Source organism: Pongo abelii, chromosome 7 (assembly GCF_028885655.2).
Source record: "Pongo abelii isolate AG06213 chromosome 7, NHGRI_mPonAbe1-v2.0_pri, whole genome shotgun sequence".
NCBI classification, from domain to species: Eukaryota; Metazoa; Chordata; class Mammalia; order Primates; family Hominidae; genus Pongo; species Pongo abelii.
The window spans coordinates 159,840,455-160,113,591 of record NC_071992.2 but is presented as its reverse complement, the minus strand read 5'-3'; the positions used below and the strand labels follow the sequence as shown (position 1 = coordinate 160,113,591).

Here is a 273,137-nt window from a genome sequence, read left to right as displayed (position 1 = left end):
TGGGTGAACCCCAGGGGTCCATGCGGATTCTAGTGACAGGGGGCTCTGGACTGGTAGGCAAAGCTATCCAGAAGGTGGTAGCAGATGGAGCTGGACTTCCTGGAGAGGACTGGGTGTTTGTTTCCTCTAAAGATGCCGATCTCACGTGAGTGAACCCATCCCCAGATCAGCCCTTCCTCCCCATCCTACCCCCGACCCCAGAACTAAGAGTTCCAGGCTGGGCCTGTTCCTGAGTCTAACTAACAGTAGCTGTGTGTCTGGGTCCTTACTGCCAGTGGCTGGCCTGGCCTGGGTGTGCTTGGCTGTGTTCCTAGACAAACACCTTCCTATCTCTTCCTGAAAGCCTGCACCCTCATACCAGCCAGGCCCTGGGGCCACCCTCCCTTTTGACTGTCCCTCCTGCCATAGTCCCACCCAGTTCCTGCACTCGGCACCCAACCCTCGGGTGCTGGTTCCCTCCAGAGCCTCCTGACAGCCTGGCTCCCTACAGGGATGCAGCACAGACCCGCGCCCTGTTTGAGAAGGTCCGACCCACACACGTCATCCATCTTGCTGCAATGGTGGGGGGCCTGTTCCGGAATATCAAATACAATTTGGACTTCTGGGTAAGTGAGGGTGGCCCCAGCAAGCACTGGAAACCAGGATCCCAGGTTCTGGGAACTTCCTGGTGGGCTTCCCACTCTCACAGGCCCACATTCCCACCCCAGGAAGTCCCTGAGGATCAGGGCTTGGCACAGCCTGGTGGGGGCAGCCCCTGAGGAACCCTCAGTCACTCACACCTGGGTGCTGTGGACAGAGGGTCATGCAGGTGGGCCTGGAGGCACTTGGTCCAGTAGGCAAAGCTGTAGAGCTGACTTGCAGCATTGGGAAGCTGAAAAGAGCCAGCAGCCACGTGGGACTGGGAGCTGGTTCCTGCCCCCTGAGTCCCCAGGGCCTCTGGAGCCTCTGGCTCCCAGGACTGTGCTGGCCCAGCTCCCCTGAGCTGGGCCCACCACACACTCCGGGGTGCAGGAGTGTGAACAGCGCTCTGTGCATCTGCTGCGTGTGTCTGGGGGAAGGGGGCATGGTGTAAGGGCCCTGCTGCGGCTAGCTGTGTTCCGGAGGGTTGGCCCCACCAGTCTCTGGGCAGCAGCCTTGCCTTAGCTGGCTTTGCTAAGCGTAGGAGGCACTAGGGTCAGCAGAGGCTCAGACCAGATTCTGCCCAGGAGCCCTGTCACCCCAGAGCCCTCCTTGGTGGTGTCTCGGCCTTCCCAGCAGGCTGCCTGGCGACCACCTCTCCCTTCTCCCAAGACCAGTCCCAGTGCTCCAGCCATGCCGTATCTAGTTCATGCACGAGAAGTGGGGCTTGCAGGGTGGACCCGGAAAGCGCAGGCTCAATTGATCCTGGGAGGTAGAGCCAGGTGGGAGCTCCTCCAAGGTGGGGAAGTAGACCGCCCTGTTCCCCCTGCAGTGGGAGCCCCAGCCCAGCCCAGGGCCAGACTGGGCTCCTTCCCAGCCTCCACTGGGGTCCCATGCCCTGACCTCAGCAGCCTCCTGGGTGGGGCCCAGCTCTGAGCTGGGGGTGTGGTTCTCCTCATAGTGGAAGGCAGAGCCAGCCCCTCCTCCAGCCTTGGTGGGGCTGGAGAGCAATGGTGTCTGTAAGCCCACTGCCTTGTCCGGAAACGGTCAGGATGGGCAGGCTTGGGTCCTACCAGGGCTGAAGGGCCAGGGTGTGTCTCCACTTCTGCATCTGGAGGAGCAGGTAAGGGCTAGGATCTGGCCTGGGGAGCCTGATCTGTCCCCACCTCAACCCTGCAGAGGAAAAATGTGCACATCAACGACAACGTCCTGCACTCAGCCTTCGAGGTGGGCGCCCGCAAGGTGGTGTCCTGCCTGTCCACCTGTATCTTCCCTGACAAGACGACCTACCCCATAGATGAGACCATGGTGAGGGGCAGGGCCTGGCTGTGGGCGGGGCCGGGGAGCCTGTGGGCAGGGCCAGGAAGTAGCGGCCTCTGCCTCTCCCGCCCTGCAGATCCACAATGGGCCGCCCCACAGCAGCAATTTTGGGTACTCGTATGCCAAGAGGATGATCGACGTGCAGAACAGGTCCTCACGCCCATCCTGCTGAGGCCCAGCCAGGAGTGGGGGAGAGGGCCCCCAGGGGCGGGTGGGGCCGGCTGGTCGGGTCTTCGTGCCAGCCTCAGTAAGAGGCCAGCGGCATCCTGGGGTGGGATCACGGGCCCAGGACGAGGGCAGGAGACGCTGTGCCTCCGCAGGGCCTACTTCCAGCAGTACGGCTGCACCTTCACCGCTGTCATCCCCACCAACGTCTTCGGGCCCCACGACAACTTCAACATCGAGGATGGCCACGTGCTGCCTGGCCTCATCCACAAGGTGCACCTGGCCAAGAGTGAGTGCGTCTTCCCAATGGGGTGCCCGGGCTCAGCTCGGGACGAGGTGACCCAGTGCCTCTGACACCGGCTCCCTCCCCGAATCTGCAGGCAGCGGCTCGGCCCTGACAGTGTGGGGTACGGGGAAGCCGCGGAGGCAGTTCATATACTCGCTGGTGCGTAAAGGAAGGCACGGCTCTCCCCAGAGAAGCTGCCCTACTGAGCCCTGGGCTTGCCCCTGCTGGGCTGTCGGGGAGGTGGTGCAGGAGGGAGGTTTCAACCAGGACAGAATCTGGGCTGAGCTCCGAGAGGAGCCATCTCTGGTCCTTGTGGAAGCCCCATAGGCTCCTGTCTCCAGGAGTCACTGGTGTAGCTCTGAGCTCTGAGGGAGAAAGGAGGGACCCCTGGTCCCCAGGCTGAGCCCCCACTGAACAAGGACAGCAGTATGGACTCCCCGGCAGGGGCGTCTGGGAGAGGGGACCTGTGGCTATACCCATGGTCTCTGACCCTGCCTGTCTGACCTCTAGGACCTGGCCCAGCTGTTTATCTGGGTCCTGCGGGAGTACAATGAAGTGGAGCCCATCATCCTCTCAGGTGGGTACCTCAGCCCTCAGCCCCCTTCCTCCATGGTGGGACAGGATCCAAGGCTGTCCTGGGAGGCTGGCTGAGTGGTGGGAGCAGGAATATTCCTGGGCAGTCGGGCGGCAGCAAGGGGAGGCCTGACCCGGTGGCTCCACACAGTGGGCGAGGACGATGAGGTCTCCATCAAGGAGGCAGCCGAGGCGGTGGTGGAAGCCATGGACTTCCATGGGGAGGTCACCGTATCCTCTGGCTCCAGTGCTGGGGGTTGGATGGGGGCCCCTTGGGCGGGCTCAGTGGCCTCCCGATATAGGGCCAGCGTGGGTGGGACACTGTGGAGGGAGGACGCTCACCCTGGCAGGCGGAGGAGCTCTGCTGTGGCTCCCCTGGGAATGGCAGAGATTCAAGGGCAAGCTGCGGGGGCTGGGGGTGGAGGTGCTTGTCTCGCTGTGGCCTTGACAAAGCGTGCAGTTTGATACAACCAAGTCGGATGGGCAGTTTAAGAAGACAGCCAGTAACAGCAAGCTGAGGACCTATCTGCCCGACTTCCGGTTCACACCCTTCAAGCAGGGTGAGCCCCGACCCCACAGCCCTTCACTTGGTGGCCCCCACACCTGCTGGCCTGCCCCAGCCCCTCCCTCATGCTCGCTACCAGGGCAGAGGTGAGGCGCCCCCTCAGAGCCTATACTGCCCTGGAGGTGGGACACCAAAGCTCTGAGGGGTGACTTCCCTGTTCCTGGGCCTCCTCCCCCCACTTCCTCCCATGAGGCCCTGGCCCTCCCTGTCCATGGCCCTCACCTGCCCGCCTCTGCAGCGGTGAAGGAGACCTGTGCTTGGTTCACTGACAACTACGAGCAGGCCCGGAAGTGAAGCTGGAAGGCAGGAGCAGGTGCCAGCGGACCATCGGCTGGCAAAGCCCAGTGGCCACCACCCGTCAACCCTGCCAGGAGCTGAGGGCATCACCCAGCAACCTGGGCCTGCATTCCGTCCGCTCTGCAGCCCCAAGCATCTGTCCAGTGGGGCCCCCATTCACATTGGTCCTCAGGGAAACCAGGGCCCAGGCAGGCCCAGCGCTTTGCTCCCCACACCAGCCCCCAGCCCTGCGTGTGTCCACTCTGATCCTGCATCCCACTCCCTGGGAGCCAATAAAGTGCATTTTCACGGGCCTGGCCTTGGCAGCTCTGTGCTGAGCCATCCCCTACACCCAGGCACTGCCCCCTAGCCTAGCCAGTCCCGGGACCCACTGTCCCCCTGGCTTGCTGTTCAGCCCCCAAGAGCTGGCGACTCCCTGGGGTGGAAAGGCCGCAGAGGCTGGAGATGGGAAGGCACACGTGTGGGCAGGCAGCAATGAGACTGGTGTGGACTGTCAGCTGGACAAGGATGTGCGGGACAGGACCAGTCCCAGCCCCTCCACATGTGGCCACCTGCAGGCCTGAGTAACTTGAGCTCACCCGGACCTCCTTGCCTCAGCCTGAGGGCTCTGGGGAAGCTGGTCTAGTGGGCCAGAAATGTCTAGTGAGCCAGCCAAGCTGGGCCTGTGCATGGATCTGAGGGGAGGCTGATGATTGGGTGGCTTGGGCTTCCCCTGGCCCGGCCCCTCCTCTCTGTGGTTCTCAGGCTTGGGCGTGGGTCCCCACCTGGCCTTGTCCCATGGAGAGGGACAGGTGCCTGCTGGACAGGTCAGCTCCAGCCACCAGAGGTGGGGTGTCATTGCTCCCTCCCCCCCGGCCATTCTCAGAGGGGAGACAGCGAAGTCCAGAATGGTTCCCGGGCCAGTGCCTCAGCCAGGCAGGGTGGCGCTGGGTTATGGACCGGGAGCATTGGGCTCCAGGCCCCGGCTTGCCCGTCACCCCCTTTCTCAGTGCCTTGCACAGAGGGAGCCCCTAGGCCAGAACCCTCTGGTCCACTGCACCCAGGACCCAGACGCCCTCCCTGGCTCCTGGCCCAACTCTGGGCCCACCTCTTCTCAGGGTCCCTCTCCTGGGCACCCTGTGCCGTCTTCACACACACGATGCCTTTTGGCTGCAGGTAGGGCCTGCTGCTTCACTTCTTCCTTTGTTCATTCCGGCAGCAGTGGTGTGTCTTCCCTGACCCAGCACTGAGTCCAGACCTGTGTGTCCTGCACCCAGCCAACCTCTTACCTCATCTGTCACTGTCCCTTTGTGTCCAGCAAGCTGAGGTGTCCTCCAGGCCTCCCCTGAGACTGGCCCCCTCTTGGGTCAAGGCCTCCCCACCTTTTAGGCCTCAGCTGAGGTGGCCCAGCCTCCAAAACACCTTCCCTGAGAGCACCTTCACAGCACCTCTCGGAGCATTCACCCTGCCCTGCTGGGATTGTTTGTCTGGAAACTTCTGGGAGCCCCGCCTCAACCCCTAGCCCTCACGCCGACACCCCAGGACCTGGAGCTCCAGGAGGTGGGTTGGCCTCGTTCACAGTGTATCCCCTGGCACCAGCCCTTTGTGGATAAAGGCTCTGCCCATGTGGGGGTTCAGGAAAGGCCTCCCTGGAGAGGGTGGCGCCTGTGTGGCCGCTTGGATCTGCCAGGTGAGGAACAGTGGGAAGAAGCCCAGCCAAGAGCAGAGAGGTGCCCTGGACACAAGCCATGGCTGGCTGGGTGTCCACATCAGCTGAGGGCTCCCAACTGATGCTCAGAAGCCCGGCCCAGCATGGGACGGAGAAGCTGAACGGGGCTGGGCCCCTGGGCCTTCTTTTACCCACTGTGGCCCTGGGCATTCAGCCAGCAACCCTCCTTTACCTCACCTCAGCCCACTCGTTTATGATGAGCTTTGTCCTTATGTATGATGGCATGGCACTGGATGCCTCTGGCCCCTCTCACCTCCCCACAGCCTTGGTCCCGAGCCATCACTGGCCCAGGGGGCCTGGGAGAAAATCCAGGGAGTCTGTGTGGGAAGGGGCCGGGAGGATCCGAGGTGGCAGGAGAGACAGCTGCTGACACTGTGTGCTGGTGCAAAGTGTCCACCACCCACATTTCTTGGCTGTGGTAGCCGAAGCAGCCTCCTGGTGGCTTTCTATCCCTCTCCACATCATTTGCTTCAGAGCCTTGACACACTGGCTGTCCCGCGTGTGTGCTGACTGTAGTCTGTCTACACCACCACCAAGCAGGGCTGCAGGGTGGGGTCCAGCCTGTCCCATCTGCTGCTGTGGGGTGGTCTTGCCCAGGCCCAGAGCAGGGCCCAGAGGCTGCAGCTGCACAGTAAATGTTGAATCAATGAGAGGATTTCATTACTGAAGAGCTTAGAAAATGTCAAAGGCTTGGCCCGGCACGGTGGCTCACACCTGTAATCCCAGCACTTTGGGAGGCCGAGGCGGGTGGATCACGAGGTCAGGAGATTGAGACCATCCTGTCTAACACGGTGAAACCCCATCTCTACTAAAAATACAAAAAAATTAGCCGGGTGTGGTGGCTTGCGCCTGTAGTCCCAGCTACTTGGGAGGCTGAGGCAGGAGAATGGCGTGAACCTGGGAGGCGGAGCTTGCAGTGAGCCGAGATCGCGCCACTGCACTCCAGCCTGGGCGACAGAGCGAGACTCCGTCTCAGAAAAAAGAAAATGTCAAAGGCTTCAGAAGAAAATAACATGTAACATGCAGCTTTAGATTGGATGATGAAAAAACCGCACTCAGATCTTCAAGCCTTATTTTCCTTGTGTCATTAAAAATGACGAGTACCCCCCTCCCCGACTGTCCCCTCCCTGTCGGTCTCAGGCCCCTGGCCCCGGCCTGCTCTCCGTGACCTGGGCTTCCGCCCCTCGTGCTTCCCCGCAGCTCCACCATCTGTGGTCGGCGGGTCCTCAGTGACCGCACGCTCTGGACCAGCCCTGCAACCCGCTTCGCTACCCCTCCCCTCCGGAAAACCAAGATCTGCTCCTTGCACGCGCGACCGGGACCCCTCCCCGCTCCTCCGGCCTCTCGGAGCGCGAGTACCCCGCCGGCCCCGCCCCTTAGGGCCCCGCCCCCATTGGCCCTGTTCCCCCAGTTTCTCTCAGCCAATGGGCAGTGAGGGGCGGCATAGCCCTTTCGGGCCAATAAGCAGCGAGAGGCGGGGTCCCCGCGCCTTGCGAACCTATAGAGGGCGGACAAAAAGCCTGCCGGAGTGTGCTGTACCAGTAACCAATCGGCGAGGGTGGGGACGGGGAGGCGTGTCCTATTGGAGGGCGGGGGGTGGGGCCTAGATCTGTGGGCGGGGCGCGGCATGTGGATGGGCGGTGAGCGCAGTGGCGTCCGAGGCAACAAGATGGCGGCTGCGGGGCCGGCTCCGCGGCGCGTGGGCTTCGTGGGCGCGGGCCGCATGGCGGGGGCCATCGCGCAGGGCCTCATCAGAGCAGGTGGGGAGGCGCAGGGCTGGGCCTGCGGTCTGGCGTGGGAGCAGCCCCGTGGGAGGTGTCCTGCCGCGAGAGTGGGGCTGGGGGCGCGGGCCCAGCCACCGGGGTCTCCGTTCCGCTGGGCGCAGCCGGGGCCACGCCTGTTTCCTTTTACTTTTTTGACGTGGCTGCGGGAAGATTTGAGTTACACGTGGCTAGGTGCCGCTTCCGTGGCCGGCTTCCTGGCCGCGTGGCCTTGGCCAGGCTCACCTCTTCCAGCCTCTGATTTTCTCTTTGCGCGCCAGCCCCTCTCCTGGGGAGCAGCAGGGCTTCTCCCCCAGACACCTTGGCTCTAGGAACACCTGGGCCAGACCATCCATCCTGTGCCAGCAGCACCCCCACGTTGTGACAGCCAAAAATGCCTCCAGACGCTGCCGAATGTCACCTGGGTGGGGGGAGGAGACAGGCAAAATCATCCCCTGTTGAGAAACACTGCTTTATACCCGGGATATTTATGCTGACCATACTCCTCCAGGCATTTAGAAGCCTCTCTGCAGATTGTGGATAGGGAGAGCTGGGTGAATTTTGGCTCTCTGCCTTCAGCCATACTTCAGGGTCCAGAAGAGTCAAAATCAATCGGGAAATAGCTTACTATGAGTCTCAGGAGTTTTACCTGTGAAACCTGGCAGTACCACATGCCTCCCAGAGCTGTACAGGTTAAATGAGACATAAATGACTAGTGTTGAGCTTAGTAGTGGTGTGTGTGGCTGCCACTGTCATGATTAATTGCTGTGTTCAGGTTGTGGTGTACGCTTGTGTCTTCCTGTTCGACCTTACCAAAATCTAACCCAATCTCTCCACCCCTGTACCCGACAAAAGCAGATAATTTCTACCAAGTAGGCATTTAGCTTCTTCTTGGACATCCCAGCATAGACTCTCCCTCCCGAAGAACCTGGGCCCCGATTGGGCCTTCTGTGGCCAATCAACTGCCTTTGTACCCACCACACTCCCCCAAGGCCTGGTGTTCCTCCAGAGATACTGCCTCTTCTGCTCCAGGCAGCCTTCCCTTCTCTGGAGGCAGAGGCCCCAGGGATCTGTGTCCTCACCAACGAGGTAAGCTCCTGGCCTCCATACCCAGCAGCAGTCAGAGGCGTTGACTGCCAAGTAGAATCAGTGGATCTCATTGCCTGGGCCCAGTGAATGGTGCATCCCGCTTTGGGTTCCTGGGGCCAGGAGGGGGCCCAGGATGGGCCAGGCGTGGCTGAGCCTGAGAGGCCAAGTGAGCTCCTCCCTCTCCTCTCAGTGCCATCCTATCCCACCCCCTCAACAACCCCTCTTCCTTTTCCTTTCTTTCCAGGAAAAGTGGAAGCTCAGCACATACTGGCCAGTGCACCAACAGACAGGAACCTATGTCACTTTCAAGTGAGCGTAGAGCCCAGGATCTTCATACCCTCAGGAGCCCAGGATAGCTCTTGGCTCCTGTCCCACTAAGATACTTATCAGAGCCGGGGATAGGTGCTTTATTTAGCTGAAGTTTGCAGACTGGCTGTTCTGGGCTGGGAAAAGGGAGATTAGAGGCCAGGAGGAAAGTAAGGTTGTGGAGGGCCAAAGCAAAGTGTTTGTGTGTGTGTATGCGTGTGTGTGAGTGCATGCTCGTGAGTGCGTGCATATGCATGTGTGTATATGTGAGGCTATGCATGTGCACGTGTGTGTGCTCGTGCGTTTGCACGTGCGCTTGTGTGTGCGTGTGCATGTGTGGTAAGTGCATGTGTGTGCGTGTGTGTATGAGTGCATGCTCATGAGTGCATGCATGTGCACCTGTGTGGTTGTGAGTGCATGTGTGTGCACGTATGTGCTCATGCGTGTGTGTGCACAGATGTGTACATGAGTGCATGTGCACGTGTATGAGTGTGTGTGTGTACACGAGTGCATGCTCAAGTGGGTGTGTGTGCACGTGTTTGCACTCATGAGTGCATTCATGTGTACATGTGTATGTATGCTCATGAGCGCATGTGTCTGCGTGTGTGTATATGAATGCATGCTCATGAGTGCATGCATGTGCATGTGTGTGTTTGCATGCTGGGTGGTGGTCACGGACATTCACTGGGGTTGGAGGGCTCAGGGCTTGGGGAGGCGCTGACATCAGGATGGCCTGTGAGGAGTAGGGCTAGTCTGGGTGAGTCTTGGGCACTGGAGAAGTCGGGGTGGTCTAGACACTTGCAATGGGAGAGGCCCTGGGACCATGGGAATGTGTGGCATCCAGCAGGAAGGGCTGTGGTGGAGAGGGTGCGCCGCTCACGTGGCCCCTGAGGCTTGGTCCTGGTGTCCCTGGCGCAGGCTCTGGGTTGCCGGACCACGCACTCCAACCAGGAGGTGCTGCAGAGCTGCCTGCTCGTCATCTTTGCCACCAAGCCCCATGTCCTGCCAGCTGTCCTGGCAGAGGTGGCTCCTGTGGTCACCACTGAACACATCTTGGTGTCCGTGGCTGCTGGGGTGTCTCTGAGCACCCTGGAGGAGGTGAGTGTCCCTTGGGCTAAGGCCTTGGTCCCAGTATAGGCTCTGCTGGCGAGGCTTGGGCGGCAGGCAGCCCCCCAGAGGGCCTGAGAGGTGGCCGGGTGGCGCACCTGGATCAAGTGGCTGGATTTAGGGTTCCCTCCTGGTGCTGTACCTGGGAGGCAGACGCTGGAGCCCACCACGAACTGACGTGGACCTTTCCTGAGGCCCCTGCTGGGGCCTGCCCAGCAGGGCCCAGTCCTACAGACTCCCTGATTCTGACCTCTCTCCGGCCAGCTGCTGCCCCCAAACACACGGGTGCTGCGGGTCTTGCCCAACCTGCCCTGTGTGGTCCAGGAAGGGGCCATAGTGATGGCGCGGGGCCGCCACGTGGGGAGCAGCGAGACCAAGCTCCTGCAGCATCTGCTGGAGGCCTGTGGGCGGTGTGAGGAGGTGCCTGAAGCCTACGTCGACATCCACACTGGCCTCAGTGGCAGTGGCGTGGCCTTCGTGAGTATTGCCTCGTCCATCCCCGGCCGCACCTCGGCAAAGAGGGGCCCACCCAAGTCCCTCTGACAGCCTCTGCCCTCAGAGTCCAACCTTGAGGCCTGCATGGTTGCTCCCCAGGCCCACTGGGAGCTCTGCTTGTCCCCGGGACGTCACTGCCTTGGGGATCTTTGAGGCCAGCCCCTTTGCAGACCCTTGGGCTCAGGCCTTGGTTCTGGCCATCCATGGCTACTGCTCTGGGCATTGTTCCTGAAGGTCCTGAGCCCCCAGGCTTTGACACCTATCCCGCCCCCCAACCATGCCGCGGCTACAGGTGTGTGCATTCTCCGAGGCCCTGGCCGAAGGAGCCGTCAAGATGGGCATGCCCAGCAGCCTGGCCCACCGCATCGCTGCCCAGACCCTGCTGGTGAGTGAGGGTGGCCCCTGGGGAACATTGGGAAGGCCCAGGCCTGTACCACTTCCAGTGGGCGGGGAGACAGCAGGCTCGAGAAGCTGGGGCCAAGGTTGGGGGATGCAACGAGGGCAGGCCGCACAGTGGGGACCGCGCCACCTCCCCCAGTCACCAGGCCCTAACGCTCTCCTCAGGGAACGGCCAAGATGCTGCTGCACGAGGGCCAACACCCAGCCCAGCTGCGCTCAGACGTGTGCACCCCGGGTGGCACCACCATCTACGGACTCCACGCCCTGGAGCAGGGCGGGCTGCGAGCAGCCACCATGAGTGCCGTGGAGGCCGCCACCTGCCGAGCCAAGGAGCTCAGCAGAAAGTAGGCTGGGCTCTGGCCATCCTTTCCTGCCTTGGTGCCCCTGCCTCTCCCTGTGTCCCTTCCCCTGAGGACTGCGGCTCCCTCCCTCCTGCATGAGGGTCTCCTACCGCTCCTTCTCCCCCTGCACAGGGAAATGCAGGGGACAGGACTTGAGAGGTTCCAGCAGGCGGGGGAACCCCGACCAGTGGGGACACTCCTCCCTTCCTAGTGAGCAGAAGGCGCCGTGGTGGTGGCTCTGCCCCTTGCTGCAATGAGCCCGCCTCGCTGCAACATTGGTTCTGAGGGGCCCGAGAGATGGCGTCTTCGTCATTTGCCCGTATCGTTGGGCTGTTGGTTGAGGCCATGAACAGAACTTACGGTAACAGGCATGGCTGCCCCAATGCCTGGTCTGGAGCCGGGGCTTGCCTTTGGCTTTCCAGGTGGCTCCATGCAGCTACAGCCAGGCCAGCTGCCTCATCTCAGCTCTAGGGAGCACGAGCCATATGGGGTCTGCACAAGAGACCTCTCCCCTGCAGTAAAGCCAGGGGCCCTGGCCTGCTGGCCTGGTGGGGCCCCCATGGGGAGCTGGAGCCTGCCGTGCAGCCTGGAGAAGAGGGTGGCTGTGGTGGGCGTGCTTCTCCCCTGCTAAGGAGAAAGAACTGCTGGGCCAGGTCTGCAGCAGTGCTGGGGTGGCACCAGGTGGGCAGTGGTAGGTGGGGCGGCTTGAGGTCTGGGAGGGTGGCCCTGGCCAGCCAGGACACATGCAGACCCCTGGCTTTAGTTTGGATACAGGCTGCCTCTTTCCTCCCGATCCTAAGCTCCTGGCAAGTGGCCAGGTAGCTCTGGGCCCTCCTGCCCCTTGCCTAGGTCAGGGGTCCTGGAATGCCGCGTAGCTCTGGCACCACCACACTGGCCTCTGACAGCAAGACTTGGTCCCTCCACCTGTTCCTAACGGACAGCAGGTCAGGAAAGCCAGGACTTAGGGGAGAAGCAAACCCCCAGGATTGAAGGCTAGGGTTCTAGGGTCTTTGGGTGGGGAGGGTCTGGGCCAGACAGCCTCAGCTCCGTCCCCTGTCCCACAAGATTCACCTGGGCCTCCAGTCCCACACTGGCCCCAACTGCTGCAGCTCTTGGCTTCCACCCAACAGCCTCTGGAGGTGAGGCGGGAGCATGCCCTCAGCGAGGCTGGGCAGCGGGTCCCGCTGTGCCATCTCCCTGTGTGCCTGGGCAGATCAATCCCCCAGTGCAAAACAGGGCTCAGGGCACCTGCAGGACAGCAGCACGCTCCATCCCTCATGCTCAGCTGCCTCTGCAGCCACGGACTTCAGCCCTCCACCTGCTCTTTCTTACTCCCCCGAGCCTAGCCCGTCCGTAAGCTCCCTCCCCTGCCTGGTTCCCAGGGCAGGCTGACTCCGTTGACTGCTTGGTCCAAGCCTGGCCCTGGCACTTGTCAGGGTCAGCCTAAGGAGATGGGAATAAAGAGGCCGGAGAGCACCAAGTGAGCTCATGTTTCACCAGAGGTGGATAAAACCAAGTTCTGGGCTGGGCCCAGTGGCTCACATCTGTAATCCCAGCACTTTGGGAGGCCGAGGCGGGCAGATCACGAGGTCAGGAGTTTGAGACCAACCTGACCAACATGGAGAAACCCCATCTCTACTAAAAGTACAAAATTAGCTGGATGTGGTGGTGCGTGCCTGTAATCCCAGCTACTTGGGAGGCTGAAGCAGGAGAATTGCTTGAATCCAGGAGGCAGAGGTTGCAGAGAGCCAAGATCATGCCACTGCACTCCAGCCTGGGTGACAGCAAGACTCTGTCTTGGAAAAAAACAAACAAACAAGGTCCAATGCCTGCCCCGTAAGTTGAGACCTGGAACCCTGGTCAAGGACAGGTGTCAGGCGATGGGGGTGCAGGCACTGTGGACAGCAGAGGTCTCCCCATGCCTGCTACAGGCCTCTACATCACCTGGCGGCTTTGTGGGGCATGGAATTGCAGTTTCCCCTCAACACTGTCACCCCAGGGGACTGTGTGCCAAGGCTGGGCAGGTCTGGGAGCCTGGGGTCTGGTGCAGGCGGCCCCTGAAGGAAGGTGGACAGCCCTTGTGACAGCCACCTGCGTTCACACCGAGCCCATCTGCAAGGAGAAATCATTGACTTTGAACCAACACCTGTCTCCCCCCGGGACCTCTGACAAGCCCTGGGCACTAGGTGAGCTCAGCTCGGGAGGTGGAGAGCCCAAGCCAGCCACTCCTGGCCCAGCTGGTGATGGCCTGTGACAAAAGACACAGGCTCAGTTCTCAGGGCACGGCAGGTAGCGTCGTGGTCAGCCAGGCTCCCCTGTGCCTTCTACTGCCAGGTGAAAACTGTTCTTCAAGATAGAAAATGATGGATATGATTATGGTATCTTTAATCAGTGTTCCACTTTTATGCCCTGTGCCCCAACTGTTAATCTAGGGGGTATTCCTGATCCAGGCATTGGATCAAGAGTTTAAAAATAAGACTTCAAAACAGGGATGCTCATGAAGTGGACATGTCCAGCCTTTATTAGATAAAGCCACTGGGCCCATCTGACCAGGTGAGCTCAGCTGTAAACAAGCTCGCCAGTTAAGAGGAAGTGCCCTCAACAGAGCATGACCCCGCAAGCCCAGGGACTCCGACATGCTGTTGGGGCTGCTCCCCATGGGTGTCTCAACTAGGTAGGTAAGGGGTTGGGGTCTCTGCAGGACCACCCCCCTCCGTCTGGGGGTGCTCCCCTTCCTTTCCTACCACATTGTGATGTTTCATCCGCAGCTCAGCGGACATCCAGGGGGTCCCCCAAGCCTGCAGGTCCTTGGGCCAAGGCAGTGGCCTCGTCCCCCTGAAAACGCAGGTCGGGTGGTTTCAACAAAACCTGCACTCATCTTTCCCTCCTCAGCGCCTTCCCTTCTCCAGCGCCCCCAAGCCCAGGAACTCTGACAATGATGCTGACACAGGTCACTAAGTGGAAGAGCAGTGAACAGGAGCTGGGGGCTCTTGGGGGCCATCTGAGCTGAGGATAGCTGGCTGCACCTCCGAGGCCACAGGCACCTCCAGCCACCCCTGTGCCTGCAGGGAATGTGCCAGAGCAAGAGGCCAGACCCCGCAGGCAGCCATGATTGTTAGAGGAAGCAGATGCAGCCTCACCCCAGCCCGTGTCTGTCACCACAGCCAGGGCCTGGCAGGCAACGGCACCCACGCAGCTTTGGGAAAGAACACTTGGCCTCCCAAAGGGTTCCGCCACCCCCGGGGTCCACTACAGCCACCAACCCGGGGGTCTTTCCATCACTTCAAACACTGAGCAGAACCCAGAGAGGGTTAGTGAGCTGCAGGCAGGGCTGGAACGGGGCCCTAGGTTCCAGCCCAGGGTCTCACGGATCCATGGCTGGCACCGCCCACAGGGCCAGGCATGGGCAGAGCAGCCTTCTCAGCAGCGGGGCCCAGTGGCCAAGTCTCTATCGCACAGCACCCCATGCCAGCACGCCCCATGCTAGGGAGAAGATGCTTTTTAAGCCCTCTTTAGGGGGTATTCCCCGTCTAGTAAATGCCAGCAGGCAGACCCACTCTTGACAGGATCCCAATGTCCCCACCAGCTTGCACCTGCCTTTTTTTTTTTTTTTTTTTGAGACAGAGTCTTGCTCTGTCACGCAGGCTGGAGTATGGTGGTGTGATCTCGGCTCACTGCAATCTCTGCCTTCCGGCTTCAAGCATCTCATGCCTCAGCCTCCTGAATAGCTGGGGTTACAGGCACCTGCCACCACGCCCAGCTAATTTTTGTATTTTTAGTTGAGACGGGGTTTTCACCATGTTGGCCAGGCTGGTCTCGAACTCCCGATCTCAGGTGATCCACCCGCCTCAGCCTCCCAAAGTGCTGGGATGACAGGTGTGAGCCACCGTGCTTGGCCTCTTTTTTCTTATAGCAAAAATTAGTGCTGCCTTGTTTATAGAAAGTGACCGTCCAGAGACTGGGGGACAGGCCACAGCCACCCCGATGAGAGGAGCGGGCCTGCTCGCACCAACGCCAGCCTCCTGGGACCCAGGCCAACAAAAGGGCTGAGATGGGAAGAAAGGTTGGAGATGAAAGCCTCGCCAAAGACGCAGCGGCAATGAGTAGCTGGGCTGAAGGGCAGCGCCAGGGGCTGCCCAGACTGTGGACAAGGCTCAGCTGTGCGGCCCTCACTGGCACCGCGGCCATGAAGTCAGCTTCTCCTCAGAGCCCTGGAGGCAGGCCTGGCAGAGCAGAGGTGGTGTCCCCACCTTGGGCCTGGGACCCTGGGAAGGTGCTGGCCCAAATGTCTCAGGCCTTCTGCAGCCCATCCCCAGCAGTTCAGACCAGAGGCTCTTCCTGCAGGTGGCGGTGGCCTGATGGGCTCAGCAGGCATGCCTGGAGCTGCTGCCCTGAGCTCTGCTCAGGGAGTCTGTTTCTTCTTCCCAAATTTTCCACACTCTCCCTGAGCTCTCAGATTTTGAGATATAGATATATACATATGTATGTATATGTTTCTTCACTTGGGGGCAGTTCCAAGGAACTGTTTGTTCCTGGACCTGTATAAAAGTCACTTTTGGGGGACACTCCCTCCAGCTGTCCCACTGCCAAGCTGGTGCACAGCCCTTCCCTTCCCTGTGCAGGCCTCCAGCCTACCCCTGCACTCTACAACTCTGGGTTTTCAAGGTTCCCTCTGCTAGGAGGACACTGGGGGCAGATAGGGACAAGGGGCCAACACCTGGAGGCAAGCAGGCCAGCTCCCTGCCCCTCACACCAGCTCGGGCAGCATCTCTGCAAAGGCAGTTCCCACCCTACCTGGGGAGGCATGGGCATCCCCGGCCCCAGTCCAACCAGAAGGACTGTAGGTCTAGACCTGGCCAGAGCAGAACAGAACCAGGGTTGGACAGGCCCTGGGGCCCTTTCCTTCTTTCAAACTAGGCCTCCCAGGAGCAGCTCGTCAGCCACATCCTTGGCAGTCCCGGGAGAGGCAGAAAAGTCTGAGGGCGGGGAGGAGAGCCCACAGAGGGTGGCACTGTGTATTGCCCCGGGGCCTAATGCCAGGGCCTGCTTCCAGGTAAGTCAGGTGGCTCCAGGCCCTGGGGCTGGACAGAATGGTCTGTGGCTGATGAGGAAGCGGGGGAAACTCTCCTGCCATTGGCCAAGTCACCAGGGCCCAAATCCAGGCAGCTGCCAATCCCACAGAATAAGAGATCTGTTCAGACCAGTTTTCTTAGGGAAAACTAAAAATCGAAGGAAACGGAACTCTACACCTCTCTGCTGCACCCAGAACCTAAGCAAGCCCCTAATACGGGGCTCCACCCCTCCCCACTCCACAGTGATGCTCCAGTACCTCAGGCCTCTGACCTCCAGAGAAACCACAGGGCGGCCCGAGACCAGCCTACCCGGCCCCTGTTCTCACGGCCCCTCTGAAGAGTATCTTTAAAAACAGATTTAATGTGTTAAAAAAAAATAGAACCAAGCGGTGTGCTTCGCCACTGAGATGATTGTGCTGTGGTTCCGGGGCCACATAGCACCAGGGCTCGATAGCAGACAGGAGTGTCGGCCCTCGTCCAGTGCATGTGACTGGTGCAGGGGCGGAGGCCCAGCCCCACGGGGGCCAGAGCAGGAACACAGCCACCTGTTCCAACAGGCGCTGTGCCTTGTATGCCCCGCATATGTGCCTGCCCTGAGAGGAGCATGGGCCAGGCCTCTCTTCCGGCTGTGCCCCCAGGGTGCCAGTGAGGCAGGGCGACCTCTCACCAACAGAGCTCCTCCAAGCCATGCTGGATTTGGATTCCTGGAACCCCCTGTACCCATGGGGTGGGCCACCCCAGGGGGAGGGGAGGAGAGATGGGAGACTGTGTGTGTGTCCCCTCCCTCCAAGTGCAGCAGGAGAAAGGTCACTGGGCTGGCCTGGTCACACACCGTCATAGGGGCCTGCTGGGGTATGCCCGATGCCCCCCAGCCTCCGGGCCATGCTGATGAGTGAGCGCAACTGCACCAGCCTCAGTGGCCCCACCTCTCTGGGGTCCTGGCTCTCCAGCCACCGCAGAGCTGTCTCTAGCCCCCGCACAGCCTCCCCGGCAGTCGGCACTGAGGCCCCTCCATACTCGGTGGCCTCCTCCTCCTCCTCTCCGCCCCCAATGGCAGAGGGCAGGCTGGCTGGGGCCGGAGGCGCTGCAGGGGGCAGGGCTGGGCCCACCTCCTCCCTGCAGCCCTCGGGCGGACCCCCATCATCGTCCAGGTGCAGCCACTCCGCAACCTCCTCGGGAGCCAGGCACTTGTAGGCCAGAGCCGCCAGGTGAGTGAGGTCGCTGAGCACCCTGCTGTGCTCGGCGGCTTCTTCGGCCTGGGCCGGCTGCCCAGCACTGTCCTCGCCGGGCCGGGGCTCGAAGGCGGCCCGCAGGCCCAGCAGCCAGCAGCGCTCAATGCTGCCCGCCTGCACCAGGTCCCAGGAGAGGCCAGCCAGGTAGAGCATGTCCTTGAGCATGAAGCTGCGCATGAAGTCCAGCGGGGAGCCGCTGGCGCAGGACACAGCCAGTCGCAGCAGCTCGCGCTTGTACAGCTGTTTGAAGGCGGCCACCACGCCCTGCTCCAGCGGTGCGGGGATATGTGCCCGGCTGCTGCCTTTGGATAGGAACAGCACCCGCACAGCGCCATCCGGTGTCTGCAGCTCCTCCGGGGGGCCGAGGGGCTCCGGCCTGCACCGCACGGGGGCATCCTCGCTGTCCTCCAGGGCGGGCATACTGGCAGCTGGGCTTGGGCAGGGCGGGTGGGCCACCAGCAGCACGGCCTTTTGCTGCAAGCAGCTTCGGCGCAGGTAGCGTTTGACGCCTGGGACAAATTCCTCAAAGAACCAGCCCCGCAGCAGCGGGCGGCTGAGCCAGGCGTCGGGGCTGTAGCGGTAGGAGGCCGGGAACTTGTCCTGGTTGTGGTGGCGCAGGCTGGGCGGGTCCGGCAGCCGCCCGATGACCAGCGGCTTCAGCTTGTGGCTGCCGGTCAGGTTGGCGGCCAGCAGCACCGTTACGCGGTCGCCCCGCCAGCGCCGGCCACAGCCCCCCGCCCCGGGGTCCCCTGCGCCCGGGGGCGCAGCCTGCTCCGGAAGCAGCTTCCAGTAGAGACCGGTGACGTTGGCGTTGTAGATCTGCTCGTCCCCGTAGCCGCCCTCGGCGGGAGGCGGCGGGGCCGGGGCGCGGTCCGGCAGGGGGCCGGCGCCGGAGGGCAGCGCGGGCTCTTCCTTGACGGGCGGGCCGGGCGCGGGGCCCGGGGCTGGGGGCCCGGCCTCGCCGTAGAAGCGCTGGCTGGAGATGCCATGGCGCTTCTGCCAGCGCCAGAACCAGCCGTGGCTGGCCTTGAAGGTGCACTCGGGCCCGTAGATCTGGCGCGCGAAGGCCTCGGCCTGCGCCTGGATGAGCGGGCCAGACAGCGGCACCCCGTGCTGGCGCAGCGCCAGGAACCAGGCGTACACGGCGCGGTCGATCTCCTCCTCGTTGGCCAGCCGCATCTTCTTGCGCTGAGTGCCCACCTCACCGCCCAGCTGCTCCAGGAACCAGCGCAGCTTGGGCTCGTCCTTGAGCCAGCCGCGCAGCGTCCCGCCCGGCACGCCGAAGTCGCGGCACACACTGGCCTGACGCTCGCCGCCCTTGACGCGCTCGATGGCCTGCAGCTTGTCCTTGATGGAGTAGGCCTTGCGGAAGGCCATCTTCACGGCCACGCGGGGCCGTGGCCCGGGCGCGGGGGGCGGCGGCCGTGCAGCGGGGACGGGGGCTGGGGCGGGCGCGGGGGGCCCGGGCAGGGGACAGCGGCCGCGGCGCGGTACCGGGCCGGCCGGGGGGCCCGCGGGGTACATGGCGGCGGCGGGGGGACCCGGGCCGCGGGTCGCGGGAGCCACACGCCCAGCCGCTCGGGGCGGGGCACTCGGGGGCGGGGCCGCGCGGGTCCCTCCCCTTTGTCCCGCAGCTTGGCGGGCGCACGCGCGCTCACCCAGCCCGGCCCGGCCCCGCCCCGCGCCTGCGCGCTGGCCGCCTCGTGCGTCACTCGCCGCTTGCCGGCTGCCGGACCCGCCCCCACCGGCGACACCACTGGCCGCGAAGCGCAGTGGGGGCGCGCGGGCTGCCGCCCGTTCTCAGCACTTGTGCAGACTCCTCCGGGGAAAAGCGGCCTCCGCGGTCATCTCCAACGGAATTCTGCCTTTGAAGTGTCGGGGCACGGCGCGTCGAGGGCCCTGGCGGCCAGGCGGAGCGTGTGCAGGGGTCGCGTCCCCCCCGGGCCTCCGGCCCGTGGCTCTTGGTAGAGCCCAGTGCTTCATTTCCCGTGCGCGACCCGGGCGGCCCTCCCTTTCATCAGTCTTCCCGCGTCCACCGATTCCTCCTCCTTGGTCGCCGCGTCCTTGGCTGGCGTGTGAGTACCGCGGCCCCCGCCGGAAGGAGTCGGGCGCGACAGAGACGCCCGAGGGGCCGGGAGGGCGGGCGGCCCGGGCTGCGCCAGAAGCTCGCGCCGTTAGGGACTGAGGCGCAAGTGCGCCAGCGCGGGCTTAGGGGCCGTGGGCCAAGTGCGGCTCTTGGGGCGAGCGCAGAGAGGCGGGGCGGCGGAGGCCACGTGGCCTGCCTGGAGGGCGTTCGCGGGCCGGGGGCGCCGGGAGCACTGGCTCACGGCGCATCCCGGTCGTGGAAGCCCCTCGGCCGGGCTGCTGGGGCCTAAGGCCTGTGTTTGCTGCCGTCTCCGCGGGAGACCAGACATCTGCCCCAGCTGTTCCTCTGGCCTCAGACCTTCGTACACCACGTGTTTGTTAAGCACCAGTTACTGCACGCATCAGCTGAGCACAGAGGGGATAGGCACGGACGCAGCACTCTTGGAACTTAGACGCTAGTGAGCACGGAAAGGAATAAGCCTGTACTGTGACTGGGTCAAAATTTCTGTGTCTTGATTTGGATAGGGTGGTCGGGCAGTCTCTGAAGGGGGCGGAGATGCTGTTGCTAAGAAGTAGTACTTTCAGAGGCTTTAAGTGGAAGGAAGAAGGCAAAGGGGGCGGAGTGGGTTGTGGACCTGATGAGACGTCAGGATTGGTTTCCAGAATGAAGGACCGCCTGGCAGCAAAAGAACTGTGTAGCTAAACTTGGGGTTGTCCCTGCCTGACAGGGCGGGTGCTGCTTAAGTTGACAGTGCCTGTGGCTCACCTCCCAGGGAGGCAGGCCAGGCCATCTCACCTGAGCAGCCTCCTTCTACAGCTCCGACCACCCCGTCATCTGGACCCTGTGAGTCTTAAGCAGCTGGCTCGCAGGCAGTTGGTTATTTCCGGAGCCCCTGTGTGTGCCCAGCCCTGTTCTGGGGGTGGGGGATGCAGCTGAGGTGCTGGGCAGGTGTGGAAGGAGCCTCCGGGCGTCCTCTGAGGAAGTAGACGCTCACCTTCGCCTTCTCACCACATGCCTCAGGCCCAGCCAGGCTCCTAGACCTGCCTCTGTAGAGGCTTTCTGGGCGCAGTGCCAATCCTGTGAGACAGCAGCATCTCCCCTGGGCTGCTGCAGGGTTCACACGCAGTCAGTGCTGGCAGAGTAAGCGCCCAGCCGGCAGAGCCCCCGCTGCCTCCCGCCCCCTCTGGAGGACTAGGCCCTCTGGAGGACTAGGCCCTCTGGGCTTTGCTCCCGGGTTGCTGGGTGAGGGTGCAAGGTTTAGCACAGGTGGGCACACGTGCTTGATGATGGACAGAGTACCTGGGCTGTGCCGTGCACTGGCGTCAGCCTTCTGGGGGCTGAGGACAGGAAATGTGGCATTGAGGATTTGTGGGTCATCATCCTGTGCCAGTGTTTTAAGGTGACATCAGCGTGTTGGAAGCTGGTGGCAGTGAGTTATGCTAAGTGCTGGTGTAGGAGCCTGCCACAGGTCTCCAGCTCTCCCGCCTCGCTGACAGCCAAGGGTGCCGTGTGAGGTGTGGCGTGGGTATTGTCAGGGGTTCCAGAAAGCCTGTGCAGTGCTGGAGTCACCCAGGAGGCACAGGGGCTGTGCCGGGCAGGCAGGTCGGCCAGAGCCCCTCAAGCAGGGCTGGACGTGGAGCTGACCTGCAGTGGCATTTAAGAAAAGACGCGGTTGGGGTGGGGCTTGGCCTGGGGCAGGGTGGGTTGGGCAGCTACAGTGAGTGCTCTGAGGTATGCAGGACAGGCTGGCGTTTCCCAGTAGGGCTGGAATATCCAGGAGTCAGACAGGAAAGTGGCTGAGTGGGAATGTGGAGCTGTGGAGTTTTTTCTCTTAAAAAGACCAAAGGCGGCCGGGCGCGGTGGCTCATGCTGGTGATCCCAGCACTTTGGGAGGCCGAGGCGGGCAGATCACGAGGTCAGGAGATCGAGACCATCCTGGCCAACATGGTGAAACCCCATCTCTACTAAAAATACAAAAATTAGGCCGGCCGCATGGCTCACGCCTGTAATCCCAGCACTGTGGGAGGCCAAGGCAGGCAGATCACCTGAGGTCAGGAGTTCGAGACCAGCCTGGCAAACATGGTGAAACCCCATCTCTACTAAAAATACAAAAAAAAATTAGCCAGGTGTGGTGGCAGACGCCTGTAACCCCAGCTACTTAGGAGGCTGAGGCAGGAGAATCGCTTGAACCCGGGAGGTGAAAGTTGCAGTGAGCTGAGATCGTACCACTGCACTCCAGCCTGGGTGACAGAGTGAAACTCCGTCTCAAAAATAACCCAAAAATTAGCTGGCCGTGGTTGCGCATGCCTGTAGTCCCAGCTACTTGGGAGGCTGAGGCGGGAGAATCGCTTGAACCGGGGAGTTGGAGGTTGCAGTGAGCCAAGATCGCGCCACTGCACTCCAGCCTGGTGACAGAGTGAGACTCTGTCTCAAAAAAAAAAAAGACCAAAGGCCTCACTCCAGGCAGGAAGTCCTGTGCGCTGCGCTGCTCTGCCGTGTGGTGGTTCTGCCTAAAGACCTGCTTCCTCAGGGGCTCCAGCCTCATTTTAAGGGCTAGTCATCGCGCCCTTTGGGCACTGAGGATACTGAAAGTTCTATCAGGCAGTGCCAGTCCACAGTCTCAGGCCAGCCAGGTGGGCCGGAGAGGGGTGCTGCTGGGAGGGGTGGGCGTGCACAGGCTGAGCCGGTGGCTGACCCCATCCCCCGCCCACCTCCCTGACTTCTCCCTGTGGAGGGTGGACAATCCGGGAGCCTGTCTGTGTGTGCGACTGTGATGGGGTGGCATGGAGGGCAGGGCCTGGGAGCCAGCTCCTCCCAGAAAGCTTCCGTTTGCCCAGGTGTGTGGAGACCTCCAGGCTGTGCAGCACCTTGGTGGCCACAGCTCTCCAGGATGTCCTCACCTTCCTCAGGGCCCTGCCCTCCTGACCTGGAGTGTTCTGGGTAGGAGTCTTTGCCGTGGCTGCTCCCAGGACAGGGACGGGAGGCTGTGAGGGCCATGCTGCTGCAGTGGGTCTTGCTGGGTGCCACCTGTGTCACAGGCCCCATTAGCTGGGTGGAGCCTTCCAAAGCCAGGACCCCACGGCACTCTCAAACTCTGGGCAGCTGCCAGAGGCTCAGGTGCTCGGCAGACACTGTCTGCCCCTCAGGGAAGAGCCTTGGTGGTAAGCCTGGCCTGCTTCCAAGGAGCAGAGTGGGGACACTTGGGCCATTTCCCCCTGGGGCCTGGCTCTGGCGTTTCCAAGACTGCTTCTCTGGCAGCCGGCTGTCTCCCTGTGTTCTCTTTAGAAAGCTCCTCCTGAGCTTGGATAAACTGCAGGAGCGAAGGGGCTGACCGTTTGTAGGGATGCAGTTGAAAAAGTCGTTGCGTCCTGCATGTGCCTGTCGTCGGCGCAAGCGTTGAAGCTCAGACTCGATCTCTGTTAGGAGAGATGGTGTGCTTGGTCCGGCAGGTCCTCCTGTGCTTGGGAACGCGGGAAGCGGGGAAATGAGGAGGTGGGCTCGGATGTGTGGGGGGCTGTGCTGGCTGTCCTGGGAGGCTCTCTGCCCGCTGTTAGTGGCCAGCTCCCCAGGTGACGGGCCTGGCCTCTAGGTCTCCAGCATGGCTCACTATGGTGTCTCCAGAGGGCTTTCTCTCTGCAGGGAAGCCCACCCAAGATCTCTCTTACTGGTCCCATGCGGCAGCTGCCTCCGTAGCATCCTTGTCTCCACCAGACCCCTGCAGGGTGCCCAGTTCCTCCCTGCAGGGTGCCCCCTGCTGCAGTGTGGGGTGTACAGAGGTGGGCAGGGCCCTGGAGCTCCCATTGGTGAAGGAAGTCGGATCCCAGCCAGGGCTCTCGGGTTGATCAGCAGTAGGAGGTGGCCCCTCCTGCCCAGTCCCACCCAGGACACGGGCTGGTGGCTGGGCTTTCAGCTGTGCCCAGCTGCCCTTCCCAGAGCTTGCAGGGTTTCTGAGGTGGCTCTTGTGAGATTAGGGGCAGGACACCTGGTGTCTCCAGCCAAGGAGTGAACGGGGTGAAGGTTCTGTCCCTGTGTGTACACTGTGGCGGAGTGAGTCTGGGAGGCCTTTGCGGCTTGTGCTGGGGCCCTTGGGTGCCAGCCCTGTGTTGACGGTGGCTTCTGCTGAGAGAGGGGCCCTGTACCAACGTGGGCCCTGGGCTGCCTCCCCCTTGAGGGTCCTTGTCATCTTCCGGGCCTCCTTCAGCAGACCGGACACAGGGGCAGTGCAGGGGAGGGGCTTGGGGGAGCTCTTGGCAGCTCCAGGGGATGCTTGTGGGCGTTGGCTTACCTTGTCTCAGGCTGCCTTTCTCAGGTGACGACAGGGTGGGTGGATTTGGGAAAGGTTGGCTCAGATAGTGGTCCCTGCTTGTCCCTCAGGGCCTGCCTAGGCTCCAGCTAACAGTAATCCCAAGAGCTCCCCTTTCAGGGGATAACGGAGTGACGCCGCCTCGAGCGTGTGGACTCAGCTGCCACCTGGGATTGTGGTGGTGGCGGGTCTGTCTGGCGCTCAGCTTCTGTCTCCACCAATGTCACCTCCACACCACCTCGCCAAGCAGCTTCTGGAAAGGCCCCCGGCTGGCTCGGGCCGACCTGCTGCTGTGTCTGACCCGGTTAGTCTTTTTGGCTGCCTCTAACCTTGCTGCTTTTCCTTCATGCTGTCCTAGGAGGCCAAAGCAAAGTAAGTACTCGCCTGTCCTCGTGCCCCATTCCCCTTCATTTGACCGGGGAACCCCCAGCCATCACTGCACCCGAGGGAACCCAAGACCACCTGTACATGGCCCAGTCTGCGCAGAGGGGCTGCAGTTTCCCATCTGTAAAGTGGAGGAATTGGGTTTTCTGGATGGGGCAGCAGCAGGTGGACACCCTGTGTGGCCGTGAGCAGGGTCCTGGCCTGGGCTGGCAGGTCAGCAGCTGACATGCGGCTCCCTGCGGGGAACTGGTGGCAGTGCCAGGTCTCGGCAGGAGCCTTGAAGTGGCTTCCCCTCCCTGAGCGGCAGCTTCTGCCCGGAGCCCCCAAGAACATAGTCTGAGGCCACTTTGGCCAGTAAAGTCTGGTAGGGCATTGACACTGGGGACCAGCTTAGTGGCACTGCCGATGGGACCTGCACGGCTCCATGGAAGCAGAGAGACTGGCGGGGGTACCACCGCACGATGTCACAATGCCCTGTCTCCTGGGCTCTTGCTCCCACCCCACCCCCAACCCACAACCCCTGCCTCTGCCCATCAGCCTGGCCTTGGTAAGTGCTGCCCCAGCCTGGGGAAGGAATGAGCAGGGGAGCCTAGGGAGCTCCTTCGTGGCCCCTGTGGCCTCCTGGCCCTGGTTGCTCGTTGGTGCCATTAGAACTTGTTGCTGGGACTGAGGGATTCTGGCCACATACCCGCAAAGAACTCCATGTTCCACTTAGAGGCTTCAGAGTGCAGTGCGCGGGGCCTTCCCAAAAGTCCTCCCTGCCTGGGTGGAGCGCAGACAGCTCAGCACCCCACGGGGGCGTTGGAGCCAGCCTTGGTTTTGTTGGGTAAGGATGTTAGAAGAGGGGCGTAGACCCATAGCCGCTGGTGTGAAGGGTCTGCTCTTGACCGAAGGCTGCCTCCCTCTGGGTGCAGACCAGGCAGGTGGTCCCAGTCACAGCCACGTGCCCTGGGGCCACTGGGTCTGCCCTCAGGCTCCACTAGACACACCTGTGGAGGCAGCAGAATAGCAGCGGTGTCTGTGAGGGGCAGCTGCACAGCCCCCTCTTGAGGGTGCTCCTAGGTGTTGGTTAGGCCCAGGCGTTTCTGCTTTTGGGGAGCAGAGCCTCGAGTCGGGCATGGCTGGGGAGGAAGCTATCGCAGGCCGAGCGCGGGCTGGGGTGCTGACCTGCATCCCAAGAGCAGATTTGCCCCTGGCCTTCTGGGCCTGTCCTTTCTGTAACACCACACTGGACGCCTGGGAGCAGAGCGTGCCCCTGGCAGGATTCCCCATGGATGCTGGAGCACTGGGGCAGCAGGTGACTGAGGTCACCCACAGCTTGAGGGAACACCACATCCAGGGAGGAGGCTGAGGCTCCCAGGCCACGGTAGCAAGTGGGGAGTGGAGCCTCACAACCTGCCTCCCACCAAGATGGTCCCTCAACATCACACAGAACCAAAACCTTAGAGGGGGCCCGGATGTCCTGGGACTGTGAGATCCCCATGATTCCCCTTTAGCTTGGATGGACCCAAAGGTATGGACTCCAGCTGGGAGGTGGGGGCAGCTGATAGAGAGCCCGGAGCTGTCTCAGTGCTCCAGGCACTTGGCTCCTCCTTTCTACACACTGGTCACTAGCATCCTCCCTGGCGTCTCCTCCTGATGTGACCCTTCATGAGTGGGCACTCCACCCTCTGCCCGGCCACCCGGCCCCTCCCGGGGAGGACAGTCAGGCCCACAGAGAAGCTCCCTCTTTTTTTTCGCCCTGCTCTGTTGTCCAGGCTGGAGTGCAGTGGCGCCATCTCGGTTCACTGCAAGTTCCGCCTCCCAGCTTCACGCCATTCTCCTGCCTCAGCCTCCCGAGTAGCTGGGACTACAGGCGCCTGCCACCACGCCTGGCTAATTTTTTTATTTTTATTTTTAGTAGAGACAGGGTTTCAATGTGTTAGCCAGGATGGTCTCAGTCTCCAGACCCTGTGATCTACCCGCCTCGGCCTCCCAAAGTGTTGGGATTGCAGGTGTGAGCCACCGCGCCTGGCCGAGGCTCCCTCTTTTGTAAGAACTTTGAGGGTGCTCTGGGTGTGGCAGTGGCGTGGCCAGGACAGCCACAGCTACAGAGACCGTTCTGTAGAATGGGAACACCAGCCACCACGGTGGGGTGGCCAGGCCTGGCCTGTGCAAAAATGCAGGGAAAGCTAGTTAGCCAGTTAAAGCTTATTTCAGATAAATGACGAAAAATTTTTAGTATAAGTATGTCTCAGATACTTCACGGGCCATACATTCACTAAAAAAGTTATGTGTTGTTCACGTATTGGGAGGCACTTGGCCTCCCAGAGTGCTGAGATTACAGGCATGAGCCACCGCGCCCGGCCCTGTTTTCTCTTTACAACAAAACATCCCCCACATGGGCTTGACTTTGACGTCCTTCAATGTCATCTCATGGAAGCCCCACTGGGGAGCATCCTCAGCCCCTGCCCCGGGAGGGCAGCCATGGGGAGGGCGGGCACGGGGCTGCGGCCACCCGCTGTGTTGCAACTCTGCCCTCTGCTTGCTTTTTATCGCTGTGTCCGGAAGATGAGGAGCGGGAAGGCCTCCTGCACCCTGGAGACCGTGTGGGAAGACAAGCACAAGTATGAGGAGGCCGAGCGGCGCTTCTACGAGCACGAGGCCACGCAGGCGGCCGCCTCCGCCCAGCAGCTGCCAGACGAGGGGCCAGCCGTGAATGGGCCTGGCCAGGACGACCCTGAGGACGCTGATGAGGCAGAGGCCCCTGACGGCGGCAGCAGGAGTGATCCCAGGAAGAGCCAGGACAGCAGGAAGCCCCTGCACAAAAAGAGGAAGTGCTCCCCCAAGAGCGGGCTCGGCCCCGCGGACCTGGCCCTCCTGGGCCTCTCGGCCGAATGCGTGTGGCTGGACAAGTCACTTTTCGACCAGGCAGAGAGCTCCTACCGCCAGAAGCTGGCAGATGTGGCTGCCCAGGCAGCCCGGCCTCCTGCCTTGGCCCCTTGGGGTCTCTGCACCCATGGAAACCAGGTGGCCTGCCACCATGTGACCTGGGGGATCTGGGTCAACAAGTCCTCCTTCGACCAGGCTGAGCGGGCCTTTGTGGAGTGGTCTCAGGCCCCGTTGCTGGCCCCCGAGGGCAGCCGCAGGCAGGGGACTCCCAACACAGGCCAGCAGGTGGCCGTCCCCGACCTGGCCCACCAGCCCAGCCCACCGGTCAATGGCCAGCCCCCGCTGGGCAGCCTGCAGGCACTGGTTCGGGAGGTGTGGCTGGAGAAGCCCCGGTATGATGCAGCCGAGAGGGGCTTCTACGAGGCCCTGTTTGACGGCCATCCCCCAGGGAAGGTGCGCCTGCAAGAGCGAGCCGGCCTGGCCGAGGGTGCCCGGCGGGGCCGCAAAGACCGGCGGGGCCGCAACATCTTAGGGAACAAGCGGGCCGGGCCGCGGCGGGCCAGTGGGGAGGCCCTCTCTGCCTTGCCCTACTGTTACTTCCTGCAGAAGGATGCAGAGGCCCCCTGGCTCAGCAAGCCTGCCTACGACAGCGCCGAGTGCCGCCACCACGCTGCCGAGGCCCTGCGCATGGCCTGGTGCCTCGAAGCTGCCTCCCTGTCTCACCGACCTGGTCCTCGGTCTGGCCCGTCTGTGTCCAGCCTGAGACCCAAGTAGGAGAAACGTGCTGGGTGGGCACCCAGCCTGGGCTGTGGGCACAGGGACAGCCGTCCCAGGCTGGGGCTCCTCCAGCTTCCTCCCCTGCCCACCTAGGGTGGGGGCTCCCCGAGACCCGTGGGCCCAGCAGAGTTGAATGCAGGAGCAGGCTGAGTAAAGGTGGTGCTGCGCTTGTGGGTTCCAGGGACACTGCTTGGGGTTCCAAAGTCCCGGGCTGTCTGGATGGGGGCAGGGAAGGGCTCAGCACAGGGCAGAATCTCTGCCTCGCCCAGGGTCCCTCTTTGGCTGGGAAGCTCCCCGAGTCCCCTGTGGCTGTCACATGCCAGGGCTGAGAAGACAAGGCTACTCATAGGGGTGGGAAGCATTGAAGCTGGTTTCTGGCCCTAGCGCTCCCTTGCGATGAGATGTGGGAGCCAATGTGTCCCTGCCTGCCCATCCTGTGCACCCCCAGCTTTCCTTGTCACCTGAAACCACCTCTGAGGGAAGGTGGTGGCGTCTCAGATGCATGGGCATGTGGCTGGTCAGGTGGCCTCCATCCCAGGGTGCCCGGTCTGTGCGACCTCCCTCTGGGTGCTGGGGGCTTGCTCCAGGGTGCAGGCGCAACCCCAGCAGCGGTCTCTGGGGCCAGGCAGGTGGGTGGGCGATTGGACTTGGAAGGGAATACAGAAGGCATGGAAGTGGCGAGGCTGGCCTGTTGGCAATGGTGTCCTGGTGGTGGGGCAGGCTGAGTCAGGGAAGGACTCTGAAGGTCCCAAGCAGCTGCCTAGGCCCCCAAGGAAGTGGTTCCAACCTTGGACCCCCAGGGGTCTGGATTTGCCGGTTGACAAGATAACCTGAGGGCGGGACCCCATAGGGGAATGCTACCTGCTGCCCTTCCACCTGCCCTGGTGTTCACAATGGCCTGGTCCCTCCTTGCCAAGAGAGTGTCCTGGGTCAGGGACGCGGAGGAGGCTCACAGACTCCAGCCCTTTGTTACCGAGAGGACACTTGACAAGGTCCTGCGATGGTCTGGAGTCCACACACAGACTGGCGGCAGAGCAGGATGGGGACAGTTCTGTTGTACTTGGTTGGACAGTAGGAGGGTCTTGGCCAGTCCAGGGTGGGGGGCAGCAGACTCCATAAAGAACCAGAGGGTCTGGGCCCCGGCCACAGAGTCATCTGCCCAGCTCCTCTGCTGCTGGCCAGTGGGAGCAGCACGAGGTGGGGCTTTGTGCCAGTAAAACCACAGGCTGGATTTGCCTGCGGGCCATGGTCCCTGTCTAGGGCAGCAATTCTCAACCTTCTTGCTCTCAGGACCCCAAAGAGCTTTCATTGTATCTATTGATTTTTACCACATTAGCAATTAAAACTGAGAAATGGGCCGGGCACGGTGGCTCACGCCTGTAATCCCAGCACTTTGGGAGGCCGAGGCGGGTGATCACCTGAGGTCAGGAGTTCAAGACCAGCCTGGCCAACATGGTGAAACCTTGTCTACTAAAAATACAAAAAATTAGCCAGGCACAGTGGTGCGCACTGGTAGTCCCAGTTACTGGGGAGGCTGAGGCAGGAAAATTGCTTGAACCCAGGAGGCGGAGGTTGCGGTGAGCCAAGATCGCGCCGCTGATTCCAGCCTGCACAACAAGAGTGAGACTCCATCTCACCAAAAAAAAAAAAAAACTCAGAAATGTTAAGTGTACTTATTTGTTGAAGAAGAAACTTGTTACATATTACTAACATCTTTTTTTTTTTTTTAATGAGAAATACTTTTCCCATAACCAAAAAATACAGTGAGCAGAATGGTCTTACTTGAGGTTTTTGCAAATCTCTCGGGTGTCTGGCTTAGTGGGAGGCAGCTGGGCCCTCATACCTACCTCCACACTCCAGCTGTTTGACATAAACCCAGCTTCATGTGAGTGAAAGGGAAGGGCTTTGGGACCCCCAGAGGTTCTTGGACCACACTTTGAGAACTCCTCGTCTGGAAGACAGGCCTGGGGATGCCATGTGGGGTGAGGGCTTATGGGCTTGGTGTTGCTTTGTGGAGAACCGCTGGTGTCTGAAGCGGGTGTCAGCCCCACCGCACCCTGGTGCTTCTGGGCTGTTCTGATGAGGGTCTCTGTGGGGAAGGCTGAGGCCAGGGCTATCTCGGCCCCACTTCCCAGCCATGCTGACTTTGCCTCTTTCCCCTCCCAGCAGAAAAATGGCTACAAACTTCTTAGCACATGAGAAGATCTGGTTCGACAAGTTCAAATATGACGACGCAGAAAGGAGATTCTACGAGCAGATGAACGGGCCTGTGGCAGGTGCCTCCCGCCAGGTGAGAGCTGCACGTGGGGTGGCTAGGCGGCTCTGCTGCCCGACAGGAGTGGCCGGGGCACACAAGGCGGGTTCAGCCAGGCCAGGAGGGCAGAGGCACCCTGGCCCAGTGGCTCTGCTGTGGGAGCTGGGAGTGGGGTCTTGGGACAGGCGGCCTTGGCTGGGCCCCCGGGCTGGGTCTGCTCAGGGCCCTCCTGCCAGCGCCTGTGCACATGGTGTGGGGCCAGGCCTGGCACTCCTTCCCCCGCAGACATGGGCGCCTTTGCCTGTCGTCACGGCCTCGGGCACCTCCCGCTTTTCTGGCCCGCTGAGCTCTCGTTCTGTGCAGTACTTTCTTGCTGTCTGTATGTGAGGGTTCATGGGGTTTTTTGGTTTGTTTTTTAATTAAATTCTTTTTTAATAATAAAAAAAAAAGACTGGTTCTTTCTGCACTGTCTGCAGGAGAACGGCGCCAGCGTGATCCTCCGTGACATTGCGAGAGCCAGAGAGAACATCCAGAAATCCCTGGCTGGAGTGAGTACCCGCGGCCCACGGACCCGCGGGCTCCTGCTCGGCCAAGTAGCACGTCTGATTTTTCCTGATGCTGCTGGTTGTTTTGGCTTCACAGCAGAGTCAGGGCAGAGTGCACAGCGCTGTGCTCCTTGGGACGTGTGGCTCTGTGGCCTCCAGGCCCGGACTGCCATGGACAGTGTTCTTATTCTCGCGTCCCTTCCGTGCTTACCTCGTCTGCCGGCTGGCGGTCACACTGGCCGCTCCTGCGGGGCCGGCTGGGAGCTGAGTGGTGCCATTCGCAGGGCGCGCCGTGGGCGCCTGCCATGAGAGCCTGTGCCTCCCTGCTTGCTCCCTGTGGCAGGACTGTGTGTCTGCCGGGCCTTCCTGCATTCCCTCAGATCTTGCCTCACTGGGGAGAGAGAAGTGGTGGTTCTGCAAGGCGCAAGGAGTTCAGAGCCTAGAGTTGGCACCGTCTTGAGCTGGAGACCCAGAAGGAGCCCTTTATCCCTGCTTGGCCTCCAGGCCCCGGGCCAAGATCAGGAGTTGGAGGCAGTAGCTGCGGCCTGACAGGCTGGCTGGGGAAGGGGTGTCCTCCGGGCGGTGGCAGCCCTGGTGTTCCCGAGGAGTTGGGACTGCGTTCTCCCCGGGACGGGGTGCTGTCCTGGCCCCAAGAACGGCGTCAGTGTTTCTGTGGCTGCTGCTATGGCTTTCCACAGCTTCACGCTGGAAACAGTACATCTGTATCATGCCGGGTTTCCAGGCCAGAAATCTGAAATGTGTCTCACGAGGCTGTCCCCCGTGTCAGCAAGGTTGCCGTCCTTCCGAAGGTTCAGGAGGAGTCTGTTCCTTTGCCTCTTCCAGATTCCGGTGGATGCCCACGTTGCTTGTTTCGAGGTGCCCAGCAGGCAGCCTCATCCCCGCCCCGCCTCCACTTCCATCTCACGCCTCTCTCCGAGCCTCCTGCCTCCGTCACTTACATGGTTCTTGTGCTTGCTTTGGGCCCACCAGGATCCCAGGTCCAGGATGTTCCCTACCTCAAGATCCTGAATTTAATTGTATTTGCCGATTCTTCTTTTTGCCATGTAAGGTAGTGGATTTGCAGGCTCTGGGGGTTGGGACGTGGGCGTCGGAGATTCTCATTGTCTCATTTGTAAGGTGCATTGCTCCCCACCAACATCTGCAGAAGCCTGGGTCCCCCACAATGTCCCTCCAAAGTCCAGAATCCCATCTAGTCAGGCATGGGGGACTGCGTGGTCCATCCTGAGGCAAAATTCCTCTCCATCTGTGGACCAGTGAAACTGGAAAACAAGTTATCTGCTCCCAAAATACAATTGTGGGACAGGCATTCCCTTTCAAAATGGGAAAAAGAAGAAGGAAATGGCATCACTAGTCCCAGGCAGTTTCACAGTCCAGCCTGGCGGGTCACGTGAGGTTTGAAGGGAGCGCTCCTGTGTGGCCCATCGTCCCCCGCCCCCGCTGTCATTTTTTAAAATCCGTATTCCTACTAACAGCATGTTCGTGGCAGTTTAGGCTTAGTAGGTTGCTCTAGAAGATGATGTGTTTTCTCTGCCCTGCTCTCACCTCCTCTGAGTCTTCACCGAGGGGCTTAGCATCTGAATTCTGCCAACAGGGTGCTCAAGACAGGCTAGGGTTTTTCTTTTGGCAGGGGTGGGTGGGTTGTGGACAGTCTTGCTCTGTCGCCCAGGCTGGAGTACAGTGGCATGATCCTGACTCACTGCAACCTCCACCTCTGGGGTTCAAGCGATTCTTCTGTGTCAGCCTTCCAAGTAGCTGAGACTACAGGTGCCTGTCACCAAGCCCAGCTGATTTTTTTTTTTTTTTTTTTGTAGAGGCGGGGTTTGGCCATGTTGGCCAGGCTGGTCTTGAACTCCTGACCTTATGATCCGCCCACCTCGGCCTCTCAAAGTGCTGGGATTACAGGTGTGAGCCACCGTGCCTGGCCGTCTAGGGTTTTTCTGTCACACTCCTCAAAATTCTTCCCGCCTCACCACTGCCCAACTCCAAAGCCATCTCCACATTGTTAGGCATTCCAGCAGCACCCCACTTCCTGGGCCAAGATCTGTGTTGGTTTCCACTTGTTGCTGTAACGTTGCCACACTTCCGAGGCTTAAAACAGCACAAGTTCCTCACCTTACAGTTCTGGAGGCCAGAAGTCTGAGATCATCTTATGGGGGCAAAATCAAGGCTGTGGTCCTTCTGGTGTCTCTGGGGGGAGAATCCGCTTCCTTGTCTCTTCTGGCTGCTGGAAGCTGCTCACAGTTCTTGGCCCAAGGCTCCTAGGCAGCTGTCTCTCACTCAGCCTCCCTCTCCCCTCCCTCGCTCCTGCTGCCTAGTGTGGGCCCTTGTGATGACAGTGGGCCCACCTGGGTGATCCAGCATCCTCTCTCCTTCTTGAGATCCACTTAACTTAATCTTATCACATCTGCAGAATTCCTTTTGCCATGGGAGGCCATATTTACAAGCTCTGCGGACTTGTATGTGGGTATCTTTGCAGGGGCCCTTATTCTGTCTGCCACAGCCAGCTAGGGGTGTGCTGGCTCCCGGGCCATAAGCTGGGCATCCCTGGGTGGGGGGCCCAGGAAGCGCTGCCACTCCTGTCTGCCAGGTGGGGTGCTCCTTTGTGCCTTGCGTTCTGAGGGCTTGCACCCCTGGCTTGCCCAGGCATCTGACCAAGTCCAGGCTAGGCAGACATGAGATTAAGGGAGCACAGATTTTTGCACCCAAGTCAGGCCTGTTGCGCTCCAGTGCCCAGAAGGCAGCGGTCGAGGGCTTGGCCCTGGGGCTGCAGGAACTCTTCAGCCCTGGCTGTGTGGGGTCAACCCTAAGGTCATGGTCTCTGGGACAGGCAGGTGGTCACACTGTTAGGGCTTAGGGACTGGTTTGCTGCCATAACAAAGGTCCATAGACTGGGTGACTTAAACCACATGTATTTTCTCACAGCTCTGGAGGCTGGAGGTCCATGATGGAGGTGGCAGCAGGGCTGGTTTCTCCTGAGGCCTCTCTCAGCATGTAGACGGTCTTCTCCGTGTCTTCACACGGTCATCCCTCTGAGTGTGTGTGTGTCCTGATGTCTTCTTATTGGACACCAGTCAGATTGGATTAGCCCCCTGCCCCTCAGTGACAGTTACCTCTGTAAAGGCCCTGTCTCCAAATAAGGTCACATTCTAAGATACTGGAGGATAAGACTCCAGCATGTGGATTTGGAAGGACATTATTCAGCCCATGGCAGGGGCCCAGTCTCATCTTGGATTTGGGGTGGGAGTGCTCAGCAGACACTGGGGTTTCAGAACTGCAGGGTTTCTGGGAACGTGGTGCTGGCACAGGGTTACAGGCATGGGTCTGGCTCTGAAGTGTTTGCCTTTGGCATCCCCCAAGTCCCTGAGGGGCTCTCTGAGGCCCGCTGTGACCGCACTGGGTGACCTGAGCCTGCCCCGTTGAAGCTGTGCTCAGGGACTCTGATGCCTGGCATCCCTAGTCCCCCCCTGAGTCAGCATCAAAGGAGGGGGCTCTCCCTGTGGCCTGAGCGCTGTGGGCTCTGGCCTAGTGGCCCGCAGAGCCAGGCAGTGGTGAAACGGCCCCCACTGCTCATCATGCAGCCCAGGGCCAGTGCTGACTTAGTGCTTCCTCCAGAGGGGACCTTTTTCCTGTCCTTGGGCCTGCTGTGTGGGATGCATGAGGCCTCAGGTGCCCTGGCCCTGCCACTCACAGATTCTGGCCTCCTCAGGACCCAGCCCCACTCCCTCAGGAGGTCTGCTGTGATTCTCCACGCCCCCTGACGCCCCAAAGCCTGGCCCTCCTGTGCTCCAGCTTCTGCCCCAGAGCTTGTCAAGAGTTTCTGCCGGTGCCTCCTGCACCCCCACCACCATTCATGCGCCTCTGCCAGTCTGGCCTTTCCCTGTCCATTTCTTTCTGGCCTTGCTGCCAGGTGGGCCTCCTGGGCCAGTCTTGGCTCGGCCTTGCCCATGATCTGCGGGGTTTAGCTCCCACCCTCTCCAGATACATAAACAAGCATTCCCCACAGCATGGTCCCAAGGACGGTGACAGGAAGGCCCCAGGGATGGGGCTGCACGTTGGGCAAAGGCCTGAGTATGTCCGCAGCTGCTGCAAGGAGCAGCTTCGCCTGCCCAGCTACTCCAGGCCCCTCCCCACAGAGAGGGAGCCCCGGGGAGCTGCCGAGATGGGGTTGGCTGAGAGCTCCATGCAGCCAGGTGCACCCTGCCCTTAGAGTCATCCTGTGGGTGGGCAGGCTAAATGGCCCATGCGTGCAGGTAGATGCCTAAGGACTGGCTAGTGTTAAGGGCCAGGAGGCTGGGAGCCTGTCTGGGCCCCGAGGCATCAATCAGTCTCAGCTATGGCAAAGTACGAGGTGGGCTTGGGGCCCTGGATCACCTAGAAACTGGCCTGCTGAGTGAGATGGCAGGCGTGAGGCCCAGGGAGACAAAGCTTCGGGTGGCTGCTGCCCACACGGGTGGGCTCCTTCCTTCTTCCCCCACTGGGCCCTCAGCTGCTCCCGCCTCCCATTTCCAGTGCTACCTGGTCCCCTGAGGCCTGTCCCAGGTTGTCCCTAGGACTGTGAGTCCTTCACCACCTCCCACCCAGCCTCTGAGCCTGGCTGCTCAGCAGGATCCCGCTGGGCAGCAGCAGCCATGGTCCAGCTCCCCACAGCCTCCGTCTTTGGGGCACCAAGAGCCTCCTGTCCTGCACTTTGCCTGGCTGAGAATTTCACTGTGGTCTGTGGTGGTTGCCACCTCTGAGATCATAAGTTTGAGCTGGGCATCAGCAGGGGGCACCTCCTGCTCTCCCGAGCCGTAGTTTTCCTTCCGTGAGTTCCCACAGTCCTGAGCATGGCAGGGGGACCCAGTGGAGGTGACTGGAGCCTCTGAGGGGACCCTAGAAGCAGGCTGGGCACTGAGCCCTCCCCTCCTCCTGCCTTGCAGAGCTCAGGCCCCGGGGCCTCCAGCGGCCCCAGCGGAGACCACAGCGAGCTCGTCGTCCGGATCGCCAGTCTAGAAGTGGAGAACCAGAGCCTGCGTGGCGGTGAGGCCCCGGGCCAGTGGGTTGGGGCTGTCCCTGGCCTCTGCCATCTAACCGTGCTCCCCTTGCCCCCTAGTGGTACAGGAGCTGCAGCAGGCCATCTCCAAGCTGGAGGCCCGGCTGAACGTGCTGGAGAAGAGCTCGCCTGGCCACCGGGCCACGACCCCGCAGACCCAGGTGAATGCTCTCCCCACGCCTGACACTGCAGGGGACCACGTGGCCCTGCTGGCTTCCACGTCTCCCTGTGGGCTGGCCCCAGCCGCAGTGATGAGCTGGCAGTCAGGATACTGGAGTCTTCAGGTCCCCAGGAAGGTTTAGTTAGGCCTGCGCTAATCCCCTGGGCAGGTGAAGGCAGTTTTTGTCTTTCCTGGGGCCCGGCATGTACACAGCTGGGGTACACAGGGGCTGCCCTTCCTGCACTCAAGGGAGGGAGGAGGGCCAGGAGGTGGCCAGGCAGCTCTGGGCCCTGGTTGGAGCGTCTCAGCCATGCCTCCTATCCCTTCCGCTGTGGCAGCATGTCTCTCCCATGCGCCAAGTGGAGCCCCCAGCCAAGAAGCCAGCCACACCAGCAGAGGATGACGAGGATGACGACATTGACCTGTTTGGCAGCGACAATGAGGAGGAGGACAAAGAGGCGGCACAGCTGCGGGAGGAGCGGCTACGGCAGTACGCGGAGAAGAAGGCCAAGAAGCCTGCACTAGTGGCCAAGTCCTCCATCCTGCTGGATGTCAAGCCTGTGAGTGGGCGGGGTGGGGCTTCAGGGGGCCAGGCACTGCCCTGGTGCCCACCTAGCTGGCTCAGCCTGTGACCCTCCCCCTCCCCCTCCCCTCTGGGTCCTGGGGAAGACTTTAAAGCCAAGTTTAGAAGTCTTGGGACAGGAAGGTGTGAATTTAGATTGTTTTCTGTGGGCCCTTTAAGGAAACAGAATTGTGGACACACAGTGGTTGAGGGTAGGGTGCATGCAGGTACTTCCTGGGTATTCTGAGGGTGGCTGACCCCAGCTTTTCCTCCCCTTTCCCCACAGTGGGACGATGAGACGGACATGGCCCAGCTGGAGGCCTGTGTGCGCTCTATCCAGCTGGACGGGCTGGTCTGGGGGGCTTCCAAGCTGGTGCCCGTGGGTTATGGTATCCGGAAGCTACAGATTCAGTGTGTGGTGGAGGACGACAAGGTGGGGACAGACTTGCTGGAGGAGGAGATCACCAAGTTTGAGGAGCACGTGAGTGAGCTGGCCGGGGAGAGGAGGGGAGAGGAGACTGGGGACCCTGGCCCATGCCAGGGAGCGAGTCCCAGAGTGAACCCCACCTCAGAGGAGGCTCCTGGCTCCAAGTGGGCTGTAGGGGAATGGCCCTGACCATCACCCTCCGCCTTTCCTCAGGTGCAGAGTGTCGATATCGCAGCTTTCAACAAGATCTGAAGCCTGAGTGTGTGTATGTGCGCGCGTGTGCACATGCGTGAGGCCCTGCCACGATTAAAGACTGAGACCGGCCCTCTGGCTCCATCCTGGTCATTTCCTGCTCGTACCTGGCCTGTCTCCCTCCCTGTCTCAGCCCCATCTCTGCCCTGCTGCTCCCACACAGTCATCTTGGCTGCTGCCACCCTCTGTGGCCATGTCACCTTGCCCCCAGCAGACCTCCGCCTGTCTCTCCATCTCCTGGCCACTCCCTCCCAAAGCTCCAGCCCTCCCTCTTCTCCTTTCCATTGGAAAAGCAAGTCCAGTTCAGGGGGTTTAAAAAGCCAGAAACAGAAACTGTTAGCTCACTATCTGGAGAGGCCACCACCCCACCACTCTGCCTCCTGTTGGCACTGTCCCCATGGGAGCAAGCGTGCAAGCCTGGAACTGTCCAGGAAAGAGGTCCCAGTGGCACCTGGCCCTGCTGCCATGCCCTTTGTCAGTGTCCCGGCCCTCCCCTCACCTCATTCATTCCTGGAATCCCTGCCCCCTTGCTCCAGGGACTGTGCCCCTCCCATGATGTTCTGGGGTGGCCAGAGCGTGGCTGCCTGGGCTCTGTGGAGCTGTGCCTCAGCATCCTGACAGCCGTATGTGGTCAGCATGTGTGGCCACGCTCCCTCCCCTGGACCTCGCGTGTCTGCATTGGGGTGAAAGAGGATAGGGTGTAATTACTTGATTACTTCTGGTCAGACTGTGTCCTCGGGGCCCCAAGCCACAAGGGGAATGGATTCTTCCTGGGTAGTGGCCCCTGACTTTGCCCTCAGAGCTTTAGAAAGTGTTCTGTGGGGCTCGGAGTGCAGGACCCCATAAAAGCCAGCACTGAGGGACACTGGGCCTTCATAGCCACAGAAGGTCTTTTGGTGCCAGCTGACAGTGTGCATGCGCCCCCCCGCCCCACGCCGCCCTTTCCTGGGTGCCAAGCTCTTTCCAAACGACATTTGCATCCATCTGGGCTCCCTCGTCCTAGCCTGGCTGCTCAAGCTCCAACTAAGGCAGCCTCTGGCCGCCCTCCCCAGGCCCAGGGCAGAAGCTGGCTGCTGGCCAGCGGTTGTCTTCTGGGTCGGTGGGGGTGGAGTCTGGCTGGTCTGTCCTCCACCCTTTCCGCCTCTTGGCAAGTCCTGAGCTGCACCTAATGGCCCGGCCAAGGGGCAGAGACACGAGCGACTGGGGGCACCTCTGGTGACCAGGACCGGGCTGCGCTCCAAAGAGGCCGTTGGGCCTGGAGTAGGGTTGGGGGTCCGAGAGGAGTTAGGTGACATCTCCCACCCCATCTCGGGTCCAGCTGTTTCAGCCCCTCTCAGCGCGCCGATAATGTTAGACCTCTCCCGTCCTCCATGGCGTCCCGTGCCGCTCCCAAACCGCACGATAAGCCCCACACGGAGTGCGCCATAGGCCGGGGCGCGTCACGGGGCCGGGGCGGGGCGGGCCGGAGTCCGGACGTCGGGAGCGGGATGGCGGCGGAGCAGGACCCCGAGGGGCGCGCGGCGGCGCGGCCGCTCCTCACTGACCTCTACCAGGCCACCATGGCGCTGGGCTATTGGCGCGCGGGCCGGGCGCGGGACGCCGCCGAGTTCGAGCTCTTCTTCCGCCGCTGCCCGTTCGATGGCGCCTTCGCCTTGGCCGCCGGCTTGCGCGACTGTGTGCGCTTCCTGCGCGCCTTCCGCCTGCGGGACGCCGGTAGTCCCCCGCCCGCGCGACGAGCCCCCCACGCCCGACGGAAGCCCCCACCCCGGGAGCCGCCCATGCCCGACGGAAACCCCCACCCCACGATCCCCCCACGCCCGACAGAAGCCCCCACCTGTGGCCGGTGGAAGTCCCTGCCCCCCAATGGAACCCACCCATGTCCCACGACCGGTCTGTCCCCGCGCTGGTCTCAGCGCAGTTACCTCGTTTCCAGACGTGCAGTTCCTGGCCTCGGTGCTGCCCCCAGACACGGACCCTGCGTTCTTCGAGCACCTTCGGGCCCTCGACTGCTCCGAGGTGACGGTGCGAGCCCTGCCCGAGGGCTCCCTCGCCTTCCCGGGCGTGAGTAGGGGTAAGCGGGCGGCGCGGCGGCCACGGGGTGCTGGGCCGAGCGCGGAGCTGACTTCGCTCCCCGCAGGTGCCGCTCCTGCAGGTGTCCGGGCCGCTCCTGGTGGTGCAGCTGCTGGAGACACCGCTGCTCTGCCTGGTCAGCTACGCCAGGTGGGCTGCGGGCCACTGGCAGGGAGCGTGGGCATGGGATGGGCCCGCAGCGCTGGGGCTCGGTGCTGGACTGTGGCGGCGGGGCTGGCTGCCCGGGGGTCCCAGGACTGGCCTCCCGCCCCCACTGTGCAGGGTGTAAGGAGGGGCTGGGTGAGAGTGGAGCTCCCAGGTTAGAAGTTCCAGGCCCCAGGTAACCGCCGTCTTGGGTGGCCTGGCGACCCTCACCCTGGGCCCCCCTGACTCTTGGCTCCCCACAGCCTGGTGGCCACCAACGCAGCGCGGCTTCGCTTGATCGCAGGGCCAGAGAAGCGGCTGCTAGAGATGGGCCTGAGGCGGGCTCAGGGCCCCGATGGGGGCCTGACAGCCTCCACCTACAGCTACCTGGGCGGTGAGTGTCTGGTGCGGGGCAAGGCAAGGGCCGGGAAGGAGGAGCCCCGTCTTGGCCCGAAGTCCCCCAATCCCACCGCCTTCCTCTCCAGGCTTCGACAGCAGCAGCAACGTGCTAGCGGGCCAGCTGCGAGGTGTGCCGGTGGCCGGGACCCTGGCCCACTCCTTCGTCACTTCCTTTTCAGGCAGCGAGGTGCCCCCTGACCCGGTCAGTCCCTCCTCTCAACCCTGCTGTCTCCAGGCGACAGGCCCCAAGCCAGCCCTTTCTCTGGCGAGCGGTGTGCCACCCAGTCAGGTCACCCCAGTGCTATCCCAGGAAGCTGGCACGGGCTGCATTACCTTTGCCCTCAAACTAGGGTGTCCCTGGCTGCTCCCAGGCCTCATACTGCATTCCTGGCCCCCATTCGTCACCGACTCTGTTCCACAGATGTTGGCACCAGCAGCTGGTGAGGGCCCTGGGGTGGACCTGGCAGCCAAAGCCCAGGTGTGGCTGGAGCCCGTGTGTGCCCACCTGGGGCTGGGGGTGCAGGAGCCGCACCCAGGCGAGCGGGCAGCCTTTGTGGCCTATGCCTTGGCTTTTCCCCGGGCCTTCCAGGGCCTCCTGGACTCCTACAGCGTGTGGAGGTGAGCCCCGGCACTTTAGGGGTGGGCTCAGCAGAACCTCAGCAGCCCGTGACCCCCTTATCCATTCCTGCAGGAGTGGTCTGCCCAACTTCCTAGCAGTCGCCCTGGCCTTGGGAGAGCTGGGCTACCGGGCAGTGGGCGTGAGGCTGGACAGTGGCGACCTGCTACAGCAGGCTCAGGAGATCCGCAAGGTCTTCCGAGCTGCTGCAGCGCAGTGAGTTTCTTGGGGAGGAGGTGTGCCTGGTGGGAGATTTGGGAATGGGGCAGGGAAGGACAGTGACGTGCTCTGCTGTAGTTTCAGTGGTGATATTGCAGGCCGTGGCAGGGAGGTAAGCGGTGGGGTTCCCTAGGAGCTCCCAAGCAGAAGGTGAGCGCAGGTGTCGTTGACTGAGGCGGGGGGTTGGGGGCAGGGGGACAAGAGGGTGAATCAGGAAGATCTGAGGGGCGGCCCCCACCCTTTCTTCACCCACGCGACAGGTTCCAGGTGCCCTGGCTGGAGTCAGTCTCCATCGCAGTCAGCAACAACATTGACGAGGAGGCGCTGGCCCGACTGGCCCAGGAGGTGGGGTGGATGAGGGGGTAGGCGGAGGGTGGCTGGGGGGCTCCGGGGGTCCCTGCAGGTTCTGGCTGGGCCCACTGCCACCTCCTTCCCCCACCCAGGGCAGTGCCACCTCCTTCCCCACCCAGGGCACTGCCACCTCCTTCCCCACCCAGGGCAGCTGGGCTCACAACCGCCTCCTTCCCCACCCAGGGCAGTGCCACCTCCTTCACCCAGGGCACTGCCACCTCCTTCCCCCACCCAGGGCACTGCCACCTCCTTCCCCACCCAGGGCACTGCCACCTCCTTCCCCACCCAGGGCACTGCCACCTCCTTCCCCACCCAGGGCAGCTGGGCTCACGACCACCCCCTTCCTCACCCAGGGAAGTGCCACCTCCTTCCCCCACCCAGGGTAGTGCCACCTCCTTCCCCCACCCAGGGCACTGCCACCTCCTTCCCCACCCAGGGCAGCGGGGCTCACGACCACCTCCTTCCCCACCCAGGGAAGTGCCACCTCCTTCCCCCACCCAGGGCAGTGCCACTTCCTTCCCCACCCAGGGCACTGCCACCTCCTTCTCCACCCAGGGCAGCTGGGCTCACTGCCACCTCCTTCCCTACCTAGGGCACTGCCACCTCCTTCCCCACCCAGGGCAGCTGGGCTCACGACCACCTCCTTCCCCACCCAGGGCACTGCCACCTCCTTCACCCAGGGCACTGCCACCTCCTTCCCCCACCCAGGGCACTGCCACCTCCTTCTCCACCCAGGGCAGTGCCAACTTCTTCCCCACCCAGGACAGTGCCACCTCCTTCCCCCACCCAGGGCACTGCCACCTCCTTCCCCACCCAGGGCAGTGCCACCTCCTTCCCCACCCAGGGCACTGCCACCTCCTTCCCCACCCAGGGCAGTGCCACCTCCTTCCCCCACCCAGGGCACTGCCACCTCCTTCCCCACCCAGGGCATTGCCACCTCCTTCCCCACCCAGGGCAGCTGGGCTCAGGACCACCCCCTTCCTCACCCAGAGAAGTGCCACCTCCTTCCCCCACCCAGGGCAGTGCCACCTCCTTCCCCCACCCAGGGCACTGCCACCTCCTTCCCCACCCAGGGCACTGCCACCCCCTTCCCCACCCAGGGCACTGCCACCTCCTTCCCCACCCAGGGCAGCTGGGCTCACGACCACCCCCTTCCTCACCCAGGGAAGTGCCACCTCCTTCCCCCACCCAGGGCAGTGCCACCTCCTTCCCCACCCAGGGCAGTGCCACCTCCTTCCCCCACCCAGGGCACTGCCACCTCCTCCACCCAGGGCAGCTGGACTCACTGCCACCTCCTTCCCTACCTAGGACACTGCCACCTCCTTCCCCACCCAGGGAAGTGCCAACTTCTTCCCCACCCAGGGCAGTGCCACCTCCTTCCCCCACCCAGGGCAGTGCCACCTCCTTCCCCACCCAGGGCAGCTGGGCTCACGACCACCCCCTTCCCCACCCAGGGCAGTGCCACCTCCTTCCCCCACCCAGGGCAGTGCCACCTCCTTCCCCACCCAGGGCACTGCCATCTCCTTCCCCACCCAGGACAGCTGGGCTCACTGCCACCTCCTTCCCTACCTAGGGCAGTGCCACCTCCTTCCCCACCCAGGGCACTGCCATCTCCTTCCCCACCCAGGACAGCTGGGCTCACTGCCACCTCCTTCCCTACCTAGGGCAGTGCCACCTCCTTCCCCACCCAGGGCACTGCCACCTCCTTCCCCCACCCAGGGCACTGCCACCTCCTTCCCCACCCAGGGCAGTGCCACCTCCTTCCCCCACCCAGGGCACTGCCACCCCCTTCCCCACCCAGGGCAGTGCCACCTCCTTCCCCACCCAGGGCAGTGCCACCTCCTTCCCCACCCAGGGCACTGCCACCTCCTTCCCCACCCAGGGCAGCTGGGCTCACGACCACCCCCTTCCTCACCCAGGGAAGTGCCACCTCCTTCCCCCACCCAGGGCAGTGCCACCTCCTTCCCCACCCAGGGCAGTGCCACCTCCTTCCCCCACCCAGGGCACTGCCACCTCCTTCCCCACCCAGGGCAGCTGGGCTCATGACCACCTCCTTCCCCACCCAGGGAAGTGCCACTTCCTTCCCCACGCAGGGCACTGCCACCTCCTCCACCCAGGGCAGCTGGACTCACTGCCACCTCCTTCCCTACCTAGGACACTGCCACCTCCTTCCCTACCCAGGGAAGTGCCAACTTCTTCCCCACCCAGGGCAGTGCCACCTCCTTCCCCCACCCAGGGCACTGCCACCTCCTTCCCCACCCAGGGCACTGCCACCTCCTTCCCCACCCAGGGCAGCTGGGCTCACGACCACCCCCTTCCCCACCCAGGGCAGTGCCACCTCCTTCCCCCACCCAGGGCAATGCCACCTCCTTCCCCACCCAGGGCACTGCCACCTCCTTCCCCACCCAGGACAGCTGGGCTCACTGCCACCTCCTTCCCTACCTAGGGCAGTGCCACCTCCTTCCCCACCCAGGGCAGTGCCACCTCCTTCCCCACCCAGGGCAGTGCCACCTCCTTCCCCCACCCAGGGCACTGCCACCTCCTTCCCCACCCAGGGCAGTGCCACCTCCTTCCCCCACCCAGGGCACTGCCACCTCCTTCCCCACCCAGGGCACTGCCACCTCCTTCCCCACCCAGGGCAGCTGGGCTCACGACCACCCCCTTCCCCACCCAGGGCAGTGCCACCTCCTTCCCCCACCCAGGGCACTGCCACCTCCTTCCCCACCCAGGGCAGTGCCACCTCCTTCCCCCACCCAGGGCACTGCCACCCCCTTCCCCACCCAGGGCAGTGCCACCTCCTTCCCCACCCAGGGCAGTGCCACCTCCTTCCCCACCCAGGGCACTGCCACCTCCTTCCCCACCCAGGGCAGCTGGGCTCACGACCACCCCCTTCCTCACCCAGGGAAGTGCCACCTCCTTCCCCCACCCAGGGCAGTGCCACCTCCTTCCCCACCCAGGGCAGTGCCACCTCCTTCCCCCACCCAGGGCACTGCCACCTCCTTCCCCACCCAGGGCAGCTGGGCTCATGACCACCTCCTTCCCCACCCAGGGAAGTGCCACTTCCTTCCCCACGCAGGGCACTGCCACCTCCTCCACCCAGGGCAGCTGGACTCACTGCCACCTCCTTCCCTACCTAGGACACTGCCACCTCCTTCCCTACCCAGGGAAGTGCCAACTTCTTCCCCACCCAGGGCAGTGCCACCTCCTTCCCCCACCCAGGGCACTGCCACCTCCTTCCCCACCCAGGGCACTGCCACCTCCTTCCCCACCCAGGGCAGCTGGGCTCACGACCACCCCCTTCCCCACCCAGGGCAGTGCCACCTCCTTCCCCCACCCAGGGCAATGCCACCTCCTTCCCCACCCAGGGCACTGCCACCTCCTTCCCCACCCAGGACAGCTGGGCTCACTGCCACCTCCTTCCCTACCTAGGGCAGTGCCACCTCCTTCCCCACCCAGGGCAGTGCCACCTCCTTCCCCACCCAGGGCAGTGCCACCTCCTTCCCCCACCCAGGGCACTGCCACCTCCTTCCCCACCCAGGGCAGTGCCACCTCCTTCCCCACCCAGGGCAGTGCCACCTCCTTCCCCCACCCAGGGCACTGCCACCTCCTTCCCCACCTATGGCAGCTGGGCTCACGGCCACCCCCTTCCCCACCCAGGGCAGTGAGGTGAATGTCATTGGCATTGGCACCAGTGTGGTCACCTGCCCCCAACAGCCTTCCCTGGGCGGCGTCTATAAGGTAGGGACAGTGTTGGGGGCCCAGGTTGGGGCAGGTCTGAGGGATGGTGCTGGGTCGGGGATAAGGACCAGCGAGCTCAACGCCCTCTCCCTGCAGCTGGTGGCCGTCGGAGGCCAGCCGCGAATGAAGCTGACCGAGGACCCTGAGAAGCAGACGTTGCCTGGGAGCAAGGCTGCTTTCCGGCTCCTGGGCTCTGACGGTGAGGCCCTCCCATCCCCCCTGCTGTCCACCTTCAGAACACCAGGGCCCCCCCTTATTCTTGCCTCACCCACACAGGGTCTCTACTCATGGACGTGCTGCAGTTAGCAGAAGAGCCGGAGCCACAGGCTGGGCAGGAGCTGAGGGTGTGGCCTCCAGGGGCCCAGGAGCCCTGTACCGTGAGGCCAGCCCAGGTGGAGCCACTACTGCGGCTCTGCCTCCAGCAGGGACAGGTGGCTGCCCCACCGCCCTCATCCTGCCCCCCAGCCCCAGTAGAGCCCTGACTGGGAGCCAGCCCCAAGCTTCTCTTTCCTTACCTCTTCCCTGCAGTTGTGTGAGCCGCTCCCATCCCTGGCAGAGTCTAGAGCCTTGGCCCAGCTGTCCCTGAGCCAACTCAGCCCTGAGCACAGGCGGCTGCGGAGCCCTGCACAGTACCAGGTTGGGGGGAGGCCCGCCCTGCCATTCTGCCCTGTGTGCCCCCGCCCTCACCCTGCCCACTGCTCCCCTCTTCTCCTCCCTGCAGGTGGTGCTGTCCGAGAGGCTGCAGGCCCTGGTGAACAGTCTGCGTGCAGGGCCGTCCCCCTGAGACTTGGAGTGGGGCTGCCTGGAAATAACACGAATCACTCACTTTTCCCCACAGCTTGTCCTGTGTTGTTTGTGTGTTTGTTCACCCAGCCACGGGCTGGGCCTCCCGGGCTGGGGCTGGGCTGGAGTTGGGAATCTGAGCTCGAGGGAGCAGAAGGATTTGCATCCCAGTGAAAGCACAGGCCCTGCTGGGGTGGGAGACAGCCCTGTGCTGAAGCCCGAAGGGCAGTGAGGAGTTCCCCAGCTTGGGGTGGGCTGTGGGGAGTCAGATCCCACACTAGAACTACAAGACCACAGGCAGGGAGGGCTTTGGTGTCTGCCTTGGAGTTGAAGGAGTTGCTGCAGAAGACCTTTCCTTGCTAGAGGCAGGCTGGGGACAGGACAGGGTTGGGGGGTAGTGCCAGGTAAGAGGGTCCAGCCATGGCCCTGGGCTCCCACGCCTGCCTAGGCACTGCCCCCCAGGCTCAGGGTCAGTGAGGACATCTCAAACTCCCCAAGTCAAAAGGGAGCGCTCAGGTGTCTCCTGCCACTGCTGCTGCCAACCCGGCACCACCCTGGCATCTGGCCTCAGGCACACAGCTCCTGACCCAGCAGCCCAGGGAAGAAGAGGAAGAATGGGGAAGAAGTTGAAGCTCCAGGAGATGGCTCAGCCCCAGACACCTGGCCGGAGTGGCGCTGCACGTGGCTGTGCTGGGCTGGCCCTGCCTCTGCGCCAGCAAGTTCCTGATCTCAGGGTTCCGCCAGTTTGGGCAACATGAGCTTCAGAGGAACTGCTTGGGGGAGAGGTTCTAGGCTTGGCAGGAAGTGAAGGCTGGGGGCCTGGGCCTCTCTTGTCCAAGCAGCCTGAGGTGGCACAGACAGGCAAGGGCGTGGGGGAATGCTGACCGCCTGGGGTGCGTCAGGGGCACTTCCGTCTGCCCAGGCATTCCACCAGACCAGCTCATCTGGCTCCCTGGGGCTCAGGGTGGGCAGCACCACTGTGTGGTTGACTGAGGGTGGAGGGTGGGGACTTGGAGCAGAGGCCCGGTCCAGCCAGCCCCAGGGAGTACGAGCTAGGAGAGAGATACAGACTCACACACACTGGACAGAACACACCACACCCCAGGCACCCCCAGGGCACCCACGCACTCCGAGGGGCCCAGCCAGGGTGGCTGTATTCTTCCGTTCTTGTACTGCTGTAAAGAAATACCTGAGACTGGGTAATTTCTAAGGAAGAGAGGTTTAATTGGCCCGTGGTTCTGCAGGTACAGGACGCATGGCTGGGGAGGCTTCAGGAAACTTACCGTCTTGGTGGAAGGGAAGCAGGCAGGTCTTACATGGCCGGAGAAAGGGGTGGGGCGGTGCCACATACTTCCAAACAACCAGATCTTGAGAACTCTTAACATGGGAACAGCATCAAAGGGGGAAGTCGCCCCCAGGATCCAATCATTTCCCACCAGGCCCCACCTCCAGCACTGGAGATTACGTTTCAACATGAGATTTGGCCAAGGACCCAGGACCCAGAGGGGCCTGCACAAGCTCTGGAGGGGCCACCGCTCCTCTGGGGTCTTCACTGCCCCCTCCACCCCTCCGGGCTGCCCCAAGCTCACCCAGTCATGCCTGTTCCAAGATGTCTGACAGAGCCAGCGTGCAGGAGGTGGGGCCAGCCCCTAGCCCCAGGCTCAGTGGGGAGCTGACTGCCGCTTGGGGGCTGAATCAGGCCTCAACTCAGGGCGGCGCCCAGACTCCTAGACCCTGCGAGGACCTCCTCAGAGCTGTCCACAACTGCCCTGAGTCCCCTGGTCAACAGGGGCTGGTAGTCAGGGTGGGGGCCCTTCTCCCCCTTTCTTTGTGGATCTGCCAGCTCTTGGGGATCCTGTTCTCAGGGCCCTGGTGGGTAGAGCCACATCACAGGCACTCAGGCTCCAGGTGGCCACTCCCCTCCAGCAGCCCAGGCAGGAGGGCCCCTCAGAGGCCCATTGTAGGCACCTCCGTGTGGCTCCTCAGCCCCCACAAGCTCACACTCGCGCACACGCCACCACGCCCGTCCGTGGTCCCGCCCGGGCCGGCTTCTAGGTCAGTCCTGGGCACAACTTCCCAGGAAGAGCAGCGGCAGGTGCAGGCAAGGGCCGCCATGGCTGGAGGTGTGTGGGGCCGGGGCCGGGGCCGGGAGGCTCCCGTGGGGGCTCTAACCCTGACAGCACTGACTGAAGGAATCCGGGCCAGGCAGGGGCAGCCCCAGGGACCCCCTTCCACAGGCCCTCAGCCCAACTCCTGGGAGGTCAAACCTGAGGCTGAGCCACAGACCGAGGCACTCACTGCCCCCTCTGAGGCCGAGCCTGGACGTGGGGCCACCGTCCCTGAAGCTGGCAGCGAGCCCTGCTCCCCCAACAGTGCCCTGGAACCAGCCCCTGAGGGGCCCCACCAGGTGAGGGGTGAGGGAAGGGATGTTGTGGGAACCAGCCCAGGGGTCCTGGGGATGCTAGGTGGAAGGCGGGGTGGGGGGGTGGTGCGGTGCTGGGCCCCGGGGAGGTCAGGGTCTGTGGATGCTAGGTGGAAGGTGGGGTGGCGGTGCTGGCCCCGGGGAGGTCAGGGTCTGGGGATGCTAGGTGGAAGGCGGGGTGGTGGGGGGGCGGTGCTGGCCCCGGGGAGGTCAGGGTCTGGGGATGCTAGGTGGAAGGCGGGGTGGGGGGGGGGCGGTGCTGGCCCCGGGGAGGTCAGGGTCTGGGGATGCTAGGTGGAAGGCGGGGTGGGGGGGGGGCGGTGCTGGGCCCCGGGGAGGTCAGGGTCTGTGGATGCTAGGTGGAAGGTGGGGTGGCGGTGCTGGCCCCGGGGGAGGTCAGGGTCTGTGGATGCTAGGTGGAAGGCGGGGGGGCGGTGCTGGCCCCGGGGGAGGTCAGGGTCTGTGGATGCTAGGTGGAAGGCGGGGTGGTGGGGGGGCGGTGCTGGCCCCGGGGAGGTCAGGGTCTGTGGATGCTAGGTGGAAGGCGGGCTGGGGGGGTGGCGGTGCTGGGCCCCGGGGAGGTCAGGGTCTGTGGATGCTAGGTGGAAGGTGGGGTGGCGGTGCTGGCCCCGGGGGAGGTCAGGGTCTGTGGATGCTAGGTGGAAGGCGGGGGGGCGGTGCTGGCCCCAGGGAGGTCAGGGTCTGTGGATGCTAGGTGGAAGGTGGGGTGGCAGGGGGCGGTGCTGGGCCCCGGGGAGGTCAGGGTCTGTGGATGCTAGGTGGAAGGCGGGGTGGCGGCGCTGGCCCCGGGGAAGGTCAGGGTGAAACAGGCTGGTGAGCAACAGAGGAGCAAGGGATTTTGTAGGAAGCTGGGTGAGAGGCTGAGGGACCAGGAGGAGTGCTAGGAGAGGTTTGGGCACTTCAGACGCCCCACCCATCCTGCCCTAGGTTCCCCAGAGTTCCTGGGAGGAGGCAGTTCTTGCCGATCTCGCGTTGTACACAGCTGCCTGCCTGGAGGAGGCTGGCTTTGCAGGGACCCAGGCGACAGCGCTCACCCTGTCCTCAGCCCTGGAGGCCAGGGGGGAGCGGTTGGAGGACCAGGTCAGCCTCCACCCACTCCATGCCCTACAGAATCCTGCTGGTTCGGGCACCAAGGTGGTGGGAGGGGCCTGGAGAGCACAGCCTGACCCTGCCATCTTCAGGCTGCTCCTGCCAGGCGGGATCAGGGTGGGGGTGGAGGCGGGGTGCAGGCCAGAAGGGAATGGACGGTGGAGGAGGCCTGACTGCTGAAGTCTGCCCCCCTCCCCATCAGGTGCATGCTCTGGTGCGCGGGCTGCTGGCGCAGGTGCCCAGCCTAGCGGAAGGGAGGCCCTGGAGGGCGGCCCTGCGAGTGCTGAGCGCACTGGCCCTGGAGCATGCGCGGGACGTGGTGTGTGCGCTGCTACCCCGCTCTCTGCCCCCCGATCGGTAACCCAACCGTCCTGGCCCTGCGGTCCCCACGCGGCTTCCTTCCCTCTTCCCGCTTGGCGGTGGAGTCTGGCCCCAGAAGAGGGAGCTGAAAGGGGGCAGGGCCTCCTTATTCCAGCCCCGCGATGACTCGTGCCCCCTATCCATTCCCGCTCCCCTCACTTTTAGCTCCGCAAACTCCCCCCACGCTCCTGCCACAGAGTTTCTGATGCTGGGCTCCTCTCTTGGAGCCGCCTGCTATCTTCCGGTGGCCTCCCCTGGAGACCGTCCTAGGGTTGGCTCTGGAGTGGGGTGAATGAGGCTGGGGGGCTAACGTGCCTGGACACCCCTGGCTCTTCGGTTAATTTGCCCCAGAAGTTATCTTTGGTTTTATTCTCTGTGGCAATTTTTTTTTTTAAATAGTGCCAGGTTTATTTCACTGTCGCTGACCCAACGGGACTCCCATTGGGTCCCCACCCTGCAGCTAGCTTGAGACGGGCTATGTTGTGGTCTGCACAATTCACACTTCATTTGTTTCTCTGAGATTTGGGGATGGGGGGAGATGGGGGTGGTGGTTTCCTGCCCCTCCCCTGCTGGAGTCCTACTGGCTGCCTCCACCCTGGCTGGGGACTCCCTACATCCCCTGGACGCCCACCCATCTCTTGTCTCACACCAGCCCCCTCCAAACCCTCAGGGCAGCAGCCGAGCTCTGGCGCAGCCTAAGCCGTAACCAGCGTGTAAATGGGCAGGTGCTGGTGCAACTGCTGTGGGCGCTGAAGGGTGCTTCAGGGCCTGAGCCCCAGGCGCTGGCGGTAGGTGGCTCCAGCCATTACCAGGGGGTGGGGGCAGGGGCGGGTGCGGGGGATTGGGGGGGGAGGGTGGTGATAGGGAGTTTGCACCTAGGTAACTGCTCCTGGAATGTCCCACGCGTGTCTGAGGCTGTCCCCATCCTGTCGACAGCACGCCTGTCCCTGTGCTGCCCAGCGCAGCTCCAGGCGTGCCCCAGGCCTGAGTGGGCCACTCGCTCCGCAGGCCACACGTGCTCTTGGGGAGATGCTGGCTGTTTCAGGCTGCGTGGGAGCCACGAGGGGCTTCTACCCACATCTGCTGCTTGCACTGGTCACACAGCTGCACAAGCTGGCCCGCAGCCCGTGCTCCCCCGACATGCCCAAGATTTGGGTTCTGTCCCACCGAGGGCCACCGCACAGCCACGCCAGGTGAGAGGCAACACCAGGTTACGTGGGGCGGGCCAGCATGCTGTCACCCTCTCAGCTCCCACTGCCCACCTGCTCACTGTCCCCACCACCAGCTGCGCCCTGGAGGCCTTGAAGGCCCTGCTCAGCGGGGATGGAGGCCGCATGGTGGTTACATGCATGGAGCAGGCAGGAGGCTGGAGGAGGCTGGTGGGAGCCCACACCCACCTGGAGGGCGTCCTGCTGCTGGCCAGGTGAGGAGGGCGAGGAGGGTGAGGAGGGGCCCCAGGTGAGGAGGGTGAGGAGGGGCCCCAGGGTGTCACACCAGGAAGAGAGTTGTTGCTGGCCAGGTGCTGGGCAGGGGGACAGGGAAAAGGCAGGGGCATGAGGGTGGTGTTGGGATGGGCTCTTCTCGAGGAGTAAGGCCGCCAAGCGGAGCGAGAGCTCCCATTTCCACCCACCCCAGTGCTATGGTAGCACATGCCGACCACCACCTGCGAGGCCTCTTCGCAGACTTGCTTCCTCGGCTTCGCAGCGCGGACGACCCGCAGCGTCTCACGGCTATGGCCTTCTTCACAGGGGTGAGCCTGCTTCCCGGATGGGTGGTGAAGGGTGATCCTGGACTTGATCCCTGAGTCGCAGCGGTCTGCACGGGGACCGCGGGCGTGCTGACCCTGTGTGCCTCGCCTAGCTGTTGCAGAGCCGGCCCACCGCACGGCTCCTGCGGGAGGAGGTCATCCTGGAGCGACTCCTCACCTGGCAGGGAGACCCGGAACCCACTGTGCGCTGGTTGGGCCTGCTGGGCCTGGGCCACCTCGCGCTGAATCGCAGGAAGGTGAGAGAAGGGGAGGGGTGGAGAGGGGCTTGGCCCGGTCGCGGCGAGGTCTGGCGGCGAGGTCTGCAAGAGGCTGACCCCGAGTCCCAGCAGGTGCGGCACGTGAGCACGCTGCTGCCGGCGCTCCTGGGCGCACTGGGCGAAGGCGACGCGCGGCTCGTGGGTGCAGCGCTGGGCGCCCTGAGGAGGCTCCTGCTGCGGCCCCGGGCGCCTGTGCGGCTCCTGAGCGCGGAGCTGGGACCGCGCCTCCCTCCGCTACTGGACGACGTGAGCAAACGCCCCGCCTCCGGGCCCCGCCCCTCCCGCTGTCACCGCCCCCGCCCTTCCAGTTTCTCCCTCCCAGGCCCCGCCCTCTCAGGCCCAGCCCCGCCCCCCAAGTCTCTCCCTCCCGGGCCCCGCCCCCAGTCTCTCCCTCCCAGGCCCCGCCCCGCCCCTACAGTCTCTCCCTTCTAGACCCCGCCCCCCCAGGCCCCGCCCCGCTCCTCTAGTTTCTCCCTCCCATGCCCCGCCCCCCAGTCTGTCCCTCTCAGGCCCTGATCCCCCAGGCCCCGCCCCACCGCTCCAGTTTCTCCCTCCCAGGCCCCGTCCCCCCAGTCTCTCCGTCCCAGATTTCTTCCCTCCTGGCCCCCGCCCCTCCCGCCCGCTGTCGCCCAGCTCCGCCCCTCCAAGGCCGTGTCCCGCCAAGCTCCTCCCCGCTAGACTTTTCCTTCCAGACCCCATCCCTTCAAGCCCCACCCCCTGCAGGGGCTCCCCAGGCTTCCCAACCAGGTCCAGCTCCAGGCCCTTTTCCCTGTCCCCAGATCACACTGAGTCAGCAGCCTTCCCTAGACCCCCCGCTTCCTCGCTCCGCGCTGGCCGCCCCCTCCCACCCTTGCAGCCCCTCTCAGTCTCCGCCTGCCCTGACTGCGCCCTCCCACGCAGACACGGGACTCAATCCGTGCCTCGGCCGTCGGGCTCCTCGGGACTCTGGTGCGCCGGGGCCGGGGCGGGCTCCGGCTGGGGCTCCGCGGCCCCCTGCGGAAGCTGGTGCTGCAGAGTCTCGTGCCGCTGCTGTTGCGCCTGCATGACCCCAGCAGGGACGCTGCTGAGGTCAGCAGCCCCCCACACCATCCCACCCCTATGCCATCCAACACTCACCACTCCCACCGTGCCTCCCCTCCGACAATTACAGGTCAGGGACTCACCCATCCCAAGGACCTCAGAGGCAGGCGTGATGGGCGGCCGGGTTACTACTGCTCTTCCCTTGAGCGGATTCAATCCGGCCTCCTGCCCTGGGCTCTTCTGCCCCTCACCCGATGCCCTTGCTCCCCCTCTTCCCACCCCACCTTTTGCCTTTCTACTTCCTGGACCCCTTACCCGGCTCCCTTCCCCTATCCCAGAGCTCAGAGTGGACCCTGGCCCGCTGCGACCAGGCCTTTTGCTGGGGCCTGCTGGAGGAGATGGTCACCGTGGCCCACTATGACAGTCCCGAGGCCCTGAGCCACCTCTGCTGCCGCCTGGTCAGTAGGGGAAGCAAGGTGACTGCAAGGGGGTATGATCAGCAGCCCACTTGTTCCAGGGTTCACCGGGGCCCCCAAACCGTTTCTACTGCAGCCAAACCAGATAGGCTACTGGTGGGGCAAGTCCAAGGCCTCCCACCATGCCACCTGCCCTGGGGGCTCCCCTGGAACCCCGGCCCCTGGATTCAGCTCTGCGACCTCCTCCACACTCAGGATCAGCCCTCCTGTCCTGCCACTAGCCCTTTTGTCCCCAGGTTCAGCGATACCCGGGCCACGTGCCCAACTTCCTGAGCCAGACCCAGGGCTACCTGCGGAGTCCACAGGACCCCCTGCGCCGGGCAGCCGCAGTGCTTATAGGTGAGGCCGCCCGGGGTCACACTGCCCCTGGCACCAGGGGTTTGGGAGCTGGGCCAGCCTCCCCCTACGGGGCTGTGGGGCCCACACTCATGCATCTGCCGTGGTCCAGGCTTCCTTGTCCACCATGCCAGCCCCGGCCGTGTCAACCAGGACCTGCTGGACTCCCTGTTCCAGGGTGAGGCCCCACCTTGCCGGGGTATGGTGTCCTGGAGAGGTGGCTGGTGCTAGGGCGGAGTGGACGGGAGCGGTGGGTGAAGGGCCAGGGGCCCGGGCACTCGGCCCTCCTGGGCTCCCCAGCCTGAGCCGCGATTTCCTCGCAGACCTAGGGCGGCTGCAGAGCGACCCCGAGCCGGCCGTGGCCGCGGCAGCGCACGTGTCCGCCCAGCAGGTGGCGATGCTGGCCCGCGCCCGGGGCCGCCCCCGCGGGCCCCGCCTCCTCCGCATCGCCCCGCGCCCCGCCCGGCCCCCGCCAGTCTTCGCCGACAGCCCTTTCCAGCGCCGGAGGGTCGCGGACCGCTGGGGCTGCTCCGGACCCCGCCGAGCCTGAGGCTCGGGGCTGGGGCCCGCGGGCCAGGGTCCGACTCGGGCACCCCACGCGCGTAGCAGCCCGTCCCCGCCCTGATGGAGGGGCTCCCTGGGCCCGGTGCTGGATGCCAGTGCCTGCCCCAACCCCCCACCCCCGCGACCCCTCTTCAGGCACCCACCGCCCTGATGGCGACGGAGAGGGACAGCCAGCATCTATCTGTCCCCATCAGGGCTGTTGTTCTCACAGCTCCCTGGAGCATGCCCCGTGCTCCAACCTTGGGCCTGGCTCCTGGCCCAGATGGCACCTGGCCTCTTGAGTCTGGTGGGGGACCCCAAAGTTGGTGGTCCCATAGGCTGCCCTCCTGGGTCTCCACCTCATGTCTGGACAGGACGCTGTGGCCTGTCCGGGCCTTGGCCAGCCCTGCAGCTGCACCCCCGATCCTCATCTCTCACCCCATTCCTTGCCAGCATCCTGAGGCTCCTGGCGGGCATCCTCCTTGCTCAAAAGTATTGACCTGTCTCCTGGCCACACCTGCTGTGCCCTCTCAGCCAGGCCATCATCACCCCCCGTTCATTATGTCAGGCCTCATGGGAGCCTGGCCTTCTCCAGAAGCTGGCCCCGGCGTCCCCCCAAGCTGGCCCACGTAGGCCCCGGATCACACCTGGGGGTCCAGATGTAGGGGTCCCGTGTGCACGCCCAATCAGACCGAGCACTTGTGACACTACCCCAGCACCTCTCCCAGGGCTGAATGAGGAACGCGCCACTGGGCACACAAAGAAGAGGCTGCTCTAGGAGCCGCCAATGCTGTGACATCACCGCTCTGGCTTTGGGCGGCAGGTTCCTGAGCCTAGGATGCCTGCCTGGAAATGTCCTTGCGTTCAAGGCCTCCTTCGCAGCCTCCTCCTCAGAGAAGCCTCCGCAAGTGCACAGGGAGTGTGCGCAGCCTTGTGAAGGGCTGGGACCACTTGCCCAGACCGGGGCCCCTCGGGCACAGGCGTGGGGTCCTACTGACCTGTCTCCCCAGCTCCACACGGAAAGCATCTAAAATACACACACATGGATGGAGAGCGTTGGGCATCTGTTTCGAGTGTGGTTATGGGAGCTGACCCTGGTCCAAGATCTGGCTCCGGCTAGGGTAATAGGCCGTAGTCTCTGATATGGCCCCAGGTAAAGAGCCAGTTTGGCAGCAGGGTTAAAGGTCAGGCAGGCTCCAGGCACAGGCTATGACCAGGTCAGGTTGGGTTAACCCTAAGACAGAGAAGCTGCGCTCTGGTCTAACAGGCATGGAATGGATGGGGTTAGAGCTGTCAGCACTGGGGTGAGTGTCTCTTTGCAGGTCATATGTAGGAAGCTGAGGATCAGGTCAAGGGCATGGGTCTTTGTGGAGCCAGGGGCAAGGATTGGTGGATTAGTTTGGATCCTCCACAGCAGATACCAAAACGGGATTCAACATACCAGAAACAGATCAAGAGAAGGCCAGAGAGGCCAGAGGCCACCAGATGCCCAGTGAAGGTCAGATGGAAGCACCATGGACGTCCGTGCTAGCCTTCAGGAAGCTCTCAAGCCAGCCATCTGTCCGAGGTCCGCACCTCCCAGGACAGGCTAGGAGCACCCACGGGGGGTACAGCCTCGGCACTGGCGGGGACGGGTTTCAGGACACAGCCACATGGATCCTCTCAGTAGCAGCCCCAAAGAGGGAAGCAAGCCCGGCCTCCTTGCTCACCCTGCAACCAGGAGCCAGACCCCAGGGCAAGCATGTGCTGCCCACCTAGCACAGGCTTGCCCACACCCCACAGCACGCTGGACAGTCTGGTGGGCAAACCCAACAGTGAAGCCATGCTCACCCCGGATAGGGGCTGAGGCGGGGAGCTGGCTGTGGTGGGCAGGCAGCACCCCTGCGCTCCCCCCCCTCCCTCATGGTGCCTGGGAGAGTCCGCGCCATCCTGTGGCAGGCCGTGTGCAGCACAGGCGGGCTTGCACCACACAGCTGCCTGTTAAGAGTGTGTCCAGCCCCGCCTTGCTCTGGCACTGCCCAGAACCTGGTTGCCCTGCCAGGAAGAGTGAGGTTCATGCAAAGTCCACTTGGCCTCTGGAGTGTGACTCTTCCCTGCTGGAATTCCTGGGAGGCTCCAGGTGGCACAGTGGGCTGGTTCCCCCCGTGGGGATGCTGTGGTCCCAGGGTCCATCAGATCCACCTGCAGAGAGCCCACCCCAGGGCAAATCTTCCAACGGGGTCTAAGATTGGAGGGCAAGAGGGCAGGTGCACCCTGACACTCATTCCCTTTCCACCTCCAGCCGGGCCGGGACAGTCTTGGCCTTGATGCCCAAACAATCTCTAATGGGCCATGTTGCCGGAGAGCTCATGGGTGGTGCAGCTCTCAAGATGGGGCTCAGGTGTGGCCTGTCGCATGGCATGGCCTTGCTGGTCTCAGGGCCCCGAGGCTGTGCCTTGTGTGCCTGCCTTTCCAAATGCTTTCTAGGACCCGAGCTACTCCCACCCAACTCACCCTTTCAAGTCACCCAAAAGGGTTTTCAAAGGAGGACCATGAGTGTGAGAGACGTTGAGTTTGTTCCTACACTGTGGGTGGGAGTGTCTAGGAGGTTCTGTAACTTGGATCTGTGATACTGGAGTTTGTTTTGTCTCGTTTCAACGTTAATGTCACTATTCATAGCAATACCCCATCTCTACAAAAAATTAAAAAATTAGCCAGGATTGGTGGTATGCGCCTATTGTCCAGCTACTCAGCAGGCTGAGGCGGGAGAATTCCTTGAGCTCAGGAGATCAAGGCTGCTGTGAACCATGAGTGTCCCACTACACAGCCTGGGCGACAGAGAGGACGCAGGCTGGGCGTGGTGGCTCAGGCCTGTAATCCCAGCACTTTGGGATGCGGAGGCGGGCAGATCACGAGGTCAGGAGATCGAGACCATCCTGACTGACATGGTGAAACCCCTGCAGTGAGCTGAGATGGCGCCACTGCACTCCAGCCTGGGCGACAAAGCGAGACTCCATCTCAAAAAAAAAAAAAGGCTGCTGGGTGCGGTGGCTCACACCTGTAATCCCAGCACTTCGGGAGGCCAAGGTGGGTAGCTCACAAGGTCAAGAGATCGAGACCATTCTGGCCAACATGGAAAAACCTCGTCTCCAGTAAAAATGCAAAAATTAGCTGAGTGTGGTGGTGCGCCCCTGTAGTCTCAGCTACTCGGGAGGCTGAGGCAGGAGAATTCTGGGAGGTGGAGGCTGCAGTGAGCCGAGATCATGCTACTGCACTCCAGCCTGGCGACAGAGAGACTCCATCTCAAAAAAAAAAAAAAGTCACTGTTAGGCCTGGATACCAGGTTTTCTGGTGGATTTAATGTCCAGTTGTAGGCAAATCCACTGTTCCTTCTCTTTTGCAAGCTCTGCAAGTTGTGTGGCCACCGTGTGCCCTGACAGAAGTCGGGGAGGCTGGCGACCGTGTGCAGGGAGACTGGTCCCCACCAAGAAGGCTGTCCACTCTCCCAGGAACAACCACTCCCTGGCCACGTCAAGTGTTGCGTGTCCCTCCCTGGACCTGGAGGCCACAGCTGCTGAGCTCCTGCAAGTAAGTAACTGGATGTGACTCTGGACCTGCTTAATTCCCACAGGCCAGGAGACCTCCTCTCTCCAGGCTCCTAGCTCAGGCAAGCAGATGTGGGTGAAATGGACCAAAGGTCAGTTTCTTTAGTATTGCTTCCCCAGGAACATCCTGTGTGGCCCCAGGAGGGCAGGGCCTGTCATCAGTCACACCTGCACTCCTAAAGCCCCTGTGGGCTGAGGATGGCCACACCCTTCAGCACACGCCTCAAGCTCCCTGAAGCAGAGGTTCCTGCCATGCCTCAGCCACGGACACGCCTGGTGGAACTGTCTCACCTAAATCGCCCTGCCCTTCCTCACAGGCAGAGAAACACACAGGCAGAGAAACACACAGGCAGAGAAACACAGAGGCAGAGAAACACACAGGCAGAGAAACAGAGGCAGAGAAACACACAGGCAGAGAAACACACAGGCAGAGAAACACACAGGCAGAGAAACAGAGGCAGAGAAACACACAGGCAGAGAAACACAGAGGCAGAGAAACACAGAGGCAGAGAAACACACAGGCAGAGAAACACACAGGCAGGGGTGGGCAGGGCCATGGGCCCATTACTCTAGAGAGTGGCCAAGCCCAGCATGGGGCTCCCCTTAGCTCCAGGGTGCAAAAGAAGCCAGACAATGCAGACATCACCTGCACGTGGCCCTGATGTCCCTCCTGATCATGCATGGGTACTGCCCCCACCTCTACCCACCCTACCCCAGATCCAGGACCCCTCAAAAACTCTGCTACCAGCCTTTCCTTCGTATGCCACCTTTATTGTGTTTCCCCAACTCCTGGGCCCCATGGTAGACAGGCCACATGGCTACTGGGCTCCTGGCCTTCCTCGGGCTAGCAGCTGGTGGGCAAACACTCTGCCCTGCTGGAGAGCTGCCAGGCCATGCCCGGGCACAGGCTAGTGGGGCTCCTGGCTCAGTCCTGATAGCAGTGCCAGGGAGGCGTAGAGTGCACACATGCGGCCCTGGGCCTGCGGCTCCCAGCACACGTGGGGAGTGTCCTCCCCCAGCTCCAGGCCACACTCGTCCAGCAAGACCCAGGCCGGTGCCCCTTCGCCCCAGCTGCTCCCCAGGAGCCCGGGGGGCAGGGACATGGTGCTGTGCTCCTGCCACGGGGCACTCTGCTCCAAGAGGCTGCCCACCTGCCAAGACAGGGCAGGAGTGTGTCAGATGGGGAAACCTGGGCACCTTGTGCCTGCCCATACCACCCCTTCCCAGGTGCCACAGGGCCCCTTCCACTGGCTCAGCCCATCCTCCTGCAGCCCGAACCATCTCACCAGCTCGAGCGGCCCCAACAGGGACCGCGACTCCAGCGCCTCCGCCAGCAGCTTGTGCTGCGTTTCACTCAGCACTGGGAGAGAGTCAGGTAAGAGGGGGTTCCTGAAGGCCCACCGGGAAAGCCCACCTCCCTCCCTCCCACCCCCGACCTGCCCCCGGGGACCTCCCTCCCACCCCCCCACCTGCCCCCAGGGGCCTCCCTCCCTCCCACAACCCCACCTGCCCCCAGGGGCCTCCCTCCCTCCCACCCCCCACCTGCCCCCAGGGGCCTCCCTCCCTCCCACCCCCCACCTGCCCCCAGGGGCCGCTCACTGGTCAGTGCCCCCAGCAGGTAGACAACAGGGATGGCGAGTTCCGGCACCAGCATTCTGGAGGGGAACACCAGGCACTCCAGGACAGCACCTGCTGGACCGTCCAGGGGCTCCACCGGCCCAAGGCTCTGGCCCTGCTCCAGCTGTGGGCACGGGAAGGGCAGATGAGCCTGGCTGGCTGGGCCGGCCTTGTGTGCCCCGGGCACCCTCCCCCACTCACCGCCTCCTCCAAGGCTCGCAGGGCCAGCTGGTCCCGCAGCACCCCCTCCAGGCCCCTCAGCAGCAGCTGGCACAGCTCTCTGTCCAAGAGCTCCAGTTCCTTGGAGATGGTCTCCACCTCTGCCCGCAGGCCCTGGAAGTCTTCAGTGAACGCACCCTCCACAAGGACCCCATCTGTAGGGACAGAGGGACTGGCACTGCCCGGGTGCTTACAGGGCTCTGGAAAGCCTTGGTCAGGACAGGCAGACCCCAGGGGGCAGAAGGAGAGCCCACCAAAGGTCCCCGGGGCGGTCAGGAGGGCACTGACCTGTCAGGAAGTTGTGGAGGCACCCCATCATGGAGATGCCAGAGGGCGGCTGTGGCCAGGCGCCTTCGCTCGTGGAACGCTTGTGGCCTGGGCAGGGGCATGGGAGGGCAGGGCTGGTCAGTGCAGGGGGCGGGTGTCTGAGCCAGAGACGGCTGAGGCCTTCCCCGGGCCGTCACAGCCCCGGTCACCACCGCCAACACTGGTAGCCCAGGGCAGGGAGGGAGGCCAGGGAGGCCCAGGGTCAGCTGTCCTGTGTCACCCCTTGTGTGTGTATGGGGGGTGCCCACTGCCTCAGGGGGCTGCCCAGCCTCCCTGTGCCCTGAGAACACGAGGAGAAGGCCTCAACTGCCCAGGGAGTGTGCTTTTCCCACCGGACACCCCACGCTGGGGGCTCTCGGCTCTCACCAGTCGGGGGTGGCTGGAAGGTCCTCTGCTTCTTATCCGGGAAGAGAAGGACGTCTGGCAGCCAGGTGGGAGCAGACAGGGACAGGCATGTCACCTAGATCCCAGCATCCCCTCCCCTACTAGGAGCTCCCCTATCCAGCTCAGGCCCTGCCCAATCACCCACACACCAGAGCACAGGACCTCAGCCACCTGCCAGACACAGGACGTTGTTCAGCCAGGGGCCCACGGCAGCCCAAGCTGGTGGGTAGCTCTCCCCAGGCCTCCCTGCTTCTCTGCCAGGGCCTGGGCCCGAGACACCCCCAACTCCAGCTCACCCAAGTCAGAGTTAATAACCAGCTGGGCCACCCGGAATGCGAGGATGCTGCCCGAGGGGATGGTGACCGTCTTCTTCTGGCTCAGGTGGCCCTGGCCCTCACCCTGAGGCATGGAGATGGGCTCAGGGCCGGGCCCTGGGCACCGGACTGTGGGGTGCAGGTGTGGGCTGGGTGCGGATGTGGGCTGGGTGCGGGTGTGGGCTGGGTGCGGGTGTGGGCTGGGTGCTGGGGGCAGGCCCGCCGACAGGTGACTTTGGCTCCGTAGCCAAGCGCAGGGCTGGAGCTGTTCTGAGGGGCCTTGGTGGAGCCCAGCCCCGCTGCCTCCACCACCCACCGCTGCGTGCCCATGTGGGGCCAGGCGTGGCCCGAGGCTGGCTACACACCTGCAAGCACATGGTTCCGAGCAGGGAAAACTGGCCCGAGCCCTCTCGCTTGTGGGTCCGCGTGACTTCCACCTCCTTCTGTGTCTGCAACACCTCGGTCACCACATACACGTTGTCCCCACGGCTCCGCAGCTGCTGCAGGATTTTGTGCTCTGGCTGCCGCAGGTGCCTGTGGTCCGAGGAGCAGCAAGCTCACTGGGCCGCAGTCCCCAAAGATGTCTTCCCTCCCCTGACAGCCCCATGCCACTGGGGGAGGTGGTGCAGAGGGGCCCTCCAGAGGTCTGTGGGTGCCTGGGCACCGGCAGCCTCTCTATGCGCTCCCCACGGGGATGGGATCCCATGAGGAAAGGTGGACTCGGGGACTCCAAGTCCAGACTCGAGGAGCAGCCCCCTCACCTGGGCCCCCATGTTCACACCACCACTTGTCCTCACAGCAGCCTGGGGCTCAGTCTGGTCCTTAGGATCCAGTCCTGGCAGCTGAGGCCCCAGATGACCCTTGCAGCTTCCTTCCTGCAACCCGGTTCCGGCCACAGCGCTCTTTTGCCTCTGGGACTTTCCTGATGCCCCAAGGTTGTGACCTTCCCAAGAGCAAGGCTGGGACCGGGCACAGTGGCTCACCCCTGTAATCCCAGCACTTTAGGAGCTGAGGCAGGAGGATTGCTTGAGGCCAGGAGTTCAAGACCACCCTGGCCAAGACAGCAAAACCTCACCTCAAAAAATAATTTAAATAAATAAATAAAAGCAGGGTTGCTTGGGGTGGGTGGGGGCCCTGCCCTGCCCTCTTCGGGCCCACCTGTCATGGAGCAGAGTCTGCCAGGTGTTAGGGTCCACACTCAGCGAGTACACATTCATTGAGGTGCTGGAGCTGTCAGACACCGCGGCCCCGCCTGCAATCTTTGCCTGTCCTGGGGCTGCCAGCTCCACGCTGCCCTGTAGCTGCCCATCCATGGCATCGTAGAAGTGGAAGCTCCTGCCACGCTGCAAATCTAAAGCAAGGCCAGACCTGAGGCTGTGCCCACCGCCCCGCCTCTCCCCCGCCCCCACCAGCCCTGTCCCAGCCCCACGGCAGAGGGACCTTTGGAAAGGCGCTGGCCTCTGGAAGAGAGGCCCAGAGCTAGAGCCTGCAGAGCCCGGTGGGTGGCTGGCTGGACCCAGCCCGCTCCTCTCTCCCATCCAGCCTCCCTGGGGCTCTGCCTCAGCACCACATCAGGCACCTGGTTCCGGGGCATCCGGCTCCAGGATGTCCTTGATTGACAGGTTGACACACTTATAACGGGGTTTCCAGAACCATGAGCTTGAGGGCTTCCTGACCACCAGGCAGTAGGGCTGGAATCCAGTGGAGCTCTGCAGGCTGGTCACAGGGATGAGCTCCCCACCATGGTCCAGCTCCTGGACCACTCTCCGGACTACCCGCTCAAAGGCCGACCCCATGCTCCTGAGGGGGGGAAATGGGTCAGGCATTGTGCCCTCGGGGGGAGGGCGGGAGGGAGTGGGAGAAGGGTCAGTACCTGGATGCCTCCCATGATGGGGGACTCCTTCCCTCCAGAGCAGCCCTGCCCAGCTCATCCTGGGATGCTCCCACTAGCAGAAAGCTTCTGTCCCTGGCCCTCCCCAACACAGAAATATAGTGTTCTCCCTGTTGTCTACGGGACCATGAGCACCTCCAGCCAGGGACAGTGGGGCCTGATGCCCAGACCTGCTGTAACACAGAGAGCTCTGTCCACTAGAATGGCTGCCTCTGGCTGGGAGGAAACAAGCTGTCACCTCCTGAGCGTGGCACAGGGACCCACTGCAAAACCCAGCCAGAGTGTCACCAGGGACCCACTGCAAAACCCAGCCAGAGTGTTGCCCCACCCCAGCTGCGTCCTCCAGGGCCTTCTCTGTGCCTGGAGCTCCATGAGCCACCTTTCCAAGGCTGAGGCTTTGGGGGTCAGAGGCCATAGCGGGCCTCCGCTGGGATATGGGTCACCTGGGCCACTGTGGAGGGGCTGCAGCTGCCTCAGGAAGCCTCTGAGTGCCGGGTCTGCTGAAAGTGGAGGCTGGGCCCAGAAGGCAGCTGGGGGCGGGACCAGCACCGGCCCCGGAACCTGGATGGCGGACCTGGGAGTCAAGCCCAAGCCCAGGTCCAAAGGCCGGGTCCCTGGGCTGGCCAAGGGCAGCCTTTCCCGAAGCCTGGAGCTTCCGCCCCCGTGTGCGGCGCGGGGCCTTCTGGGCGAACGCTGGGGCAGCAGGGCCAGCATCCCCCACCCAGGAGCCAGCGGCCGGCCCCACCCGGGAGCTCCAGCCAGGCCGGGGGAGGGAGCGGGGCGCAGCTCACCGTGACCGTCGGCGCCCCGAGGGTGGCGCGTCTGCTCTCCCTGGGAGCCGTCCGGCGAGCAGGAGCTGGAGGTGCCCAGACCTAAAAGTGAAACTGCAACCTGACGCAGGGCCCGCCCAGGACGCCCTCCCGGAACCGTCCCGGAGAGCCCGCCCCGGCCCCCTTCCTGCCCCCTCTTCCCGCGGGCCCGCCTGGAGCACCAGCCTCGCGCGTCCCGAGGAACCTTGGCTTGGCGCCCCACCCTGGTAGCCTCAAACTTCATAGCAGTTTGTGGTTTTTTCTTAAAACTCTGACCCTGTGCCCGGGCGGATCACCTGAGGTCGGGAGTTCAAGACCAGCCTGACCAACATGGTGAAACCCTGTCTCTACTAAAAATACAAAATTAGCCGGGCGTGGTGGCGCATGCCTGTGATCCCAGCTACTTGGGAGGCTGAGGCAAGAGAATCCCTTGAACCTGGGAGGTGGAGGTTGCAGTGAGCCGAGATCATGCCATTGTACTCCAGCCTGGGCGACAGAGTGAGACTCCGTCTCAAAAACAAACAAGCAAACAAACGAACAACTTTGGGCCTGTGCCGGTCTGGGCAGATCTTCCAAAGATGTACAAAATGTAGAAATTGCCCTCAAGCAAATGCAAAGATGCTCAACATCCTCAGTCATCAAGGAAATGCAAATGGAATCCACAGAGAGATACTGCACACTGACAAAGATGGTCATATTACTAAAGGTGAATAACCAGTGCGGGGGGGGGGACGTGGAGTCACTGGAACGTTTGTGCAATGCTGGTGGGAATGTCAACCCATGCGGCCCTCTGGAATAAGCCTGGCAGCTCCTCCAAGAGTCACTGTGTGACCCAGCAATTCCACTCCTAGCTCCACCCACAGGAATTGAAAGCAAAGACGCAAACAGATGCCTGTGCACCAAAGTTTGTGGCAGCATCCTTCGCCATAGCGGCAGCATCCTTTGCCATAGCGGCAGCATCCTTCGGCATAGCGGCAGCATCCTTCGCCATAGTGGCAGCGTCCGTCATCATAGCAGCATCATCGTCCGTCATCATAGCAGCATCATCGTCCGTCATCATAGCAGCATCATCCTTCGCCATAGTGGCAGCATCCTTTGCCATAGCGGCAGCATCCTTTGGCATAGCGGCAGCATCCTTTGGCATAGTGGCAGCATCCTTCGCCATAGCGGCAGCATCCTTCGTCATAGCAGCATCATCCTTCGCCATAGTGGCAGCATCCTTCGCCATAGCGGCAGCATCCTTTGGCATAGTGGCAGCATCCTTCGCCATAGCGGCAGCATCCTTTGCCATAGCGGCAACGTCCGTCATCATAGCAGCAGCATCCTTCGTCATAGCAGCAGCATCTTTTGCCACAGCAGCAAGGTGGAAACCCTGTCCATCCACTGAGGCGCGCATAGACTAAACATGGCCAGTCCAGGCACTGGAATCCAGGCCGTGGAACGGCGCCCACGGTCAAAAGGAATGAGACCCTGATGCACCAGGCGACACAGACGGACCTCGGAGACATCATGCTAAGTGAAAAGCCAGCCACACGGTGCAGATGGCGTGATCCTGCTCACATGATGTGTCCTGAATGGGCACGTCCAGAGGGCAGAAGGGAGATGGCGCTGTCGGTGTCCGGGGCAGGGGGTGGGAGTGACGGTTGCTGGTTTGGGGTTTCTTTCTGGGGTGAGGAAGTGTTTTGATATTGGCCGTTGGTGATGTTTGCATACCTCTGAATATACTAAAACCCACAGAATTGCACACTTTAAATGGATGAATTGTATGGTATGGGAATTATATAATTATGTTTCATTAAAGCGGTTATTTTAAAAATCTAGTGCCCAGTAGCAACACCTAGTCTCGGCACAGGCTCCCTCAGTGCCCTACTGACCTAACTCATGGTGGGCCCTGGGGCCTTGAGCCTGCCCCTGCACACGGTAGTCCTCACACCCGGCCCTCCCAGCTGCTCTGGGGTTGTGGATGGGGCCACTTGGGCTTGGGCCCCACTCCCAGGCCTGACCACAGTGGGGATGAGGTGGTGCCCTGTGGGTCCCTTCTGGTGCTGTCTCCTGGCTCTTTTGTGTATTTTTTGTTGTTTTGTTTTGTGTGAGGCAAGATCTCTGTCGCCCAGGCTGGAGTGCAGTGGCACAATCACCACTCATTGCAGCCTCGACCTCCTGGGCTCAAGTGATCCTCTCCTGTCAGTCTCCTGGGTAGCTGGGACTACAGGTGCTCAGCACCATACCTGGCTTTTTGTTTTTGTTTTTGTTTTGAGACTGAGTCTTGCTCTGTCACCAGGCTGGAGTGCAGTGGCGTGATCTCAGCTCACTGCAACCTCTGCCTCCCAGGTTCAAGCGATTCTCCTGCCTCAGCCTCCTGAGTAGCTGGGACTACAGGCGTGCGCCACCACGCCCGGCTAATTTTGTGTGTGTGTGTGAGAGATGGAGTTTTGCTCTTTTTTGCCCAGACTGGAGTGCAATGGCATGATCTCAGCTCACTGCAATCTCTGCCTCCCGGGTGCAAGCAATTCTCTTGTCTCACCCTCCCGAGTATCTTGGATTACAGGTGCCCGCCACCACACCCGGCTAATTTTGTATTTTTAGTAGAGACAGTGTTTCACCATGTTGGCCAGGCTGGTCTCGATCTCTTGACCTTGCTATCCACCCGCCTTGGCCTTCCAAAGTGCTGGGATTACAGGCGTGAGTCACCGCACCCAGCTGTAAGTTTTTAAAATTATTTAATTTTTAGTAGAAAGGTCTCACTATGTTGCCCAGGCTGGTCTTGAACTTCTGAGCTCAAGTGATCCACCCGCCTCAGCCTCCCAAAGTGCTGGGATTCCAGGGCTGAGCCACCACACCGGGCTTGGGTACTGTTTTGCAGACCAGGTGGGTCTAAGGTTTCATCTCAGGACACACTGCTGGGCAGAGCTGGCCTTCCTCCGTGACCCCAGCAGGCAAGGAGCCCACACACTGCTGCCCCTGGAAGCCAGCGCCCTGGGGTGTGGCAGCCCGTCCCTGCTGGGTAACAGGGCCAGCACGTGGTGAGCTGTTGTGCTGCAGTCTCCATGGTGAAGATGGAAGGAGCCGGGCACACAGCATTCCTGCAAGGCCACAGGTGTTGGGCCACAGGTGCTGCTCCCTGCCCTGTCCTAGCAGCCACTCCTGAGGGGTCAAGGTCCTGGCTGGGGCAGGGCTGGGCAAGGAGGATGCAGGCTCATTTGCTCACCCAGATCCTGCAGCCCAACCCTGAGCCCAGCTGGAGGTGTCCAGGGCAGGGGTGTTGTGGCAGCCTGGGGCTCTGCACCCTCCACCCTTCACCACCACATTCTGCCTCTTGGCCTTTACCTCCGAGACCTCTGGGGCCACACCAGCCCCCCACCCTGCCTGGCTGGCCCGGCCTGAGCCTCACCCTGAAGGCTCTGTCACACTCATTCATCCAACAAATGTGTATTAGCACCTGCTGCTAGGTGATCTTCCAGCGATCCTGGGTTCTAACAGCAAACAAGACAACGTCTCTGCCCTGGTAGGTCTGAGGCCAGTACGCCGAAGGGGATTTCTGGTGGTGTGTGCGTTGGAATGCTGCAGCCACAAATAACTGGAAATTCAGATGCCAACAGAAGGAAACATTATCTTGTGTAATCAGAAACCCAGAATTGCTGTGTACCCCAGGCTGCACACAGGCAGGCCTGAGAGCTTTGGCTGGTGATGGGCACCTAGGGCAGGGGGTACCCAACTCGGCCTGGCAGGCTTCTAGCTCTGGTCCAGCTGGAGCCCATTAGCTGGGTGTGGGCCCAGAATCCTTGCTTACGGTAGCAGGCGGCTCCAGGAGCCTGAGTAGAGACTAACGCGTTTATGCGCGTGTGTATGCACGTGCGTGTTGTGCGCGTGTCTGTGCGCGGGTGCATGCACGTGCGTGTTGTGTCCACGGGTTTGTGTTCACGTAGTGCATGTACACGTGCATTTGCTCATGTGCTCCAGCTCGTTGATGCAGGCACGCATCTGCATTTATTAGCATGTAAGTGGGCCTTCGTGTTCCTGTGTGTGCACATGTTGCTGTGTGTGTTCACCTGCAGGTCAGGGTGCGCAGCCGGTGCCACGCCCGTGGCTGTCCGCTGCAGGAAGGTGAGCCCATCTGGGCCTCCTCCCTCCTCCCCTCCTCCCGCTTTTCTCTTTTCCTTTGCAGCAAAATTCCTGGAAAGCCCTGCACAGCCTTGCCGCCTCTACGTCTGTGGTGCGTCAGGCCCCTCCCAGACACTGGCAGGAGGTGGCGGCCTCCAGAGTGCAGGGCGAGCCTTGCCTCCAGCAGGGGTGTGAAGAGTCCAGGCTTATCTTCCCAGAAGGCCTCGCTGCCCTGTGGGGGAATGAGGTGGAGAAGGCAGGCACGGCAGCCCCTGTGGGACTTGATCTGAGGCCAAGCAGGCGCCGTCTGTGGGCAGGAGGGACAGGTGAGGGCCGGGACGGCTGAGGAGGGTGTGGCCCACTGTGCCCGCAGGTCAACGGGCAGTGACGAAGTTACCTCAGCTTCCAGCTGGGCGCTGGCGAGGACAGGTGCTTCTGTCCACACTCAGTTCTTTAAAAATAACCCCAACGGGAAGCGCTCGAAGGAGGGCAGAGGTCAGCCTGGGAGGAGGGGGGAGGCCGGCCCCGCCCCAGCGCTCCCAGCCCCCATTCACAGGCGGGGCCAGAAGTGTCGAGGGCAGGAACTCCGCAGGGAGAGGGCGAGCGCCTCCGTCGCCTGTGTCGGGGTTCATCCCTCCGCCCAGTTTACGGAAGTCGGAGAGGCGCCCTGGGCCAGGTGCGCGCAGGTCCTGGGGAGCCAGAGCCTGGGGAACACCACGTCCCTTCTGCTGCGTGTGCAGAGTGAGCGGCGGGCGGCGGGGCTCCAAGGAAGGGCGGTCCCGGGGGCGGCTGTCTCGGAGTGCGGCTGAGGGGTCGGCCCCTCAGAGGGGGCGCCTCTGCCCTGAGCAGCGTCCAGGCCCCTGGTCCTAGGAGCCAAGACAAGCGCTAGGGTGGAGGCACGCAGAGCGCGGAGGAGAGGACCAGCGAGAGAGGTGATCCCGGAGCCCGGAAGGGCACGAGGACCCCACGCCTGACCGCGACCTGGACAACCCGGCCTCGGGAACCAGCCCCGCGCAGGGCGGGACTTCGGGTGCCTGCCAGACCCTGTCCCGGCCTGGCAGCAGCTCCTGAGGGGGTCTGGGGTGCCGGGGAAGTCCCCACCATGTCCTGGCAGCCTCACCCCTCGCTGGCTTCTCTGCCTTGCCCCGCCCCTCCCCCCACCCTCCCCTCCCCCCACCCTCCCCTCCCCCCACCCCCACCTTCCCCTCCCCTACCCCCACTCCGCTACCCCTGCCCCCCACCCCTCCCCGCCTTTGCCAGTCTGCCTCACCCTGCCTCTTCACGGCTTCACCTTTGCTGGTCCTCCTGCCCCCTGCTCTACACACAACCCACTCCACACCCCACCTCCCTATCCGCCCACTCCCACCTCCAGGCTTTGGGCATCTGAGCCCACGTGGGGCGGATTGTGGTGATGGGGGCCCGGTGGGAGGGGGTGTCGGGTTCAGAGGCGCCCCCAGAGTGAGGAGAGGCAGCTGGCAGAAGAGCCCTGCTAAGGCCAGGGGGCCTCAGGGAAACTCCCCCAGCAGCTCCTGGGCACCTCACGGCTTACACCCTCTCCTGGGGCAAAGGGCGATGGGGTTAGGGGCCAGCCACTGCCTGCAGGGAACCCAGGCCTTGCTTCCCAGCGCTCTTCCCTGGCACGCACCCCCCATCCTGTCTCCTTTTGGGGTCCCTGCCCTGAGGCCTGTCCTTTCCTCCCCAGCTCTGGAAGGAGTGTCGCTCCCTGGGCAGGTTTGGGGTGGGCTTGAGGGAGGGTGACACAGAAGCGTGCCCCACCTGGCTTCTGGCCTTCTGGGCCTCCGCATCTCTTCGCTTTGCTAGAAGAAGCCATGACTGCCGGGATCCAGGCGTTACTTTGGGGGTGGGGAATGTTTTCCATGCAGGCGGGGAACCCCTGCGCTTTGGCCAGTGTTTAATGCCCGTGGAAGCCTGGCACAGGGAGATTCACACCCTCCACCCCCATGGTCACGGAAAGCCTGATGGCAATGCCTGACCTCGGGAACAGGAGACCACCAAAATACACTTTCTTGGCTTGGTGCTGTGGCTCACACCTGTAATTCCAGCACTTTGGGAGTCTAAGGTGGGCGGATCACATGAGGTCAGGAGTTGGAGACCAGCCTGAGCAACGTGGTGAAACCCCATCTCTACTAAAAATAGAAAAATTAGCCGGACATGGTGGTGTGCGCCTGTAATCCCAGCTACTCAGGAGGCTGAGGCAGGAGAATCGCTTGAACCTGGGAAGCAGAGGTTGCAGTGAGCCGAGATCACAACACTGCACTCCAGCCTGGGTGACAGAGCAAGAATCCATCTCAAAATAAGAATTAAAAAAAATACACTTTCTCCCAAGGGCCTCAGCCCAGAGGGTGTGAGGGCCTTGCAGTGGGAGGTAGGTGTCACGCGCATCCGTGACAGTGGGGAGAGTGGGATGAGGGGGACCCACCAGACCTCTAGGACAGTTTTCTCCCACCGTCACTTTCTCTCTCCATAATAGAGGGCACAAGGGGCATCATGGGGCACTGGCTGTGGCTGGCCAGACACCTGTTCCCACCTGAGTGATGCAGGACTTTCCTCAATCACTTTTGCCAGCTGGAGACACCCAGCCAGCCCTTGCCCTGCCTCGGCCCTCAACTTCAGGGCTGGCTCAGGCCCACCGCCATTTCTGTTACGGAGAGCAGAGGGCCACAGTGTTACAGCCTTCTCTGTACCACGTTCGGTGGGTCCCATGCTCTTGTACTGCATCCAAGAAGAATGAGGATATGTTGACAATCAGATAGTGAGGAGGGGCTGGGCACAGTGGCTCAGGCCTGGGAGGCTGAGGTGGGAGGATCACTTGAGGTCAAGAGTCTGAGACCAGCCTGGCCAACATGGTGAAACCCTGCCTCTACTAAAAAAAAAAAAAAAAAAAAGCCAGGTGTGGTGGGCACCTGTAATTCCAGCTACTCAGGAGGCTGAGGCAAGAGAATCACTTGAACCTGGGACATGGAGGTTGCAGTGAGCTGAGATCACGCCACTGCACTCCAGCCTGGGTGACAGTGAGACTCTGTCTCAAAAAATAAAATAAAAATACAAAAATTAGCCAGGTGTGGTGGCAGGCACCTGTAGTCTCAGCTACTCGGGAGGCTGAGGCAGGTGAATTGGTTGAACCCAGGAGGTGGTTACAGTGAGCCAAAATTGCGCCACTGCACTCCAGCCTGGGTGACAGAGTGAGACTCTGTCTCCAAACAACCCCAAAACACCCCAATAAAGAGTGAGGAGGGTGGAGAATAATTTTATTGAGCAATGGAATAGCTGTCAGTGGAGGGGATGATGCTGGGGCAGTTTCTCTCCCAATGTGGCGGAGTCCTGGGCTTTTATGGGCTCAGAACAGGGGAGGGCGTGCTGATTGGTTTGTGGGCATTCGAAGAGAAGCTAAAGCAAAGGCACCACTGAAAGGTGGGCGCGACGACGTGGAAAGCCGATTAGGTAGGGTAGGTATATGTAAAATACGTGAAGGGTGGGGACGAATTAGAGGAAAGCATGCCAGACCGAAAGACAGGTTCTCAATCCGGTCTGAGGATTTAACTTGTAGCTTGGCTTTCAGGCTGTCTTTGGCTTGGAGGTGGGGCTCCACCAGGGACCCACTCCTATCTGCATAGGCATTTGTCTGTCTCCTGCCACTACCACGAGGGCCTGGGGCCTGGCTGTATGCAGAACCCCCACCTGGCAAGGAAGGTGGCTGGAGGGGTCAGGGCTCCAGGGCCACACCCCCGAGGTGGGTGTGGCTGGGTCACTGGAGGGGAGAGGCAGGGACTTTTGCAGGGCAGTGAGATGGGGTTGGGGTGGGGCGGAGGGGTGGTGGCGTCCGGGGAGTGGTGTTGGGGGGCGTGGGGTGCATAACAAGCCCACAAAAGGCCTGACATTCTGCGCCTGTCCCCTGATAAAAGTGGGTTCAGCATGGCTACACTGTGTCTCATTAGTCCTCCCTTCCCCAACAGAGGCTAGTGCTCGGGGCAGCCTTCTGAGGTTGGGCTGGAGAGAAGTGGGGTGCTTTGAGGCCCAGGGCACCCCTGGGGGGGTGTTGGGCAGGCGCAGGGCAGCTTGTGGACCCAGAGGGAAGAAGGCTGCTTAGGCTCTGGTGCAGAGAAAGCCCCTGCATAAGAAAAGAGCTGGAAGCTGGGTGTTGAGGAGGGGAGGAGAGCAGAGGGAGGTGGGATGGGGACAGAGAAAAATCTCCCGTGGGGAAGGAGAGGGAGAAGTCCACCGCAACAGACAACAGTGATGGCTTACTCTCCGGGTTCATCTGTTTACTGAAGTCTGATGGGAATCCCACTCCACTCAGACCCACACTGGGCAGCGCTATGGGAAGGGGCTCCACGCAAAGGAAGGAGACGCCGAGGGAGAGTGGGCGGCCAGCGCCTGCAGACCCCGGTGGGAGAGACGGCCACGAAGCAGCCGGGCCAGGATGTGCAGTGCGCTGCCCTTCAGAACACCGGTGTGCGCAGCAGGTGGTTTAGGTGACTCTGCTTCCCGCCAAGGTGGGTTGTTTTCACGTTTGCCGGTTTCACACGTGCCAGAGCTTTCAGTGTAACTTCAGGGACCAGTTTTAGCAAGTTGACTCTGACAGTGCTCACATCCCATTTACAGTTTCACAACCCCAGAAAACAAACCCACACACCTTGCCCTGTCTCAGCAAGTGGCCGGGCCTCTCCCACCACCCTAGTACCCAAGAATACATCAGTTTTTGCTGTGTCACAAATCACCCTAAAATGCGGTGGCTTAAGAGCACATCCACTGATTTGCTGATAGTTATGGGAGTTGGTAATTTAGGCTGTGTTCGGCTAAGATCGCTCAACTCTGGTCCCTGTGGTGCCATCTGGGTTCACTGGCGGGCAAGAGACAGTCGGCCAACATGTTGGGCAGATAACTGTTGGCAGGAGGGTCAGTGGTAGGAAACTGGAGTCTCACTCAGCTCAAGCTGCTATGAAAATCACCACAGAATCGGCTTATGGCTGGGCACGGTGGCTCATGCCTGTACTACCAGCACTTTGGGAGGTTGAGGCAGGTGAATCACCTGAGGTCAGGAGTTCGACACCAGCCTGGCCAACATGGTGAAACCATCTCTACTAAAACTACAAAAATTAGCCAGGCGTTGGGCCGGGTGCAGTGGCTCATGCTTGTAATCCCAGCACTTTGGGAGGCTGAGGTGGGCAGATCACGAGGTCAGGGGATCGAGACCATCCTGGCTGACACGGTGAAACCCCGTCTCTACTAAAAATACAAAAATTAGCCGGGTGTGGTGGCGGGCGCCTATAGTCCCAGCTACTCGGGAGGCTGAGGCAGGAGAATGGCTTGAACCCAGGAGGCGGAGCTTGCAGTGAGCTGAGATCGCGTCACTGCACTCCAACCTGGGCGACAGAGCGAGACTCCGTCTCAAAAAAAAAAAAAAAATTAGCCAGGCGTGGTGGCAGGTGCCTGTAGTCCCAGCTACTCAAGAGGCTGAGGTACAAGAATCGCTTGAACCCGGAGGCAGAGGTTGAGTGAGCTGAGATCACGCCATTGCGCTCCAGTCTGGGTGATGAGAGCAAAACATCTCAAAAAAAAAGAATCAGTGGCTTAGATAGTGAAATTTCTCATAATTCTGAAGGCTGGAAGTCTGAGAGCAAAGGGCCAGCTTGGCTGGGTTGTTGGTGAGGGTCCACTTCCTGGTTTCGATGAGATGGGAATTCAGCACGGCTTGTTTCACAAGATACAGGTCACAAAGAGCCCACTGATAAAGCAGGCTGCGGTAAAGAAGCCAGCCAAAACCCACCAACACTGCAGCAAGACGAGCTGCAGTCAAAACAACCCAGACACCGGATTAAAGAAGGAAGAGGTTTTTATTCGGCTGGGAGTGTGGGCAGACTCATGTCTTAAGAGCCGAGCTCCCCGAAAAAGAAATTCCTAGCCCTTTTAAGGGCTTACAACTCTAAGGGGTCCACGTGAAAGGGTCACGACAGATCAAGTAAGCGTGAGGAACGTGACTGGGTGCTACATACATCAGCTAACAGAACAAAAAGTTTTACAGTGCTTTCTCATACAATGTCTGGAATTTACAGGTAACACCAGTAGTTTTGGTCGGGGGTTAATATTAATATTATTATTATTTTTTGAGACAGAGTCTCGCTCTGTCACCCAGGCTGGAGTGCAGTGGCGCGATCTTGGCTCACTGCAAGCTCCGCCTCCTGGGTTCACACCATTCTCCTGCCTCAGCCTCCGGAGTAGCTGGGACTACAGGTGCCCGCCACCATGCCCGGCTAATTTTTTGTGTTTTTAGTAGAGATGGGGTTTCACCGTGTCAGCCAGGATGGTCTCGATCTCCTGACCCCGTGATCCGCCCGCCTCGGCCTCCCAAAGTGCTGGGATTACAGGCGTGAGCCACCATGCCTGGCCTAATATTATTGTTATTATCCTAACCACCAGGGCCAGGTGGTGGCGCCAAGGTCGTCTAGCTATTTATCTTACTTCTGTTTCTTTCCAACTTTTTGCTTTCTCCCTTTTCTCCTGTCTTATAAACTAGGGAAAAGGGGAGGTGGGGGAGAAGCTGGGAGGGACAACAGGAGAAGTGGTGGTCTCATTCCAACACCAAGATGGTGATGAAAGCGACCTCTATTCATCCTGTTTCACTGTGCCCTCATTGCAACACATTAGCATACTACAGGAAATTCCCGCCGGCACCATGACGGTTTACAAACGCCAGTATCTTCCGCAAGTTACTCTATATGGTCTGAAAGGGGGAGGACAATCCGTTCCAGGAACTCCCCATCCCTTTCCTGGAAAACTCATGAGTAATCTACTGCTGGTTTAGCACATAATCAAGAAATGATCATAACAAGAGCCAGTCAAGCAGCCCACACTGCCACTCCGCTATCGATAGCCACCCATTTATTCCTTTCCTGTTTTTATTTATTTATTATTTTTTTTTTTTGAGATGGAAGCTCGCTCTGTTGCCCAGGCTGGAGTTCAGTGACACCAATCTTGGCTCACTGCAACCTCCGCCTCCTGGGTTCAAGTGATTCTCCTGCCTCAGCCTCCCGAGTAGCTGGGACTACAGGTGCCTGCCACCACGCCCGGCTAATTTTTGTATTCTTAGTAGAGATGGGGTTTCACCATATTGGCCAGGCTGGTCTCGATCTCCTGACCTCGTGATCCGCCCACCTTGGCCTCCCAAAGTGCTGGGATTACAGGTGTGAACCACTGCGCCTGGCCTTCCTTTACTTTCTTAATAAACTTCCTCTACCGGCTTGCTCTTAAGTTCTTTCCTGTGGCTGGGTGCGGTGGCTCACGCCTGCAGTCCCAGCACTTTGGGAGGCCAAGGCAGGCGGATCATAAGGTCAGAAGATCAAGAACATCTTGGCCAATATGGTGAAACCCTGTCTCTACTGAAAACACACAAACTAGCTGGGTGTGGTAGCGTGCGCCTGTAGTCCCATCTACTCTGGAGGCTGAGGCAGGAGAATCACTTGAACTCAGGAGGCAGAGGTTGCAGTAAGCCGAGATTGCGCCACTGCACTCCAGCCTGGGCAACCAGGGCAACATTCTGTTTCAAAAAAAAAAAAAATTATTTCCTGTGTGAAGCCAAGAACCCATGTGGCCTCCCGGGCTGAGCCTCAATTTGGGGATTTGCCCTGTGACACACAGACACACAGTCAGCTGTCTTCCTTTCTTTCTCTTTCTCTCTCGCTTTCTTTTTTTGAGACAGGATCTTGCTCAGTTGCCCAGGCTGGAGTGCAGTGGTGTGATTGTAGCTTGCTGCAGCCTCAACCACCTGAGCTCAACCAATCCTCCCATCTCTGCCTTACTAGTAGCTGGGCCTACAGGCATGCACCACCATGCCCAGCTGATTTTTGGTATTTTTTTGTAGAGACGGGGTTTCACTAGGTTACCCAGGCTGGTCTTGAACTCCTGGGCTCAAGTGATCTGCCTGTCTGGATCTCCCAAAGTGCTGGGATTCCAGGCATGAGCCACCGTTCCTGGCCCAGCTGTTATCTTGCTGTGTTATCACATGGTGGATGTTATATATAAAGTTTTGGTGCCGCAAAAGAAATAGCACTCGAATATAAAATTTTCTTTTTAATTCTCAGCAAGGCAAGATACTTCTATAGAAGGGTGCGCCCTTACAGATGGAGCAATGGTGAGCACACACCTGGACAAGGGAGGGGAAGGGGTTCTTATCCCTGATGCACGTGGCCCCTGCTGCTGTGTTGTTCCCCTATTAGCTAGGGTTAGACCACACAGGCTAAATAATTCCAATTGGCTGGTTTAAAGAGAGTGACGGGGTGAGTGGTTTGGCGGGAAAAATGGTTATGACAGAACAGGTAACTGGAATGAGTCAGGGTGGAGCAGGTAATTGGAATGAGTCAGGGCAGAGCAGGTAATCGAAAAAGGTTGCTTTATGAGGAAGTTAAGTTTAAAAGTAGGAGGCAACGAATTGAACATATTGACATATTGATTCTTTGAAAAGAAATTTAGAACTCACGTCTAACAGTGGAGAAAAAGAGGTAGTCTCTGGCTGCTGCTGCTGCTTTTTTTTTTTTTTGAGATAGAAATCCGCTCTGTCACCCAGGCTGAAGTGCAGTGGCATGATCTCAGCTCACTACAACCTCTGCCTCCTTCGTTCAAGCGATTCTCCTGCCACAGCCTCACGAGTAGCTGGGATTACAGGCACCCACCACCATGCCTGGCAATTTTTTTTTTTTTTTTGAGACAGAGTCTTGCTCTGTCGCCCAGGCTGGAGTGCAATGGCGTGACTTCGGCTCACTGCAAGCTCCACTTCCCGGGTTCAAGTGGTTCTCCTGCCTCAGTCTCCCAAATAGCTGGGACTACAGGCATGTGCCAACATGCCTGGCTAATTTTTGTATTTTGAGTAGAGACGGGGTTTCACCATGTTGGCCAGGCTGGTCTTGAACTCCTGACCTCAGGTGATCCACCTGCCTTGGGCCTCCCAAAGTGCTGGGATTACATACAGGTGTGAGCCACTGCGCCCGGCCACAATATCTCAATGTCTGCTTTTATTTATTTATTTATTTTTTGAGACAGTGTCTTGCTCTGTCACCCAGGCTGGAGTGCAGTGGTACCATCTCAGCTCACTGCAACCTCCGCCTCCTGGGTTCAAGCGATTCTCCTGCCTCAGCCTCTTGAGTAGCTGGGACTAAGGGTGCCACCATATCTGGCTAATTTTTGTATTTTTAGTAGAGATAGTGTTTCACTATGTTGGCCAGGCTAGTTTCGAACTCCTGACCTCGTGATCCGCCCACCTTGGCCCCCCAAAGTGCTGGGATTACAGGTGTGAGTCACTGCACCCGGCCTCTGTTTGCTTTTTTTTTTTTTGAGGTGGAGTTTTGCTCCTGTTGCCCATTGCTGGAGTGCAATGGTCTCGGCTCACTGCAACCTCTGCCTCCCGGGTTCAAGCAATTCTCCTGCCTCAGCCTCCTGAGTAGCTGGGATTATAGGTGTGTGCCACCACACCCGGCTAATATTTTTGTATTTTTAGTAGAGATGAGGTTTCACCATGTTGGTCAGGCTGGTCTCGAACTCCTGACCTCATGATCCGCCCACTTCGGCCTCCCAAAGTGTTGGTATTCAGGTGTGAGCCATCGCGCCCATCCTGTCTGCTTCTCATAGGGCACTAGTCCCATTCACGAGGGCTCCACTCTCATGACCTAACCACCTTCCAGAGGCCCCACTTCCTGATTCTATCACATTGACGGTTTGGATTTCAACAGATGAATTTAGCATGTGGGGGCACAAACATTCCGTTCTCAGTGCTCTGCATGTGCTGGTCATGGTCCGACAGGCCAGGCGCGGCTGTCACAAGGTAGCGGTCACAAGAGTCTCAAGGGAAATGAGACAGGGCTAGTCCACTGCACAAGTGTTCATCAAGCCCCCGGTGGGAAATTTCATCCCATTCATTCTCAGAGTCCTCTCATGGTCACCCATGTCCTGGCACATAGGTCACTCCAGAGTCACCCACTGGCTTGTCTCCAGGCCACTCGCAGGCTGCCTGGAGGGAGAGAGGCAGAATCTCTAGCCAAGTGTTCAGCTGGGAGAGTTGCAATGGGAGAGGAGGAGGATGAGGAGGAGGATAGACAGGACTGGGTGGCGCTCGGATGGGGTCTGCAAGGCAGTAGGAAGCAAAGATGGTTTCACATGGATTCCGCCTTTCCTAGATCCATCTGGGCTAGGTGGGACTCCTGGCTGGGGCTCCCATGGCCTGAGCCGGCCTGTTCTACTGCCTGGACTTCCCAGCCTCCATTCGTTCACCCTTCTGCTCGGGGAGCCAGCCCTTTCTAGCCAGCAAGCTGCCTTTGCGGCTGCCGCTAGAGAAGCCCTCACAGTGCCCATCACTGTATGTGAGGTGGAGTGGCACCAGCCTTGCTAGTGCTGGCCTTGGGAGCAGGACAGAGGCAGGCTGGGTGGAGGCCGTGGACTGCGTCCTTACCTGCGTGCACAGGTGTCTCCTCAGAGGCACCATGCACAGGAGTCCTCTGCATCACTGTTGCCATGTGTCTCATGTCTACATATGTTAGAAACCTTGGTATCTTATTTTTGCTGCAGCTACTTGTTTTAGAGAAGAGAGAAAACATTTTCATTTCCTAACACACTTCTCATTTCCTATACTCTTTCTTCTTGTAGATCTGAGTCTCCATATTGTATCCTCTTCAGCCTGAAGAAATTTCTTTTATTTTTTTGAGATAGAGTTTCACTCGTCGCCCAGGCTGGAGTGCAATGGTGAGATCTTGGCTCAGTGCAACCTCGGCTTCCCGGGTTCAAGTGATTCTCCTGCCTCAGCCTCCTGAGTAGTTGGGATTACAGGCGCTCCCCCACCACATCCAGCTAATTTTTGTATTTTTAATAGAGACAGAGTTTCACCATGTTGGTCAGGCTGGTCTCTAACTCCTGACCTCAGGTGATCCACCCACCTCGGCCTCCCAAAGCTCTGGTACAGAACCTTAAGAAGGGCTTTGCAGTCTCAAAAAAAAAAAAAAAAAAAAAGGGTCTCCCTCCACCAGTCTCCTGTCTCAGCCTCCCGAGTAACTGGGACTACAGGCGCCCACCACAGCGCCCAGCTAATTTTTGTATTTTTAGTAGCGGCGGGGTTTCACCGTGTTAGCCAGGATGGTCTCCATCTCCTGACCTTGTGATCTGCCCAACTCGTCCTCCCGAAGTGCTGGGATTACAGGCATAAGCCACTGCGCCCAGCCTAGCCATCTTAATGTGTACAATTCAGTGGCATTATTACCGTCATAATTTTGTGTAACCATCACCACTACTTCCAAAACTTTTTCATTACTCCAAACAGAAACCCTACAACCCATTAAGCAACATTTCTCCATTCCTCCTTATCCCAGCCACTGAACCTCTAATCTACCTTCTGTCTCTAGGAATCTGTATTCTAGATACTTCACGGAAGTGGAATCACACAAGATTGGTCTTTTAGTGACTGGCTTATTTTACAAAGCACAATGTTTTCAAGGTTTATCCATGGTGTATCCTGTGTTAGAATTTCCTTCTTTTTTTTTCTTTTATCTTTTTTTGAGACAAAGCCTAGCTCTGTCGCCCAGGCTGGAGTGCAGTGGCTTGATCTTGGCTCACTGCAACCTCCGCCTGCCGGGTTCAAGCGATTCTTCTGCCTCAGCCTCCTGAGTAGCTGGGACTACAGGTGCGCGCCACCACGCCTGGCTAATTTTTTGTATTTTTAGCAGAGACGGGTTTTCACCGTGTTGACCACGCTTGTCTCAAACTCCTGACCTCGTGATCCGCCCGCCTCAGCCTCCCAAAGTGCTAGGATTACAGGCATGAGCCACCGCCCCCGGCCGAATTTCCTTCCATTTTAATGCTGAAAAATATTTCATTGTTTGTATGGACCACATTTTGTTTATCCTTCCATCTACCCGTGGACACTTGGGTTGCTTCTGTCTTTTGGCTATTGAGAAAAATGCTGCAGTGAACACGGGGGCACAAATATGTTTGAGTATCTGATTTCCATTCTTTTGGGAATATAGCCAGAAGTAGGGTTGCTGGATCATACCGTAGTTCCATTTTTGTTTTCTCCTAGAAAGGCAGATTGCCACATGCAGCGCCTCATTTGGATGTGTCTGGAATCTTGGAAGCTTGACTACCCTACGTTCTCCTACAAATGGACCTTGAGAGCTTGTTTGGAGGTTCTACCAGGGGAGCCCAGCTCCTCTATTTGGTATGGTCGTCCTCTTCGACTGAGCTGCAGCTTCTGGAGGGACGCACATGAAGCAGTGAGGAAGGAAGGGGACACCCGCCTAGCCAGCCAGATCAGCCGAATCAACCCTGGCGATCAATGGGATGACAGGTGTCGCAGCCAGATCGCCCTCATATCCGGTAGTTCTACTTTTAACCTTTTGTGGAATCTCCATAGTTTTCTGCGGTGCTGCGCCATTTACATTCCCACCAACAGCGCACAGAGGTTTACACTTGTACATGTTTCCACTGACGAACGAAAAACTTTCATGTTTTTAGAGGTTCAACATGTCTATCCAGGGAACCTTGCTCTCCGATGTCTTCTCCTCTGGCCACAGTAAGAGGTTTCACAGACCCTCCTGGGTCAAGAGTAACTGTTAACTGGCCCTTCTCCCATGGGCCCCCCGTAGACCCCCCAACACTCAACCGGGCGAAATGAAACGCAGGGACTGTGGGAAGGAACTGCGGTATGGGCTGGGTAGGCCCCAGGTCTCGCCCCTCGCCAAGTTTCCCAAGGGGACGCGATCCCGGACTGCACAAGCTGGGTCCGCGCGGCCTCCCAGAGCCCGAGCAGCCCCTTCCCAGCCGCTACCAGGCCACTTCCCGGCGCTCACTAGTGACGTCCCCGCCTCGCTCTGCGCGTGCGTGGCTCCGCCTCCCCGCTGCCGTTGCCAGGGCGACGGCAGGTCCTCGGCGGCCGGCAGACATCCGGGCCTGCTCCCAGCGGCTCCGCCCCGGCCCGCTCCGCCCCGCCCGCGGGAAAAAGGTCGCGTAGCGATGACGTCGCGGGGGCTTGGCCGGGCTTCGCGGACTCGGGAGATGGAGGAAAAGGAGATACTACGGCGGCAGATCCGCCTACTGCAGGGTAGGTCCGGCCGGGGCTGGGACGCGAGTCTCTTTTTTCCCCCTCACCTCGCGGCGGGTCTCCGGCCCCCTCGTCGAAGGGGTCGCTCACCGCTCGCGTGTTCTGGGTGGCGGCTGGGGTGGGGGACGGTAGGGTCCGCCAGGACTTGTGGGCCGGCTCAGGGCCCGGGTCAGTCCCCGGCTCCAGCTTTGTCGAGGGAGTGGTGCCGGCCCTACTGGGGCTGCAGAGGGCGGAGGCACGGCCGTCGCTTAGTAACCCGCAGGAGGCGGCGGCCCTCCCCACCACCACGGGCTGTCGCGTCCCCTGGCGCCCACCCTCGCTCCCCGCGCCCCACTGCGGGGCTGGGACTGGTTCATGGCTCATTTCGGCAGAGCAGGCTGCGGGCGCACGCGGGTTCCTTCCTTGACGCCCGGTTTTTTTGAGACAGAGTCTTGCTCTGTCACCCAGGCTGGGGTGCGGTGACGCGATCTCGGCTCACTGCAACCTCCTCATCCTGGGTTCGAGCGATTCTCCTGCCTCAGCCTCCGGAGTAGGTGGGATTACAGGTAGGCGCCAGAACGCCTGGCTAATTTTTGTATTTTGAGTAGAGACGGGGTTTCACCGTGTTGGCCAGGATGGTCTTTAACTCCCGACCTCAGGTGATCCACCCGCCTCGGCCTCCCAAAGTGCTGAGATTACAGGCGTGAGCCATCGCTCCCAGCCTCGATGTGCGGTTTTGATGCCCCTTTTCTCCGAACAATCACACTCCCCTTGCCATTCCAGGCGCATACTCAACAGGCTTCAGCTTCCACACTTAAACATTAAAAAACCCAAATTGGCCTTTCTAAACTTAAAAAAAAAAAATCCATGTTTGGACGCAGTGGCCCACAGCTGTAATCCCAGCACTTTGGGAGGCCATGGCGGGAGGATGGCTTGAGCCTGGGAGTTTGAGACCATCCTGGGCAACATGACCAGACCCCGTCTCTACAGAAAAATTTTAAAAAGTGAGATGGGCGTGGTGGCTTGCGCCTGTAGTCCCAGCTACTCAGAGGTGGAAGATTTGCTTGTGCCCAGGAGGTCCCGGCTGCAGTGAGCCGTGATTGGGCCACTGCACTCTAGCCTGGGCAACAGAGAAAAACCACATCTCAAATAAAAAGCCAAAACCAACCAAACAAAAAAAACTTTAAAAATTAAAAATCCTTTTTGCTTTTACTCTCACAAAGGGAAGACTTAAGGATTGGGAAAGCGTGTATGGATAAGAGGCCAGGTGGGCTGCCTCCCACTTGGGGACACTTCTTGGGCTCCCATCACACCTGCTCTGGGGTGTCAACACGTCTGGACGTGGCTTTCTGTGCCCCTGGGGGCAGGGCCTGTGGTGGGGGAATGCTGATAACTGGGAGGCTGGCTGCTGATGCCCTTGCCTGTGTTCCTGGCCCTCCTGCACCAGGATAGCTATCCAGGGACTTATTTGGAAAGTCTTGTGGTTGTGTCAGTTCACTGCAGTAGGACTCTAGCCCATTGCTGTCTCCTCTTCTGCAGGGAAGACTGTGAATCTGGCAGGGCAATGGCCTCTGCTCCTAGTATTCTTTTTTCCTGTTGTCAGGCATGGGGTCCTCGAGAGTGTCAATTCTGTTACGCTCAGTGGAGTGACTCCTTTCCATCTGTAGGCAAGCCAGAGGGCCTGTGCAGCCACTTGTCCCCTCTGATTGAAACAGTGCAGAGGGAGTCATTGCGATTCTCTTCAGACTGAGTGATACGTCTCATCAAATGATTGTGGACTCAGTAGACCAGCAAATAAGGGTTGTTATACCACATGGTTCATTTCTATGTTAAGCAGGCAGAAGTAGGACTGAAGTGAAGCTGATGGAGAAAAGGCTCATAGAAGCGACAGGCCCAGGTGACGCGGGCTGAGTTGTCAGTGAGTCCCAGGCTCTGGGAGCTGTCCCTTCTGAAACTGGCAGGGGCTCAGAAGTGAGATGGGATCTGGGGGTATCTTGCCAGCTGATGCCCTTCCAGGGTAGTCGGTGATTATCGCGGTTACCCTCTGGCTAACTGAGCCTGTGGTTCTGTCTTCTCAGGTCTGATTGATGACTACAAAACTCTCCACGGCAATGCCCCGGCCCCTGGTACCCCAGCAGCTTCTGGGTGGCAGCCACCCACTTACCACAGTGGCAGAGCCTTCAGTGCCCGCTACCCTCGTCCAAGCCGGAGGGGCTACTCCTCACACCATGGGCCTTCGTGGCGCAAGAAATACTCCCTCGTGAATCGGCCCCCGGGACCCTCAGACCCACCTGCCGACCATGCTGTGCGGCCGTTGCACAGGGCCCCGGGGTGCCAGGCTCCTGTCCCGCAGCAGCATGTCCTTGAGAGACAGGTCCAGCTCAGTCAAGGTCAGAACGTGGTCATCAAAGTTAAACCGCCATCAAAGTCTGGCTCTGCCAGTGCCTCAGGGGCCCAGCGGGGCTCTCTGGAAGAATATGAGGACACCCCCTGGAGTGACCAAAGGCCCCGGGAAGGTGAAGGTGAGCCCCCTCGGGGACAGCCGCAGCCCTCGAGGCCAACAAGAGCCAGGGGGTCCTGCGGTGTGGAAGATCCTCTTCTGGTCTGCCAGAAGGAGCCTGGTAAGCCCAGGGTGGTGAAGTCAGTGGGCAGTGTGGGCGGCAGCCCCCGGGAGCCCCGCCGGACAGTCAGTGAGAGCGTGATTGCCATCAAGGCGAGCTTCCCATCCTCCACTCTGCCCCCACGCACTGGCGTGGCCCTGGGCCGGAAGCTGGGTTCTCATTCCGTGGCCAGCTGTGCTCCACAGCTCCTTGGGGACAGGAGAGTAGATGCTGGCCACGCAGATCAGCCAGTTCCGTCTGGCTCAGTGGGGGGCCCCACCAGACCGGCCTCAGGACCCAGGCAGGCCCGGGAGGCCTCGCTGGTTGTGACCTGTCGAACTAACAAGTTCCGGAAAAACAACTACAAATGGGTGGCTGCCTCCGCGAAGAGTCCCCGGGCTGCTCGGAGGGCCCTCAGTCCCAGAGTGGCTGCAGAGAATGTGTGCAAGGCCTCTGCCGGCACGGCAAACAAGGTGGAGAAGCCGCAGCTCATAGCTGACCCAGAGCCCAAGCCCAGGAAGCCAGCCACGTCCTCCAAGCCAGGGTCCGCCCCCAGCAAGTACAAGTGGAAGGCCTCCAGCCCCTCTGCCTCCTCCTCTTCCTCCTTCCGTTGGCAGTCGGAGGCCGGCAGCAAGGACCATGCCTCCCAGCTCTCCCCAGTCCTGTCTAGGTCCCCGTCGGGGGACAGACCAGCAGTAGGACTCAGTGGCTTGAAGCCCCTCTCTGGGGAGACCCCGCTCTCAGCTTACAAAGTGAAGAGCCGCACCAAGATTATCCGGAGGCGGGGCAGCACAAGGTGGGCATCCCGGCCGGCTGCGGTGGAGTGTGAGGGCTGTGAGGAGGGTTTGTTTGGCACCCCTAATGGATCTGCTGAGCTCGGAGCTTCGCCTGCAGTCGCGTTCACATTTCCAGCAAGAAATGAGGCAGGAAGTGCTGCTGTGGTGGTTTGGGCTTGCCTGGGGCCAGGGCCCTGGCCGGCATAGACTGGGGGGCAGGTTTGCCGTCCCTCACACTGCTGGCGAGCCCGTCCTTTCTCCTGCCGGTGAGAGACGAGCAGCTCGCGGTGGGCAGCTTCCATGGTTCCAGTTGCACAGGGTTCGCAGAGGGAAGGTTTGTGCCAGGCCAGGGACCAGCCCAGGGGCCATGTGTCCCCAGGGGGATGGTGAGACGGTGAGAGCAGTGTGTCTGCCCCTGGCCTGGACCTGCCGGCCACGGGTCTGTGCTGGGAGGTGGACCAGGGCTCTGGGCCCTGCCAGGGGTGCCTGGTCTTTCCTGCATGCCCCGTGTCTAGGGCTTGGGCTCCAGGAGGCCTGGCCTTTGCTGGCCCCCAGGCTGAGGGCTGCTCCAGCTAGGCTGAGGGCTGCTCCAGCTGGGCTGAGTGGGCAGGGGCCGGGGGCTGCTGGTAGGCGGGAGCCTCCTTGGGCATTCCTGGCTTTGGGCTCTGTGGCCTCCCTCCCAGAGTGCTGAGGCTGCAGTTGGCCTTTGGTCCCAGGGCGAGCAGATTGGTGTCAGGTCCCAACCCCCTTGGCCAGGCAGCCAGGCGGAGTCCCTCACTTGCTTGGTGCACATCTCTTCTGGCCTCCACCCTTGCGGACTTGTGATGAGACTCAGAGATGGTGTCATGGCACAGTGCTTGGTCAGGGCTCAGGGACTCCATGAGGTTGGCAGCTAAGGTGGTGGCTGCACCTGCTGGGCAGAGGGCGGAGGTCCTGCCTTCATCATCAGACATACTGGTGCCCTGCCGTCTGATCTAGGTCGCTGGCTTGTGTAGCCCATTCTCTCTGGCCCTCGTCCCCCAGATAGGTGCCGTCTTGAGGCACATGGGCACCTGGCTCCCGCTCCTGGCCATTTCTCGGTGGCAACTCTGCTCTAAACCATGCTGGCAGCTCCCTCTGTCCAGGAAGTGTGGAGAGGGAGTGTGGAGAAGCTGCCTCCTTACCGAGGGGCTCGGAAGGCCATGTGGGGCCGGTGGCCACTCTCCTCAGGGATGTCGGCCCTTCTCTTTGCCCCATGCAGAGGCTCCTTTGGCCTGGGCAGATGGGGAGGGGGTGGACATGCGGGTGGGGACGGAGCACTGAGGCCCCTCTGCTCTCCCTGGGAGCATGGCAGCCTGCCCTAGTTGTGGGGTCATCTGGGATTGTGGATCCAAGCCTGCTGCCTGAGCCTGGCTGTGGAGGGTGGGCAGGGCCACCATGGGTTGAGGGAGGCAGGGTCCAGAAAGGACCCACTGTGGCCTGGTCCTGGCCTTCAGGAGCTGCTCCCACGCTCCTCGGGTCCTGGTGAGGAAGGGTGGGTGGGCAGAACCCCCAGGGCTTGTTGAGAGCTGCCTGTATTTTGTCTCCACAGCCTTCCTGGAGACAAGAAAAGCAGCACTTCACCTGCCACCACTGCCAAGAGCCACCTCAGCCTCCGGCGGAGACAGGCCCTCAGAGGGAAGAGCAGCCCTGTCCTGAAGAAGACCCCCAACAAGGGCCTGGTACAGGTCACCACGCACCGACTGTGCCGCCTGCCACCGAGCCGGGCCCACCTCCCCACCAAGGAAGGTATGCTGGGCACTGGGCACTGGGGCTGGGCATGCCTGCACGGGATATGCTGGCCTGTTAGGAGCCATGGGCACCTTCCCTGCCTCATGCTGGTAGAGGCCCTGGCTGGGAGGGCACTGCCTGGCAGACAGTGGGTGGTGGTGAGCTGGCGGGTAGAGGAGAGGGCCCGAGTGCTGCGCCGTGCAGTCTGGCTGTGGGATGTGCTGCTGGGCAGGCGCTGTGGCCTCTTCTGTGTGTCCCTTGGTATGGACCCAGCTGCGTCCCTCCTGAGGGGGGAGAGGGCGGTGGCTGCTGAGCCCTTAGGCAGGGGTGAAGCCCTCGCTTGTGCTGCGCTGGGCACCCCCAGGCCTCTGCCTCCTCCAGTGCCCTTCTGTGCTCGGCTGGCTGGGGCTGCAGGTCTACCTGCCCTGCCATTTGTGAGTGTCACATGGTACTGTGTGAGTGTTTGAGTGGCCTGAAAGAATTGGTCTGGTCTCCTGCTGTACCACTCTGAGTGTGCCCGGTCGTGCCTGGAGAGAACTGGTCTGAGCCCCTGAGAGCCCCTGTAGGGGCCTGGGAAGGCCCCGGCCTGCAGATTGTGGGGCGTAGCCCCTTGGAGGTTGACCCCCACTGCGGTGATGTTTGCCAGGACACACTGGGGGAGCGGCATCCAGGCGGGCACGTGGTTGGGGGTATGTGGTGAGGGTCTAGAGCCCTTGGGTGTGGCACCCCCCAGACACTGTGGGGGTCAGCGTGGAGCCACGTTCGTCTGTGTGCACCTGGTCCTGTGCGACTCTGTGGCTCCGCTGGGCGCGTTAGGGCAGTGGCTTCCCGAGTTTGTGTCTGTGACATCTGGAGAAGGTGGGGCGTTGGGGATTGAGCAGGCTTGGACCTGGGCACTCCGACTGGGAACTGGTACTCAGAAATCTAGCCAAGGCTGGGCGCGGTTGCTCATGGCTGTAATCCCAGCTCTTTGGGAGGCCAAGGTGGAAGGATCACTTGAGGCCAGGAGTTCAAGACCAGCCTGGGCAACATGGCAAAACCCTATCTCTACCAAAAATACAAAAATTAGCCAGGCATGGTGGCACATGCCTGTAATCCCAGCTACTCGGGAGGTTGAGGCAGGAGAATTGCTCGAGCCTGGGAGGTTGCAGTGAGCCGAGATTGCGCCATTGCATTCCAGTCTGGGCAACAGAACGAGACTCTGTCTCAAAAAAAAAAAACCCAGCCAAGCGTACCGTCATCTAGGGAGGCTTCAGAAGCCTCTGGAAGGAGCTGGGCCTGGGCAGACCCAAGAGCCGTGTGGGGGCTGCCGCGGGAGGGCAGGGCGTTGGGTCCCAGGTGGGGGGCTGAAGGGGGCCATGCAGCCGGGTGTTGCAGCACAGTGGGGGGGGAGGAAGTGAGGCTGGGGGCACTGGTCGGCTGTCCCCCGTTAGCCGACGCCTGCTGCACGCCAGGACACATGTGGATTTCATCCTGGTGACGGAGCAAGCAGAGACCCATGCGGTCCCTGGTGGCCACGGTGAGGTGGCCGGATGGCAGTTAGGTCGTGGGCTTGTCTGGGAGTGGATGGTAGGGGTGGCTTGGACAGTTGGCGGTACCCCCTGGTCACTTGGGGAGGAGGGGTTGGGGAGGTGTCCAGCTCTGGGAGGCCAGTGGGGGCTGCTGAGCCCTAGGAGGCCGAGGCTTGCAGATGGTGTGGTGGTTGGGGTGAGAGGCTCCCCACTGGGTGCAGGTTCAGCCCTGCTCACCTGGCCTGCTCGCTCTTCAGGCCTCTAGTAGAGTGGGGCATAGGCAGGGGATAGGGGAGGTTGCTTCCTGCTGCTGGGGCCTTGCTCGGCGCCCCCTGGACTCCTGCCGGGAAGAGTGGGCTTGGGAGGCCACCAGCTTCACCGGCTGACCATTTCGGAGTGCACAGCTGAGGGGCTGCTGCGGTCCTGCCTCACTAGGGGGAAGGGCGTAATTGATCTCATCTTTTTTTTTTTTTTTTAATGTTTTTAGAAACAGGGCCCTGCTTCCCTCCGAGGCCGGAGTACAGTGGTGCAGTCATGGCTCATTGCAGCCTCAACCTCCTGGGCTCAAGTGTCCCTGCTGAGTAGCTGGGACTACAGGTGCATGTCACTGTGCCTGGCTAATTTTTAATTTTTTTGTAGGGACAGGGTCTTGCATTGTTGCCTAGGCTGGTCTTGAACTTCTGGGCTCAAGTGATCCTCCTGCCTTAGTCTCTTAAATTGCTGGGAATACAGGTGTGAGCCACTGTGCCCAGCCAAACTCATAGTTAAAGACCAACGTGAGGCTGGGTGTGGTGGCTCATGCCTGTGATCCCAGCACATTGGGAGGCAGAGGCGAGTGGATCACCTGAGGTCAGGAGTTCAAGACCAGCCTTGGCAACATGGCAAAACCCTGTCTCTACTAAAAATACAAAAATTAGCCGGGCGTGGTGGCGAGCGCCTGTAATCCTATCTACTCGGGAGGCTGAGGCAGGAGAATCACTTGAACCCAGCAGGCAGAGATTAGATCGTGCCATTGCACTCCAGCCTGGGCGACAGAGTGACATTTTGTCTCAAAAAAAAAAAAAAAAAAGACCAGCGTGGCGGCTGCATGGAGTGAGAGGAGAGGGTCCTGTGTGAGGAAGGGGTGGGGAAGGCGTCCCACTCATTTGCCCACCACTGGCCCAACTGGCAGTCGCGGTTGGGCAGCCTGCCGGCTCCCGGGGATACTGCGGTGAAGGTGAAGAGATGATGAGGCTGGAGCTGCCTTCCAATGGTGGAGACAGGCAGCCACTGGAGTGCTTGTACGTCAGCCAGGAAGGTGCTCCTGGGTGGAAAATGCCTTCTGAGGAACAGGCAGGGAGAGAGCACAGGGCCAGCTGCAGAGAGGTGGTCGGCGAGTGGGAGGGCTTCTCTGAGGAGGTGACCTGAGCAGAGAGGAGCGAATAGGGCTCAGCTCTGAGGCTGAGGTGGAGGTGGGAACGAGCTTACTGTGTTCTGGAGCACAAGGAGGCTGTGGGGCCAGTTCACCGTCTGGGAGTGTGGCTTGGAGGGGATGGAGCCAATGGGGCCGAGGGACCAGGTCGTGGGAAAGGGTCTTGTAGGCCACAGGAGGGAACGGGGGGTTGGTTCTGGTTACGTTGGGAAGCCAGGGAGGGACAGGGGAGGACCCTGGGAGGGGAGGGTCCAGGGCCCCGGGGTGTCTGGCAGGCCTGAACGGGCAGAGTCAGGAGGGCCTGTGCGTGAAGCCACTGACGCCAGGCCAAGGAGTGGAGTCCGCAGGCTCTCAAGCAGGCAGGGAGCCCGTGGAGATGTGCGCGGAGGTGAGTGGCCGAGCCTGCATCCTGGCCTGGTCACTCAGGCGGCTGACCCCAGACAGCCACCACGAGACTCCAAGCTGGCCGCAGGGGAGACGGGCATGGCCAGGGCATCCGCTGAGGAGATGGGAGGCTGGGGCCCGGGAAGCTGTTGAGTGGCTCTCCCAGGCGCCCTCCTGCAAGGCCCACCATCTGCATCCCTGCCTACCTAAGAACTGAGGCCTGTCTGTCCTCTGCCCTGGCCAGGAGGGCTTCTGGGCAGGGCCCAGCTTTGTTTCGTTTAATCCTGCAGCGCTCTGGTGAGCCAGTGAGCCCTTCCCAGGCCCTCCCTCAGCCCTCCCGGGTGGCCCAGGCCTCTATCGGCCGGGGCGTTCGTTCCTGGATGCTGGGGTTGTGTGGGCTGTGGATGGGGTCGCCAGGTGGGGCTGCTCCTTCATTTGGCTGTTAGGAGTTTTCTTTCCCCATTTTCTGCCCAGCAAAAGCTTAGTTCCAGCTCCACCTCTCCTCTTCAAGGAGACGGCAGTGTCCCAGTGTCCAGCTGGGGACGACTGCCTTGTGGGCTCCTGCACCAGGGACAGGGGCTTCTGAAAGCTGCCGGGCAGCCCTGCTGCCGCCTCCCTCCCCTGTCGCACTTCAGCCTTGCCGTGCGGCCCAGTGGCCAGCAGAGGGCATGCTTGCCCCTCCTATCCCCTCTGTCCACCTTTTTTTGGTAATTGATCGCCTAATTTCCTTTTTATGTGAAAGAAAGCAGATATCAAGTAATTTGCAGCAATAACCTGCTAATGCTGGGCCAGCAACGAAACTCCCCTGTTCATTTCAAGTGGCAGATAAAACGCTAATACATAATTATCCTTGCAAATTGGATTATTTTAAATAATCAAAAGGCTACGGCCAGGAGAAAGTGATCCCATCTCCCCTGAGTTACTGTTGCAGCATAATTGCCGCGTTCAATCAATTTCCCTGGCATTAGAAATTCCATCACAATCAACATTAAGCTTTATTCATTGTGATGGCTAAGAGCCGGGCCATTTCTCCTCTTTTTCTTAACTGGCAAAATTAATCAGGGAAAAGATTTTAAACATTTACCCGTGCGAAAGAGGTCAGCCCTGCCACTATATTGCTCAGCAGATAAGGGGGCTAATAAAAAGAAAATTGAATTACTAATGATCACCAAGAACAGAGTATATAAAACCTGGCCATCGCCAGTTCAGGAAAAGGGAGAATCAATTTTCTTGGGACAGGGTACGTTCATTTTTTATTTTGGCGCATATTATCAGCAATTTAATTTGAGAGGCATAAACAGGAGGAAACAGGGAATAACGAGCCTAGAGGTGTAAAGTGCCGCAGGATATATGCTGTACACAATTTATTTGGCACAACAGATAATCGCTTTAATTGAATTCAAAAGTGCATTGTTCAGCAGCAGTGTGGCCGCTCACGCCTGGGGACTGAGACTGTTAGGAAGGTTCCAGCCTGACTCTTCGGTGCCTCTCCTCCCCTCCCCGCCTCTCCCAGCCCTCCGAAGTCCTCTGGGCCTGGAGTCAGACCTCGGCTGGGGGCGGGGCAAGGCATTCCTGGGGATCTCTCCCTCTGCTGTCAGTGTGCCCCTTGCCTTCCGTTTCTTCCTTCGCTTTTCTCCTGGGGATGGGTCTGTTGGCAGCTGGGGGATGAGGATGTGAGACATTGGCCGGGCGCCGAGGCTCATGCCTGGAATCCCAACACTTTGGGAGGCTGAGGCGGGTGATTACTTGAACCCAGGAGCTCAAGACCGGCCTGGGCAACGTGGCAAAACCCCATCTCTACAAAAAAACACAAGAATTAGCTGGACATGGTGGCACAAGCCTGCAGTCCCAGCTACTCGGGAAGCTGAGGTGAGAGGATCGCTTAGGTTTGGGAGGTTGAGGCTCTAGTGAGCCATGATCGTACCACTGCACTGCAGCCTGGGTGACAGAATGAGACCCTGTATCAAAAAAAAAAAAAAAAAAAAAAAGAAGAAGATAGAAGACAGCCCCAGAAGGGCGGCCTGGGCGAGTAGCGTTTGCTGGAGGCTGCAGTAGAGACCTGCCTGGGTTGATCTGTCTCTGGTGGACCGATGCTAGAGGGGACATTTGAGCAGAAGAGATGAAAATCTTTTCGGAGTCTGAAAAATGGTGTCCTGTTTGCCACTCACGTAACTGTGGCAATTAGTGCTCTCGAGTACAGTGTTTGCAGTACACACAGCTGAGCACTGTGGCCAGGCTCTCACTCTGGTGCGGGGGATGTGGGGCCAGCTCCCTGGTATGTCCTCCTGGGGCCCGTCGCTGTGCTCGGCCACCCTGAGATGACAGGCATGACTCCCTAAGCCTGGCCGGCCTGTGCAGAGGGATGCTGTCCAGGCTGTACACTCCAGGCCAGGCCAGGAGTGAGGGCCAGCTCTCCCACCCACCACCCCGCGCCCAGGCTGGGGAGCTTCTTGGTGGCAGGAGGTGATGGGACTCCTACCAGCCACATGGAAACGTCTGCTGTTTTATGCCAGGGAAAAGTCGTGGTAGGTGGGTGGGCAGTGGTGTTGTCATCTGCTGGGATGGGAGGGCCCTCTCTGCTTCACCCACCCAGGATGGCGGATGCATGCCGGTGGCCTGCCCCTTCCGCCATGGCCTGGAATGAGCCCAGGGCCCTGCCCAGGAAGCAGCCGCCTGCCCAGACTTGTCGCCAGTGTGCTGGGGGAGGGTGCGGGCCCGGCGGGTCCTGGGCACACCTGTGGTGGACAGAAAGGGCCTGGCTTGCGTGGTGGTCTCGTGTGGACAACCAGGCTGGGTCGAGGGCTGCCGGCTGCCCAGGCTTTGACAGGAGCCAGGCCGGGCATCTGCCTCTGGCCCAGAGCTTGCTGCACACACAGAGGGCGATTCCTACCCGTTCCTCAGTCTGCTGTGCCCGCCCCTGGGTGTGGAGGAACTGCCGTCAGCATTCGCAGACGAGAAGTGGAGTCTCCACTCACCCCAGGTCACTGGCAGAAAGGGCAGGTGTGGGTCTTGGACCCTCCTCTGGCTGGTGTCACCAGGTGCCAGGGCTGTCCTGCCTGGGTGACTCTTTTGGGGCCTGGATGCCCATTCCCTGAGTCCGAATTTCTCTGAGGAAGTGCTTAGGGAGAGCCTGTGTGAGCTGTTGGCCCTCAGCCCCTCCCTGCCATCAGGTGGTTGTCGTGGCTTCCCCCAGCCCCAGAGCGGCACCCAAGTGGGACCTGAGAGGCTGGGGTCCCTCAGGCACACGGCGCTCTCTGGATACTGGGTCTCACCCTCTAGCTCTGGTGAAGCCAAAAGCAGTCTCCCCAGGGCCCTGGCTGCCCGCCCAGTCCTGTGTGGGGTCTCCCCCGCACTGTGGTGCAGCATTTCCTCGAACGCTGCTGACTGCTCGGTCTCAGAAGGGCCTGCCTTGACGGCTGTTCATGTGACCCCTCTGAGTCCTCAGAGGTCCCTGGGACCCTCCTGTGTCCTTGGGTCCTCCCTGTGCACGTGATCCTTTCTGTGTTGCCTCCCGGTGCCTTGGAGAGGGGGTGGTTTGCCATGCAGCCCTGGCATCAGAAGCCTGGGTGGATTCTGCACCCAGCCCGTGCTGTGGCTTTGCGCTGTTTGGCCACAGATACTTATGGGGATGTCACTGAGCAGGCACCAGCTTGGGAGTGTGATGGCCCCCTGCCCTTCTGTCCCCAGCGGCTTCTCCCGGTGACCAGCGCAGCCTGTGGATTCCAGTGCATGGGAAAAACCCAACTGCTTTCTCTCGACTGGCTCTGCCCCCCCTTGAAGGCCCGGCTTGCTCCAACCAGGCCCAACCTCTGGCCAGGCCCGTCCCCCACCCTTAGGTGTGCACAGTTTGCTCCGTTCATTCGGGAGTCTGTGAGGTGGGCTGTGGTCCATTCCGCCAGGCCAGCTCCTCTAAGATCGCGTGCCAGCTGCCCCGCCACCGTGGGCATTCCTTCCTCCTGCCTCACGTTTTGTATTGCAGGAATTGCTGGCTTATTGTCCTTCCTGCCCGTTAGGAAGGTGCTGTGGGGAGCACCCTGGCTGCCCTGCATGCACGTGAGCCTCAGGCTGCGGCAGCTTCTGGTGTGTGTGAGGCACCCCCCTCCCAGAGGACTGGACCTGGGCAGAAGGGAGGGCCTCGCTCCCTCAGGAGGCCCCATGGGCAGGAAGGCGGGGCAGTCACCATGCTTAGCGGGCAACCGAGGGGTGAGGGCCTGGCAGAGGGCTGCCCACCAGGAGAAAAAGCCACAGGGCTCCCTGCCCCGACACTGTCCTGCCCCTTTGAGATGCGCAGGCTGGTGGAGGTCGGCAGCAGCACTCGGAGGCTCAGTGAGCAAGTGGGCAGAGTGCCACCAGCCTCGAGCCCCGGCCTCCAGCAGAGGGCCTGGTTTCTGTGCCATCCTCACCGTAACCTCCTGTACCAGGCTGCTGGAAGGCCTTTCTGAGCCTGGCGGTCTTCCCGGGAGGCTGGCCGTGGATGGAATGTGAGGCATCGGTGGAGCCCTGACCTGCTGCACAGAGCCTGAGGACAGAAGCTTGACCGTGGAGGATGTCTGTCGCTGCCTGGCCCGGCGTGGCCTCTGGCCCCACAGCCCCTCGGCAGTGCCGCCTGGCTTCTGTTGTGAGTTGGCTGGGTCTGGGTCCCAGCCTTGTGGGGAGCTGGAGCGCTGTGGTCAGGAACAAGATGGCTCCCCTGCCCTGTGCAGAGACGAGTGGCGGCCCCCGAGGAGGCAGGAGCACCCAGGACCCGAGGTGCACCGCGGGGTGGGTGCCAGGGTGGGCTTGCCGTGTCTTGGCAGTGGGGGAGGGTGCCTGGGCCAGAGGGGTCGGAGACTCTCCCCTGGTCCCAGCAAGAGTGAGGAGCAGGCACCCTGTCCCATGCTGCTAGGTACTGGGGAGCAGCCCCATGTCCGGTGCTGGAGGCCTGGATCTTTGCTGGATGCAGGAGGCAGGGTTATGAGCCCCCAGGAGTGGTGCGGGCATGGCCTGGCGGAAGACTTTGGCCCTGTCTGTCCGTTCTCCTTGCTGGTGCTCGGTGCCCTATCTGTGAATGGGGTCAGGAGTGTTTGCTGTGGGGCTGAGCGGTGCCTTTGGGTGCTTTGGCCCGGCGTGGTGTTCCTGCTGGGCTGTGCTGGTGGCCAGCATTGCCCACCTGGGAGGCTCTGCCTGGCGCCTCTGGGGTATGTGATCCACCATTGCTTGCTGTGTGCAGCTGGGCTGTTCAGTTTTACTGTGGTGAACCCCGTGAAAGGGCATGAGAGCAGTTAGATCTGGAGTCCTGCTTTCATAAGGGAAAAAGAAAATGATGAATTAGGCCTCAGGAAAGCCAGCCACAGCGATCCTTGAATCTTGCATAAATTATCAGGCATGCCGGCGGCCTCCAGTTTTGCGTGCGTTGTGGCTGTGCTAATTAATTACTCCACAGAACTGGCATGGGATCGCGTGTGTGCCGTAGTGGTGCTTCACTGCACTATAGGTGCCAAGCTGAAGACCTGGGCTGCCCAGGCAGGGTGGCATTCTCAGGAGAGCCAGAACTCACACCGCCGTAGGATCCTGCATCCCCAGACTGGGGACAGCTTGGGCTGCTCCTTTTGTTGAATGGATTGAGATAGTCCTCTTGTCCCTCTCCTCCCAGCCAAGGGCTGGCACATCCCCCCAATCACGTGTCTTGGCAGACTTTGAATCAAGTGCAGGACACCTGTCTGAGAGCCCGGGTGGGTCCCTCACCCTAGTGGCCTCTCTCAGGAGTCCACCAGGCAGTGGGTATTGGGATGCAGGACACAGGCTCTGTCACCACCTGCCAACCCCCACCAGGCAGCCAGGGGCACGCTGCCAAGTGTTCGGGTGGCTGGTGAGCACGGCACAGGGCTGTCCCGATGGCCACCCCTGCTGGCCTGGTCCTCCTCCCACTCTGCCTGCCTGTGCTCTTCCGATGGTGGCCTCTCAGGGGCCTGTCTTCAGGCACGGCCAGCAGGGCTTGTGCTGCTTGCCTCCTGCTTGCCTCCTGGCGGTGTCTTTTCACCAGCTGTCGGTTCTCCCACCAGAGTAATGGGGGCATGGCTCTGCCAGCCTCAACTGGCCTCCTGTTGAGGGGCTGGGGAGTGGGTGTGGCTCTGGGCACTGAGGCGGCTTTCCAGCTGGGGACGAATGTGGCCTGCACCTTCTGGGATTTGGCCCCTTCTCTGCATGGGGTCAGGATGTTGCTGGGCCCCCGTGTAGGCCCCTACTGGGGCTGTAGCCTTCTGTGCCCCATCTGCTGCCCGTAAGTGGCCCCTGCCAAACTCCTCTGTTTCTCCACCTTGACCCTTGCCTGAGGGCACCTGCTGTGGTCCCATGGGTGGGTCGCGGCAAAGCTGGGTGTGGTCAGCGTCCATGTGGGCTTGGGCATCGTCTGGGAACCCCGTGGTCCCCACTGGTTGTTCCCCCTGCACCAAGTCCGATCGTGATCCCCACTGGTTGTTCCCTGCACCAAGTCCGATTGTGGTCCCCACTGGTTGTTCCCCCCGCACCAAGTCCGATCGTGATCCCACTGGTTGTTTCCCCTGCACCAAGTCCGATCGTGATCCCCACTGGTTGTTCCTGCATCAAGTCCGATCGTGACCCCCACTGGTTGTTCCTGCACCAAGTCTGATCATGACCCCCACTGGTTGTTCCCCCCTGCACCAAGTCCGATCGTGATCCCACTGGTTGTTCCTGCACCAAGTCCGATCATGACCCCCACTGGTTGTTCCCCTGCACCAAGTCCGATCGTGACCCCCACTGGTTGTTCCCCTGCACCAAGTCCGATCGTGACCCCCACTGGTTGTTCCCCCCTGCACCAAGTCCGATCGTGATCCCACTGGTTGTTCCTGCACCAAGTCCGATCGTGACCCCCACTGGTTGTTTCCCCCTGCACCAAGTCCGATCGTGATCCCACTGGCTGTTTCCCCCTGCACCAAGTCCGATCGTGTTCCCCACTGGTTGTTCCTGCACCAAGTCCGATCGTGTTCCCCACTGGTTGTTCCTGCACCAAGTCCGATCGTGTTCCCCACTGGTTGTTCCCCTGCACCAAGTCCGATCGTGATCCCACTGGTTGTTCCCCTGCACCAAGTCCGATTGTGATCCCACTGGTTGTTCCTGCACCAAGTCCGATCGTGATCCCCACTGGTTGTCCCCCTGCACCAAGTCCGATCGTGATCCCCACTGGTTGTTCCCCTGCACCAAGTCCGATCGTGATCCCCACTGGTTGTTTCCCCTGCACCAAGTCCGATCGTGATCCCACTGGTTGTTTCCCCTGCACCAAGTCCGATCGTGACCCCCACTGGTTGTTCCTGCACCAAGTCCGATCGTGATCCCCACTGGTTGTTCCTGCACCAAGTCCGATCGTGATCCCCACTGGTTGTTTCCCCTGCACCAAGTTCGATCGTGATCCCCACTGGTTGTTCCTGCACCAAGTCCGATCGTGATCCCACTGGTTGTTCCCCGCGCCAAGTCTGATCGTGATCCCACTGGTTGTTTCCCCCTGCACCAAGTCCGATCGTGACCCCCACAGGTTGTTTCCCCCTGCACCAAGTCCGATCGTGATCCCACTGGCAGTTTCCCCCTGCACCAAGTCCGATCGTGTTCCCCACTGGTTGTTCCTGCACCAAATCCGATCGTGTTCCCCACTGGTTGTTCCCCTGCACCAAGTCCGATCGTGATCCCACTGGTTGTTCCCCTGCACCAAGTCCGATCGTGATCCCACTGGTTGTTCCTGCACCAAGTCCGATCGTGATCCCCACTGGTTGTCCCCCTGCACCAAGTCCGATCGTGATCCCCACTGGTTGTTTCCCCTGCACCAAGTCCAATCGTGATCCCACTGGTTGTTCCTGCACCAAGTCCGATCGTGATCCCCACTGGTTGTTCCTGCACCAAGTCCGATCGTGATCCCCACTGGTTGTTTCCCCTGCACCAAGTCCGATCGTGATTCCACTGGTTGTTTCCCCTGCACCAAGTCTGATCGTGATCCCCACTGGTTGTTCCTGCACCAAGTCCGATCGTGATCCCACTGGTTGTTCCCCGCACCAAGTCTGATCATGACCCCCACTGGTTGTTCCTCCTGCACCAAGTCCGATCATGACCCCAACTGGTTGTTTCCCCCTGCACCAAATCCGATCGTGATCCCACTGGTTGTTCCCCGCACCAAGTCCGATCGTGACCCCCACTGGTTGTTTCCCCCTGCACCAAGTCGATCGTGATCCCACTGGTTGTTTCCCCCTGCACCAAGTCCGATCGTGACCCCCCACTGGTTGTTTCCCTGCACCAAGTCCGATCGTGATCCCACTGGTTGTTTCCCCTGCACCAAGTCCGATCGTGACCCCCACTGGTTGTTCCCCCTGCACCAAGTCCGATCGTGTGCTGGGCGGGGTCCTGATAGGAAGGAAGTCCTGGTTCCCTGAGGGGTCTCCTGCTGGGCACCAGCAGCAGGACTGGGAGAGGAAGCAGCCCCAGCCCAGTGTCTCCTGCCCGAAGGCACCTGGTCTTCCTGCCACTCATCCTCCAGAGCTGGCCCTGCCCTCGCTCACTGGGCATCCGCTGAGCTCTGGGGCTATGTTGGGACCGTGACTGGTGGGCCAGCCCGGCGAGGCCCTGATGGCATGGGTGTGACTCTTAGTGGGAGGTGCTGGGCTCTTGCCTGATGGCAGACAGAGAATGTCCAGCCAGGGTCTCTCCAGGGCCTCTCCCACTGGACCCCTGCTGAAGTCAGTGCCCTCTGTGGCCCGATTGGGGCAGCAGCCTGCATCCTAGCGTGGGTTTTGGTGTGGCCCTGGGTGGACTTGAACTATGGTGGCTGTGGGGGTTCTCCAGGCCTCCCACATCTTCAGCACCAGTGCCAGCACCCTGGGCCCTGGCCAGCCGCAGGCCGATGCCACTGAAGCTGGGCCAGTGCCAGTCCCAGACAGATGGCAGGCTTGGGGTTGTGTGGCAGGCGTGGCATCCAGATGGGTGGGGAGGCCTCCTGGGAGAGTGGTGCAGAGGCACTGCCCGCCTCCATGGCCTGGCCTATTCCCTGTCCTCCTGTCCCTCGGTACAGACCTGCTGCAGTGAATGGCCAGCTCTGGTCACTGCGTGTGTGCTGAGTGGCGGAATCCCAGCTGGTCAAGCTGTGCTTCCCGTAGAGAGGTGCGTGGGAAGGCGTAGCAGCAGGAAGACGGGGCTGTCTGTGGCACCCTTGATTGGAGCCCCCTCTTTCCAGGGCTGAGTCCGGTGACCGCATCCTCTGGTCCGTGTCCTCATGGGAGCAGGGCGACATGCAAGGAGCGTCCTCAGGATGGGCCCCAGGGACGCTCCTCTCCCGGCTCCCAGCTGAGACCTCTCCTTTCCGTGCTCTGGGGTCCCTTGGGTGGCTCTGCCTGGGGAGGGACACAGAGTCTCTGGGCCCAGCTGTTCTGGAAAGGGCTGGGCCACGTGTCCCTCTTCATGGCTTCTAGGTGGCCACGGGAATCCTGAAGAGGAGACCACGCCCACGCCCGTGCCTGCACCACCTGCCACCCCTCAGGGCCCTCCTTTCTGGTCCCCTTGCCCGTGGCTCTCCAAGGCTGTGCCGACCCTGCTGTCAGGAGCTTTCACTCAGCAGGAGGCTGGCACTGTCACCAGCTCCTGGGGGAGCCTCAGGCCAGGCCGAGTGCTGCTGGGAGGTGCCACCCAGGCCAGGAGAAGCCAAGCAAGTGCCATGGCTGCGTCTGGGCCTGGCTGGAGATGGCGAAGCGCGACTCTGCGTGGCCTGCCCAGCTGGAGATGGCGAGGTGCGACTCTGCGTGGCCCGGGCCTCGGGGCTCACAGAGAGAGTAGATGGAATTTCAAAGGAAATCTGTGGCTAGATATGATGACCGTAAATTTAGCAGCTTTTAGACATTAAGTGTCAAGTTAGCTGTTGGTTTGCTTGAGTGTCTGTTATGGAGCCCTGGTCTCGGAGATCAGCCCCGGGGCGCCAAGCTCCCTTCTGGTGCCTTTGATCTGGGGGCCGGCAATGATCTGCACCCAGGCCGGGGGCTGGCGTGGTACATATGCCAGCTTCTGCCGCTGGCTGGTCAGCACAGCGTGGACACAGAGCATGGGCTCGGGGCAGAGCGTGGCCGGCAGGTGCCCTGCTATGGGGTCTTGTGGGCAGAAGCATCAGCTGCCCTCCCTATTCCTCTTGTTCCCCCAGGGAGCTGAAGGCCAGGGCCACGCGGCCACCAGTGCAGCACAGCGCAGCTCACTCCCCTTTGCCTCGAAGGTGCTGCCCAGTGCAGGTGTCAGGTGTGTGCCTGGAGCTCACAGGGGCCAGTCTCCTACCCAGTGGCCAGGGGCCAGCTGCTGTTGGCCCCTTCCTTGACCCACCTTTGTGCGACTTGCCTGCTGCTAGCGTGATGGGTTGGGGGCCCGGCTCTGAGGCTGCGGCCTCATGGCCCAGCTGGGGTTTCTTTGAGGCCAACCAGCTGGTGGTGAGCTCTTGGCCCCTTGGCTGGGTGTGTCTGACCAGTGTAGTCAGGCATGAAGTACTGAGGCTGCCCTGCGCTTGCAGTGGCATGGCTCCTAGCAGAGCATGGCACATGTCAGGGCCCTGGGAACCTTAGCCCAGACCCCCAGGGAGCTCTCCCCTAGGGCCTGGTGTCATAGACTGTTGGAACTCAGTAACTGTGGACTCTGGGACTGCGTTCCCACCTGCTGGAGTTGTGGGAAGGGCTGAGGGAGTGGGGCTCAGAGCCCATCAGGGTCTGCTCCGTGCCGGCCATGTTGCTCCAGGGCCCATCCTGAAACAGGCTGTGGGCACTGCAGGGGCACTGTGCCTGGTGTCTCTCCCAGGCACACTTGCCCCTCCTGCCTATTAGGGGATAGGGAGGCTGCCCGGGAGAGACGGGGCCACCTGGGAACACGGACTTCTGTTCCAGGGCTGCACCCTCCCCCACTGGCTAGCTCTGTCTGGGAGACTCCTGGCATCCAGGCAGAGTCCTCCAGGCTGCCCTGGGAGCTTGGCTGGCCTTGGGTGCTCAGACATGGCCCCGTGGGGCCTGTAGTGAGGCCCCGTCCTTCACCCGCCCCCAGCCCATGCCAGCTCGCTCTCCGTCATCCTGCGGCCCCGCTCTGACTCAGTTGGCCCTGGATCGTTGTGCTGCGTCTCAGTGTGCTCTGGCTCCAGCAGATCAGTGGTGGGAGGCAGCAGCTCTTCTCCCGCCCATTGCCCTCTGCGTTATCTCGGGGTGATTCAGGGGTGGGGAGCCTGTGGAGAACGTACTCCTGGTGGCGTGAAGCATGGCGGTGGCCACTGCCCTAGAACGCAGCAGAGGGTCTGCCTGCCCAAGCTGGGTGAGGACAGGGACCTTCACAGGGATGTCCTGGAATTCTGAGCTGTGGTCTGCTACTGCCTCTGGGAGCTCACCAAGCTGGTGCTTGAGGGATGGTGGCAGTTGTCCTGAGGTGGCCTCCATCTGTAGGGCCACATGGAGCTTGCAGCGGGGAGTGTCTTCCGGCATGGCTGCGAACACCACCCTCCCTGAGATCACCTTCCAGACAGGGCACCGGGAAAGCATGGGCTGCAGGGGCGTGGTGGTGGCATTCTGAAGCTGCCTGCTCTTGTGGGACCCCCATCCAACTCTGAGCCGCTGGCGCTGCAGGTGAGCTTGGTTTCATCGTGCGTCTGTCTTTGCTACAGCCCCTGGGGACGTGGAGCAAACCTGGAGGGTTGTGTGCAGTGGGAGGTATGGGGGCCAGGTGGTCCAGCCAGGGTCTGCCCACCAGAGTGCTGGTTGACGAGAGAGCAGTGGCCAGCACTACTGAAAGCAGGAGAAGGTAAAGTACCTCTTCCAGGGAGAAGAGGCCCAGTCTGGGGCACCTCTGGGCAAGGCGTGTGGCAGATTGACCCGTCACTAGCCCCTGACACTGAGGGGCCCTGGACTATCAGGATGAGGGGGCTCAGGTTCTGTGTATGTGAAGGGCTAGGCTGGATGGCTCCAAGTCACCCAGGACAGGACTTTTGCTGAAATCAAAGGGATATATATATATATATATATATATATATTTTTTTTTTTTTTTTTTTTTTTTTTTTTGAGACAGGGTCTCATTCTGTCACTAAAGCTGGAGTGCAGGGGCGCCATCTCACTGCAACCTCTGCCTCCCAGGCTCAAGTGATCCTCCCAGCTTAGCCTCCCAAGTAGCTGGGACTACAGGTGTGCGTCACCACGCCTGGCTAATTTTTGTATTTCTTTTTTTTGTAGAGACAGGGTCTCACCATGTTGCCCAAGCTGGTCTCCAATTCCTGGGCTCAGGCGATCTGCTTAACTCGGCCTTCCAAAGTGTTGGGATTCCAGGCGTGAGCCACTGCACACAGCCCAATACATTTGCTTTTTTTTTTTTTTTTTTGAGACGGAGTCTTGCTGTCTTCCCTAGGCTGGAGTGTGCAATGGCACGGTCTCGACTCACTGCAACCTCCACCTCCTGGGTTCAAGAGATTCTCCCACCTCAGCCTCCCCGGTAGCTGGGATTACAGGCTCATGCCACCACGTCCGGCTAATTTTTATGTTTTTAGTAGAGATGGGGTTTCACCATGTTGGCCAAGCTCGTCTGGAACTCCTGACCTCAGGTAATCCTCTGGCCTCAGGTAATTCTCCTGCCTCAGCCTCCCGAAGTGCTGGGATTACTGGTGTGAGCCACTGCGCCTGGCTTCCAATACGTTTTTAATGAGGTGAAGGAAATAGGCCTGTAGTCAGGTTAGGGAGTCTTCTGGGCTGTGCGGTGCTGTGGCCCACAGGGTTGTGTGTGGCCCATGTAAGGGCCTGTCAGGAACAGCATGACGTCTGCAGTGAGCCAGGCTCTGCTCAGGCCAGGGGTCATCAGTTCTATTTCAGGGGTAAACTTGGATCCCAAGGGAAGGCCGGCAGAGGACCAGGCGTCAGGGGGCCAAGCACTGGGCCACACGCTTACAGGGTGACCAGCAGCAGAGGGACCCCAGAGACACACCTGGGTAGGCATACCCCTTCTAGTCTGATCCCTCCATAGAGGGCACTTTGTGGGGATCCCCTGAGCCCCCAGCAGGGAGAACTCCCATGGCAGCTGTGCCCACTGATGCTGGCTCTCCTTTCAATATGGGAGCCGCCTCTGTGGCCAGAGGCTGGGGCTGCATGGGTGGGGCAGAGGGTGGAGAACAGAAAAACCCTCCCTCCTGTTCCAGCACCCCCGAAAGATGCATGTGTGCTCGATTTACGTTCTTCCTGGGGACCCCTTCTGGGGACCCCAGGCTCTGAGAGCCCCAGGCAGGTGCACTGGTGGGGGCGGGGGCTGAGTCCTGGCCTCACGGCTGTGGGGTGGTGAGAATGAAGTAAGGCGGTGCGGGGAGGCTGCTTGGATAGGGCTGGCCTCCCAGGAAGTCCTCCATGCCTGTCCCACCTCCTGCCTGCTCCGGCGGGTGCCTCTGGAGGGTTGCTGGCGTGGCTTGTTTCTGGGCCCTTTGAAAATGCAAATAGCAGATGCCCCATGTGCAGGAGGCCCGGAGCTGCTCCAGCCTGGGCTTCCTGCCCGCACCCAGTCCTCCTGGCCTGCTGGGAGCTCCCCAGAGGCGGACATAGTGCTGGGGGCAGGGCCTGCCCAGTGGGGCACCAGGACTTGAGGAGCCCTCAAGGCCTGGGAGGGGGTCCCAGTGGGTGGAGGGTGGGGTCAGTCCCTTCAGACTTTCGAGGCTCCACACACATATCACCACTTTCACGGTCTGGGTCTTGGTGTGCTCAGTAGCCCTGTGACCTCGGGCCAGTGCCACCACCCATGTCTCCGCCCTGTGTCTCCAGCCTCCTTGCCTTGTCTCATTGGCAAGGCCTCTTGGGAGGAGCCAGGCTGCCCCTGGGGTGGCCGTGGTTTTCTTGTTGAGAACCCTCTGGGCTGGGCAGGGGCTGTGGCGGGGCCGGGCTTGCCCCTCCCAGGGTCTGTTTCCCTGTCCCAGGCCAGCTGTTTGCAGCTGAGAGCCCTGTGGGCTGGGCAGGCCATCTGCCTGTGTGGCTGTGAGTGTGTGCGGGACACCTGCCGCTATGAAGCCTGATCCCCTCTCTGGGTATACGGGCCAGAAACCCAGTCATGGAGGGTGCTGCTGGGCAGAGATCGCGGTTCCCAGCCAACGAGGCTGGAGGATGGTGGCAGGGAGGGGGCAGCTCCTGGCCTAGCTCCTGGGCAGGGGCAGGCCCTGGTGGGCACCGTGAGCTGCCCCTCAGTGGGAAATCAGATGTTCTGTCTCATGGGGCAGAAGGACGCTGTGAGATTCAGCCCCACAGCCCTGTTAGCGGGGCAGTGCCGGCCAGCTGGGATCTGGGATGTCTCGAGGTGGACGCTCTCAAAACATGGAAAGGCCTAGAACCTTGTGGGAAATGGAAACGGCTCAGCCTGGGCTCTGTCTGAGGATTGGAGGACGCAAAGCTCGGCTCCAGCCAGAAGCTTACAAGGCTGGGTGATCTAGGGTTGTCTGGGTGGGTCCGGCTGAAACCAGCACCCTGCGGCAGATCCCTGACCCGCACCCCAGTGCTTCCCAGCCGGTTCCCAATGCGTGGGCCCGGGAGGACGAAGCAGCCCCAGGGCTGTGTGGGGGCTCAGGGAGGGCAGCTGGCCACCGGCCCACCACCCCCAGGCCTTCCTGGTAGCCTCCAGCTGCCCCTCCCACCGCATGCAGGGCTGGAGTGGCCCCGGGAGGGTCCAGCAGGGGAGCCTGCCCCCAACCTGCCCTCTGCCGAGAGACGTCAGTCCCCTGCTGAAGAGCTCTCAGCCTCTTCTTTGTTCTGTTGAGGGGGTACCCTACCTGCCTCTTCCTCATGGTGGCCCCTAGGCAGCATTTTCATGATGCTGGCCGTGCATCCAGGGCTGAGGCTGCCCTGCAGAGCTCTGGGCACCCCCACTGCTCCTGCTTTCTGCCAAGGCCCCTCCTTGGGCCCCGAAGAAGCCCACCAAGTTCCATTGTGCCTTCGTGTGGGAAGGAGGTGGGTGGGGCGAGCAGTGCTGTTCCAGTCCTGCCAGGCCTGGGGGGCGGCCCTAGGCAGGCTATGGGAGTGGTTTGCATCTTTTGGGATGGCATGGGGCTGGCGGTCTGGCTGCAGCTCGCCTGTGGCACTGTCGGGCTCAGAGGTGCTGGGCCGTGGCTTCCCACAGGGCAGGGCACCTCTGGACTGCGGGGGTGTCCTGCGTCTTCTGCAGTGCAGCCTCTGGGCCCATGATGAGTCCTGTGCATGGGATGGAGTGGTGGCCTTGGCTGCCCTGGGGTCTGGTCAGGCTATTGTCCCCAGGTGGCCTGCCCGTGGGGCCTGCAGCTGTGAAAGGTGAGGTGGGCCACTTACCCCGTGCTGCTGTGTGGGCCGCTGTGGCCCACATGCACACACACAGCACGGCACGCTCGCCTGTCCTTCCCACGGGTGCCAGTGTGAGCACATGTGCACACTGGTCAGATCCTGCCCGCCGCGTGGGGCTTGCCTCCGTGCAGTCTGAGCCTCTGTTTCTGCAGCTGTGATGTGGGGTGCTCAGGCCTGGGGTAACGAGGAATGCGAGGCTTAGTCATTTTTAACCTTTGCGCTTTCAAGACACATGAGCTCATCTTACGGAAAGATGAGCTCCCAACCCCAGGTGCCTCCCACTGCACTATGGTCTGGGGCCCTGAAGGCCAGGGCTGGCACTGGCCCTGGTGGTTCTCCCCTACCCTTCCCCGTGTTGGCCCTGAAGGCTGGAGCCCCAGGCATTGGCCAGGAGTCTAGTGAGGTGGATGGAGCTGGTAGGGGGCCTGTCTGCAGCCTGCCTCCCCAGCTCCTACCCTAAATTGAATGCTGGGCCATTGCCTGCCTGGCCCTGTGCCCCACTGCCCCCGGTCAGCCATCAGCACACTCGCTTCTACCCCTCCCCTCCCTTCCTTCAGAGAGGCCGGCATAGTGCTCGCTGCACCCTGGCCTGGCCTTAACCCCCATAGGGTCCCTCACTCACCGTGCACTGGGGAGGCATCACTGGGAGGCAGGCATTGCTGCTGGGGCTGCACCCCGTGCTTGGGGATGGAGGATCCAGAGGAGAGGGGATGGGTCTCCCTCAAAGGCAATGGGCTTGCCTGCCGGGCTGGTGCCACCCCAGTCAAGGCCAGGGGAGCCTCTGTCCCTTGCCCCTGTAGCCCCTGTTGGGTGGGCTGAGGGCAGGGATTCCCTTGCTGCCTTCTCAGGGTCCCCAGTTGCACGTTTGTATGTGCCAGAGGGAGCACAAGCGGTTGAGCCAGTGTCCTTGAGACTGCGATTGTGGCTCCCACGCACCATCTCCAGCCTTGATGGGCCTGGCCCTGGTGCTGTGGCTGCCAAGACCAGCCCTGGAGGAGGCCCTCAGGGCACACCTGGTGCCTGGCACCCACGACCTCCCCTCTGCGGCCTGCCCACTGCCCCGCAGTCACAGGAAAGGCCAGGAGTGACCCAGAGGAGAGCAGCATGTGTCCGGGGAGTCCTGGCAGCCTCTGCGGTTTCTGAGCGGGACGCATGGTTTCTCTCAGGGGCTGCTGCTTTCTGTGGAGGGTGTTGCCAGGACTCTCTCCAAAGAGTCTTTCTTGGGCTGTGCTCAGAGGAAGCAGAAGAGGATTCCTGAGAGAAGGCCGTGCCATATGGCGGAGCTGGGTCTCCGTGCCGCCCGGCAGCCAGTTGGCCCCAGATCTGTTCCACTGACCTTGGGATCCAGCCAGGCCCAGCCATGTGAAGGTCAGGGGTGGGCTGGGAGGGAAGGGCCTCGGGCTCCCTGGATTAGGCTGAGGCCGTTTCCGGCCTGGACTGCCCAGTGGAATCACTTGGGTTCCCCCCAGACAGGAGCCTGACTCTGCGCTAGGCCATCCTGGCCCTGGAGCTGCCTGCTGGCCCACAGCACCAGCCCCTCCTGCAGCACCAGGGCCATGGCGCTCATGCAGAAGGGCTGGGGGCCATGTGGACCAGGAGACCTGAGGCTGTGCTGAGTGGCTGTCTCCACTCCTGAGATGTGGTGGCCAGGGCCTTGGGGCTTGGCCGTGCCTCACTCAGAGCCTGGAGCTGCTGTCCTGGCCCCGAGCAGGTCTGTCCTCTGGGGGCTGCTCTTCCGCCCTCGAGTATCTGGGTGCTCCCAGTAACTGTGTGTGCAGGTGGGGCAGGGAGCACAGGTGGTCCTGGAGATTCAGGGAGGGAGCTCAGGTGCGGGGCAGGCAGGAGCAGGGGATCAAAGCAGAGACAAGGTGAAGAGGCGTTCTCAATCCGGCAGAGCTCCCAGCCCTGAGAAGGGCCCGTCCCAGGTGCCTCTTATGGCCAGACTGGGAGCAGGTGAGCCGCAGGCCTGGGGTTCTGGACACACAGGCTGGCTGGGGCTGCAGGCCAGTGGGGAGAGCTTGGGGGACATTGTTCACAGAGCACGTGCCCTGGGTCCCAGTGCCCTTCTTTGTGAAGTGGGGACCGAGGTTGGGTGCACGCTTGGCCGCACACACCTGGCCGGGCCCAAGCCCAGCTGTCCTTCGCTGCAGCCTGCATGCCCCGAGCCTACCCCACCTGCTCGGAGCGCGGCCTGGGGTACAGGCCCAGCTTGGTCCGGTTTCCTCCTGCTCCTCTGCACCCCTGCCCAAGGCCTGTGTTCACCCTTTTTGAGAACCCCCTTAGCTGCCTGCTGCACTGTCTCCAACCATGGAGGGCAGGGAGGCCCCTCCCTTCCCCTGCACCTGAGGCTGGGTGGAGCCGTGGGGACGAGGGGACGAAGCCCCACCCTCCGTAATCTATAGCGACTGTCACGGAGCAAACTACTCCCATTTCGTACAGACGGGTCAGGTGTCGGCGTGCGATCGATGGCTCGTGCACAGTAATTACAGGAACTAGCAGCTTGTGTTGCTTGAGTGACTTTAAGAAGAGTAGGGTCTCAATCTTCCCTTTAATAGGGCTCTGACAGTCCGCGGCGGCGGCTTCGGTGGTGCGTCTCCAGCTGACAGTGTTGTCATTAAACACCAGGTAGTGTGGAACAACAGAGAGCACGGATCCCACATGGGGGGACAGGGCGGCTGACAGCGGTCATTTGTCATCACTGAGCTGCCCAAACTCCTCAGACTGCACTGCGGACGGCTGCTTAGGGTGACTTATGGCCCTGTCGGGCTGCCGTTGTGATTTGATAATCCGTAAATGTTTGTCAAAGATGAATCCCCAGATCCCACGGGGCTGCGGCCCAGGGACTCGAGGCCAGGACGTGAAAGCTGAGGGGCCATCTTCTCATGTGGCTGGCCACGTGCTGCACCCACCTGGGGAGGTGCTGGGGCCCAGCCTCCCAGGCAGTCCTGGCAGGGCTCCCAGGAGGGGCCGGATGCACCTGCTCCTCCTGTCTCGGGGCTGGGGTCCTCTGCAGTCTCTGTTGTGGGGTGAGCATGTGCATGAGAGTGAGTGTGTGTGTGTGTGTGTGTGTGTGTGTGTGACTGCAAAGTTTCCTTTCGCGCTGACGAGGCTTTGAGGCAAGTTTTTCTGCCAACGTGGGATTCTGGCAGGGAGGGCCTAATGGCGGCAGCGAGCAGGTCTCTGCGCTCCACCCTGCTGAGCAGCCTCAGGGCACGGGGCCAGAGGGTTCGAGGGTGCCCAGGAGGGCCCCAGCGGCCCCGTGGCCCTGCTCCTGGCCACCACCACGCACAGGGGCTCCTTCCCTCCGTCTGCAGCGTTTGAGGTCCTGGGAGCCATCACACACAAGAAAAGTGGAGTGATATATTACTCATAAAAATTCATACTTTGTGGTTCCAGTCATCCCACATCTGAGGCTTGTTAGAGCGCGGTCCTGGCAGCTCCCGCCGCGCCAGTGTGAGGGCGGGGCACTCACCAGCCGCCCCCTGCCTCGGCTGCCATTGCGGCTCACTTAGAGAAATGGACAGGCCTGAAGCACACGCAACCGCGCAAGGGGAGGGCCGGCAGGGGCGGAGGGCCCAGCCATGTCACCAGCACACTCCTTGCACCTGCAGGGCCTGGGCTGGAACCGGCAGGGCTGGCTAGATGCCAGGATGCTGAGTGTGGGTAACCCCTGGGGCTGGCTCCAAACGGGCAGTGAGCCTGTGCCAGCACAGCCAGGGGTCTGCCCACATAGATGGTGGTCCGGGTGCACAGGTGGAGGCGGCCAGTGTTTCCAGCCATCTTGAGTGACACAGGTGGAGTGCCTGTGCAAGGGCCGGTGTTTCCAGCCGTCTTGAGTGACACAGGTGGAGCACCTGTGCAGGTGGATGTGGCCGGTGTTTCCAGCGTCTTGAGTGACACAGGTGGGGCACCTGTGCAGGTGGACGCAGCCCGTGTTTCCAGCTGTCTTGAGTGACACAGGTGGAGTGCCTGTGCAGGTGGATGTGGCCGGTGTTTCCAGCTGTCTTGAATGACACAGGTGGAGTGCCTGTGCAGGTGGATGTGGCCGGCGTTTCCAGCTGTCTTGAGTGACACAGGTGGAGCGCCTGTGCAAGGGCCCGTGTTGCCAGCCGTCTTGAGTGACACAGGTGGAGTGCCTGTGCAGGCTGAGGCAGCCGGTGTTTCCAGTCTCCATCCCTTCCAAAGGCACCTGCGAAGGCTCCTTGGCCCAGCTCCTGCCTGGCCCAGCTGTGCCATCTGTGGGCATCGTGGGCTGGTGTCTTCCTCTAGGCCTTGGCCACATTCCCACCTGTGGGCCGAGGGGCCGAGGTGCCCTCAGCTGATGTGGCTGGCATTGTGGGTTCTGTGTGGTGGCCAGGAGGGGCAGAGGTGCCTCCCTTCTCGTGATGGGGATGTTCTGCCTGAGCTGGCCAGAATCAGGCAGGAGCCCTACCTGGATCTTTCCCTCCAAACGGTAGAGGGGCCTGGGAGGCCTGTTCGTGGGGAGAGCCTGAGCCTCCCGTGATGCCCACTTTGATTCCACTTTTCCACACAACTGCAGGGTCCCCCCAGCCTGCCAGTGCCGTCTGCAGGAAGCTGCTGTCACGCATGACCGGCCTGGTTTGTGTGCTCATCAGTACTAATCACCGCAGCCCCTCGCTGCGCCCCAGGGGCCCTGCCGATGACCCGCCTGGCTGGCGTGATGGAGGGCCGAGGCATTGCAGGCGGGGGAGTGTGTGTGCACCACAGGCTGGCTCCATCCTGCCCTGCTCGGTGTCTAGATGGGAAAAGCAGCTGGGAACTGCCCATGTGTGGTCGGGGAAGAGAAAAGCAGAGGGTGGGCTTCTGGATTGGGGAGCGGGGCGGGAGCCCCATGGCAGGCCTGGGCCCCAGGGACTGACCCTCATGTTTCTCGGAACTCAGCAGGAAGGACTGGTGAGTCCAGACAGTGGGTGCAAGGCATGGCAGGCTCCCTGAGCTCCCAGGGTTCACGGGAGGGGAGTGTGTCTGCAGGATGGTGGGGGCACTGGCCAGGCACAGGCCTCGTCCTGCGGGAGCAGACACCCAGGACCACAGCAGATGCGGCGGCCAGGCCTAGCTGCACATGGGCCAGACAGGGAGGGGACTGAGGAGGGCAGAGAGAAGAAACAGACAAAGAACCAAGGAGGCTTTCCTGTCCTGCCTCAGAGAGTGGCCTTGGAGCATGGCCATGCAGCCCCTCACTTCACCAGGTGTCAGTAGAAACGAGGCTGTTGGTCCTGCAGATGGGTGCCCGCAGGTGCACGTCCAGGCGGTGAGCCCAGCTCCTGGGCTGGGCTGCATTTGAGCTGCACGGCCTGGCTCTGCATGAAACTCGAGGGCCTGAGGGGGAGCGAGAGCCACAGGATTGGGAATGACCGTGCACGTGTGCTCACGCCTGTGTGCATGCCCACTGCCCACCGTGTGCCTGTCAGTCTCTGTGTGTGCTCCTGAGTGCACTTGCGTGTCCCGGCAGGATCATGTTTGCTGTGTGGTTAACGCTGAGTGAACGCTGGGAGGCAGGCCCTGGGTGAGCCAGTGGCTCCAGGCCAGCTCCACTGTGGATGCTGCAGACACTGGGGAGACAAGGGCCCGAGCCAGGATGGGGCCTGCAGTGGCAGCCCGGGTGGGAGTGGTTGGGACACACTGCCTGAGGCTCCTGGGAGAGAGGGCAGTCTCCTGTGGACCTCACGGTGGCACTTGAGGGCCAGAGACCTCCTGTTTGGCCTCACTGCCCCCTGCACGTGGTGGACCTCGGGGAAGCCGCTCCTGATGGCCCCTGGGGTCTGCCCACCCCTTCTTGGAGGGCAGAGCCCATGTCACCCCCAGTGTAGCCTTGGCCTCGCCACCTTCAGGACCTAGCGCGTGGAAGTGCCAGGGGTGAGCACCAGGCTACCACAGTGGCGACTCTGTGCAGCCCCAGGGGACAACTCAGACTGGGCCAACTTCAGAAAGGGGCTGGTGGAGGGACCCTTGCTGTGCAGGCCCTGGCGAGTTACGCTGGTCAGGGGCCAAGCTGGATTTCAGCTGCTCCAGAGCCCTTCACCTTGGCTGGGCCACCGTGTCCACCCCCACCAGCCTCAGCAAAGGCTGTGAGGAGCTGCCAGGCCCAGGTGCCTTCCAGGAGGTACCTCAGACTAGGCCTGGCTGTGCAGGGAAGGGCATCTGTGCTCACAATGGGCAGAGCCTCCTGCCTCAGGAACAGTGAGAGCTGTTGCCTGAGCTGCCTTCAACGAGACAGTTCTGTGGACGCTGCCTCTGACTGGCTGCAGTAGCAGGCGCTGTGCCCCAACCAGGGGGTCTGCGCACCGCTCAGACATACCTCACGGTCTGAAATGCAAGAGGCCAGGGCTCTCGGGAATGTGGGCCACATGCTTTGTTGGAGTTTTCATAGCTGTTTCTCCAAGAGCGTGATCAGCCGCTGTCAGGGACGCTGCCTGACGGGACTCCGTGAGCCTGAGAGTCTCCAGCGTGGGGCCTGGTGTTGGGAGTGCAGCAGCCTTGGTGGGGGCAGGATCACCTGCCAGCTGCAGCAGAGGAGATGGGCCTCTGGGCTCACTTGCCCTGTCGGCTGGTCTGGAACTTGCCTGCCCTGTTCCCTGGGGCTCCCCCTGCTCCCCTGCCTTTGCCCCTCAGCAGTCTCCTAGCCAAGCTGGGAGGGTGGGGGTGTGAGGGGCCTTTCAGCTGCACCTGCAGGGTCCAGCTGCAGGGAAGGTGGGGCCTGCGCTCGGCAGGTGCTTCCTGAGGGCGGCGTGGTACCAGAGGCTGTGGAGCCAGCTGAGCCCGTGGGTGTGAGCACGGTGCCAGCCATGCGGCAGCACAGGGTAGGCCTGGCCCTGACTCCCAGTGCCCCCAGCTCTCCTCCCCGGCCCCCCGCCCTGACTTCCCCACAGCGCCTGGGCACCCCCTGCCCAGGCTGTCCCAGCCTCTTGCCGCCCCCACTCCTCTAGCGCTGGGCCTATGCCCTGCTCTCTCCTCTCTCGGGAACCCCAGGCTCTGCTCCTTCCAGGCAGGCTTGGCTCTCCTGGAGGGGCACTTCCCGGGGTCCTGCCCGCCGCGTGTACCTCCCCGCGCCACTGAGCACACTCTCAGTTGTAATCACAGCTCTAATTAGGCGATTAATCGTGGGAACTCTGCTCTGTGGGAGGAGACGTTGCCTCATCCCTGGCGCCCTCTTGCGGCTGTGGGGCTGAAGGCGCAACCCCCTGAGCTCTGGGTTGGTCAGGCAGTGCCGGAGGAAGAGGCCCGGCCAGTGAGTGGGGCGTGGGGCGGCGAGTGTGACTGGAGCTGTGTCCAGGGGCCGGGTGAACTCAGGTTTCTGGGGACGGCACAGGGCCTCCTGCCCTCTCTTTAGGCCGTGTCCTGCTTGCCTGTGGGGGCACTCACGGCCCTACTGGAAGGTGCCATCCCCAGTCTGTGCTGCTGCCCGGCCCCTCCTGCCTCGTGCTCAGGGCACCGGGGCCAGAGACCTGGGCTGGCACAGAGTTGGCACTGCCTCAGAAACTGCAAGAGGACTGGAAAGACACAGAACCGGGTCACAGACACCAGGAAAAGTAGGTTTGCAGGCGTGCAAGCTGCCATTAGTCAGAGAAGGGCATAGGCGGTGTGGAGATGGTGAGGTGCCAGGGCAGCTGTTGATAAAAAGCAGATCGGGCAATGTACAAAGAAGGTGGTATCGTCAGGAATTAGGGATGGGGGTCCTGACTGGCCGGAATGCCCTCAGCCCACAGCCATCCGTCATCCTGGGCAGCGCTGCAGTGGCCCCAGGGGCTGCACCTGGACTGGCCCCTTCCCTGCTCGCTCTCCTTCCCTGCTCTTCCCTGCTCGCTCTCCTCGCATGCAGGGTCTGCGCTGCCCCAAGCCTGTTCTGTGGGTCTGGCCCATCCTGGCTGCTCGCTGCTGCCACTTCTCCCGGGAATGTGGTGTGGTGCGAGGTGTCTGTCGGGCAAGTCAACATCATCCCTTCGTGGGCCCTACGCCGCCCTGTCTGCTGCTGTGGGGGTGACTGTGGCCGATTCCAGCAAATTCCGTGCCAGTCTTTGGCCTCCTGCTCAGCTGTCCCCGCTCCCCAGCTGGGATGAAGCCTGCGGAGGCTTGGGGAAGGGACTTCTAGAACCAGGGTACTTTCTCGGGCTGGCAGCCCAGCAGTGACAGTTTTGCTGTCTTTGCGCTAGGCCGGTCTGCACCAGGGCCCGCTCTTGTGCCTGCTATTTCTGGAGGCCCTGGTGCTCCCATCTCTGTAGCCCACTGTGCATGAGGCCCAGCGGCTGGTGGATGCTGGCCTGGGGCACGGTCAGAGGCCTTCTGGGTCTCCACCTCAGTTGATGGGCGAGGCCCTCCCTGATGGAGCTGGTCCTGCTCCCATCAGCAGGCTGGGAGCTGGACAGATAGCTGGACAGCTCCCCGGGACACTCACCTTGGCCCTGGTGGGCTGGACAGTGGAGTGGTGGAGCAGCCTTCTCTCCTGCTTGGCAGTCTCAGACAGTTCTTTGCACAGAGTAGTAATGCTAGTTTCATCTTCTTATTCATTAACCAATTGTGAAATTAGCAACTCATTTTCTTCCTAGTTATTTCCCTTTGAAGTTCCATAAAAATCTGAACTCTCCCTCAACTCCTGCTCCGCATAAAACAGAGCAAGGCTGCGACCCTCATCTGATCAGATCAGCCATCTGTGTTGGAATTGTCCGAGGAGAGTGAGCCGGGTGGGCAGGGCTAGCCTCTGCAGGAGCAGCTCGTGCTGGGGGTGGGACCAGACTCCTGGACCCCTGATGGCCGGGCCCAGCCTCAGCGGCCACCCTCCTGATGGTGCGTCATTGGGCATGTGGTGCTTGGTACACAGCAGGGCTCTTGAGGTGCCCGAGGGCTGCCCCACCTGGTCCCCGGCCCGAGGGCATGGTGCCGTGTGCAAAAGCTCAAACCCTGCTGATGGATGGACTCATATCCCATTCACATATGATGCCAGCAGTTTTTTTGTAGTTTGTCTTCCATTGCGGTAGTAAAGTTTTTAATTAGGAAAGCTAATGAGATCGATTAGTCATTAGAAGTGACCTCTTGATGGCGGGCGGAGAGGGCTGCGTGTGTGGGGCTGATAACGTGGGCCGGGGCATTGCCGGCAATAAAGGCACAAGGGGCTTGATGTGCGCGGAGTGTGCCACGGGAATGCATCACGTGGAGAAAAAAAATTACAGCCCTGGGAGTCTGTAATGAAGGGAATTAAACCAACATCCTATCTAAATAACACGATTATCTACACAAACCCCAGCCAGCCAGGAGGGATGGGCGCCTGGGCCTGTGTCCTCAGGGAGGAGGGCAGAGGCCTGTTTCTGCCTGGGTCCTTCTTGGCCACAGAGCAGCGTCCTGCAGCCTCCCAAGCCTTGCCACCTGCCCACGCCATCGCTGCACACCCTGGGGAACAGGGCCGGGGAGGGACCCTTCCTTCCTGCAGCCTGACTTTCTGGGTCCGTGTGCCATGCATGGTCTTAGGAGCCCTTGCTCCTGCCAGCCGCTGGGGGCCCAGCTCAGAATTCATCTGCTACTACGCATCTGTCCGGCTGTGCCCTGCTCATCCTGGGTTGTCATGAGCTTGTCCGAGCTGCCCATCTGGGAATGACAGGCTGCCCGTGGTCTGTAGGGCCAGGTCGTGGGGGACACGACCCTGCTGTGGGGGTGGGTTGCAGGCTGGAGCCCAGCTTGGGCCCACACTGGCTGCCACCTTCTCACTGTGAGCCCCTCGAAGTGCCCCCACTCTGGTAGGGACTGTGGGAGAGGGGTCTGTCTAGGTGACATGTGCAGAATATACCTGCCCAGCCTGAGTGGGCTGTGACATGCGGCTGGGGCTGCGTTATTACCGTGTGGTTTTCAGGAGTGACACTTGGGCACTAAGAAGTAACACGCAGTAAGGCAAAGAAGCCTGACCTGACCGCTGCCGGCGCCGCGCAGGAGTGTGATCATGGTGCCGCCGCCCGCCAGGCCCTGCCTGTCCCAAGGTGCCCCTCCTGGGCAGAAGTGTTCTAGAATGCAGAGTCCAGTCCTGTGTGCAGTGGGGGCTGGGACTTCCTAGAGGACTTGGCATGTGCTGGACCTGGGAGGGAGGGCGAGCTCTGGCCCCCAAGGTTAGAAGTGATTTTAGCCAAAGGGAGGCTGTGCATTTGGTGACAGGAATGGAGCTGGGCCAGGTCTGGGGGCTCCTGTCCTTAGAATTTGTGGAAAGAGGTTGATGAGGAGGGGAACATGAACCCCCGGGGCCCAAGTGTGGCCCAGTGTCCCTCCTGCCTTGCTTGGCCCCCCCTGGCCTCTGAGCAGGACTGCACCCTAGCTTTGTCATGCGGTGGCTCCAAGGGGCCAGCATAGCCCCAGGCTCTACGTCCCAGAGCAGCATTGGGTGGCCTGGGAGGCTTGTGGGAAGCCACGGTGGGAAGCAGGCTGCAGGCTGGCAAGTGGGTCATCTGGGCACTCTGGGGTTGGGGGTGGGCCAGTGGCAGCCCTGAGCCCCGGCCCCGTGGCTAGCGGTGCTCTAGTGGGTGCCCTGACTGCCCAGGTGCCAAGGCTGGCCCACAGCTTGGCCCAGGTCGGGCAGGAGCAGCTGGGCAGCCCATGTTCTCCTCAGGCAGAAGCAGGGAGCCTGCAGCAGGGCTGGAAGGTGGTGAGGTCACCTCGAGGTTATTGATAACTTAAGGACTTCTTATGTTCTCCAGTGCTATGCTGAAACAAGCTATTATTGATTTTTTTTTTTTTGCTGGTTTCTCCTTGCTTGTAAGACCTTGAAAATTCAATTGGCAGACTCTCTGATGTGGACTCTGGGGGGCTCTGGGGAAGGCTTTGATACCGTGTTGGGGCCAAGTGTTCCTGACTTGCTGCCGTTCAGGCTGACAGGTGCCTGAGTAGAGGCTGCAGCTTGGATGGTGCTGGGGGAATGCCTGAGGGAGGGGCTCTTTGCTGACATCTGGACGGGGCAGTGTGGGTAGGAGAGTGAGCGAGTCTGTGGAGAGATGGGCCAGAAGCGCGGCCTCAAGGAGGGGCCCTGGCTGCTCAAGGTTCGTTACGTGTAGGGATCTGGAAAAGACTTTGGGAAATGGCAACAGTTACTGGTCCTGTCCAAGGAGCAGGGTGCCTCGAGGGCTGTTTGGCTGTGGGGGCCAAGAGGGTGTGTCCTGGGGCTTGGGGGCAGTCAGGGGTCCCGGGCACAGGGGAAGCTGGGCACTGACTGGAAGGAAATGAGGTCTCCTGGACTGGGCTGGGCGAGGTCCTCCTGTGGGCGACCCTGAAGGGGGTGGAGGGGGGCGGGGGCCTCTTGCAGCAGCCCCTGAGCCCGGGGCTGCTAGGGGAGCTGTTGGGAGGGTGGGTCTGCGCCCACTGCTGGGTTAGCTCTAATGACCTCGGCGGCCAGAGCTGTGCATGATGACCTGGGCAGTCAGAGCTTGAGCTGGGCAGTCAGAACTGTACATGATGACCTGGGCAGTCAGAGCTGTACATGATGCAAGTTGGACAATTAGACGCAACCCTCGAACCTATGGGTAAATTGCCAGCTATCAAGTGGAAGGGAACTTGGGGAAAAGATTCCTGTTAATTGCATGAAACATTCAGCAAGAAAAAAGCGGTTGTGTCTATCACCCTGCAAAATGTCATGAAAACAGTGATAAAGTATGTAAGTCTGTCTGGGCACGGCGGTGCGGAGGTGCCCCTTGAGGAGGTGAGTGCTCCAGCGCCCCTGCCGTGTGCAGGGCACAGGCCAGGAGCCTCCCAGCCCCGCCCCTCTGGCCTGGGTGGAGGTGGCCCATCTGCCTTTCTCACTGCTCTGCTGGAAGTCAGTCAGCCACCTCGAGTCCCCCTGTTGCGGATACTGTCTAGGGGACTCCAAGGCATCCCCGGCTGCCAGACTGCTGGCTTCTCCTGGTTTTCCTGTGGTATGGGCATTCCCTTGTTTCTCCAGATGGCTAGAGGGTGTGCAGGGCTGGTGCCCACCTCTCTTAGAGGCTGCACTGGCTAGCTCCTGAAGCGTCGGCTGCCAGGCGCCCTGGGGATGTGTGTGCCACATGGGTTGAGGGTTTTATCCACGGGGTGATGGAGGGTCTTCAAGCTCCGGCGGAGGCGGTGGGCCGAGCTGGCACTGTGGGCGGCCTCTCTGACTCTGCCCTTGCCGGCCTTCCCTGACCCATGTCTGTGCCCTGGGTTTTCTCTACAGCGTCCAGCCTGCATGCCGTGCGGACTCCATCCACCAGCAAAGTGATCAAGACCCGCTACCGCATTGTCAAGAAGACGCCGGCCTCGCCTCTCAGCGCCCCGCCCTTCCCCCTGTCTCTGCCCTCCTGGCGGGCCCGGCGGCTCTCGCTATCCAGGTAGGAAGGCTTCCTCCAGGCTCCTGCAGGCCCGGGAACTGGGCTGTCTGGCCCTGCCCTGAGGGCTGCAGGGGAGAATCCAAGGGCCAGGGGGAGCTGAGCGCATCCCAGAACTGCTTGCTGCTGGGCTCGTTGGCTGGGGACCAGCATGATTTTTCTGTGTCTTTAGCAATTTCTGCACCAAATAGGAGGCCATCTTGTGTTTACCACATACACACGAAGACGGACGGGCACACACGCACACACATGCTCTGCTATTCTCAGTAAGCCTATTAGCTGGTGAGGGCTCTGTGCCATGAAAGCTTCTGCTGCCCAGACGGTCAGGGCCCATGCCATGTGCTGTCTGAGCATCTCTCGGGGAGAAGCTTCTGGTGGGAGAGGCTGGGCCTTCAGTGGCCTGTCTGGAAGCTGTCAATGTATGATTGTCAAGGCGGTGATGTGAGCTCCTCCTTGCCCTGCTGCTGGCTGCCTGCCCGTGGTCTGGCCCCCATTCGCACTCTGACCTCGATGCAGGCTGGGAGGGCGGCTCTGTCGGCAGGGAACGGCTTTTGCCTTCCTGGGGCCCCTACCCCGGGAGGCTTTGCCGCCTGCTCAGTCAAGGTTGCTCAGCCTCTGGGCCTCAGGAGGCCTGGCTCTAGGGGGTTGGCCCCTTCCTTTGCTGTGGCGGTGGTGCCCCATCTCCGGGTTGGGAGAGGGTGATAGCCCTGGCAGGCAGATGGGAAGCAGGCAGTGGCAGACCCCTCCCTCTGTCTTCTGACCCTCCCCGCGAGAGCCTGTTCCTGGGGTAGTGGCATGGGCCAGAGATGGTGGGCAGGGCCTCAGGGCGAGCAGCCACAGTCCAGGGCACGGCCACCCACCGGACCGTAGCTGCCTGGCGGTTCCCTGCTGCTAGCCAGAGGTTTCCAGGCCTGAGGCTAACCCCAGGGGATCCACCCACCGGTATGGACAGCCCTACCCAGCTCTGGGGCCCTGTGGCAGGTCAGCCAGCTGGCGAGCCCACCAGGTGGTGTCCTGCTGCCTCCCGTATCACCAGGCCACACTCAGCTTGGCCCTGCTGCTGACTTTTCTGGAGGCAATAGCTGGAGTATATTTTAAATTAATTTTACTGCACTTTTTGTAATATTTTTGTTTTAAATAGATTTATAAGCATCTCGGGGGCTATTTCTACAAATTTATGAAGATAATTTTTATTCTCTCGATAAGGTTAAATTTACACCTGCTATTTCCATATTAATTCACATTGCTAAGTGGATCTAATTTTCTTCCGTTCTTCTATCTGGTGAGCATGGCCTTTCCTAATGCAATTTCCCCCACACTAAATCACTGTGATCGGGAGTCATGATCGAGCTAAATTAACTTAAATTAATTTACTTAATAAGAGCCCCGGATCATCGGGAATGAGGTTCAGATTTATGGATTCTCCGCTCCTGCTCCCCGTCCTGTGGTCATCGTCAGCCCGACATCGAGGGTCCACCTCTCCCAGGGGTGCGGCTGGGGCCCGAGTGACGATTTTCCTCAGGGCGGACCCTGCAGGGCCTCTCCTTCTGGATTCTGAAGGCCAAGAAGGCCTCCGGTTTGGGTCCGGCTGGTCTGGGTCCTGTAGCTGGGCCTGCCCAGGAGGGCCCTGATGGTGTTGTTGCACAGAAACAGGTGCCCATGCCCTGGGGCTGAGGAGGCCGGGAGGAGGAGGAGGTGGCAGCCGGCCCAGCGCCCAGGGCCTCCTGTCGGCGCCGTGTGGCTGAGAGCAGCGGGTCAGCTGAGAGGCTCCCTCCAAGTTCCCTGTCCTTCCAAAGTGAAGCCTGGCCAGCTGCCCTGCAGGGAGCGGCCGTGACTCTTGCCCTGGTGTAGGGGCTGCACCACAGGCATGGGTGGGCAGGAGGTGGAGCAGGCATCGCCTTTGATGGATCAAGGGCCCCAGCACCAGAAGCCTGAATTCAGCCCACCCCTGGAGGCCCTGGCTGTGGTTGGTGGCCATGGGCTCCAGGCCTCAGTGTCTTCTCTGTGTGTGAAGGCCAGGCTGAGCCCGCCCCAGGATGCACATGTGGCTAAGGGGGTGTGTGAGGGGCCCTCCTCGCTTTCCTGACCACCTCACCCCAGTCCTGTTCCACTCCTTGCCAGGCGTCTGGGACCCTTCGGGACATGAGCCCTGGGCTTGTGGATAGGGTGTGGGAGTGGGGTGGGGAGGGTGCTGAGCTGAGGGGCATGACTCTTAGGAAGTCCTGGGAAGAGTGGCCACCAGCAGGCTGGGCCTGCTTCGCCCAGGGTCACCTGCCACCTGCGTCCCAGCATGGCTGCCTGGCCTGCTGTTGCCTGTTTGCATGCCTGGGCTCAGGGCTGTTGAGGCAGAAAGGGCGTCTGGGCCAGCGGCTGGTCTAGCCTGGCCCATGCGCCATCTCCCATGCTGCATCAGAGCCAGGTCTGCCTGCATGTGGCTGGACCCTCAGCCCTCTCTGGGCAGGCCCAGGCCACCATGGACTAAGGGCTGCCGTGGAGAGGAAGAAGGCAGGCTGTCCTGCCAGTTGGCTGGCTGGAGCTGAGACCAGGGTCCTCCTTGGGCCCCAGCTCCCTCCCCCATGCCTGGAGGGGCTGGCGGGCAAGCCCCAGCAGTCCTGGAAGCCACGGTGGTCAGAGTTGGCAGGGGCTGGTGGACACGCGGGAGGGGAGGGAGGCAGGGTGACTAGTGGCTGAGGGACAGCGCCAGTGTAGGATGCCCCCTGCCGACCCCTCACTGTGATTGGAGATCTGGTTGCCCTGAGAGGAAGTCATCTAGGCCTCTTCCCCTCAGAGCCTTAGCATCTTGCTCTGTTGTTGAAGCAGACCCGCGAGTTCCGAGCATAGAGCCGGGCCTGCTCTCTGTGAAGCCGCCAGCTCCTGGGAGATGGACGAGGCCAACAGCGCTGCTCTGGGAGGAGAGGGAGCCGCTGGCAGAGGCTCTGTGAAGGGACGGCAGTGGGGAGCACAGCGAGGCCCAGGGGGCTCTGAGTGTTGAGGGAAGGCCCTGGGGGTCTGTGTGTAAAGGCCAGGCTGACCCCGCCCCAGGATGCACAGGAAGGTCCCAGGGCTGCTGCTGGGAGTGGCCGAGCATCTTGGGTAGGGTGTAGTTGGGGGCAGTGCAGTGCAGCTTGAACCTGACAGCCTGTCCCTGCCTGCTTGTGCCATGCGAAATGAGTAGGGTCTCTAGGCTCGATTGTGGTGGGGTGTTCAGGACAGGGCCTGAGCTGGAACCCCAAAGACGGATGAGGGGGCAGGACCTCTACCACCCGTCCTGAGAGGAATGGGACTGGGCCCTGCCCAAGGTGGGGACAAGAAACAGTAACACAGGCTGCCGCAGTGAAGCTTGCACAGCTCTGCTGCTGACAACAGCCCTCACCTTGTCCTCTCTGTCCCTGTCCCTGGGACCTCCCCTCCCCTCTTTTCCCCTCCCCTCCCCTTGGCTGTGATGCTCATGGCGGGGACTGCACCACCCTGAGGAGACACGAGAGGGGGCCCCTCTCCTGGCCATGAGCCCCCAGGACCCCTCTGCAGCTCCTCTCAGCTTTCGGTTGGAGAGCCCCAGGCCCTGAGCTATTGGCCCTAGCTCTGCCCTGGGCAGTGGGGAGAGCTCAGGGTGATTAGGCCTGTTCCCTCCTCTGGGAAGCTCTAGAAACTCCCCTTCCCTGCAGCCTGAGGGAAGGAGGGTAGGCAAGTGAGTGCCCAGCCTGAGCCTAGGCCTCTGCCCTGTCCCAGGGGGTGATTTGGCACACGCGCCCTCTCTCTCCCCTCATAATTTAAGTAGAAACTTACTGTCGGCCTGGTGGTCATGTTGGGCCCATGTGGAAGGCTGGAGGACAGCATCGGGGCCCCTTGATGGCTGGGTTTGTAATAGGGGCTGGGGCCTCTCCTCCCTGTCAGCGGCTTTCTCTGGGCCTGAACGTGAAGGAGGCGGTGGGGAGATGGCTGGATGCTGGAGGGGATGGTGGTGGAGACAGCTGGGTGCTGGAGGAGGTGGTGGGGAGCCGGCTGAGTGCTGGAGGTGGTGGTGGAGCCGGCTGGGTGCTGGAAGAGGTGGTGGGGAGCCGGCTGAATGCTGGAGGAGGTGGTGGGGAGCCGGCTGGGTGCTGGAGGAGGTGGTGGGGAGCCGGCTGGGTGCTGGAGGAGGTGGTGGGGAGCCGGCTGGGTGCTGGAGGAGGTGGTGGGGAGCCGGCTGGGTGCTGGAGGAGGTGGTGGTGGAGCCGGCTGGGTGCTGGAGGAGGTGGTGGGGAGCCGGCTGGGTGCTGGAGGAGGTGGTGGGGAGCCGGCTGGGTGCTGGAGGAGGTGGTGGGGAGCCGGCTGGGTGCTGGCCGGTGGCCTCAGGTTTGTGGCCGGCCAGCGCTCGTCGTTATCAGATGGAAGGCAGAGGCTGCTGGGCAGTAGCTCCTGGGGCTTCTGCGTGCTGCCAGCCAGGGTCTCTGAGGATGGGCACACCATTGAGGCACGCGCCAGACATCATGTGTGGAGACTGAGGTGGGGCAGAGGGTGGGAGGAGAAAAGGAGCAGTGCCTGTGTGCCACGGGCAGGACGGGACTCCTGCCTCAACGGCACCGTGGATGCCACCTGTGCTCCCATCAGAGGCCACGTTGCCCTGGCCTGCAGATGCCCGGCCATGTGGCTGCTTGGGGCGGGGCAACAGCTGATGGGGGCATGCTGGCGGTGTGCTGGCCATGTGCCACCTCTCCCCAGAAGCTGAGGCATGGGACTGGGCTGTTCTGCTGAACGTGGTGCCCGTCGCATCTGCCAAATACACAGGACGGGGCTGTTGCTCTGGCTCGGGGACCCTGGGAGCTTACTGTACTGCTGCCTTACACGTGCCTCGGCCATGCCACAGTGGTCCCTGAGAGCCGGCCCTGGCCAGCCCTCCCCCGGGCCCCAGGACTGCTGCCTTGAAGTGAAGCCTGTCCCAGAGGGCCTGGGATGCAGGGGTGTGAGGCAGAAGGTCAGCGAAGGGTTTTGGAGGGGCCACCCTGAAGGCCGAGGCTCTGCTGAGGGGATTTAATTTTTTTGTTGTTCTGAGATTTGTGGATTTGCCGGTGCCCTCACCAGCTCCAGCAAGTTCATTAATCTGAACTGAAGCTGAAATGTGACTTATATCCCTAACTGCTTGTCACTTTTTTCTTTTTCCTCATTCATTTGACATGAAAGTGCGAAATAAACAGAAGCCGCTGCGCTTAAGCAGATGAATCGGAGGCTTTTCCATCCTGACTACAAATGGTCCTGTCACAGGGCCGCCTCTTGCTGGGCTGCCTTATTTTATTTTATTTTATTTTGTGTCTGCGCGGTAAATCTTAAGTAATCTGTGCAGTTTTGACGAGGGTTAGGCCAGGATTTTGAAGGGCTCTGAAATGTTTCTCCAAAGTGACGTCTCATTAAAGAGGAATTCAGCCTGGGGACGGGAGGGGTCCTCACTGCAATGCTGCGCTCCCCATGCGCGTCTCCTTAATGAGCAGGTGTGCCTGCACAGCCTCCTGGGACGCCAGCCGCCCTGCCCCGCCTCCTGCCCGTCTTCTGGTTTGGGCACTGTCTTCGTCGGCTGGGGCCGTGTCACATAGTAGCACAGACTGGGGCTTCAGCATCAGACGCTGACTTCTCACAGTCCTGGGCCAGACATTTGAGACCAGGTTGCTGGGTAGACTTGGTGTCTGGCAAGGGCCTTCTTCCGAGTTTACAGACAGCTGTCTTGCCACGCATCTTCACATGGCCCAGAGAGAGGCAGGGAGAGTGTGGTGAGTGCGTGTGCACTCTGGGGTCTCTTATGAGGATGCTCGTCCCATCACGAGGGCCCCACCTCAGGACCATTTCACCTCATCACCTCTGAAGGCCCTGCGTCCTTACACCATCCCGCTGGGGTCAGGGCTTCAGCATCGGGTTTCGAGGGACACAAACATTCAGTCTACAGCAGGGTTCTCGCCGTCTTCTGATGTGCCCCAAAGGGTGTGCCAGTCAGAGGAACTTGGGATGAATCCTAACGTAACACCAGCGCCCCGTGGCCGGGCATGATGGCTCACACCTGTAATCAGAGGACCGTGGGATGAATCTTTATGTAAAACCAGCACCCTGTGGCTAGGCATGGTGGCTCACACTCATAATCCCAGCACTTTGGGAGGCCGAGGTGGGTGGACCGCCTGAGCCCTGGAGTTCAAGATCAGCTTGGGCAACATGGTGAGACCCCATGTCTACAAAAAGTACTAAAATTAGCTGGGTGTGATGGTTTGTGCCTGTGGTTCAACTACTTGGGAGGCTGAGGAGGCAGGAGGATCACTTGAACCCAGGAGGTTGAGGCTGCAGTGAGCCATGATCATGCCACTGTACTCCAGTCTGGGCGACAGAGCAAGACCCTGTCTCAAAAACAAAAATAAAAAACCCCAGCACTCCATCATGGCCCAACTCTGGGTGCCCTGGTGTTGAATGTCTCCTCCAAAACTTATGTTGACATCTAACAGACATGGCCGGGTGCAGTGGCTCACCCCTGTAATCCCAGCACTTTGGGAGGCCGAGGTAGGCAGATCACTTGAGGTCAGGAGTACAAGACCAGCCTGGCCAACATGGTGAAACCCTGTCTCTACTTAAAAAAAAAAAAAAAAAGTCGGGCATGGTAGCAGGCACTTCTAATCCCAGTTACTTGGGAGGCTGAGGCCGGAGAACCACTTGAACCCAGAGGCAGAGGTTGCAGTGAGCGAAGATGGCGCCACTGCACTCCAGTCTGGGCAACAGAGTGAGATAGTCTCAAAAAAAAAAAAAAAAAAATTAGACAATGTGACGTGACGGTGTGGGGAAGTGGGGTCTGTGAGAGATGATTGGCTGTGAGGCTTCCACCCCTGTGGATGGGTCAGTGCTGTGTGGTGGGAGGGGCCCCTGATCAGAAAGGCAGGGCGTGGCATGATTGCCTCGATCTCAGGCACCTGCTTGCCTTTTGCCATAAGAAAACCCTCACCAGGTGCTGGCACCATGCTCTTGGATCTCTCAGCCTCCAGAACTGTGGGCCAAATACACTTGTTTTCTGTATAAATTACGCAGTCTGTGGTATTCTGTTATAGCAGCAGAAAATGGACTTAGACGCCAGGGCTTGCTCTGCATCTGGTGAGAGCCAGAGAGGCCCTGCCCGCCCCATCCTGGCAGTGTGCAGATGCTCTGCTCAGCCAACTCCAGGCCCGGGACCCTGTTACAGGCTGGCATGGGGAGGTCCTAGACACCAAAGGGGTGTCAGTGTGTAGGGTCAGTTGCTGAGTGCCCGGCACTGGATGGGTGGGGCTCCCCCCTCCCACAGATACCTGGGCAGCAGGCAGCTCCAGAGTCTGAGCAGGCAGGCTCTGCCCACAGTGCTCTCCTTCTGTGGGGGGCGGTCAGGAAGCAAGCAGACAACAGAAGCAGATAGTTCTGTGGGTGGCTGCTGCCAGATATGCTGAGGCCCACCCAGGATGGATCTGTGGGGGGCTCACAGAAAGCCCCTTTGAGGGCAGGGGCCTGTGGGGGGTTGAGAGGCCAGCATGGCCATACCATGAAGGGTTTGGAGTGTCTGCAGAGAGGATAGGGGCTGGGGGGTGGTGTTGAAGGTGGGATTTGCGGCCCAGCCGCTGCACTGGTGGGGGGCCAGGGGTTATCAGGGCAGGGCCAGCCCCGGGTGAGGAGCAGGCCAGCTGAGAGGCGGCACTGCTGTGGGCCTCCTGGGCTGTGAGGGCCGGTGTGGCTCCAGGGCACGTTTCCAGGGTGTCTGCTGCCTCCCTGCTACCTCCCCTCTGACATGGAGCCTAGGGAGCTTGGGCCTTTGCCAAGAGTGCTGAAGCCCTGTGTCTGCCCGTGTCCAGCTTGGCCCAGTCCCCGGGGCCTCCATGGAGGGTGGAGGTATCCTGTCTGTATCCTTGCTGCACAGTGCTGGCTCTACTGTGAGCAGCTCACGCAAACAGCCTGGAGAGCCCCAAGGCCAAGGGCGGCCCTGAATGCTGTGAAAATGCTGAGGAATAATGGCATTGTCGCTTCTGGTTTTGGTTAATGGAGTTGCTGAGTTTCGACTAATTTTGTTAAAAGCAGGTGTTGGTTTCCTGGGAGGAGAGATGCACCCACTGTGTTCGCACTGAACACTGGCTGGGCACAGGTCTAGGTGCCCACTCAGGACAGAGGGGCAAGACCCAGGGTCAGAGCACAGAGGGGGCCGGGAGCCCTGGGGCCTGGCTGCTGGGTGGGAGGGGCTGGGAGCCCTTGCCACTGCCCTCCTGGCTCCCACCATGCTCTGGTCCTGGGTGTTGATGCCCTGCATGGCATCCTCAACCTCCAGGCCCCCTCATCCCTCTGTCCAGAGAACCCAGGACATGCGGTTCACCTCCTCCTGGGCTTCCTTGACGGCCAGGAGCGAGCCTCTGCTCCCAGGCTTCCCTCACAGCCAGGAGCCTCTGCTGAGTCCTTCAGTGTTTGCAACCTTGGGCTTGGCAGTGGTCCTGGCCAGCAAAGCGTCTGGAAATGCGGCTTGCGTGGTTTCGGCAGCTCTCCGCCCCTTCTTGGGGGAGGCTCACGTTGGTGGCTTGCTTTTGAGCCATGGCTCTGCCTCTGTACCTGCCCGCCCTGTACCCCCTCCCCCGCCCTGTGCCCCCCTCCCCCACTCTGCGCCCCCTCCCCCGCCCTGCGCCCCTCCCCCGCCCTGTGCCCCCTCCCCCGCCCTGTGCCCCCTCCCCCGCCCTGTGCCCCCTCCCCCGCCCTGTACCCCCCTCCCCTGCCCAGTACCCCTCTGCCCCCGGTTGCCATCCCCCTTGGGCTGCTTGGTCCACACAGCAGTGTGGGAGCCAGTAGGCCCAAGGTGGTGAGTGGGCAGAACATGGGGTGACCCCCTCCAGCCGGGGAGGACAGGGCTGCATGGGGCAGGAGGCTGGTTGGGAGCACTGCTGCCTACCTTGTATGTCCTAGCACAGCTCTGGGGGCGGCCTGGAGCCACCACAGCCTCCACGGCCTTTCCTCGCCTCCCTGGCAGGACAGCAGGCTGGCGAGGCAAGATGACCGGTGAGCAGGCCACACTCAGAGGCTGTGGACTCAGGTCAGGGGGTCTGGGTGCAAGTGACCCTAAGTACCAGGATCTCCTGATTCCCCCTGAGCCTGCAGGTTCTGGGAGAACCCGGCCTGACAGGGCTTCACATAGAGGGGTGGTGGTTTGGGTTGTGATTTTTAACTGGATAGGAGCCTTGAGTCTATGGGGTTTTGTGGGTGCTGCCACTCAGGCTGAGGTCTGCCTTCTTGACCTTCTTTCCAGGGTCCCCCAGGCAGATGGCTGTAGCAGGCTGCATGACACAGCCCCTGCCCCGGGCCCCGGTGCGTGGCCCAGGCAGTTCCTGCCTTTCTCCTTGGCTCCTTCACTTGGATTCGCTCACCCGGTGTGTGTTGAGGGCCTGATCTGTGTCTGGCCCTGCCTGCATGGAAGCTATGGCCCCGTGGGGACTTAGGGACAGGCTTTTTGGGGCCTCTTCGTAGCTGTGGTGCCTGCCAGGCAGAGAGGGGACTCTCTTGGGGAAGGAAGCAGCTGGCACAGCACCGGCGAGCCCCAGAAAGCCCTGTGGGAGACACAGCGTGTTCGAGTGCAGAGACCTGGCCAGGCCTCGAGCTGCTGGCGGCCCAGATAACACACGTGAGAGCCGGAGACCACTGAGGGGACCTGGACTTGGCCGTACCAGACAGCCATGTAGCGACGGCCCCGGTTCAGCTCTTGCTGTGGGGCTGCTGGCCGGCAGGTGTGACATCTGTGTCCAGGCTTGCCCTGGCCCCTGGCTGCCCAGGGCCCTCCTGACCACAGCATCGTGTCTGTGCTCTGCCTACTCCAGGACTCCACTGAGACCTTGGCCGACAGGTGGCTGCAGTCAGCACCAAAAGACCACAGCTGCCAGGATGGGGCAGGGGCAGGCGGTGCTGGTCCTGGGCTGTTGCCTGTTGGAGGTGGGACTGCTCTGTGGCTCATGGCCCATGTGGACCCCAGGCTGTCCCCCTGGCTTTATGGCTGCACCTTTGGGGGCAGCTTCCTGCTGCTGCCCACCCAGCTGCAGGGATGAGGTGGCCGTGACTGGAGACGGGGTTGGGGGGGAGTGGGAAGGCGGTGCTGCTTGATGGACAGGTGGGGCAGAAGCCTTGGGGCAGGCCTGGGTGCCGAGTCTCCTTGTCCTGGCTGTTCTGGGAACCCCTGGGAGGGAGGAGAGGAGCTGTGTGGCTCCTGGGCTCTCTCCTCTTTCCTCTTCTAACTAGCTTCTTGCATTTAATTTTTTGGGATAACTTTTTGTTTTGATATACTTTTACATTTACAGAAGTTGCAAAAATACCACCCAGGACTCCCTTACTGAAACTCACCAGTTGTTTATATGATATTTCATCGCATTTGCAGTATTGCTTTTTCTCCCTTTATGGACGAGCTTTTGCACAGAAGCAGGAGCCCTGGTGCCCCTGGAGCCTGGTGCTTTGGGGTGTCTCTGTGTCCACGCGCAGTTCTCCAGTGCAGGAAGGGCTGGGAGTCTGGACAAGAGAGGCCAGCTATTTTTTGCACTGTCTTTCCACTGGGCTTATCTGATGTCTTTTTGTGATAAGATGCAGATTCGCCATTTTGGTGGGAAAGCCATGGCAGCACTGGTGTGGCCTTAGGCTGCCCGGTGCAGCGGTGTTGGCCTGACCGCTGGGTTTATGCCATCCGGCAGTTTCTCTGTGGAGCAGGTTACTTTGGGCAATTGTTGGGGAGAAGCGTGAGGACTGAGGGAGCATCCTGTTTCTTACCGGACTTCTGTCCACTCATTCTAGATGTTGGGATAACTTTCCCACTCCTCCTTCCATGCTGTGAGCAGTGGCTTTCCCTGTCCCCTTTGCCCTGCGTCGTTGTGGATTTGCTTTAACGGTGTGGACCCAGGAGTCTTACTCCACTTGATAGGCTGTAATCTGCTCTGTTATTTTGGTTCTTGGTCCCAGCCTTGGCTGGTGGAAGCCGCTTGAGGCTGGCCTGCGTCCCTTTGATGTGTTCTCTCATTCCTGGGCACGTTGTCACGTTCTGCACGGCAGGTGCTCCAGGCTCACCCTGGAGTCAGCTGTTTCTCTGCAGAACCCCGGCTCCTTGGGGTGCAGCGGCTCTCGGCCCTCCATGGCCAAGGATCACGCAGCCACAGGTGTCAGTGGTGCTAAGGTCTTGGCCTGGGGGCACATGCTGCTTCCCTCTTGAGTCAGAACAAGGGTGTTGAGTGTCTCCTCCTACTCCCGTGCACACCCTCACCCTGACAGCATGAGTTCCACTCCATCTCTGCTGGTGCACTCAGCCTTCCCTCATTCTGTGTTCCTGACTCTTCTCCAGCCACAGGACACCTGCCCCATCACCCTCAGTCTGTCCGCTCATTTGCTCAGGCCTAGCACACAAGTTCCAGTACTATTAACAGATACCACGGAGCAAAGCAGGACTACTAACTAGAGGTCCACATTTGTTCATAGTTCTTTTCTAGGTAGAATTTACATACAGTGGGAGGTATAAATCTAACAGTCTATGAGTTCTAACAAATGAATCACCAGGTGCGGTGGCTTGCACCTGTAATCACAGCACGCTGGGAGGCTGAGATAGGAGGATAGCTGAGCCTGCGAGTTCAAGACCAGCTTGGGCAACATAGTGAGACATCTGTCTCTACAGTTAAATAAAAAAAGAAAGTAAAGAAAAATTAGCCAGGCATGGTGGCATGCACCTGTACCCCAGCTACTCAGAAGGCTGAGTCAGGAGGATTGCTTGAGCCCAGGAGGTTGAGGTTACACTGAGCCCTGATTGACACTGCACTCCAGCCTGGGCGAAAAAGTGAGACTGTCTCAAAAACAACAACAGAGACCCCAAAACGCATGCACCTGTGCAACGCATAGCTCGTCGAGATAAAGAACATTGCCATTGCCCTTCTCTGTCCTCTTCTCGGTAGAGGCCTCCGTCCCCAGAGGCAGCCCCGGCTCTGAGTCTCTCACTGTGGATTAGCTGCCTGTTCTGGAGCTTCCTGTGGTTGGCTCTGAGTCTCTCACTGTGGATTAGCTGCCTGCTCTGGAGCATCATGTGGCTCCAAGTCTCACTGTGGATTAGCTGCCTGCTCTGGAGCTTCTGTAAATGGAGTCAGATGTTCTCGCATTGCTTCCAGCGTGGCTCACTCACTTGGCATCTGATTCAGGCTCGTGTCATTGCTGGCTTCACAGTGCACTTCCCATCTTTGCCAGGGAGCCTTCCTTTCTTGTTCCACACTTTATTAATTTTACTTGAGTCACTTGCGGTTTGGGGTGATTGTGAATAGAGCCTGCTGAGTCCTTGTGCAGCTCTTTCTGTATACCTGTGTTTCCATGACTGTCGCGCGTGGGATCGCTGGGACGTAAGACATCTGCTGACTTGATGTGACATCACCAAACTGCTTTCCAGCGTGCCTCGACCCTTTCTGTTCCCCTCAGACGTGGTGTTACCGGCTTTCTAATCTGCATTCTCACGTGTGTGGCCTCTCACTGTGGTTTTAATTTGTGTTTCCCTAATGTCCAGTGATGTTGAGTACCTACTCGGGCTAACGTAAGGCCATTGGTTGTCTTCCTGTGTGAAAGATCTGCTCAGGCCATTTGCCTGTTTGTGACCAGTATTCTGGCTCCTCATTCTTGACTGCAGAAGGCCCCCTTCCCCACCTTGCTGAGCCAGCCTTACCTGGTGGAATGAGGCCTTTGTTCCTGCCCAGGGTCTCAGGGTGAGTGCGGGGGCTCCTGGCCCTCTGGGGGCCGTGTTCCTGTGCTCCCATCCCCTCGTGTGTCTGCCCACAGCACCCCCATCCCCCGACCTGCCGCTTCCCTCCTGTCCCGGCTGGCCCTCACTCTGGGCTCTGCTAGCGCCGCTGTGCTCTGAAGCCCTGACCTTCCCAGGCCTTGTGTGGGCCTGTTTGCAGGGGTGGCCACAGGCTCCTGCACTGTGGGGTGGGGTCCTGTGTTCACCCCTCGGGGGGTCGTCTGCCGAAGCCCCATTCCCCACGCTGGCAGGCATTTGTGCTTTTCCCACCCAGAGCCTGGGGCCTGGTCAGAGGGAGGGCTGGTGGGCTGCCACTGGTCCCGTTGCCTGAGCTTCTCATTCACGCTCTCTGAGATGCTCTGGAATTTGAGAAAACTGGTAAAGAAATCAAAGCAGGAAGTTCGGCCTGAGGGTAGCAGGGAGTTTCTGCTGGAGCTGGGTGCAGGGCACTCTGGGCCTCTGTGTGGGGTGTGGGTGGGCACCAGGCGTGGTCAGCCTGTGGGGTCTTGGGGCCCATCCTGTCCCTGGGGAGGCCTGTGGGGACGGCCCTCAGAGCTCCCCTTCCCCCCCACTCCCCATGCTTCCCCACGTGCTGCTGAGGCAGGACTCCGGCAGGTTTTTTAGAATTTTATTTTATGGGAACAGGCGGTTACGGCTCCCCAAGTGCTGTAAAAGTTAATGTGATGGCCTCCCTGTGCCTGTGCTCATTTTTATAATTTTTTATTTTATGAAACAGGACAGGGAGCTTAGTGACTTATTACTATTCATTTCGTTTCAATGCAGTAAATATTGATTCAGTTGGGGGTTTTCAATTTAAACCACTCGGCGATTATATAAAATATTACTGGCCTCTGAAATTATGCTTACCGATCCCTTCGGCTGCTCATTAAGGAAGGAGTGCAATTTTTAGATCCCTTTTGCCTTCATCATTCTAATAAATGGGCTGAGATACGGTTTTGCACGGAAGGTGCCACAGAAGCTGCTAGCAGGGGCTTGACAGCATGGATGCAACTCTTAATTTGGAAGTCGTTTCAAAGTGTGCTGTGATTATTTATTTATTTCTCTGTTTGTTTGAGGCAGGCAGGCCTTTTGGCTTTGTGAGTGGAGTCCTTGGCAGTGCCCATGGCAGTAGGGCTGAGCTGGCATCCCCCCGAGCTTGCATACCTGCCACCTTCTCCAGGTGTGGCCAAGGGCCAGACCCCTCCTGCAGCCTCGGCCTTGGTGGTTTGGGGTAGGGAAGAGGGAGGAGAGCCAGTCTTGCCAGGGCCTGAGCTAGCCCGCGTCCACACTGAGGCTGGGATGTCCCTGAGGGACACCTCTGATCCTCTGGGACTTTTTCTGGATGAAGGGAGAGGGACTTTTTCCTGGAGATCTTAGACCCCAGCCCTCGCTGGCAGGCAGGGCAGATCTGGGCCAGGACACAGGACCCTGAGGAGTGAGCCCCTGGGCCAGGACACAGGACCCTGAAGAGGGAGCCCCTGGGCCAGGGTGCCTTCCTCCTTTGCTGTTCTGACCAGCAGGACGTGCATGCGGTCAGGTGCCCACACAGGTGTGGGTGCGAGGTGAGGCCCTCCCCAGGCCCCTCTGGCATCAGTCCCTTGGGAGCTGAGCATCAAGCTGGCAGTGGCTCTGGGTCCAGATCTGTTTGCTGGCTCCATTCCTGTCGCTACAGGTGGGCAGCTCTTGGCAGGGAGTTCAGGATGGTCCTGTGGTCAGTGCTGCAGAGGGTCAGGGCCAGTGTGTCCTGGACTGAGGGTCCAGATGGTGGGGGATAAGGTGGGCCAGGGCCCTGGGATGGCCTGATGCTGAGGCCCTGGTGTGGAGGAGGGAGGTGGCTGCCACCAGATCCCCCTCACTGGGCCAGTCCGTGGTGTGTATCCCCTGACTGTGGTGTTTTCAGTGGGTGGGCGGTGTGGAGGGGGCGCCTGGAAGCCACCAAGGCCAGCACACTCCTCGCCCCCAGGCTTTACCGCCTGACCTGGGCCTGCTGGTCCCTGCATCTCTGTGCCTCTTAGGCCTCCACCCTTTGGTCCCACGCACGTCTGTCTTTTCCTTCTTGTTTCTCCTCTCCATCCCCTCTCTGCACGCATGTGTCCACCTCTCTGTAGTGTGCCCTCTTTCTGCTTTTACTCCTTCTCTGCCCTCCTCCCCAGGGATACAAGCCATGCTCAGGTGCTGCGCCTGGTGCACCAGGTGGAGGCAATGCGCCTGTGGGGTGGGCTGCCAGAAACAGGGTGGCCGAGGGCTTCCTAGCAAAGAGGGAGGCCAAAAGGAGTAGGTGCTGTGAATGGAGTCCAAGCCAGGCCCAGGGCCGAGAGTGTCCTGTGCCTGCAGGACTGAGAGAGTCATGCCCTGTTCTGCTCCTTCTCTAGGGCCCACCCTGCACCCGGCCCCACAGCCCTGCACAGCCTCTGCCTCCCCTGCCCCGGGGGGCGCCTCTGCTCAGTCCACCCCATCCCTGCTGTGAGAGCATGGCCTGCTGGGCAACGGTGGCAGAGGGACCCGTGAGTCCAGGACAGGGGAGTCCTCTCTGTACTACTGTGACCAATGCATGGCTCCAGGCTGGGCTGGCCTGAGGAGCTGGTGATGGGGCATGTGCCCCGAGCTGGGTGTGGCACATTGCGTCTCCAGCCGTGGGGCTCAAGATGCTGCTTTGCCCTTTCGGGCTGGCTCCTGTGGGGTCATACGGGTGTGAGCCTCGCCCAGGCCTGGCTGTGAATGGCTGTCCCTGTCCCTGTTGTGGGCAAGCCCTTGGGACAGGATGCAGGAGCTCCCTGGTGAGATGCTGCTGCCACCTTGGCGGAACCGCAGGCCACAGCGTGGTTCCCTGTGGGCCGGCAGTGGCTCGCAGGGACAGGCTGCAGGAAGCGTCTGGTGACAAATCTGGAGGGAGCCTTCCTTCAGTTTGCACAAGGACCTTCGGGGAGGGAGCTCAAGGGCCCCCGGGGTTTCCTGTGGGATCCGTGGAATTCCCCTCAGGCTGGGGAGGGCGGAGCCCCCGTGCCTGGGCCCTCCTGCCGCGTCTGCCCAGCCGTGGACATGTGTGTGTCTGCCAGTTGGTGCCTGGGCTCCCTGGAGGGAGGGGCAAGCGTGGACATTCCTGGAAACTGAAAAACCACCCCTGACAGGAAGAAATAAAATGTCCTTGTCACCCGGCGCTACCTGGGTGCCTTACACAGTTAAACGCCGTTTTAAATACCACTTTACCTTGGTTTTAGAGGTGGTCGTAAAGTATCATTTACATAGTCAATATTTATTTATTTATTTATTTATTTATTTTGAGACGGAGTCTTGCTTTGTTGCCCAGGCTGGAGTGCAGTCTCGGCTCACTGCAGGCTCTGCCTCCTGGGGTCAAGCAGTTCTCCCACCTCAGCCTCCGGAGTAGCTGGGATTACAGGCGCCCACCACCACTCATGGCTAATTTTTGTATTTTTAGTAGAGACAGGGTTTCACCATGTTGGCCAGGCTGGTTTCAAACTCCTGACCTCAAGTGATCCGCCTGCCTTGGCCTCCCAAAGTGCTGGGATTACAGGCGTGAGCCACTGCACCCAGCCATCAGTATCTTATTTAACTCCTTGAATATATCAATCCTCCAGCCAGATCTCACCCCAAAACATGATTAACCTCTCAAGGCTGGGCTGAGTATCTGGCAGATGGACAAGGGTGGCGCATTTGCATACCTCGTCCCAGGGTCCCACTGGGAAGGAGGGTGACAGCAGGTTCTCTGGGCTGGGCCTGGGTGGCCACTGCATTTGGCATGTGGACAGTGCCTGACAGAGGACTGAGGCCCCCACAGGGGACAGGAGTGTTCAGGAGAGCTGGGCCTGTTGGGGGTGGGAGTCCTTAGCCTGGCTGCCCCCAACCCTGGCCTCCCTACCTCCTTTCTATTGTATTGCTATGTGGGCCCTCAGAGATGGGACTGTGGGTGAGACTCCTGCAGGGTCCAGGCCCCGAGGGGCCTCCCAGCTGCTGAGCACTGTGCAGCCCCACCCACCTGCTGGGGAGGCTCCCGCCTTCCTCATGGCCCCCTTCCCCCCCCGCCCCATCCCCAGCACCTGCCAGGGCCCTGCGTGTCAGGTGCCTGCTGGGCGTGGTTTAGGAACCACGGGTGTCTAAAGGTGTTTCCCTGGAACCCTGTGGCCTGGAGTGTGGGTGTGGGCTGCAGTTCCAGAGACCCGTGGCTCAGGGACAGGCCCAGGGACCGGCCCAGGGACCACGGTGGGTAGGATGCACCCACCACTTTTTCTGACTTTCCTGCAAGTCAGCAAGGGTCCCGCTGCCCCGTCCACTCCCCAGAGTCAGGCGTGGTTTAATTTGCGGTTGGATGTCTGCTAAGATTGCGTCCACTTCCCAAGTCAGCACTTAATTGGCAAGGCGCTTGATTTAACAGCGTGGGAGCCTCCACCGGAAAAATGGCTTGAATAAATCACCGCCTGACGCCAGAAAATAGATATAATCTTAGCATTAACTACATTAATAGTAGCAGGAGCCGAATTAAGAAAGCCATAAAGCATAGGCGGGTGGGTATAAATTGTGGCCCAGCTCAGTACCCTCAGTGCTCTGGCTTGCCTGGGGCGGTCCTGGGGCGGTCCTGGGGCGGGACAGGGGCGAGGCGCCCCCTTGCCTGCGGAGGCTGCTTCCAGCCGGCTCCTCCCCTGGCCCCCCGCCCCCCTGGGCCAGGGCAGTGGGAGGGGCCAGGCGGTGGTGTGCGGGGCTCCGTGGCCCAGCCGCGGTGGGAGGGCGCATCCCCCCAAAGGTTGGCTGAGGGGCCCCAGCTCCCTCCTTTCCATTGGCTGCGCGTCCTCCAGGACTTCCCCACCCCACCCTACCCAGCTTCTTGGAGCCAGGCCCTGGCTGAGCCCTTCCCACCTGGGGCGTCCCCTGCCCAGTGGGTACTAGCAGTCATGGGGAGTGGCAGAGCAAGGAGAGGATTCAGTTAGGGCACAGGTACCAGACCCAGCTCCAACCTTTCTCTGGTGTCTGTAGCCTAGAAGGCTCCCTGCAGGCAATGACATTTGGCCAGGTAGACACAAGCTGATCCCCACCCAGGCCCCACCTCGCTCCTCTCATTGCTGGTCTTAGGCCCTTCCCAGAGAAGCGGCTTCATCCAGATGAACAGTCCTGGAGGTCAGCGCTCACTGGCTTGGGGGACAGAAAGGGCATGGACTGCTGGCCCTTCCGGGCCTCGTCAGCGTCAGCAGCCACGGGCAGAAACATGGACAGCGGATCTGAGGAGGGTGCCATCCAGGCTTAACTTTAATTCTTGGTCAGGTTCAACATGGTTTGTGTTCCCTATTCGCTTGTCTCCAGCTGGCTTGTTTCTTATGGATTCATGGAACTCCCAAGTGTTCAGGGGGAGTCGCCTTTTTGTCATTTTCCTCACTTTGAATTTCGTGAGGATGTTTGCAGAAGTTTTTACTTTTCTGTACACTTAAATCTGTCAGTCTCTTGAGATTTCATGTATTGATGTGCTTAGAACAGCCTTTCCTACCAAAGATGGCATGAGTTCTGGAAGCTTCCCTCTGGCCCTTCCCACTCATGTCTACCCCATGAGCACCTGCTTTTCTGCTCTCTGCCTACCTCGATTGGCTTTGCCTGTTCCTGAACTTCGTGATGATGGGGCCATGTAGCGGGTGCCGTTCTGTGAGCTTCGTGGTGATGGGGTCATGTAGCGGGTGCTGTTCTGTGTCAGAGCTTCATGGTGATGGGGCCATGTAGCAGGTACCATTCTGTGTCTGAGCTTCATGGTGATGGGGCCGTGTGGCGGGTGCCGTTCTGTGTGTGAGCTTCGTGGTGATGGGGTCGTGTAGCAGGTACTGTTCTGTGTCTGAGCTTCGTGGTGATGGGTCTTGTAGCAGGTGCTGTTTTGTGTGTGAGCTTCGTGGTGATGGGGTCGTGGAGCAGGTGCTGTTTTGTGTGTGAGCTTCGTGGTGATGGGGTCGTGGAGCAGGTGCTGTTTTGTGTGTGAGCTTCGTGGTGATGGGGCCGTGTAGCGGGTGCCGTTCTGTGTCTGAGCTTTGTGGTGATGGGGTCATGTAGCGGGTGCTGTTCTGTGTCTGAGCTTCGTGGTGATGGGGTCATGTAGCGGGTGCTGTTCTGTGTCTGAGCTTCGTGGTGATGGGGCCGTGTAGCAGGTGCTGTTTTGTGTGTGAGCTTTGTGGTGATGGGGTCGTGGAGCAGGTGCTGTTTTATGTGTGAGCTTCGTGGTGATGGGGCCGTGTAGCGGGTGCTGTTTTGTGTGTGAGCTTCATGGTGGTGGGGTCGTTAGCAGGTGCTGTTTTGTGTGTGAGCGTCGTGGTGGTGGGGTCATGTAGCGGCCGCCGTTCTGTGTCTGACTTCTTTTGTTCATCACTTTTCATGGACTGAATTGTGTCCCCCACCAAGTTCATAGATGGAAACCCTAACCCCCAATGTGACTGCATTTGGGGTTGGAGTCTTCAAACAGGTAATTGAGGTTAAATGGGATTATACGTGTTTGGCCCTGATCCACTAGGACTAATATCCTTACAAGAATGAAAAGTGCCACCAGGGGCACATGCCCAGAGGAAAAGCCACAGGAGCACAGTACAAGCCAGGAAGGGAGACCTCACCAGAAACCAGCCTTGCCAGCGCCTCGATGTGGCGCCCCAACCCCCACCAGAAACCAGCCTTGCCAGCGCCTCGATGTGGCGCCCCAACCCCCACCAGAAACCAGCCTTGCCAGCGCCTCGATGTGGCGCCCCAACCCCCACCAGAAACCAGCCTTGCCAGCGCCTCGATGTGGCGCCCCAGCCTTGTGAGAAAGCGTGTTTCTGTTGTTGTAGCCACCCAGTGCAGAGCGTTCCATGACAGCAGCCAGGCAGCCGTAGGCGCCCACGTTTGTCACTCCGCTGCAGTGCCGCTTCTGGCGGGAACTCATTCTTTTTCCCTGCTGTGTGGTGTTCTGTGATACGGATACGCCATGTGTGTCCATCTTGCAGTTGATGGGTAGGTATCTGGAGTCTCTCCCATCCTTGCCAGTTATGAAGCTGCTGTCTTGGGTGTGTCTCTGGGTGCCTGGTAGCCCTCGTTTCTGTGGAGCTGCTGCCTCAGAGGGTGATGGACACTGAGTTTTGGAAGCTGAGGCCAGAGTGTGTCCCAGGTAGCTGTCCCAGCCTGCCAGCAGCAGCACGTGAGCATTGTGGCTGGCCCGTGGCCTTGGCCAGGATTCCAGGCCCGTGTCTCCTGTTCTCACCATGCTGGGGGGTTAGGGGCCTCACGCCCATCCCGCTGGCTGGCATTGCTGGGCATCTTTTTCTTCACTCAGGTCTCGTGGTGGTGCCCTTCTTTACTGTAAAGGGCCTCTTTGGGTGTTGGCCTGTTTTTGTGTGATTTGCCTTTTGGCTGATTTGTGGAAGTTTGTTTTTGTTGTGGATGTCTTCCGCCCCACAGGTCTGCTTACAGCCAGGGGCCTGCTCTTCCACGGCGTCTGGTTTTTCAGCCTTTTATGAGTAGTGCTCTTTTTGTCCTGTTTAAGAAATGTTTGTCTATCCCACATTCATGTTTTCTTCTAGAAGCTTGGCTATTTTAGCTTTTACATTTTAAGCCTGAGGCTTCTTGAATTAATTTTTACTTGTGGTCTGAGGTAGGGGCCAAAGTCCTTTTGTCTCCCCATGGAGACACATGTATTGAAATGAGATCCTGATCCACTCAGGTGCAGGGGCGCCCGCATCACTCGGGTGAGCAGATGTATGGGCTGTTCCCAGACTCTCCATCCTCGCTGTTGACCCACTTGTCTGTGCCCTTCGTTATTCCTGAATGCTTACTCTTCCAGATCACCTTAGAAACACTGGACCGGGTTCTCGGCCTCACCAAGGAACCAGCCTCCAAATCATAGATTTGCATTTTCTTCTTAGGATTTCAGCCACACACACAAACACCTCAGATCCCTGGCCCTGCCTGCCTCCCTCCTGTTCTCAGCACCAGGGGGACCCATGCTCCATAACTTCCGCATGTTGGCCGGGCACACTTGCTGTAGAATTTTTCCTCAGTTATTTTGGAGTGTTTCTGTCTTCTCTTCTTTGTATGTTCCAACTGGTGTTTGCCGGTGTCTTGCAAGGCTTTTGGTTTTCACACATCTTTGCTTCATAATCAGTTCCGGTTACCCCTCTGAAGTGAGTGGGTTTTTATTGTGGGTTTCCCGTGGTTTTTGCAGATACCACTGTCCTTGCGAGGGCCGCATGAAGTTTGCTGAGGTCACCACCCCTTTCCAGGGAGCTGAGCCGGATTTGCTGTGTGGTCTTCGGAGGGGCCGTCCCAGGGTCTGGGAGTGGGGGGATGTCTGCTGTGAGTCTCTTTAGACAGCAGTGACCTGAGGGGTCCTTGAGGGCCTAGGCAGGATTCCTGGCCAGCCTGCCCCTCAGTAGCCGGCACAGACAGAGTGGGTCCTGGGCCGATGACCCAGCCCAAAGGGTGGCACAGGTGCAGAGGGTTGCAGGCCCGCCAAGGACAGCTGCACCTGGCCGCCTGGCACCTCTGCCGGACAAGCTGAACTTGGCACTCTGGGGCCATGAAGTCCCACTAATACTTGTTTTTTTGCAGCTGACATACAAAATACCAATAGCTTCAGCTGAAATGGATTTTTAGAAGTGTCATTTTATGGAGAATTTTACTTTCCATCTTGTTGTTTATTAGGCTCTAAAGGGAAAGCTTGTAATGCATCCATTGATCGAAATACCAATTGAATAGATGTGAGCACATAAAATACATAAAATAGTCCCAGCCCCTCATAACGGAGCACGACGTTTGTAACGGAGGCAGTGTAATTAGTATTGCCCCCTGCCACCCAGCCAGGCTGCAGAGGCGCCTCCGAATCCTTCTTATTCATTACTGGGGTGAGACGGGGCAGGGGTGGCCCTCGGAAGGACCAGTGCCCAATGAGGAAGTCCTCAGGTGTCACAACAGAGCCTCCGCCCCACGAGTCAGCCCAGGGGCCCGGGGAGCCAGCCCTGCTCAGCCTCAGCTGGACCAGTCGCACTCAAGGCTGTCCCTGTCCTCATGGGGCCCCCAAACAAGGCTGCTGTCCCTAAGGCTACATGGCTCTTTCCCTCATGGCGCCCCTGGCCTCTGGTGCAGGGGTCTCAGCTCCCACCCAGGCCTGTAACCCTGCCTGCCTGCTGGAGGTGTGTCCTGGAAAGCTGAGCGGCTGGCTGGTCTCTGCAGGCCCCTGTACTGGGAGGTAGATGCTGTGGGGGTGACAGCGGGAGACTAGAGAGCCCATCTGGCCATGGCACTGGAGCCCCTGCTGAACAGCAGCTACTGCCCCAGGTACCTGGAGGCCCCTTGGAGCTGGTGAGGGCCCCATGGTCTGGGTATAGGGGTTTGGAGGACAGGGGGCCAGACTTGTGAGGAATAAGTTAGAAGAGGGTCCTTTCTGTGAGATCAGGTGGCCATAGCCATTGTGAGGCCTGCGTGGCCACCATGTAGTCAGACTTCAGCCCTGGCAGCCACAGGCCCTTGAGCACTTAGCCCTGCCCCTGAGATCGTGGGGGCAGGGTCCAGGAGCCGGGAGCCTGCCTAGCACCCCCACTGCACGCCTCTGCTCTGTCTGGCCTGAGCGCCCCTCCCTGCCGGCCCAGCTTGGGCCCCTCCCCCGAGGGACTCTGTCTTCCTCCTCCGGAACTCAGGACATTCTGTGAGTGTCTGTCCAGTAGAACCACCTCCCCTGCATTGCCCCAGCCTCACGGGCTGGGCCTCTCCAGGCAAGGGCCCCATGTAACCTGGCCAACCCATTTGGGGGCCGCAGTGGCTCAGCACCAGGAGAAACCGGGAGGGAGGCTTCCAGCCAGCCCCACACGCACACACCCATGGGCACACACGCATGCTTGCCCTCCCGAGCCAGCACTGTGATGGGGGTGTCAGCGTTTCCAGTGGAAAGCCCCACTTAAGCAGTTTAGTGCCTGTCACGGCGCGGCTCTGCCTGACCTACTTGGGGATTGGCTGCGGCACCGCCTCCCCCCGGCTGCTCCTCTTCTGCTGACTTCGCACTCCCCGCTTGGGCTCCAAGCTTCGAAAAATTGTGCTCCATTTCCTGAAAAATGCTTCCCCGGTTGTTTTCTCTGTGTCTCAGCTGGTCTGCCTGTCTACTGCACCTTGCCACTGGCCTGGGCGGCCTGGCCAGGGGCTGGTGGGTCCCCAGCCCACACACAGACGCAACCCCGGCCTAGGAGGCCCTGAGGTCATGTCCCCGTGGCCCAGTACCTGCTCCTGTGGTCCTGCCTCTTCTGGCTGCTAGGACCGGGCCAAGACCTCGCTCAGCCCTCGGCCTCTCCTGCTGTCACCATACTTGTGCCCCTAAGGGTCTTTCCACGTCTGCATGTTGCACATCCCTGTGTCACCTCCGTAGCAGGCTGGCCATCGTCCTGGGGAGACAGGGACAGGCTCGCCCTTCTCGGAGCTCTCAGGGCATGTGTTCTGACCATGCCTCCCTCCTTGAGCCCCGCTGCTCCCTTTGTTCTCAGAGAGCCCATCTTGCCCCAGCCCGCATTCCCAGTGCCTGGCTCTTGCTGCCTGAGCCCACTCCTTGTATCTGCTGACCAAGCCCTGGCAGCCACCTCCCTGCCACAGGTCTCCTTCCTGAGTGTCTGTAACTGACCAGGGCCTCCTGACCCTTCCCCACCCCACACTCCTCCCTTAGGACCTCTTAAAGTCCTGGGAGCCCCAGGGTGGCACACACTTGGGTGTGTTCTCGCAACACACATTTACAGAGCCCCCTGCGTGCCCGGCACATCCGCAGGGCCAGGGGTGCAGCAGTGGTCTCTGCAGATATGGCCCCTGTGCTCATTTTCCCCAGTGGTAAGTAGGGCCAGCCTCCCCAGTGCTGTGACATCTGCACTTGGCCTCAGGCCTGCCCTGGGATCTGGACAGAGGGACAGCATGTGCAAAGACCTGGTGCCAGGAGGGAGCACGGTGCTTTCCAGAAACCAGAACTTCCCAGGGGAACTGGAGTTCTAGGCTGGAGGGAGGCTGCGTGGGGGCTGTGGCCAGCAGGACCTGAGTGCCTGGCCCCGCAGGGCCTTCTGACCTGGTCATCTTGAGAACAAGGGGACCCACTGCAGGGTCTTGGCAGGGACTTGATCAGATGTGCAGTTTTCAAACCAACTGGCAGGGTGGGGTGGGTGCAGCCCCCCTTTCAGCTGTGAACCAGGGCGGAGACCCAGCTGGCTCTGTGCCGGCCTGGGGCTCTGCGTGGCGTGTTCAGGGCCTGGGCATTGTCTCGGAGCAGGGCTTCTGTCAGTGGTGAGGCTGAGGGCCCTGGGCAGGGGGTCTGAGTGGAGGCTGATGAGGCCCCTCATGGGGAGAACTGCTGACCGACACTGGCTGCGGGGCCTGGCTGTGGGAGCAGGAGGGCCAGCTAGTGCTGGAGTGTGTTTAACAGACAAGACTGGAGCTGGATTGGCCACAGCTGGAGGTGCAGGGCGACAACACGAGGGTCCTGGAGGGTCCCCATCGTCCCTGTCTGCCTTCAGTTTCCCTTCCAGGGTCTGATGTCCCCTCGCCGGCTCCACCCTGTGGCGGCGCCTGGCAGGAAGAAATCTTCAAATCCCAGCCCTCCCTGCTGTGGAGCCCCTGGCAGGTCTAGAGGGTCCGGGAGTGGCTCTCCCCTCTGCTGGCCTCGCCTCTCCCGCCCCTGGTCACACAGCGACCTCTCTGTTTCCAGGTCTTCTCCTCAAGCACAGACACAACCTCACGGAGTTCTCAGGGGCTCACGTGGGGTGGGATGTCACTGAGGCTGGCATGGGAACTTTGGGGGGGTGGGGAGGGACTCAGGCTCACATGGGGTGCCATGTCACCGAGGCTGGCATGGGAACTTCGGGAGGGTGGAGAGGGAAGGATGCTGAGGGGCTGCTATGGGGAAGGAGCCCCTGGTTCCCATCAGCGGCTCTCCTCCAGATGAGGGTCTCTGACCCCACTGTGGTCTGTGTCGGCCCTTGTGTAGCCACTGGTCGCACCGCTGGGCCCGGGAGCTGGGTTGGGAGGATGCTCCGGAGAGGCCCAGCCTTCCCAGGGCTGCCTGCAATCTGGCCTAGGCCTGGAACCCCTGGCCACATGACCCAAGGCCTTGGAAGACCCTGTTGAACAAGCCACAGAGCCTCAGGGAGGTTGTCCTGGGCAGCATGTGTCTGAAGGTGCTGTGGGACTGGGCAATCGGAAGACACAGCTTCCGGGCTTAAAAGCTGCCTGGCTGTGGCCTGGACCCTCGGGTCTCACCAGTGTGTGTCCGGCTGGGGCATCCTGGGGGCTGGGCTGCTTCCCGGGTCTCTAGGGTGAAGGAGGCCTCCCCCAGTCCCCTCACCACCTCTGCCTGAGTCAAGAGACCGGGCCCCTTCCCTAGCCTTCCTGCCATGCCAGTGTGCCAGTCACGCTGATTGCCAGGCCCAGCACTCTCTGATTGGTCTCGGAGCTGGGTCCCATGGCACGGAGACACCGCAGGCAGTGCCCGTGGCAGGGAGCAGGGCCTGAAAGGGCCCGGGTGCTCAGAGGGCTGGACTCGCCTGAGGAGCTGCATTGGTTTGTCAGATGTGTTTCTGCTGAGCTGGGGCTTCTGCTGCTGGGAGCCCAAGTGCTGAGGCTGTCACCCTGCGGGCAGGCAGTGCACGGGGCCTGCTTGCTATGCATGCACTGCCCTGACTGTGAGGCCACTGATCTGGTCCACGTGTGTGTGTGCATCTGTGCCCAGGATCAATGACGTGGCCTGGGGTGAGGCCCCTCTCAGCCTGCACGGCCCACATGACATGGCGAGGGGGCTGCTCTGACCTGCCACGGGCAGTGCCCTCAGGGAGTGGGTAGAGCGTGGGTGTCCATGGTTGGTCCTCAGAGTCCTTGCGTGGGCCACTCGGCAGCAGTGGCCCAGGCCGGGGCTTGCAGGCCCGGGAGCCTGGCAGCTGGCAGGCTGTGCGTGGGCATGCCTTGTGGATGCCGGCAGGGGATGCACCAGGTTCGCCCCTGGGCTTTCAGGAAAACCAAGACCTCAGAGCGAACCTCTCTCCCATCTTGGCTAGGCCCCCAGCGCCACTGAAGTCCTGGGGACAGGCGAGAGGAGTCCCTGAGGGTCGAGGGCCAGAGGTCCGCCCGTCCCCACTGTTGCTACCTGTGCCTAGCGGGGCTGGCAGCCCTCAGCAGGTCCGAGGGGCCCAGGCTGAGGCAGGACAGGGGCTTTCAGAGACAGGAAGGCCTGGGCTCAACCCTCTGGGCACCCGTGGTGCCCCTCGCCAGCCCAGACAGCCTCTGGCCTGAAAGTTTCCGGCTACTCCTAAGGCAGTACTGCACAGATAGCTTCTTTATACACCTGCTTTTGTGGTGTGTGTGTCTTTCTCCCCATTACTGCTGCTTTTCATTTAAAATGTTATCTCCCCCTCCTGGCCTTTGTGCCCCGCCAGGGGGGAGAGGGGAGGCCCAGCCTCGCCCTGGTGTAGTCAAGGTTATGGTGATAAATCCTGGGGCATTGTCACTTCTATTCGGAGTAAATTGGCTGGCCGCTTTCGGGCTGAAGGAAAGATAATTTGCTGTAGTATTTCAAATGGATTAGAAATGGATTTGAAGGGAAAGTTCATGCCTCCCATTACAAAGGCGAGAAAGAAGACTATCTTAAGGCACTGTTCCCTCCCTGGCCTTCATTATCCACGCTTAATACCTTTCCTATTTTCCAGCGTTAATGAAATTTCCTGGCGGCGTAGGCCTGCCGGACGGATGGGAGAGGCCTTTAGATCTGCAGCTCCCGTTGCAGAAAAGGAATTACAGAGCCTTCCGTGAGGGCAGACGCGCGCTCCGGGTCCTTGGCCCTCCTATTATCTCATTCATTTCATCCCCCTTCTCAATGCAGTTCGTTTCCAAAGGCCGTCCTCTCCATTAGGGTCACAATTTACTGGAGTTCTGTGACACCCACGGCCGTGAAAAGCTACAAGACCCTCCCTCGCCCCATGCCCTCCCAGCACCCTCCTGCTGCAGGTTCCAAAGCCAGCCAGGCAGCCAGGGCGAGGGCAGGGGTGAGGGCAGGGGTGAGGGCAACCCCAGACAGCTCTCCGTCACCCCCGCCAACCTGCGCAGGCCCGAGGTTCTGCCACAGCATCTTCCCAGGATGCAGCTTCTCGGAATGAGGCTCTTGGGCTGGGTGTGCTGAGCACCGGGAAGCACCCTGCCCCATTCCCGGGAGGCCCTGGGCTCCCAGGCTGTGGTGGGCAGTGGGGGGCTGGAAACATTCCCAAGCATGAAGAGCGGGCGCAGATCCCGGGACAGCTCAGCAGGGGCTGCCACATCTCCATTCCGCCCAGATCCTCTAACGTCCTCTGGGTGTTCTCACACTCCAGTAAGGTGTTTTTTTAGGAGGGAAGAGAAGAGGACAAGCTAATTGGTCGTGTTTATCCATAAGAATGAGCAGGGGCGGCTGGGCGCAGTGGCTCATGCCTGTAATCCCAGCACTTTGGGAGGCCAAGGCGGTTGGATCACCTGAGGTCAGGAGTTCGAGACCAGCTTGGCCAACGGGGTGAAATACCATCTCTACTAAAAATACAAAAATTAGCCGGGCGTGTTGGCACATGCCTGTAATCCCAGCTACTCTGGAGGCTGAGGCAGGAGAATCTCTTGAACCCGGGAGGCGGAGGTTGCAGTGAGCCGAGATCGCACCACTGCACTCTAGGCTGGGTCACAAGAGCGAAACTCCATCTCAAAAAAACAAGAAAATAAGAATGAGCGGGAGCATGGCTGCTGTAGCGCCCAGCCAGACCGAGCTCCTGAGACAGAGCTGAGGGGCAGCCCTGGTGGGTGGGGCGGTCCTGGAAGCTTCCAGTGCCTCCTGACCCCCAGAGGCCCTGCTGCCTCTGCCCCATGGGCCCTTCCCTGGGCCTGGCCAGCTGTGGCTGCCCCTGGGGGAAGGGAGCAGGTGCTGCAGCCCGGGCCTTGCCCTCCTTCCAGGTGCCTTTGGAGAGCCACACAGTGATTGGGTGGTGGCCTGTCCCCATGTGAGCCTCAGGCAGGGGGACAGTCCTGCAGGTGAGTCCTTGCACACCTGGGTTCTGGGCCTCCCTCCCAACCATCTCCTCAGGGTGTCCTGGCTGGACCCAGGCGGAGAGCTGGGTCGGCTCTGCTGCCTGCTCGGTCCTTCTGCTTTGTGGTGGCCAGGGTTGAACCCAGCCTGTGCTGTGGGCGGGGTCGGGCGTGCAGGAGTGGGTGCTTACTATCTACTCACTGGAGCCTGTTGGGAGGCAGGGAGCTGGGGGCTCCTGGGAGCAAGTCCAGGCTGGCCCTGAGCAGCCTTACCGGGGCAAGGACCACAGTTAGCTCTGGCCCCGGTTGTATGATGGCCAGAGGCTCTGTGAGTGGCTGGTGCTGTGGTGGGGGGTGCACCCTGGCCACCAGCCCCCTCACCCTCCCAATGGTGAGACCCCTGAGGCCTGTGGGTACTGTGGGGCTGGTGCAGGGCCCTGGGCTCAGCCCGACTGGGATTTGGGGTCAAGCTGAGTGTCCCCCAGGCAGTGGCCATAGCTCCTGTGGAAGGTCAGAACCTGCCTCCGAGCCCCCCAGGCTGATGGGGTTCTCCAACTGAGAGGCTGGTGCAGGAGGTCCTGCCTGGCCTGGCCTTCCCTCCAGGCCTGGTGCCAGGATAAGCTGAAGGCACAGGCCATGCACCTGCTGGGCCTGCAGGCACCTGGAGGCCAGGGCTGCACTGGGACCCCAGTGTCTGATGAGAGCCTGGAGGTCTGAATCTGGCTGGCAGGATGCCTACCCTCCACCCCTCTGGCCCAGACAGTGCCCGGCTGGGGGTCGGGGAGCAGCTGGAGCGTGCAGGGCGCAGACAGGGTAGGTGGGAGGTGGGGGCCGGCAGACCACTCAGCACTGCCAGGCCCCTCGGTGGGCTCTTTCCCGCCAAGATGGGTGTTTGTGAACTTGAATTTTAATTAAAGGAAACTGGGTTAAGTGCTCTGGCCGCCGTGCTTGTACTTACACTGCACCTCCAATCCCCGGCGCCATTCTCTCTCTAATGGGCCCTTGGAGGCGCCTGGCTGCTGAGAATTACCCCAGCTTGCAGGCAGAGGGTCCAAGGCCCGGAGGGGTTGCGGGGCTGAGTGGTGGGGATGGCGGCTGAAACCAACAGCAGGGCTGCTCCATCCCCAGTACCGCCAGGTCTGTTGGCTCCTCGTGGGTGGCTTTGATGGATATGCTGCTGTCCCCCTGCACCTGCCCCATCCAGCCAGACAAGCGAGGCTCACCTTCATGCATGCTGCAGGCCTGGGTCTAGGGGGCACCCCACCCTGGCCCAGACCAGCTGGAAAAGGATCTCCACAGCAGAGAGGGCTGTGTAGCCGCAGGGCCATGGGGACCGGTGTGGCATGGGGAGCATAGAGCAGGGGTACAGCCCTGTGCCAGGCCTGAGCTGCCCGTCTTCGCCTCCCACTTGACTGGTCCCTTTGCTGCCTGCGTACCCATGGCTGCCCAAAAATGTCTTGCCCAGATTTGCTGGGGGCACGGTATCCACCTCAGGGGTCATGGCAGCTTGAGCAGAGCGTGAGCTCATGTGGAATCAAACTCAATTTGCATGAGCTAATCACTGCTGAAGTGCACCCTGGCAGCCCCGTGCCCTGCAGACGCCTATGCCAGGCCCTGAGCCCCCTACCTTGGGGGCTGCTTGCCCGTGGGTCCGCAGGGCTGTGGGTGTGGCTGGCAGCTGCAGGGAGGTGCCTCTGGAGTGCAGCTCAGGCCCCTCCTGTCCTACTCTGCCCCTTGGCTTCCCAGAGGCTGTGGAGTATCTGGCAGGAGTGGGGGCTGCCAGGGCTCAGGGTCTGTCGGCCTAGGTCTCTTCCTCTAGCCAGGGTCATCGGCTCAGCTAACTCCAGGGGCTGTCACGGCCTCTTCTGCCCTTGGACTTGAGGCAACATCAGCATTTCCCTCAAACCTGGCCCGGGGTCTGTGAGGCTGTCCCCATGCACTCAGTGCAGGGCTCTCCGAGCTGTGGATGAAGGGGAGGCAGGACAGGGTGGAGGGGCGAAGAGGCAGGGTAACCTGCTGACCCTATGGTATCTGTGGTCCTGATGGCCAGGGTGGTGTGTGCCGGGGCCGCATCGGTAGAAATAGCCCCAGCCTTGAAGCAGACTCAAGGGAGCCTCAGCCCAGGTGCCAAGGGCCAGGTGTGCTTCTCACCAACATGCGGACACGTTGCAGCCCCTCTGCCCTGCAGCCCCAGGGACCCTAACCCCCTGGCACACAGCCAGGTGGTCAGGGCCCAGGGGTGGTTATGTCCACGGGGGAGGTATGCACTGGAGGAGGACGCTGCCCCTCACCGTAGATTCTAGGGGCACGTGAGTTCCCAGCCTCGTGGGTGGGGTTGGGGATGCCACCTCCTGGGACTCCTTGTCAGTGTTCCCTGATGACGGCCAAAATGTCCCTGAGGTGGGGGTTGGGGGCCAGAGGGGGACAGAGGTCTCTTGGCAGCTGGGCCAATGGCCCGTGGTCACCCAGCTGGAGTGTGTACCCACCGCAAGTGCTGCTCCCTGTCCCCCTTGGGAGGCCAGGCCTGGGCTCGGCCCCTGGCATTGACCATCAGAACTGTAGTTTGTCCTGGGGCCAGGTTTGACGGGCATTTCCTGTCTCTGCAGGTCCCTGGTGCTGAACCGCCTGCGTCCAGTTGCCAGCGGGGGTGGGAAAGCCCAACCGGGCTCCCCTCGGTGGCGGAGCAAAGGCTACCGCTGCATCGGAGGGGTCCTCTACAAAGTATCTGCCAACAAGCTCTCCAAGACCTCCGGCCAGCCCGGCGATGCGGGCAGCAGGCCACTCCTCCGCACAGGTGAGAGGTGAGGGTGGGGGCGCTGGGAGATGACACCTACTGGCCCGCGTGTGGTGGGCACTGCAAGCCAGACCCCCTAACCTCCAACATGCTGTGGCTACTGTGGGCCTTGGTTCAGGTCCCTGTCTCGGGGAGGAGGTCAGGGGCCTCATGCTCCTAGGGAGCCGGTCCAAACAAGCACTTCCCAAATGGGTCACGTCCCAGCCTGGGAGTTAATTTCACTCTTCCATACACCCAGCGCTTTTGTAGCCATCCCTAGTGAGACCGACAGGGCAGCCGGAGAATGGAGGGTGCCAGGAGGCCTTCCTCTGCCATCCCCCAGGAAGGGCCCTGGAGTGGCGCCCACCTCGCATGGCTGAGCGGCCCCTGATTTTCTGTGGAGTGGGGGAGAGTTGCTCACAAGCGCCGTGTTTCGCTTTTGGAAAAAGGATGAGGCCAGGTACGGCAAACACGCCCGGGCGAGCGCACACCTGGGGCCGCGGCGCCCGTAATCGCATTGGCGACGCCTCGACAACTGTGTCTGGAGGCAGCCGGCGCCGCCACCTCGCGCCCTCCCAGCCCAGGGAAACAGGCTCAGGAGAAGGAAATGCTTTGGATTCGCTTATCCTACAAATTAACTAGAAAAATATTTTGGTTTCAGTCCAATTTTATCCCCTTTCTTGTCCATCAAAAAAAAAGAGGAGATTGCAGGTGGTGTTGGGATTGCAGAGGCTGGGCCGTGCTGGCTCCCCGACCCGCCTGGGGCCTAGAGAGAGAACAGGCTCAGCCCCTGGAGGAGGTGGACTCCGAGGGCAGGCCAGCCTCACTGGCCTCCCTGCCTGGCTGTGTTCCTAGCGTCCATCTCTGGGCTCCAGGGGCTTCCGGCTGTTTCCTGGGCAGAGTCGCTGGGAGCAGCATGGGGGCCCTGGCACCTGCCTCACAGGGCTCTGAGCCACACTGTGGCTGGCCAGTGTCCGTGACCATGCCTGCAGGCTGGTGGCCGGGGCTGGGGGGCCCTGGTGAACTGGGCAGGAATAAGTCCCCACTCGCTGAGGATCTGGTGAGAAGCCCTGGGTCCCTTCCTGGGCACTGTGTCACCCCTGTGTGTGCCTCCGCTTCCCCACCCATACCTTGAGGGACTGGGCTGTGTGATTTGTGCGTGTGGCCTCATCTCTGCTACACCCCGGGTGCTCAGTGCAGGAGCTGGCTGAGAACATGGGGGCCTTGGTGAGGCTCCGCCCCTGGGGATGCTGCCATGGGTTGGGGGACAGGCCCTCCTGTCACCCAGCAGGGCCTTCTCTGGTTACCTCTGATCCTCGGACTCTGGAGCTTGGTGGCCTGCGGGGCTACACACAGCTGTTTGTATCATGGAGGGCAGGGGCCTCGGGCTCCTTTCCAGCAGTCATTTCCCTGAGTGAAGTATAAGCCCCTGGCCAGTCTCTGGCACAGCAGGTCCCAGGCACCTGTGGCCGTCCACCAGCCACCAGCCATGTGGGCCAACAGGGACCCTGACCAGTGGAGCTCCCGGGGCCGGCAGCGGGTGCTCTGAGGACATCGCGCTTGGCCCCCAGGGACAAAGCCATGAGGTGCCTCTCTGCTCATGCCGGGTGGTCTCACCTTCCCCTGGGCCTCCTTGCAGAGGCCAAGCCCCATGTTGGCTGGCAGTGTCCTGAGTGCACTGACCCTGCAGGCATGGTCCTGGCGCTGGCTTTCCTCTCTGGTCCTAGAGGCAGTGGGCAGAGCAGCCGGACGGATCCCTCTGCTCAGGGAAGGGCGCCCCGAGCCCTCACCTGCCTGCCTGGGTGGGAGGGTGCCCTGCATCTCCCATGGATGCTGCCTCTGACGTCCCTAGTGCAGGGAGAGGCGCGGGCTGAACGCCAGTGAAGATTCCTTGGGCCCACAGGTGTAAATACGCAGACTCGTGTCCAGTCAGGCAGTCAGGGAGGCCTTTCTCATGAGTTGAAAACTGAGAGGGGCTCAGAAGGGACAGGAGCAGCAAGAGCATCCCGAGGCGGCCATGCAGAGGCCTGGGCGGGAGTGTGAGGGGGTGTGAGGCATCGCAGGACCCTGTGCACAGCCAGCAGGGGGATGAGATGGGTTGGGGGCAGGTGGGGTCTGCCTGGCACCACTGCACCCCCATTCAGAAAGCTCCCGGTAGTCATGATGATAGTGCTGACTGAGGTTGATAATTAAGTGGCCAAGACAGCAGCCGTGGAGACCATGACGTCCTGACGTCCCCGAGAGCCCCGGGCGGCCAGGATAGGCAGCTGAGGCTGCTCCTGGCAGTCAGTTTGCAGGCCCTGGCCTGCTCTGCGGAAGCCGGAGCCAGGGAGGGGATGCCTACTGCCCTTTCCAGGGCCAGAGCCCATCCCAGGGAGGACCCACCCACTCAGGGAGTGGCCCCCACCACAGCAGCTGCATCCCACTCCCTGCACAGTGCCAAGGCTGGCCCCCCCCTCTTCACCCAGGTCGCGGTGCGTCCTTGGGACTCTCCCCGCACCATGTGCCCGTGGGACCCATGGAGGGGCCTGTGGCGTGGGTCCGTCTCCCCGCACCGGGGCCCTTGGGTCGTCTCAGCCCTCGCCGGGATCCTGTGGCCCACGTTTGTTGGCCTGGGTGGGCCTGTGGGGGGAGGTGCACCTGCCATCCCAGCTCCTCCCATCCCTCAGTGTCCACAGAGTCGCCTGTGGCAGGCAGCAGGTTTGCACTTGGCCCCCTCAGACACGGTGCCCAGCACCCGGATGGCCCAGGGTCTGAGCTCTGGGGAGGAGGGAGTGCATAGCCCTGGCCCGCTCAGCAGTGGGGAGGAGAGGGAGGGGCTGCCACACTCCTCCCTGGGAGGCTGCAGCGCTGCTGCGTCTCCCCCTCGGTGCCAAGTGCTGAGCTCCGCAGAATCTCGCCTTCCCATTTACACACATGGCAGAGCCCCGGCGGGCTCAGAGCCCCTGACGTCACCACACCGTGAACAGTCTATCCCGGCCACCCTTGCTGACTGGCCTCTGCCTCTGTTGGCCCTTCCCTTGGCCCAGAGCCGTCAGAGAGCCAGTCTGGTTCCCCCAGCCCTTCTGGGGCACGTCTCATCCCTGCACCAGCAGCAACCCAGAGCTCCCTCATTCAGCCTCAGCAACGCAAGCAAGGAGGGTCTGGTGCACAGAGGCTGGTGCCAGCCAGGGCAGGCAGGGGTCCAGGGGCCTCCTTGCTCCCACCCTTGGCCCTGGGGAGGCCCAGCCTGCCATCGAGTAAAGCTACGGCCTCCGGTGTCCTGCTGGCCAGCTGTGGTGGCGACTGTGGCAGTCCTGGGGCTGTGCAGAGCCCAGTGAGTCTGCACCTGCCCTTAGGGTTGACAGGCGAGGCCACAGCTCCAGCTGCCTGGGCCACCACCGGCCCCGCCTCGCCATGAGGAAGGTAGATGGCTCCCAGCTGTGGGATACCGCTGACTGGCCCACTTAAGAGGAATAATAATTAAAGAAATAAATTTCCTCCCCTGGTGTCAGCAGAAATTTGACTTCAACAAGAAAGTGCAGCCTTCTTGGAAGGAGTGGGGGTGGCTGTCCTGGCTGACCCCCCGGGCTCTGGGCCCCTGATGGCAGAGGACAGTATGGCTTCTACCCCAAGCTTCCCCACTCCCTGAAGCCGAGCCCTCCCTCCCGAGCCCGCCTGCCACCTGAAGGGCCGAGCTCCAGGGCCCCTCCCCACATACTCCTGTGTGGGCCCCCAATGAGCATGGCCCGTATGTGGCCACCAAGAGCCTGATGGTCCCTGTGGTGGGGCAGAGGCCCCAGTCTCTGGCCACAGGGCTGGCCTTGGCTTGTTCTGTGTCCCCAAAGCCCCCAGGCACCTGTGGCCGTGGCCCTCCCTGCTGCGGGCCAGCTGCTGCGTGTTCCTGGCACGTCCGGCCTCTGCGCCTCCCCCTGCTCGTCACCTGCCCACCCTCCCTGGGGTGATGAAGGCCCTGTTCGCGTGCCCTCGCCCCACATCGCCTCTCCTGGGGCGCCCTCTGCTGCTGGCCGCCTTCTCCCAAGGGCGCAGCTTCCATGTGCCCGACGGACGTGCCCTGGAGGGCCTGGTGGGCGCACTGTGAGCGGACCAGGACTTGGCGCAGCCCTGCCTGACTTCCTGGGAGAGGGCTGGCCTGGGAATTGGGGCTGCCTGCGTGCTCCGCTCATCATGGATGTTGTCCCTTGGGCCAGGCAGCAGCTGTCCAGTGGGTGCTGGCCGCAACAGGGGCTGGAGGTGCTGAGGAACCTCTGATTGCAGGGCCCCCAACCCCGCTTGCCTTGCAGAGCCTGACATCCAGCAGTGCCCAGAGCCGGCACTGGGGCACCGAGCAGGGGGTGGGGCTGGTGGGAGCCGAGTCTATTCTGGGAAGATCCCGGGGAAGTGAAAGTTCTCTGGAATGCATGGCGCCTTCTGCTGTGGAGTTGCTGGAGGTTATTCAGTTGAACTTTTTAGCACTTCTCAGGCAGCCCTTGCCTCTTTTCCAGCCAGCTATTTTATGTGCATTTTTTAACACTGCAGAGCATTTGAAAAAGTGCCTCCTGTTCTTGTCAGAACTCCTGCCGTGAGCCTCACACTGGCATTTTTTTAAAGAGCACAAAGTGGAAAGGGAGGTAACCCCTCCTGCTGCACCCGGTCCTGCCAGGCGGGCATGTGATGCCGGCGCGTCCCTGCTGGGAGCAGATGGTGTCGCAGTGTCACTGGCAGCCTGGGCGAGAGCCTGGGAACCAGCAGTGCCGACAGACCGCCGCATTGCCGCGTCCCTCACCACACAGGCTGGCAGGTGCGAGGGCGTGCCCGTGCCGCCTGGATTGGGCCCTGCTGCCCACCCAAGGACAAGGGTCCTGGCCTGAGAACAGGGGCTGCCCTGAGCCCCTTGGCGTTGGTCCCCCCACACCAAGACCCTCATCACCCTCCCTTTGCCCTTGGCCTCCCCACACCCCCCAGTTTTCTGCCTTCTTCAACGCCTCCTTTCCTGCCCCCAGGCACCATTACTAGCTCCTGCTTCTGCCCCAGCCAGGCTCACTGGCCACTCAGCTCTGGAGCTGCCCTTTTGAAACTTGAGACAGGCTGAGTGAGGACAGTAGGCAGGGTCCCTGAGGGCGAAGGGCAGCAGCATCACTGACCGTAGCTAGGGAGCACTGGGCTGGATGCAAAGCACAAAGCGAGGAGTGTGGGGGGCTCCAGCCTGGGGGTGCAAGGGAGCGGAAGCCTTGGGTCCTCAGGTGGGAGTCTGCGGCTGCTGGGCCATCTGGGAGAGTGAGGACGAGGCTGCTCTCTGGTGCTCAGAGTGGGGCAGGTCTGGCTATTTGGGGCTGGGCAGCTTTGGGACATCCCTTTTTAAACCAGGATGGCTTTGTCACCACCTCAGGTCCCCAGAATTTCTGAGTGATGTCACCTCTGCCTCTTAACTGCAGTGTCCATTTCAGCATTTGCCCTGTAGGAAATTGGATCTGGTCTGGGAAGGATCATGCGCGTATTTGAGGAACCCAGGAAAGGCGCCCTCAGCAAGCTCGTCCTGCCCTGCCCACCCCATGATCCTGGGTGACCTCTGTCTGTAAAAGGCAGGCAGGGCTGTGTCACCGGAGCAGACCCTCCTCCTCCAGGTGGCACCCCCTCCCCGCCTCATCCCCTTGGCTCTCAGGCCTGACAGCACTTGGCCATGTTCAGTCCCAAGGTCCATTTCCTTCCTGCCACCGCTGCCCTCCCAGGCCGCCCTCCCAGGCCGTGGTGTGTGGTTTCAGAAAGGTGGGGGTGGTGCTTATGCTTGGGGTTTTGAGGAGCATCTGATGAAGCACCTCTAAAATTTAGAGTAACAGACACTAGCCAGGATCTGCCAGGGCCAGCCCAGGGGCTCAGGGACAGGTGCCCTTCCCCCAGGCCTCCACAGCTGCAGTGGGCAGCTGGGCAGATCCCTCCGCCAAGCGGGCTTTGCCCCCACACCTTCTCTGCTGCATGTCTTTAGTTTTACAGCCCTCTAAAAGTCAGAAACCGTTCTTGTTCCCAAAAGGCCAGACCATGTGTGCCCCATGGGCCATATTCACGCCCTGGTCTCACTGACCCCACAGGTCCCCCACAAGCCCCAGCCCAGGCTCTGGCAGAGGGAGGTGCTGCTGTTAGCAGCTGTTCTGTTTACAGGGCAGCTTCCTGGGTGGCCAGGGCTGAGGAGAGAGCCAGGAACAGTGTCCATGGGCCAGTCACTGCCTTGGCCCAGGGTGGGCACCCAGGGACATGAGGAAGCCAGCAGGGGGTGGTCCAGCCAGCAGAATGTGGCCCTGGGGAGCCTGGCCAGGGAGGCAGCAGGGACAGGCGGGCGGCTCCAGCCCACGTGGCCAAGCCCTCCGCTGGTGCTGCCTGGCTTTGCTGGCTCTGAGGGCAGGGACAGGAGCCCTGCCCGGACCCTGCCCTGGAGAGGAGCCAGACACAGGGCCCAGCAGCTCCCCACTCTCAGGTGCTGTGTCCCCAGAGGGGCCTGGCAGGGCCCAGGGCGTCTGAACCACTGTGGGGAGGGGAGCTCTGGGCAGTTTTCTGGAAGGGAGGCTGTGCCTGAGCTGAGTGCTGGGACCCCTGAGGGCCTTGACTAAGGGGGTCAGCAGGGAAAGGGCGTGCGGGCCAGGCTGTGGCCTGCTATGACCCATGCCTCTCTCCCCCACAGGCCGGCTGGATCCTGCAGGCAGCTGTAGCCGTTCCCTGGCCAGGTACTGCCTTTGGGCTGGGCAGTGGGTGGGCTCCCTGCTCGCCCTCGGGCTCACGCACCTCTCTCCCCGTCTGCAGCCGGGCCGTGCAACGCAGCCTGGCCATCATCCGGCAGGCGCGGCAGCGCAGGGAGAAGAGGAAGGAGTACTGCATGTACTACAACCGCTTCGGCAGGTGCAACCGCGGCGAGCGCTGCCCCTACATCCACGATCCCGAGAAGGTGGCCGTGTGCACCAGGTGCCCTCCTGCCCTTGCTGCGGGCCTGGGGGAGGTTCTGTTCAGGGTCCTTCTGCCCTTGGTCCCTGCCGGCCCTTCCTCACACACGTTTGTCCTGGTGCTGCAGGTTTGTCCGGGGCACCTGCAAGAAAACGGATGGGACCTGCCCCTTCTCCCACCATGTGTCCAAGGAGAAGGTGAGTGCGGCGCTCGTGGCCCTGTTCCCGTGCACCTTTCTCTGGGGCCTCAGCCACCTGGCCTCCAGGCAGATGGTGCCCACAGCTTTCCCTGGGCTTGGGACATGCAGATCCCTGCCCTGGCGTCCTTAGAGTCTGCCGTACTGCCTCTACCCCACCGCAGGCTTTGTAGCTGGGCTGCTTCTTCCCAGGAAAGCAGCGCTGATAGGGTCCCTGCTCACCACACACAGGGGTCTCTTTTCCCTTCTCCTGGCAGCACCAGGCCTCACCAGATCCCCAGGCCCCCCTTACACATGCCCAGGGGCAGGTGGTCCCACAGGTGCCCCTGTGGACCCAGGGCTGAGGCCTCAGGGCCTCTTCAGACTGGGATTGGCAGGAGGGGGGAAGCTGTATGTGAGGGGCTGGGTGGAGAGGCTGCCTGGGCAGAGGGCGGGAGGGAGGGGCTGGAGGGGGAACAGCTGGACTCCTGGCTCATGCGGTTGTCCCCGCCGTTGTCCCCGCCGCCTGAAACCCCACAGACTTGCTTTGAGCCAAGGTGGGTCCCCTGCTGGGAAGAAGCAGGAGAGCCCTGGGGCTGGGGTCAGGGGTCAGTGCTGGCGGGGACATACGTAGCTCCTGTGCCCTGGACTCAGCCACGGTGTGAACACAGCATGCGAGTGGAGTGAGGGCTGCCTCGGGTGAGGGAGGCGGTGTTGGGCAGGGGTGCTGCTGCCGCAACAGCTTTTCCCCTTGAGGAACTTGAAAAGAATCAGCATTTTTCTCCCTAATAGAGCCTCGGAACTCTGTTGTGAGCAATTTGGAAATTCACGTCGAGTTTCGGGTTCATTAGCTCCCAGCTCCAAAGCCGGAGCACATTCCAAGCTGTCTAATGTGGACGCCCGGCACCAGTGCCCTGAATTAATGTTATTGTTATTTGTGTGGACGTGGCAGGGTGCAAACAAGGTTAATTGAAATGAGAATGCAGTTTCCTCTTGATAACAGCCCCGCTCTGACAGCCAAGAGGAGCTCCGTTTGCTGTAGAGTTGGCTTTATCATCCCTTTTTATTAGAGCTAATTTGGGCTCTATATCAAAAACCACATTAAGGGAATTGTCTACAGCCCACCACCGCCAGCCCCAAACAGCCCCCAGCCCCTCTCCCCCTCTGTAGCTGCAGTTAAAAGACAATTAGAAATAAACTCCCGCTCGTTAAATCACCCTTTGTTTCTTTGCCTTCTCCCTCCCTCCCTCTCAGCCCTGGCCGCTGGCTCTCTGGACCCCTTCTTCCCGCCTTGGCCTTAGACAAGTTCCTTTCCCATCTCCAACCTTGCCCCCGAAAAGTGACTTTTTAAAGCCTCTGGGTCTGCCCAGATCCCCCACGGCTCCTTGGGCCCCAGCAGCTCTGAGCAGTCTGGGAAGGGGAGGGGGACGATGGTAGTGGGAGCAGGGAGGGTGGTCTGACCCAGGAGGGAGCAAGGCCCTGGGAGGGGAGTGGGAATAGCTTGGGGCAAGGCTGGAGACCCCGGGGTGCTGGCAGGGGCTCTGGGGGGGGGGGGCTCTGGGCTGAGGCCAGACGGTGACATCCTTGTTCTGAACACCCAGGCAGCCCAGGAGAAGCCCGTGGTGGCCCACGAGGGGCAGGGAGATGTCTCCTGGAGACGGCAAGAGACCCCCTGCTTCCCTCCCTGGGTGGCCCTAGCCCAGCCATTGCTCCTTAGGCCTGAGGTTCCCCCAAATGGGAGGAAAGTTACATTTCTTCCCTCTCCCAGCCCAGTGATGATAACAAGCACTGACTGTGGCCAGTGGCCCTGTGCTGGGGAGGAAGATGCTGCTGGACCCCTCCTGCTGACAGCCTTGGCCTCCACGGTGCTGGCCTGCAGCCAGTGCCACACCAGGCCTGCTTCCAGGTGGCTCCTGCCCACCTAGAGCCCAGGGACACTGCCTGTGGCCCACGGGTCAGGTGCCTGGAGAGGGAGAGCCCTCTGTTGGCTGCTGGCCCGTGGCTCGTCCTCCCACCTAGACACTGGTCCCCATGGCCTGAGAGGCTCCAAGGGCAGCCCTGGCCACAGGCTACTGGTTGGGAGCCCTGGCTGCTATCTTGCCCTGGACGGTGGGCAGGCTCAGAACAGGTGAGGGACTCAGGAGGGCGCCCCTGAGGCTGGGCCACAGGGCCACAGGGCTGCTCCATGCCTCCTCTGGACAGAGTGACGGCAGGGATGTGGTTCACCTGGGGAGGCTGGGGCCCACTTCTGAGCAGCAGCCTCCCTGCCCCGCAGGTCCTGGTGGCTGCCCTTCCTGCCTGCTGGTGCCGCGTGTCCATTTCTCTCTCGGGCAGGGCCGTAGGAGGGTCCCCAGCCACTGTCTGTGGGCCCTGGAGGGTGGCTGCCTGCTGGCCCTCACTACCGGCCCTCCCCACAGATGCCGGTGTGCTCCTACTTCCTGAAGGGCATCTGCAGCAACAGCAACTGTCCCTACAGCCACGTGTACGTGTCCCGCAAGGCCGAGGTCTGCAGTGACTTCCTCAAAGGCTACTGCCCCCTGGGTGCAAAGGTGAGGGGTCCGTGGGGGCCTGAGTGGGCGGGGTTCCTGTGGCTTGTTCGTCCTCTGCTCATTCTTGGGTACCTGCCGTGGTGGCTGGATGACCCTTCTGCAGCCCTGAGGTGGTCAGTGTCATCACGTCCACCTCACAGGTGACTCAGAGAGGTCCAGCAACTTTCCTGGGGTTGCACAGCACCAGCACAGAGTGGGGTTTGAACCATGGGAAGGTGAGGCGCAGAGGACCTAGACTTCCAGGTGCAGCACTGGTAGCCCCGAGAGCTGGCCCCCCATAGTAGGGGTGTGGCGACTGGGCCGGAGCAGCTCCTGAGATGTTGCTGGGGGTGGCAGTGCAGTGAAGGGGATATTGGAGGCCAGGGGGCCGGCAGGGCTGCAGGTGGATGTGGGGCCAGCAGTCTCCCCAGGAAGGCAGGGGGTGGACGGGACACTCCCACCCAGCCTGGGACAGAGGGGTGGGCCAGGCAGAGCTGAGGGGACCGCCTGAGCCATGGCTGGCAAGGGTGGAGTGAGCTGGTGCCGGAGCTCATTGCGGGGCACCACTGCTGGGTGGAGAACTGGGGACCTGGCCTGCAAGGGTCACCTGCAGCTGATGGCTCCGGCTCTCCTCTTCCTGGGGGCATGACTGACTCCTGTGTTGCGGAGGCTCACGGGCTCACCTGTCTGGGAAATTCCCGGCAGTGGAGCCAGCTCCTCCCCTCTGCCTCACCTGCCCTCCTGGGCTTCACCAGGACTCCCTGCCACAAGCAGCGTGGCCTCAGCATCCCCAGTGGGCCTAGTCCCGGGTACAGGCCCCCTCTCCCCCAGCCTCTCACACCTGTTTCTCTCCCTGCCCTGAGGGCTCCTGCACCTGTGCTAGGGCTGGTGGCCGAGGCTGGGGGCCTCCTGGCTCAGGCTGGGGAGGGGCCAGAGCTGGGGGACCTGGAGATGCTCCTTGTCCCTGGCATCTTGGGAGGGAGCCCCGGGGCCTGCAGCACGGCTCACTGCCACCCGGTCCTCACACTTGTGTTGGCGCTGCCTCAGGGTCTGCAATCCCCGTGAAGCCGAGAACACCAGGCACCCCAGGAACCCTTTCTCAGCCCACCCGCAAGGACACCAGGCCCAATGCTCTGGCGGCTCTCCTGCCCCTCCCTTGCTGAGTTCACCTGTGGGGTCCTGTAGAAGCTGGGCCACGCACTCCTTCCTGTGCACAGCGTTCTGTGGTGGGCCGGGCCCTTCCCAAGCATCCTCTCCCTCATCCTCAGTCGTCACACCCACTTCCCGGGAGGAGCCAGCCCACAGCTCCTGCTGCCAGGCCAAGGGTTGGCCAGGCCGGGCTCCCCAACCTGAAACCTGGCAGGCAATCCCCTCCGGGGAGGTAGGGCCTGGCTGGGGCAGCCCCAGACCCTGTGGGGGCAGTGGCAGGATCCCCATGGAGGCCATGGCTGATTATTGTAAAATGTTTCGATTTAAATGAAAATATCAAAGTGATATTTAGGTCCTGCTTCTATTAGTGGAAGTGCTTACTGCTGCCTTTCCGTGTGTCCGCGCTGCAGCACCCGCATGATGGATAGCAGCTTGTAATTATATATGGGAAAGCGCTGAGCCGGCCAGATCCAGTGGGGACAGGCGGCAGCCCGGGCCTGCGAGGGTTAATTTTATTCTCTAAATAATGTGAAAAGTGCTGAATCGTCACCTTGCGCCTGAAGTAGAAGTCCTCAAATGGGCCCCAGAGAGTTTATAATATTCCACTGAATCAAGTGAAATTGTTAACCTTGCTTCATAAAGCGATGGCTTGTTAAAGAGCCACATTCCCTTTCCTTGTGAATAATTCAGGCTGGGAGTAAATCTCTGCTCCTTCCCCTTTTGGGGGGCCACGGCTGTGGCTCAGGGGTCAACCTCTGCCAGATGCCGCCTGTCCTCCTAGATAGCAGGACGGGGATGACTTCAGACTGCCTGTTTGTGCACATCTGCGGGGTCTGCTGCATCCTGCCGCGTCCTCCCCGGTAGATGCGGAGTCCTCCCCAGTAGACGTCCCTGTCCGGGTGCAGCGCTGTTTTCCTCCCTTGCCTGGGGCGCTCGCTCCATCCTTGTCAAAGGGATCTCCCCGCCTGATACGTTTTGCTGGGGGGAGACTTTGAGACTAGAAAACTCTACCTTCTCTCCTTAGTCTTAATAGCCAGCTGTGTCTGTCTGCTGTCAAATTCTGATCTGCCGCCTGTGTCCTTGAACGGAAGAGTTTTCCCTCCTCCGTGCTCACTGCTCGCCTGTTTGTCCAGGGGTGTGTCCGGCTGTGTCCATTGCCATCCCCTCTTAATACGCTGCCTTGCCAGGGCTCCTGCCCTTATGATGTGCCTGACAGTCTCTGCACCCCTCCTTGCTCTCTGCACCCAGATGCTCCCACCACCCGGCAGCTCTGGGACAGCCGCTCCTGGCTCCTTACGGGTGTGTTTAAGACTCAGGGTCTGGGCCGGGCACGGTGGCTCACACCTGTAATCCTAGCACTTTGGAAGGCCGAGGCAGGTGGATCACCTGAGGTCAGGAGTTCAAAACCAGCTTGGCCAACATGGTGAAACCCCATCTCTACTAAAAATACAAAAAGTTAGCCAGTTGTGGCGGCAAATGCCTGTAATCTCAGCTACTCGGGAGGCTGAGGCAGGAGAATTGCTGGAACCCAGGAGGTGGAGGTTGCGGTGAGCCGAGATCGCACCATTGCATTACAGCCTGGGCGACAAGAGTGAAACTCTGTCTCAAAAAAAAAAAAAAAAAAAAAAAGACTCAGGGTCTCAGTGCTGCTCCTGGTGGCTCTAGGTGGGACAGCTGCTCCTGCAGGGCGCCCTGGTTCCTTCTGAGTGTGTTTAGGACTCAGGGTCTGGGCACCGCGTGTGCTTGTTGCGGCTGGGGTGTTGGCTGCTGCCAGCACCCCCAGTGCACAGGGCTGGGGAGCATCGTGTGCAACGTGTGCAGGGGTGACAGTGACTCCATCCCCACCTCTGCATTGAGAGCTCCTGCGCACTTTGGCCCTCCTGCATCTGCAGTACCTGCTCCATGAGCCTCCGCGCTGCCGTTTCCCACACCCTGTGTGTGGTTGGTGCCTGTCTGCAGGGAGCTGTCGGGAGAGGGAGGGCCCTGCCTGAGCCTTGGGTTTCAGCTCCCCAATGCGAGCTGAGGCCTGAGTCACCCCTCACGCACACCCTGCCTTCGTCCTCCAGGCTTGCAGGGGCTCCTGTGTCCTCTGGACAGCGCCCGTCTTGGTTTTGGTCACGTACAGCGCTTCTCTGTTGGTGCCCTGCTTTCGCCAGTGCTGCCCTTTGTTAGGCCGAATCCTTCGTCCTTTATGAGGCAAGGTCCTGACATCCTTTGCCCTGTGATTTGTGCTCGCGGGTATTGTTTAGGACCAGTCTCCACCCACGGTCACAGAGTGCCTCCCGCATTGCCTGCTGCTGGCTCAAGAGGCAGCTGTGGGTGTAGCTTGTCCCTGCATGGTTACTTCCTCCTCTGGCCTCAATCTCCTTTTATATACAATCGGGATAATGGCACTGCCTATCTCAGAGGGGCATGGCGACTCTTCAGGGGGCCACAGTGGGCCTGGCAGTGTCCTGGGTGGCCCTGGCACAGGGAGGCCTCCCTACAAGTCGGCTGCCGTTCGCTGTTCTTTATTTGCGTGATGTGTGAGGTGGGGCCTCACTTAGTTTTTCTTCATGTCATGGGTGCTTTCCCTCAACAGTGGTCTAACCCTTTGATCTGTGGTGTCCGCTTAAAAAAAAAAAACAGCTTTATTGAAGTACAGTTTCCCTCCCACACAATTCGTCTGCTCTAGGTGTATGGTTCTGTGGGTTTGAGTAAACTTAGAGTCGTACAGCCGCACCACAATGCAGCTTTCAGTCGTTTTCATTGCCCCCCAGAATTCCCTCAGCTCTGTTGATCATCAGTCCCAGCCCCGCCTTGCTCCCACCCCCGGCCGCTAACACTCATCCACTTCTGTCTCGGTAAGTTTCTTTTGTGGGCCTTTCGTGTCACTGGAATCATACAGTACACGGTTGTTTGGCATCTTTGATTTTGCATCATGTTTGGAGGTCTGTCCTGCAGCACCTCAGCGCCGCACCCCTTTTTATTAGAGTCAAGCCGCTGCAGAGACTCTCCACACTTTGTCCATTCATGAGTGGGGCACATTCGGGTGGTTTCTGGTTGGGGGCTGTCGTGAATAATGCTGCCTCCAGCCTTCGTGTGGCCGATGCTTTTGCTTCTCTTGTGTAGACACCTAGGAGTGGAATTGCAGGGTCATAGGGTCACTGCAGGGCTACGGGGTCACTCTAGGTTAACAGCCTCCTGTTTTCTAAAACGGCTTCACTGTTTGAGACTCCTGCCGGCAGCGAGCAAGCGTTTCGTCTTGCTTACTTCCTCGCTAGCTCTGGGTATCTGCCTTTCTGGCACACCCGTTCTGGTGGGCGTGGCGTGCCGTATCCCTGGGGTTTTGGTTTGTATTTCCCTGATGGCCTGGACGTGCAGAGCACCTGGGTGCTTATGGGCCATTCCTATCATTGTTGAAAAACAGCTTTGTTGAGATATGATTCACATATCACATAATTCACCCATTTTAGTGTACAATTCAATAGTTTTTGGTATACTGTGTTACTTTTTAATTGTGGTAAAATATATATAACATAAATTTTGACCATTTTTAAGTGTCAAAATGGCACTTAGTTCAATAGCGTTAACTACATTCACAACACCGTAGAAACATTGCAAAATGTTTTCCTCACCCTGACAGAAACACCGAATATTCAGCAACGACTCTCCACTCCTCACTTCCCAAACCCTAGTTAGACACCTCTAACTAGTTATCTCAGTGAAGGCGCCTCCTCTAGCTATGTCCTTTAAGTGGAATCGTACATTCTGTCCTTTGGTGTCCGGCGTCTTTAACGCAGCATCATGTTTCCAGGGTTCACACGTGTGGCACCACCTCATTCCTTTCTTATGGCAGAGTAACATTCCGTTGTGTGTGCACTGCGTTTTGTTAGTTCCTTCATGTGCTGGTGGGTATGTGGCTACTGTGACGGGTGCTGTAGTGATTCCTGACGGGCAGGTATCTGTTTGAGTTCTGCTTTCACTTCCTGTGGGTGTATATTGAGGAGTGGAATTGCTGGAGTCTGAGTAATTCTGTGTTTAGCTTTCTGAGGAATCGCCGAAGTGTTTTCTGTTGTGGCTGCACCATTTTACATTCCCAGCAACGGCACACGGGTTCCCGTTTCTCCACACCCTCCCCACCACTTGTTGTGGTTGAATTTCTTTATTCTAACTTTTTTTGTGTGTGGATGCTTTAGGGTTTTCTTACATATAAGATCATGTCATCAGCAAACAGATAATTTTACTTCTTCCTTTTCAATTGGGATGCCTTTTCTTTCTTTCTTTCTTTCTTTTTTTTTTTTTTTTTTTGAGACATAGTCTCACTCTGTCGCCCAGGCTGGAGTGCAGTGGCGTGATCTCGGCTCAACTGCAACCTCCGCCTCCCGGGTTCAAGTGATTCTCCTGCCTCAGCCTCCCAAGTAGCTGGGACTACAGATGCATGTGCCACCAAACCCAGCTAATTTTTGTATTTTTAGTAGAGACAGGGTCACACCGTGGAGCCAGGCTGGTCTCAAACTCCTGACCTCAGATGATCCGCCTGCTTTGGCCTCCCAAAGTGCTGGGATTATAGGTGTGAGCCACCACGCCCAGCCTCTGGCTAGAACTTTTAATACTATGTTGAATTAAAATGGCAACTGTGGGCATCCTTGTCTTTTTCCTCATCTTAGAAGAAAAGCTTTCATTTTTCACCATTGAATATGACGTTAGCTATGGGCTTTTATGTATAGTGTTTACCACACTGAGGAAGTTGCCTTCTATCCTATTTATTGGGTTTTCGTTTTTTTTAAAACATGAAATGCTGTTGAATTTTGTCAGGTCTTTTTCTAGATCAATCGAAATGATCTTGTGGTCTTTTTCCTTTATTCTATTAAGGTGGTCGGCTCATGACTCTGACCACACTGAATCACAGTCAGTCACAATCTCATTCATTGATTTTTGTGTATGAAACCATCCTTGCATCTGGGAATAACTGGTTATGATGTGTAATCCTTTTTTTGGTTTGTTTTTGAAATAGAGTTTTGCTCTTGTTGCCCAGGCTGGAGTGCACTGGTACGATCTCGGCTCACTGCAAACTCCGCCTCCCAGGTTGGAACAATTCTCCTGCCTCAGCCTTATGAGTAGCTGGGATTTCAGGCACACGCTGCCAGGCCCAGCTAATTTTTGTATTTTTAGGAGAGACTCGGGTTTTGCCATGTTGGCGAGGCTGATCTCAAACTCCTGACCTCAGGTGATCAGCCCGCCTTGGCCTCCCAAAGTGCTGGGATTATAGGCGTGAGCCATTGCACCTGGCCCTTGATGTGTAATCCATTTAATGTGCTGCTGAATGTTTTGCTGAGGATTTTTGCATCAATATTCATAAAATATATTGGTTGGTAGTTTTCTTTTAGTGTCTTTGTCTGGTTTTGTTATCAGGGCACTACTGGCTTCACAGAGTGAATTAGGAAATGTTTCCTTCTCTTAAACATCTTGTAAGAGTAGGAGAAGAATTGGTGTTGATTCTTCTTTTAAATGTTTTAGTGGAATTCACCAGTGAAGCCATCTGGTCCTGTGCTTTTCTGTCTTTTTTCTTTTTTTTCTTTTTCTTTTTTTTTTTTTCTTGAAGAACAAGGTCTCGCTATATTGCCCAGGCAGGTCTCGAACTCCTGGGCTCAAGTGATCCTCCCACCTCTGCCTTCCTAAATGCTGGGGTTACAGGCGTGAGCCACTGCGCCCAGCTGTGTCCTAGGCTCAAGTGATCCTCCCACCTCTGCCTCCCTAAATGCTGGGGTTACAGGCATGAGCCACTGTGCCCAGCTGTGTCCTGGGCTTTTCTTTGTTGGGAGATTTTTGATTACTGACTCAATCTCCTTGCTGTGTAGATCTAGTTAGATTTTCTACTCTTCAGTCAGTTTTGGTGGATTGTTTATCTCTAGGAACTGGTCCATTTCATCTAAGTTGTCGATTTTCTGTGTGTATAATTGTTTGAAGTATTTAATAATTGTCCTTTTGATGTCTGCAGAATCTGCAGTGATACTGGAAATTTCATTTCTGTTACTGGAGGTTCGTGACTTCTCTTTTTCATTGTCCGTTTTACTAGAGGTTTGTCAATTTATTGATCTTTTCAAAGTACCCATTCTTTGTTTTACTGATTTTTCTCTATTGGTTTTCTGTTTTCAATTTCATTGGGCTTTCTGCTCTTATTATTTCTTTCTTTCTGCTTACTTGTGGTTTATTTTGCTGTTTTTTTCCCACTATATTCTTGAAATGGTAGCTTAGATTATTGATTTGAATAATTTGAATATTTTCCCTTTTTTCTGAGATAGGGTCTCACTCTCACCCAGGCTGGAGTACAGTGGTGCAGTCATGGCTCACTACAGCCTCAACCTCCTGGGCTCAAGCAGTCCTCCTGCCTCAGCCTCCTGAGTAGGTGGGACTACAGGTGCATATCACCATACCTGATTAATTTTTTAAATTTTCTGTAAGATAGGGTCTTGTTCTGTCACCCAGGCTGGTCTCAAACTCCTGGCCTCAAGCAATCTTCCCACCTCAGCCTCCTGAGTAGCTGGGACTACAGGTGCATGCTACCACGCCTGGCTAATTTCTGTATTTTTTATAGGGATGAGGTCTCGCTATGTTGCCCAGGTTGGTCTCAAACTCCTGAGCTTAAGCAATCCATCCGCCTCAGCCTCCCGAAGTGCTGGGATTATAGGTATGAGCCACCAAGCCCAGCTCCTGTGATTTTTTTTGTTTTATTTCCCTTGAGATTTTCTCTCTGCCCTATGGATTATTTAGTAAAAGGCATAAGAGTCATACGATCTGAAGAGAAACCAGAGTATTGCCTATGGATTATTTAGAAGTGTGTTATTTAGTTTCCAAGTGTTTTGAGATTTTCCTGTTACCTTTCTTTCATTGATTTCTAGTTTGATCTATATTGATTAAAATCATACAGATTTTAATTCTAAGTTTCTCATGGTTTGTTTTATGGCCGAGGATATGGTCTGTCTTGGTATATGTTCCATGTGTACTTGAAAAAAAATGTATATTCCACTGTTGTTGGTGCTCTATAAATGTCTAATAGATCTTGGTAGTTAAAGGTGTTTTTGAGTTCTCTATATCCTTGACGATTTTCGGTCTAGTTTTCAGTTGTTGAGAGAGGTGTTGAAGTCTCTAACTATAATTGTGGATTTGTCTATTTCTCCTTTCATAGCTATCAGTTATTGCTTCAAGTATTTTACAGCTTTTTTGTTTGGTGCATTTACATTAGAATTGCTGTGCATTCTTTTTGTTGTTGCTGTTGTTGTTTAGAGACTGGGTCTCACTTTGTTGCCCAGGCTGGAGCTCAGCGGCACAATCACAGTTCACTGCAAGCTCAAACTCCTGAGCTCCAGCGATCCTCCCACTTCAGCCTCCTGAGTAGCTAGGACTACAGGCGTGCACCACCATGTCTGGCTACTTTTAAAATTTTTTTTGTAGAGATAGGGTCTCGCTATGTTGCTCAGGCTAGTGTTGAACTCCTGGCCTCAAGTGGTCCTCCTTGGCCCAAAGTGCCGGGATTACAGGTGTGGCCCTACTATGCATTCTTGATAGATTTACTCTTTTATTATTATATAATGTTTCTGTCTCTGATGATTTTCTTTGCTTTGAAGTCATCTTTTTCTGATATTAATATAGCCATGCCTGTTTTCTTTGAATCAAGTTTTCATGTCTTTTTTCTCTTTTTACTTTAAATTTATATATGTGTCATATTTGAAGTGACTTTCTTGTAGACAGCAGATAGTTCAATCATGTTTTAAAATTCACTCTGCCAATCTCTGTCTTTTAGTTGATGTATGTAGGACATTTACATTTAATGTGGTTATTGCTATATTAGGGCTTAAGTGTATCATTTGATTTATTTTGTTTTCTATTGGTTCTTTTTTTCCCTCTGGGTTTTCTTCCCCCTGCCTTCCTATGGGTTACTTGAACACTTTTTAGAATTTTTATTTGATTTACTTATAGTGTTTTTCAGTATAGATCTTTATTCAGTAGTCTTCCCTTCTCTGTGGGGGATACATTCCAAGATCCCTCATGGATACCTGAACCCATGGGTGTCATGGAACACGATTCCATCATTTGGAACATGTTTCTATTATCTTCCACCCACAAATCAAATGCCTTTTTAAATCTTTTTTTTTTTTTTTGAGACAGAGTCTCACTCTGTCGCCCAGACTGGAGTGCAGTAGTGCGATCTTGGCTCACTGCAACCTCTGCCTCCTGGGTTCAAGCAATTCTCCTGCCTCAGCTTCCTGAGTAGCTAGGATTACAGGTGTGTACCACCATGCCTAACTAATTTTTATGTTTTTAATAGAGACGGGGTTTCACCATGTTGGCCAGGCTGGTCTTGAACTCCTGACCTCAAATGATCCACCCGCCTAGGTCTCCCAAAGTGCTGGGATTACAGGCATAAGCCACCACGCCCGGCTGCCTTTTTAAATCTTAACTAAACGTTTATCACACACTGTAGCCCTAACTTTTGCAGTTTGCAGTGTGACAGCAAAATTAGCATTAATTTCTTTTTTTCTTTCTTCACAATTTCATGGATAGAAGATTCATTCTTACTGTAGATCTCAGCAACCTCAAAATATTATATTATTATTTTTTTTTTGGGAGGGGCAGAGTCTCGCTCTGTCACCCAGGCTGGAGTGCAGTGCAGTGGCACAACCTCTGTCCACTGCAACCTCCGCCTTCTGGGTTCAAGCGATTCTCCTGCTTCAGCCTCCCAAGTAGCTGGGATTACAGGCACGTGCCACCACGCCTGGCTAATTTTTGTATTTTTATTTTTATTATTTTTTTGAGATGGAGTCTAGCTCTGTCACCCAGGCTGGATTGCAGTGGTGCAATCTTGGCTCACTGCACCCTCCATCTCCTGGGTTCAAGTGATTCTCCTTTTTCAGCCTCCTGAGTAGCTGGGATTACAGGGGCCCGCCACCACACCCAGCTAATTTTTGTATTTTTAGTAGAGATGGGGTTTCACTGTGTTGGCCAGGCTGGTCTCCAACTCCTGACGACCTGATCCACCCGCCTTGGCCTCCCAAAGTGCAGGGATTATAGGCGTGAGCCACCACGCCCAGCCTATTTTTTTTTTCTTAAGTTGAGAACTTTCACCTTTTTACCTAAAGGAAACATTTTACAGCTTCTCTTATCCAAATTGTTAGCATCACTACTGTTGCACTTTGGGCCCATTTTTTATGAAAATAAGGGTTACCCGGACACAAGTGCTGCCGTACCACAAGAGTCAGTGTGATGAGGGAGACAGCTACTAAGTGACTAATGTTAGGTCGTGTATACAGCGTGGAAAAAGGAATGATTCGTGTCCTGGGCAGGACAGAGCATGACGGCACAAGATTTCATCACACTACTCAGAATAGCATGCACTTAAGCATTTATGAATTGTTGGCCGGGTGCGGTGGCTCATGCTTGTAATCCCAGCACATTGGGAGGCCGAGGCAGGTAGATCATGAGGTCAAGAGATCGAGACCATCCTGGCTAACATGGTAAAACCCTATCTCTACTAAAAATACAAAAAAAAAAAATTAGCTGGGCATGGTGGCAGGCACCTGTAGTCCCACCTACTTGGGAGGCTGAGGCAGAAGAATGGCGTGAACCCGGGAGGCGGAGCTTGCAGTGCAGTGAGTCAAGATTGCACCACTGCACTCCAGCCTGGGTGACAGTGAGAGACTCCATCTCAAAAAAAAAAATTATGAATTGTTGGCCGGGCACGGTGGCTCACACCTGTAATCCCAGCACTTTGGAAGGTCAAGGTGGGCAGATCACCTAAGGTCAGAAGTTCAAGACCAGCCTGGTCAACATGGTGAAACCCTGTCTCTACTAAAGTTACAAAAAAAAAAAATTAGCTGAGTGTGGTGGTAGGTACCTGTAATCCCAGCTACTTGGGAGGCTGAGGCAGGAGAATTGCTTGAACCCGGGAGGTGGAGGTTGCAGTGAGCCGAGATCGCACCACGGCACTCCAGCCTGAGCAACGAGAGTGAAACTCCATCTGGGAAAAAAAAAAAAAAGTTATGACTTGCTTATTTCTGGAATTTTTCCATTTAATATTTTTGGACCACAGTTGACTTCAGGTAACTGAAACTGCAGAGAGTGAAACAGTGCAAAGGGGAGGACCACCATATAGCTTTTGTGGTACTTACCTTGGGTATTATATTTGCATGACTGATCCACGTCTGCTGGTGGTGTGTTTTGCCAGTTTGAGTGAAGTGTGGAAACCCTACCTTCCCTCATCTCCCTTAACCTCCCCTTTTATAACCGTCTGGAATACTTCCTCTACAGAAGTTAGAACCCCAACAGACACAGTTACAATTTTTATTTCAATCATCAAACATAATTTAGAAAACTGGGGAAGAGATGGAAAGTCTGGTATGTTTATCCATATTTTTGCTTATCTTGTTCTTTATTCCTCCCTGTTGTTCCAAGCCTTTTTCTTTTGTTTCCTTTTTGTTTGGAGAACTTTAACCACTTTTTAGGGTAAGACTGGTGGTGACATTGTTTTTCTTCATCAGAGAATGTCTTGATTTCCCCTTTATTCCAGAAGGATAATTCACTGAATATGGGATTCTGTGTTGACAGTTCTTTCTTTTGAGCTTGAAAAATGTTGTGCCTCGTCCTTATGTCCTCCATGGTGTCTAGTTAGAAATCCACTGTCGTTTGAATTTTTCCCCTGTAGGTAAAATGTGGTTTCTGTGGGGTGCTGTGACTCGTTCCTGTAATCTCAACATTTTGGGAGAACCAGGTGGGCAAATTGCTTGAGCCCAGGAATTTGAGATTACCTTGGTCAACATGGCAAAACCCCATCTCTTTAAAAAAAAAAAACCAAAAACCAAAAATTAGTCACACATGGTGGTATGCGCCTGTGGTCCCAGCTACTCAGGTGGCTGAGTTGGGAGGATTGCTTGAGCCCTGGAGGTCGAGGCTGCAGTGATCTATGATGGTACCACTAGGCAAGAGAGTGAGACCCTGTCTCAAAAAAACAAACATAATGTAGTTTCTCTCTGGCTGCTTTGAAGATTATTTCTTTGTCTTTAACTTTCACTGTCTGACATCTGGGGTAGATGTCTTTGGTCTATCCTGTCTGAGGTTTGCTCAACTTCCTGAATCTATAGGCTTATGTGTTTTACCAAATTGGTAAAGTTTGTATTATTTCTTTGAGTTCTTTTTCATCTGTTTATGCATCTCCAGTTACATGAATGTTAGGTCTTTTGTTGTGGTCCCAAGGTCCCGAAGGCACTGTTCATTTTTTAAACCTTATTTTCTTTCTGTCGTTCAGATGGGTTAATTTCTGTTATTCTGTCTTCCAGTTCTCTGTCTCATCCATTCAGCTGTTGAACCATACACTGAGTTTTTTATTTCAGTTATTGTATTTTTTAGTTCTAAAATGTTCATTTGGTTCTACTATATCTTCTTTTTCTCTGTTGATACTTTCTATTTCTTCTGTTTCCAGCATGTTTGTATTGCGTGTAGAAGTGTCTTTGTGATGCTGTTCTGTCTTTATGAAATAATTCTGACGCTCTGTCTGTCAGCGTTGGCGCTGCCCCTCTTCACCGAGCTTGGAGCCTCCCTTGTTGTTAGTGTGAGCAGCCACTTTCTGTGGGAGCCTAGTCATGCTGGCTGTTTGGTGGAGGTGCTGCCTCCTTCTTACCAGCTAGGAGTGGAAACCCAGCTGCCTGCACTTGGCCTCATTGACACTGTGGAGGGTGGTGTGGAAAACAGACCTTCCCTGAATCTTCCCTCCCTGCCTTGGGGGAAGGAGTTCCACGATGCCTCTTCCACATGGCCTCCACTGACTCCGTGGGGGATGGAGAAGGGGTGAATGTCCTGGCTTTTCACCACCCCGGCAAGGAAGGGAAGGGCCTCCTGGCCAGGGTTGAGTCCAGGCTCCCTCCTCAGCCTTTGCTGGTCTGGCTGGGGGTGCATTGGTTTTGCATGTTGGCTGGAATAGGATGGCTGTTGCCCGAGAGCTTCTGTCTTGCTGGGCTGCCCTTTGCCTGTACCTCTGGGGATTTCTGGGCTGTGGCTTCCTTGACTCCAAGTCTTGGATGAGGGCAGGAAGCAGCCCAAGGGAACCCAGCACCAGTCATGCCCCGATCCCTAGCCATCAGCGCCTTCTCCGCAGCCAGAGGTGGCTTGGGTTTGTTACGGTGGCACTTAGCGGGAAGTACAGGGATGGTAGGTTGGTACTTTGGGTCTGTCTGCCCAGCAATGCAAGCTCCTTCTTTTTTCTTTTCTTTTTTCTTTTTCTTTTTTTTTTTTTTTAAGACAGAGTCTCACTTTGTCACCCAGGCTGGTGTGCAGTGGTGCAATCTCAGCTCACTGCAACCTCTGTCTCCTGGGTTCAAGCAATTCTCCCACCTCAGCCTCCCGAGTAGCTGGGATTACAGGTGTGCACCACCATGCAAGGCTAATTTTTGTATTTTTAGTAGAGACGGGATGTCACCATGTTGGCCACGCTGGTCTCGAACTCCTGGCCTCCCAAAGTGCTGGGATTACAGGGGTGAGCCACCATGCCCAGCCTACTTCTTTTTAATGCCGGTTTTGGCTTATTGTCCCCCAGAAGTGGATCCATTTTACTGAGGTTTTCAACATATGGGTGCATGTCAGTGTGTCTACTGACGTGCAACATCCTTTGTCGCGTCTAGAGTTTTTTTCATCTGTATTTAATTTGTGTTTTCTCACTTGTTTCTGGGAACAGTCTTGCAGGGGCATGTTTATCTTATTGCCCTTTTCAGACAACCAGCTTTTGGTTTTGCTAGTGTTCTTTATTGCTTGTTCCTTTTCTTTTTCATTGACTTCTGTCGTTGCTCTTTATTATTTCCCTCCTGCTTTAGGTTTTCCCCGGACTCCTGTCCTGCTTCCTGCCTTCTGCTCTGGGAGCACTTGTTCCCGTGTCCGTAGGTTTTGGGTTCTGGCTGATGTGCTTTGAGCTCTTGGCCTCCCTCTCAGGAGCCCCTCCCTGCTGTCCATGTGGGCACCCGCAGTCCCCCACACCAGTCCCACAGGCCTTCTCTGGTGGTTTGTTCACTGGTCAGGGTCTGGTAGAAAGCATCCGGTCACTTACTGTGTTTAATAAACTTGTTATTATTTTAGATTTGCCAAAAGTTGCAAACATATCACAGAGAGTTCCCATATACCCTCAGCCAGCCTCCCCTGCTGGGAGCGTCCTGTAGATCCACAGCCAGCAGTGTGATGTGGTTTGCCCTATGTCCCTGCCCAAATCTCATGTCGAATTATCATCCCTGAGGTGGAGCTGGGGCCTGGTGGGAGGTGATTGGATCACGGGGATGGCTTCTAATAGTTTAGCACCATTCTCCAGTGCTATTCTTGTGATAGAATGTTCACAAGATCTGGCTGTTTAAAAGTGTATAGCACCTCCTCCCTCTCTCGACCTCCTGCTCCAGCCCCCTCTCTCGACCTGCTCGGCCACGTGAAGTGCCTCGCCCTCCCTTTGCCTTCTGCCACGATTGGAAGCTCCCTGATGCCTCCCCAGAAGCAGATGCTGCCATGCTTCCTGTACAGCCTATGAACTGTGAGCCAATTAAACCTCTTATCTTTATAAATTACCCAGTCTCGACTGGGTGCAGTGGCTCACACCTGTAATCCTAGCTCTTTGGAAGGCCGAGGTGGGCGGATCACTTGAGGCCAGGAGTTCAAGATCAGCCTGGCCAACGTGGCCAAACCCCATCTCTACTGCAAATAGAAGAATTAGCTGGGCACAGTGGTACATGCCTGTAATCCCAGCTACTTGGGAGGCTGAGGCATGAGAATTGGTCGAACCTGGAGGTGGAGGTTGCAGGGGGCTGAGATTGTGCTACTGCACTCCAGCCTGGGCAGCAGAGTAAGACACTGTCTCAATAAAGAAATAAATTACCCAGTCTGAGGTATTTATTTACAGCAATGTGAGAATGGACTAATAAAGAAAATTGGTACTGAGGAGTGAGGCATTGCTATACAGATACCTGAAAATGTGGAAACAGCTTTGGAACTGGGTAACCCACAGAGGTTGGAAGAGTGTGGGGGGCTCAGAAGAAGACAAGAAGATGAGGAGAGTTTTGAAGTTTCTAGAGACTTGTTAAATTGTTGTGACCAAAATGCTTAGAGTGATATGGACAGTGAAGTCCAGGCTGAGGAGGTCTCAGATGAAGATGAGGAGCTTATTGGGAACTGGAGCAAAGGTTACTTTTGTTATGTGCTAGCAAAGAGGTTGGCTGTACTATGTTCCTGCCATGGGGATCTGTGGAACTTTGAACTGGAGAATGATGATTTAGGCTATCTGGTGGAAATTTCGTGGGTTTTGTTTTGTTTTGTTTGTTTCTTTGAGATGGAGTCTTGCTCTAGGCTGGAGTGCAGTGGCGCAATCTCAGCTCACTGCAACCTCTGCCTCCCAGGTTCAAGCAATTCTCCTGCCTCAGCCTCCCAAGTAGCTGGGGTTGCAGGCATGTACCACCACACCCAGCTAATTTTTGTATTTTAGTAGAGATGGGGTTTTAGTAGAAACATAGTTTCACCATGTTGACCAAGCTGGTCTTGAACCCCTGACCTCAGGTGATCCGCCCGTTTTGGCCTCCCAAAGTGCTGGGATTACAGGCATGAGCCACTGTGCACAACCAATCTGGTGGAAGTTTCTAAGCAGCAAAGCGTTCAAGGTGTAGCCTGGCTGCTTCTGACATTCTGTGCTCATATGTGTGAGCAAAGAAATGACCTCAAGCTGGAACTTATATTTAAAAGGGAAATAGAGTTTGGAAAATTTGCAGCCTGGCCATGTAGTAGAAAAGAAAAGCCCATTTTCAGGGGAGGAATTCAAGCAGGCTATAGAAATTTGTGTGACTAAAAAGAAGGCAAGTGCTAATAGCCAAGACAATGGGGAGAAAGCCTCAAAGGCATTTCAGAGATCTTCATGTCAGACCCTCCCATCACTGGCATGAGGCCTAGGAGAACTGAATGGTTTCCTGGACCTGGCCCAGAGCGCCACTGCCCTGCACAGCCCCAAGATCTGGCTCCCTGTGTCCAGCCATTCCAGCTCCAGCTGTGGCTCAAAGGGGACAAGGTACAGCTCTGGCCACTGCTTCAGGGGGTGCAAACCATAGTAAGCCTTGGAAGCTTCTATGTGGTGGTAAGCCTGCAGGTACTCAGAGTGCAAGAGTTGAGGTTTGGGAGCCTCTGTCTGATTTCAGAGGATACGTGGAAAAGCCTGTATGTCCAGGCAGAGGCCTGCTGCAGGGGTTGAGCCCTCATAGAGAATTTCTGCTAGGGGGAAATGTGGCGTTGGAGCCCCTACACAGAGTCTTCACTGGGGCACTGTTTAGTGGAGCTGTGAGAAGAGGGCCACTGTCCTCCAGACCCTGGAATGGTAGATCCACCTACAGCTTGCACCATGCACCTGGAAAAGCTGCAGGCACTCAGTGCTGGCCCTTGAAAGCAGCTGTGGGGGCTGAACCCTGCAGAGCCATGGTGGCGGAGCTGGCTGAGGCCTTGGGAGCCCTCCCCTTGCATCACTGTGCCCTGGATGTGAAACATAGAGTCAAAGGAGATGATTTTGGAGCTTTAAGATTTAATGACTGCCCTGCCGTGTTTTGAACTTGCATAAGGCCTGTACGCAGCCCCTTTCTTTTGGCTGATTTCTCTCTTTTGAAATGGGTGTATTTACCCAATACCTATGCCTCCATTGTATCTTGGAAATCACTAACTTGTTTTGATTTTATGGGTTCATAGGTAGAAAGGACTTGCCTTTTCTCTTTTTTTTTTTTAGACAGAGTTTTGGTCTTGTTGCCCAGGCTGGAGTGCAATGGCGCTATCTTGGCTCACCGCAACGTCTGCCTCCCAGGTTCAAGCGATTCTCCTGCCTCAGCCTCCCTAGAAGCTGGGATTACAGGCGTGCACCACCACACTTGGCTAATTTTTTGTTTGTTTGTTTTGTTTTTTTGAGACAGAGTTTCACTCTTGTTGCCCAGGCTGGAGCGCAATGGCACTATCTCAGCTCACCACAACCCCCGCCTCTTGGGTTTAAGCAATTCTCCTGCCTCAGTCTCCTGAGTAGCTAGGGTTACAGGCATGCACCACCACACCCGGCTAATTTTGTGTTTTTAGTAGAGACAGGGTTTCCCCATGTTGTCCAGACTGGTCTCGAACCCCTGACCTTAGGCAATCCACCCGCCTTAGCCTCCCAAAGTGCTGGGAGGCATGAGCCACTACACCCAGCCATCCCTGCCAGTTTCTAATGGCTTAGCACCATCCCCCGAGTACTGTTCTTGTGATAGGGTTCTCATGACATCTGGTCAGTTAAAAGTCTGTAGCATCTCCTCCGCTCTCTCTCGTCCCCCTGCTCGGCCGTGCGAAGTGCCTCGCTCCCACTTCGCCTTCTGCCATGATTGGAAGCTTCCTGAGGCCTCCCCAGAAGCAGATGCTGCCATGCTTCCTGTACGGCCTGTGAACTGTGAGCCAGTTAAACCTCTTCTTTATACATTGCCCAGTCTCAGGTATGTCCTTATAGCAGTGTGAGAATGGACTCATGTACCATCTCGCTGTCAGAACTGAGACATCCACTTTAGTGCGGTGTAACCGTCAACTCAACTCCAGACCTTATTTGGATTTCCTCAGTTTTCCCTGAAGCTGTTTTCTGTTCCAAGATACTACATTCCATGAAGTCACTGATTTTGGAGTGCAGGGGAGCGTGAGAAAGACAGAGAAGGTGGATAGAAGTGTCTGGAACACGTCCTCCAAGGTGGCTGGTGTTGGTAGAGGGGGCAGCTTTGATTTCGGACAGTGGGAAGGAAGCTGGCAACTCTGCTGGGGACAAAGGGTGCGTCGCAGCCATCAGAGGTGCTGCTGGCTGTGGGGTTAGGGCCTCGCCCCCAGGAGAGAACGAAGCAGGGCTGGGTGTTGTGGTCGGGCAGGGGCCCCTCAGGCCCTGGGCTAAACCAGCGCGGGTGGTGAGAGAGCTGCTGTGGTCAAGCCAGCTGGGCAAATCAGCCTGCTCTTGGCCAAGCAAGAGAGCGCCGTGGAGCCTGGCCCAGTCCCTGCGCCCCTCATGTCAGCTCCGCAAGCACAGGCTGGAAGAGTCTCCCTATGGACCACGCTCCCAGGGCCAGGCTGGCTTGGGGGAAGAGGTGACCTGGTGCCTGGGAGATTCACCCGAGGCTCTCCACTGTCTTGGTGCTGGTAGAAAAGGCAGATGACCAATTAGTTATCTGAAGACAGTTCTCCGGTTGCGGACCCCAGTCCAGGCCCCAGAGGGCCCCTGTGGGAAGCAGTGCCTCAGTGCGTGGCCAGGCAGAGTGGACATTGGCTTAGTTGGAAACGTGAGCCTACCCGAGCCGCCTGGCCTGTAACGCTCGGCAGCTTGGATGGGCCTCTGTGCTTTCTGAAGGCTGTGTTACCCCTTTTTTAACTTTTTGATCATTAGAAGGATTAAAAGCTGTCTGATATTTTAAATTGGTATCTCTCTGATGTAAACTGAGGTGGAAGACCTTTTCCCATGTTTCTAAGGCCTTTGTGCCTTCTCTTCTGGAAAATACCTGGAATCTTTTTGGTGAGGGTGAGGGTGTTTTTCTTTTGGGTTGTTTGGTTCTTACTGACTCGGAGGGAATTTATAAACATAAACAAACATAAAAATATATATAATGTCCTGGACTTGAATCTGTTAGTCACATGTCTTCTCCGTTTGTGGTTTATCTTTGCATTTCTTTGCGACATGTGTTGAAAATCAGAAGTTCTTGATTTTAACGGACGTAGTTTTATAGTTTTCTTTACATTTTGCACCCTTAGTATCTTGAATAAGAAATTCTTCTCTACACCAGATTGTGCTCAGTTGCCCCTAAATATTTTGCTGTCTTTACCTTTCACATTGAGACTTTCATCCAGCTGGAGGTGATTTTCTTGTGTGGTGTGTGCGGTGAGGTCCAGTTTCATTTTGCCACAGCGCCTGGCCTCGAAAAGCCCATTGTTTCCAGCGGGTGCGCGGTGCAGCCCTCCCTCCTGTGGTCAGGTCTGCGTGGATGCGGGCTCTGCTTCTGGCTCTCTGTTTGTTTATTGGTCAGTTTGTCCCTGAGCCAAACCATACTCTGAATTATTTGAGCTTCATAATAATAAAGCAAGTTCTTTCAACCTTGTTTTTTTTAGAACGAATTTCAGCTATTCTTGACCATTAGTCTCCCAGAAATATGTTTTAGATTCTTCTTGTCAGGTTAAAAAAAAAAGTTGGAATTTTGATTGGGATTGTCTTGAATCTGTAGCTCGGTTTAGTGGGATGGGCATCTGTCCCCAGAGCAATGAGCCGCCAACCTGTGGGGATGGCATTTGTATTTCTTCAGTTAGACCCTCCCTTTTAATGTCTTTTTTTTTTTTTTAAGAGACAGAGACAGGGTGTCACTGTGTCACCCAGGCTGGAGTGCAGTGTTATGATGATAGGTCACTGCAGCCTCCAACTCCTGGGCTCAAGTAATCCTCCTGCCTCAGCCTCTCAAGCAGCAGGGATTATAGGCACATGCCATGACACCTGGCTAATTTTTTTTTTTTTAATCTTTTGTAGAAACAGGGTCTTGCTGTGTTGCCCAGGCTGATTTCGAACTCCTGGTCTCAAGCAATCCCCCCACCCTGACCTCCTACCTTTAATGTGTTTTAATAAGGTTCTTTATTATTATTTTTTTTAAGACAAAGTTTCACTGTTGTTACCCAGGCTGGACTACAATGGTGCAATCTCGGCTCACTGCAGCCTCCACCTCCCAGGTTCAAGTAATTCTCCTGCCTCAGTCTCCTGAGTAGCTGGGATTACAGGCATGTGCCACTATGCCCGGCTAATTTTGTATTTTTAGTAGAGACAGGGTTTCTCCATTTTGGTCGGGCTGGTCTCGAACTACCGACTTAAGGTGATCCGCCCACCTCGGCCTCCCAAAGTGTTGGGATTACAGGCGTGAGTCACTGTGCCCAGCCCTTGATTAGGTTTTGTTAGATTTATTCCTAGTACTTTTATTACTGTAAATGGTGTATTTAAAATTTTTATTTTCTCACTGTTCATTGGTGTATAGAAATATAATTTTATATGGATTTTCTCTCCAGCAACTTTGCTGAACTATATTAGTAATTAGTTTATAGATTCTCTTGCATTTTTCTGTATAAACAATTACGTCATTTGCAAATAATGACTTTTTTTTCTTCTTCTTTTGAGTCCAAACAAGTTTTCTTTCTTTTTCTTGTCTTCCTGCACTGGATAGGACCCCAATACAATATTGACTGGTGATGATAGTGGGCTTCCAACCTTTCCCCTTGACATGTGATGCTTTCTGGGAGTTATCTTGTAAGAAACCCTGTATATCAGGCTAAGGAAGTTACCTTCAATCACTAATTTGCTAAATGTTTCTTTTTTAAAAACTGTTGAATTTTATTAAATACTTGTTTCATATCTGTGAGGTGATCATATGATTCTTCTCTTTTAACCTGTTAATGTGCTAATTTTTGTTCATTGATTTTCTAATATTAAACCAACCTTGTGTTCCTGAGATAAATCCAATTTGGTCCTTGATATATTAGTATTTTTACACACTGCAAGACTCTTGTTTATAATTTGTGTAGGACTTTTGCATTCTTTTCATGAGTGATATTGGCCTAAATGTTTTTTTCTCATATAGTTCTGGTCAGATTTGGTTTCAAGATTATTCTGGCCCCATAAGCTGAGCAGTGTTCTGTGTTTTTCTATACAGTGGACTTGTTCTGGAAGACTGGAATTGTACATCTGGAGTATTTGGTAGAACTACAAGTAAAGGCCAGGCGTGGTGGCTCACCCCTGTAATCCCAGCACTTTGGGAGGCCGAGGCGGGTGGATCATGAGGTCAGGAGATCAAGACCATCCTGGCTAACAAGGTGAAACCCCATCTCTACTAAAAATACAAAAAAGTAGCCAGGTGTGGTGGCGGGCGCCTATAGTCCCAGCTACTCGGGAGGCTGAGGCAGGAGAATGGCGTGAACCCAGGAGGCAGAGGTTGCAGTGAGCTGAGATCACACCACTGCACTCCAGCCTGGGTGACAGAGCGAGACTCTGTCTAAAAAAAAAAAAAAAGAACTACAAGTAAAACCCTTTGGGTTGGAGCTTTACTTTTTAACTACTGATTCCAATTTCTTCATGGTTATAGAAATACTTGGATTTATTTTTCTTGTCAGTTTTTCTAGAATTTGTCAATTCACTGGTGTTTTCAAACGTACTGGCATGACGTTTGTTATCACAGCGTGCGTTGTCTTTCATCATCTGCAGCATCTTTAGTTACACGCTTGGCGTTCCCAACATTGTTTACATCTTCCTTCTCTTTATTTCCTGATTAACCCTATTGGATAAATTGATTACTGTTTTTAAAGAACCAACTTTTAACTCTCTTGGTTTTAATTCCTATTTTGTTTTTCTTTCCCTCTGCTTTGAGTTCATTTGCTGTTTTCCCCCTAACTTTTAAGCTAGGTCTTCTGTTGTGATATAAGCATTTAAGGCGATGTATTTTCCTTTAAGCCCTGCTTTCGCTGTTCCACATTTCCAGATGGTGATACATTTCCAGATCTTTGGAGAGTTTTCTGGGGGTTTTGTTTGGCTGGTTTGGGTTTTCCATTAGTGAACATGAGATGAAGGCCTCAGGCCTTTGAAATGTAAGATTCATTTCATGTCCAGTGTGTTTCCTTGTATATTTTCTTCCATCATTTTACTTTCTTCATCGCTCCTAGATAATTTCAAAAAGTTCTTTTTTTTTTTTTGAGACAGGGTCTCACTCTGTTGCCCAGGCTGGAGTGCAGTGGTGCAATCTTGGCTCACTGCAACCTCCACCACCCAGGTTCAAGCGATTCTCCTGCCTCAGCCTCCTGAGTAGCTTGGACTACAGGTGCGTGCCACCACACCCAGCTAATTTTTGTGTTTTTAGTAGAGACGGTTTAGGAGAGACGGTTTCACCATGTTGGCCAGGCTGCTCTTGAATTCCTGACCTCAAGTGATCCACCCGCCTTGGCTCCCAAAGTGCTGGAATTACAGGCGTGAGCCACTGTGCTGGGCCTCAGAAAGTTCTTTTTGATCCTAGGTATTTGGTTGTGTTCTGCAGAAGGGTTCTGATCGGCGCTGTCCAGTACAAACATGTATGAGTCATATGTGAATTTCAGCTTTTCTAGTGGCCACCTTTAAAAAGTTAAAAAAGAATACACCAAAGCAGATGGAATCATATGTTTTATTTAACCCATCCTATCAAAAATTTCAACATGTCATCAAGGAAAAATGTGTATTTTACATTATTTTGTTCCTACTAAGTCTGAGCCCTGGCACATGGTTTACACCAACACCCACACCTCAGCTCACACTGGCTGTGTGGCAGGTGCCCTCTGGCCATCTCAGCCGGGCACTCTGCATCCAGTGTTGCCCACCAGCCGTTGTTGGGGCTGTGGTTGCAACTGATAAAATGCACCCGCAGCCTTGGCGATGCCTGCAGTTCTGCCCCTTTGTGAACCATGGACCCGCACGCCCCCACGCCCGTCCCAGTGCCGCGTGGGATGCCTGTGCTGGTGGCAGGGCTTTCCTTGTCAGGCACAGCCACTGCCCCTGCCCCCCCCAGGAGGCCTTGTCCCCCCTCCCCTCGGGCCCCTGAAGCCTGCTCTGCTGCAGGACTGGGCATCTCTCCAGCCGCAGGCCCCTGAGGAGCCCCTGGGTCTCTGGGCCCCACAGCACTGCCAGGCCCTGTGTAGAGGGACTCAGATTCCATGTCGCAGGAATGAATGAGTGAGTGAGTGAGGGTGCGAGCACTGGCCTGAGCCTGGCTTCCACCTGGGGGTATGGCGGGGGCCACACCACAGGATCCAGGGAGGGTATGGGGTACAGTGCAGGGCCCGGTTCTGAGCAGGTGCTCACGGCCAGCCCCAGGTACAGGAGCAGTACCTGGAATCCCAGATTCTTAGGTCAGGTGCCTGGCAAGGGACTGTGTGGCTGTGAGGACGTGGGTTCAAGGCTGTGGCACCCCACAAGCTGGAAGCACTCCGGCCACTCTAGAGCCGCGACAGATTTGAGCTCCACTCTTGGTGGGAGCTTGTCACAGTTCGCATTGGGGACGCCTGTCGCCTAGTCCCATGAAGAGCAGTTTGGGTGCCTCATGCAGTGGGCTCTGCAGGGTGAGGGGGAGGGCATACCCTTCCTGAAAGGCCTTGGGCACGAGGCAGGCAGGCAGCTGGGCTGCAGAGCAGAGCCCGGGAGAGGTGGGCAGAGGAAGGGTGGGCTGGGCGCCCTGCTCCACAGGCCGGGCTGGGCCGCTGGGGCCTTGGGCAGCCTCTTCGTGTTTCCCTGTGGGCCTGGTAGGAGAGCTGGGGCCATGTTGCTGCCCAGAGCACCTGCTGGCTGGCACACCCCCTGCCCTGCGGGTATAATTAGCACTGTGACAGGTGCTAGGGATCGCGTGCCCAGCCCTGCCCTGACCCAGTGCAGCCTGGCCTTGGCTGACCTGCCCCACCCTCTCCCGGCCCAGCCTAAGACCCCCAGGTCTCTAGCCACACCCACCTTCCCAGGCTCCCTCTGTGCTGCCAGGATGGTCAGGCTGGGGTCTGGCAGAGGCAGCAGGTGGGCAGAGCCCTGAGCCATGGCCTGGCCGCAGGCTCTGGGCGTCCCCAGGCTGGCCCAGCCCCGCCCTGCTCTCAGTCTGTGCCCAGGGCCTGCAGTTGCTGAGGGCCTCTTATGGGTGGGCGAGGGCCCAGGTGGAACCTCTCTGGACTGGTGGCCTCAGCCTTCCAAGAGGAAGCCTTTGGCCCCAAGACTTGGACAGAGCCTATGGGGCCCTGTGGGTACTCGGGGGGGCCTGGCCTGGCCCTCCTTGCCCTCCCCGTGCAGCGCCACAGCCTCCAGCCGGCCCACCCACCTGCACCCCTTCTCTCTGCAGTGCAAGAAAAAACACACGCTTTTGTGCCCCGACTTCGCCCGCAGGGGGGCGTGTCCCCGCGGCGCCCAGTGCCAGCTGCTCCACCGCATCCAGAAACGCCACAGTCGGCGGGCAGCCACGTCCCCTGCCCCAGGGCCCAGCGACGCAGCTGCCAGGAGCAGGGCCTCGGCCAGCCACGGGCCCAGGTGATGGGGCAGTGGGCACTGTGCATGTGAGCCTGGGTGGCCCCTCCCTGTCTGGGGAGATGCCCAGGGCCCTCTGGTTGAGGCCCCGCCAACTCCAGCTCTTCGAGCCTCAGACCCAGAAAGAAATCCCAATCCAAGGCTGGGGATCACATGACCTCCAGAGATGCCCCTACCCCACTTCCAAGTCTGGACAGAGCCAAGGGCATCCCTGGCCAATGGAGGAAGGTGGGGCTTCACAGAGACCTGCTCACTGGGAGAGGGTGGGAGGCCCAGCCCCGGGAGGAGTCTGGGGGCTCCCTCATCCGGCCCACCTGCCATGTGGGTGTGGGAGCTCCATGGAGACCAGGAAGCCAAGGCCCTGGACGTGAGGGGCAGGCTCGGTGTGGAGCTGGGGCCTTCCCTGCACCCAGCCTGTCCTTGCGGCCAAGGGCCAGGCCTGACCTGTGCCTCCAGCTCTGCCCTGAGACCACGGAGGGCCATGGGAGCAGGAAGCAGCCAAGAGCACGGGCAGCCTGTCACTGGGATCCCCACCCATCACCCTACCTCACACGTCTGCCCCTTCCTTCCCTGCAGGAAGCCTTCAGCAGCCCAGCGCCCCACCAGGCAGACGCCCAGCTCTCCTGCCCTCACTGCAGCTGCCCTGGCTGCACCTCCCCACTCTCCAGGGGGGTCAGCCTCTCCCTCATCCTCGAAGGCTTCCTGCTCTTGTTCCTCCTCCTCCTCGTCCCCTCCTGCTTCCCTGGACCACGAGGCACCATCTCTCCAGGAGTCCGCCTTAGCAGCGGCGCGCTCCAACAGGCTCTGCAAGCTGCCTTCCTTCATCTCCCTGCAGTCCTCACCGAGCCCAGGAGCCCAGCCCAGGGTCCGGGCCCCCAGGGCCCCCCTCACCAAGGACTCAGGTAGGCAGCATGGCCTGGCTCGGGCACAGGGGAGTTTTAAATGCCCACCTCAGACCACCACGTCAGAATCTCCAGGTGGGGCCTGAGTGAGTCCCGCGGGCACCAGGGGTGCACCTGCCAGCCCTGGGGCAGGGCCAGCCAAGGTGCGAGTGTAGCGGTGGCCGCTGCGCAGTCTGCCCCAGCTGAGGGCTGATTTAATTAGAAAGCACCCATTTCTGTTAATTTGTTCTGGAAGATCACCACGCACTCCTGGAGAGAACAGATGTTCCCTCTCCCCCGATGAGCATTTGGGGCTTGGTAAATGGCTCCACTCAGCCTTGTTTAGGAGAGAAAAGAGGATTTTATGGTTGCAAACGACCCTTTCTGTAAACATTTTACAGCTCTCCGCGCGTTTGAGTGACGATAAACCCCACGCAGCTCGGTGGGCTGCAAATTTGCGACCATACGGCTATCATTTTATTGTCATATTTCACGGTCGTAACGTTAATGGAAGATGCTTGCTGCAGCCTTCTCCAACAGCTCCGCTGAGCACGCTCAAACGCCTGCCTCGGAGGGGCCGCCTCCTGTTCGCAGCCTCCATGTCAGGGGCGCGGAGCCGTGGCCAGACCCTCTGCCCCACGAGACCTGGGCACCCTCTCCCTCCATCTGGGTGGGCCTCTCTGGGGTCGGGGAGCAGATGGGTCCCTGAGGCAGCCACTTGTATTTTTTTTTTTTTTAAGATCAGGAACCTAGCAGCCAATTCCAGAGCCAGTAGAGGTGGGCAGGGTGCTCAGGGGTCCTGTATGCAGCTTGGGCAGGGCCTGAGAAAGGCTGCAGAAACCTCCCCTGCTTGGCCATGGCCAAGAGCTCGGGCAGGTGGAGGTGCCTGGGACAGTCTCTGGGCAGGAAGCTGGAGCGGCTGCTGGAGTGGCCACCGCAGGGGCAGGCTGACAGGTCAGAGCCTGTGTAGTCTGTAGCCTGGGCCCTGGCTGCTGGGTCCGACTCAGCTGTGCGCGGGTGAGCGGGTTCATCGGCCCTGAAGAGGGGCACCTGGGCAGGGCCAGTCCTGTGGGCAGCTACACGGAGGCATCTCTGTTCAGCGGGCCACCGTGGTGCCTGTCGGGTGGTCTGGAGGGGAGATCTGGGGAGGGAGGAGAGGCGCTGGTTCCCAGTGAGTGAACATTCATGGGGCAGGAGCCCCTGGGCCTTCCCACTGTGGGGAACTGCTCCCTCCACACTGCCTGCCTCCAGGCCCTGCCCGCCTCACCCTGGGGCCTCTGCTCTGCTCCTGCCCCTCCCCGCCACAGCTGTGTGCACCCCAGCTTTCCACATGGAAGGTGCATCGTGGCCACCTCACGTGTCTGGCAGCCTCACTGAACGTGCAGGGCTGTCTGGTGCTGTGTGCGCCGGTACTGATGGCTCATCCTGCAGACCTTGTGGCCGGGACTGCCGCCCACCCAGGAGGACCCCTGGACTGTAGGCAGAAGCCTCAGTTGACCTCATAGACTGAGCCTGCACCACGGCTAGACAGCCACAGAGGCTCACCAGGACCTGTTGGCAGCAGGGGCAGAAGCTGAAGCCTGTGGCCTGTCTGTGCTCTTCTTCTTCGAACTCAGGAGGATGTCTCTGCAGACCTTGCTGTGTGTGCTTGGGCTGACAGAGCCCCCTATCCTGAGCCCCTGATCAGGAGCTTTGCAGGCTGGGGAGGTTCTTCCAGGGGTTTCCGGGTACCTAACTTTTGCCCTGTTTGCATAGGGAAGCCTCTGCACATCAAACCACGTCTGTGAGGACCCCAGAGACCGGCCTGCACCTACCTCAGACCCTCATCCTTGGAGAGGAAAGAGGCTCTGTCCGCCACTCTACCCCAGAGGAGGGCCGCCCGCCACCAAGCCTCACTTGGGGGCCACAGGGACACTGCTCTGCCTGCCTGGCCCTCAACCTTCCATGACCAGCGTGTGCCCAGGGTCTGGTCTTCCTCCCCCAAGCTGGGCCCCTGTCCCCACCCCACCGCCCTCCAGGGTGCCAGGCAGGGCTGGCCTCCAGGCCTGTCCCCAACTGCCATTGGCAACAGTGGCCCTGCAGCCCCCCAGCCCTCCCCACCCAGGTTTTCGGCCCAGTGAAGAGGCCACTGGCCAGGCCTCCCAGGCAGGTGTTTTATGTTCAGCAATAAAGGTTCTATCCGTAACTGGTTGGCTTGTCCTGACTGTTGCCACGCCACCGCCAGGCGGAAAGCACCGCCCCTCTGGGCAGGAGTATGGGGCCCCTTTCCTACCTCCCAAGATGGCTCAGAAGTCAGAAGGCGCCTCTCCCTGGACCTGAGCAGCACCATCTGGGGTGGGGAAAGCCTAGGGGGCACTCTGGGGACCCGGGTGCAACAGGCTAGAGCCATGGTGGGTGGGGCAGCTCGGCCAGCTCCCAGCTCCCCTGCCCTGCACGGGTGCCCGTGCTGGAGGGGCCTGGCCAGGAGGCCCGGCTGAGGTTGTGCCAGGGACCCTGGATTGGGAGAGGCAAGGCCTGGAGGGGCAAGGCTCCTCTAGGCATCCGCTCCCACCTTCCCTCACCTCCAGAGAAATGGGGGGTGGCCCCTGGGCGAGGCAGGCCGGCAACGCCTTCAGGGGCCCCACAGCACAGCCTGGAGTCAGATGCACGAGGCTTGTGCCCTCTGCCTGCCTGGGCTCTGGGTGGGTGGCACTGCCACTGCCCGCCCCACACCCCGCAGGGCCCCTTGGCCTGGTCAACACTCGGGCGGGGAGAATGCTCCGCCCCCTCGAGGTCGTGGCCTCCACCCTGGAGTGGGGTGTCCCGACGTTGGCATCAGAGGGGACGAGGCGCGAGGCTCGTGCAGTGGTTCCACCAGAGCGAGTGCTGGGTGACACGGCGGCAGTTTCCGGTTCTCTCCACAGTGGTCATTGCTGTGACTTCTACCCTGGGCCCCTGGGACTCAGCCTGTGGCCTCGGCCCCGCTGGGATCCCAGCCGGATTGGGTGGGACGGCGGATTCTGGAAGCCAGAGCTGTGGGTGGGGTGTGCCCAGCTGGCTTCTGTCCCCTCCAGCACTGGCTCAGCTCACCCAGACCCAGGTGTTCACAGGGGCTCGTGTCCTTGTTCGGGACCCCAGATTCGAGGGTGGGCACCGGCTGGACACGAAGCGGCCAGATCCTCTAACTTCACTTTGTGCCACTGGCAAGCGTCTGCCGCAGGCCCGGTGGGCGGCTGGACCCACCCATGGGTGCCACTGCCTTCGGCCACCCTGCGGCTGGCACATGGCCTCTGAAACGTGAAACGTCCAAGGGGGGTGGGGGGTGGGGAATAGGCTCCCCGTCCACCCAGCGCCTGTCTGGGACCGTGAGCACAGCCATCTGACACACGGCACAGCCACTCGAAGGCCTGGGGCACTGCTCGTGGGCAAGGGGGTGTGACAGCAGTTCAGGGCCAGGTCCACTGTCCCCAAATGCAGCCCCTCCCAGGAGTGGCCAGCAGGAAGGCTCAGAAAAGGCTGGCCACTGCCTTCAGGGGGCCACCATGGTGTCCCAATCCCCCACCTGGGGACCTTGTGCAGCCTGGGCTCTGCCTGGTCTCAAGTCTTTGTGTTTCCCCTGCATGGAGTGCGCCCATTTGGTCACACGAGGCCCCTCATGCCAAGGGGCAGCTGGCAGCAGACCAGTGACTGCCAGGGCACCTGGACAAGGGACCCAGGAGGCTGGGAATAGGAGAGTCCCTGCCCCTGTATTGACCATGGCCCCAGCTGAGGACAGCCTGGTGGAATGTCCCCTGCTGGGGTGGTCGGAACAGGGAAGGCTTCCTGAGGAGAGGAGGGCGTAACCCTGCACCCAAGCCCATGCGTGCAGCAGAGTGGTGTGTGCTGGGGCAGCCGGATGGAAACCCTGAAGCGGAAGCACACAGCACCCTGGGGGGTCCTCAGAGCCCTGGCGGGGCACGGCCGGGTCCCAGGCAGGTGATGCGCCCCCTCCAGCGCCAAGCGGACGGGTCTTAGCGCTGTTGTCTCTTCTGAGGGAGGTGGATGGGCGAGCGGGGGTGCAGCAGTGACTTCAGAGTGTGGCTCTGTGCCCTGTGTGCCTGGAGGGGTGCCGGCTGGGCAGTCGGATGCTGGCCTGGATGCCCCTGGGGGCTGGGAGATGACCGAAGGGAGAGTGTCTGGGGGTCCGCCGGGAGCACGGGCACCTTCCTGGGCTAGGCCTGCGCCCATCCTGCCTCTGGGCTGAGGGCGTTGACCCCGCCTCACTTAGCGCCCAGCAGCATGGGAGCTCCGGGAGGGCAGGGAGCTTGGGCGTGCGGTGGCTGAGCGAGTGCCCTGACTGGCGCCTGGCATACAGCAGGCGCACCATCCGTGCTTGAGTAGAGGCACAAGGAAGGGGCGGAGCAGCGACAGGCTGAGAAGGGACTCCCAGGAGGCCCTAGGCAGAGCAGCGACAGGCTGAGGAGGGACTCTCAGGAGGCCCTGGGCTTGTTTTTTGGTTGTCATGTTTTAAAATGCAAATGAACCCCTTCGTGGAGGAGGGTGCCTGGGCAGCAGGAGCAGGGTGGGGATGGAGGCAGCCCCAGCAGCCCTCTAGCCCAGAAGATGCAGAGCCTCTGTCTGCGGGACGGAGAAGGTTCTGTCTCCTGTGATCACCTCCGCACAGCAAACGCGGGCACTGGGGGTGTGGGGGTTCTCCCACCTAAATACATGCCCCAAAAATGACACTCCAGACCCCACGCGAGGCTCTACGCAGTTCTGAGCACTTACTCTTGGGGCAGCAGGGTGAGGTTCAGGAGGTCCACGCATGGCCTGGCAGGGTCAGCTCAGCCCTCCTGCGCAGCTGTGCTCTGGCAGGGGTGGAGGAGCTGTGCCAGGACGGTCCCCTCAGGCCCCTCCCTGCCATAAAATGCATGAGCTCAGGGCCCCAGCAGACAGCAGACTGCGTGGGGTCCCATGGTGGACAGCAGAGGGAGCTGTAGGGTTCAGGTGGTGAGCACCCCAACCTCCCTGTCCCTCCACGTACCAGGTTTCCCTCCACCCAGAGCCCTCTGGGGGCCCACGATGACTTCCTGGGCCCTACACCAGCCCCCATGGGCTCTGATCTTGACCCAGCCAACCTGGGCCCTTCCAGGCCCCTCCCAGGCAGTGGCTCTGGGCTCCCTGCTCCCTGGCCTGAAGGGCTTGCCTCTCCATCTGCTCAGGTGTCCGTGAGGCCCCCCAACCCCACCAACCCAGAACTCCCCACCTAGCCAACCTTCCACCTTCTCACAAACGTGTGTGGGGGACAGGCCCTGAGGTAGCCTCGTGACGCCCCGCCCCGCCCAGCGTTCCCACCCTTGGGTGACCCCTTTCCTCCAACAGACTCCTGGAGGGTGGCCGGATGCCGCAGCTGTGATCACGGCACCTACGCCCCGCTGAGAACCTCTCCCTGCTGGCCGAGGCGTCAGGGCCTGTGCTGGGGCTGTGCCTGGTGAGGAGCTCAGGGCGGCCTCCAGCCTCCAGCCAGCAAGAAGCCGGTCCTCAGTTCTACAGATTTGAGGAAATAATTCTGCTAACAGCCTGACGATGCCTGGTGGCAGAGCCCTCCTCGTCCCACGTTGAAACTGTAGCCCGGCCACCTCCTAGACTGCACCCTGGACGGGGGCTCCTGCTAAGCACTGCCTGGACGCTTGGCTCACAGAAGCCACAAGACCATAAATGTGTGTTAAGTTACTAAACGTGTGGTAATTTGTGAGACAGCAATAGAAGGCAAATCCACTATCATTTTACTCATTATTATTATTATTATTTGAGACAGAATCACTTTGTTGCCCAGGCTGAAGTGCAGTGGCGTGATCTCGGCTCACTGCAACCTCCACCTCCCGGGTTCAAGTGATTCTCCTGCCTCAGCCTCCCAAGTAGCTGGGACCACAGGCGTGCACCACCACACCCGGCTAATTTTTGTATTTTTTAAGTAGAGACGGGGTCTTGCCAGGTTGGCCAGGCTGGTCTCAAAATCCTGACCTTGTGATCTGCCCACCTCAGCCTCCCAAAGTGCTAGGATTACAGGCATGAGCCCACTGTGTCTGGCCTCATTTTACTTATTATTTTTATGGCTGATTTTCTGTTCTCTGAGGCCCACTCGGCAGACTGTATTTTCCAAAAACACTGCAACAGTGCATCTCAGCCCACAGGCCCCTTCCTCACATGACCTACACAGACAGTGTCCGTACCCCTGCCCAGGGGGGTGGCCGACCTCTACACACGAGGACCACCAGCATGGTGCAGTGGCTTCTGAGGCACGTGCATCCCTCCACCTTCCTCTCTCGGATGCACACACTGGGAACCAGCAGCCATGCTGTGAGGAAGCCCAACCAGCTGCAGGGAGCAGTCCTGTGGAGGTGTCACAAGCAGCTGTTTTGTCCGACAGCTGTCACCATCTGCCAGGCCTGGGTGTGAAGACCCTGCCCACTGGCACCATCCATCAGCTGTTCTGTTACCCCAAACCCCAAGTCCTCCCAGCTGTCAGGACCAGAGGCAAGCTGTGCCCCATTCCCAGGACACACCTCCCCCTTACAGAGCCCATGGATGAAATAATACTTGTGCCATCAAGCTCCAGGGGGCTTCTCAACAAGGGACCCTGGCCACCTCCCTGATGGGATGTGTCCCCTAGGCAGGCTGGCTGACGTACACTAGGTGCTCAAGAGAAGCCTGTTGGGTGCATTGAGTTACCCAGCCACACAGACTGCCCCTGCGGAATTCTGTGAGGACCAAATGCTGAAAGTTTGGAGGGTGTGAGAAGCCCTTGGGTTGGGAGGCTGGTGGGAAGGGAGAGCGCTTCTGGGAGCCCAGGGAACAGCGGTGCACCGGCGAATTCTAGGGAGCCATCCTGGCTTGGTGGTGACAGCACCAAGCCTCAAGGAGGGCTTGGCAGGCTTGGGGTGGGTGGGTTAGGGTCGATCTTTCAGGCCACCCCAGCCTCCACCACCTTCTCCCACCTCTCAGAGCAAGATGAGGCACTTAGGCTTCCTGTGGGTGGTGGCGGGATGGGGGTGCCACTGAGTCCAAGCATGGCTGTGGGGTCAGCATCCCTCAGCCTCAGGTCAGAGCTGTGGCCCCTGGGAAGGTTCCCACTGCAACAGCCTGAGGTCAGGCGCCTCCTTCATTCCCACGGGTGTGCCGGAGTCCTCCTGGGCTGGTGACCAAACACCCTCCGCTGGTCTACTTCCCCCGGCAGGAGCCAGAGTGCGACGGGCGGGAGGGGGGGACAGTGGGGACACAGCCCAATGCAAACACTCTCTCTTTCCTCCTCAACCCCCTTTCCAGTGTGCCCCAGGGCTGCCAGGGTGTGATGCCCAGAAATGCTGCTAACCCCTTGGAGGGGCCGTGGAAGGGCCCTGTAGCTCCAAGGCCTGTAGTGGAGCTGCAGGTGCAGACAACCTCGACGACCACCAGCTCCACTGCGCGGTGGCATCCTCCCTTCCCGGGCCTCCCTCTCAACACGGGGTGCCATAAAGGAAACCCCACACCCCTGGCTGGCTGACCACTCGTGTGGTCTCAAGTCCAGGTACCCAGTGTGGGGACTTGGCTCTGCTGCATGCCCACTTCATTTCTTCATCTGTAGAAGGGTGGGGAGCTCAGAGCCCCCTCCGGGACAGGATCAGGGGGAGAGGGGTCCCTGCAGGTGTGTCCTCATGCTGTCCTTGGCCCTGCCTTGCATAGAGGAAGGCCTGGTCTTCCCAAATCAGCAGTCTCAGCTCTGCCCAGAGCAGTGGGAGGGCCCAGGGAAGGGCCAGGGACACCCTGAGACACCTTAGGAAGCAGATGTTCAGTCCTCACTGCATGACCGTCTTCTTGTTACAAAACAATAGATCTTTGTAGAGGGAAGGAGGTGAGGGCCTGGCACTAAATCTGTGGCGCCGTGACCAGGCCTCCTTGTGGCCTCTGCGCAACTCCTTCCAGGCTTTTTTCTCTACACAGGTGGTTACATTTTAGACTTTTTTTTTTTTTTAATTGCTGAAGTCACAGAACAGCAATGGAGAGAATTTCGAGAAAAAACAATAGGCCCACTTCGGGTCACCGGCCTTATAACTCCTGGCGCAACCCTCCCATCACCCAGCTCGCTGGTGTCGGGGACCTGGGGTCACAGGCCCACCGCCCATCGTCACCTCCTTTGCCCCGTGAACTGGAGCCGTCTCCTCCCAGCAGGTGCACGGCCGCCAGGTGGAAATCCCCGCCTTCCCGTCTCAGTTACCCGCGTCCCACTCCAGGCCCAGCGAGGCGCCTCCAGCCCTGCCGGGGGCGAAACTGGGCAGTGGTGGGCCGCTTGGGCGGGGATTCCTAACGCCCTGAGGGGCCGCCAGCCCGTGGGCCCCGCCCCCGCCGCTCGCACCCACCCGCGTCGTCCCGCGACCCGCACAGTCCTGCGCTTTCCGCGGCCCCCCACACGCCGGCCCTCCGTCCCCGGCCCCTCGCGCCGCCCCACACGCGTGTGTCCCCCTCCGCCCGCCCCGTGCTTCCCGGTGCCCGGCGGTGCCGGCAACTTTGTTGACCAAATTCCTGAACGCGCCTGAGCCGCGGGCTAAAAATAACCCACTCAGCGCGCCGCGCTCTGCCGGGCCGCGCGGTGTCACCCGTGTCCAGAGGCCCGGAGGTCCCGCTGCCGCCGCCGCCGCTAGCGGAGCTGCCCCCGGCCCCCAGGCCCGGCCGCAAACCCAGGGGGCCGAGGGGGCGTCCCGCCGCGTGGCCCGAGGCGGACGAGGCCCCGAGGGGGTCCCCGGGCGCGGCCCCCGTCTGCTTCCCCGAACTCTCCGGCCGCCGGGTCTGGGAGCTGAGGCCCCTGGAGACCGCAGTTGCCCCCTGAGGCGGCGCGCCCTCTGCCCGTGCAGTGCCCCGTGATGGCCACCAGAGGGCCCTGCCCTCTCCTCTCGCCGGCGGCCCGTCCCCACCCCTTCCCACAGCTGTTTCCCGCAGGAGATTGACAGCTGGGCTCTGAGTTGCCATGGGGATAAGCAAATGAGGGCGGCGGGGCTGGGGCTCCGATTGGCCCGGGGGCGCGTTCCCCTCCCGGGGAGGCGGGCCCAGGCACCCGGCTCTATAAAGGGGCGCGCGCGGCTTCGCGTTTAGCCGTGGGAGGCGGGGCCGGCCGGCGGCGCGGGTGGGCTGCGGGAGCAGGCCCGGAGCAGCCAGAGGGGGTGACGCGGGCGCGGGGTCGCCCGAGACACCTGGCCAGCGGTGCCCCTAGCGCGCCGCCCCGGAGTTGACCACGTGAAACTTTTCCCTGAGCCCCTCGGCGCCGCCGCCCCGCGCCGGCGCCCCCCCAACCCCGCCGGGACCGCCGCCCGCGGGGAGCAGGGGGGGGAGAGGCCCGCAGCTCCCCCCCCACTCCCACGCCGCCCGTCGGGGCGCGGCCGGGCGCGGGCCCCGGGCGATGGCCGCGGAGCTGGCGATGGGCGCCGAGCTGCCCAGCAGCCCGCTGGCCATCGAGTACGTCAACGACTTCGACCTGATGAAGTTCGAGGTGAAGAAGGAGCCGCCCGAGGCCGAGCGCTTCTGCCACCGCCTGCCGCCAGGCTCGCTGTCCTCGACGCCGCTCAGCACGCCCTGCTCCTCCGTGCCCTCCTCGCCCAGCTTCTGCGCGCCCAGCCCGGGCACCGGCGGCGGCGGCGCGGGGGGCGGCGGCGGCGCGTCTCAGGCCGGGGGCGTCCCCGGGCCGCCGAGCGGGGGCCCCGGCGCCGTCGGGGGCACCTCGGGGAAGCCGGCGCTGGAGGATCTGTACTGGATGAGCGGCTACCAGCATCACCTCAACCCCGAGGCGCTCAACCTGACGCCCGAGGACGCGGTGGAGGCGCTTATCGGCAGCGGCCACCACGGCGCGCACCACGGCGCGCACCACCCGGCGGCCGCCGCGGCCTACGAGGCTTTCCGCGGCCCGGGCTTCGCGGGCGGCGGCGGCGCGGACGACATGGGCGCCGGCCACCACCACGGCGCGCACCACGCCGCCCACCACCACCACGCCGCCCACCACCACCACCACAACCACCACCACCACCATGGCGGCGCGGGACAAGGCGGTGGCGCGGGCCACCACGTGCGCCTGGAGGAGCGCTTCTCCGACGACCAGCTGGTGTCCATGTCGGTGCGCGAGCTGAACCGGCAGCTCCGCGGCTTCAGCAAGGAGGAGGTCATCCGGCTCAAGCAGAAGCGGCGCACGCTCAAGAACCGCGGCTACGCGCAGTCCTGCCGCTTCAAGCGGGTGCAGCAGCGGCACATTCTGGAGAGCGAGAAGTGCCAACTCCAGAGCCAGGTGGAGCAGCTGAAGCTGGAGGTGGGGCGCCTGGCCAAAGAGCGGGACCTGTACAAGGAGAAATACGAGAAGCTGGCGGGCCGGGGCGGCCCCGGGGGCGCGGGCGGGGCAGGTTTCCCGCGGGAGCCTTCGCCGCCGCAGGCCGGTCCCGGCGGGGCCAAGGGTGCGCCCGACTTCTTCCTGTAGGCGCCGGACCCCGAGCCCGCGCCGCCGTCGCCGGGGACAAGTTCGCGCAGGCCTCCCGGGGCCTCGGCTCGGACTCCGCGGTACAGGACGTGGACACCAGGCCCGGCCCGGCCGTGCTGGCCCCGCTGCCAAGTCTGCGGGCGCGGGGCTAGAGGCCCCTTCGCTCCCGGCCCCCGTTCGCGCGCGTCGGCCCGGGTCGCCGTCCTGAGGTTGCGCGGAGAACGGTGATTTCTAAGGAAACTTGAGCCAGGTCTAACTTTTTTCCAAGCGTCCACTTGTACATACGTTGAACGTGGTTCTCCGTTCCCACCTTCGCCCTGCCAGCCTAGAGGGACTGCGCTGCCGTCCCTTCCCGGGTGGCCCTTGCCTGCCCCTGCCCTCCTTCGTTCTCTTCTCAGCCTCCCTTTCCTTGCCTTTTTTAACTTCCCCTCCCCGTTTTAAAATTGGTCTTATTTTCGAAGTATTTATATTTATTATGCTTGGTGATTAGAAAAGAAAACCTTGGAGGAAGCCCCTTCCTTCCCCAGCCGGGGTCCGCCCTCAGTCGCGAGTCGCAGCATGAGTCGCTCGCCAGAAGGGGCCCGGCCCCTGCCTGCCCCCTCCCCGCTTGCCCCCGACCCTCCTACCGGCGTTCCTTGGAGGTTGAAGCCAGGGACGTCACCCGTGCTGTGTCCAGGCCTGCTGTCCTACTATGCTCAACGGGGGGGGGGGGGGAGGGGGGGTCCTGTGCTCCGCCGGGTGGGGGCTGGCCCGGATCCTGAGCTGCTGTCTCTCTATGCACCAGAACATATCTGTAACTCCTGGGGAAATACATCTTGTTTTAACCTTCAAGAGAAGTGAAAGAAAAAAGTAATGCACAGTATTTCTAGCAGAAAAAAAAATTTTTTTTAAGAGGAGGCTTGGGCCAGAGCCTCCTGGCATGGGGCGGGTGGAGAAAGTGTTTTTATTTTAATTTAAATTGTGTTTCGTTTTGTTTGTGGAATCTTTCTTCAATGCTTCATCGCGTTTTGGACTAGCCGGGAGAGAGGGCGAGGAGGCGGGTGCTCCGGGCCCTGTAGGCTGGGCCAGGCGCCTGGAGGATCTGCCTGTTTTCCGAGGCCCTCAGGGGCCATCACTGGGATTCCAGCCGGTCCGCACCCCTCCCCTGAGTACTCGGAGTGGAAGGCGCGCCGACTCGTTGAAAGTTTTGTTGTGTAGTTGGTTTTCGTTGAGTTCTTTTTTCATTTGCTACGAAACTGAGAAAAAGAAAAAATACACAAAATAAATCCGTTTAGATCCAAGTCACTGCAGCCTGGCTGGTTGGTCGGTGGCTTTCAGTTTTGCCGTGTTTCTCCCTGAATTGAAGGAAGAAGAAGGCCCTGCATTGGGCTTTGTGCTGGCCCTGGGTGACGGACGGGCCCTGGGTGACGGCAGGACCAGGGAGAAACTGAGCAGCGAGGCACCGTCAGCCGGCCTGCACTCCGCAGACCTGTGCCCTCTGCCTCTGCCCTCGGCGAAGAAGGCAGAGGGGCTTTTGGGGAGAGTCACTGAGGCAGGCTGGGGGTGCAGGGCAGGAGGTGTCCTTGGTGGGACACATTGCTGCATCCTGGTGGCCAGAACTGTCCTCAGCCCTTGGAGTCTGCCGGTCTCCCACCTGAAGGCGCAGCCTGCCCTTGGTCCTCTGAACGGCTTGGCTGGGCATGGACTGGGAGCACCCGGGAGGAGTCAGCACTCCAGAAATCTCAGTTCACAGGGCCCAGGGCGGCTGCAGGACTCGTCGTTGATGGTTCCCTCCCTTCACTGCCAGAAGAAAGGCAGGTGAGGGTCCGTGGTTTGCAAATTTGGAGAGGGGGCTTCTGGCCTGCAGGGGCTCCCCAAACTCGCCTTTTTTGGGAGGGGGCTGTGCTGCTTTTCCGTTGGGGGTAAGTGGAGGTTCTTTCTGGGGACGGGACGGAATTCTCTGTGAGTGAGTCTCCTGAGTTTGTTTTATCATTTCAAGCGGAGAGACCTGGAGGAAGAGACGAAGGTGAGTCCTCTGTCAGTCCCTGCCACCTCTCCCTTTGCTTTTGGGTCTCCGTGGGAGTTCAAGCAGAATCCCAGCAGGGGAGCTGGCCGTGAAGGCATCTCTGTGGAGGAAAATGCTGGTGGGAATTACAGAAATGTGGGGCGGAAGATGGAGTTGAAGAGACTATGCTGGCAGGGACAGGCGGGTTCCAGGCAGCCATGGGTGGCTCAGCCGCCCGGCCCGGGCCTTCGCTCACAGACGCCATCTCTCCCCACGGAGGGGCGGGGCGCCTTCGGCACATTCTCGGACGGGAATCTGCTGGCTCATTTTTCGTAGTCCGAAGTTGTAAAGAGCAGAGCACGTGGGACACCTTAGTTTTCACCATCGCCGCCCCCAGGAGCCCTTTGCACAGAGCCCTTCTCCTGGCCAAGAAAGTGCAGGACCCAGCGGCTTCCGGCAGCCTGTAACAGAGGCGGCCTTTCTGGGGTGGGAGCTGTGTCACCCTCCCTGCCCCCTACCCCCACCCCAGGCGTCTGGGAGCCCTGCACTCAGGGGCTGGAACTGGGCCTCCTGGTGCACGGGGCCTGTGGGTGCTGCTGGAGGCTTGCTGGGTTTGGGACTCAGAGGAACCCCGCTGCGGCATGTGCCCGGGCTGCCACCGGATCTAGCCGCCTCTGCAGCATGGCCGGGCCCGAGCTGTGGGGCCTTAGCAGGTGCTGCTGCTGGAGTCAGTTCACTTTCCTGTTTTCTATTTTGTCTCCCCTTTCTCTTTCTCTCTTTTGTCTGTTCCCCTCTCTCCACCACACACAAGGTGGAGCAGGCAGGTGAGCACTGGGACGTGGGGACCCCTGCGGGCAGGGGACTTCTTATTCCTGCGTTCCCAGACAGAACTTTTCTGAAAACCATTCTGGGGGATCCGTGAACCCCTCGGGAAGATGGCCATGTGTGGAAAGCGCCTTTGGCTGCAGTTGCACCTGTGCCCACCCACACAGCACAGGCCTGGACCAGTGGCACACACCTGACCCAGACTCTGTACCGCTGGCAGGGCTGGCTAGAGGCCTCAGTTTGCCCCGAGGGCGTCCCTGGGACCAGTGTGACTCTTCAGGAGGGCCTGCTGCAGCCAGACCTGGCTGGAGCTGGCAGTGGGGAAGGGTGGGCAGCTCTGGGGTTCCCGGCTGAGGGAGGTTGTGTGGCCAGCAAGGAATCAGAGAACTAGATCCCTCAGCTCCTCCTCACTGGGCCTAGGGCCCTGGAGGGCAGCAGAGCTGGAGTGCCAACCGCACTCGTGAGCATGTGTGTCCCTTGTGTGCAAGGCAGCACCAAGGTTCGTGGGGCTGAGGGGAGCTGGAGGGCCCCTGGAAGGGGCGATCACAGCATCCTCTGCTCAGCTCCTGGGACCCTAACCCCTGACCCATCCTGGAAGAGCAGCTGACCTCACCCCCTCCCCCCCCGGATGTCCCCAGAGGTCAGTGATGGTGCCTGGCCTGGGTGCCCCCCGCCCCCGCCGCCGTCACCCAGAACCATAGCAGGCAGGCAGGGACTCCTGGCACTTCGAAGGTGCCATCCTCTGCCTTCTTGGAGGAGGCTGCCTGAGCCCAGAGGGTAGGGCTTGTCTCCCACACACCCCGGCCACCACCCCACCCACCCCACGTGCCCACTGGGGGCCCACAGCAGGGACCCAGGTGACAGCCCTGGCTCAGGAGCTCCTGAGGGAGACACCAACTTGAGTGTCCTGCGTATGACACTCGGCCCCTGTGTGAGCCCTGGGAGAGGACGCTGGAGCCTGAGGCTGCCTTGAACAGGGTGCAGCGTGAGGACCTAGTGTTCCTGGGGCAGCTCAGATATGTGGCCCCAGGAGTTGTGTCCCACCTCCCACCAATGGGAGCTGTCTCTTCCCAGACAGCAGGGAGAGGCTGAAGGGGCCGGGGTTAAGGCCCTGGGCCTGGGTGGACACCCATGGCACACACTGGACACATGAGCCCAGGAGCACTGGCCGCACTCCCCCGCCATTCGCCTGTGCCCAGCAGCCCAGCTGGACCCACCCCCCCGCCCCACACACCTGTGCCCGACAGCCTACCTGGACCCCCCCCCCACACACACACCTGTGCCCGACAGCCCACCCGAACCCCCCCACACACACACCTGTGCCCGACAGCCTACCTGGACTCCCCCACACACACACACACCTGTGCCCGACAGCCCACCCGAACCCCCACACACACACACCTGTGCCCGACAGCCCACCTGAACCCCCCCACGCACACACGCGCCTGTGCCCGACAGCCCACCTGGACCCCCCACGCGCACACGCGCCTGTGCCCGACAGCCCACCTGGACCCCCCATGCGCACACTCTCCTGTGCCCTGCAGCCCACCTGGATGGTCATTGGTCTCCTGCCTTAAGCCCCCCTCAGCCACGCGCAGGGCTTGGGCTGGGGGTGCTCACAGGAGAAGGCCAGGGTCTTCCCTCCTTCCCCTGCCATTCCCAGGTGCTGGGCCAAGTGTGGCCCTGTTTCCTCCCCCCACTGCCCCCCAGCACGTCACAGTGGGTGGCTGTCCGCAGGGCCCCCCCCCAGCCTCCTATAGAGCCGGCTCTGAGATTAGGGCCAGGACAAAGCGGAGGTGTCCTCTGCCCCAGCCTCAGCACAAGGGTGGGTACGCTGTGGCACGTGCACACATACATGGGCACACATGCATGCAGACAGCCCAGAATGTGGGAGCAGACTCTACCCACCCGGACACACAATAGCAGACACACTTGTGGCCCTGCATACACCTGGCTGGCACACATGAGGGTGGAGTTACACCCAGACGCATGCATGTGGACCCACTGGCCCCACACACAAATCAACCCCATGGTTTTGTCTGGGCCGGTCCTCTGGGGTTCCCGGCTGAGGGAGGTTGTGTGGCCAGCAAGGAATCAGAATTAGATCCCTCAGCTCCTCCTCACCGGGCCTGGGGCCAGTGGGCTGGCCACAGTGGGCTCTGACATAGGTCTCTCCAGTGAAATGCAGTCCTCAGCCACTGTCTGCTCGGTTCAGCCCAGCCCACCCTGTCCGGGAGGAGGTGTCCTGGCCCTGCCCTGCCCTGGCTGCCTTGGCCTCTCCTTGCCACCTCTCTCCCAGCCCTGGTCCTTGGAGCCACCGTGAGGGGCCCAGATGCCCTCCAGGATGGAAGCCTTATCCTCCACTGCCAGGTGCTGAAGGCTCTCTAGGGTCACGCCCTCTTCCAGGGATGGATGTGGGGTGCAAGCCACTGGTTGGAACCATCACTAACCAGCCCAGCCAATCGTGGGGGGCTGAAGGCTCCATTTGCTCAGCAGGGACTTGGCTCAGCCCTGGAGGGCCCTGAAGGGGCCTGTCCGACAGGCCTGTGCAGGTCATAGTGTCACCAAGGGTTCTGGCCCAGGGCCAGTGCTGTGACCTGCCACTGAGTATGGTGGGGAGCCTGGGGACCCAACACCCCCACCCTGGGCCTGGAGGAAGGGCAAAGCCATCCCTGGCCCAGGGCCTGGGGACATGGAACAGGGTGGGTATCAGGAAGAACCTGGCCTTCTCCCCAGGGGGCCTTGGTCTCCCCACCTGCCAGCCACTCGGGGAAGCAGATACTCGGGGTTTCTGAGTCAGACACAGAGGTGATGGGCTGACATTTGGACGACAGGAAAGGGCCACCAGCCCTGTGGGGTCCATGCTTTCCCTTGCCTAGCCCCCACTCCTTTCCACTGCCCTCAGGGCTGAAGCAGCCCTGCCTCTGCCGTCCCTGGGCCTGGGTGCCTGGTCAGCAGTTCCTAGCCACGGAGTCCAGCCGAGGGCTGGGGAGGCCCAGCAAGGGTGCGGGGCAGGGCCTGAGTGCCCCCACTGTCCCAGATTCAAGCCCAGCCTGGCCCCACCCTCACAGGGGCCCACCTCCCTAAGGCTGAGGGTCCTGGCAGGTTGTTGGGGGCAGCAAAGGCTGAGACGAGGGCAAGGGCCCAGGTGGTCCCGGAGAGCGTGGATGGGACGGACCTGGGGGAGACCTTTCCTGACAGGAGCTGGGAGGGGCGTGGAAAGTCGGGGCGTGAGGTGGATGCAGGTTCTGTGTTCGACCTTGATGGTGTAATCCCTGAGGGTGCACGGGGAGGGGCAGCACAGGGTGGACTTTGGGGGTGCAGCATGTGGGTCAGCAGGGAGAGCCCGAGGCTGTGGGCTGAGCCGGGGAGGGTGGAGGCCTGCGGGGTCTTGGCTGAGCCTAGCTCCTAGGGGGTCTCGAGGTGGGGGCAGGCAGCTCCGACAGGAGTACCCTGCAGGGTCCCTGAGAGGAGGCATTTGAATCCCTGGGCTCCCTGGGAGAGGGTGGCGGCCGGGGGACCCTGAATTAGGGAGTCTGGGGCGGCAGGGGAGGCTGGCGGGGCAGGGGCAGCCAGGGCCCGGGAAGTGGGACCAGCGCTCGGAGGACTCGGAAGTTGTGGGGGAGGAGGCGGGGCCTGGGAGAGGGTCCGAGGCAGGAGGCTGGCCCAGGAGGAGGAGAAACCGCTTCCTCACCTGGGAGGTGGAGGAAGTGGGGGATGGGGGAAGGGAGTGTACCCCGAATCAGGAGGTGGCAGGAAGGTGGGAGTGGCTTGGACCCCACACCCTCGACCCCCACACACAGTGGGCAGCCCGCACGGGGAGCAGTGACAGAGTAATTTGCGGCTGGCGGGCTCAGCGCCTGCCTAATTTGCAGTGACACCGCTCAGCTGCCCAGGGCTCCAGCTGTCACAGCCATTAGCCCGCGGCCGGGGAGGAGCGCCGGGCAGGGGCGGGGGGGCATGCAGGGGTTTGGGGGGGAGGCTGTGGGGGTCGCAGGAGGGGCGGGCGCAGGAGGCCTGTGGCTTTCAGGCCCAGCCCACCGCCCCAGGCACCCCAACCTGGCTGTGGAGAGCAGTAAGGTGGGGCGCCCCCCAACAGCAGCCCACCAGGCCTGAAGCCCCTCAGCCGCAGCCCTTGCTGCCCCTTTCAACCCTGGCGTTCCCTTGAGCCTTGCCACCTCCTCCATGCCGGCCTCTGGGACTCCAGTGCCCTTGACCCTTGGCACTCAAGTTAGGTGTCCTGAGGGCAGCTGGGATCAGTTCCAGCCTGGAGGATAATTCCTCTCCACATTCAGGCCACCGCCTTCCCAGACAGAGCCACCTCAGCCCCTGACTTGCGTCTGTGGCCCAGCCCCTCCCTCCCATGTGGCGGGCTCCGCCCTGGGGCCTCCCCAACTCCACTGCACTTCCTGGCACCCGCTCAGCGTGGTGGGGCCTCCCCGACTCCACTGCACCTCCCGGCACCTCCCGCTCAGCGTGGTCTAGCTCGCAGGGGACGGCCCCTTTGCCTCCCTCTCTCCCAGTTCTCAGAGGCTGACACAGGGAGGTATCTGGAACATGTCAGGCGCCAGCCCCGTGGGCCCTGATCGCCTCCCGGGAGCAGCCTGGGAGCAGCAGTGAGGGTGCAGGCTGGGTGCTGGGCACAGAAGAGCCCCAGGCTGCTAGTGGGGCCCCGCGGGACTCTAGGGGACTCTGGCTCCTCTATGAAGGAGGGTCCCGGAGTCCCTTCTCCTGCAGCACCCTTGCCCCGTCTCCTGGCAGGGACCCAGGTGTCTGGTCACCTCCCCCAGAGGGGTGGGTCTCAGGGACAAGCCGTGTCCTCCAGGAAGCCACAGGCCCTGGATGGCCCCTCTCCAGCCGCCGCCTCTGCCCAGCTCTTGGTACAGATACCCCAGGGGAGCTGATGCCCTGGGGGAGGGGCGTGGCCCACGGCTCCTCTGCGACAAGGGAGTTTCAAACACAGGGGCCTTGGCTGGGGCCACCCCACCAAGCCCCAGCTTCTCCCTGCAGCCTCTGGTCTCCTCTCTTCAACCCCAAGGCTGCACCTCCACACAGAAGCCGCCCATGGCTGTCCCGGCCCTCCAGCCCACGCTCCTGAGGGATCTGCCCGCCTCCCACCCCCGGCCTCAGCACTCCTGGTGTGCTCCTCCTCACGGGAAGCCCTCTGCCGACCCCACAGCCCCCTTCGTCCCGGAGCACGGAGCACGGAGCACGGCTTGTCTGTCCTAGAAGCGTTAGGCAGCGCAGGCGCCTGGCCCGGCCTCGGCTCCAGCTCCACACTCTCTACTGGGGCCCTGCCGTTGCCCCTGCTCCCCGGGGGTCTCCTGCCCATTTGCTGCAGTGCTGGGGAGGGGCTGTGCTTTGCCGGGTGGGGCACTGACGGTGCAGCAGAGGTGTCAAGAGGCGGCACTTCCAGACACGCAGTCGCGGTGTGTGAGACGCTCGGGCTGGGGCGCGGCAGGACCCAGAGCAGCAGTGCTGGGACCATCACCCCAGCGTGGTGGCGCGGGCGCCGCAATCCCGGGCGGCACGAGGCTCAGGTATGGGAAGAGAGACGGGAAGATGAATTGCAGAGTAAGCCAGGGAGTGGCCTGGAAATCGGGAGAGGAAAAGGGCGGGGAGGGAGGGGGAAGAGCCCGCCGGGCCTCCAGGAGGCCTGGCCAGCCGCCAGCAGCTAGGTGGCTGGTCCTGTGTGTAGAAAGCGGGGGCTGGAGCGGCTGCAGGGGAGCAGCCGTGAGATGGGGGCAGGGAGGGCGGCGAGGAACTGGGGACAGATCCTGGGGCCACTGTGGGGGCAGCAGGGGCCCCTGCTTCTGTGTAGAGGATCGCGGGGGACACAGGCGGGAGGTGCCAAAGTCCAGGGAGGTAGCTGGTCCGGCCCCTCACCCTTCTGTTCCTGCTGGCGGTTCCCTGCAGAGAGGGTTCCTCACCCACCGTCTCTGCCCTCTGGGTCCTGGGCGTATTGCATGGGGGACGGGACACTCTGTCAGCCTCGTGCCCTGCCTGGGACCGCTGCCCTTACGGAAGAGCAGGAGGCCAGCACGGGTGCCTCCGAAGGGCAGCCCCGCAGCACATCTGAGGGTGCTTGGTGCACCGCCCTGGCACCACCATACGTGAGAGCTCAAGAGGTGCGGGTGGTGCGGAGGGCTCGCGCGGGGGTGGCGAGTCTGGAAAGGCTCTGGTCCCCTTCCCACCTTGTCCAGGCCTCTTCTCTGGAGCAGGGTGGGGGCTGCCATCGCCTTGGAGGCGGGTCAGGCGGTGGGGCGTGGGTGGAGACGGGGCCTTGGACCTCGTCACTGGCCTTGGTTAGGTCAGGTGGGCACCTCCCCAGCCCCCCGGCCCAGTCACCAGGCCACCCACGCCATGGTGGCAGAGGGGCTGGACTGGAGTCACCCGACCTCTGCCCCTCCCCAGCTGGAGGTAGAGCGGGGGCAGTCTCTCTGGGCTCAATCACCTCATCTGTAAAAAGACTCTGAGTTCTCCCCACCTCCTCCCATCCAGCATCCACGCAGGGTCCTCATGAGCAGTAAAGAGAGGGGCCCATTCAGCAAGCCCTTCGCCAATCTGAGAAGGCTTCTTGGAAGAAAGGGCTCTGTTCTGAGGGGAGGGTGTGGAGTGGGATGTGCCTCTCCAGGTGCACCGGGGCGGGATTTACAGGGGTGCCCCCAATCCAAGACTGGAGATGTCTTGGCCACACCTGTGGGGCTTGAAGAGGGGCCGGGGGGAACAGAGCTTGGCTCCTGGCAGGAGGGGAGCAGGGAAGGGGCAGGCATGGGAGGGGCACCCAGAGCTGCCGTTCATGGGGGGTCTCCAGCTCAGCCTAGCTCAGCTCCCAGAAGCCTTTCCTCTCTCTACTCAGCCGGAGTGCGCTGCCCATCACTGCAGTCCCCACTCCTCTTCAAACCTCTCATCTGCTGGGTCTGTCCCCTCACCCTCCCTTCCACAGCCCTTCCCAGAAGGTAAAACCTAGCCCTGCCCAGACCTGTGCACTAGGGACAGAACAGCCCCAACTCCTCCCACTTTCTGCTGAGTTTGGGGAGCTGACTTAAGCTGAGTTCAGAAACTCTGGGGCCCTGGACAGGGCGCTCAGGGCCACGCTGAGGTTACGATCAGGAAGGTATGACGTTCAGCATTCTCCAAAAGAGAATTATTTCTGCAGGAATTCATGTGACAAGCCCAGACACACTCCTGGCTCCCGCTGTCTAGCACTCTTTAGCCATTAAATCTTACCCACCCACATACACGTAAATAACATTTAAAACGCACTATATAATAATGAATACAAAATATGTTGTCTAATCATTCTTACCTGGAAAGACCTTTATGGAAAATTCCAGGGCCAAGCTGAGCTGCTGCCCACACCCACAGGCTGGCAGAATCCAAGACGGACAGTGTGGGGGCGGGAGGGCCACACAGACCCCTTCCTTCCCCCGGACCTCCTTTCTTGGTGACAGGGAGAAGGAGCAAGGTGAGGAGGCTTCTCCACTGTGAGTCTCAGACAGAGAGCTGTGCCCTCATTCACCTTTGGAACCTCTGACCTGAGGCACCTTGAGACGCAATAATATTAATACCTTAACTGCAAAACTCTGCGACTCACAGAGAGATGTAAGTACAGGTAACAGAGAGCTAAAGGAACAATGACTCCAACAAATTCAATGGAAATTTAATTTCTGTGTTGTAAAAGTCCAGAAGCTGATGGCCCAGGGTGGCTGTGGTGACTGCTTCACAAAACGCTCTGGATTGAGGCTCTTTTCATCTTGGCCTGTACTCCCAGGGTCTCCTGGCCCAAAATGTCAGCTTCCACTCCAGCCATCACATCTGCATTTGAAGATGGAGAAAGGTGAAAGAGGTAAAAACAAAAGGAGCATATGAGGTGATGGGTGGATGAACGGACAGGCAGCTGGATGTGTGACAAGAAAGATGAGGAAGACAGCTGGATGGGTAGGAACAGGGGCGAATGGTGGCTGGATGGAAGGATATATGGATGGTTGATGGTGGGTGAATAAATGGTGTGTAGATGGGTGAACAGGTGGGTGAGTGGATAGGTGGATGGTCAGTTGGGTGGATGGATGGGTGGGTGGATGGATGGGATGGTGGGGGAATGGGGGGATGGGCAAATGAGTGGGTGGATGATGGGTGGGTGGATGGATGGAAGGGTGGGTGGGTGATGGGTGGGTGGGTGGATGGAAGGGTGGGTGGGTGATGGGTGGGTGGGTGGATGGAAGGGTGGGTGGGTGATGGGTGGGTGAGTGGGTGGATGGAAGGGTGGGTGGGTGATGGGTGGGTGGGTGGGTGGATGGAAGGGTGGGTGGGTGATGGGTGGGTGGGTGGATGGAAGGGTGGGTGGGTGATGGGTGTGTGGGTGGATGGAAGGGTGGGTGGGTGATGGGTGAGTGGATGGATGGAAGGGTGGGTGATGGGTGTGTGGGTGGGTGGATGGAAGGGTGGGTGGGTGATGGGTGTGTGGGTGGATGGAAGGGTGGGTGGGTGATGGGTGGGTGATGGGTGTGTGGGTGGATGGAAGGGTGGGTGGGTGATGGGTGAGTGGATGGATGGAAGGGTGGGTGGGTGATGGATGGGTGGGTGGATGGAAGGGTGGGTGGGTGATGGGTGGGTGGGTGGATGGAAGGGTGGGTGGGTGATGGGTGTGTGGGTGGATGGAAGGGTGGGTGGGTGATGGGTGGGTGGGTGGATGGAAGGGTGGGTGGGTGATGGGTGGGTGGATGGAAGGCTGGGTGGGTGGGTGGATGGGTGGGTGGGTGATGGGTGGGTGGGTGGATGGAAGGCTGGGTGGGTGATGGGTGGGTGGGTGGATGGAAGGGTGGGTGGGTGATGGGTGGGTGGGTGGATGGAAGGGTGGGTGGGTGATGGTGGGTGGGTGATGGGTGGGTGGGTGGATGGAAGGGTGGGTGATGGGTGGGTGGGTGGATGGAAGGGTGGGTGGGTGATGGGTGTGTGGGTGGATGGAAGGGTGGGTGGGTGATGGGTGGGTGGGTGGATGGAAGGGTGGGTGGGTGATGGGTGGGTGGATGGAAGGGTGGGTGGGTGGGTGGATGGGTGGGTGGGTGGATGGAAGGGTGGGTGGGTGATGGGTGGGTGGGTGGATGGAAGGGTGGGTGGGTGATGGGTGGGTGGGTGGATGGAAGGGTGGGTGGGTGATGGGTGGGTGGGTGGATGGAAGGGTGGGTGGGTGATGGTGGGTGGGTGGATGGAAGGGTGGGTGGGTGATGGTGGGTGGGTGGATGGAAGGGTGGGTGGGTGATGGGTGTGTGGGTGGATGGAAGGGTGGGTGGGTGATGGGTGGGTGGGTGGATGGAAGGGTGGGTGGGTGATGGGTGGGTGGGTGGATGGAAGGGTGGGTGGGTGATGGGTGGGTGGGTGGATGGAAGGGTGGGTGGGTGATGGGTGTGTGGGTGGATGGAAGGGTGGGTGAGTGATGGGTGGGTGGGTGGATGGAAGGGTGGGTGGGTGATGGGTGGGTGGGTGGATGGAAGGGTGGGTGGGTGGATGGAAGGGTGGGTGGGTGATGGGTGGGTGGGTGGATGGAAGGGTGGGTGGGTGAGTGGGTAGATGGATGGATGGGAGGATGAGGCATGGGGGAATGGGGGATGGGTGGGAGTGGGTGAGTGGGAGGAGGGTGAATGAATGGATGGGTGGGTAGGTTGATGAGTGGGTGGGTGGGTGGGGATATGGGGGTGAGTGGGAGGATGAGTGGGTGGGTGGGTGGTGGGTTGGGGGTGAGTAGATGAGTGGGTGGGTGGGTGGGTAGGGGGTTGGGGTTGCCTGGGTGGGTGGTTTAGGAAGCTGTGGAATGACCAAACGTGGAGTGAGGGAGCCCAGTTTGTACCCCAGAAGCTTTGCTCATCTCTCCCCTGGGCCCTCTTCCCTCTTCTCTCTGGAGCCCTCCTCAAATCTCACACCTCGATTTTCAAGAAGCTGGCCTCACCCATGCAGCCTCTCTAGCTCTCCTTCCCCTCCAAGCTTGTTTCTCTCAGCGCTGCCGCCATCGGATTCCTGTGCCGGTTCTTGCTGGTTTTCTTCACCTCTCCTGACCACCAGGACATTGGCGCCGGGAGGGCAGGGTCCGTGTGTTTCCACGGTTGATTTCCTAGAGGCTGCAGCAGCGCCTGGCACCGAGGAGGTGCTCCATCAATATTTGTTGAAAAGAAAGAAAAGGAAAGCAGGATGGAGATGGACTGACCCTGCCCAGCACCCCTGTCCAGCCCCTGCCCAGACCCCTGCCCAGTCCCTGCCCAGCACCCCTGTCCAGCCCCTGCCCAGACCCCTGCCCAGTCCCTGCCCAGCACCCCTGTCCAGCCCCTGCCCAGTCCCTGCCCAGCACCCCTGTCCATTTTCCAGATAGCAGCCAGAGGCATCTTTGCAGACCCCACTGTCCTGCAGCAACGCTCTAAACCCTTCTCTGGCTCCACAGTTTGCTCCAGGTCAGTCTGGGTTGCTCAGTCAGTCCTGAGACCCGCCCTCTCTTGTCCCTGTTCTCACCTGCCCCCTGAGGCTTCTACTCTTCCTTTGGGATCTGGGCCAAAACGGCCTCCTGCAAGAAGACCCCAGGCTGTTCTGTGAGCTGGTTTCCCCCTGTGTCCAGGAATGCCCCCACCCCCACAGTAGTGCAGTCTACTTTCCACCTGCTACCATCAGAGTTGAGCCAAGTTCTGGGCCTGGCACACAGGTGGGGCACTCCACAGGGTCTGACAACCCCTCCCACTGACCTGGTCTCTGCTCCGTGCCCACCAGGGATTCTATACTTGGGACTCTCATTCTGCAAGTCCCACCTGGGCCCCTGTAGCCTCCATGGCCTCCAGGGCCTCTTGTGACCCATAGCAGGTGTGGGCTCTGCTCTTCAGCCCTTCTGTGGCCTTCTGGGATGCTGTTCTGTTAGCAGCTCTTCTGGAGCAGGTCACTTTGGCATCAGCCACATCCAGTTTTGCTTTTTCAAAGTGACATATGCACATCTGTTTTTTATAAATCAAATGTAGTAAGACGTAAAACAAAACTCAGCAGTCTCCTGCCTATGCCCTGAGTCCCCAACTCAGCAAGATAACTGCTTTCAACTCTGTTTCTTCCAGGAACCTCCTGATATGTTTTGGCTGTGTCCCCACCCTAATTCATCTTGAATTGCAGCTCCCATAATCCCCATGTGTCATGGGAGGGACCCAGTGGGAGGTAATTGAATCATGGGGGTGAGATTTTCCTGTGCTGTTCTCGTGATAGTGAATAAGTATTTCAAGATCTGATGGTTTTATAAAAGGCGGTTCTCCTGCACACGCTCTCTTGCCTGCTGCCATGTAAGACGTGCCTTTGCTCTTCCTTCACTTTCTGCCATGATTATGAGGCCTCCCTGGCCATGTGGAACTGTAAGTCCATTAAACCTCTTTTTCTTTATAAATTACCCAGTCTTGGGTACGTCTTTATTAGCAGTGCGAGAACAGACTAGTACACCTCCAAATCTCTAAATAAAATGTTTATGTTACTATTTCTTGATTTATTAATTTTAGGCATTGTTTAGGATTTCACTCCATTACACATTTGCTCTTCCCCGCCTCACACCCTCCCTATATACTATGTGAACATTTTTAGTTTAGGCTGGGTGCAGCAGCTCATGCCTGTAATCCCAGCACTTTGGGAGGCCAAGGCAAGCAGATTGCTGGAGCCCGGGAGTTGAAGACTAGCCTGGGCAATGTGATGAAATCCCATCTCTACCAAAAATACAAAAAATTAGCTGGGCATGGTGGCGTGCACCTGTAGTCCCAGCTACACATGAGGCTGAGGTGGGAGGATTGCCTGAGCCTGGGAGGTCTAGGATGCAGTGAGCTGTGATCACACCACTGCACTCCAGCCTGGGTGACAGAGTGAGACCTTGTCTCCAAAACAACAACAACAACAACATAAAAAGGCCGAGGTGGGCAGATCACGAGGTCAGGAGATCGAGACCATCCTGGCTAAAACAGTGAAACCCCGTCTCTACTAAAAATACAAAAAATTAGTCGGGCGTGGTGGCGGGCGCCTGTAGTCCCAGCTACTCGGGAGGCTGAGGCAGGAGAATGGTGTGAACCCGGCAGGCGGAGCTTGCAGTGAACTGAGATCACGCCACTACATCACTCCAGCGTGGGTGACAGAGCGAGACTCCGTCTCAAAAAAAAACAACAACAACAAAAACAAAAACAAAGAACCCACAATACTTTTAGCTTAAAAATATTCCGTATTTACATTATCACGACTACATAAGGATTGTTCTTGCCTGAACAAAGTTATATATTGTAATCAAATGCTCTTTCCTGAGCAACTTCTTTGTTTTTCCTGGAGTTAAAAATTGCCTCCTGGTTTTCCTTTGTTTGGTTTTCTATGTGTCAATAACAAATTCTTCCTAAATGCTCTAATCATTTTAGAAATCTCTCGTGACATGGCTTCCACACAGAAACTTGCATTGTGTAATCTAGGAAGGCTATTTTCCCCGGATAGCTTTCAGCAGGAGCCATCCAGTTTCCTGCCACAGCTGGACTGGCTGCTCTCCAGGCCTGCTGGCCCCTCCTGCCTCACCTGTGTTGGCACCCCCTTCTCTTTCTTGGTTGACTTCTCCTTGTAGGGGAGCATCCTTCAGATACTTCTTCAGAAGAGATGCATGGGAGATAAGTGTTTTGAGATTTAAGAAATCTGACAGTGTCATTAGTATTTCCTCACACTAGACAGATAGTTTGGATGGGTATAGAATTTGCTGTTGGGAGTCTCTTTTCCTCAGCATCTGTAAGGTACTCTGTCTTTGAGCTTCTGTGTAGTTACTGGAAGTCCAGTTCCATCTTTACTACTAATCCTTGGTATGTGTGGAGGCTAAAGTAACATATCATGAAAGCTAATCCACGTGCTGACTTCTGACTAACACTGGTTCCAGGAATGCCTCTGAGATTTTCAGTTTATCTGTTGTTTCTTGCATAAAAGCATATACTGTAAGTCCTGCCTTTAGATCAAATTCCTCCCCATTCCCTCCGAAGCACATGTACCCTTTCCCTATGGTATATAACCCCTGGGTCTGGGGAATTATGGTGTGGAGATCTACATGTCTTGTGGCTGTCCAAGACCACTCTTCTGTTCATAAGATCCCCCATAAAACACACTAACAACAAGCTGAACTTGTCTGCCTACTCCTTTGGTTTCTCAGCTCCTTCTGCATTTGGGGGTTGCTTTGCCTTTTTATGAGACAGTATGTGGCTGGGCGTGGTGGCTCATGCCTGTATTCCCAGCTGTTTTGGAGCCCCAGGTGGGCGTATCACTTGAGTCCAGGAGTTTGAGACCAACCTGGCTGCAGCCTGGGCAACATAGTGAGACCTCCATCCATACAAAAAAATTAAAAAATTAGCTGGGCATGGTGGTGCTTGCTTGTAGTCCCAGCTACTCAGGAGGCTGAGGTGGGAGTATCGCTTGAGCCCAGGAGTTAGAGGTTTTAGTGAGCTATGATGACACCACGGCACTGCAGCCTGGGCAACACAGCAAGACTCTGACTCAAAAAAAAAAAAAATTCCCTGTATCCTTAAAAAAAGAGAGAGAGAGAGAGAGAGACATATATGACTGTTTTCTCCCCCCTCTGGAAGTTTTTTGGGGCGTTCCTTGGCACCAGTGGCCTACAATCCCACAGTGATGCACAAGTGTCACTTGCATTGTGCTGGACTTCGGTGAGCCTTGCTTTCTGGCCTATGCCTTGTCATTCTGGGCGCTGGTCTCAGTTTAGTTCTTTGATCATTGATCCCCCACCTTTTTCTCTGCTTTCTCTTTCTGACTCCTTTTGGAAGTTGGACCTCCTGGATCAATTCTGCATTTTTCTAATATTTCCTTCCTGCCTTCTATTTTTTTTTTTTTTTTTTTTTTTTTTTTTTAGATAGGATCTCACTCTATCACTTAGGCTAGAGAGCAGTGGCACAATCTGGACTCACTGCAACCTCTGCCTCCCGGGTTCAAGTGATCCTCCCACCTCAGCCTCCCGAGTACAAGCATGCCCCAACATGCCCAGCTAATTTTTGTATTTTTAGTAGAGTCAGGGTTTCACTATGTTGCCCAGGCTAGTCTCGAACTCCTGAGCTCAGGGGATCTGCCTGCCTTGGCCTCCCAAAGTGCTGGGATTACAAGCGTGAGCCACCGTGTCCGGCCGTCTCTCTGTATTTGTTGTTTTGTGTTTTAATCCTGTCAGTGAATACCTGTTTCCATTGAGCTTTCTCTTGTTCTCTGATGGCATGAGTGTTACCACTCTCACTCTCTCACTCTAACTTCATCCTGTTCTTGTTCACTTTTATTATTGGGATAAGAAGTATGGCCTCTGAGGCCAACCTGCCTGGCAGAATCCTGGCTCCGTCACTCCTAGCCGTTGACTTTGGGGAGGTGGATGTGACCTTCTGTGCCTCAGTTATCTCATAATAGTTGCACTGACCTACTGGGTTTATCATGAGTATTAAATCAGCTGGCACATCCAAGGGTCGCGGCTGGGCTTAGCTCACTGGGAGCCAGTCTCTGGGTGCTGCTGCCGTTGTTACCATTCTCTGTGGACTCCGTGGGTCTCCCTGGCTCTGTTGCTGGTTGACCTGCTCCACACTCAAGGCTCTTCTCACCTGCCTGCTGGTGCTCAGCTGATCATGAGTGAGGCCTGGCATTCTGGTGCCCTGGCGGAGGGTGGTGAAGGGAGGGTGGTGGAGGGTAGTGGAGGGTGGCGGAGGGAGGGTGGTGGAGGGTGGCGGAGGGAGGGTGGTGGAGGGTGGCGGAGGGAGGGTGGTGGAGGGTGGCGGAGGGAGGGTGGTGGAGGGTAGCAGTGGTCTTGTCGGCAGATGGGCCTTTCTGTGGAGGACCAGGCAATGGGGAATCTATCATTTTGAGAGGCTGGTCTTTTTCCTCTGGCCATTGAGTTTTTCAGGGAAGGCTCCTCTGCTCTCCTGCCTGGGGACTATAGGCTGCTGGTGTCATTGCTAAGAGGAGGAGAGGCAGGCGGCTGAGCTTGGTTTGTGATGGTCACTCAATCCCCTATCTTCAGTGAGAGCCTCATACCCACCTTCCAGTGAGCCTGGTCCCAGGCCCAGTATCCCCAGGGTCCCCCGTGGCTGGGAGAGGCCACAGGGAGGGGCCTAATGGCTCTGACAGATGCCCACCCGGGCCCAGCTGAGCCTCTGGCTCACCATCCGCTCCACTCTGCCAAGATGCACACCCCAGCCACGGAGCACTTTGCCACCTCTTCCCTCCCCGGTGGCAGCTGCTCCACTCCCGTTCTCTCTTTCCTGCAGACGGCACCTCCCTCTTCCTCTTCGGTCATTTTGGTGGTGTTTGGGAGAGGCCTGTGCTCCAGAGGCCACGTCTAGTGGAGCCTGGTTCCCAGGATTTAAAGGGCCACAAGCTCAGGGCAGGCTGAACCAAGACCCGTCCTACTCCAGGGCCTTCCCTTGGAGGGTTGATGGTGGGGGTGGGGGGGGGCAGCAGAGGCTACCTCAAGGGAGGCCCGAGCCACCCAAGCTGGACTAAAGCCAGGTTTGGGAGGGGACAGCGGAGCCCCCGACAGTGGGCAGAGGCAGGTCTGACTCCACCCATGGCACCTGCTCTTCCTGCACTGCTGGTTCCAGGGTCATGCCTTGGCTCCCAGCCTGCCAGGTCCTTCGTGGCCCCATGCAGTGGGCAGGGAGGTGAGGTCAGTGAATAGGGGCCACTGCCTCTCCACCCCTTGTCCCCATTAAGGGGACAATGAGAGAATAAGCACTTTTCTTTCTTCATTTCCCCCGCTGTCTGCTAATATCATATTGATGATAATTTCTCTTTAATGGGCTATTTGCAGTAATTATGATACACTGAGAGAGTAATTGTATCTGACTCCTAGCGCCCACTGTGGTTGGGGGGGCACATGGCCTTCCGCCCTCTCAGTTGGGGCAGCTCTGCCCTTTGCCTAGGACCAACCGCCTGCCCAAGTCCCCCTGGTGCCAGGGTCCTGCTGGGTTTTGCCATCCAGGAAACGCAGCCTTCAGAGGCCAAGACTCCAGGCTCTCAGCCTCCCAGAGCTGATGAGGCCTCTTTCCCAGGCTGGGGGACCCCAAGAGGCACCCCATCGGAGCTAGGAAAAGCTGTATACCTCAGGACAGAGCACTGCCTCCCTGCTCCTGGGGGACAGCTCCAGGCTTCCATCTGGGTCTGACTTGTGCACCAGATTCCCCAAAGGACTCTGAGGTCCTCATCACAGCCAGCCCCCGGGGCCTGCTGGCTTCACAGGGCAAGCCCTGTGGCCTCTGTCTCTACTGGGACATGAGTGCTTCTGGGCAGGGACTTCCCTGCCTCGATCGGGCTGCATGGAGTGCCTGGCACACAACACGAGTGCCCAGAACTTGTTAAATGAAGGCAGAAATCTTGAAGAATGTTCAACCCAGGCTGGCGGCTTCAGTCACAGCAGGGTTATGCCATGAGGACACCTGAGGGGCCCACTCCTTGGCCGCATTTGTTAGGGACCCACAGGCATCAGCTGTCTGCACCACTCACCACCTTGGAGGTGTGGACCTGGCACCCCCCAGGCCCCACCCAGGGCTTGGGCCTCCTCCCAGTCCTGCCACTCTCTCTTTGCAATGCCCACATTTGCCACCCAGGCCCCAGGCTCAGTTGGACAGAGAGTGCTGGGGTCCCCAACAATAGTTGGGCCCTTCTCTGTTCCTGGGACACCCCAGCCCAGGTAGAGGTCAGAGGCCATCCAGATGGTGACATCAGTCCCAGATCTCAGGAGACACAGGAACTCCAGAGTCCACTGAGTCTTTGATGAGGACCCCGCCCCCACGAAATGTCCTCCCAGGCCTCTGGGGCCCCTGAAATCCACAGGCCTGCCCTGCCCTCACTTAATAAGGGGACCATCCTTCAGACACTCACCAGGCTGTGTTCAGGATAGAAGCTACTAGAGCCAGGCAGAGCCCTCATGGAAGGGTCAGCTGTGTCTACACTGCCCTCAGTCCCAGCCACATGGTCCACAAGAGCCTCTTGGCTCTTTCACCACTATCACAACCAACACCACCATCACCACCAACACCACCACCACCACCATCACCACCATCACCACCAACACCACCATCACCACCATCACCACCACCACCATCACCACCATCACCACCATCACCACCAACACCATCACCATCACCATCACCAACACCACCAACACCACCACCACCAACACCACCATCACCACCAACACCATCAACACCATCACCACCAACACCACCACCACCACCACCACCAACACCACCACCAACACCACCAACACCACCAACACCACCAACACCACCACCACCACCACCATCACCACCAACACCACCAACACCATCACCACCATCACCACCACCACCACCACCAACACCACCACCACCACCACCACCACCAACACCACCACCACCACCATCACCACCAACACCATCACCACCATCACCACCAACACCATCACCACCATCACCACCACCACCACCACCACCACCACCACCATCACCAACACCACCACCATCACCACCAACACCACCACCATCACCACCACCAACACCATCACCACCACCACCACCAACACCACCATCACCACCATCACCACCAATACCACCACCACCATCACCACCACCACCACCACCACCACCACCAACACCATCACCACCATCACCAACACCACCATCACCACCATCACCACCAACACCACCATCACCATCACCACCATCACCACCAACACCACCATCACCACCAACACCATCATCACCACCAACACCACCAACACCATCACCACCAACACCATCATCACCAACACCATCATCACCACCATCACCACCAACACCACCATCACCACCAACACCACCATCACCACCAACACCACCACCACCATCATCATCATAACCACCATCACCACCACCACCACCACCACCACCATCACCATCACCATCACCACCACCATCACCACCATCACCACCACCACCACAACACCACCACCATCACCACCAACACCACCATCACCACCATCACCACCACCACCATCATCACCATCACCATCACCACCACCACCACCACCACCATCACCACCACCATCACCACCACCACCACCACCAACACCACCACCATCACCACCACCATCACCACCACCACCACCACCACCAACACCACCACCACCATCACCACCACCATCACCACCACCACCACCACCAACACCACCACCATCATCACCACCACCATCACCACCACCACCACCAACACCACCAACACCATCATCACCACCACCAACACCAACACCACCAACACCACCATCACCACCAACACCATCAACACCACCAACACCATCAACACCATCAACACCACCACCACCACCATCACCACCACCACCACCACCATCACCACCAACACCACCATCACCATGACCGCCACCACCGTCATCATCACCAACACAACCACCATCACCATCACCACTATCGGCATCATCATCTACCATCACCATCACCTCCACCACTGCCATCACCATCATCATCATAACCACCACCACCATCATTACTACCACCAGCACTAGCATCACCACCACCATCGTCACCACCATCACCACCATCACCATCACCAACATCATCATCATCACAACCACCACCACTGTCATCATTATCACCATCACTACCACCATCACTACCACCAGCACTATTATCACCACCACTATCACCATTACCACCACCACCATCACACCACTACCAGCATCATCACCATCACTGCCACCATCATCATCACTACCACCACCATTACCACGATCACCATTACCACCGTCACTACCATCACTGCCACCACAACCATCATCACAACCATCATTGCCATCACCACCACTACCACCACCATCATTGTCACTATCACCACCATCTCTCCCACCACTACTATCACCACCTCCACCACTATCACCACCACCACTACCATCATCATCTATATCATCATCCACCATCACCACCACCACCATCATCATCACCATCACTGCCATGGCAGCCACCCACCACCACTACCACCATCACTATCACCATCATCATCATCACTACCACCATCACCACCAGCACCACCATCACCAGCATCACCGTTATCATCATTACCACCATCTTCACTGCCACCATCTAGCACCACCATCACTACCACCACCACAACCATCACCATCAATACGATCATTGCCATCACCACCACTATCACCACTGTCATTGTAACCATCACTACCACCATCATCATCACCATCACCACCACCATCACCACCACCATCACCACCACCATTACCACTGACATCACTGTCACCACCACCACCCTCTCTGCCACCATCACCATCACTATTACTGCCACCACCATCACTACCATCACTGCCATCATCGTAACTATCACCAGCACCACCAGCACCATCACCGCTACCACCAGTGCCATCACCATCATCGTTATCATTGTCATCATCATCACCACCACCACCATCTCCACCATCATCACTGCTCAGTTTACCATCAGTTCCTACTTGGACCAGAGCCTTGCTAGTTGCATGATCTATTGGCAGATAAGACACAACTTCTTGAAATTCTGAGAAAAGCTAAAGGTCAAGCCTGAGCAACATAGCTAGACCCTGTCTCTACACAAAATAAACAATATTAGCTGGGCATGGTGGTGTGCACCTGTAGTCCTAGCTACTTGGGAGGCTGAGGGGAAGATCGCTTGAGCCCAGGAGGTCAGGCTACAGTGAACTGTGATTGCGCCACTGCACTCCAGCCTGGGCAACAGAAGGAGACCCCATTTTAAAAAAAGGACTGTTTTTGCTCATGAAGTGGTAAATAAGGTGGTGTCACCAGGGCTGAGATTGTCCAAGAGGGACTTGCACCTGGCCACTGTCGTTGGCGGTGAGGAAGAACGTTTGCTAAATTGAACAGCATGGCCAACAGGTCCAGAGTGCAGCAGGAGGAGAGCCTTCCTGAAGTCACTGTCAGCCCGCCAGAGGCTACAAAGAGAAGCTGACTCAGACACATCTGCTCCAGGCCCCAGGAGCAAAGGGCTGGGAAGCGGTGTGGCCTCCACTTGGAGGCACCAGGCCATGAACCCACCCTGCCTGGACCCCTTCAGATAACCGCAGTCTGAGAGAAAGAGGCAGGTACAGGTGGAAGTCAGAGGCCAGAGGTGTGGAGTGGGGAGGACTCCCTCCCAGGGGCCTGGGGGAGCTGAGCAGAGGATATGGGAACCCCTGTAGACGCTCAGGGTGGGGGTCTTCCCGCCTGCCTCCCTACCCCTCCGCTCACCCTGCCCCACATCAGGAAGCTGGGCTGTGGGCCACGGTCTCATATGTCTTTTCTGGTCAATAAAGCCTGGCTCCTGGGGCTGGGGGAGCTGATGGCACTGCCTGCCCCCACCGGTGCACTCTGTCATAATTAAGCGCATGCAGCCTAACTAATTGAGTGGTCAGGATGCTAATTAGTGACTTTATTGAGACTGAAGGAGGGTGAAGGGCAACCTGGCACCAAGCCCCGCTCCCCAGTCTGTACAGCTCTGCTCTCTGCATCCCCAGGAAGCGGCCCCCACCCTCTACCTGGCCCTTGTCCGGCCCCTGTGCCCTCACCTCTGCCTCCTGTTACCCTCAGCCCCAGCTGTTGGCTGTGATGTCTGCACCTCTGGCCTGGGCCCCCAGGCCCTGCCCCTCATCCCACCCCTGGCCTGACCCCCAACTTTGATGGTCCCAAATCTCCCTGGTTCTGGTCACCCCTCCCTGTACTGGGCTCTCTCCTCTGTCACACACCCCTCAGCATCCCTGCCTAAGGACAGCTGAGCGTCCTGGGGGCTGGGCCTCAGGCCCTCTCCGGGCAGCCTCCTGGGACAGAGTGTGTCCTGGAGCCTCCAGCCACTGGACCTGTCCAGGCTCTGCCCCCAGGGCAGCACACTCACTCCTCACCACAGTGTCCTGGTACCATCTGTGACCCCCGGCCTCTCCAAGCAGCCACAGGTCCACGGGAACCTGAACATGGCATCAGGTGAGAGGCAGGTGAGCACGGCCAGACCCCACACCCTGGGAGTCCTTCTACTCCGAGTGGCCCCTCCCCAACAGGCTCGTGGGGCAAGGAGAGGGGCTAGGGGGTGGGAAGGCTGACGGAGGGAAGCCTGGGGATAGGTGGAGAGCCTGGGGGTTGGGGACTGTCCTGAGAGACCTCCTGCCACTCTCGTCCAGCCCACCAGCCCGGATCTCCATCCGAGCCAGGCCTGGATCACCAGGGTGGCAGTAGGGCCACACTCTCTTTTCCCTGGAGGAGAGGAGAGGGGCCCTGTAGGTTGGCCACGTGCTCGCTGAGCCTCAGTGACCTCAGCTGTAAGGTGGGTGCTGATGACAGACGTACCTGCTGCGGCGTGGGAGGAGCAGGTGACAGGCTCATTCCCGGTAAGGCGGGCCTGGTCCCCATCCTGGCTGCTCTGCCTGAGGCGCTCTGGGAGAGCAGAGGGGGATCCAGAGGCTGGGACCACCTGAGGAACTTGCTGGGGCTGGAGGGATCCCAGGGCAGAGGCGGGCACGACAGGGCGGGGCGGGCGCCGGGAAGGGAAACGGTGGGCGGGGAATGGGCGGGGCCGATGTCGGAGCGACGGGACCGGGAAGGGGCGGGGTCGAGGCCAGAGGGGCAGAGCCGGGAAGGGGCGGGGCAGATCGGGGCAGGGGCCGTGGCAGGGAAGGGGCCGGGCGGGGACCGGGCGGGGACCTGGGCGAGGCGGGATGGGCTGGTGCTTGAACCCGATCTTAGCCCTAGGAGAAGGTCCGGGGGTGGGCTCCTCTCAGAGGGCAGGACACCCACCTCCCCGTGCACCTGCTTCTTCTCCGGTCTCCCGCCCCCTAGCAGCATTCCAGGACCCAGGGTGTCATCTGGTCGGGGAGGGAGGGACTGAGCCTGGGTTTGGGGACATCGGGACAGGGGGAGGGGCTGGCGCTCCCGCCTGGCCGGGACCCCTGGCCTGGAGCGGCTCCACGACCGACAGACTGCAGCGGGCGTGGGGGGTAGGAGCGCGCAGGGCGGGGGCGTCAGATGGCGCCGCCCGGGGCTGCCCCCCGCCCACCGTGAGGAAGCGAGCTGGGGCCCCGGGCTCTGCTTATCTGGAGGGGCCACGTGCCCGCTGCGCCCTGCGGATGGCAGGAAAGGTGACACGCCGACTACCACCGCCGGTGCCCGGGGCTGCCCCGACCTGGAGGGTGGGGCGGGGGTACCGCGCGCGGGCACAGCTGTCTCCCCGCAGTTGTCCGGCTAGGGGGGCCCCGGGCGGCCAGTGCACGTGCGCGGGGTCTGCTCCTGCGGGGTACAAGGGGGACAGCAGCCAGGGTGGGCGAGGGGAAGGCGAGAGCGGAGGCGAGAAATGCGGGCACAGGGTGAGAAGCCTGGGACCTCCTGAGAGGGTGAGGAGAAGGCCTGCCCCCCACGGACACCCTCATGCGGTCTGAGCTTCCGGTGGCCCACTGAACCATCAGCCACTGAGCTCTCCTTGTCAACAGTCCTGGGGCCCCTCGCCACGGAGACCCCAACTGAGCACCCAGCAGGACGATGCCACGCAGGGAAAGATGGCTTGGGTTGGGCCTGGGGAGTCCCTGCCGCCTAGAGGGGTCCCTGGGGAGTGTCAGTAGCACAGCCTGGTAGACTGGGCCTGAGCCAGGCAGTCTTTCGAGGAGGACCCCTCACTCATCGAGGGACCAGCACCCCGATTCCACCCTGTGGGCCGGGCTGGTACCTGCCTTCCCCTCAGGCTGTGGGTGCCAGGACCCCAGGGCCCCTCTTAGTTTCTGCCAGGTCAGCAGCAGAGCCTGCGATGGGGCGTGGAGGGCACAGGCAGCTCGTGCATGGCTGCAGTGGGGCCCGGCACAGGGCGGGAGACCCGGGACAGTGGCTTTGCCCCTGGGGTGGTGGCCAGCCCCACTCGGGTGTGTGATCACCCCTGGTCCCCTTACCAGGAAGGGGCATGACCTACCAGGCAGAGATTCAGGCCCTGCGGTCCTCGGCTCTGAGCTGCACCAGCGCCCAAGCCAGCCCGAGGCAGGCAGGGCAGAGCTTGGTCGAGCAGAGCAGGGGTCCTCCAGCCTTCCCTCCTACCTCTGCCTCCTCCAGGGGTTGTGGGCTGAGGAAGCTTTCGGATGGGGACCCAGGAGAGCCTCTTGGGAATAGCTGAGGCTGCCTGGGGTTGGGGAGGAAGCCTGTGAGGAGGCGGCCTCCTCCACTGTCCCTGAGGGCCACTGTGGGGAGCATGCCCTGGGCAGAGTTCCCTTCCACCTGGGTCCTGCCAGGGAGGCCAGGTCAGCCTACCAGGTCCCCTGGCTGAAGGGGAGGGGCCCCAGCCCTCCCTCCTGGCTGCTGTGGGTGGCCTTGAGCCTCACATTCACCAGGACCCGTGCTGTGGGTAGAGGTGGGGGTGGGGGCCCCACAGGGGCACATCCCCCCAGTCCTTGGAAGAGGAGATGGTGGCTATGGGCAGTATGAACTGGAAAGCACTCAGGCTGGCCGGGGCCACGCAGGGCCAGGGAGTTGAGGGAGTGAGGGCTGGGGTGCAGCTGTCTTGGTGGCTGGCAAGCAGGAGTGGTCAGGAGGCTGAGGTCCCCGGGGTGTGGCTGCAGAAGGGCCTGCAGGCCTTGGGATTTCAGCCTGCATCTGCGCTGAGCCAGGCGTCCTGCCCCCCCGGGCTATGATGGGGACACCTCAGATCTGCCTTGGGAGCCCAGGCTGGCAGGGAGAGTGAGCTGGGAGCTGGCACAGTCCTGCCTGGAGGCAAACAGCTGGAGGTGGAGGCCTGGCAGGGGCCTCCTTAGGACCGGGGGTGCTAGGAGTGGGTGGGGCTTTCTCCTAGAAACCCCTCGGGCCAATACACTTGATTAAAATAAAAAGAATTTGATTCCAACCAGCGCTCAATGTGTTTTTTTTAAGCAATGAAATTCTTTGCTCATGGTTTCCCCAGTCAAATCCTTTTGAGCAAAGTGGAATGTGTTGGTCACAGACAACTAATTTTCTCAGGGGTTGGGGGACTCGAGGCTGAGACCGAGCAGCCACTGAAGGAGGTGGAGCGCAGCAGGGGCTTCTCAGCTGCAGGTTCCTGAGCCCCTTCCAAGACTCTAGTTCTGTTAGGGTCCCAGTGAGGGGTCCTCGGGAGGAGTCCAGGGACAGGCTCCCTGCAAGCCCCCTCCCCTGCTGTCAGGCGCAGGGACACCAGGAGCTAGCCCCGTGCAGATTTCCAGCCCTGCCCTCGGGATTCCGAGGCCCAGGCCGGCCGAGGAGCTGCAATTTTACAAACACCCGCAACACTGCCACTTGCTCCAAGGGGACACCTGGCATCAGGCCGGACACCTGGCATCAGGTCAGGCATGCAGGATGGGACAAGAAAGGAGTGGGATCTTGCTGGGGAAGGCAGGGCAGGCCTCCCTCGCTGATAGGGGATTCCCCAGCAGGGGCAGCAGGCAGGATGGGGGTAGAAGCCCACAGACTTCTGGGAGGGATGTGCGGGGGCCCAGCTGACCACGTGACTGGATCACCAGGGCCCGCAGGAAGCGTAGGGACAGCAGCGTGAGGGAGGGCTTCCTGGTGGAGGTGGCATCTGACATGACCCTGCAGGGACCCACAGCCAGTCAGAGAGGCCAGAGACCAGCTGAGCCAGGGGACCGAATAGCAGGGACACAGGGGCTGGAGAGGTCAGGGCCCCAGCTGGGTGGCAGAGGCAATGCCACCCTTCTCTAATTGTCTCTGACTTGTACACCCCGCCACCCACAGGGCTCCTTGGGGTGTGGGGAAGTCATCCCCAGTCAGCCCAGCCCTCCCGGCCCTGCCAGAGGGAACTGGAGCCTTGGGGTTGGGTTTCAGGCCACTCTGCCTGGCGATGAATAAGGCAGCCAACTGAGATTGGAAGGTGACCTCAGCCCTGGGGGTGGGGGGCAACCCCAGAGCCTCCCGCCTGCCCCAGCCTCTCCTCTGATGACTGGGGGTTCCCCCCTGGACCTGCCTGGGTATCCAGCCAGCTGGCGGCCTGGACCTGGACTCCTGTGGCCACCAAATCAGGCTGTGACTGAGGTGGGGGATGGGCATGGGTGGGGCAGCTCCACGGTGGACTGTCTGGGGATGGGGACCCTGCGGCAAGACCCTCCACCAGACGAAGAGGTGGGAGCTTCCCTGGGAGGGTCCCAGGGTGCACACAGCTGTCCCCGGAGTGCCAAAGATTGCACAGGACCACCCAGGCCCTGCCAACGACGGTGACACATCCCCACCTCTGGGTTGTGGGCACCTCCTTTGACACTTGGTGACCTACATGTCAGCATGAACTTCACAGCCCTGAGGACTGTGGGCACCTAAAGGCTCGGGGGCTGGAGAAGCAGGTCACACACAAAGAAGGACATCAGAAAGGCGGGGCCCTCCCCAGGAGCAAGACCACCGACGAACAGCCTCTTCACAATCAGTTTCCACGCCAGGGATTGCCGCCGGGCCACCCGCTGCCATGGGGATTGGAGAAGGACGCTTCAGGGTGGGCAAAGGCTGGGAGGTCTGCCTTCCATGTTCCCTTTCCCTTTGTTTTCCCTTTCTTTCTTTTTTTTTTTTTTTTTTTTTTTTTTTGATGGAGTCTCACTCTGTCACCCAGGCTGGAGTGCAGTGGTGCGATCTCGGCTCACTGCAACCTCTGCCTCCCTGGCTCAAGCGATTCTTGTGCTTCAGCCTCTTGAGTAGTTGGGATTACAGGCATGTGCTACCATGCTCGGCTAAATTTTTGTATTTTAGTAGAGACAGGGTTTCACCATGTTGCCCAGGGTGGTCTTGAACTACTGAGCTCAGGCGATCCACCCGCCTCAGCCTCCCAAAGTGCTGGGATTACAGGCGTGAGCCACCTTGCCCAGCCCCGCATTCCCTTTCTGAGGGAGCGAGCAGGCAACGCACTCTAGAAATGGGAGAGGAAACTAGGAAGGAAGAAGACGAGGGTTCCAGGAAAAGCCCGGGGAAGCCGCCAAAGGGCAGTGACTGTGTCATCCCAGAACAACAGACATACTGGAGAGAGATGGGCCTGAAGTCCCTCCTTGGTAGGCTGAGTTAGCAGAAGCCTTTGGGGAGTTCGAGACCAGCCTGGTCAACCTGGTGAGACCCTGCCTCTACACAAAATTTAAAAATTAGTTTGGTGTGGTGGCACCAGCCTGTAGTCCCAGCTACTCCGGAGGCTGAGGTGGGGGCCGACCGAGACTGAAAGGTGATCTCAGCCCCAGGGGTGGAGAGGGGGCACCGCCAGAACCTCCCACCTGCTTGAGGATCGCTGGAGTCCCAGGAGGTCAAGGCTGCAGGGAGCTGTGATTGTACCACGGCAGTCCAGCCTGGGTGACAGAGCAAGACCCTGTCTCAAAAACAACCCAAAACAGAAGGTCCTGAAATCATGCTGTTGACACTTAGTGTGGGGACAGGCCATGTGCAGGCCAGGACAGAGAGGGGTGAGTGAGCAGGAGAGACGGGAGTGGGGGTGGAGACAAATGGAGACGCGAGAGAGAGGGAAAGAAAGAGACAGAGCGAGACAGAGACAGAGAGTGCACGCCGGACTTCAGGACAGTGCAGCCCTCAGGTCACCATGACTGTGGGCAGTATCTACACTGTATCTACGCTGTCCAGGGTGACCAACCAGACCCACTGCTGTGACCACAGCTGGTGATGACAAGCAAGAGGCAGCTGGGGTCAGGGGCAGGAGATTCCTGTTCTGTTGAAGGAAGGCAAGGGCGACCTCTAAAGCTGAAAGGAGAACGCTGCGTGGCCGGCCACGGAGAAGCACAGAGAGAAGGCGGGAGTGGCAAGAGGCACCAATGGCAGTGGCCGTGAAGATGGGGCAGCCTCGGCAGGACAGCTGGGCACTGCTTAGGACACTCAGCACACTCTCCCCACACACAGTCCGGGAGCGGCCTCTCAGTGTTCACCCAGATGAGCAGAAACTGACCAACTCCCATGCGGATGTCAGGGCAGCTCTGTTCGTCAGTGCCAAGCCTGGAGCGGGGTTGGGAGATCAGCCCCAAACCTCCATACAGGGGGATGTTACTCAGCACCGCAGGGAAGGAGCTCTCCAGCCCCGGAAAGACCCGGAGGAGCCTTCGAGGCACATTTCTAAGGGCAAGACGCCCTCTGAAAGGGCCACGTGCTGTGAGTGCCACCAGAAGGCACTCTGGGAAAGGCAAAACTACAGGGAAGGGAAGAGTCTGAGGCTGCCAAGGTCGGGAGAAGGAGGGCTGGGGGCACAGCAGGGGTGCTGAGGGTGGTGATGCCCCTCCGTGCGGTACCACGACGGTGGAAACAGCAGTGTGCACCAGAACCCACGTGGCACACCTGGCGTGAGCCCCGGTGTCAGTGCAGACTTCCGGCGGGCCCTGCGGCTCATCAGTGATGCCAAACGGAGCACTGTGGGGCTAAGCGGGGGGCGGGGGCAGGTCGAGGGCAAGGCAGCGGCTCTGCACTTTCTGCTCACTTTTCTGTAAATTTTAAAATGCTCAACAAAAAAGTATAAATTCTACATTCAAATGGAAACAGGAGAAAGACTTGCAAGCCAGGATGCCCCGCCCCATTGGAGGGGATGCCGGGCAAGGGGGTGCTGAGGGGCTGGGATCCACCTGTCCCAAGGGTCTCCAACCCTCCTCCCAGCCCTGGGTCACAGGTGGGGTAACGCTCGGGCTGTGGGCAAGACCACGCTGGATATGCCCCTCCTTTGTCTCTGTCTCTCTTCATCTCCCTGTCTCTTCTCATCGCTCTCCCCTACACCGCCCTCTGTTTCTCCCACCCTGCCTCCCCTCCCCTCCCCTCCCCTCCCTTCCCCTCCCCTCCCCTCCCCATCTCTGGGCCGGCTCCCCTGACAAGCTGATCAATTGCTCATCACCGCTTGCAGGAGGTTCTAACTCAAGTGTGGCATCTTAATCAGCGCCTCTGCTGTCCCAGGCCATTGACTGCCTGCCCCGGCCAACAAATGAGCCCATTGGCCAGGCCCCCTTGCCACCCCCCAGGCCATGTATGCCTGCTGGGCTCTGCACGCCGTCTGGTGGCTGTAGGGCACAGCACAGCCCGGAGTGTGGAGGGAAGGCGGGGGAGGGGAGGCTGGCGAGGTGTCCCTGAGATCTGGGCACTGGGCAGCTGGGAAGAGGCTCCAGCAGACGCCCCCATCTTGAGCCCGCTGCTCACCCTGGACCCCTTTCTCCCACCTCCCACACGACTGGCATGCCCTGTCACCCTTGCACAGCCTCCTCTCGGCCCTGCAGCCACTCACCCCCGCACAGGGGGCCACAGACCCAGCACGCACACCATGCCCTTGCAGGTCCCCCCTTGCCTGCGAGCCCCTCCCTGCTTGCCGACGGACACTGTGGCTGGACCCGCCCCCACTCAGCTGCACATCCAGGCCCTGGAGGGCAGGGGTCTTAGTCCACTGGGTCACAGCTGTTCCTCAGGGCCCCGTGCTTGGGGGACGCTCAGCAGGGCCTGCTGCTGAATGAATGCACTGAGCTGTCCAAGAGCAGGAGAGCCCGGTGGTTCTAGACCGGAGTCCGGGCGCAGCCCGGGTGGGCACTGGCCTCAGCTTGGGGTGCCTGAGCTGCTCCTCTGAGGAGCGTTCCCAGGTGTGTCTGTTGAGGTTATGAGGGTTCAAGGGACTCCTGGGAGTTGGGGGTCAGGGTCTTTCCTGGAGAGGGGTGTGGAGTGGCGCCTGAAGGCACCGCAGGATGTTGTGAGACAGAGGGAGAACAAGACCCATATGGACTATGCCCCGGGGCTGGAGGGGGCCTGGCACACTCCCACCCCTCCCGCCCTCAGCCAGCCTGTGGGGCCGGCCTGCAGGCACGGGTGTCCCAAGACCTGTGCCCACCCCATCACAGGTTCTTAGTGCTCCTCTCTGCCCAGATGACAGCCCGGTTACCGGGGATGGGGGCGGCGGCGCAACCAGCCCCCAGGTTTTCTGTCCCCTCCCCAGGCTTCTCTGCCCCTCCCTGCTCCAGATGCCCCCCGGTGGGGTCCGAGATGGTATCTCCTCAGGAGCCTGGGACCCCCAGAGTCTCCTTTCCTCAGCCCATGAAACCGTTTGTCTTTCACGGGGCCATCTGGTGACTGCCTCCCCCATCAGACTGGCAGCCTGAGCCGGCCCTTAGCAGGTGCCCAGTGGGGGTGTGGCCCGGAGTCCCCAGGGGCCTCTCTTCTAGGGCTTGTACCCTCCCCCTGCCTGGGCCCGACCCTCAGCCTGTGTCAGTGCCCCCCTGGCTGTGGGGGTGAGTGTGGGCCCTTGAGTACAGCAATGGGGCGGTGCAGGGGCGAACCCCACTGCCCACCCCTTTCCTGCTCCCGAAGCCTCTCCGGGAGATCCCAGCCCCCAGAAGACTGCAGGCCCAAGGTCAGCGGTCTGCGTATTGACAGCGGCCGACCGCCCCGGCTGGCAGGGGAGGGTGGAGGCTGCACGCGGCTCGATGCGGCCCATCTTGTGAGACAATAAATTTGGCCATTGACCCAGCAAGCAGACGTCGATAAATGAATGGTTAATATAAACATTGTCCTTCCCAAATTAATCCGGGCCTCGGGGGCGGGGGCACAGGGCAAGTGGGAAGTTGAAATATGGAGGAAACAGGGCAAGGACAGTGATGTGTGGGTGGCCAGCCTGTCCCAGCCTCCCGGGACACACCCCTGCCAAGGCGAAGTCTTTCTCTCCTCTGGGGGCTCCTGGGCAGGTGTTTGCCCAGTGCCAGGAGGGCAGCCAGCTTTAGCAAACAAAAATCCGGGGGGCAGAGTTACATTTAGATTTCTGATTTAAAAAACAACAAAACCATTTTAGTGTAAGTATATCCCATGCACTGTTTGGGATATACTTATACTTAAAAAAAAAATTCATTGCTTGTCTAAAATTCACAAGTACCTGGGTGTCCTGAATTTTATCTGGAGACCCTGTGTAAAGGGCAGGAGGGGAGTCTGGTGGCCACAGAGCTTGGCTGGGTCCATACCGCCTCAGTCCTGCCCAGCTCTGGTGCCCCTGACACCCCCAACCCTCACGGAGCCACAGCCAGCAGGATCTCAGTGAGCATGGGGGGCAGCCTGGAGCCAGGGCTCAATAGAGGTGGTGACGTCAGACTGATGTCATCATCATGTCCTGCGCTGTGTCTTGGTACGCCTCCACTGACGCTCACCTCTGTGGCCTTTGCTTCCCCACCGAGGGAGGAGGTGGGTTCGGGAGCGGGGTGTGCAATTGAGGACTGCCTCCCGGAGGAGCAGTGGGCATTGGCTGTGGCCCAGGGGTACGCCCTTGCCCCTCTGCGGTGGGGCTTGCGTATCTCTAGGGTACAGGCCAGGGCCCGCACCTCCCATCAAGAACCCTATAAATAAATAAGCTGGTCATATAAATAAACCACAGCCTGCCAGGCAGTCCTGACCCCAGGGCAGCTGCAGTGCCGGGCCAGGCTATCTCTTGTACCCAAGGCCTGCCCACACCCTCTGGGAAGAGTGAAGAAGCTGCCAGAGCCTCCCCACAGGCCCAGAGGAGGCTCCTAGAAGCCCTGGGCCCCCAGCACCCACAGCTGGGCCTGGGTGCTGAACCAAGGGGAACCCCGGGGATCTGCGGGCTCCCTCCCCCGCACCTGGCACCCAGTCCCACAAGGGCGGTGGCTGGACCCTGTCTGGGCTGCCTGGAGCTTAGCTGGCCTCCCACGAACCCTCCCGCCCAGGTGATAGGCAGCTGAGGCCCAAAGCCCCAGCTGAATGAGCTTGGTCGGGATGGGAGAGCTAACAAATCAGCTCCAGGCTCCCCCAGCCCAGGCAGGTGTCCCCGGGTTCTGGTGCCCCCAGGGTTGGACTGTGGTGGTGCTGGGATGGCCCTGCGCTGCCCTGTAGGCCAGAGAGCCTCCTCCTCCCACGCTTCCTCCCTGCTGTCCTTCTCGGAAGACACCCGCCCCCCCTTCCCCGGAGCCTGGGTTGGGGGAGCTGCCCTCAGAGGCCTCCAGCCCAGACCAAGGTGGAAGAGGAAGGCCCCAGGGTCCAAGATGGATGGGCCCCTGGGGCCTTGGCCCCGCCCCAGCCAGGCAGATGGGGAAGCAACTGTCAGCACCTAATGGCCCCCTGTGACAAATAGGGCGGGGGTGCTGGTGGAACTTCCGAATATCCCTGCAGAGCCCCCAAGGGCAGGGCAGTTCCGGCCCAGCATGGAAGGATCAACACCGGGGTCTGGGGACCCGCAGGGCTCTGTCCCCTGCCCCTGAGTTCTTGGGTGGGTTCTGGGGGTCCTGGCAGGGAAGAGGCGGCAGTGGGAGATGTCTGAGGTGGTCCCGGGCTGCCCCACGCCCCCTCCCAGGCTCACTGAGGGGATGCTGAGCTCAGCGCTGGCTGGCTGAGGGCTTTAGGGACCATTAAAAGTGCTCTCTGCTGGCCGCCGTGAGCTGTCCATTTGCTGCTGGCCTGTAGTTACTGCGGCCCCACCCCCACACATCCGCCCTCAAACCCTCACCCTCGGGGCCTCTCTGGCTTCCGCCACCCTTCCTGGGTGAGTGGCCCCCTCCACCTGCCCAGCCAGAAGGATGCCCGCCCCTCACCAGAGCCCCTTGGGGAGACCCTGTGCTGAGCAAAGGTGGCGGGCACAGGACACAGGCTGTGACCCCAGTGACCTAAGGCTCTGAGGCTCCGATTCATAGGGTGGGGCCCGGGGCTGGGAAGGGGAGTGTTTCATGGGAACAGAGTCAGTTTGGGAAGATGGAAGATTCTGGAGGCATGAGGATGTGGGCACGCTTCACACTACTCAGGTGCACCCTCAGAGATGGCTGAAATCCTAACACATTTTACCATAATCACAATTTTAAATAATCAAGCCGTTCTGTGGGGTCCTCTATGGAGGCCCAGCTCTGTCTCAGTGGGACACTGGGCTCGGGAGATGACTGTTTCAGGACAGCCTGTCCAGGGGCTCACGAGGCCAGCCTAACCCTCGGGGTGACCGAGGGAACTGGGGGACATATGGGTAGGTGGGCCCCTTCCATCACTGCCCCCTAGGAGGAACAGTGACAGTCCAGGAGGGGACAGTGGGAGGGGAGAGCACCCAAGGTTTGCGCAGAAGGGCACGGGCAGGGCCCTGCAGCCCAGCACCCTGTGGGAGTCCCTGGAGGGCAGGCCTGGCCCAGGCCAGACCCGGGAGGGCTCTGGGAAGAGCAGGGCTGGAGGCAGGCGCCATATGCAGTCAGAGTCCAGCTCCTGGAACAGAGGAGTCAATGCTGGGGGTGCGGGGAGGGAGTTCCCTTGCTGGCAGTGGAATCTGGGACCCTCAGGCCACTGGAGCTGCCCTGCCTGGCAGGCAGCCACTGCAGGCCTTTGCTGTCTGCGCCCGCCCTGCACTCTGCACCCTCGCTGGGTTGGGGTCTGGGACAGGGCAGGCTGGAGTGGGAGCACCCCCATGCATGGGGCTCTGGGGTCGGCGGGAGGTCCTCAGGCCTGGGACCCTATCTTGGCAGTGGGATTTGGGGCTCAACAGAAGGAGCAATTCTGCCTCAGTCCAGTCACCGAGGGGCCTTAACTCCCTCCCTGGAGCCCTGGCAGGCGGCTTTGGGCTTCCCTGTCACACAGAGGCCGGGGATGCTGACCTGGCAGTGGGTAGAGTGAGGCCACGGGAGGGCTGCCTGTAGAGACAGGGGCCACCGCCAGTCCAGGAGAGATTCAGAGGGCGGCTGGCTCAGCCCGGCCACGATCGACCCCGGGAGGCTCTTCCGAGGTGCATAAAACTGCTTGTTCTCCCAGTTAGAAAAATGGCCCTGCTCCGGGATAATTGATTGATTTTCCTCTTTAGGAATATTCACAAGCGCCAGTTCCAAGAACGGATCAATCCCAGCCTCCTCACAAGTCAGCCACGGGGAGGGGGAGCAGCCAAATGCAACCCCCCCCCACGGCAGGGCCCACCCAGCCTCCTCTCAGCCCCACCGTGCACCCCCAGACACTGTGCCAGGGCGGGGAAGGGATGGATGCTGGGGGCAGGGGCCGGGCCTGCCCTCGGAGGCTTCAAGTCAAGCCTCAACAGATAGCCCTGAACAGGCCAGTAGGTGAGTGTCTAGGTCCCACCTAGCCAGGTCCCAAATGCTATGTGACCCTGGACAGGTCTCTGGACTTCTCTGGGTGCTAAAATAGGAGCACAAGTCCAGCCCCACGGACCTAAGGGGCTGTATCAGGGTCCTAGGAAACCTTTCAGCTGCTCTTCCAACCCTCTCCCCACAGTGACCAGGCGACCTGCCCCAAGTTCTGGCCCTGCCAAAACCTCCTCTGCAGGCCCCATGAGCTGGCCTGCCTGACCTCCTCTCCCTCCTCTCTACCTCCGCACACCATGCTGTTTCAAGCTTCCTCAGTCAGCCTAAAGAACTCCTATTCATTCTTCAAAACCTCTGCAGTTGCCCCTTCCCAGGGAGAACTGTACTTCTCCCCTTTGGGTAGCTCCATCCTGGCATCTGTGCACCAAGGACTTGCCCCTGGGCAGCTCCCCTCACTCCTCCAGCCCATGGGGATGGAGGGCTTACAGAATAGACGGCTGGGGCCAGGGCTCCTACAGGTCAAGCAAAGACCCAGGTTCCCAGAGTGGGTAGCAAACCAGTCTCAAGTGTTTTCTTCTTGAAGTGCTTATCTGTTCAGCTGAGCTCACATGGTATGTGCATTATAAAACCCACAACCCAGAAACACACCAGCTTATTCAAGGATTTACCGCAGCCTGGGCAACAGAGTGAGACCCTGTTTCTACAAAAGATAAAAATAAAGTAAAAAAATTAGGCTGGGTGTGGTGGCTTACACCTATAACCCCAGCATTTTGGGAGGCTGAGGCGGGCGGATCACTTGAGGTCAGGAGTTCAAGACCAGCCTGGCCAACATGGTGAAACTCCATCTCTACTAAAAATACAAAATTAGCCAGGCGTGGTGGCGCATACCGTAATCCCAGCTACTTGGGAGGCTGAGGCAGGAGAATCACTTAAACCTGGGCGGCAGATGTTGCAGTGAGCCGAGATCTGCCTTTGCATTCCAGCCTGGGCGACGAGCAAAACTTCGTCTCAAAAACAAAACAAAACAAAAAAGGTTAAAAAATGTTTAAAAATTAGCCAGGCACAGTGGCTCATGCCTGTAATCCCAGCACTTTAGGAGGCTGAGGCAGAAGGATCACTTGGGCCCAGGAGTTCAAGACCAGCCTGGCCAACATAACCAGACCTTGTCTCAACAAGAAATAAAAAAAGCTAGCTGGGTGTGGCGGCACACGCCTGTGGTCCCCGATGCTTGGGAGGCTGAGGCGGGAGGATTGCTTGAGTCCAGGAGATAGAGGCTTCGGTGAGCCATGATCATGCCACTGCACTCCAGCCTGGGTGACAGAGTGAGACCTTGCTAAAAAAAAAAAGAAAAAGCCTTTCCCTGTTCAGAACTCATGTGTCCATTACAAACACACAAAGAGGAGACCCAAGCAGATGTGAACCCCAGCTCTCGCACTTTGTCCCACTCCCTCATCTGCTCTGGAGTTGCTGCAGTCGCCACTGTCAGGAAATGAGGTCAGCTGTGCACACAGAGAGGAAGGGAACCCTGGCAGAGGGGACTCTGCAGGAGTGGGAGGCAGGGCCCCAGCCCAGAAGTGCTCACCGCTAGGATCCTGCTGGGGGAGGGGCCTGGATTTCTTCCCTTACTTGCAAGCCCCGCAGGGCCCTTCCCGGGGAAGCTGCCCCTGACCGACTGCTCCACTGTTCTGGCCACAGCCTTCACCTGGGAGGAACAGGCACTCTTTGCCCTGGATGGGCCTGGAGAGGCTGGGTGGACCATGTCCACCCTCACCAGGGCAGCACCCACTGGCTGCCATGCTTTGTGGGCCAGGCCTTGACCCCAGGTGGATTAATCTCTTCTCTGTCCCATCTGTGTGTCCCTGGCCTCTGTGTCTTATGTGAACTGCCCAGCCAGGACTCCTAAGGGCAATAATGGAGGTGGCCGGGCAGGCCTGGTGAGGAGCTCTGAGCCCTCTTCCTGGGGACAGTGAGCCATAGGCCCTCTAACCGGGCAGGGCCACTGGGCCTCCCTGGGGACACCCCGTGATGGGGGCCCACCTGCCCCACAGCCCCACGGCCCCACAGCCCCACACGCTCTGGGTCAGCCCTGCCTGTTAGCAATTCCAACTGAGAGTGATGTGTCCAGGAGTTCCTGCAGGGGCCCCAGCTGGCCCAGTCTCAGAATCCTGTTGAGGGTCAGTGGCCCACATGTCTGTGCTAAAGTCCCAGGAGTGAGGCCTGGGGGGCTGCCCTGCTGGGCTTAAGAACCCACTGGGGAGATGGGCTGAGTGTTGAAGCCATGTGCCACCAGCTGGCTGCCCGACCTGTCTCTCAGGACGGCGTCCTGCTGTGGCTCCAGGGCCAGGCCACTGTTCCTGCCCCAGCTCCCCAGGGGGCTGAGGACAGCACCAGGCCGGATGATCTGCTATTGATGAGGTGGGGGCGGCAGGGGGCAGGCCAGGTCTGGGTCAGCAGATCTGCTCTGGCATCAGATGTGCCCGGACATTGATCAGACAGACGGGGGCCTGGCTGGGCCTGGGGTGGAGGCGTCCACCCAGCAAAGGCTGCGGAGTGAGCACCGACCTGGAGAAGCACCTCCTCCCACCTCAATCCCCACCAGGCACTGCTCCATGGACCCAGAGGCCTGAGGGGACTCCAATGCTGCCTAGGGCAGTGGACAGAGCTGAGGCCTGGCCCCAGTGCTGTGAGTGACACTCAGCCCTGCCCAGGCTGGGCAGGGGGACCCAATCCTTGGCCCGTGAGCTCCACCTTGGCCCCGGGCCGAAGGGTGGGAGGGGCCGTGACCTCTGCACCCAGGGGCAGGTACAGCCCCTTCCCAGGTGCCTGCTGGCCCTGAGGGCCGGGCTTTACTGGCTGCCCAGCCCTGGGCATCCCAGATCCTCCCAGGTGTGAGAAGAGACAGCCCCAAGGGAGACCCTGAGGGGAGGGTCCCCAGCAACAGAGAGGGAGGAGGCCTCTCAGAGGCTGTGGGGTGGTGGGGAGAAGGCAGACACAGACCCAGAGAGAAGAAGGGAGCAGGGACCCCAGATACCCACAGACAGACACATCGGGGAAGGATGAAGATTCCAGGACAGAGACAGAGACCAGCAGGAGGGGGTGTGTCCCACCGGCAGGGAGGGGCTGGGAAGCCAGGAATGTGGCTGCTTGTGACATGGGCCCTATGCCAGCCCCGGGCACCCCTCGGAGGTCACCTTGGGGTGGCCCTGCCAGCCTGAGCAGTTCATGGCTGGTGCATGTCATCCACCAGATCGACCATGGGAAGCAGGTGTGCTTGGTGGGCACTGGGAGCCTCTGGGGCCCCGGAGCCAGGCAACCCAGAAAACCAGAGACAGGTCCTGGGGCTGCCACACCCACCCCACCAATCCACCACTAATGAATTGGGATTTGATCCATGAGACCACAGCCATGGCCAGGCTGGCTCCAGCAGGGCTGAGTGAGCCGAGTGCTGGAGCCCCGGAGACAGCTGCACACCGGCTGGGGCGTTGCAGGGTGGGGACTGGCACTGCCCACCGCCCCTCATGCTTGAGCCCTTGGGCAAGGACACTCCCTTCTGGGCTGCAGCTCCCCAACTCAACGCAGGTGGGAGCACCCTGAGTGTCCCCTCCTCCCAGCCCTGGTATTGTCCCTCCCTGGCTCCGGCTGCTAGGCTCTGTATGGGCTGCTGCCTGTGCTGGCCCCAGGCCAAGCCAGTGAGGGTGGGGGCAGAAGGCCTGTGAGAGCCAGAACCGAGACACTCCTGGGCGGCCAGTTTGCAGTAGGGCAGGAATCCCAGGAGAACCTCAGGGACCCTTTGGTGAATGGATGGATGGATGGGTGGATGGGTGGATGAGTGGATGGATGGGTGGATGAGTGGATGGATAGGTGGATGAATGGATGGGTGGGTGGATGGATGGCTAGATGGGTGGATGATGGATGGATGGGTGGATTGATGGGTGGATGGACAGATGGACAAGTGGAAGGATGGATGTGTGGATAGATGGATGGGTGGATGGGTGGATGAATGGGTGGATGGATGGATGGATGGATGGATGAACGGGTGGGTGGATGGGTGGATGGATGGATGAATGGGTGGGTGGATGGATGGGTGAGTTGATGGATGGATGGGTGGATGGGCAGGTGGATGGATGGATAGATGGATGGTCGGATGGATGGGTGGATGGGTGGATGGATGGATGGATTGATGGGTGGATGGACGGATGGGTGGATGGATGGGTGGATAGATGGATTGGTGGATGGATGGGTGGATGGATGGATGGATGGATGGATGCATGGATGGATGGATGGATGAGTGGATGGATGGATGGATGGGTGGATGGGTGGGTGGATGGATGGATGGATGGTTGGATGGGTGGATGGATGGATGGATGGATGGATTGATGGGTGGATTGATGGATGGGTGGATAGATGGATGGGTGCATGGATGGATGCATGGATGGATGGATGGATGGATGGATGGATGAGTGGATGGATGGATGGATGGATGGATGGGTGGGTGGATGGGTGGATGGGTGGGTGGATGGATGGGTGGATGGATGGATGCGGTGAGAAGCAGATCGGGAGCTCCAGAGGGAGGGTAAACCTACTGGAAAGTGCAGTCCGGGTGCGCAGGGCCTATACATGGGGACAGGTGGGGCATAGGCAGGTGGGCCACGTGCCACTGTGGCCTTGGCTGGAGGAGGGTGAGGCAAGGGGGCCAGGGAGAGGGGCCCAGGTGAGGGGAGCTGCCAGATGCACATGGCCTGAGGGCCCCTGGACTACAAGGTGAGGGGTGGTTTCCCTGGAAGTCCTGCCCTGCCCCATGGAGAGCCCTTCAGGGAGGTGGGGACAAGAGAGCTGCTGGCCTTGTCTCTCTGTGAGGGATCAGAGGGAGGGGGCCACTGATGGAGGCAGCTGTCAGGTCCCCAGGGAGAGTTTTAAGGTGAGATTCCAGGAGAGACCAGGGCAAGAGAGACTTTTGTCAATTTAATAAAAAATCCATCTAGACTCCCAGTGCCTCGCCTGTTCCATGTCGGGCACACAGAGATCTCAGGCAACCCCTCTGTCTATGGCTGCCCCACCTGGACGCGCCCCATCTCAGCTCAGGTGGGCAGGGGGCAGGGTGAGGTGGAGGGGAGGTCTTCCTCTTGGGGGGAAGGAAGGAGTTCCCTTCGAACCACCTGCTCCAGGCTCCATCAGGGTTGCTGCTGTCCCAAGACCTCCCTGGGGCCACGACGCTGGCTCTGCCTACCTAGTAAGTGACCTGTGTGAGGGCAAAGGGCCTCCAGGTGGGCTGAGGGGGGGACAGGATGTTCCCAGGAGGGAGCTGTCCACGTCTCCTCAGGGTGCCTGGCCACAAGGTCACTGTTATGGCTGTACAAACACCTCTTTCCAATATCTCACAGCCCGGTTGGCTCAGCCCCAAGACCAGCAGCCTCCTATGTCGTCCACCCTGTCTCCACACTGCAACATGGTTACTGACCCAGTCATTCACCCCACAGTCACTAAAACTAGGTCACTCACTGCACGGTCACTCACCCCACGGCCACTCACCCACAGTCACTAAAACCAGGTCACTCACCCTCATAGTCACTAAAACCAGGTCACTCAACCTACTATCACTCATCCCAGTCACTCACCCCAGGTCACTAAAACCATGTCACTCACCCCAGGTCACTAAAACCATGTCACTCACCCCAGGTCACTAAAACCATGTCACTCACCCCAGGTCACTAAAACCAGGTCACTCACCCCAGGTCACTAAAACCAGGTCACTCACCCCAGGTCACTAAAACCAGGTCACTCACCCTCACAGTCACTAAAACCAGGTCACTCAACCTATGGTCACTCACCCCACGGTCACTAAAACCATGTCACTCACCCCAGGTCACTAAAACCGAGTCATTCAACCTATAGTCACTCATCTTATGGTCACTCTTCCCATGGTCACTCACCCTCACAGTCACCCCAGGCCACTCACTCACGGTCAGTCACCCTCACTGTCACCCCAGGCCACTCACCCACAGTCAGTCACCCTCATGGTCACTTGGTCACTCACTCCACAGCCACTCACTCCAGGCCACTCACCCCGCGGTCACTGAAACCTGGTCGCTCACCCCGTGGTCACTCACACCAGGTCACTCACCCCGTGGTCACTCACACCAGGTCACTCACCTCACAGTCACTTGCCACCATCACTGTTAGCCACCCTCACCAACACCACACCAGGCCCTCCGCCACCCCGGCAATGCCACCCTGGCAGCTGATTACCCTGGACACCACCAAAACCAGCGGCGCACTCCCTGTCCCATCCACACCACTGCCCTGTCTACATTCCTTCACCCCAGGGCTCCCCACAGCCTCTGTGTGTGGTCAGGGAGCCAGGGCAGGGGCCCCCAGGGGCTCTGGGCACAGGGCAGGTGTCACTCTCAGGAGTAAGCACCGTGCGGTGATGAATGGTGGGCGGGGGCACTGCCGCGAATTTAACAGCCGGCATTGGATTGTGCGGCTCAGCCTGGAACCAGCGCATTCTGAAGGCTAATGGATTTTTGAGGCCACATTGATTTTTCATTAATTTGGTAAAAATCTTTTTCCTCTCCCCTATAATTCTGTCTTAAAACGCTCCCCCTGACAGCTCGATAAGTCACTCCTGCCTTAATGCATGTCTGGCGCACCGTCTAGGGGCCGAAGGGGGTGTGGGGGGAGCCGGAGCCGCGGGGGCCGCCAATTGCCCCCACCAGGTAAACACTGAGTTATGCCCGGGCGTGCAGCCCAGCCATCACGGGGTGGGTGCCCAGTAGGGTTACCCCGCCAGGCTGCGGGCAAGGCCTCTCTGTGGCGCGGGCCTCAGTGCCTGGGCCACTGGCTCCTGAAGACAGCACAGCCTCTGGGGCAGAGCTCTGTGAGGAGGGGGAAGCCGGAGACCCTACTCCCAGAAGGGGTGGACGGGGCCAGGCCAGAGCCCTGACTCCAGAGGAGATAGCCTTGAGAGGGGCCTGCCCAGGCCTCTTGTCCAGCCTCCCCCAGCAGCTCTCAGGCTCCCAGACCCAGGAGGGCCCACCCCAAGCCCAGCCTGGGCTGCTGACCCGCAGGGGCCCCTGCCTATCTCCCTCCGCTAGGGCTCCCACCCAAAGCCGGGCTGCACTTGCCCTTAGGGGGACAGAGCTCACCACTTCTGCTTAGTTTTGTCCCCTCCCTTCCTCTTTCCCCACTCCTCTCTCTCTCCTCCCGCTCCTCTTCCCCTCCTCCCTGCCCGCAGCACAGCCCCTGTGCCCCTAGTCTCCTCAAACTCCTCTCCCAGGGGTCCCCAGGCAGTCCTCCCCTCAGCTCCAGCCCCCAACCCTCTCCCACGGCTTTGGGTGACCCCCAGGTCCCCCTGAGTCCCCCTCCAGCCACACAGTGTGCACCCAGCAGCTTCTTGGAGGCAGCCCCCTGGGCACCCACTGGCATCCTCTGACCAGCGGGCCCACCTTGGGCTGAACCCCCAAGCTGCCCCTCCTCTGCCAACGCCCAGGCTGAGACATCCCCCGGCGCCCTCACACCCCGCCCCCGGCGGGCCCCCACACCCCGCCCCCGGCGGCCCCCCACACCCCGCCCCCGGCGCCCCCCACACCCCGCCCGGCGCCCCCACACCCCGCCCGGCGCCCCCCACACCCCGCCCGGCACCCTCATAAGCCGTGCTCTGGGGTGGTGCCCTCTGGTCCTTGGGTGCAGGTGCCAGAAGCACCCACCAGGCATCGGCGCAGTGCCCCAGGCAATGCCCTCTTGGGGCAGCCCCCCATAGGGGCCCAGGTCCCCTTCCACAGGTGGCCTGCCCTCCCCTGCCAGCTCCATCCCTGCCTCTCCTCCCTGCACCCACACTCCTTCCACACCATGCTCGCCTGGAGGCGCAGCGGGAACCAGGCCTCTCACACCTCCCTGAGCTTCCTCCTGCCCTGAGATGCAATCTCAGCCTCCAGATGGTCAGCCCCGCAGAGCCAGGCCTGTCCTCACCACTGAGAGCCCAGAGCCCAGCGTGGCGGAGAGAGTTTCCAGCAGCTCTCCCGAGCTGAACCTAGGTCAGCCTGCCATGTGTCTCCCAGCTGGTGGCCTGCTCACCCCCGACCTTGACTGCATCTCCCCCACCACTGGCTTCTACTCCCTCCCACAACTGCTCACTGGGAGTTGTGGGCAGAACAGAGATGTGGTCAAGACTGAGCCTGGTCCTCAGGGAGCATCAGGGACCTTGTCAAGGCTCTGAATCTGCAAGGCTCCCTCAGCAGCTCCATCTGCAGATGAAGAGCCTGGGGTCTCCGTGACAAGCTATTAGGCGTCATCTTCTGACTTCCAGGTGCACCTCATGTGTCATAATGATCACTGGGATGTGCAGGACATAAGCACACACAGAGAGGGGCCAGGGCTCCAGGGGGCTCCTGGGAGGCAAGCATCCGGCAGCAGGTGCTCAGTCATCGCCGATGGGCAATGAGTGGCCATGAGGACAAACAGGAAGGCAGAAGGGCGGCACTGCAGCCTCCACCACCCACCCTTCCCTGGAGAAGTGGGTGCCCCTTCCTCCTGCTGACTTGGAGAGGTCGTCACCCCCGCTGCAGATCCCCAGCCTTGCAGATCCCCAGCCTGTCCCACCTTGCTCTCTGGAGCCAAGAAAAAAACAGTGGAGGCTGGGCGCGGAGGCTGGGTGCAGAGGTTGGGCGCGGAGGCTGGGCACGGAGGCTGGGCATGGTGGCTCACACTTGTAATGCCAGCACTTTGGCAGGCCAAGGCGGGAGAGGATAGCTTGAGTCCAGGAGCTCAAGACCAGCCTGGACAACACAGTGAAATGTCTCTACAAAAATACAAAAATTAGCCAGGTGTGGTGGCAGGAACCTGTAGTTCCAACTACTTAGGAGGCTGAGGTGGGAGGATTGCTTGATCCCAGGAGGCAGAGGGTGCAGTGAGCCGAGATCGCGCCACTACACTCTGGTCTGGGTGACAGAGCAAGACTCCATTCTAAAAAAACAAACCAAAACAAAAATAGTGGGGACCAAGCAGAGAAGCTAATGCACTGAACACCATGGTGAGGGTCAGGGGACCATCGCCACGGGGCAGCTGCCGAGAGGAGTGAGCTGGAGGTGAGGGTGGCAGTGACGGGGGAACTGGTATCACCGGTGACAGCCTCATAGGGACCAGAGATTGGTGTGGGGAGGGTGGGGTATGTGCTGTCCACTCTATGACAGGGGCAGGTGACGTGATGTCAGCAGTGGGTGGGGACAGTGATGTGCCATGTGACCTCGGGTTGGGGAGAGTGGTGGGGGGTGTGACATCAGGAGTTCGGGGGGAATGGTGGTGTGTGTGTGACCTCAGGGGTGGTGGAAGGGGAGGGTGGTTGGGCTGTGACCCTGGTGATGGTGGGGAGGGTAGTGGGGTTGTGGCTTTGGAGTCCCATCTCTTCCTCTCACATCGGGAGGGTTACAGTGGCCACAGGCAGGCGTGAGTGCCCTGGAGGTGGCTAAGGACGCGGCCACAGGCTGTCAGCCTCTCTCCTTGTGCTGAGAAGCTGAGGCTAAACTCAGCCCTCTAAGCTTGTCTGCTACCCGTGGCCTGACCTGGCCCCTGCCAACTCTCCTGTGCACAGCAGCACTACCTAGGTGACCCAGAGCCCCCAGTGCCACGTCCGCCACCCTGGCTTGAGGCCTCACTGGGTCTAGGCCCCATGCCCTCTTCTCCTCAGGGCCTCTCCCGGCTGCCCACTCGGCACCCCCGTCCTGGGGGTCTGAAGTCCGTGGAGACGGTTTCTATCTGCAGCTTTGCGGAGCGCCCCCAGTCCCCGCCTTCTGCTGGCTCCCCTCCAGGGTCAACCCCCGGGCTCTCTGGACCTCCATGCCATGTCTGCAGATGGTCTGCGGTGCTGTCTGCGCTTGAGGACAGCTGTAGCCTCGCCAGCCCACCGGCCACTGTGGCCCACCTTGCACAGGCACAGATCCTGACCACGGCCATTGGGAACAGGGAAAACATAGTGCTCTGGGTACTGTGGGAGGGTGCAGTGGGAGGGGGTGCTGGACAAGGCCTGACCCCCAACACCTGCAGGCAGTCTGCATTCACTCATCTTCTGGAACTGCTGGCTTCAGGTGGCGGGAGAGGCTGGGAGGGGGTGAGGAGGAGAGTGAAGTGGGGGACCCTGCCCTTGGCTCACCTCAGTCTATCCCTAGTTCCCACAACCCATCCATCCTCGTGCCCCCCAATCCATCCCCAACCTCACTCCCAGCCCCGTCCATCCCCAGGCTCCTGCCCCCACCCCTCCCCACTCCCTCTCCCTGCGTTAATCCTGCTCACTGCTGACCCAAGCAAAACGGAGTCTGCCTTCTCCCTTCTCGGCAGTTTTCTGTTGGCAAAGCAGAAAGGACGGCAGCGCAGGCTCAGCCCAGCCTCCTGCCTGGGGACCACTCTGAAAATGGAGCATCACCCCCTGGGCCCCGTGCCTGGGCAGGGTGCACACACGCTCCCGATGTGCCATCGGCCCCTGCGCTGCTCGACATCTGTCGTGGGCCCTGACCCTGTGTGGGCATGGGGAGCGGGTCGGGACCATACCGTGGCCTCAGCAGCTCCTGAGCGCCGGCCCCTCCCTGCCAGGCAACATATGCCCCACACATCCAGGCACTCACGGACATGCCGATGCCATGCCTGCCCTCAGCCCATCTGTGACAGTGACCAAAGTGATAAGGCTGGCCCAGAAAGTGGGGGATAAGGCCATGCATGGGGTGTGTCCAGGCCAGGCCATCTGAGGAAGGGACACTAACCCGTCCCTAAAAGCCAAAAAGATGCTAGCCAGAAACGCCCAGGAGTGCACACGCAGGACTTCAAGGGAAGATAACGGGCTCCACAGATGCCGTGGCATGGCGCTGTGGCGGGCAGGCAAGCACCAACACGTGCTGCTGCAGGGATAGCCTCAAGCTGGCTCCTCGGGGCAGCTGTGCCCCCTGGGAAGTCTCAGCTGGTGGCTCTCACCGCACAGCCTGTGGACCGAGTGCTCCCCAGCAGCCAACCCTGCCTTCCCCTAGCCTCGCAGCCTCACCCCGATCCTGCTTTGCTCCCCAGCCTGGGCAGATGGACAGGACCCTGAGCTGCTGCCTCCTGCTAGGGCAGGCTCAGCACAGGTGCCGCCCTGTGTGCTGGCCCCAGGGGCTGCACTGCCCTCTGGTGGGGGACAGGCCACAACTGGCCCCGGGGGTGAAGCTGCAGGTCCTGCCAGGCCTGGTATCACACCCTTGACCAGTCCCTGAGGCCTCCTGGAGCCATGGTGATGCCCCCCACTCCGCCCACCGCTGCCGACTCAGCTGCCTGTGTGGACTTGGAGTGCCCGGGTGGGCTGGACAGGGCAGTCCCCTGTCCAGCAGGCCCCTGCGCCTGGCAGGCAGCCACCAGCTGCTGCAGGGGTGAGGATGGGATGGGGCGCGGTCCCTTCCTGCAGCCCAGGGGCTGTCTGGCAGGACTCCCACAGAGGCCGGAGGGGCATGGTCCGAGTCAGGGGCTGGGCTGGTAGGCATCCGCTTTCTCTTCTGGAGAGGGGCTCACTGCTGCCCCAGGAGCAGCCCCAAGTGGAAGGTGGGGAGGGACCCCCCTCCTGCCCGGCCCTGCCTTGACTAGAACTCTGGACCCCAGATCCCAGGACCTCCGCCCCCCTCCCCCTGGCTGGCAGCAGGACCTCAGGGCCTCCGACATCACCACAGCACCCCTGTGCACCAGGCTTCCTCCACTTCACAGGACGGAGGCAGTGACGGGAGCTGGGTCCCAGCCACGTGTGACTTCAGCTGTGAGGCCCCCCCTCTGTGGCAGAGGGACATGATGGTGGGGAGGCAGCCCCAAGGGAAACCCCTGAGGGGGCAGCAGGGGACAAGATGGCCTGGGGCAGACAGCAGGGCCAGGAGCACAGGCCCAGGCTTGGTGGCAGCCAGGGGAGAGGTGTGTGTGTGTGTGTGTGTGGGCAGGGGTGGGACGGGTTGGGCGCACCCCAGGGGTCTGTGGTGGGGAGAGGCATGCTCTCCGGGCAAAAGCCCCCTCCCCCAGCCTATGGTGGCCCGGCGCCCAGGAGGCGTGCAGGAGGCAGGTGGCAGCTCTGTCCCCAGCTTGGGTCTGGACAGGCCACAGGAGGTGGGGAGTCCCTGCACTTCCCAGACAGGGCCGCCACCCTGTCATCCCCAATTAGTGCCTAAGGCCTCCTTGATGCAGTTTTATTAACCAAATTAATATGTGCTGGGGAGACCTGCGTGACCTTGGCCCATTCTGCTGAGACAGGGATTTTCCCACGAGGGCAAGTGGGGGACCTGGACCCCCACCCCGGCTCAGGCAGGTTGAGGAGTCCCGCCCTCCCGCCCAGGAGGATCGCACCGCGGCGCCTACGTCTCTGGGACCCCAAACACCCCACTCGCACCCCCATTTTCTTGGCTGAAGCACGAGGGAGGTGGGAGCGCAGGGCCCTGGACCCTGGAACTGGAGCCTGGGATGCAGGGTGGGCTGCTCTCACCTGGGGACCCTCGGAAGGGACTGGACAAGAGGGCAGGGGTCTCGCAGAGCTGGGGGCCGCCTTTCTACTCGGGGTCTGTGCCTCAGCCCTCCCAAGGCGCACCTGCCCGTGCCGCCTCCCAGGGCTCTGCTGAGCGGGTGGCAGCTGCCCCCTAGTGGCTGCAGGGAATGACTCCCGCTAGCCCTGTCCCTTTCGGAATCTGCCAGGCCCTGGGGCCCTCGGTGGGGACCTCTGCTCCGCCTCTGCGGCTCTTCTCGGGTGCAGCTCTGGCCTGCCCTGACTCTGCAGTCCTTCCCATCCCCTCCCCTTGGTGCCCAAGTCCTGAGCCCACTGCTGTGGGGGTCCTGGGGGTGGTGTTCCTGCCGACGGCCTTTGGGGGCCATTGTCCACCCAGCACACGGAGGCCTGGAGGCAGCCTTCACTTCCCCTGCTTGAGACACTGCGAGCTCACGGCCTGTGGAGGCCAGCAGGAGTGGCCCAAGCAGGCTGGGGAGGGCTGGGGGCCCATGCAGGCCCTAGGCTCAGGGGGAGGTGACATGCCCAGGAGCTGGAGGGTGGCACCCATGCTCAGAGCAGGACAGCAAGGCGGGCAGCAGGGCTGGCAGGCTTAGGGCCGCCATGAGACCTGGGCCACGACACTGGGGACTCCTGGGCAAAGGGGACACTTGCTGGGTTGACCAGCACAGAGCCCAGGATGACCAGCACAGGGCGCAGAAGTGGGGAGTCCCTTGCTCTGTGCACAGACAGGACAGCAGGAGGTATTTTGGGGGAAGGCCATGTCTGGGACCCTGCCTAGAGGTCTGCGGGTGCTGTGGGTGTGCCTGGCTGCTGCATGGTGGAGGGGCAGCAAGCGAAGGGGTGCCCAGCAGGAATCGCTGGGCACCAGGCAGAAACTTGGCTGGAGGCAGGACTGAGACCTCAGGGTCTGTGCCCAGGGCAGCAGCAGGGTAGACAGAGCCCAGGGGTACAGACGGGATGGCTATGAGGAGCACCCCGTGAGGAGCCCTCAGCGCGGGGCAGCCCCAGGAAGCTGACCTCAGACCGGCAGAGGGACTGGCGTCCTTCCTGTGTGTGGGTGAAGAGGCCACAGCTCCCATCACTGGGCTCAGACAGGTCTGACCACAGTCTTTAATGGGCAGGCAGGTGCCCAAGGCAGCCTGCGGCATGAGGCGGAGCAGGCACTGCCCGGAGGTCCTCTGGGTAGGGAGGGCATGCTCAGTGCTTCCCGCCAGCTGGAGCCAGGGCTGAGGTGTGCAGGGAGCCTGGCCCTCACGGCCACCCTGGGTGCTTCGAGGATGAGGGCGGAGCTGGCTTCACTGGGGCACAGGGCTGGGGGCAGCCTCCAGTCTTGCCCTGCTGGGCCTTTCGGCTCCAGTTGAGGAGGGGCCGAGGGTTGGCCCATGTGGATGCTGGGGTCTTGCAACCATGCTCCCTCTGACTCCTTAGAAGTCCCCTGGGGCCCAGCAGGACGGGCCGGCGGTCCCCCTGCAGCAGGGACAGACAGACTGTGGTCAGCCACTGCTGGCCTGTCCCCACCTGCAGCCAGTCTGGGAGGGGTGAGAACCACCTGGGAGGGGCTGGCATGTCGGGGGCTTGTTTGGGGGCTCCCATCAGGGTGGCCAAATAGCAGGGTCCATGGGTTTCACCCAACCCTGGGTCAGCCATGCTGGGTAGAGGAAACCTCTGGGATGGAGCGCCTGGCCCAGAAGCCTCCAGTCTGAGGATACAGAGGCCCAGTGAGGGGTGGGCTGCAGCATCCTCGGGGTCAAGCCGGGAGCCGCCAGATGGAGGCCACAGCACAGGTGGCCCCTGCCCAGGAGGCGGCCCAGGGAGGGTTACCTGCAGCCCCACCTCCCCTTCCCAATGCTGCTCAAGCATCCAAGGCAGGCCCAGGGCCAGGGTGGGGACAGCAGGCTGGGGACCGCCCCTCCGGGACCCCAGGGGCTCACCAAGCTGGGCAGCCTAGAGCTGGGCAGCAGCGACACCACCTGCAGGCTGGCGCCCGCCTCTCCCGCAGCCTTCAGCTCCGTCACCACCTCCGCATGTCTCCACCACCTGCATGGCTGCCCGTTCACTGACACGATGTAGTCACCCTCCTTCAGGCCAGCCGCCTGTGGGGAGACTCAGACGGTGAGGCGGGGACAGGACACCCTGGCTGGCACCAGGGACTCAGCCTCAGGGGGCCAGCGGGGCCCTTACCGCGGCCTGGCTTCCTGGAATGACGGCAGCGATGAGGACAGGCGAGTCTCCCCGAAGCGTGAGGCCGAAGCCGCCCTCTCCTCGGGTCAGGTGGACGGGCCCCACCAGCCGCCACCGGTTCTTGGCTGAGAACACAGACAGGGGCCCCTGGCGGGGACTCAGAGGTCAGAGGCCCAGCTGGGCCACACACTGAGAAGACCCCGCCTGACCAGCACATCCATCCAACCTGTGCACCGAGGGACACCGTGGGGTTCCACAAGGCGGGTGGGGAGGGCTGGACCGCCATCAACGGCCTATCTGAGGCCACGTGCTGGTCAGAGCCACATGGCCCAAGCTGCCTGTGCTGGGGGGTGCCTGGGGATGGGTGTGCTCACCAGCCGATGGAAGATGTCAGGCCCCTTCCCCTGGGACAGGCGTGGCATCCTGGCCTCTGGCTTCTGGTGGGTCTTAGCTGAGAGGGTGGAAGAGCAGAGCTAATCTGGGAGCCTGTGGAGACCTGCCCCGGGGATTTTCCAGGGCGCAGGGCATGACCCTGAGTGCGCACAGGCCCCGCCTCTGACCTCCAGGCTGCACCACTCTGCAATGGCGGGAGGAGCTGCCCCAGGTGTGCCCTGAACACACAGCCCCCTCTGCCCCAAGTGGCTCCCAAAATCCCTCCCTGAAGTCCCAGCCATGCCTGTCCTGGGTCTGTGGGCTTCCCCTCAGGGTAGGAAGCCAGTGCAGAGAGGGAGGTGCTGAGGAGCGTGGTCATCCCCCAGGCCCCTGAAGGGCCCAGCAGCTCTGTGGGCCCCTGCGATCGTGGCTTGGAAAGTGCTGTTTAATTCATCGTGGTGACTACACCTTTAATGCGATCAGCCTCCCTTTCTCTAGGACGAAGGCCCCCACCCTGGCCGGGGATGCAGCCACCCAGACAGGACCTGGCTGCTCACGCTGGATGTCGGGGGCCTCGGCAGCCTCACAGAAGTCATCCTCACGGTCGAGCTCTGCATACTTGGCCAGTGAGCGCTGCAGCGTCTGGGAGACCACAGTCCGCAGCAGGTCCACCTCGCGCAGGACGCGGCACAGGGCGTGCAGCCGCAGCGCCTCCTCCTGCCCCAGGATGGCGCGCTTCAGGTGTGCCTTGCCTGCACGCGGGGCACTGGGATGTCACACACCATGTGGGCCTGTGGGCCCTGGGACGCAGCAGCAGGAGTCGGCAACGCCAGGGCTGCGGGGCTCATCACAGCCACTTTCGCTGGGGGCGCGCACCACAGGGGTGAGGAGCTGGCTGTGCAGGAGGGCTCTGCTACGTGCAAAGCAGGGGCCACGGACGAGCTGCTCCCAGTGGTCTCCCACCTGCTCAGAGGCTGCCCAGCACTCCTGGGGCCCCTGCGCTAGGCCGTCACCCATCAGGCACAGGCCATCCAGGGATAGGTAGGTGGCCCAACTCATCAGCATGGGACAGCAGGTGGCAAACAGCTTGAGGGTGGTGGGGGACACCCTGCCACTGTTGGTGACCACCTGAGCCCCAGGGCACTCCATCCATGGGCGCCTTACCAAGCTGCCTGCGCTCCTCCAGCTCCTGCGGCAGCACAGGGCCTCGGGGCTTAGAGGAGGTGGGGGGCTGCAGGAAGACCTGCTCGTGCGTGGGGAGCTCTCCCTCGGTCGCTGCTGGGGGACAGAGAGGCCGTGAGCCCTGAGCCGGGGGGCCTTTGCAGTACCATGGGCAAGTGCGGTGGGCACTCACGGGAGCTGTCGCAGAGGGCCATGGCTACGTGGTAGTGGGCCAGGGAGCAGAAGTACTCGGCCTTGACATGCACCAGGGCAGTCCAGGAGACAGGCACGTAGTCGTGGACGGGTGGCTGGGCCATGGTCTGGTGCACCAGCCTGTACTCAGCTGCCACCTGCCGGTGGACATGGCAGGCACGCAAGGGCCTCCCGCTGTACGGGTGGTGCCTGCTTCTCCCTACCCAGCCTCCACCTGCTCCGACCACCATCCCAGCAGCCTCCCTGGCACCTCAGTTCCTGCAGCTTCATGCCATCCCCTGGAGGCAGAGGCTCGGGCCCCCAGGCTCCTGACCAGCCCCCCAAGGAGCAGGACAACAGCTGGCTCGGGGCTGACACACAAGGAAGGAGGCGGGAGAGCTCACGCATGCCTGGACCTGGGCTCTGACCCCAGCTCAGCCCCACCCCCTGCACCCTGACACGGGTGCCTGAGCTCACCTGGGCGGCCTCTTGCGCCAGGCGCAGCTGGGCCAGGCAGTCTCGGGGGGCCATGGAGGCAGGTGGTGAGAGGCCCTCAAACACACATTCCTGGGCCTGGGCCATCATGAGCTGCTCCAGTGCGCAGAGGGACGCAGCGCTCATGTCTGGGCTCGGCGCATGGGAGAAGTTCTCCCTCAGGAGGCTGAAGGCCCCTGCGGAGGGAGGGGTGCTCAGACAGGCAGGGCCTTGCACCTGCCCATCTCTGCCCCATGCAGCACTCAGGGCGGCCAGCTAGGGCTGCTCCTGGGACATGTATGGGCCTGATGTGCTCAGCCCCCCTACCTGAGGAACTGATGTCCTAACCACTCCCCAGAGTGGTCCTGCCCTGCAGAAGGGGCTCTGCAACACCCTGGCACCGCACCCTGCCCCACCGCAGCCCAGGCTGCCCTCACCAGCGGCCCTCTGGAAGGCCTCCATAGCGTGGCAGGCACCCTCGGCGCAGGAGCGGTCCTGGCGCGCCCCAATCTGCGTGTGGAGGGCACCGATGTTGAAGAGAACGCTGCCCTTCTCGAAGGCCAGGGCACGCTGCTGGGCCGGGACCCCAGTAAGCGAGTCGTACCTGCAGTGTTGGGTCAGGCTGGGCGGAGTTCCCAGGGTTCCCGCAGCCGGGCCTCCCCTCCCCAGGATGCCCCCGCCCGCAGAGCCCCTACCAGTGGAAGAAGAGCCCGAGGCTCCTGGCAGGGGTGAGGAAGCGCGCATCCAGGAAGCACAGCTGGTTGTAATAGGCTGTGAGCAGCTCCAGGCCCGACTCGTTCCGGCTGGGGGTCCGCATGGCCTGCAGGGCAGGAGCCGCTGCGCCCCACCGCCCTGGCCCACCCCACTCACACACACTGCCCTGGGAAGTCCCGTGGGCACCAGCACCATGGGGGGCAGGGAGGCAAAGCCAGTGGGGCCCTGGGCAGCCGCGACTCCTGAAGGCCAGCGGCGTGCGGCACCGGAGCCACCTGGGAGCCCCTCCACGCCCCCTGGCTGGGTCTGCACACACAGGGCCCCTGGTGCGCCCGTCTCCCCACATCCTCAAGATGTCCACACTGAGCTCCTCTGTCTGTTCCTGACTTAAGCTTCAGCCTCTGCATGTGTCTCCCGGGGCTGCAGGAGGGTAGGCGGGTGGGGGAACCACACACCTGCCGCAGGGCCTCCAGCTCCCTGATTTCTGCCTCGTAGGAGGCACCGTCCTCTCCGAAGTGCACCGAGATCAGCTCCTGATGGGGGGCAGGTGTTGGCATCTACAGTACCCCTGGGCCTGGCCTCCTTCCCTGAGGTCTCCCAACCCACCTTGGGGAAAGACTCATGGTGGAGGGTCTGTGGCGCAGAGCAGGCTGGCTGCCATGCAGCATGGGGGCCCTGGGCCCCTCAGTAGAAGCCCCAGAGAAGGGCTGGGGGCCAATGTGTACGGAGGGGCCTGGTGGGTTGATGCAGGTCAGAGCCCCTCTGGCCCTGGGGTTTCCCCAACCCATCACAGAAGCGGGGCCTGGAGACTCAGCGCTACTTTTACGTGCGTTTCCTTATTCATCCCTGTGGCCGGGAGGCAGGTGCCATCTGCCACTCAGTGACTTGGACACGGAACACAGTCAGTGGCTCCTGCGGGGCCCTGCCAGGCAGTGCCAGTCTGTTCTAGCTCTCTCCAGGACCCTCGTGAGCCAGTGCTGGGTGTGTGGCCCCAAGCCGGTGGTGCCCTCCGTGGGCGAGCCTGGACCCTGTGCCCCGGCTGGGGCTTCCAGGCCCCATTCTCCTAGGGCATTGCCCGTCCGAGGGCAGGGCACATGTTCATTCATACCCACTCTGTGGGATCAGCCCCAGCCTGGGGCGCAGGCACCAGTGCGGGCCCTGAACGCAGCAGAGGCTGGGTCCCTGTGGCCATTTCTGCCAGGTCCCTTGTGTCCCTTTTAGCCCTCCCTCCCTCTGGGCCTCAGTTTCGCTATCTGTTCAACCAGACAGCTGGACCAGAAAGCCTCCAAGACCCCCTTGGTCCCAGGACAGGGCCGTGTATCTCAGAGCTCGGAGGCCAGTACCTACCTTCAGCGGTGTAGACCAGTCCAGCTCCTTGGTCTCCTTCAGGCCCAGGGGGATCATGGGGACAGTGACAGCTTCGCTATAACCAGAAGCATCGACTTCAGACTGTAAGGCCAAACCCTGCTGCCCACGGCAGCCCGGGGTCCACTCCTAGGGCTCTGTGGCACAGGGTGCCTTCCTCCCTCATGGGTGTACATGTGCACCTGTGTCCTGGGGGGCGTCCTTGCACCTGTGCACCACCCCCTCCACTGTCCTAAACCGCTCCAGAAGCAAACACACACACACACACACACACAGACACACACACATGCGCATGCACACACAAACATGCGTGCATACACCTGCACAGACACACACACGTGCACAGACACACACACGTGCACACACACAAATACATGCACACATGTGCACACACAGACACAGACACACACACGTGCACACACAGACACACACATGCAGACACATATACACAGAGACACACATGCATACATGCACACATACAGGCAAACACACACAGACACACATGCGCACATACACACAGACATGCACATGCATGCACAGACACGTGCACACACAGACACACACGCACACACAGACACATGCAGAGACACACAGACACACGTGCACACACAGACACATGCATACACACACACACACAGAGACACACACGCACACATGCATACACGCACACAGACACAATGCACAGATACGCACACACACAGAGACACACATGCGTGCACACACATGCACACACGCACGCACACACACGCACATGCACACACACGTACACGCACGTGCTGTCCCGGCCCCCATCCGCACCTCCCATGCCGGCCAGGGTCCACGCCACCGCTGAGCTCCTCCAGCTCCTCCTTCAGCAGCTGCAGGTTGGAGTTGACGTAGCTTAGCTCCAGGGCGACCGTCTCTCTCACCCGGTTGTTGCTGGTGGCTCTGAGGGAGGCCGCGGCAGTTGAAAGCCCAGCCCTAAGGCAGAGCCAAAGGCCCCGTGCCCACTGCAGCCCTCCTGCCAGCTGACCTGTTGGAGCTCCAAGCCCACCCTGCAGAGGACGTCACTGACGGGGTCTGCCCCCCATGGGTGGGGCAGGGGCAGCAGTGGGATCCGGGGGCTCACAGGTGATGCCCCCTACAGTTCATCACCCCTGACCCCAGCACCTGCATGTTCTGACTCTGGCCTGGGGGCACCTCCTTCAGCACCACGGCTTTCTTTGGGGCTCATACAGCCCTCGACAGCACTCAAACATCACTCCTTGGATGGTGGGTGAGAGCCACACCCCTCTCTGTGCCTGCATCAGGGCCTGGCAAAGGGACTGGAAGTCCCCAGGGAAGGCTAGGATGGGGGCAGGAAGGTAGCAGGTGCTAAGGGGACCGAGGGGCACTCACACGCACATGTGCGGCTCACAGGCGTGTGCTCTAAGGAAGAGGCAGCCCAGGTCTTCCACCCCTCTCCCAGGTCCCCAACCTTGGGACGCGCCGTCACCTGCCACAGCTCAGCCTCAACCATGCCTCTTCTGAGAAGCCCCCACGTGCACTGTTGGGGCTTCCCAAGCTGCACAACCGGCAGGGACCCTGGTTACCTGGCACCTCCAGCCCAGCACAGAGGCCCATGGAGGCAGGTCTGTGAGGGTCATGGCTGAGCATCACGTGTACTGCGTGCCCACCAGGACCCAGCTGCTCATGCACCTGTCTCCCTGACCCAGCCATGGGACAGACATCTGCCTGGGTGGCTGTCCTGCCCCCCTCACCCAGGTGGGCCCTGCTCCCGGGGCCGGGCGGCCTCAAGCACTCACCTGTAGAGGTTCTCAGCACCCGTCCGCATCTGTAGCTCCTTGTCAATCTGCTGGTGAATCTGGGCCCTGCGGCTCTGCAGCTGGCCGCACTGGATCTGCGTCAGGGAGTCACAGCCCTGCAGGGAGGCCACAGACGATCACGGCCCGACCCCGTGGAGCCCGCACCAGGCTGTGCCTCGCCAGCCACTGAGAGGAGTGCATCCTGCCCATGGGTAACGGGGTGGTCACCATGGGCTGGGGCTGGAGCTGGCCTCACAGGGAGGGGCTGGACAGAACTAGTGTGAACACGGGCCTGGCCAGAGCGGGACAGGAGGCAGTCAATGCAGAAGGACATGGTGGTGGTGGTGGGGGGGGACGCTGCTGACTCGTGATGGGGGTCGGCGGGAGGCTGGCACCTGCCAAGGACACCAGGAGCCAGGGTCTCACCAGGCAGCCTGGACAAGTAGGGGCTCCAGGAGCCCTGCAGGAGGCGGCCCACTGCTCCTCACAGCCTTCCTTCTGCACTTCTGGATTTCATTCTGGATCCCCCTCTTGCCCCTCCCAACTTTTTTTCCATCCAACTCACCCACGCCTCCCAATCATTCCCGTGTGGGCTCAAAGGACAGGGTCCCTGAGGCTCTGGGGGAGGCCACTGGCCCCCGATGGTTGGTGCAGAGGCTGCGGTCTGACTTTGGGAATGGTTCTCGAAGTGAACGCACACCTGTGCACTCCCTATCCACAGAGAAATGACTCTGAGCCTTGCACTCAGACTGCAGCCCCACAGCCCTGCCCAGCACCAGCCATGGCGAAAGAGCGGGGCGTGCCCAGCAGGGCCCCTTCTGGACTTTGATGGCTCCTGTGTCTTCAGTGGTGTGAGCGTGCTGGAGCTTAAATTTCACTCCAGGGCGATCCAGTTTCATGCCTCAGCCCACCCCACCCTTGTGGTGTTGGGGTACTGCCCGTGTGATCCTCACGTGTCCCTCTCTCTCGCCACAGCCCCCATCCCCCACTCTTCTCCATGGCCACGTGGGAATGCCTGGGTCTCCACCCCGACAAGATTCTTTGCAGCTACCTGTGGCTGTCCCCTGGGTGGGCTCCCAGGCGTGCTGGCTGGCTTGCCTCTCCAGCACCCACTCCTTCCATGCTTTGAGACCCACAATGCTGCTCAGGGCTCGCTGCTCAGGGACACTGACCGCCCCCCCAGCCCTGAGGCGAGCCTGGTCTGTGTCAGGTGCAGCCAACCTGGCCATTTCTGCCAGTCAGCAGCAAGACAAGGCCTCTGGTGGCTCCTGGGACTGCTTCCCACCCTTGTCAGGAAACAGGACCTCTTCTTCCCCAGGACCTTGTCGCGTCTGAAGGTGAATCTTGCCACCATGAAACTGACCTACCACTGCATGAAGCTGCGGATTCATGGGGCCAACGTGCACATGCACTGGGTCTTCCCCTCTGTGGACCCGACACCCTCTCCATGCACACACATCTCTCAGGCCTTCCTGTCTTCCCCGTAGAGAGCTCACACGTGTTTTCCTGGGTTTTCTCCTAGATATCTGGAGAGAGTTCTTTTTGCTAATGTGAACGAGATCTTTGTCTGCATTTTAATTAGTTTATCCCCATTATACAGGAATGATTTGATTTTCTAGACAGAAGCCCTGCTCGTCCGGCCCCCCAAGCTCACAGCAGCCAGCTGAGCGGGTGGCCATCTATTATGGGTGAATTGTGTCCCCACAAAAGACAGGTTCAAGTCCTAACTCCCAGTACCTGTGAGTGTAATTTTTCTAGAAATAGGGTCTTTGCAGATATAATGAGTTAAGATGAGGCCACCCTGGAGTAGGGGGTCCTTAATCGCAGTGACAAGGGTCCTTACACGAGGTGGGGAATTTGAACACAGCCACATGGAGGTGGCCATGGGAAGGCAGAGACAGAGACTGGAGGAGGAGGCACCTTCCCCTGGAACCCACACCATCCCCCAAGCCCCTGTACCATCCCCTGGAACCCACGCCATCCCCAAACCCCCACACTGTCCCCTAGAACCCACGCCATCCCCCAAACCCCCACCCCGTCCCCTGGAACCCGCACCGTCCCCCAAACCCCCGCATCATCCCCCAGATGCCTGTACCATCCCCCAAACCCCTGTGCTGTCTGCTGAACACCCGTGCCAGCCCCTGGACACTGTGCCATCCCCTGGACACCCACACCGGCAGCCTCCTGCTGAGTGCTGGGGTGAGGGAGCCTGATGGAGGTCCCTGAACTGAAGATGAGCCGGCGCTTAGGGGCTGGAGGGAGGGACACAGGCGCTGAGAGGAGGGTGTGCCAGCCCAGGACCCTGGCCTCCCCCAGTCCAGCCCTGCCCCCGTGGACACCACCCAGCAGGGGACGGGCTGATGTGCACTTGGGAACCCTCACCCTGCTCCGGTTTCCAACTCCTGCCTCCTCCAGAAAAGAAATTCCCTCCAGAGCTGCTTCAGGGGCTCGGGCTGGAGAGGCCCACAGGTGGGAGAGAGGCACGGGTGCCTCAGATCTGAGAAGCTCCCCGAACCTGAGGCTCACCCACCCCCGCCTCCCATCCCTATCTTTCCCACCGGCGCTACCACCTCGAGGGCCTCTGCCCAGTACCTAGGAGACCCCCGTGCCACCCACCGCAGCTACACCCCCTCCCTGCAAAGGCCCCGCTGCAAGGCTCCAGCGGCTTTAAGGGCTCTGGTTGTGCAACGGGCATCAGACACCCAGCCAGGTCCCTGCTCCCCTCCTGGGCCCAGGAGAGCTGCGGGGAGCCTGGTCCCTTGGAGCCCCACAGGCACCTGCTGTGGCCCTGGGCCATTCCTCGGCCTCCCTACCCACAGTGCTCCCTGCAGGCCAAGTGACTTCCTGGCCTACAGGCGGATGAGCAGACCCGAGCCGGACCTTTGAGGCTGGGCAGACCTTGGAGGTGGGCAGCCCATGCCTCACTTTCCACACTGGGCTGAAGGTTGTGCCCAGTGGAAGGGGTGTGGACACAGGCGTTCAGCCCCCTGCTCCTGCTACAACCCTCCGCCCTCTGGAGACAAAGGTGACCTGGAGCTCCCCACCCCCACCTCCATGGTGCCCTGACACCCCACTGTGGCCATTTCCGCCTTGCATTAGGAAAGGACAGAGAAGCTGTGGTCTGTGGGGGTCCCGAGAGGCAGCCACACATGAAGAGCCTGGCCATGCCTCGATGGAGAGGGACGAAGAACAGAGAAAGCCCCCCAACCCTGACAGTGGGGCTCCTCTGCCCAGGAGGAAACAGTGTGGCCGTGGCTAGAATGGGGCTGACCTGGGGACGGGCATGAGGCGGAGACAGTTATTCCAGCCCAGGTCTGGGAACAGCAAAACATCAGAACAGGGCCAGACCTCCACCCTCCCCCAGGATCCCCTGGCCCTGGGCCAGGCAGTCCCGGGGAGAGGCCACCCACCTGGAGCAAACCAGCTTCTTCCCCTCACAGCCCTGGCCCTGGGCACCCTGTATGCTGACACCCACCCATCTCAGGTACCCCTCTCCTCTGCCCCCACTGACGTCTCACCCGAATGCAAGAACTGGAAGCCCCAGGAGGGTGGAAGCCCAGCACCTACCCGACCCACCATCTCGGCCCCCAACTGATGAGGGAACAGAATTCAAAGGGCATTGCCGCACAGGGGTCTCCTGGGACACGGGGCTATAAGCAGCACGCATGCCAGAGGAATCATAGACTGGCCACTCATGGCAGGGACTCCCACTCTCTCTGATGCTCCCTGGGGCACCCAGGCACTGGTGGTTCCTGAGCACCCCTCTTCCTGGAGCCCAATCTACCTGGGCAGGGGCCTGGGAATCTGTTTGTAACCAGCACCCAGAGGGTGCTCCTGTCCAGCCAGGCTGGGGAACCTCAGGCTGACCCACTTGGCATGCTGGAGACCAGGTGAGGGGGGCGCAGCCACCCTGCCCACCTGCTGCTCCAACGCTCTCCCTCCGCAGCCTGCTCCCCCTTCTCCTACTGGCCTCCCCAGGAAACCATAGAACCTTCTGCATACAGCCAGGCTGTATTCCCTGTGGTCCTCCCCCAGAAGCCCCTGCAGCCCTTGCGGGAGGGACGGCAGCTGGGTTGGCCACCCTGGGCCGTGCCAGGCTTCTCCCCTTCCCAGCTTGGCAGCCTTGGCCACTTACTCACCCTGTTCCTCAGACGGGCCGAGGCCCAGGGCTTGGGAGGCACCAATGGCAGGACTCCAGCTGCGGCGCTGGCCCTGGCACCAGGTAAGCGCTCGCTGGAAGCCCGCTCTCATCACGCCTGGGGCAAATACAAGTCACCCAGACCTGTCCACAGGGCCTAAGGCCCAGGCGTGGCCTCTAAGTGGATGAATGACCGACCCCTGACCCACTGAACTCTGAGCTTTAGGGCCAGTTAGGGGGCCAGCCTGATGGGGGTGGAACAGGCCTCACTCTAGCCCGGCAGCAGGCATCAGGGAAGACTTTCCAGATGGCAGGACAGCCTGAGTGGTGCGTGTGTGACATAGGGCCTGCCTCCGCCCCATTGCCACCTCCCACGGTCCCCTCCCCAGTACCCTGACTGTGGGGTCATTTCTGGATGCTGCGAGAGACGCGGCAGCCTGGAAACAGCTTCTCCCCGACTTTCCAAGGTGGCAGCCCAGGAAGGGCCAGGACAGGGAGCCCAGGCACAGCCCCCAGCCTGAAAAGCGTCACCTCCGGAGCCCTCTGGGACATCTTGTTTGTACAGCCTCCTAAACATTCCACCCAAAACAACATGTGCCGTCCCAGGCCACCTGCAGGCATGGCTGCCCTGACAGATTGAGTTCACAGGGGGCAGGCACAGGCTGCCTCTCTGCCTCCAGTGCCTAGGAGGTGCTGCAGCCTCTGGCACGCCTCGGGGTGGGCAAGAAGGGAGTCCTTGAGGGCTATGGTCAGCATCACCCGCCCAGTGACCTGAAGCCAAGCCCTGGCTGATAGCACCGCCTCCTCCTCTAGGAGACCTAAGCCCAAACACCAAAGCTGAGTAGAACCAGCTCAGGGACAACGCAGTCCGACGTCCCAGAGGGGAGGAGGGCCGCGCGCTATCAAAGGCTCACTCGGGGTGAGGAGCAGGAGCAGCCCCCGGCTGAAAGCCTGTGGCAGGCGTGCGCGCCCAGGGCCTGGCAGGAGGACTGGGGCAGCCTCGAGCTGGTCCGCAGGGAACAAGCAGGCTCTGGGCTGCAGAGCAAGGCCCACAGACGTCCCCTCCTTCCCGGGCAGACTCAGCAGGTCTCCATAGCCCTGCCCACCTCTCCCACTTGCCCAGTCAGCACCCCGGGTTAGGGACTTCAGAAGGCAAGGAGGTTTGGGAAGTGAGGAGAGGCCAGCCGGGAAGACCTCCCTCGGTTTCCCATACCCAGGAGGCTTCGCTGCCCGCTGCTACCAGTGCACCCAATGGGCACGCAGTTCCTGAGCGGGTGCAGAGGGAGGACCGAACTAGGGAAGGAGGCTGTACAGGTGCCGGAAAGGAATACGATGGCGGGTGTGGGGAGGGCGTTCACAGAGCCCAGCCCCACACCCGCCCAGAAGGGGGCCACGAGGAGGGCGTCCCCACAACCCGCTTCAGCGGTGAGGTTGATCCAGACTTTGGCTCCCCGCATTTCCCGGCTCACATGAGTGGCCTGGAAGCACCTCTACCGAGCTCAGAGGAGGAGGGACGCAGGCTCTGGCCTCAGTTTCCCTGCCTGCGTCGGGGCCGAATGAGACGTAGGAGGGGGGCGCCCAGAACGCGCCTCGACCGGGGGCAGGAAAGGTACGGGATTCCGGGCCCCTCCTCCCGCCGTCGCGCCAGTCCTGCGCACCTGCAGCCGCGGGCTCTCCTCGCCGGCGCCCGCGCCGTCCGGCCTCTCCTCCAGGATCATCGCCGCGCCCGCCGCGCTGGGGGTCCCTCGGGGTCAGCCAGCCCGCCGCTGGCGCAGCGCTCCGCAGCCGGGCCAGGGCCGCCCGCACCACCCGGGCCGCGGGCTCCTGAGTGCCCGCGCCGGTCCCCGACTGTCCCTCCTGGGTGGGGGCGGCCCGCGGCGCGGCTGGGCGGGGCACGGGTCTAGCGTGCGAAGCTGGCCGTTGCCCAATAGGCGGCAATGCCGCTTCGACGGACAGCTATATCAGCCAACCAGAGTTCCAGGAAGGCGGGCTCTGGATGGCCAGCCCCGCCCGCCCGCGGGACGGTAACCCCTGGCAACCGCGGCCGGAACGCCCGCGGCTGGCTGGCAGGTTGTACTGCGCATGCGCCGCAGCGGCCGCTGAGCGTGCGGCAGAAGTTCGGGAAACGGAGAAAAAACTATACGGAACGTCCCAAGCTGAGAGTCAGGGCGGACCTGGACTCGGCGCGCCTGGCTCCTCGGCTCCCTTTCCGAGGACTCCGGGAGTCTGCCCGCTCGCGCCGTTTCGTCCTGTCACCCCGGCAACGGGACCCTCTAAGAGGCTTGTTCCAAAAATGTTCACAATGGGGTTTTTAAAAACGGTTTTGTTAGGGACAAGTGCTTGTGTGAGCTCTCCGACAATGCCTGCTTTCTTCTCTCTGCCCGCGGAGCAGAGGCTCCGGGCCTGGCCCCAGTCCGAGGCGCCTCTGTCGGTGTCGTCCTGCTTCCAAAACCGGCCTTCAGAACACGCCTCCTTCCAGAACCTCCGTCCAGAACCCGCCTCCTTCCAGAACCTCCGTACAGAACCCACATCCTTTTAGCACCTGCCTCTGGAACCCACGTGCTTTCAGAACTACCTGTTTGTAGAACTTGTTTCCAGAACGAACCTGCTTTCCGAATCTCTTTACTTCCAGAGCTTGCTTCCTGGACTGACCTATTTTCAGAACCTACTTTCAGAACCAGCTTGCCTCCAGGACCACCTGCTTGGAGAACTGGCCTGCAGCCCCAGGACCGGACGACTTGAGCCTGCGCAGCTCCCTGCGAGGCTCACCCGGCTGTGTGTGTCCTTCCGGGCCTTCCATACTTCCCTAGGTGTCTGGTGACTCCGGAGCCCGCTCAGATTTCGTGTGGGTATCGCCTCAGCTCAGAACACACCCTTTGAGGAGCAGGAAGGCCAGGGCACAGGCGGTAACCGCGGCTCCTGTTCATCAAGTTCCTCTGAAGCCCAGGCCTTGTCCACGTTCACTGCCCCACCACAGGCCCAGCGGAGCCTTGGAGCTGAGCCCTGGGATCATTCTGGTGCCTGTGCTCCCGGCTCCGCAACAAGCACACATGAGCCTGTCATCCCCAGATCTAAATCCTGAAGGCTAAGCTCCGTGGTCTGCCTCAGCCATCTGCAGCAGGCCCCTCCCAGCAACAGCCTTCTCATAAGGCCCCTGCCAGCCACACCAAACCTCCTGGCCAGGGCCTGTCCTCCACTCCTGGCCTTTTGAGACAGGGTCTCACTCTGTTTCCCAGGCCGGAGTGCAGTGGTACGATCACAGCTCACTGCAACCTCCACCTCCTGGGCTCATGTGATCCTCCCACCTCAGCCTCCTGAATAGCTGGGACTACAGGCTTGCACCACCACACCCGGCTAATTTTTGTATATTTTGTAGAGACAAGGTTTCGCCACATTGCCCAGGCTGGTCTCAAACTTCTGGGCTCAAGCAATTCGTCTGCCTCAACCTCCCAAAAGTGCTGGGATTACAGGGATGAGCCACCACACCTGGCTTTTTTTTTTTCTTTCTCCTGGCCTTTTGGGGCCCTTGAAGTGTCTGCTCCCTGGGAGCCCTTCAGCTTGTCGTCCACCTAGTGGGTTCCCACCTGTCCTTCTCACTTCTGCCTGAATCACACAGGCTACATGAGACCTTCACCCGCCCCCTTCGCCAGCAGCTCTGTGGTCCAAGTTTCCTCAAGGGCAGGGGCTCCTGGCCATCTTACCTGTGGGCCTGAGCATGGGCTGATGCTTCCAGAGTTCACACTGGGTGCACTTGCGTGGGGACTTCCATGTGAGTCATCTCCTTGCAGGCTGCCAAGGTCCTGTACAGCAGAGACCCAAACCCTCCTAGCAGTCTTCAGAGTCGGCTATGTGTACAGGAGGCATTACCATATCAGTGACCGTCAGCAAGCATGTGTGACTGAAATTGTATCCAGTTCTTACATATTTGTTTTGCAGGCTTCTTGGTTCAGCAGATAGAGGCCACTGGGAGGTTAAGAGCAGCTCTCAAACTTTGAGGGTCATAAGACTTCCCCTCCCTGCAGGGTGTTGTTTCCTAAAGGAAAATATTCAATTATTATTTTATTTATTTATTTATTGAGATGGAGTCTTGCTCTTGTTGCCCAGGCTGGAGTGTGTGCGTGTGTGCGTGTGTGCGTGTGTGTGCGTGTGTGTGTGTGTGTTGGAGGGGGGTGGTGCTGCCTTTTTCTTTGCATGCTTCTGTATTACTGGATTTGGCACAGCAAGAATGTATCACTGCACTTAAAAAAATTTAGAGTTTCCTTTTTGTTTTTTAAAATTATTTTAGATTTGGAGGTACATGTGTGGGTTTGTTACATGTGTATTGTGCACTTCTGAAGTTTAAAAATTTAGGGGGAAAAATGAAAGGATGGGAGGTGAGAAAGTAGAGGAGAATTTTGGTGTAACAAGCAGGGAAATGGACAGCGGCGGGAGGGGCACGGCAGTGAGCGCAGGGACCTTTTGCAGATGAGTTGATAATTGCTGATGGGGCTGCTTTATGCTTGTTTTTTTCTTTTGTAATTTATTTAAAAAAAAATTGAGACAGAGTTTCGTCCTGTTGCCTAGGCTGGTCTTGAACTTCTGAGCTCCAGTGATCTGCCTGCCTTGGCCTCCCAAAGTGTTGGGATTATAGGTGTGAGCCACTGTGATTGGCCTTTTTTTTTCTTTTTTTTTGAGATAGGGTCACCCTCTGTCGCCCAGGCTGGAGTGCAGTGGTGTGATCACGGCTCACTTCACTGCAGCCTCAACCTCCCAGGCTCAGACAATCCTCCCACCTCAGTCTCCCAAGTAGCAGGGACTGCTTGCATGCACCACCACATCCAGATAATTTTTGTATTTTTTGTACAGATGGGGTCTCACTATGTTGCCCAGGCTTGTCTCAAACTCTGGGCTCAAGCAATTGGCCCACCTTGGCCTCCCAAAGTTCTGGGATTACAGGTGTGAGCCGCTGTGCCTGGCCTGCTTTATGCTTTTATATGGACCAGTACTTTGCAAGTGTGAGCCTGGCAGGCTCTTGCTGCAACCAGGAACATGCAGATTTTCCAGATGGGCAGGAACCTGGGCTCCTTTCTGAGCCTCCACATGTCCTGGGTGAAGACCCCAAGGTCTAGAGAGACTGACTGACTCACCCAAGGCCCAGTGGCTGTGAGCGGGAAGCCAGGACTCCTCACAGCGCCAGCTTCTTCCATGCATGCCAGCCCGTCTGCAGAGCCCGGTCAAGCTCAGGGGAACGCCACCACTGAACCAGAGAGGCAGCCGGGAGGAGGGGGTCTAGATAGAGAAATATGGAAAAAGCAGCTGATTCCAGAAATTTCCTGCTTGGCCTGGATTAGGCCATGCTGGGGACTGGCTGCCCCTTGCCCAGTGGGTGCTGGGGCATTCAGGCTTGGGGTCTTTTAGGTCAGCCCTAAAAGCTGATGATTTGATGCCGATCGCTGGTACTTACTTCAGCTTTCCTTCTGGTTGGAAGCCTTAATTAGTGGAGGTTGGTGACACTGTTTATGCACATCAGTATTTTTTTTAGAATGTGGAGTGGAAGAATTTAACCCAAAGAATTTAACTGGCTGTGTATTTTGGCCACTGTTGCAGCCTATTAAGATCTTGGAGTATGGGTTTGCACCTGTATTTAGAGGTGCACAAACCCACACAAATTCAAGGATAAATAACCGCAAGGCCCGAAGAGAACATGCTGTCCCGCTGCACGCGAGCTGCTCATCTGTGATGAATGGAGTAACAGGTACCACGGGGCGACCAGGAAGCCTTCATCAATGGTGGTAATAGCCACCGATGCATCATCTGTGGAGGCGTCACGAGGGACGGCTGGGGCAGAATCAACAGAACGTGAAAATGAATTGTTTGTAAATACAATCAACAATGTTGTGTTCATGAGAAAGCCATTCATCATTCAGAAACCACCTTTAGTAAAAAATGCACCTGGCTTCCCGGTGAGATGGGGCCATCAATCCCTCCCCAGTCACAGGGTCAGCTCGGGGCTGCCTAAAGCCCCAGAGAACAGACACGCATATTTATTCTTATTTGAAAATAAGAGTCGTTTAAAAAAAAGAGCCACTGAGAACATTAGCTTGCTGGGAGCATGGTAGAAGGAGCCACGTGTGGACAGAGAGAGCTCTTTAAAGCCCTCATCTTCTGGGTGCCCTGCCAGGCCCTGGTGGTGGGGCCTCCGTAAGCAGGGAGCACCAGCCTGCTGTGGGACCTTCCCGGGCTGTGTGTGCTCATGTCCCTCCCGGGTGCTGAGGTGCTGAGTGTGCTTGGGGAGGGAGGGAGATGCCCATGGTTGGCCTGCTGGCTTCTGGAGAACTGCACTTTTCTGGCAAATAAAAGGAAAACGATATGGGGAAGGGGAACACATGATTATCCTCGGAATGTGGCAGAGTGGCCTGCTGTGGGCTTTCTTCTGGTCGCCGGTTTCATTCTTAGGACAGTGCCTTGGTGAGGGTGCCCCAGGCACAGCACATTGGGTGTCTGCAGTGGGCACTTACCAGCACTGATCCCGGCAGCTGGATGCACCTGTGGCGTGTTTTATACAACTGAAGCCACCCATGGCCTTCTGTGGTGCAGCCTAGCGCAGAGCCCACCGCCATAGAGCGGTGAAACTGGAACGTGTGTGAGGGTTGCTGGTGGGCTCCACGGGGCGGTGGGAGGAAGAGGTGTAGAGGACTCAGACACTATTTTGGCCTTGGCAGCTCAGAGATGGCTGGTGTGACCACCATATGGCGACGGTTTGGGAGGAGGAGGTTTCGGCAGGTAGAGCCTTGGGTTTGGGATGCTGGGCTGGAGCTTCTGTCACACAGCTCAGGGAAAGGGTCCTGAAGGCTGCCGAGTCTTCAGCTCAGGGGCCAGGCTGGAGGCCAAGGTCCACACTGTAGACGTCTTTGCTATACAGTTGCTGGGGACAGAGTGCCAGGACAGTTCACGACAGTGGGCCCAAGGAGGAGGGCAACAGAAACAGGGTCAGGTGGCCCCCAGGAGCCCAGGGAGGAACCAGTTCCAAGGGAAGCCAGTGACCAACACATGCGCCATCCTGCGCCATTGACAGCAAGACCAGGCTGCCAAGAGTGGAGGAGGCTGGTGGAGACCGTGTTGGAAGTGGTCTCAGAGGGCTTTGAGAGTGAGACCTTTTCTTTTTGAGACAGGCTGTCTCATTCTGTTGCCCAGGCTGGAGTGCAGTGGTGTGATCACAACTCACTGCAGTCTTGAACTCCTGGGCTCAAACAATCCTCCTGCCTCAGCCTCCCAAGCAGCTGGGATTACAGGTGTGTGCCACCATGCCTGGCTCATTTTTATATTTTTTGTAGAAACAGGGTCTCCCCATGTTTCCCAGGCTGGTCTCGAACTCCTGGGCTCAAGTGATCTGCCAGTCTCGTCAAAGTGTTGAGATTACAGGCATGAGCCACTGCGCCCAGCCAAAGAATGAGAGTGCTTCAATGCGGATTAAAGTGAGCCAGAAGAGCAGAGACGGCCATAGGGAGTGGGCACACCTGAATTCTGAGGACAGGTGCAGTACTGTTTGTGGGGCCAGGGGAGGGCTGATGGGTGGCTGGCATTTAATAGGGGGCCTGAAGGGTTCAACCACAGTAACCGGAGAGAAGATGGAGGGGAGCAGAGGTTTGGTGGGTGGGGGGCACAGGTGGGACAGATGCCGTGTTGGGAGTGTGGGGTGCCTCTGTGGATTGTCCCCAGGTGTCAGTGATACAGGAAGCAAGGCCTCTGCCCAGAGTGGCCAGGGAGGGGAAGCGGGCAGGACGGGCTAAGGACAGGGGCCGGGGCCCAGCCGAGGTACATGGAGGCTCAGAAGACCGAAGGCTGGGCTGGACCAGGACTTAAAGGGAAGAAGAGGGGCAAAGGCCAGCCCGTGGTGGCTCGGATGAGGATTGTGTCTCACTGAAGTATTGTGATGCACACAAGAAAAAAGTTCTTTTTAAAAAATATTTTATTTTATTTTGAGACGGAGTCTTGCGGCCGGGCATCGTGGCTCACACCTGTAATCCCAGCACTTTGGGAGGCTGAGGCGGGCAGAAATCACGAGATCAGGAGATCGAGACCATCCTGGCCAACGTGGTGAAACTCCATCTCTACTGAAATACAAAAAATTAGCTGGGTGTGGTGGTGGGTGCCTGTAATCTCAGCTACTTGGGAGGCTGAGGCAGGGGAATCACTTGAACCCGGGAGGCAGAGATTGCAGTGAGCCGAGATCACGCCACTGCCCTCCAGCCTGGCGACAGAACGAGACTCCGTCTCAAAAACAAACAAACAAACAAAAAAAGAGACAGAGTCTTGCTCTGTCGTCCAGACTGGAGTGCAGTGTTGTGATCTTAGCTCACAGCAACCTCCGTCTCCTGGGCTCAAGAGATTCTCCTGCCTCAGCCTCCTGAGCAGCTGGGATCACAGGCACCCGCCACCACACCTAGCTAATTTTTGTATTTTTAGTAGAGACAGGGTCTCACCATGTTGCCCAGGCTGGTCTCAAACTCCTGGCCTCTAGTGATCCGCCCGCCTCCGTCTCCCAAAGTGCTGGGATTACTGACCACACCCGGACAAGATAAAAGTTCTTAATTCCAAGGACTGTTAATCATTTGTGACCTAATCTAGATTCAGTCTGGATGGAGCCTCTGATGTCATTACTGAATACCTTGTTGTCAGCCATTTTTGGATACAATTTATAGTTTTTGAGCCCTTCCCAGACAGTCAACTGAGGCCAAGGCTTTTTCCCCAAATCTGAGACCACCTAGGCATAGCTACCCTCGAAAATGTACATCATCAGGAAATATGGATCATCTATTTACCAAGCAAAAGAGGGGGCGTTATTCAGTGGACTCAAAGCCTTCTTCTCCCGGAAAACCTGTTTCTATTTTCCACGTGTGACTAATTTTTAATCTCGGTGACTGAGCGGTAATGGTGCTGTCACTGATGCTGACGACAGGCTTTTTAAAAAGCATATGATCTATGTTGCCTTCATAGTATCCTTTTTTGGTTATTGTTGCCGTGGCTTTCTGAGTAAAATGAGCTCAGCGTGTGTGTGGCTCTAGCAACCCCGGCGCCACCGTGGAGGAGATGCCATCTGCATGCAAAGCTTCTGCGGTGCCTGCTCCACAGAAGGCTGCCTCGCTTGGCCATTACTCACCACAACAGGAAAACAGCTATCTGCCTACGTCCATTTGTTAAGAAGGCAGTAACATGGCATCTTTAATAACCTGAAATAAATGCACTAAAACTTATCACAGAATAGCCAAGTTGTAAAGTGAAGGAGTGTTTGTAATAACCTCCTCTGTCTTCCCCAAGTATACGTTTTCCAGGCAGTTCTCCTTACCGTGACAGGGCTTTAGGGCCAGAAGACAGCGCCACTCACAGGACCACCCAAACTAGAAGCCTGGGCACCATCCTCAACTCGCTCATTCTCATTTCCACACCCTACTAATTACCAGACACCTCCCCTCAACCTCTGCAGGCCTGCGGTTTAGGCTCCTGCTGTCTCTGGCCTGAGCAAGCCCTGTTTCCTCCTGACCTGCGAGCAGTGTGCCCACTGGTGCCATCATCTCTCTGCAACATACAGGGGATCATGTGGGGGTGGTGCTCCCCGGTGCCCGCACCATCGTGTCCACATGCGCCGGCCCTTCCCCAGCCCCAACACGCACACACATGCAGTGCGGCTGACGCTCTCAGCACCCTGCCTTTCCCATGCACCCCAACGCCCCCCACCCCCCGCACCTGCAGCTTCCTGCTTGAGGGCTTTTCTCAGTGCTTAGGGGTGCTGGCCTATGCCCCGGGCCTGCTGGAAGTGCAGTTGGCAGAGGTGGGGGCGGCAAGGATGGCCCCTGGAAACCAGAGAAAACCCACTCGGAACTGTGTCCTGTGCTCTCCCAGAGGCCTCTAGGAGGACTAGTCCAGGGGCCCCAGCTCTCACCTGCTCCCCAACACGTGTACTTCCCTACTCCCTTACTTGTGCTTCCTGAGTCCACCTCCCGGATAAAATACCTGCAGGAAGAGCCTGCTTTGGAGGGAGCCGTGCTCCACGCTGGCCACCCGTGGCCACTTGCCGTGCCCTTGTACACAGGGCTCCCTCTCGGCCTGGGGGCCTTCGTCCATTCTGCTACCGTGGCCACATCCGCTCAATTTTCCAGACTCAGCCTCTGGGATCTCACGTCACCCCAGACCCACAGACCCCGACATGGCGCATCCTGCACCCCACGGGTGTGGCCTGGCGGCCCTCCTCCTCCCAAGCACTATGTTCAAGCTGAGTGGAGACTCTCGCTAGCAACGTGCAGGCTGCTAAGCAGATGCGACCCGGTGACAGCTTGCACCTCAGGCCTTGCTCCTTGAGCTCCTTGCTCCGTGAGCTTTTCTCAAAATACGATCCTTTTTATCTTCAGAGTCGCAAAAGCGCTGCAGGGACTGGCGAGGCTCCACCACGTCGCGGAAACCAACAGCACGGCGGCCCAGGAACGCCCCTCCACCCCGGCCGGCCGCCTCCCTCCCACCTCCTGGGTGCCCGTCAGCACCGCGACCCACGGAGCGCGCGAGCCCAGGGGTTCAACCGAGCGCAGCCACCAGACGCTCCGCGTGGCCACCGCGTGGGCCTCTCCTGCGCCCGCACAGCCCGCCCCCTTCCCGGCAGCACCCGCGGCGTCAAGGCAGGCACGTGGCGGCGGCTGCGCATGCGCGGGCTCGGGGCCTTCGCAGCGTGGAGACGCAGACCTCGGGGAAGTGCAGACCTCGGGGAAGCGGGGTCCGGTGGAGCCGTGGTGGAGCGGCTCCGCGTGGGTCCTGGAAGAGCTGCAGAGGAGGTGGGAGTCGGCCTGAGGGCGTGGGGCCGCCAGGAGGGAGGGGGCAGGCGGCGCCCTCAGTGGCCCTCTTGCTGTGGGTGACCCAGGTCGCGCTCTTGGTGACGACCTCCCACATCCCACGCCGCTCCGCGACTCCTCCGTGTACCTCCCTCTCCGCGCACCACGCCACCAACGTGTCTCCTCCTCCTCCTCCACGCGCCCCTCCTCCGTGTCCCCCCTCCATGTGCTTCACCCCTCAGTGTTTCCTCCACCTCCGTGGGCCCTCCTTCGGTGTCCCCCCTGCAGGCCCCCTTGTTCTCTTCCCCCTTCGCTGACCCCTCCCCCTCCACAGCCCCTCCCCTCGGTGTCCCCTCCCCTCGCTGCCCCACCCCTCCTCATCGCTCCCTTGGCTCCTACTTACTGCCTGGGCCTTGCACCTGACCAGCGGTGCCGCTCTGGCTGCCTAGGAGGAGGGTCTGGAAACGGCCGTCGCTGATGGGATCCCGCTCTGTCTTCTGCCCCAGAGTGACGGCTTTGGATGCGCTTTGCCCCAGGGCCTTTCTTCATGGAGCTGGCCTTTTCCCTGCCCTTCTCTTCTCCTGGCGCGGTGACCTGCTTCCCTTCTCCTGGATCACTTTGCTGGCCGCCACCTTGTAACACCTCAGGTTTGCAGCTGTTTTTCTTTTTCTTTTGGTCTGACGCATCTAAAGCCGTAAGTTCCCAGCTAAAACCCACGAACAGGCTATTTTCAGGAGTCTCTATGCAGCATTCAAAGTAGTCTACTTAAGGGCCGGTGCGGGGGCTCACACCTATCATCCCAGCACTTTGGGAGACTGAGGCAGGAGGATCGTTTGAGCTCAGGGTTTGAGACCAGCCTGGGCAACATAGTGAGACCCTGTCTCTAAAAAAAAAAAAAAAGAAAAAAGAAAAAGCTTTACTTAATAGTGATTTGAAAAACATGAACATGATGGCATATTACCCCCAGGAATATGCTCCAGACCGGCTAATGGAAACTTTCTAGTGAGCCGAGTTGCGTAGTAATGGCGTCAGGAATAAGCACTATCCATTGGTGGTTGGAGCCAACAGAGGCTCGTGACCAGTTGCCTCTCCTACCCTCTCAGCTGCTGCTGTGTTTTCGGTGTCGCTCCAGCCACAGGTGCAGCAGTGTCCCTGCTGCCTGGGTCCAGGCTCACCTCTGTGGAACGGTCCTGCCGCTCACCTCAGGGCCCTCGGGACATGTGTGTTTTCTTGCGGGTGGGGACACTCAGTTGCAGATAGGTGACGGGAGAGTCAGGGGCCCAATTTGAAGCAGTTGCCAGTGGATGATAAAGTTGCTCTCAAGAGGTAGCAAATACTTTTGGGAAGCAGTGGCCTTTGCATGTTTATGATGATGGATTTTGTTGCTGGGGGTGCTTCACCTGCTTGCCCAGCTTTTGTAACATTCGTGTCTAACCTCATCACTACACGGGTAGAGAATGGGGTAGGAGGAGCTGTCTGGGCTGTAGGTCGTGTCTGAACCACAGCCCAGGATCAGAACAGGGGAGGAATGGGAGGGGCGTGATGTCCCTGCTTTCCTGGGAAGTTTATGTTTCTTCTTGTCAAAAACATCATTTTGGCACTGGTGTTGCCGTTTCTTTTTTGGAGTTACAGGAGCGTATTTCTTTGATTAAAGGAAGAGAGAGAGTACTGGGCAGATAAGGCTGGAAAATGCAAAGAAGCTCAAAGTGAAGGAGCCAAAGCAGAAAAATCAGAGAAGACAGGGCAAAGACCAGATTCCAACCTTTTATTTACTGCGAATGTTTCATTTGTATTTATTTATGTTATTAATTTTGTTTAGAGACAGAGTCTTGCTGTGTCACCCAGGTGGGAGTGCAGTGGTGATCATAGTTTACTATCCTCAAACCCTTGGGCCCAAGTGATCCTCCGCCTCAGCCTCTCCAGCAGCTGGGACCACAGGCATGTGCTACCATGCCCAGCTAATTTTTTTTTTTTTTTTTTTGAGACGGAGTTTTGCTCCTGTCACCCAGGCTGGAGTGCAATGGTACAATCTTGGCTCACTGCAACCTCTGCCTCCCGGTTTCTAGCGATTCTTCTGTCTCAGCCTCCTGAGTAGCTGGGACTACAGTCGTGCGCCACCACACCCGGCTAATTTTGCATTTTTAGTAGATAACGGGATTTCACCATGTTGGCCAGGCTGGTCTAGAACTCCTGACCTCAGGTGATCCGCCCGCCTCAGCCTCCTAAAGTGCTGGGATTACAGGTATGAGCCGCTGCACTTGGCCTAATGTTTTTGTTTTTATTTTTGTAGAAACAAAGCCTCATTATGTTGCTCTGGCTGATCTTGGACTCCTTGCCCCAAGCAGTCCCTGCCTCAGCCTCCCAAAGTGCTAGGATTACAGACGTGAATCACCACACCTGGCCTTAATGTTTCATTTTCAAACTCACAATCTTCAATGTGTTCAATATGTTGTATTCTTAATTTTTGTTTTTACTCATGAACTTTTTTTTTTTTGAGACAGGGTCTCACTTTATTGCCCAGGCTGGAGTGCAGTGGTGATCATAGCTCACTGCAGCCTCAACCTCTTCGGACCAAGTGATCCTCCCACCTCAGCCTCTTGAGTAGCTGGACTACTGGTGTGTACCATCACGCTGGCTAATTCTTTTTAATTTGTGTAGAGATGGGATCTCCCTATCTCCCTATGTTGCCCAGGCTAGTCTAGAACTCCTAGGCTCAAGAGATCCTCCTGCCTCAGCCTCCCAAAGTGCTGGGATTACAAGTGTAAGCCACTGCGCTCAGCCTCATGAAGCTTTTTTGTTTGTTTGTTTGTTTTTGAGATGGAGTCTCGCTCTGTCGCCCAGGCTGGAGTGCAGTGGCACAATCTCGGCTCACTGCAAGCTCCGCCTCCCGGGTTCACACCATTCTTCTGCCTCAATCTCTTGAGTAGCTAGGACTACAGGTGCCCGCCACCACGCCTGGCTAATTTTTTCTATTTTTTAGTAGAGACGGGGTTTCACTGTGTTAGCCAGGATGGTCTTGATTTCCTGACCTCATGATCCATCCTCCTCAGCCTCCCAAAGTGCTGGGATTACAGGCGTGAGCCACCGCACCCAGCCTTTTTTTTTTTTTTTGAGACAGAGTCTCACTCTGTTGCCCGGGCTGGAGTTCAGTGGCGCGATCTCAGCTCACCACAACTTCTGCCTCCTGGGTTCAATCTATTCTCCTGCCTCAGCCTCCCAAGTAGCTGGGACTACAGGTGCACGCCACCATGACCAGCTAATTTTAGTATTTTTAGTAGAGATGGGGTTTCACTATGTTGGCCAGGCTGGTCTCAAACTCCTGACCTTGTGATCCGCCCGCCTCAGCCTCCCATAGTGCTGGGATTATAGGCGTGAGCCACTGCGCCTGGATGAACCTTTTTTAAATGAATATTTTACAAGTATAAAAAGCTTTTTTGATCATTTACTTAGATAAATTTAAAAATATGTACTTTGTGTTCACACAAGGTGCATTTATGCCAAATTTCAGGAGGGTTGGATCTGCTGCCAGCATGCTGCCTGTGTCGTGTGTGGGGTGTAGAAGGAGCTGGAGTTAGGTGTGGGGACTGCACGCTTGTCCGTCCTGGGAGGGTTGGTTACTGGTTACCTGGAATCTGTTGACAGCTGCTGCCAGGCTTTGGTTGAACTGTAACGGCAGCAGCCGCGGGCCGGGGAGCGAGTGGCCTGGGCCTGGCCGGCCCCGTCCTCCGAGTTGTGTCTGTCTGCCCGCTGGCCACATGCAGGAGGCCGTGGTGGGGTTCATCCTAGTGTTTTCACAGAAGTTCTGTTTATTATGACATGGAAATGTCCTCAGCGTAACCCTGTTCTCTTGTGACTTATAGCAGTGCTTGAGAGAAGAAAATAAATTCTCCACTTCAAAAGAAAATCCAGGGCGGGACAATCCTGCTGTCGGGTAAGGTTTGTTCTCTTTATCCCTTTTCTAAGAGCAAGGTGAAATGGGGCGGTGAGGGAATGGGGGGAGCGAGGGCACGGGGTGAGATCAGCTTTCGTCCTGAGAGCCTGGCCTTTGCAGTGGAATCGGGACCTGCCTCCTGTTCTTTTTCTAGTCTTTGTTTCCGCTGGAGCGGAGTTAGGAATCCACAGGACTGTGGAGCAGGTTCATAACGTGAGCCGCCTCTGACAGGTGCAGAAATCCGGCTCTTGCACATTCGTGTCGGGGCCCAGAGGTAACAAGGGGGTCTGGCATCTCCCTCATGTGCCAGGGGCCCTTTCTGTTTGTTTTTGTTTTAGATAAATGATCTTGTCAGATTGTTACTGTGGTAACAATCAGCGTGACCACATCTTTTTCAAAGATTAGAACCAAAAAAAGGTTGAAAGGCATTAGGCCTACAGTCCTCACTCACCTTTCTGTCCCTTTGCTCTCTTCTCTCTTGCTTTCTTGTGTCAGATAATCATGTCAGATAATCCAGCAGAACAAAGCAAAGTGCCTGATGGAAAAATGGTTAGCTTTTGCTTTTGAGAAATGTGGTACCTCCATGGCTCGATGGCAGGCTGTGTGCATCCATTCACGGCGAGTAGAATCTAAGGTAGGATGAGTCAATCTGAGCTAATTGTGTCGTTTTAAGTAAGGTTTCCATAGATGAACTAAGCACCTGGCCTTGGAACGCAGGAGCTGTTTAATGCGGTGTTTGCTCTGCGTCATGTCAGATTGTGTTTGCTGATTTCCGGTACCTGCCCTCTGGTGAGGAGCTGGGCTGTCCCCGGTTGTGTCTGCCATGTGCCACTTCCGCACTCTCCTGCCATCCCGGCTGTGAGCTGGGAATGTAATTCTAAGTAGGCGGGTGGTGCACAGGCCACACCTCCCAGGTTGCTGAATCTGTTAATGAAGGCAGAAATGGAGACTTTTATGGTGAAATATCCCAAGCGTTAAATGTTGCTGCAACTTCACAAAATTGCGTGGCTGTTTTCTGTACATCACTTTCCTTTTTTTCTTTTCTTTTTGTTCTGTTTTTGTCTTTTTCATTTTTTGTCACTTTTTTTTTCTGTCCGTAAGTGTGGTCTGACCACGCAGCAGCCTCAGACTTGCTCTGGACCTGTTCTGGTTCTGGGAGCTGCCCACTTCTCAGATGACTCTGCTCAGTTAAACTTTGTCAAAATTTAATTTATCTAAAGTTTTTCTTTTTTTTTTGAAATGGAGTTTCACTCTTGCTGCCCAGGCTGGAGTGCAATGGCACTATCTTGGCTCACCGCAACTTCCACCTCCCAGGTTCAAGCGATTCTCCTGCCTCAGCCTCCCTAGTAGCTGGGATTATAGGCATGCACCACCACGCCTGGCTAATTTTGTATTTTTAGTAGAGACAGGGTTTCTTCATGTTGGTCAGGCTGGTCTCGAACTCCCGACCTTAGGTGATCCGCCTGCCTCTGCCTCCCAAAGTGCTGGGATTACAGGCGTGAGCCACTGTGCCCGGCTAACGTTTTTCTTTTAATGTTCCCATTTTCCATTCCCCCAGCCCCTGGCAACCACTAATCTACTTTCTATTTCCATGGATTTGCTTGTTCTGGATATTTCCTGTAAACAGAATCCTGCAGTATTTTTCCTTTTGTGCCTGGCTTCTTTCATGTCAGGTGTTTTCAAGATCCATCCACACTGTGCTGTGTTAACACTTCATTCCTTCACAGCTGAAAACACCCTGCTGCATGTGTATCTGGGATTCGTTGATCCGTTCGTCTGTTGATGTACATTTGGGTTGTTTCTACCATTGGGCTATTGTGAATAATGCGGCTACAAGTATTTCTTTATAAGTATTTGTCTGAATACCTCTTTGCAGTGCTTTTGGGTACATAGCTAGAAGTGGAATTTCTGGCTCCTGTGGTAATTTCGTGTTGAAATTACTGAAGAACCAACAGACTTTTTTTTTTTTTTTTTTTTTTTTGAGATGGAGTCTCTCTTTGTCGCTCAGGCTGGAGTGCAGTGGTGTGATCTCGGCTCCCTGCAACCTCTGCCTCCTGGATTCAAGCGATCCTCCTGCCTCAGCCTCCCGAGTAGCTGGGATTACAGGCACCCGCCACCACGCCTGGCTAATTTTTGTATTTTTAGTAGAGATGGGGTTTCACCATGTTGGCCAGGCTGGTCTCGAACTCCTGACCTCAAGTCATCCCAAAGTGTTGGGACAGGCGTGAGCCACCCTGTCCGGCCCCAACAAACTTTTTTAAAGCAGCATTACCATTTTACATTCCCACCAGCATTGTACAAGGAGTCCAGTTTTTTTTACACATTCTTGCCAACACTTATTTTCTGTCTTTTTCATTATGGCCATTCTGGTTGGTGTAAAGTGGTAACTCAGTGTAACTCACTGTAGATTTGATTTGCATTTACCTAGTGATTAGTGATACTAAGCATCTTTTCATGTGTTTATTGGCCATTTGTATCTCATCTTTGAAGAAATGTTTATTTACATTCTTTACCTTTTTTTTTTTTTAAAGAGACAGGGTCTCACTTTGTTGCCCAGGCTGGAGTGCAGTGACCCCATCATAGCTCACTGCAACCTTAAACTCCTGGGCTCAAGCCACCCTCCCGCTTCAGCCTCCTGAGTAGCTGGGAATATAGGTGTGTGTCACCATGCCCAGCTAATTTTTTAAATTTTTGGTAGAGATGGGGTCTCCCCATCTTGCCCAGGCTGGTCTCAAACTTGTGGGCTCAAGTGATCCTCCCACTTTGGCTTCTCAAAGTGCTGGGATTACAGGTGTGAGCCACCCCACCTGGCCCTTTACCTGGTTTTAATTGGATTATTTGTTTTTTATTGTTGAGTTGTAAGAGTTTTTTGTATATTCCGGATACTAGACCCCCATCTGTGGATTGTCTTTTTGCTTTCTTGATGGTGTCTTTTGAAGCACAAAAGTGTTTAGTTGATTTCTTTTACCTGAGTTCAATTTATGTGTTTTATCTTTGATTGTTTGTGCTTTGCGTGTGTATGTTTTTAAAAACCATTATCTGCCTATGATCCCAGCACTTTGGGAGGCTGAGGCAGGAGGATCACTTGAGGCCAGGAGATTGAGACCAGGCTTGGCATTGAAGTGAGACTGTGACTCGACGAAAAATTTAAAAATCAGCTGGGCATTGTGGTGAGCACATGTAGTCCCAGCTATGGTAAGCTGAGGTGGAAGGATTGCTGGAGCCTGGGAGTTCAAGGCTGCAGTGAACTATGATTGTGCCACTTTACTGCAGCCTGTGTGACAGAGTGAGACCCAGCCTAAACAAACCAACCAACCCAAAAACCATGATCTAATTCAGGGTCATAAAGATTTATACCTATGTTTTTTTCTAAGAGTTTTATAGCTTTGGCTCTTACATTTAGGCCTTTGATCCACTTTGAGTTAATGTTTGCATTTGATGTGAGGAAGAGGTCTAACTTCATTCTATGCGTGTGGATAGTCAGCACCCCTTGTTGAAAAGACTGTTCTTTCCCCATTGAATGGTCTGACATCCTTGTTGAAATCAGTTGCCCATAGGTGTGTGGGTTTATTTCCGGACTCTGAGTGGACCCACCGGTCTCTGTCCTTCTGACAGTGCCCCACTGTCTTCATCACTGTAGCCCTAAAGTTTCGAAATCAGGAAGTATTAATCCTCTAATTTGGTCTTCTTTTTAAAAGATTGTTTGACCCTGGGTCAAACAATCTGGGTCCTTTGTGTTTCCCTCTGAATTTTAGGATCAGGTTGTCAATTTCTGCAAAAACACTAGCTGGAATTTTCATGGGGATTGCATTGAGTTTTTCAATCCGTTTGGAGAGTATTGTTGTCTTTTATTTATTTTGAGACAGAGTTTCACTCTTGTTGCCCAGGCTAGAGTGCAACGGCACAATCTCAGCTCACCACAACCTCCACCTCCCGGGTTCAAGCGATTCTCCTGCCTCAGCCTCCTGAGTAGCTGGGATTACAGCATGTGCCACCACACTCAGCTAATTTTGTATTTTTAGTAGAGAGGGGGTTTCTCCATGTTGGTCAGGCTGGTCTCGAACTCCCGACCTCAGGTGATCCACCCGCCTCGGCCTCCCAAAGTGCTGGGATTACAGGCATAAGCCACTCCACCTGGCCGAGTATTGCTGTCTTAACCATATGAAGTCATGTAGTCCATGAACACAGGATAGCTGTTCATTTATTTAGGGTGTCTTTAATTTCTTCTGGCAATGTTTTACAGTTTTCAGAGTATAAGCTTTATATCTCTTGTTAAATTTATTGCTCAGTATTTTCTTTTGTTGATGCTATTGTAAATGGAATTGTTTTACTTTCCTTTTCTTTCTTTTTTTTTTTTTTTTTTGACTGGGTCTCACTCTGTCCCCCAGACTGGAGTGCAGTGGCATGATCTTGGCTCACCACAAGCTCTTCCTTCCAGGCTCAAGTGATTCTCCTGCCTTTGCCTCAGCCTCCCGAGTAGCTGGGATTACAGGCACGCGCCACTACTGCCAGGCTAATTTTTGTATTTTTAGTAGAGACGGGGTTTCGCCGTGTTGGCTGGGCTGGTCTCGAACTCCTGACCTCAGGTGATCCACCCACGTTGGCCTCCCAAAGTGCTGGGATTACAGGCCTGAGCCACCGCGCCCAGCCAAGAAAAAGTTTTTATGACACTTGTTAAAGATGGTAAGGCAGACTTTTCCAGGAGAGGACTCTGTAATGGGGTTTTGCAGTAGGGGAGAGAGATTGAGCTCAACTCCAAATACAACAAAGACATGGGGATGTACAGCCAAGAAGCAGAGTTGGAAAGTTACCATGAGGAGACATCCAGGGTAGGGGTTCTTGCTGAAGGCAGGCCAGAGTGATGAGCTGTAGAGGCTGAGGGAGGAGGAATTTAACCCGATGCTGAAGGAGATCAGATACCAAGGTGGGCGTTTTCACTGAAGCAACCAGCAGGAGTCTTGCTGAAACTGGACTAAGTAGGTCAAGGACTAAGCCAAGGTCAGGGCCTGGTTGAAGAGGAGGACCCAGGAGCCAGACTCAAGTGTGGTCGAGGACAGTCTCTGTCAGTGGGGAGTGCTTATAATTCTACTGCATATGCTTGAAATTTTCCAAAATAGTAAGTTTTCTAAAAATTTAAATTGAAGTAAATTACATTAAAAATAAAAAGAGAACCAAAAAGTCTATTCAAATGCATTGGACTTTGTTTCAATTCTGATTTACAGAAAGATTTTTTAAATGATGAGACAATTAGGGAATTTGAGCACTCCGTGGATATTCGATAATAAGGAATTTGTTTTTTAAAGTGTGATAGTGTGCCGGGTGCGGTGGCTCACGCCTATAATCCCAGCACTTTGGGAGGCCTAGGCAGGTGGATCATGAGGTCAGGAGTTCAAGACCAGCCTGGCCAACATGGCGAAACCCCGTCTCTACTAAAAATACAAAAATTAGCCAGGCATGGTGGCAGGCACCTGTAATCCCAGCTACTCGGGAGGCTGAGGCAGGAGAATCGCTTGAACCCAGGAGACGGAGGTTGCAGTGAGCCGAGACCGTGCCACTGAACTCCAACCTGTGTGACAGAACGAGACTCAGTCTTAAAATAATAAAATAAAAAAGAAAAGAAAGAGTGGTGGTGTTTAGTGGTTGTGTTCTTTAATTGTTTTTGTGGAGAGCGCGATGAATTTGCCTGTCATCCTTGCACAGCGGCCATGCGAATCTTCTCTGTATTGTTCCACTTTTAGTGCATGTGCTGCCGAAGTGGGCACGTGGTTGTGGTCTTTAAAAGAAGAGTTCGTATCTTTGGACATCATTGGAAATGTTTGTGGGTGAAACGATGTGCTGTCTTGGAGCTGCTTCAGAATAACCTAGTGGGGAGAGAAGAGGGTGGGCACTCAATGGAAAGAGATGAGATGTGAGCTGATAAGTTTTGAATTGGTGTAATGGGGTTTTGGGAGTGTATTAATACTTGTCAGATTCAAATGAAAATACACAGATGAGGCCCAGCACGGTGGCTCACACCTGTAATCCCAGCACTTTAGGAGGCTGAGGTGGG

The 273,137-nt window shown here is 59.5% G+C and overlaps 12 protein-coding genes, 1 long non-coding RNA gene and 1 other non-coding gene across 54 annotated transcripts in view; 9 read left to right on the top strand and 5 right to left on the bottom strand.

Moving 5' to 3' along the window:
- The window catches only part of GFUS (GDP-L-fucose synthase), a 4,976-nt gene extending 859 nt beyond the window's left edge, over positions 1 to 4,117 (top strand). For 2 of the 3 annotated variants that reach the window (XM_054560882.1, XM_054560881.1), the window contains exons 2-11: positions 1 to 145; positions 491 to 605; positions 1,798 to 1,926; positions 2,015 to 2,088; positions 2,259 to 2,392; positions 2,484 to 2,548; positions 2,900 to 2,966; positions 3,114 to 3,193; positions 3,423 to 3,522; positions 3,766 to 4,117. The exon at positions 1 to 145 is cut by the window's left edge and continues 12 nt beyond it. In XM_054560882.1, coding sequence (XP_054416857.1) covers positions 1 to 145; positions 491 to 605; positions 1,798 to 1,926; positions 2,015 to 2,088; positions 2,259 to 2,392; positions 2,484 to 2,548; positions 2,900 to 2,966; positions 3,114 to 3,193; positions 3,423 to 3,522; positions 3,766 to 3,821 — 965 coding nt within the window. In that variant the 3' untranslated portion in view covers positions 3,822 to 4,117. 3 annotated transcript variants of the gene reach the window in all.
- A 3,014-nt stretch (positions 4,118 to 7,131) lies between these two features.
- Positions 7,132 to 12,513, top strand: PYCR3 (pyrroline-5-carboxylate reductase 3). Of its 2 annotated transcripts, XM_024250900.3 has the most exons (6): positions 7,132 to 7,292; positions 8,626 to 8,690; positions 9,606 to 9,785; positions 10,059 to 10,271; positions 10,582 to 10,674; positions 10,854 to 12,513. In XM_024250900.3, exons 1-6 carry the CDS (start codon positions 7,160 to 7,162, stop codon positions 11,034 to 11,036), a joined length of 867 nt encoding a protein of 288 aa, XP_024106668.3. In that variant the 5' UTR covers positions 7,132 to 7,159; the 3' UTR covers positions 11,037 to 12,513. The 2 variants fall into 2 exon arrangements, with proteins under 2 accessions (XP_024106668.3, XP_054375006.2); XM_054519031.2 differs by having other exon boundaries at positions 7,167 to 8,690.
- Positions 12,514 to 16,442: 3,929 nt separating this feature from the next.
- TIGD5 (tigger transposable element derived 5) lies at positions 16,443 to 18,966 on the bottom strand. The gene has a single exon (XM_009244154.4). It carries the CDS (start codon positions 18,855 to 18,857, stop codon positions 16,926 to 16,928), a length of 1,932 nt encoding a protein of 643 aa, XP_009242429.4. The 5' UTR covers positions 18,858 to 18,966; the 3' UTR covers positions 16,443 to 16,925.
- Positions 18,967 to 19,066: 100 nt separating this feature from the next.
- EEF1D (eukaryotic translation elongation factor 1 delta) lies at positions 19,067 to 37,079 on the top strand. 17 transcript variants are annotated; one of them, XM_054519024.2, is made up of 9 exons: positions 19,067 to 19,408; positions 26,657 to 27,747; positions 29,921 to 30,044; positions 30,485 to 30,556; positions 35,494 to 35,593; positions 35,667 to 35,767; positions 36,105 to 36,326; positions 36,615 to 36,809; positions 36,969 to 37,079. In XM_054519024.2, exons 2-9 carry the CDS (start codon positions 26,657 to 26,659, stop codon positions 37,005 to 37,007), a joined length of 1,944 nt encoding a protein of 647 aa, XP_054374999.2. In that variant the 5' UTR covers positions 19,067 to 19,408; the 3' UTR covers positions 37,008 to 37,079. The 17 variants fall into 17 exon arrangements, with proteins under 17 accessions (XP_054374999.2, XP_054375000.2, XP_054375002.2 ...); XM_054519025.2 differs by having other exon boundaries at positions 19,076 to 19,408; positions 29,924 to 30,044; XM_063726899.1 differs by lacking the exon at positions 19,067 to 19,408 and adding an exon at positions 21,046 to 24,026.
- LOC129047568 (uncharacterized) lies at positions 19,886 to 23,310 on the bottom strand. Its single transcript, XR_008509354.2, has 2 exons — positions 22,320 to 23,310; positions 19,886 to 21,063 (listed from the first exon to the last, which is right to left on the bottom strand). It is a non-coding gene; the product is annotated as an uncharacterized LOC129047568 (long non-coding RNA).
- An 807-nt stretch (positions 37,080 to 37,886) lies between the features above and the next one.
- Positions 37,887 to 45,381, top strand: NAPRT (nicotinate phosphoribosyltransferase). Its single transcript, XM_024250888.3, has 13 exons — positions 37,887 to 38,720; positions 38,941 to 39,068; positions 39,145 to 39,227; positions 39,485 to 39,615; positions 39,707 to 39,822; positions 40,042 to 40,238; positions 40,312 to 40,452; positions 40,716 to 40,800; positions 44,464 to 44,544; positions 44,641 to 44,743; positions 44,821 to 44,975; positions 45,073 to 45,180; positions 45,266 to 45,381. The coding sequence occupies exons 1-13, from the start codon at positions 38,378 to 38,380 to the stop codon at positions 45,326 to 45,328; spliced, it is 1,734 nt and encodes a 577-aa protein (XP_024106656.2). The 5' UTR covers positions 37,887 to 38,377; the 3' UTR covers positions 45,329 to 45,381.
- A 91-nt stretch (positions 45,382 to 45,472) lies between these two features.
- Positions 45,473 to 53,665, top strand: MROH6 (maestro heat like repeat family member 6). Its single transcript, XM_024250882.3, has 14 exons — positions 45,473 to 47,734; positions 48,698 to 48,850; positions 49,062 to 49,216; positions 49,890 to 50,007; positions 50,228 to 50,412; positions 50,505 to 50,642; positions 50,855 to 50,969; positions 51,080 to 51,223; positions 51,317 to 51,490; positions 52,145 to 52,312; positions 52,603 to 52,722; positions 52,977 to 53,079; positions 53,189 to 53,254; positions 53,400 to 53,665. Exons 1-14 carry the CDS (start codon positions 46,937 to 46,939, stop codon positions 53,624 to 53,626), a joined length of 2,664 nt encoding a protein of 887 aa, XP_024106650.3. The 5' UTR covers positions 45,473 to 46,936; the 3' UTR covers positions 53,627 to 53,665.
- LOC129047567 (splicing factor 3A subunit 2-like) lies at positions 53,665 to 56,966 on the top strand. Its single transcript, XM_054519034.2, has one exon. The coding sequence runs from the start codon at positions 53,701 to 53,703 to the stop codon at positions 54,250 to 54,252; it is 552 nt and encodes a 183-aa protein (XP_054375009.2). The 5' UTR covers positions 53,665 to 53,700; the 3' UTR covers positions 54,253 to 56,966.
- Positions 56,967 to 57,953: 987 nt separating this feature from the next.
- Positions 57,954 to 64,262, bottom strand: GSDMD (gasdermin D). Of its 5 annotated transcripts, XM_063726900.1 has the most exons (12): positions 62,747 to 64,262; positions 62,399 to 62,516; positions 61,644 to 61,864; positions 61,223 to 61,415; positions 60,430 to 60,598; positions 60,047 to 60,149; positions 59,733 to 59,786; positions 59,328 to 59,414; positions 59,022 to 59,194; positions 58,803 to 58,944; positions 58,490 to 58,563; positions 57,954 to 58,354 (listed from the first exon to the last, which is right to left on the bottom strand). In XM_063726900.1, the coding sequence occupies exons 1-12, from the start codon at positions 63,006 to 63,008 to the stop codon at positions 58,112 to 58,114; spliced, it is 1,839 nt and encodes a 612-aa protein (XP_063582970.1). In that variant the 5' UTR covers positions 63,009 to 64,262; the 3' UTR covers positions 57,954 to 58,111. The 5 variants fall into 5 exon arrangements, with proteins under 5 accessions (XP_063582970.1, XP_063582971.1, XP_024106657.3 ...); XM_063726901.1 differs by lacking the exon at positions 59,733 to 59,786; XM_024250889.3 differs by lacking the exon at positions 62,399 to 62,516 and having other exon boundaries at positions 62,747 to 62,956.
- Positions 62,906 to 64,580, top strand: LOC134761976 (uncharacterized). The gene is made up of 2 exons (XM_063726903.1): positions 62,906 to 63,470; positions 63,616 to 64,580. The coding sequence occupies exons 1-2, from the start codon at positions 63,375 to 63,377 to the stop codon at positions 64,165 to 64,167; spliced, it is 648 nt and encodes a 215-aa protein (XP_063582973.1). The 5' UTR covers positions 62,906 to 63,374; the 3' UTR covers positions 64,168 to 64,580.
- A 15,191-nt stretch (positions 64,581 to 79,771) lies between these two features.
- ZC3H3 (zinc finger CCCH-type containing 3) lies at positions 79,772 to 183,421 on the top strand. Its single transcript, XM_024250868.3, has 12 exons — positions 79,772 to 79,958; positions 82,016 to 83,333; positions 84,884 to 85,080; positions 115,861 to 116,014; positions 146,360 to 146,547; positions 153,179 to 153,221; positions 153,298 to 153,456; positions 153,563 to 153,632; positions 156,028 to 156,159; positions 180,174 to 180,358; positions 180,932 to 181,257; positions 182,992 to 183,421. Exons 1-12 carry the CDS (start codon positions 79,871 to 79,873, stop codon positions 183,021 to 183,023), a joined length of 2,892 nt encoding a protein of 963 aa, XP_024106636.3. The 5' UTR covers positions 79,772 to 79,870; the 3' UTR covers positions 183,024 to 183,421.
- A 6,897-nt stretch (positions 183,422 to 190,318) lies between these two features.
- On the top strand, positions 190,319 to 194,091 carry MAFA (MAF bZIP transcription factor A). Its single transcript, XM_054519019.2, has one exon. It carries the CDS (start codon positions 190,625 to 190,627, stop codon positions 191,684 to 191,686), a length of 1,062 nt encoding a protein of 353 aa, XP_054374994.1. The 5' UTR covers positions 190,319 to 190,624; the 3' UTR covers positions 191,687 to 194,091.
- A 46,967-nt stretch (positions 194,092 to 241,058) lies between these two features.
- Positions 241,059 to 254,235, bottom strand: RHPN1 (rhophilin Rho GTPase binding protein 1). 18 transcript variants are annotated; one of them, XM_063726888.1, is made up of 16 exons: positions 254,020 to 254,235; positions 249,591 to 249,749; positions 248,224 to 248,339; positions 247,238 to 247,366; positions 246,422 to 246,497; positions 245,530 to 245,607; positions 245,056 to 245,180; positions 244,798 to 244,964; positions 244,364 to 244,557; positions 243,888 to 244,044; positions 243,698 to 243,811; positions 243,079 to 243,285; positions 242,536 to 242,612; positions 242,162 to 242,308; positions 241,912 to 242,073; positions 241,059 to 241,447 (listed from the first exon to the last, which is right to left on the bottom strand). In XM_063726888.1, exons 1-16 carry the CDS (start codon positions 254,077 to 254,079, stop codon positions 241,232 to 241,234), a joined length of 2,184 nt encoding a protein of 727 aa, XP_063582958.1. In that variant the 5' UTR covers positions 254,080 to 254,235; the 3' UTR covers positions 241,059 to 241,231. The 18 variants fall into 18 exon arrangements, with proteins under 18 accessions (XP_063582958.1, XP_063582959.1, XP_063582960.1 ...); XM_063726889.1 differs by having other exon boundaries at positions 243,698 to 243,808; XM_063726890.1 differs by having other exon boundaries at positions 245,056 to 245,117.
- An 18,508-nt stretch (positions 254,236 to 272,743) lies between these two features.
- Positions 272,744 to 272,850, bottom strand: LOC112134760 (U6 spliceosomal RNA). The gene has a single exon (XR_002916118.2). It is a non-coding gene; the product is annotated as a U6 spliceosomal RNA (small nuclear RNA).
- Positions 272,851 to 273,137: the final 287 nt, after the last annotated feature.

Coding starts and splice junctions, on each gene's coding strand:
- PYCR3 (XM_054519031.2), top strand. CDS start 8,469: ATGGTGCATCCCGCTTTGGGTTCCTGGGGCCAGGAGGGGGCCCAGGAT. Junction 9,786..10,058: donor CTCTGAGCACCCTGGAGGAG/GTGAGTGTCCCT, acceptor CTCTCCGGCCAG/CTGCTGCCCCCAAACACACG. Junction 10,675..10,853: donor TCGCTGCCCAGACCCTGCTG/GTGAGTGAGGGT, acceptor CGCTCTCCTCAG/GGAACGGCCAAGATGCTGCT.
- TIGD5 (XM_009244154.4), bottom strand. CDS start 18,857: ATGTACCCCGCGGGCCCCCCGGCCGGCCCGGTACCGCGCCGCGGCCGC.
- EEF1D (XM_054519020.2), top strand. CDS start 24,531: ATGGAAGCAGAGAGACTGGCGGGGGTACCACCGCACGATGTCACAATG. Junction 30,557..35,493: donor TCCAGAAATCCCTGGCTGGA/GTGAGTACCCGC, acceptor CCTGCCTTGCAG/AGCTCAGGCCCCGGGGCCTC. Junction 36,810..36,968: donor TCACCAAGTTTGAGGAGCAC/GTGAGTGAGCTG, acceptor GCCTTTCCTCAG/GTGCAGAGTGTCGATATCGC.
- NAPRT (XM_024250888.3), top strand. CDS start 38,378: ATGGCGTCCCGTGCCGCTCCCAAACCGCACGATAAGCCCCACACGGAG. Junction 38,721..38,940: donor CTTCCGCCTGCGGGACGCCG/GTAGTCCCCCGC, acceptor CCTCGTTTCCAG/ACGTGCAGTTCCTGGCCTCG. Junction 44,744..44,820: donor CCGGCTCCTGGGCTCTGACG/GTGAGGCCCTCC, acceptor TCACCCACACAG/GGTCTCTACTCATGGACGTG.
- MROH6 (XM_024250882.3), top strand. CDS start 46,937: ATGTCTGACAGAGCCAGCGTGCAGGAGGTGGGGCCAGCCCCTAGCCCC. Junction 52,313..52,602: donor CCAGCAGGGACGCTGCTGAG/GTCAGCAGCCCC, acceptor CCCCTATCCCAG/AGCTCAGAGTGGACCCTGGC. Junction 52,723..52,976: donor GCCACCTCTGCTGCCGCCTG/GTCAGTAGGGGA, acceptor TTTTGTCCCCAG/GTTCAGCGATACCCGGGCCA.
- LOC129047567 (XM_054519034.2), top strand. CDS start 53,701: ATGGAGGGGCTCCCTGGGCCCGGTGCTGGATGCCAGTGCCTGCCCCAA.
- GSDMD (XM_063726900.1), bottom strand. CDS start 63,008: ATGAAGTTTGAGGCTACCAGGGTGGGGCGCCAAGCCAAGGTTCCTCGG. Junction 59,787..60,046: donor GGTTATTAACTCTGACTTGG/GTGAGCTGGAGT, acceptor CCTGGCTGCCAG/ACGTCCTTCTCTTCCCGGAT. Junction 59,195..59,327: donor CCTCCACAACTTCCTGACAG/GTCAGTGCCCTC, acceptor CTGTCCCTACAG/ATGGGGTCCTTGTGGAGGGT.
- LOC134761976 (XM_063726903.1), top strand. CDS start 63,375: ATGCAAAGATGCTCAACATCCTCAGTCATCAAGGAAATGCAAATGGAA. Junction 63,471..63,615: donor AGATGGTCATATTACTAAAG/GTGAATAACCAG, acceptor TTCCACTCCTAG/CTCCACCCACAGGAATTGAA.
- ZC3H3 (XM_024250868.3), top strand. CDS start 79,871: ATGACGTCGCGGGGGCTTGGCCGGGCTTCGCGGACTCGGGAGATGGAG. Junction 85,081..115,860: donor CCACCTCCCCACCAAGGAAG/GTATGCTGGGCA, acceptor TTTTCTCTACAG/CGTCCAGCCTGCATGCCGTG. Junction 153,222..153,297: donor TGTAGCCGTTCCCTGGCCAG/GTACTGCCTTTG, acceptor CCCCGTCTGCAG/CCGGGCCGTGCAACGCAGCC.
- MAFA (XM_054519019.2), top strand. CDS start 190,625: ATGGCCGCGGAGCTGGCGATGGGCGCCGAGCTGCCCAGCAGCCCGCTG.
- RHPN1 (XM_063726888.1), bottom strand. CDS start 254,079: ATGATCCTGGAGGAGAGGCCGGACGGCGCGGGCGCCGGCGAGGAGAGC. Junction 248,340..249,590: donor ATCCGCAGCTTCATGCAGTG/GTAGGTCAGTTT, acceptor GCCTCCCTGCAG/GGCTGTGACTCCCTGACGCA. Junction 242,074..242,161: donor TTCCAGGAAGCCAGGCCGCG/GTAAGGGCCCCG, acceptor GTCTCCCCACAG/GCGGCTGGCCTGAAGGAGGG.